Genomic DNA, 207,053 nt, shown 5'->3' with positions numbered 1-207,053 from the left:
ATTTCTCTGATTGCAAGATTGTGGTATTTTGTTAATGCACGCTTGTTGCTCTGGACCATGCTCTGCTTTTGCAGTGAGACTCATTTTCTGATCTTTAATCAGCCAAGTGCATTTGATTAGCAGACCCTGGTTGTCACTCACTCTCTTAATTCCTATGGAAACAGTAAGAACATACTTTGTTTTTCACAGGACTGCATAGAGCGCTGTCAGTCAAGGCAATGCCAAGGTGCAGTGAAACTGTTACAGCCCCACATGCTGGTACAACGACTTATTAGTACACCTTTTATTATTTTTTTCTTCTTTACGTCACACAGCCAGTAGCGCCTCTGGGGTTTTTTCATAGGGCCACTGAGAATATTGGGGTGTCACACCAAAAAACAGAATTTCCAGTTTTATTATGCTGTTGCCCAATATAGTTTATTTAAAGAAAATATGGCAAAAATGAGAAACAGAAAAGAATTATCTGCCTATTAAAATTCCTGCTATGAAAGTTGATATCACTGAAAACAGGTACATATGAAAACCAAAGAAAAATTTGAAATCTATAATAATTTATTTTAAGCAGGAATAAATAAAAAGTGAATGTTTCAACTCATTGTAGGTTGTCTTCCTCTCTCTTGTGTTCAAGTTTATTAGAATTATTACCAACACAGCAAGCTACTGCAAGATGCTGTAGCCTGGATCGCTCTCTTTATTTTCAACTCTCTCAAGTTAGCATCAGTTACTTACAGATCATAAACAAAACAAATTATACTTGCAGGACAAAGGATAAGCACATAGTATTCACTATATAATGTGTTCATCCTTTTTGCTAAAATCCCCAATTTGTTAGAAGAAATTGGTGCAGTTTTTTATGTATTGATTAATTTGGCAAACAGCATCATAAGTTCAGAGAAACTGTGCACTGAAAGTCATTCTATTCCCCAAAGTTTACTAAAAATGACCAAAATGATACTCTGTGGGTTTACAAATAGAAATATTTGCTGTATTTGTCACAGATTAGGAAGTTGGTACCATCATGTATGATATGTGTCAGAAATTTTACATGAGGAGCACATTTTAAAGGCGAATGTTGCTATATAATACAATATAGAGGTCATCAATTCATCTTGGCTCCTTCATCAGTCATTATTGATTTTATATTATTACTCTAGTTGAATCTGAAATGTATTAACCTCCTAAGACCTGAACTCTTCGATGGCGTCCATTTTTAATTTCTCTTTGATATTTGGGCATATTGGGGCCCGATGAATGTAAAAACAAAGAATTACCAGATTTTTTTTTTACCTTATTTTTGTTTTAAAGAAAAATAAGAGCCACATATGAGGAAATTCATTTAAATTTTTGATAGGACAGTAGCAGTATAATGTCCTCGTAAGTGGATATCAGGCCCTTGTAGAGCAAAATTGAGTATTTTGGTCTAAATAACCCAAAATGTGATGTCCACATATGTGGACGCCAGGTCTTAGGAGGTTAATGTTTACAGCATGAACCACAAAGAACAAACAGGAATGCTTGAGCTAATTTCTTTAAATTTAAAGAAAATAAATGTAAACAGGCATAGGTTAGTTAGGTTAGTTAAGATTTATTATATGTTTTAATTCTGTCAGTTTCAATCAAACTGGGGTGAAATTGAGTCCATATAGATGAAGTTATCTTACACAGACCCTTGCTTTTTATCTATAAAACTATTACAACCTGAATAATTAACTGCACTCTATGTAGCTTATGGCAGCACTAAATAACAGTGCCAGTATCTGTCTGTTCTATTTTGGTTCTTATACCACTAGGGGGAATCATCATGCTATGGAACCTCAAGAAATTACAGTTTGCCCAAACATCATTTACACTTATGGGGCGCAGATTTATGTACTGCAATCTTGTTAAAATGAAGTCTCAAAAAATATATTAATAATCAAATAAAAAAATAGGTATTTTCATGTATTGTATTGTGACTGGTTCACTCAAAGTAGAAAATGTTTCTCTTCAAAAGCAGGGCAGTGTAATCCATGAGCTCTCGCTATGCTTTTACAAAACATCCGCTTTTAATGGAGTTCTAGTCTCACACGGAGCCTGTGTTCAGTAGTAACATCACGCAGCGTGGCATTAATGTGTCAGTACTTTTACTTTCCCACTACTATTTCATCTTTTTCCATTGTATAGCTCGAGATTTTTCAGTGCTGTTTACATAATTCTGTTAAGAGCTTCCACTGATTTAAATCTGTCGGTCCAATGTGGCATCATCTGGAGGCTACGAACGTGTTGCATTCAAGTCTGATGAACAAACAAAGGATGAGTACATTTTGAGGGGCTTCTGCAATCAGATCACTGAGTGCTCATTTTAAGCTTGAGCACACCTAAGAGTAATCCAGTACCATGCAATCCATATTCTGCTCTTTTATCTTTATCTCAAACAGAACCCCCAAAAAAAGGAAAATCAAAATTACACGCAATATAGAAATAAATATATATTCCATTTTCTTTCTTTTTGCTTCAACTGTAATTATTATTCATGGATTAAGGGGAAAAAAGTGGAGCACGCTAAAGACCATTACAGAGAATATTCACAGTGATCGCAATATAAAATATGCATTTAAATCCCAATTCAGCTTGTATTCTGGATGAGCTGTTATTATCCGTTTTCAAGAAAACAATGATCATAGCATTCTCATAAAGGACCTTCTTTTAAGCATCTTTGTTATGTAGCATCTATGCAAACAGAATGTTTTACCTAACCAACCACAGGCACAGTCAAATAGGTTTTTTTCTGAATACGGAAATGCACACAAGGGCTTGACTGCATCTTTGCCACCTCAGAAACTGTGTGGTTGACCTGCCTACAGTTCTGTATCTGCAGACTGATTCTGCTCACACATCGAGCTTTGGTCCTGTGCTGATGATGATAAATCTGTGCCAGTTGTTCACCAGTTGATTGTGGTATACTGCTGAGCAGGGAGAGTGTCTCATTCATTGTGTCAGTGTGGGCCGTCATGGAGACTGCTGCCAAAGGAAACACGGCTTTTATACTATTCTCCGCTACATGGGAGAGAAAATTAGGAGAGAGAGAGAGAGGGAGAGTGCAAGAGGGAGAGGACAGAATAATATGTTGCATCAATCAGTCTAAATGACTTGCTTATAATTAGCTAACAATGTTTTGTTTCTTCGGTTCCCTGAAGTTATTGGTTCACAGTTAACCTTGAAGTAATTGGAAAGGCTCCGTTGATGTTCCCCAATCTGTATGGAACTGACAGTTTATTTTTCTTCTGCGGATGGCTTCCCTCCTCTTTCATGTTGCTACAGTATTTATGAATTAGTTTCCTGTCACTTTACAGTACAGCCTAATACTAATTGGTGGCGAGATATATGGGTTATTCACATCCCACTAGGTGGCACGCAGTCTTCCTTCCTTCCCGACATTAACATGACTGAGAATTGTCGAAACTAATAACATGGTGTTGCGCTGGTAATACTGCTGCACAAATTACACCTTCCTTGAAAATGGCATAATCTCAAACATAAATTTAAACACTAAGGCTCGGCAGCCTCTGCTTCTCCAACCGGTCCCTGACATTTTAATTTGATGCTTCATCTGCAATTAGACATGCACTGCACACAGATTGGCTTATTTTTATTTAGTGAGAATCAAACATTCACTTTGGATTCCTCTTAATTTAAAAGGAGAGACTGAGAAAGACTTAGTGCAGGGGTTTTACCCTCAGTTCTTATTAAGTTTTAATAAGTTGGACAGTGTCTCGACTGAAAAATGAATTTAGCTGTCATGCTTTTGATGGCTACCATATTAGTGGCATGCTAGGACACAAAATCCTAGTCCAGTTGTCAATAAAAAAGGCCGAGTGTGTTGTGAGAGAGAGGATGATGAGCCGTGAATGCAAGAAAAAAAAGCGTCGCTCCTCATTGTTTAGATTTGTGAAAAGAAAAAAGATCCACATATAAAAGAAAGACAGTCTGTCAGTGAACATCTTGGCATGTTTATGCTTTGCACAGTTTTGTTCCATTTCAATTTCACACTGAAAAGTGTTATGCTTTTTTAATTTTCTGATAGTCCCTTGCCTCTGTCGGCCACTTTGCAGGATAGATATCTGCCCAAGAAGTTAATTTAAATGACTTTTGAGGATGGTGATTGATCCATTGCATACTAAATAACTTTCCAAGCCTAATATGAAGTGCCACAGCAGAAAGAATAAGAATATGTTATGAGCTCTTCCAAATCACTCCCCTATTGTAGCTATCTATTATCAATCTAATTATGTAAGCGCTGTTCGTTTCATGGCTCTCACCTTAATCCCACACAGAATACCGAATGTAGTCACTGTCAAAACCACTAATCTTACAATAAATGCACTGCAGTGTTGCATGCTGAATTTGAATACTTACGATTCATTTTTCAAGGGCTTTAGGCTCATATTCAAAATATATAAAAACAAAAAAGCGGTTTGTTTATTGTTTTGCTTTGGATTCTCAGAGATCACAGAGGCTGAGGAAGGTTTTCTTTTGTTTACCGAGGAAGATCACAGCCTGGGTCATATTAGAGATGTTTACTCCTCCTGTCAAAGGATAAGTTGTAAATTTTAGCTCACAGGAAATGAAAGATGTAGTGGCATGCTGAGTACAGACACCAAAGTAATGTCACCTTGAGTGAGCACTTCTCTTGTCTGGACTGGCAGGTGATATCAGAGGATAAACTCCATTTTGACCTTGTGTTCACTCATCTCAACAAAAACACAGGAGAAGAACAGCATTTAAAAAAAAGAAAAAAAGAAACACCCGTCACATTTCAAATATTATTGCTTCAGTCATGGCTGCCGATAACGGCGCTTCATTCTGTCTGGAGCAACGGAGCAATGTCTAGGCTTGATGTTAACGTTGTTTATTAAAAATGCAAAAAAAAAAAAAAAAAAGAAAAGAAGAAGAATTAAAAAAACAACAACTACTAAACATATCTTCATTAACATTCACTCCCGTGTAGGTGTGATTGATTCCATCATCAACCAAGTTATTTTCGTGACCAGCATAGGAACATCAAACACCATGACCTCCATTATTTCCCCTTTGAAATTGCATTCACTTTATTCACCTTTGTGGCTCTCCAATACCTTGAATCATTTCTCCTGGGAGGTGTTTTTTTCTAACCTGCTGCTTCTCTGCCAGTCCTAAGAGCAGTGTAACCAGCAATTCTCTCACACTGTATGTGGGACACTTGAGCTAAGAGTGAGATGAGACATCTGGCACAACCTTCCCGAGACTGTGCACTAGATTCAGCTCAGTGAAATTTAGACAGAGACCCCCAAAATAAAGTAGCACACATGTTATATTTATCTTGATAATATATGGCTCTTCTGTGGCAGGATTCAAATTCACTCTTTGATACTGAGTTCTGTGTCTGTGGAAAAAGATGCAAATAGATTTAAACATTTATATGTCTTTGTAAGTTATTCTGGGCCTATGCACCTCTAACGTCTCACTAAATAAATAGGAGTTAGAAAAAATAGAATGAACCTGGAAAAAAAAAATCTGACTTCTTTCCAGGAGTTAGAGGAAAACTTACTCACCACTCGTGTCTGTGCTCTAAGAGTGGATCTGAAGCCAGGTGGAAGTTAGATTAGCTTAGCATAAAGGCTTTTACCACTGGGGAAAGAGATGCCCTAGATATCACCAAAGCAAATTGTGTGCCTGCCACCTCTTTAAAGCCCACTAATTATCAGATTTTGTTTGTTTAATATCTACACAAAATGAAATCTGCTAATGAGAATCAATCATTTTGGTAATTACAAGCAAGGTTTGCTTGGTTATCTGAAGTCTTGTCATCGCAATCAAGATTAGACTCCAACCAGTAGGGACACTGCGCACAATACAACTCCACCTGCAACAAAATTTATGTGCAATTTTAAGCTCATTCTTTGTGTATAGATAAAACAAATGAGATATATTGTGTTATTCCCTGAGCTTTAGAAGTCTTGATAGGCTTATATCAGATCTAGCCGAACTGTTTTTTTTTCTTTCCTGCTCCACATGTATCGACACGATAAGAGTGGTACTGATCTTTTCTTTTCTTTTTTCTCTTAAAATGTTTGCACCAGTAGGATTACTGATGCGCTTATGTAATATGCCCATCTATGAGCACTCCATAACTTTTTGCCCTTTTCAAAGTGCTTTTCACTTCTGTCTTTATTAGCAAATACAATACACTTTTCTTCGTAGTTCTCATACTGGTTCAGTTGTCGTGTAATTGAAGAAATTACATCTTGGTGTAAGATGCTTGATGATGGCCTTCTTAAGCTTTATCCACTCATCTATTACTTTCTGGTTAAAAACACAAAACAAAACAAAAAAACCTTGGTTACATTGCAGTTTGATGCTGGACTTTGTAGTGGTTTTCGTATTTTGAGTGTGTGTGCACCTGGAGAGGTGTGCTCTTCTTATTCTTTTCTTTTCTTTTTTTTCCCAGCTCTTGTTCTGGCTCCTTACCATTTCCTGTAGTCTCCCCTACAGCTGTCCCAAGGGTTTTCATACACCATCCCTTGAGTTAAAAACATCAGTTTGAACTTAAGGGGTATCTTCTCCTTGGAGTGTACTTGGAAAGATGTTAATGTGTAAGCGCAGGCTGGCAGGATACTTATAGCTTCAAGACTTTGACTAGATATTCTTACATTACAATAGGAAAGAATGACTTCAATTGAGCAGACAGCCTTGTTCAAAGCCTGAATCAAAATGTCCAAATCTGTGATATTCCCAACATAATCAAAGACGCAGCAGTTGTGTTGCAGGCCTGTTTTGAAATTTGAACAGTAAGTTGTTGCTGGAGTCGCTAAAATCTGCCACGTGACTTTAGAGTGCTGAGGTCTAACGAGTTAGGACATTAGGTCATTACGGAAATGAATAATCAATGTATCTTCAGGAGCGTGTGATTCTTCCTTATGCTTGCAATACTTTACAGCTCAGGCTATTTACAATTATTGGACTCATTTGAAATACAAATTCCAGATCCCTTAATGAAGCCTAGCTGAATGGTAAATTGTATAGATTTACTGAAATATTAATAATGCGCGAGTGTTAGTATCTATTTCAATATATATTACCATTTTTTATGTACACCTGATCAAGAGGCAGACATGAATTAATGACTCTATTTGACTGCATTCTTTGACTGTTAAGTAGTTTGTGCTTAAAAATAACGTTAGCCTTTGTGTCGTGAACAAAGCTTAAAACCAGCAACTGTGACCAAGTGAAGCCAAATTAAAATGATTTAATATATTTGACTCACTGATGTTTTGGCTTAGTCAAAGGCAATTAGCACCAAATCCGACATGCCTTTAGGTAGCACTGACCCCCAAACAGAGCTCTTTTTAAACTCTGTTTTTCATTTACTGCAGAAACTCTGGAAATGTGCAATTGCAGGCTATGGCGTGTGTTTCCTTGTGTCTTATAATTGCATTCACGATTCCAGTCTGAAATGTTCAATGTGAACTGAATAGGAATTCAGCTCCACTAAAGTACCTGCGAGTTTTGCCATCCTAATGTGTTTTGTGTTTGGATCACAGCACAGCATTGCATGCTTCTTTACCAGACTGATTGATGAGCAGGCAATTTGTGAGGTTTTAAGGTACATATTTGCATAAACTCTTAAAAAGACTGTCATATTCTTAACTCCTTCCCCCCCCCCCCCCCCCCCCCCCCCCCCCCCCACACACAAACAAAAAAAATGGAGATTTGTTTTCAGAATTTATTAGGAACCAACAACCAAAACTGCACTGGGTGCTATGAAGACTCCAAAAATGATTTTCAGAATTTATGTTTTAAGAATTTGGCAGACAGATGCTGTAACTCCTGGATCCCTGGAGAGCTTCTTTAAAAATCTAATGCAAAAACATCAACGCTTTAACCCATACACTCTAGAGAGGGAGGCTTGACTCCGCAGTTCTGATTCAGAATTGAAATGTTGGAGAATTGACACACTGACCCTTGAGGATTTGCATTTACATGCAAATCCACAGCTGGTTTGTAGCAAAAATAATTTATTCGACACGTATCATGATAACAAGGCTTGTGAGATGTGTGAGTCTCCTTTTGTTGCACCCACAGAGAGGCAAGCAGCTCTGCTATAAAGGTGGATATGAGAGAACCACATAACAATTGTCAACCTGCAGTACAAAAATGGAAGAGTAATGGCCACTAATAAAAGGCCAAGATGTGGATGTGCTGTGCAAAGAAAACCAATGAAATAAAACAAAAACATATTTTTTTATCCTTTGACTATATTTATTGCCAGAAATGAACAAGAAAAGTTTTTATTCCATATATACAGAAAGACACCTATAAATTAGGGAATAATACAAGAAAGTGGAGGGAATAACACGTGACAACGGTCTGGTATTTGAGTGTGCTTTGAACTGTAACATATTAGTGGAGATACTTGAAAACTAGATTAGCTCAAATAAGACAAGTCAGTGCACTAGAAAAAAAAATCCTTTCAATTGTTGGACAACTTCATAAAACACCAAACGCCACAAATAACAAAGTCCACTTATGGGAATTATTATCGAAGGACCAAAGGAGGACATCAGGTGAGGTTTCTTACATCTGCTTCCAAGACTCGCTGTAAGGTTGGGGTCAGGTTAAACATCATCAGAGATGGATGATTTTAGATGAGGTCATGTTCCAGTTAATGAAAAGTTAAACACAGATACTTGGAAACAGATCAAATCCCAGTCCTTAAATACAAAGGTGGTCAGGGTTTATGGATGGGTCAACACAACACAACACCAGACAGTAACATGGATGGCTGCTGTTTACTTTCTGTTTCAAGCTGATTAAACCTATATTGTTTTTATGCAATGACAAAAAGTCCTCTAACCCTACAGAGAAGTAGTATCTTTCTTCTGCCGACCTTGCTCTTTCATGGTTGAGGTAAATACAAGAGACTAATTTAAAAATAAGTGCCTGCATGCCTGAAAAGATCATAGTTTGAATTAAAGCTAATCTAAAAAGTAATTAAAAATAACCAGTCCTTCACCACAGCACTGCCATATCATAAATGGCTTTTTATTTTTTTCAGCCAAGGTTGTTGACAATTTATCTGTGGCATTTCTTCTGCTTCAGGTATTCTCTTACGGGTCATATCACTGGGTAGGAACAGCTGACCTATATGGCTGTTTATGTTTGGAGACTCGTTGGCAAATAGGGCATTTCTCTGGGACTATTTTCAGCAGCAGATTAATGCACATTTGGTATGCCAGTGAATTATGACAGCTTGTGTATATGGGACTAAAAATAAACAACAGCTCCCATGTTAATCTTAATGAAGAAACATGCTACCCAGTGCAACAGTGTCAACCCGTCTCCCTATGAGATTGTATTTCTACAAGTAGCAGCAGCAAATATTTTAATATATTTTGAAGGAAATGTAAAGCTGCCCCAATTACATATTCTATTAACATATTAAGGAAATGTTGTTAACTAAGGTATTTGGCAAGTTACAAAAATGTTTTACATAAAAATTTCAGTGAAATGTTTGCTGACAGTGTATTTATTATCATGTTTGGTTTGTATTACAGTATATAATAGCGCATTTCATACACCTAAAACTAATCACACTGTCACTGAGCTTTGTTATGGTTGTGATTATGCACTGAAAGCACATGGTTAAGGTTAGAGTAAGTTCCAGTTGTGTCTCGATGCAGAACGGCGACTGCAGTCATCAACATTAGATGAGACCACAGTCTTTTCCTAATCTTGCCTTAGTCTAACCACAGATGGGGCTCAGGATGCAAACCTCTCCCGAGTCAAAGTCCTATGCTTTGTGCCATCTTTCTGCTCGTCCTTACCTCTTACATTCCAGGCATCACTTGTCAGTCAGATCATTTTTTTGGCATTGTTGGATTTGGTCTTTTTGTAGGATTTGTTGTGAAGAAAAAAATAGGGAATATGGCCAGACTTATGCTTTAAGAAGAGTGCAAAAACAGAATAGATGAAAATAGGACATGACTGGACTCACATGCAGATAATGTTTATTTTATTTGCTGCAGTTTCAAGATGTCTGCTGCTACCTTTACTGAACTGAAGCAAACTGAATTTGTTTTGGGGTGGTGAAAGAAAATTGCATGTCACCAAAAACAAACTTTTTTTTCTCCAAAAACAGTATGTTAGTCACTGAGGAAATATTAACCTTCTGAGGTGTAAGTCGTTATGGGTGGTGATCATAAACTAATCCTGTGTTTTAGAGAAAGGCAAAATTTATGTGTGTCAGTTAAAATGATGGTTTTCTTTGTTTACATATAAACAAGACACAGATGACACCACGGTGATTGACCTCATCAGTGACAACGATGAGGCCGCCTACAGGGAGGAGGTGGATCGTCTGGCTGAGTGGTGCGACAGAAACAACCTGCTGCTTAACACCGAGAAGACCAAGGAGCTCATCGTGGACTACAGGAGGAATGCTGACCCACATCCACCCATCCACATTAAGGGGACGGCTGTGGAGCGTGTGAGCAGCTGAGGATCTCACCTGGACGACCAATTGCTCTAAGCTGGTCAAGAAGGCTCACCAGCGCCTCTTCTTCTTGAGGACTCTGAGGAAGAACCACCTGTCCTCAGACATCCTGGTGAACTTCTATCATTGCACCATCGAGAGCATCCTGACCAACTGTATAACAGTCTGGTACGGGAACTGCTCTGCCTCGGACCGGAAGGCGTTGCAGAGGGTCGTGAAAATTGCCCAGCGCATCGCCGGAGCACCACTTCCTGCCATAAAAGACATCTACAGGAAGCGGTGTCTGAAAAGGGCTGGGAAAATCATCAAAGACCCCAGTCACCCATCACATGGACTCTTCACCCTCCTTCTTTTTCTGGCATGCCTATTGCATAAACAGGGAAAACTCAATGTCCTTCCTTCAACTTTTAGTTTCATTCTCCTGATCCTCGCCCCACTAGTAGATGGCATAAACCCCAGTTTAAGAACCACTGCCTTAAAATGTGGATATCATGTTGTGTGGAATGTACAAAACAGATTTCCCTTTAATCCCTTCGGCAGGTACATTGAAATTCAGTTTCAGTGTTTCGGTACAACTTTTTTTTTTTTTGTATTATATTGGCAGCAGAAGTTTCAGAGGCAGGCTTCTCAAAAATCTTGACACATAAAACTAAAATTTTCTGCATGAGTGGTTACAAGAATAGGGGGAAGAGTTTTTGGTGCTTGAATGAACTGTCCCTTTAAGATGGGTACTCTGCTGAAGAATCATGACACATCGATTATGCAGGGATATGGATCATTATTTCACAGTAAAAGACACATAATAGTGGGCTTTAAGAAACTTTACAGAAATACAGACTTCTTTTTATTGCAATATAGTAGTTTAAGTAGTTCAGAGTAATAATTATTACTGGATGTCACTGTTCTGTGTTATTTTGACCATCATACATAATAACTGTTGTCACTATTGTAACTTTTTTTCTTTACAGTTAATAGGGATGCTGTCCCGACCATTGCTGTACAAATTATTTTGTGTGCGCAATTTACATCCTTGCAAAATGTCTCTTGGAGGAATTTGTTTGAAGAACCTGCTTTTCCCTTTGTTTACACTGCACCAAGATTCATTGACTTGATCATCATTCCCACTCACCACCATCAGTATTCCGGTGTGCAGCTTGAAGTGTGGTGCAACCAGCAACGGGAGCAAAAACAGAATGATAAACAATTTAATCTCACCTCTAATCACGCTTGTGCAGAGTGGTAAGTGAATGACATCAAAGAGATGCCAAGATATTACAAGTATGCTTAAATGAGCAGTGTTTTGCCGTTTCAACCCCTGTGGAATACAACAGGTATGATTTTACACCAGCCAGATATTGTGCTTCCAGGTAAAAATCAATTCGTCATAAAACATCCCTGTGTTTTCACTGCAAGAAAAGCAGCAGAGATCGTGGTTCATACTCCAGGGCGGGGACAGTGGTCTCATTAGAGAAACTTATCCATGACAAAGTCATCAGCTTCTATAAGAACAAGGCAGCCAAAGCCTCACATTAGGATGTGGCCTATTTATTATGGATATGAACCACCCTCTCATTCAAAGTTCAGATCATATTAAATGGTATGACTGTGACAATGCACACACATTTGTCAATAGCAGTTCTTTCCTGAGGTTTTAACATAGACTGAATGATAATTAGTTTCCCTTTGTTGTCCTTATCTCTTACCTGCAGAAATGGCCAATTTATGCAGGCTGCACCCTGGCAAGGCAAAGTTGATGCTCCCCAGAGGAGGAAAGCAGCCATGTTTCAGACAATGAAAATGAACTCGGGGACAACTCAAGGTTGATTTAGATCCTGGGCAACATGGAATTAAATGAGAAACCGGGCCACACTAGTTGACACAGCTTCCTCTCAGAATGACTCTGGTATGGTACCTGCATCATCAAGGAGCCCCATGCGTCACTAAGATTTGGTCAAGTGAGGGGGAAAAAATGCAAATGTCATATTGTTGAAATGCTGAGTGAACTAAATGTCAGTCCATCTTTTTCCATATGAGATATGAGATTGATGTGGATAGGCTATTGAAAGCAAGTGTGATAGATGAAGAAGGCAGGTTATATCAACAGCTGTGATATTTGAGCTGGGAAATAAGCCTTGTTATTTTTTTTTTCAGAGGAATAAGCAGTTCTCTTATGTCCTTTGCAGAGATAATCCTGAAAACACCCACAGTCTGTCTCTTATTTTATGTCATGGTTAGATTTTCTCAAAACTAATCGCACTAATCGACAACAAGGTGCAATGCAAGAGACAGGTGGTCGCCTGCTATTTTTTAATAATTAATAAGAATCTTTAGTTCTGAATATCCAAAGATGTTCAATGACACCAAGAACATGGCACTGCAAGGGGAAGAAACCTTGAAACATTTTTATCAACTTTAATTTCACATTTTCCACAACATGTTGGCCATCTGATCCAATTCACCTTAAAAATGATCACTTGTCAAGTCCTCACCGCTTCTACTTCCTCCCAGCCAAACACATTTCACCTATCTTTTCATAATCCCTAGTTCACTTCCACATGTATTAGGAGCAACATCCACAAGCACGTTTTCCCTCTGATGCTGCTGCTCTGTGCGCGCACATCAGTAAATGAATCACGTAGCACTAGAACAGCCCTTCTTCATGCGATCTTGCCAGACCTATTGGAGAAACCCCCAAGGCAAGATCTGTCACTGTTCACTCATTTGCTGGAAGACGATCAGAAACTATGTTAAATGCACCAAGAAACAACCTACACCGGAGTCTGTTATAAAGGCGTCGAGAGGATTCCGGGCAGATCAGCTCACTGTGAAGGGAGCAGGTTTCAACAGTTGACGCGGAGAGAACTGAGCGCAGGAAAAGCGATTAATTTTGATTATCTGAAATCTTCCAGCAGCCTTTTTTTCTTTTTGCATTTTCTGGCAACGTTTACGGGGGCAGTGCAGATGAGCATTGTCCGAATGAAGGATGCGAGAGCACTGGGTCCAATTGGACTGGATTATGGGATTACTGGACTGATTATAGGACAATCATCGGGCAAAAGTCGCAGCCGTGCTATAGATGCTCTTGAATGACGGGAACACAAAAGGTTGGACAGGAGTAGCAGCTCTATATCCTGCTTTTATTCTACTTTGTGGCATGGGTAGGCTGTATATGCTACACGAGCAGAACCCATATGCAACAGTGTGCCGCACAGGGAAAAAAGTAAATGCATTGCGAATGGTAACATCGGCCAATGCTGCATTTTGAACGGGCATGTCAGAATTTGCTGTAGCCTAGGTGTAGATGTCGCATGAGGGCAATGCGCTTTTGTAAGCTACGGTCTAACCTTCACCAGAGAGATTCAAGCGCTTTAACCTTGGATGCAGGAGGGAATATTAATACTTTATAGTCATCGATTATTCATTAAGTCCCCCCCGTGAGAAAAAAAACAACAACGAAAAAAACCCCCAAAGCATTTCTCGTACACGATGTTGAATTTGATATTTAATTCATACATCAGGTATCGCCAGGCGGTCATCTTTGTTTACAGAAAGAGTTCATCATAGCCGAGCGGTATATGAAAGAGGTTAAAATACCAATTTAAAAAGAGGTAGCGGTTCACGCATCGATTTAGTACCTAATTAGCCAAAGATCGGCGTAAACCACATGCCGGGTTCGGTTTTAGTAGTCTAGGTTTGCCGTAATCAACAGGTTGAAAGTCAACGAGGATTTTTTTTCTCTCTGCCACTACTGCGGATCAGGTTGAAGGGATGCGTCTCTCTGTACCAGTTTTCTTACTGCTGTGGGTTAAAGCCCTGACATTGAAAAATCTCAATTATTCTGTCCCGGAGGAGCAAGGACCTGGAACTGTTATAGGTAATATAGCAAAAGATGCCGGATATGGGACCATGGAGAGAGGGAAAAAATCAAACTTCAGAGTACTGGAGAATTCAGCACCACATCTGGTGGATGTTGACCCGGAGAGTGGACTAATCTTCACCAAACAAAGGATTGACAGGGAGACATTATGCAGGCGTAACCCAAAGTGCCAGCTGTCTATGGAAGTGTTTGCAAATGACAAGGAAATATGCATGATCAAGATTGATATACAGGACATAAATGATAACTCACCCAGTTTCCCCTCAGATCATGTCAATATTGATATTTCAGAAAACGCAGCTGCTGGGACACGCTTTCCTCTCACTATTGCACATGATTCAGATTCTGGGGAAAATGGGATAAAGACCTACCAGGTCACAAGAGATGATTACAATACATTTTCTCTGGATTTAAAAGTGAGAGGCGATGGGACTATATATCCGGAGCTGGTGGTTCAGAGACCTCTGGATAGGGAGGATCAGAGTCATCACACCCTCCTTCTCACAGCAATAGATGGAGGGGAGTATCCAAGATCGGGCTCCATGCAGATCAACGTCAGAGTGACTGATTCGAATGACAATAGCCCGGTTTTTGAAAAATCCTCTTATGTTTTAGAGATTCCAGAGAATTCTCCCCCTGGAAAAGTACTTATAGATTTGAACGCCACTGATCAAGATGAAGGAAGTAACGGGCAGGTGGTGTATTCCTTCACTGGATATGCATCTGAGCGAATACAAGATTTGTTCTCCATCGACCCCAATACTGGCGTCATCAAGGTCCAGGGAGAGATTGACTATGAAGAGAATCCAATCATAGAGTTTGATGTGCAGGCTAAGGATCTGGGGCCCAACCCAATACCAGGCCACTGTAAAATTACCGTCAAAGTGCTTGACAAAAATGACAACTCGCCAATAATTAGTTTTGTTTCTGTCCGGCAGGGAGCCATCAGCGAGGCAGCGCCTCCAGAATCTGTCATAGCGCTGGTCAGAGTGACAGATAAAGACTCCGGCCGTAATGGTCAACTTCAGTGCCGGGTACTAGGAAATGTACCTTTCAGACTGCAAGAAAACAATGACAATTTTTATACGCTGCTCACTGATAGACCTCTGGACAGGGAAATGAAAGATGAATACAATGTAACAATTGTAGCCAGAGATAATGGGATCCCATCTTTGAATTACACTAGGTCATTTACTGTAAAAATCTTGGATGAAAATGACAACGCACCACGCTTTACAAAAGCAGTGTATGTGCTACAGGTGCCTGAGAACAACATCCCGGGGGAGTACTTGGGCTCCGTTTTGGCCCACGACCCAGACGTGGGTCGAAATGGGACAGTGACGTACTCCATTCTTCCATCACATATAGGAGATGTTTCAGTCTACACATATGTGTCTGTTAATCCCACCAATGGAGCCATATATGCCTCCCGGTCTTTCAATTATGAGCAAACTAAATCATTTGAGTTCAAAGTTCAGGCTAAAGATGGTGGATCACCTCACATGGAAAGCACTTCTACAGTTAGAGTCAGTGTTCTCGATGTCAATGACAATCTCCCGGTTATTATTTTACCGCTTCTTCAGAATGATACAGCGGAAATCCCGGTGCCTAGAAATGTAGGTATTGGATACATTGTGGCTACAGTGAAAGCAGTGGACCATGACCATGGAGAAAGTGGACATTTGACCTATGAGATCACAGAGGGAAACGATGACCACCTGTTTGAGATGGATCCAGTGGGAGGAGAGGTCAGAACTGCCCATGCTCTTTGGGAGGAGGTCGCCCCAGTGGTTGAGCTGGTGGTGAAGGTAACTGACCATGGCAAGCCCCCCTTATCTGCCGTGGCTAAGCTGATCATTAAGGCGAACACAGACACAGCAACAGGAGGGGGATCCAGCGCGAGTGGGGAACAGCAGCACTGGGATGTGTCCCTGCCCCTCATAGTTACCCTCTGCATTATCTCTGTCATGCTCTTAGCAGTCATGACCGCCATTGCTGTCAAGTCCAAGCATCAAGATAAGGAGGCTGGGAATTATAACTGCCGCATGGCTGAGTACTCCAATCCTCCAGTGGGGAAGGGGAAAAAGAAACGGATCAACAAGAGTGACATCATGCTGGTTCAAAGTGAGATGGAGGAGAGAGATTCTGCGAGTCGAATGAACGTGGTGAGCAGCCCGTCTCTCATCACCTCGCCAATTTGTTTTGACTACCAGAGCCCCCTGCCACTCACACTGCCCAGGTCAGAGGTCATGTACCTGAAAACCACCCCAAACAGCCTGACAGTCCCCAGGGCAGGTTGCCACTCCAGCTTTGCCGGGCTTAGCACAGACACTCCAGCGAATAGGATGTCAGTGATACAGGTAAGAAGGATGCTGCACTGTGTTCTTTATCAGCCCTTTATTCTTGCTTATCTGTACACACTGCTTAGCCATACTGATCTGACAAAAGAAAAGTAATCGACTGAAAAAAGAGAAACTCTGTCACTGTGAGCAGACATCATTATTTTCACTTTTTCTCCCGCTGTTATGATGCTCTGAATCATTCTCTGCATATAAAGCGTTATACGGCAACTTACTGTTGAATCGTATTCATGTGCTTCAAATGGCATTTCACTAAGGAGAGGTTTTTTGATTTTTTTTTATCCATAGCAGTATTTTAGAATCATTTCGAAATTGCTCAATCTTAAGTCTTCTGTTGGAAAATGGTACAGTTGGTCTTCATAATCAGAAAGCACTCTCAGTTAGACATGCAAACAGCGTGAGTCTTGAAGAAGGCTGCTGTGACCCTGCCAGATCTGCTGCTATGGAGTGAAAACAAAACCTTGCCTGAAATGTGGGATTGGACAGGTGTTTGAGCAGCTTGTCCGATCACATTACTGAACCAATGTGCACCAGACAGCGAGATGCACACAGCATAACCTTACAATCGCATTTTTCGCTCCCCGCAAATATGGGCCAGATCCACCAGCCCGTATCCAAAGTTGGCACGATAAGGCCATTAATAGGGTCCAGCCATGCCTTGTAGAGACGGCAGGGTTGAATACACGAGCCAGCTAACATGCTAATTTGACAGCATAGGCTTGTAGTGCAGTTTAGCACAGCAGAATTATGTGTTGTAAACGATGTAAATATCTAGGACAGTCTCGCAGACAGTCTCATTTGGAGATGATAACGCAGATGACAAGGCCTGGCACTGTCACCAGTCACTAGAGTATGTGGGTGTGATCAACACAAACACATTATTGTCAAGATAGGGTGGAAAGGATGCTGATGACAGTGGCTAATGCTTAACTCTTCGCCTCGCCGAGGGAGAGTACATATGGTCACAATGGAGATTTGTTCCTCTCGTGATTTCGTCACTGCCAGGTGCTCAGCAGATTTTCTTGAGCAGATTTTCCACGTGCTAGAGTAAAGAAATTCGAATCTAAAAACTGGATAAGGGAATTTCTTTTCCTGTCTTAATCTCATGTTACTTACGCTGTCAATTAAAATTTTAACATGGACAATGTAAAATATTATTTTCCTTTCATTTTTAGACTGAAAATTTTCCCTCAGAGCCCAATTATGCTGGCAGCAGGCAGCCATTTGTTCAAAGGTAAGAGCATTAGCCAAAAACGTCTGACCAGTGCGTTTAGCTTCTTCACTTTTGTATCAAGCCAGCTGACTATGGCTATCAAACAGGAGTTAAGAGGTAAGTTAAATTCTTTTTTTTCTTTCTTTTTGTCCTCTTCCTGTTCTGCTGCAGCTCAACATTTAAGGATGCAGAACGAGCAAGCCTCCGAGACAGTGGCCATGGTGATAGTGACCAAGCTGATAGTGACCAGGATACTAATAAAGGCTCACACTGCGACACGTCTGCCAGGGAGGCCCTCAAGATGAAAGCAACAGCAGTTAATGGCCAGCCTTTCGAGCAGGGTGAGTGGACATCTTGAAGATGCCTATCTGACTCTTACACTAGACATTATTTATAGTTTATCCAGTGGGAACATGCATGCACCTCACTGATCTTTAAGTGGGGGTCTACCATTTTGGGGGTGCAGCCAATGCAGCCACTTCTCCTGTCAAGAAGCTGAACTGTCATTAGATGCTGTAGCTGCAGTGTTACTTTGTCCCACTTTAACTTGCATGCAGCCTGAGTTGTGTTTCAAAGATGACATGAAGGCACCAGAGAGGAAGGCAGATGATAGTTTAAAAGGATAAAAGTGTTCCTTGGCTGAAGGTAGAAATTGCAAACATCTTCTGTCTGATTTAGCTATCAAACCACCTCATATGCATGGCAAAGTGTACCTCCGTAGGCGCCTTTCTTTGATCATGTCATTATTTTAATACAGGTTTGTCACATACATGTCCTGAATAAGATGACAGAGACAAGAAACATGATCGGCACTTGCGGTGCAAAATGAAAGATATTTATGGTGCAACACGACACAGAGCTTCCACCTTTTGCTTGGAAAGACTTTCTCAGCTGTTATTGGTTTTGCTGTGGTTGCACTGTTTTGAGAGGAGCCTGCTTTCCAACTGGAAATAGAAATGTTAAATTTTATTTCACAAATCTGAAACGATTGGCGCTGCCAGGAGTATAATCATAGATGACTGTCAATCTGTTTCAACCTGGCTGACCTGATAGGGTCTGATATATTTAGCTATTGTGGATATAAACTGAAAATATGAGAGCAACTCTCAGTGGTAAGATAAAAGATAATGGGGGACTTGAGTGAAGTGGTGATGTTTCTCATTTCCTTGTCTGCGCCTTGGAAGAGAATGGCTGTGGTCATCATGTCCCTGTGCAGTACTTTCCACACCATTTACATTGCTATGTACTGTTTGTTTGCAGCATGCTCAGGAGGGCAGAGATGGAAACACTCTTGCGGCTTCCAGAAGGATGTGCGAATCTCTCTCTCTCGATCTATCTCACTTTTATATATGTGTGAGTGAGTGAGTGTGTGTGTGTGTGCGTGCTATGAGGAATTATGGTAGACCAAACTTGACTCTGTGGGAGGTGTAAATTCAATCACTTTTTTTTGCAGCACATTTCTGAATCTGATTCAACCCAAGTTCTAAGGCCAATCACATGAAGAGATATTGAAGGAGATGTTTTGTACATGCAAAACTGAATATTTACAAGTGCAGTACTGACGCTTCGCTTGACAGGAATGTCAGTTAATTTATAGACCTGCATTTATAAGATAAGAGAAAAGCGATGAATTCGGGCTTTGCTTTTAATATCAACATGTTTTGCTAATGGCTTCCCTGCTTGCATGTGAGGAATGCAGTTAAAAGGCAAAACTAATGGTTGGATTAAACTCTGTTCTCTCTCCTGGGGTTGGTCAGTTGAACATTAAATGGTGTCACTGTCCGCAGACTACAAGCTGGAAGGTCTACATTATGCATTATGCCTTAGACGTGATCACACACACAAAACACCCTCCAACCCACATACTCCTTCTGTCTCTCACTGTCTCTCTCTCTCACACACACAAACACACACCACACAAACATGCAGGTACATTTATTGAACAACAAAGCCACTGTTTTGCAGATTTAGACAAGATAGTGCTATTATCCAAAATGGAGACACCTCAGAATTTTAGTTCCAAATGCACCAACACAAAAGCTTGTGGGTTAAGTAGTATTGCTTTTATGTCTTTACCTTTACCATCCCTCTAGTCTCCTGGCTGCTTTGATACAGGTAATATATGCACCTGTGCAGCTTCCACCATCATGCACTCTGAATATTTATTCACTCTCACAGACACCAGATGCACAGTGGGTATGTTGCTAGGCTTTCTCTGATTCTATTTATAATGGGCAGGCAGTTTCTTTGTTTTTGAGAACACATTATTGTTGCATTCTACAGTTGCCCATAAGATCACAGCTATTTGTCACTTTGTCATGTTTCTGTTATGTGGCGGTGTAAATGCAGCAGCAGAATACATAAAGGTGCTCCGTTGTTTCAGAGCACACATTTAACAAAATTTTACTCAGTGATAAATGTAAAATGGAGAGCAGGCAGATGAAGGCACTCCCACTTCATTTAGCCTGTTTTAAACTATCAAAATCCCACAACATCTAACAGTACTGCTATACAAGCTAGTGTGCCTAGTTAATTTCCTATGTATATATTGTGTGTTATAGAAAAACCTGTAGTGTAGGACAATAAAAGTGGGAAAAATATCATTTTGGTGCAATTTACACAATTGCAAAAAAAAAAGGGGTAATAGCTTAACCTTCCCAATCAAACAGACAATATAAACAGTTAAAATATGCCTTTTAATGCACTTCAACTGTTAATGAATGTGCTTGTTCTAAGCTATAACAACTCTTTTTGGCACCCAAGTGGAGACTGCAAAATCCCTAAACATATATATATATTATAACTGTAGTAATATAAACTATTTAATAATCTTAATTGCAGGATAGGATACGTTATAGCTTTTGATAGACACTATAAGCTCGTGTGTATGAGCCTAGATATGCTTAAAACTGCACAGGTGCCATATATACAATGTTTACATGCTGGTAATAAATTCTAAGCAGAAAGGTCTATAATGTAAAGTATTATCTGAGTAACAATTTAATCTTGTATAATATAAACATGTCTTTCAATTACTCTCGGCTTTCTAGCACCACACAATAGTGCAAACGGCAAAAATACCTTACTCTGTTGCAGGTGTACCTTCTAAGCACATACATCCTTTTGCATCAGCATCATCTGCTCGCTCCTCCGCACTAGTGATAGGCAGCATGGAAATGAATTCAGCATCTCCCTGCTTCTCCTTGCTTATGCTTATTGTTCTGGCCCTGTGTATCTGTGCATAAAAAATACTTTTTTCTCTGTGGCGGAGAAAAGAAGATGGAGAAACACAAATGCATGGGGCACAGAACTGTAATCTGGGGTGTCGATGCATCAAAGCGTGTAGCACTTACAATATGCAGGATCTGTGTTGCAGTTATGCCAAATCAAAGCCATAATTTAGTTCTCTCTTGTAAGATGCTTTTTGAGCAAATGCATATTTTTAATCCTGACAAAGCACCATAACAGTTTATGCTAAGAATGCAACATAAGTTCTTACAACCTCCAGCATGAGAGGAAAAAATCATTGCTGCCCGAAACCCAGAAATACAAATTTGTTTAGTAAATCTAAGAGTTGCTACAAGCATCTACTTGTGTTTTCAAAGATACATTTACACATCGTACTGACCCAGTGCAAATATGAGCGACCAAGAGAAGACTTTATTTCTACTGTTTAGATATAACTTTAACAATAATCACAAAGGTTTCTGTTCTTTACCTTGGATCACATGCAACTTAATATAAACTGTAAAAGCACAATCGATGATGATCATTGACCTGAGAAAACTTGATAAAGCACATGTTCCGCTTATGTCTTATATACAAATAAATTGAAAAAAAAGTTAAAAAGCAAAATATAAAAAAAGATCATAAAAAGATCAAAATTTCCAGATCATTGGACTAATTATTAGAGCTATCTGCTAAGAAAATGTGAGTCTGTGTGCATTAGCTGTGCACCGGCTGGTTTAATTCTTCTCAGAGCACGTCTCACATCACACATAAAGGATCTTCAGTTCTACAATGTTTGTTATGTTTACTTAGCTGGGAATAGCAGCAGAGCAACTAGCAGCACACAAAGGTAAAAGGTGGGGTTTTCATTTAGTGAAATCTGCAAGGTCTGTGTTTATACTCATTTTGATGCGAGATCTTTCTACAGAAAACCTCAATGTGAAAAACATTGGCCTGTATAAACAGACAAAAGTCACATCTCATATACAATTAGGAGATGACATGATTTAAAATTACACCTATTATTCCCAAAAGTCTTTACTTTGCATATAAAACACACACAACGTTACAAAGAAATGACTGTTGCCCTTTCAAGAAATCTGTAGCACACTGAATGCCATTTTAACATTTGTTGGGAAGAAAATGTAAAAATCTTTCCCTTCAACATTTTTGCAGACGTGGAATCTGTAAAACAGTTCTTATGTAAATTAACAACCCCATTTAAATCTGCCCAGTCCTTATAAATAACAGTTCCATTATATCCTATGGCTATGTGTGGGTGTATTGGTGTTCGTATACTTGAGCAGCGGTATGTGATAATTGTGGCATGTACTTTGCAAATGAGCTTCCACTGGCTGTGTGGCACATGGTGCTGCTTTTTACTGCTTTTGGGGGTTTTGGCATAGAGGAGGTATCTTTTTTTTTTTCATTTTGAACTTCCTCTTCGCCGTTCAGTATCCTCCAGCAAACTGGTCGAGGCCAGTTTATGCGGAAGGTACTGTTGCCTTTGAAAAGGAGGATCTATCCACCTCTTCTAGGATGAACGCGTTCATGTGGAGCTTCCTCTTATTCCAGGCTGTGTAGTCCCATCCTCATCAAAGCCGGGTTTCAAAATGAGATCAAGTGCCTCATTCAGGGTTACTCATTTGCTCCACAGAATGACATGTGAGCAAGATAGAGGAGTCTTATCTAGCTAATCAGAGTAGCATCAAGTCGTGTGAATTAAATATTGCAGTTATTTATATAAATGAAATACAAGTTTTGATTGGAATTTTAGTTGCAGGAAAGTGATTTTTTATTTATGAGAGAGGAATGATGTGAAGATTTAACATCATATGTAACAAGATTGTATTACCGGTGTTTGTGTCCTGTTTTGTTTGTGTCCCAATCTGTATTAATGTCTCCCCCATTCAACAATAAGCGTACAAGCCATCTATGTCTTGATGCATGCTCAGTCATCCAGGTAAGGAAATGCCAGAAAGTTGATTCTGTTCATCTGGAGATAACGGAAAACACTATCCCCAAGTAAACAGAATCAATTTTCTGGGATCTACAACATCTAAATATTTAATCAAATACTAATCAATTCATTGTTTGCATTTCTTTGTATATTTAGTGAAAGGGTGCCTTTAAAACCTCAAAGTAATCACAACAAATGAAAACTTATTTTTTTACATAAGTTTAATCAGTCAGCAGAACAATTGGAGGATTCTTTGAAATATTAGTTTTATAGATTAAATTGCAGTTTCATTTTCATGTATAGCAAATGAAAGAAAAGTAGGATTTACCGCCAATTTACAAAGACGTGTTTGACATTTTTATTCTTGTGGCTACATGCAAGACATCCCATTGCATCATTGTCAAATTAATTTCAATAGCAAAGTGTAATGGCGTCAGGAAAAACAACACCTTCTACATCATTACACCATGGAAATTGGCTCTGTGGTACGTGTTGCTTTCTGTGTGCTTATTGTACCCCTCCAGGGCTGGGTGTGGTGTGAAATGTAAACGATGGATTTACAACCCAAATATAGAGCGCTGTCCATTTCTCCTTTGTTGCTGACATTTAGTGCCATGAACACGTTGTGCAGTCCTGTGTTGTGGTGTGCCGCATCAGCCAATCAAGCAGAATCTACTGCAGCCATGGAATATCCAGCGGACCACTTAAATCAACAGTACTCAATACTTTCAGTGTGGATTATATGTAAAGCTTATTGTTTGGCCTTTTAAAAGAAGCTTATGAGAAAGATTTAATCTTAATTTTAGCCAGTGTCCAAAGACAGTTGTTTAGGGAGCTTGTTGATGACTGTTTACTACAGCAGAGGTCCACAAGTGTTCAGAGAACAGCTTAGTTCACAATATGCATCCACTAAAAAAGATGAAAAATGTGCCAATGAGCCCCTGGCTATGCACCAGAGTCCTTTAAAATAAATAAAAGAAACACTCAAGGTCAAATGGCACTTCCACAATCAAACTAAAATCAACTGACTTGGATATATTATTATAGTGTCAATATAACAGTTTTTGAACTCCCTCCCAAACATTCTATCTTTTGAAGTTTTAGAAAAAATATATAAAAATGAAAATAATGAGCCCGCACAATGTCGAACAACATCCCAACTACGGAGTGTTTCAAAACTTTCTGGTCAGAAATGGCAAATGCAGTCATGCAAATTCAGGCTTGTTTTTCTTTCTTTTTTTGTTTATTTCACACAAACATCTTCTGATGGAAATGTAAATGAAAAAAAACATCACTTCCTCTGCACCAGATGATATTTTCCAGGAAACACCTACACAGGTTGTTGAGAATAGCAGAGGGAAAAGATTTCATATATAGGACGAATCATTCATTTGGTACAATAACGGAAAAAGAAAAGAGTAAAATTAACTTTTTTTTATATGACTTTATTTGCGTATCAGTGCTTTAAGGTTGCATCGTAAGCAGTTTTTAGAATTGAAAACATGCATTGCTAAATTCAAACCCTCACAGTTGCTGTCGCAATAAGCTGCTGTTGCTATTCATTCTGAAAATGTCTGGTGACACATACTCTATATCAACAAAGATACTTAGCTATGAGCTGGATTTTAATAGCATCAAAATTTGCATCCGTTTGTGGCGTTTTATTATTGCTGCTCATCCTTCAAATGCCATCTACATCATCTTCTGTTTTTTTTTTTACTCACCCCAGCATGGTCCAATAACAAAATGTTTAACTGTTTTTACAGAGCAAGACAAATCAGTCCACTGCACCGATGAATGTCGTGCACTGGGACATTCTGACAGATGCTGGATGCCAAAGTTACGGGTAGGAAGCCAAGCAGACAGCGCCGATAATCGCACCAACCTTTTCATCCCTGTGGGAATGGATGCAATGGTAGAGACAGAGATTTATGGCACCATCAGCTGCAACAGCAGAAAAACCCTCAGCACGTTTGGAAAGGAACAGCGGGACAGTACAATCCTTGTGGCCAATGTCAAACCTTACTTAAAATCGCAGCGTGCACTAAGCCCACCGCTCCAGGAGAGTCCATCTGCGTCTAGTAGTCCCACCAAGAGTAGTGTGCCCCCGGACTTGGCCAACCAAGAGCCCAAAGAAGTGAGGGACGGGGGTTCAGACAGCAGTGCCTATGGCCCTCCAGATGGCCAGTGCTCCCCACTGCACACAGAATTGGAGGAGCCCTCCTACCTGACCTGCGAGCTCAGGCCTAAGTCCCTGTCAAGCAGTCTCATTCACAGCTCTGTCATCAGCCAGGAGTGTGGGGGGTCAGATTGTGCTCTCGACCCTCGGGACTCTGGTAACTGACAGGTGGGGCGCGATCCCGTTCTCTCTCACCTGCCAGGGGTGATGATGATGATATCACAGATCAAATGACCAAGAGCTGATTTAATTTAACCCACAGAGGTGTTCAGACACGCATTGTAACCAAAAACCATCTGCTTTGTATGTCTTTTCTTTTTGAGTTTGTGACTTGTTGTGTTCAAGTGAAATATGTGTCTTTGACTGCTGTGAAGATTTGGGGGTGGGTGGGGGTGGGGGGGGAGGTGGGGGCCAATCAGTGCTTACCTGACTACAAGTGTTTTCATAGTGTACTGTACCCGTCGATTTTGGTGTCTGTATTTTACACATTTCAAACTCCAATTTTGTGAGGCTGTTGAACAAATTGCTACTGTTAAGCTATTGAGTCCTGTCTGCTTTTGTACAGTGAAGCTTTCTGTCTCCATTTAGTGTATAAGGAACATCTCTTTGAATATCACAGCAACTGAAATACATATCAGTGACGTTACATTCAAAAAGTGAAGTGTCTTATGAACTGTTAATGGTGGTGCAACAGGGAATGTCCCTTTTCATGAAACCATTTGAGGTTCCTCGAAAAACAATTTTTTAAGAATGTATTTGTAATTTTATTGTCGTCCTCTCTGCAGTTTATGTGAAAATAAGCTGAGCTTACACGTGAATGTGGGCCACTGTACTTGTTGTGTATTTTATTAAATTTGTATACACTGTGCGTGCATGGAAGGCAATTATTTTTGACTGGTGACAACTTCTGAAGCTGTCTTGTTTATGTGAGAGAAGTGCTTTTATGTCTACAAGGTGCTTAATGTGTGTTAATGACAGATAGCACTAGTGACTCTGCAAATGTGCCAACTTTAGCTATATACTGTATACCAGCACATGTGACCTAGCAGTAATAAAGATCTTAGTCACAGACACTGCTAAAGAAAATCACAATCAACATTTTACACAGCTATTTCTATTTAATAAAGGCAAATAAAAACAGGCACTGTGTATTAGTGCACCCACCAGAAGATGGCTTGACTCCCTCTGCTCAATGCTTTTATTAAAAATATGTATCGTACGGAAGAGATGGATACATTTTCAGGGATATTTTTAAATTCAAAGTCATCCGAGCTGCTGTCAGTCTGGGCTACTTGTGATTATAGGTTTGTTAAATATGCATGTTTCCTGACAAATGATGAGACGCGACTCTAAGAAAAAAAAAAAGGAAAAAAAATGACATTCAGCAGTAACAAGCAGTTACAAGCAAGGACTTTTGCAATGAATTCTTTGATTAGATAAAATGAAAGTTTAATGATCCCTGTGGGGGGAAGTAGGTCATTGCAGCAGCAAAGGATTGAACAAATAGTGCTATTAGAGGTTATCACAACTATATGCAAAAAAAGAAAAAAAGAATAATGCATCAAGCACAAATAAAACATCTTCACTGTAGCGATTTCAAGGTTAGGAGAACCTAGCGTTTAATATCCAGGGTTTTATAGTCTTTTTACTGACTGTACAAAATGTTCGATATTTGCTCCCTACCTCATTATGAGACCAAATGTGCAAATTTGCTGTTTGCATGCACTGTACTCTATTTACTATTCAATCAAATGCAGAAGGGGTAGGTGTAGTGACAGAAGGCCATAGTCTGCAGACATATTCAAACAGACAAACTGCAGCAATCCATCCATTTACTAATTTCTCTCCTGCTTTCCAAATGTGGCTGCTGGTTATCCATCGCAGCAGGAGACAGGGATATACATTTTTTTTTTTATTCCTTTTTCTTTTTATTTTTGAAAACTGCCAAAATACTCACTTGACACTGTGTATGGAGAGATTAAACATAAGCATGGATGTATGTTTACAAAGTTAGATCACTAAACTTCCTGGAATCCTGGAAATGTAAAAGTGTTTTCTATTTTCTCATCTGTAAAACCATCACACAAAAGCCTCTCGCTTCTTTTTACTTAGTTTAGTTTAGTTTCTCCATCTGGAGACACTGACTTTTGTACCCTGGCTCAGTGAGCGGTTTGAGAATGCCTTGTTTTTCATGAGTTCTGGATAACAGAATCCTGTCATCTACTGAGAGCTGACTATAAGTACGACTCAGTTTCTCCTCGGGGAAAACACATTAATTTGGATTTTGATTTGCATTTGTTTTGGTGCTGGTATTGACACAATTCCAGACCTAGATGTCTCATCTCAGCAGGCAGCTCTGATGAGCTCATCTGCATAAGTTGAAATACTCTTTGAGAGGGAGATTGCGTGGGTCACAGCAACTCATCCCATTGAAATACAGACAGAAACATCACATCATTTTATCTGTATCAGTCCCAGGGTTTCAGAACACGAGGGATGAAGACAGGTGAGCAGAATGTCAAGTGGAAAAGGGTTGAACCATTTGCTGCGACTCTTACTCCTCCAACTTTTGAACGCTATATCACTTAAGGATGCAGGTTAAACTTCCACTTCTGCAATAATTATGCAAAATTTGCTTTGAAGCAAGCCTTTTCTTAATTAACACTGTGCTACAGTACAGCTGTTTGACAAAAAGTGCTATGTTGTCGAGGGGAGCTGAATGCAGATTAAGGACCAGCATGCAGTGTTGGATGAATATGACTTGTCTCTCAGAATGATTACAGTCACAGTGAAAGGGAATTACAGACAATGAAACTGATATGTGTAATACCTCCATTCTTCTACATTTTACATACACAAATGATCTATTCAAATGAAAATAGAATGAGCACTGTACCATTCAGTTGTGAAAAATTGACATGCTCACCCTGAGTACTTAAGCTTTTAATTCAATAATTCAATAACACAGCCGATTAAGAGCTTGTCTTCCACCTCCACTAAATTCTATGGGAGATGGTTCCACTTGGCTGAAAACTGTTGGTGGGGAAACAACAGTAAACAATATTGAGAGTGTAGTTTTCATTTTAACTCAGTCATGTCGTTGAACACAGCGTGCATGCCTTTAGGGGGAATTTTCAAAACGCTGCTTTTCAGGTTTATTTGCATTTTAAACCTAGAAAACAAACGTGCAAATAAACGGCTTAAACAGGGCACTATTAGGCAATGTAAACTAGACGCCAGAGCATTTATCTTAAAGAGATTTTAATTTGATAACATGGTTATATAGCCTAAAACATAGTGAGTGAATTTATGTCATGTTGAAAGAATCTTTTCTCTTTTCCAGTAAAAAAAAAAAAAAAAAAATAGGAAAGTGCTGCAATGGGACACGATCCAAAGATGACTCTAATTGGTTTTCTGAATAAAATTTGCTGTCATTTTTATAGGTTTAAATCTGGAATAAAAGAAAAACTTTAAAAGTCATGTTCATGCCTGGAGTTAGGTAGGATGAGAAATGGAAACCTCTCACATCTTTGTGGCAAATGCAGTGCGACCCTGCAGCCAGCAATCAGTTACAAGTGGGGAAAATACTCCCTCATCTCTGAAGCTCACTAATTTACACTTATCTAATTTATATCTTGTTTCATTATTTTGTACAAAAAAAACAAAGTGTCAAAGACAGTTTGTTGTTTTCCTGGAGGATACGGACAGTTGCAAAGGCAATTCGATTTTAATCAAGAACAAGTCGAGGTGCGGAGCTGTGCAGCATCAGAAAATCAGAAAACACTGTCAGATATAAAATCACCATTAAGAACTGCCTCTGAAAAAAACTGGGCACAGCTGTCAGGCTCATGTACAGTGCCCAGAATGATATGACCATGATAGACCATGCCCATGGTATTAGATGAAGACCGCCACATTTCGAAATTCTGAAATCATTTTGTACTAAATAAAATGGTGAGATGAGGTTTTTACTTACACTATAGTTCATTTCAAAAATCCAACTTAAAGAAAAGAACAAAATGATTAGCATCAAAATACACATCATTCATTCATTTTTTTATTTATTTCTAAATACATAAATAGCAAGTAATTATTATTAGTGGCTCCTTAGTGTAGCTGCTTAGAGAACAGGCACGTCTCTTTGTGTTTTCAGAGTAAAAATCTGACAAATCAAATTCGGGGAGCTACCCACTGTGGCAAACCCTTGTGACAAGCAAGCAGCTGAAAGTAGCTTTATTAGTATTTACACAATATTATTGTTGGAGATGACAGCTGTTGGTGTTCTGTATAATCTGTAATAATATCGTATCATTTATCAGTGTATTAATGTTTTATATTAATCAATGTCTACAAAATATTTAGCAACTACACTGCATAAAAGTTCCATCCAAAATGTAATAAGGTGAAAGTGGAAAAGAGGATAATACAGAAATACTTATTTAAAGTAAATGTACATTAGAATTGCACTAATAGAGTAAATGTCCTTCGAATCTTCTCAACACAGTGGTTCATTCCTGTTGTCCGGGCTTAGATGCAGTGGTACTGGAGATGTCATATCAACTATATTGATAGCTACTCTCCAAAGAATGAAATTGGTGGTGGCTCTGCCACCCCTTTATACACAGCCCCTGTCAGGTTAGCTGTTCTCTTTGTCTTCATTTTTTATGGCTAGCTAAACTTGCTGCTTACTGTAGTTTCATGTTTAACGCAGCGGCATGGATCAGGGTATCATTTTTAGGTAAGTAAACATTTTTACCACAATCTGTCAAGTCAGGTTGTTAAAGTTGTTGAGTTACAAGGATGAGAATACAATTTTCTACTTCAGCTTATACATTGCTGTGTCACTAAATTTAAAACGTCCACTGCATGTTTCTCTGTAATGATAAAATGCAGACTGTCTCTTCATGTACTTGTATTTTTTAATAGAATATAGAGCTTTTTTAGTGATTAAAAGAAACAAAAAACTCACAATGATTGTAAAATACTTGTGAAAACAGACTGAGAAAAAGCCAAACAGTTAACCAAATTGATTAATGTGTTGTTAAATTTCTACCAGGCACAGTGACATGGAAATAAATGTACCTGCCAACTTTCACTATTCAGTAATGATTTCCTTAATTTGGATTCAAGGTGCTGTAATGATATGCATGTGTTGAAGCAACAGCAATTTCACAGTTTATTTTTTCTTTATAACAGTGGACAGACTTGACAGGGCAGCAAAGGAGGCATTTGCACAATACTGTCCTTTAATCATTGTTCTGCTCCCATGCTTAAAAGATGTATGCCACCACAGAATGCATTGAGTCCTCATTCAGACTCATGGGAATTAACACTCCTCTTGTTGACCCCGTCTGACAGAAAATTCCCGACTACACAACCGTTTCATTTTAAGTGGTTGTTAAGAAGGTGTTACTAACACATTCTCCTATGGGAGGAGTTCAAATACACGCCAATCTGTCAATCATGATTAATGTTTAACGCCAAGAAAGGATATAGCGAAGGGAAGCGATCCGGCAGGACTTCACACAGGTTTCGCTATGTGCTACTGGGTCATGACATACTTTCCTCACTTTGAATTGGGCAAAAATAGTCCTCTACATGCCTTTTTAGGGACAAAGTGGGCCAATATCTGCATAAAGTGGAAAAGCTAATGCGTTCTGTCATATGCTCAAAAGTTCTCTGTCTAAAAAGCTTCACCCTTTAAGTGCTTTGTCTGCCATCATAAATAAGATGGAAAATAGAGAAAGGAGGCACTAGACAGAACCAGGCAGAGTACAGAAACTTGCCCAGCCTTTTAGAATCAATAGACAGTTTATTAAATCAATACACAGTTTGGTGTAGCAAAACCTGGCTGTCTGACAAAAGTGGTAGATGTTCAAGAAGATTTAAGTGTCATGCAGACATAAGTGCATGATCCAGAGACTTTTCAGACCCAGCAAGCCTCACAATTTTCAGCTGTTTGACACGGGTAAAGCAACAGCAAAGGTGCGGGTGTCACCTTTGCTGTTTTTATAAAACCCACTTTATGTTAAGCTTCTCAGTTGGTTAAAAAGGAGAAATCTCATTAGCATTTACTGGAAGTGGACTCGAAAGTTAATGATGCAGCCAACTTGTCTGGAGGAGGTTTTAGCTGGAGTTAGTTGGGAGATTTCAAGTTTGCATGAGGATGCATACATTAGCACATTAACTACATAAAATTTTCGATCCTTTCTTTGTATAGAAAACCACAATTTTTCTTTGCATTTCAATTTATTACTCAAAACAACTTTCAGATATCTTAATATGTGTCCTGCAATGCGTATATATTTACTTGTTTTTGCATATGTTCGACTGTATTAGCCATGCACCATTGAAATTTCTCAAAGGTGACACGAATAATATTGATCCTTTCTCATTATAGTTCTGCTATCTTTTGGCAATCATATGGATATTACTTTAACACATATCAACCACGTAATCACTGTTGCAGCAGCTGATTACCTCTTCACTCAAACTCGACAGGAATGACTCACAGAACATGACAAAGACCGCTTCACATACGCCCCACCCACACAAGCCTGCAGGGTGCAGAAAAATCAGTTGCCAACTTCCCAGTGCCAGTCACCACATAGCCCCAGAAGTCCTGTGACCGTGTCCTAATGGGGCCAAGAGTTTGGTCTGTTTTGGTGACACAAGGGGAACCGATACAATCTTAGCCGATTTTTAATATTGTGGTTAATCTGTATATATAACTTCCCTTTAGAGCATTTTTATGATGAGTATTGTCAGAAAAAATCAACTCACAAGCCAAAGAAATGCTGCTACAGATGGTGTGAAAAGGATAGGCTAAAGCTACATTTTAAAGTTTACCATTTTGCAGCAATTTCACTAGTATTAAAGCCCTTATACACCCATTGTCCACCCACATAGGTGTTTTTTTACTTGTTTTAGCTGATTAAACCTCCCCAGAGGACTGTGTGGGTGTGTTCAGGCAAGTACTCAACTGACATCTCCCTCACTCTCCTGTTGGTTTTATTTCACCTGTGGGGTCAGTCAGTTTAGACCTTTATGATTATTAGTACACAGACAGTGGGAACATCATGTAATTCTGAGCCAAGTTTTGCACAAAAAGAGATTGATTGGAATAACTTACTCATCAGAGCCTTACTAAACTTGCCATTTCGGACACGCAAACAAATTGGATATAAATGCAAATCAGTGATCAAAGCTCACTTAAATTGGCTTCCTAGTCCAGGTAGTTTTATATCTCATGTAAAATATAACAAAATTACAGAATTGCTGAGACTTTTAAGGGGAAAATAGCAAAACTGAAAAAAGAAATGATTTTAATTAACAGTTTTGTTATTATCTTTTGGGGGTTGCTTGTTTTAATAAGTACTTGAACTTGGATTATTCCTCATTCACCTTTTCTTTCACTGTCTTTAATAGTCTGCAGTGTTGAAAGTAATTGGCCATTTTGACGTGTTTGTTGTTAGTCTGTTTCATTTTTTTTTTCAAATCTGCTGATTTGCTACAGCCTTAGGTATACTCTAATGCTTGAGGAAGAACTCTTGTATTAGTAGCCAGGGATGAAAAAAGCCTGTCATTACATTATACAGCACAGCGAATAAAACATTAAACATGTCTCGCTGTGACTAAATTGAAGTTTTCTGGGTCATCTGTTGGTTGGTAATGAGCAAAGTGACATATTAGTGATAGACTTTAGAGGTTCACTCATTGAAGCAACTGGTACACTTGGAGTAGTACGGCTATGGAAATTGTCCTTCATACTCAAGCACCTTTTTATACTCTGATTATCTGTACTTTGGTATATAGGTTAAGCAAATTTTATGCAGCTTTGACACCTCCTGTTGAGAAGCACTGTTATCGTAAATAAGGCATTTAAGAGAATATCCTCATCCACCTATCATCGTGTTTCACCCAGAGAGAGATCAGTCCGCTGGCATAAAACTATGAAAGGCAGCTGCCAGCAACCCCCTCCCTGTCTGAATGAGTAAAAGTAGGTTAACCATAACACTGTGCAAGTCTGGTAAATATCACAGCGAGCCAAACCTCTCAACCTCATAATGACAGCGTTTGTCTACATGAACTCTTACAGGCCACTTATCGTAGTGCCGTACGTTAACCTGTAAATCAGGTTGCTTAATTTTTTTTCCGTAAGGAACGAGATTTTCAATGCAAATCTGTGTGACCGCTAATACAGCTCACACAGTGGTGTATCAGCAGAGGTAAACACATGTTAAGCATCGGCGTTATTACAGGGGATCGCATTATTGTGGTGTCTGTGATTATGTGTAATCTATTTAGTCATGACACACACACACTTTCATTTACATGTAAACGTATTGATGGATGTTGTAATGCTTTTCATTTCCACTGGCAGCTGTTTGATGATAGAGTCTTGCGAAAGGCATTCATCAACTACAGTACAACTGTGAGACCCGCAAACTGGACATGAATGTCCTGTGGGGCTGTCGTTCCACAAGGAGAGTGTATTTATAGATGTGAAACGGATTCATCATGAATGCCCAGCTAAGGTAAACTGTGGCCCAGAACAGTCTATACTGTTTTAAGAAGTAATGCCAAATCTAATAATTTTGGCAGCTGCAGGAATGCATGACCTTACGCCGGGATAAAAATATGATTTGTTTAAAGGAGAGCATGACAAGGTGCCATGGCACTTGAGTGGATTAGTACAACCCCCTGGGAAATCATCCATTTTCAGCTCTTGCATGGGTTTGAATCTAATTGCATGCAATGCTATTATATATCTCTTCTCAATCCTGTTCAGGATCACTATACATTCTTAACAGCAAAATGATGAAGACAGATGAGATTTATGTAAAAGCTTGCAAGCCCTGAGATTCAATGGGTAACAAAGCCTTTTTTTCAGGAAAGGTTTCTCCTTATTTCATCTGATCTTTTTCTTATTAGTTTAACTATCAAATGAATGCATTGATTTCAAAGCACTGTAACATACAGAAAAGGCCACATGTTATCATTAAACATATCATATTAAATCATATTTCTTGTAACCTCTTGTAACCTCTTCAGAGCATTTCAAGGACAAAAGAAAATACAGGAATAAGCGTCAGAAGTTATAAAATGATTATTTATACATTTTAGACAAATGTGCATTTTAAAATGAATTTGTTCATTAGGCCTTCACTTGCTGTAACTTCCTGTGTAGTGATGGCTAACAAATCCAAATTATCAGCATAGTAATTACAATCATGTGATTGTGGCTGTTGCAAAATTGTCACTGGGCAAAACAAACACCACTCTGGCTTTTATAGAAGCAGGGTCAGAGCAGTTTATGTCAGTGATTTCCAACCGGAGATACAAGTACCCCGATGGGCAATTTTGCAGTTGCCAGGGGAATGAAAATATTAGCTTCACTAATTGAAAAAGAAAAGAAGAAAAAAACACTGAAATTACATTTAAATTCAATGACTGCAGTTGCTTAGCCATGACTTAACAATTACGACTTAAGTCATGAATCAGCAGTAGGAAAAAAAACCCAAAAGTAATGCTTATTTGAGTAAAATAGATAAGTAATGGTCAAAAAGTGAATAATTTAAAACGCCAGCTTAAGGTATACTGACCTAGTAAAAGGTTCAGTATCAGAAGGTAATTTAGCTATTTCATAGAGGTAAAATAGATTAAAGCAAACCACAAGGGAACTATCTGAAACAGAAGGGCATAATCAGAGATCACTTGGAATTTGTACTAGGGAGCTGGCAGGTTAAAGACTGTTTAATGTCCAGCCTGACTGTGTCGGACATTTATGTTCACACACGGACTTCGGTCGCTTAAGGGGATTAAGTGCAGCGCTACTGTGACAATGAGCCAAACAGACACACTTCTGTATTATTTTGTCTGGCTTTAGGCATTGTAACGGTGAGACAAAAAAAGGGGGAGAAAAAAAACATCATGAGGTTATACTGGAAATTACAGCACTGAGATGTGTAATTATGGTCCAGCACACTGTGACAGAAACAAGTTATTAGACTTGTCAATTTGTTATTTTATACACTTTTTAGATTTGAAAGAAAGAAAGAAAGAAAGAAAGAAAGAAAGAAAGAAAGAAAGTAAGTAAGTAAGTAAGTAAGTAAGTAAGTAAGTAAGTAAGTAAGTAAGTAAGTAAGTAAGAAAGAAAGAAAGAAAGAAAGAAAGAAAGAAAGAAAGAAAGAAAGAAAGAAAGAAAGTAAGTAAGTAAGTAAGTAAGTAAGTAAGTAAGAAAGAAAGAATGGTTCTGGTTCTTTTTTATAATAAAACACTGTAATAAGACAAAGTTTGAGGAGTACCTGAGAGTAAGTTGCTTTAACAAAAACAAATAATACATTGCAAATAAAAAGTCTTGGGTCACTAACATCCCCAGGCATGAATTTGAGAAACCGCAGAGAAACTATGCATGCAGACTTTGTACGGAAAGACATGCTGCATAATATAGAAAGGCTGAGGACAAAAACAGAAAAAAGAAGAATGTGAGGGTCAATTTGGAAAGAATCTGTGACCTCTGTGTTCATTCTACAATGATGATAATGGGCCATAATTAAAGTCAAAAACCTCAGAGCATGCATTGTGTCATATCTGCGCTGATTAGAGAGGTTAAGAAGGTCTCAAAGTTGACCTGAATCTTAAATTTGTCTCATTGGAGCACTTTATGGAAGCAATAAAACAGAACCAAAGCACACGTTGTCAGACAGCCAGGATCAATCTTTGGAACATCTTTAAACAGCAACGATACTCCCTCACTTTGTCATTTCAGGCAATAACTGGCAGCCCATTTGAATAAGTAAATGTTTGGATCAGTGGGAGGCTAGGATCGAAACTGTTTGTGTTGGAGTCAAAACACTGTTTGCAATATTGACCACAGAGCTGTGGCTACAGTAAGATCCAGCTCTGATGGTTCTGTTTTGTCCATCTAGTCGATCTTTTTTTTTCTTCCTGAAAACTGTAAAAGAAACGTTTTTAAGTTTTACAAATAGTTCTTTGTGCAATAATTGTTTTGTCAGATGTCCAAAGTCAGATCACGCGAGGTCTGTTGACTGTTTACCTAAAGCTTAGACAAAGCCAAAATCAGAGGCAGCTCATAAAATGAGTTGGATTCCCATTTCAGATGTGCATGCTTTAACTGCCATCGGCTGTAGGCTCCCCATTAGACTGTGACGCAATACCTCCTGTCCAATCCACTTTAATTCTAAATCTCATTGTGCTCTGTCTGCAACAAGGACACTGCAGACAGAAAAAAAAAATTCTAATTGCTCCAGATATTTTAACCTTGGTGATTAGGTGACCGACTCCTCAAGGTCACTAATGTTGCTCATAATAAAAAAGAGCGTTTTAATGAAATGAATCTATCAAAGCTTCACTAAGAAATGTGTGCAGTTCTTCAAACCGTGTACCCTTATCACCGAATCCTGGGCAGGATTTCATGCAATTTGTGAAAGCGAATGTGTTCTTTTCACTATTCCCATTCCTGAAAACTCCATGTGTGGATGAAAATCGCAGCCAAAGTGGAGTTTCATTCTGGCTCAGATGAGGTGAGGGAGCATTTGCATTCCCCTTGATTCCTTACTTCTTCCACCTGTTAGTGAGTGGAATGAAACATAACCATCCAGCATGATGTTTAAATATCAAAATCCACCAGTTCTGTGAGCCTTCCTGCTGCTCTAAACAAACAGGTTTTGTCACTGATTAAAGCCAAATCAAATGAGATTAATATATAAGTATATATGAATACATTTGTTTGAATTAGATTGAAATAGAAGGCCTCTTAGAGGGGTGGAAATTATTGCCATGGCAGAAGCAGCAAACCTGTTTCCAGGTTTTGATTGGTCGACATGCTACTGGAGAGCTCTGCTGGATATGCACCAGAGGTACAATAAATGAGAAACTGAACACATTTCGAGCTGCCTTGAACAAACTGAATGTTTATAAGGAGTTTCCCTTTGGGATTTAGTTCTTGCACCAGAGGGAGAAGTGATTGCGTGGGCTATCGTCATCTTTTTTTCCCCCCCCAATCCATTATAAAGACTCTTCCGTCATATGTGATCCTTTTCCTCCGTCATCTTGAGAAAGGAGATTAGAGCTGGATCTGAATACCATAGTGCATTATGTTGCTTTTTTTTCTTCTTTTTTTCTGTTTATAACCACCTCTCATTGACCTTGATGGAAACACTAGAGCAATTGTAACTTAAGGGGCGGAAAGATTGCTGAAATAGTCTAGCTAAAAGAAAAGTTGGCATGTAATGCAATGACAAAGGTCGGAAGTAGCATCTGAATAGAGGGTCATGTTGGAGTAAGGACACGTGGGGACAAAAAATCTCTTTCCTTTTCCCTTTTTAGGACAGTGCTTTTCTCAGGCTGAAGGAAATCAAAGGAAACACCATGAAGAACCTTGTATGGGAGCCTCACTACTGGCTTCAATACAGCATCTGACAGCCACTTTAAGAACTTTATCTTAAGGCAGTTTTGCATGGAGCGCAGAAGTCTCCCCCCTTTTCTAAGTGAGCCTTTGTTCTACTGGTCTCAACTCCACAATACATTTTCTCTTCCAGTCTCTTTTATCGCCTTTCTGAAACCTGTAATATCATAACTGCCTTTTTTTTCTGCCCAACACTGTGCTAAATTCAGTCTTATACTTGCTACTAAGATTTGATCACCTCATCTTTTACCACTAAAATAAAACTATAATTATTTTGCTAGCTTTCAGCCACTTCTCTTTCCATCGATAGCACACTGATCACTTTAAGCTGTCGTCACCCTCCTGGGGCAGAAATTGAGAGGGAACTCGGCACAGTGCAGAGGCTAATTGCCCATTTCAGTGCAAAAAACCTCATATAATAATATTGCATCCTCTAACAAACTATGCAGTGCAGAATTATAGCGAATTTCAAGCTACAAAACGACTCCGCAAACTGGAGTGTGGTATATAAAAGAAAGGGAAACTATAAAACTATAGCTTACAGCGAAAAAATTAGTTCACAAGATATGGATCATTTATTTTTTCTAATAGTGTTTTATTAGATTTTTTTATTGCATCCACAAAAAAATGGGGAAATCACATATTTATGCAAGTGACAGACAGGAATGCAAAATAATGCACAAAACAAACCAGCACAACCTTGCTTATCACGATTTCGAAAGAGTAGCTGTAACACGCTGTAATTCCCACACAGTATACATGCATGATATGCAAAATTTCCATCAGATATTCCTCCGTGTTGCTGTGTGATGAATTAGCCCACACTTCATGCTGGATGTTTGCATTTCCTGCTCCATGTGGAAGAGAAGAAAAACAAGGAAACAAAGCAGAATAAATTGTCTGTGATTTGAGAAAACTTCCAACTAAATTCCACTTTATGTATCTGTCATGCTTCATGTTGGAATTTTGGAGCTCTCTCACCCCCTACCACCCCAGTCAATTCAGCAGAGGATAACATCCAGAGGAAAGTGTTTTACATGAATGAGTTGCTGCTTCACAGACGGAGTAACTTATCATTTGAAAATTCATGCGAGTACAAAAATCATGACGAGTTATGCGGTTTGACACAGTATCAATCAGATTTTGTTTTGCAGACAGTGTCTTGTGCTTTCAAAGCTATTCTCAGTGGTCAAAAAGATTAAAGGCCTGGTCTACGAGTGCAACTACTGGGCATCGTTTTGCCAAGAATAGACTTCAAGCCTTCAGCATACACCACTCTAACCCTGACAGGGCATGGACATTTACTTCTGAGTGGGGCTCTGCGGTGACAGGCACCAGGTTGTTGGCGTCTTTTGTGATCTGTGTGTTGAAGGGCGTGGCTTTGTTCCAGGTTATCACGCGGATATTTGGTCACATTGGTATATATAGAGTTTTTAGGCTGAGCCATCATCTTAGGCTTCATGTCGTGTTCCTCAAATGCTGCTGAGACATTCTGGGCTAAGCGTGCAAATTTGGCGTGTGTCAAAGCAGCATTCACTTGAATGCCAAGACCCAAGGTTTTCGAGCAGAACAATGCATTGTAATGAGGAAAGGTTTATTTATCTCAACCGGTGGGTGGGAGTGATTTAAATGTCCTAACTCAACTGTGTACACTACACTGTTAATCAAAAGTTTTTTTAAGAAAGCGATGAGCTTCATTGAGACCACATCTCCAATAAGTGACCTTGGTCTGTCCAAACGATCTTTGTTGACAAAGCTGATACGAGTGTCTTGGGTTATTCTGTGAATGAGAGTTCAATCATCACATCATTAATGGGTTTGGAGTGGGGCCAGTCATTCATGACACTCTGCTTTATAGCTTTGCCAGAAATCTCTGTGCTGAAATGAGAAGGTTGTAGATATTTTCTATGGAGCTATTTCCTGACCAGAGGGTGCCTTTGATTAATGGCTTTTTCGCTGCGAAGCCATTTAGGTAATCCAAAAGAATAATCTTTCCATGTCTTTGAAACCTGAAACTGAGCACAATGACCAAGACTGGCTGTCTCCTCCTCACAAATTCCTGGGCTAATTAGTACTTATGTGTGTCAACCAAGATGTTTTAAGTGAATTGTTTTGTCCTTTTGCTCCAGCTTTGTGTTTCCATTTATTATTATTTTAAAGTAACTCAAGAGGTCTTTCTGTGCTGCAGCAACAATAGCCACATGTATGAATAGGTCCTGGATAAATAATGGCTCTAGAGAGGCTATTTTGCATGATTATATTTATTCAGCTCCGGTGGTCCCTTATCCAACAAAAGCAATTTACAGCCATATTGATCATAGGCTCTGTTTTATTAGTCAACAAAATCAGTTTTTATTAGCCTTGGATTTCTTTTGCTTAGGAGAGCTCCGTGTTGACTGATCTTGATTTGTGTGTACTCAAGTTATTGTTTTCTGTTTTTATTTCTTTAGAACTTCATGCCTTCCATCACTCTCCAGACTGTTGTAAAGCTTAATAAAAAAAAATCCCCTCCAAAATCCATCTCAGTAAGTAAATATAACTGCTTCCCTTCAAAGCCTGTTGAGTGCTTCTCTTGACTCACATTGACTGGGCATTGCCTAGGAGACTCAGCCTGCTCTCTACACCACAAGTGTTAACGCCAATTAAACCCCTGGCACCACCCTGTCATTCTCCACATTCTGTGACATATGAGTGATAACACAGACCCTTACCTACAGCTCTCATCTGACGCACATTAAATGGCACTAGACCCTTGCGTTTCCTGACATTTTGCAGAAATCGATTGCAATTTAATCAGTGTGAGCATGCTGCTATCAGCCACGCTTACACCAGCTGTTTTTTCGTGTTACCTGGGTCGAGTTCTCTGTGCTGGGAGAACAAAAAAGACCAAAAAAACCCAACAAGATTTACAGCAATTTCAAACTCCAACAACATGAAATTCTCATTAAATCAACCATAAAAAAAGATCAAGACAAGATCACAGCCTCCGAGTTGATAATAATAATCAGAGATTTGATGTTCCTGTGAAAGCATATTTCCATTCAATTTGCACGCTATTAGATTTATTGTCTATTTTGAACACTCATTACTTCCCTTCTCCCTCCCCTTCTCTCTCCCTCTCTCCCCGCCTGTCTTGTTGTGTGTCTTCGTCTCTCCCTTTCTCTTCCCCTCTGGTGGTAAGTTCAATAATTATCCCATTATTCTTTGAAGTCTTTGTAAAATCCAAGGCTCCCAAACAATCCTTCAACATGTGAATACATGGTCCTTTTAAGTATTCGGGGTCCTACGAGGTAGCCGACAGCTGGAATGCTCCCGCTTTCAAATTCCAACAGGTCAAAATAAACCCCCAAAGAACGTGGCTTTAAAGAAGGAAATGTGTGGAACATGTCGCTTCTCGGAGCTTAACTCATACACTTCTTCTCTGAGCTAAGGTGTGCACCGAGGCCGGATTTAAACTGCCAGAAATTATCTCTGAACTTAAAGCATTGTGTGCCAATTGAATCCTCATAACACCACCATTGCTTACTGGGGCGACCACGCAAACACTCACAGATGCCTCAAGGTAACTACATGCAAACTCTATAGAGCTCAGTTCTCAGATGAACAGACTGAGCTTTCCAAGAGAGCTTAGTACCATTTTCTTAATGACTTAATTGGGTGATAATATGTTAAAAATTTTAATTTGTCTCTATTTTAGGAAAACCTTGAGTTCCATTGCCGGCTGCAGATCCTCGCACATGTGCAAGCACGCACACACAGACGCGAGTTATTATCCACTCATCCTTTGAATTTGCAATTATGTATGCACAGAGTGTCACACAGAGAAATCAGGAAAAATGAATATACCGGCACATGTTCCTATTTCCACGTATATCCAGATGAAATATTGATTATTAATGGCAGCAAGAAACCTGGGCTATTAAGCAGAGTAACATTCCACAAACACACTTTCTCACTTTAATTGAGTAGAGACATTAATACGTCAGTGATGTACAAATGTCTGGGTCCTATCTGCCACTAGGTATTACTCTGGGTTACTGCCTAAGGCGATACAAATATGAGCTGAAAATGAAAGCAGCTCTATAACTGTTTGGATGGTGGATGGTCTGATAAACGTGATAGAAATACTCATGCAGTTCGTGTCGTCTCAGCCAGTGCTCTTCCCTGTTTTATTGCTAAATCCGCATGGGAGCAAGAGAGGTGATGGTCAACTGAATGATCATCGTTGGTGCGGAACATGGGACATCACACCAAGGAACAGCAACACATGTTGATACATGCATGCAAACGCATGCTCACAGTCTTAAATATACAGCAATGCACTATTAGACAGCATGCATGCAAACACATGCTGTGAGGTAATTATCATGTGTAAACAAATGAACGCCACACAATCTTTCCCATCGCTAAATGAATGCAAATATGAGTGAAAGACATGCAACCCCATAACTTATTTAATACAGTGCAGTACAAGTTGGATGCTATCATGACTGCAAATGATCACGCAAAAGATGTGAGCAGAAGCTGTCATTAAAGGCACAATGTGTGTTACCGTGGCAACATCATAGAGACCGCCATCTTTTTAATGCCGTGGTTAGGAACAATCGACACTGCACCCAATCCCCATGTGAATTAAAGGCACATAGCTAAATAAAGCTCAAGTACCCCGCTGCCACACTTTTACAATCCACTGTTTGTCTCTTCTCTTTAGGGAATTCTGTAACAACCTGTTTCTGTGGGGGGAAAGTAGGCAAAGTGTCAACACTCCACAATCAACGTAGCTCCCTGTTAGCTGGGATTTAATTTTAAAATAATCACTGAACAAAAAGAAAAGAAAAAGAAAAAGCAAATGATGAAACTGGTAAATTTTGATTGTCACACTACTACTTGACGGTAATTGTTCGACACAATGATGTCTCTTTTCACTCCTTCACTGACTGATTTAACGCAATCACAAAGGTGACATCTTGTTTCCCTCATTTGCAGTTTCATGCAGTGTCCTTACTCTAGCTTGGTTAAATGTCTGAGCCTAACTCTTCACACTTTGCCATTTTGTACCACAATGACCTCTCTGGCCAAAGTAATTACCTCAGCTCTTGAGTCGTCCAAGTCATAGATAAAGCCCCACAGTGATATTTCTGCATCAGATTAGCAGATTGGCTTTTGCAGGCTTCTGTGACTTACAGAACAGTTGTTCATTCTAGACTAACGTGGTGCTTTCTGCTTGTTTGTTTATTCATTAGCATTTGATCTGTCAGCTGAAGAAGAGTTGTCTTTGGTTTACAGCAGTCTTGTCAGCATGAGCAACCGAGATCAGGTGAATGTAGTATTTAATTAAGACGTGGGTAGGAAGCCTTCCTGGTATCTGCGTACATACAGACACCACACAGCAATTGACCTTAGTGAACATGTCAAGACTTTATCTTGCTCCCATCAGCTCCCAGCAGGAGTTGTGAAGACAGTGAATAGCTTTGCTGCAAGGCAGCTTTTTCATTTCCACAAACAGAGGATTTTTTAAGTGTTTGTTTTGGATGTTATTTTTCAGTCAAGTGAGGCAACATTATTTTATGCTTCTTGTCATAGTGTTTCCAAAATTCCTAAATGCTAATTAGTGTGAGTCATGTTTTTTTTTTCCTGCACAGTCAAATTATCTTTCGCCATGCCTTACTTCAAAATATGTGTGGCAGACTGAAATTAAATGAAATGCATGAAGTTATTTTTAAAAAATGAAAATCAAATTAAGAGTATTTCCACAAGCTTTGCTGCTAATATCTGTCAGATTGAAAGGAAGGAATCACTGCAAACGCTAACTGCATTGTGCTCTTATTGATCAGTCAGTAACCATCACTCTAAAAAGCAAATCAAAATATCAAGACATGCATTTAGACATTTAATGCCATGGCAGTTTCTGAGCTCCCTCCGTCTGCACTCAATTAATTTTGATATTGCCGTTGTCTTTCATATTCATCAAAACTTGTTTTATCATTGGTGTCACACATATTTAATGTTTATAGCAAAGAACAACAAAGGAAGCGCGAAACAGTTCTTTCCTAAGCCAACAGTGACACCTTGAGGCTTTTCATAAAACTACAGCTGGTTTTAGATTGATCGGTTTAGATGGATTGAGGATTATCTCTCATAGTATGATAACATAAACACTCAAATGAAGAGCAATATTTGATGGGAGTAAGAGCATGGTTGCAAGCAAGAAGCAGAAATCAAAATGTAACAAATCAAGAAAAATAAAATAGCTGGTTGGACACAATTAACACAAAAATCCTAAAATCTTAAAATTGTTCCTATAAATTAAACAGTGTAATGAGGGATATTATAGCTTTTCTCTTCTGAACCAAGACACTAAAATTAATTATCTGTTTGATCTCAATTGCTCCCATTGAGCCTGACATTACTTCAGACAAGGACACAAGTGACAAATAAAAGGTCAAATCCGAGCTCTTGAACAACACTCAGGGGATTTCATGGTTTTGTTATGCTGTTTTGGGTATTTCAACTTGGATCCACTTAACCCCTTAAAGGTGGCACTTGGTAACATATTATCATGCACAGTAAGAGTGAAACAGCATACTTCTTTACATTACAGTAATCTGCATTTCATACCATTCTCATACATAATCATTACACAGCAGCACGGGATGAACCCCTCTGCACTGATGTGTCTTTTCTGTAGCTGATGTTGCAAATGTTATGAAATGAACTATGAACCAGTATAAAAATAACAAACACACGACATGCACAAACTAAAAGCACTTGATGTGTGCATTGTTGCCTGTGAGGCTCCCAGTCATACGTTGGTTCCTTAAAACTTTATGACCCACTGCTTCAGACACAAGGGTCACCGCAAATCAATACAAAGCTGAGTCCTTTATCCTGTGAAGAAATATTCCTACCCTGGTGTATATGCTCTGTTCAAGGATGACACTGTCCCCCACACAGAGAGAGCAGAGTGGTGCTCTGAACAGTTTGATGAATATGAAAAAAAGGATGGAAATCATATGGTACTGACTTCACACTCATCGCATTTGTTAGATGATGCTTTTGGACATAGTTGAATATTTCCTTTGATGGGTTTTTTTTTTTGTATGTTTGTTTGTTTGTTTTTTCCCTAGTCAACTATCAATTGTAGAGCTAGATTATGAGAATGCAATAACAGCAATGACGTTAGCGCATTTTAGAGAACTGGGAGGGTAATAAACGAGGCTGTGTCACTGCATGATTCTGCTAACATATATGGATGTGTATGAATTGCAGTGTCATTAATCAGCAGGAAAGATCCATGGTTTGTTGAGCTATTTATATGCCGCCTCTTATTATTTCAACTGCACTTCTCAAATTTGACCAAGAGGTGGGGCTATAGCAGCTAGAAAAGAAAAAAAAAATAATATTTTGGTCCTGATTTTGTTTCTAGTCATGATCAGCAGTATCTATGCTGATATTCGTGGAAAGTCACTGGAGCATTTCCAAGCTGCAGCTTATTCTTTCTTTCCCCCTATGATTTCATCAGTGGGGCCTTAAACTCAGTGATGAGCCCCACTGAGGGCTTAAATGGGTATACTTATTTAGAATCAATATTCAGCTACCAACAGACCATTGATGCAAAAAGGTTAGATGCAACTGCTGACATATTTTGACTTTAAAAAACATAGAGTGAGTCCAGAAAAAACAAATGCGATGAAATAAAAGAAGGAGTAGAATATGCGGTAGATGAAAAATGAAAAGATAAAAAGAAAAACCATCATTAAGATTTTTACAATTTCAATTTTTATAAACATCATATGACGGATGTGTGCTAAAACAAAATAGTCAATAAAGTAAATCTAAGGATATAGTACATTAGAGCGGATATCGTGGATGGTAATAAAAAGATCATTAGATCATTAGAGCAAATGCGGTAATTATGTAAATTGTTTAGAACAGTGGGGATGAAAAATGTGGTGTAGTATGCCTTTTATAAATGGAGCTGCCTGCCACATACGCAGCTGCCCTGGGTGCCTTGGAAACCATGTAGAAGGTTAGAGGTGTCATCCATGATGGCTGATAATGTGGCCAACATTCTCAGCCCACCCCCACCCCACCTCCTCAAGAGAGATCAGAGATACCCTCGGAGGCATGTACACAGACTGCCTGTTGTTAAGAGTGCTTGTAGCCAGAGATGTTTTTTCATGCCCCTACAAACACGCTCACATTTTCTGCTCCAATCTGTCCTTAGTCTGTCTTCCTCCTGTACTAATTATTACTCCCATTGTCTCCGTCATTTAGTTGATCATTTAGTTCATTATCTACTTGGTGATGCAGCATGTCAGGCTGTTTGCGACATCATCATCTTGAAGTCTGAATTTTCTCGTGAAGTGTTTAAGGTGGCCTCTCAAAGTTCCATTTGTCCAGCTCTTTCCCAGCAAGCCCTCCAACCTGAACAGCCGTATAGGTAATTTGTCCCTATCCTCATTGACTAAATTGCTTGTGGAGTTGCAAGTGATTAACATGTCAGGTCTCCTGTAAGTATATTGCTTTACTCCATAAATAACTAACAAGCCCTTTTTGTTGCATTCTATATCCCTGCTGGCACAGCATGCCTGGGAAAGGTATACTACACTATAATTACTTCACAGGTTCTCAAGAATATCATTATTGTTAACCTTATTTCTCCCTAATTTCATTTAAATTTACAAGTGGAATACGCTATTGCTATCCAACTTACACTCATTGGCTGCTTCTTTAGGTAAGTAACTAATATTTATTTATAAGGAACCTTTCACAGACAAGCGGACACAAATGGAGACACAAAATAAAGTAAAATAAATAAATATAATCAAGTCATCCATACTATACAAAAACAAGTTAATATAAAGAATAAATTAAAGTCAGTAAACATATTTTAAAAAAGCCTAGCTAACCAAAAAAGTTTTTAACTTTTTTTTTTAGTCAGCAAAGTCAGCTGAACATAACAGAAGTGGAACATTATTCCAGAGTCTTAGTGCAACAGAATAAAAAGCTCTGTCCCCCCAGTTTTCAGTCTCGTACATGGGACAATCGGCAGACTCTGAGCCTGTTATTGAAGGGTACTAGCAGAAACGTGTTTGGTAAGAAGTTAGAACATTCTGGAGCCTGGCTACTTGAGAATTTTAAAGGAACTCTAAAATCTGTAATTCACATTTTTAATACTTATTGGACCTCAATTTGCCCTCAGAACTGCTTTAATTCTTTCTGACATAGTTGAACAAGGTGCTGGAAATATTCCTCATTTTGTCCAAGTTGACATGATAGCATGAATCAGTTGCTGCAGATTTTTCAGCTGCACATCCATGATCCCAATCTCCTGTTTCAGCACATCTCAAAGGTGCTGTTTTGGACTGAGATCATTGTCGTGCTCAAGAAATGAGTCTGATAAGATTTAAGGTTTTGGGTTCTTAGCTGACAAGAGTGGACTGCTACTGTAACCCATCTGTTACACTGTTGTATTGCTCTTCTGCATAACTTACTGTTGCCCTCCGATCAGTTCAAAGCAGTCCACTCAATCTCTTCTTGCCAAATTTAAAAAAAAAAAAACACACACACACACAAAAAAAAACAAGGACTTTTTGATCAGAGAACTGCTTCCCACTTGAAATTTTTCATTTTGCGTAGTGCTGTCAAGAGATTAAAAAAAAATAGAGATTAATTAATTATGATTTTTAATTAATTGATCTAATTAATCTCTTTTTTAATCTCACCTAAAAATAGCTGAGGAAAGCCCTCAACTTATTGTGGCAGACCAAAAGACTGATATAACAAAGAAAGTGACTTTATAAAGTCATTTATTGTTTAACAAACGTTAAACAGATGCAACCATTTACATACTGTTGTATTCTTTTGTAAAATAAGTGGAAAAATAAATACAAATAAAATCAAATAAATTAAGTGCTGCAAGTTAGCACATCAGAGTTGCTCTTTTCTGAGCAATACAGCACTGAAATTCCTCTGCTTCAGATAATGAAAAATAAAACTGACATTGCAGTGCTGCAAGTTAGCACATCAAAGTATTCTTCCATCACAAAAAAAAGTGCTGAACATCAAGCAATCTATTCTAGTAGGCTACAAATGACACAGCAGCTATGCTGACCACATGTGTCTCATTTCTTCTTCCTCAGCCAGTCGCTAAGACACACCAGCCTGGTAACATTTTCTGGAAGCAAGGCTGCCCTTTTCTTTTGCACTATGTGGCCTGCAAGGCTAAAGAGTCTCTCACAGGGTACAGAGGTAGCTGGGGAGGCCAGGTACTTTTGTGCTAGGACTGACAGCTTTTCATAGACTCCTGAGTGAGCATACCACCACTGCAGGGGACAGTCATCAATACTGATGCTGGGTTCTGCTCTGTAGCGCTGCAGCTCTCCAGACTCAATTCCATCTTCTGAGTCAGAGTCAGACCCCAGAAGGAGTTCGCTCCTCCTCTTCTTCTGAGCTGGTCCATCATCCTCTGTGGAGGGCTGGAGACTATCTGCTCTTCTGGGCTCTGCTGCCTGGAGCATATTCTCCAGAATGGTCCACACCTGAATGAATGAATGAATGAATGAATGAATGATTGTGATTAAAACTAAGTGCTTTTTTTTAATTTTATTTAATCTTGTAAAGAACTTTGTGTTCCATATAATAAATAAAAGTTTGATTTGATAATGAATTGGACTCATTAGTCCAGCTTAACCTTATTGTCCTACCTGTTCCCTCTTTTCTCTTGGAAGACATTTCAAATCCTTAAACCGTGGATCCAATGCTGTGGCCACCTCGAACCATATCTCGTTGCCATTAGCTCGTCGTGCTGCCAGATCCTTCTGGAAGGCATTCTTGAACTTCACCACGTAGGCAGGATCATCATCAGTAATGTCCATGACACGGTACAGATGGCGAAAAGCAGGCAGCACTACAGAGCAAGAGACGTAGGCCTCACCACCCAGCAGCTCTGTCACATACCTGCAGAGGTGGAGAGGTTTGCTAAATAAACCTAGCTGGATTCATTTAAATCAAAGTGTAACTGATTTCCAATTTAATTGTCCTTAAAAGTTCCTTGTTATGTTCATTAATTTTGATTTTACACATGTAACAGTAGTTTATATAATTAAAATGGGAAGGTGTTTATTTGAACTTACTTGCATGGTTCAAGCAGGAGCTCCAGCCTCTGCAGTTTCGCCCACTCAGCTTCGGTTGGCAAGACCAACCTGTGGTTCTGTTGGTCCAACGTAGCCTGGACAGCCTCTCGGTTACATAGGAGGCGTGAGACCATTGCGAGAGTCGAGTTCCACCTGGTGGGTACATCCTGTATAAGTTGATCGCTCTTCTTTCCGAGTGCTACTTGTTGTTGGTTAAGTTCTGTGGTACTCGCAGGGCTTTGTTTAAAATGACCAACAATCTTGCGGCACTTTGCCAGTACACCGACAAAACCACTGCTATCGAGACATACCGTGATGGTCCTCTGGAGAATGTGAGCATTGCAGGCGATGTGCTCATATGGAAGTGCTCTCATAGCAGCCAGCATGTTTGCTGCGCTGTCTGTACCAATGGTGGATATCTTGTTTTCAATACCCCAGTCATTTGCTACCTTGAGGAACTGTTCGGCGCATTTATCAGCAAAGTGCCTGGTTTCTGTTCTCATGACGGTCAGTGCAAATGAGTTGAGGTTCCACTCACTATCAATAAAGTGTCCAGTCACCCCAAAATAGCTGTGGTTGCCAGCTGAGGTCCAGTGATCTCCGGTTATAGCAACACAGTTGGGAGAATCCTCCGCCAAAATCTCAAGTTTGTTTTTCTTTTCGCCGTCGTACATTTTGCTGATTTTGGTCGTTACTGTAGTCCTGCACGGCGGCTTGTATGACGGGTCATTGGACGCAATTTGCAACACCTCTGTCAATCCTTCGTCCTCTACTATATTTATCGGCCTACAGTTCATCGCTATCCACTTGGCAATAACATTAGTCAGCCTGTCGGTCGCAGACTTGCTCATACGAGGGGTATTCTCTAGTTTTGTTTGGCGAAAAGCTTTGCTCTGGCTTGCTATATTGCTAACGTCTTCACTGCTAGCTGTTGCTGCACTCGCGGCTGGGTGCTTTGCGTTGAGGTGATAGGCCAAACTTGAGCTGCTTCGGTGGTAAGCAAACTCCTTCTTACACTCTAGGCAGACCACTTTACCTTTGTCAATGGTGCCGTCGGGGCGTTTATGAAATACAAATTTCCCGTTCATTGGGCCAACAACTCTCAGATGCGCCTCCATATCCACACTGTAAGCTAATCACCACTTCTCACCTTGACCTCACGACGTGACTCCACCCCCAACAAGTCAAGCACAAGGAGCCCAGCACATAAAAACGGATTTTATAACATAGCAACTCTCATACAAAATCAATGACGTCAAGAGATTAAAAATTTGATTAACGAGATTAAAAAACATAACGCGCTAAATAGCATTGTAATTAATTAATCGCAATTAACGCGATAATTTGACACCCCTAATTTTGCGAACCTTTCTCTGTAAACCCTCAACATGGAAAATCCCAGTACAGTAGATCAGCAGTTTCTGAAATGCTCAAACCAGCCCATCTGGATCCAAAAATCATGCTAATTTCAAAGTCACTTAAATCACCTTCTTTCCCTATTCTGATGCTCAGTTTGAACTTGTTTGCCTTGATCTGCTATACTTGCATAACAATCCTGAAAAAAAGTCAGTGTTGTTTAGCTGTTTGTAATGTAACGTCCCTTCTGTTGTAACAAAGGCCTGTCAGAGTCCTGACAGAAACGCTTCTGCCAGACAAAGGCAGAACATTTCACTGGGATACCGAATGTTCTTGTATGCTCCAGCTGGACACAGATGACAAAGTATGGTGCTCCATCTGTAAGGAACATACATCAGAAGCACTACCCATCATGCTCTGTGGCACGGCGCCAACTCTGTTTGTGTATTTCTGACCTTGGAGCACATACACATTGTTAGTCATCATCCTTTTCTTCCAGTTATTTGTAATGCTGATTCTCTGTGTATGTGCATGTGTGTGTGTGTGTGCCTGTGTGTGTGCGTGTGTGTTTGGAGGGGGAGAGGGTGCAAGGGGAGAACACTGTTTTCTGCTCCCAGTTGGTGAAGATTATGTTCAGTGTCATGGAAGACTTGGAGAGATATTAAATGAGCCTCATATCATGTGGTGTGTGTGCCTCGTGCTCCCTCTACACATTGTGACCATGGACAGAAATTAATTATCATAGTGCAAGGAGTGTAAACATATGCGTGAACATAAACAAAATGCAAATACACAAAGTCACATTCATTTGAAAGTATATTGAATATATGGCTTTTTTAGTGTAATATGATGTAAGTCAGCTGCACAATACATCAATTAACATAAATGCTAATTTATTCAGAAATAGTGGTATAATGATGGGGTTTAGCTAATGCTGAGGGCCTAGCCTCGGATAAGGAGAAAACCTCTGAAGGCATAGGAAACAGACGCACAAATGAATTGCACGAACACTGAATGCAGCCTTCATACTCTTTAATATGAGCCACAGGCACTGTCCCTGATGTGCCTGCTCTCCTCCCATGTGAGCAAGAGCCAAGTGGGGAGGATGATGGATATAGCTCCATGAGGATACAGCAGTATGCAATGATAGTTGACATGTTTCCACATGAATGGCACTGCATCAGGTTGAGAAGGCCATGACAGGTCTTTTTCTTTATCCTGTGCATTATCTCTAAACTAACATGAAATTTTGCACGCACCATGTGCCACCAGTTCAGATGCTACATCTGATAAATTAAAATGAGAGAAATGAATAATTCACTCTTAATTATAGCGGTGTGAGAACTCGTTCCAGAACTGTTTGGTTTTCATTAAAGCTAGGTGAAAACACAGTCAGTGAGGACAATGACTCATGCTCTGTGTGACTCATAGTTTGCCATTCAGCTTTCACCAAACAGAGTAAGTATCACATCAAATTTAAGAATAATTTAAGAATAATGATATATTCTTTAATTTTCAAGCTCTCTACTGGCAGGTGTGGGATCATAGTTACATATCCCAAAAGTGGCAAAGTCCCAGTGTGTTCATGCAGTGATGGCCAATGGCATGGTTTTTATTAAGACTGCTCTGCACAGATCACATAAGCACTTCATTGGTGTTTCAAAGAGCTGAAATGGGATTACTGTGATAGTTCATTCATGCTGTGACCTGAATTTTGCCAAAATATTTTAAAGCATAAAAATCTAACAGCCCCGTACCTCTCACTGACAGAAGTGATATGGACAGAAAGCTGATCAGTCGAGCACTTTGCAAGACACCCTGTGTCTTCATCAACCGCGTCTCCGGGTGTGATGTCCAAATATAGCAGCTGGGACGTCAGAGGGAAAACTAACACAGTGTTTTTGGAAAGCCACCTGCCATTATGGGATTGACAGATTATGAAAAGCTGATGTAACTTGGCATCCCGGTGAGGGTTTTGTTCTGAGCATGAATAACAAAAAAACGGTTTGAACACGGGGCCACGCCTAGCGCGGTGACATCGTTTGTTTTATATATTTAGATTTTTTTCTTTATTTTTTTTCTTTGGAACATCTTTTAGGTCAACATCTTTTGGGGGCTGTATCTCGGTATAATGCTCCAGTGAGCTGATTCCTTGTGCATGAAATGACTTGACATCCTCCCGACCACCGAGTGCGACTCAGTGCGCGTGTGCCTGAGCGTCCACGGAGGGAGAGAGAGAGGGAGGGGGAGAGAGAGAATAAGCAACTTTGTGACCAAGCATAGCTGTGTCTACAGGAACAGCGTGGGTCGGGAAAAAAAATCATTTGACAGTTATGGTTGATCAGCGTTTCTTTCATCCCGCATTAGTGACGACGAACGTGCTCGCGTACAATAGCGCCCGTTTCCTATTTCGTTTTGACGGATTAAAAATAAAAGACGCGCCGAAATACCCAGCGAGCCTACATCTTCATCAATGTGCGCGAGGTATGTATTTCCTACCAAGAGTTACACAGAAATTATGAAGGCTATCTTTTCTCAGGCAAGGCGCTGTCATACAGAATTTCTGCTAATCTTCTGTAATTTGCAAAGCTTTGCATTTAAATCGGCAGCCTATTTAACAGCACTTCAGGTCTTAACAAGCAAGTATGATATGGGTTCCCCCCTCGCAGTGGATTTAGACTATTGTTTGTGCTTATGTCTTCCTTTGACCTTGCTTTTTTGTTGTTTGACATAGCTTGAAGGAGTTTCTTTCTTTCCTTCTTTTTTTCCTCTTTTCTTTTTCTTTTTTTCTTTAGCCGTTTTAAATCAGCAGGCACAAAGACAGAAGTTACCTCTGGGTAACAGCAATCAAAGCTTTGACTCATGCCGACTAGAGCTCTCTTGTTTAGAAGTTGCTTTCATCGCAGCCCGCCTGTTTTACATCATCCTGTCTTTTATTTCTAGATGACATTGAGGATACCTTAGCAGGACTGTGAGCTTGGCCGTCATTTGCAGGAAAATGCATCTTTGGATTCCATATGTTTTGCTGAGTGCAACGTCAGTGTGCACTGTTGAGATGTTGAGCCATTATGGAGAAATATGTCAAGGACTATGTGCCTGTGAGGAGAGAGAAGGGGTGCTTACAGTGAGCTGTGAAAACAGAGGAATTGAAAGTCTCTCAGACATAAGCCCAGTGTACTTCTCCCAGTATCATCTGCTGCTTACTGGAAATCTTTTGAAAAAGCTATCCACCAATGATTTCGCTGAGTACAAAGGACTTACAATATTACATCTGGGAAATAATGAAATATCTGATCTTGAAGCAGGAGCTTTTAATGGACTGCAGGAATTAAAACGATTACATCTCAACAATAACAAAATTGATGCCTTGAAGGAAGAGTTTTTCTTTGGCCTTGATAGTCTGGAATATCTACAACTTGATTATAATTATATCACTCATATTGTGTCAAATGCCTTCAGCAGACTTCGACATTTGGAGGTCCTGATTCTAAATGACAATTTAATATCTGCCCTGCCCGTAAACATTTTCACGCATGTACCATTGACCCACTTAGACTTAAGGGGAAATCAGCTCAAAGTACTTCCCTACACAGGTCTGCTGGAGCACATGAACAGTGTTGTGGAGTTGCAGCTAGAGGAGAATCCGTGGAACTGTTCCTGTGAGTTGATTGCTCTTAAAACCTGGCTCGAGAGCATATCATACACAGCTTTAGTTGGGGATGTTGTCTGTGAGTTCCCTTTTCGGCTTCACGGGAGAGACCTTGATGAAGTTTCAAAACAAGAGTTGTGCCCGAGGAGAGCCATTGCTGAATATGAGATGCCACCCCTGCCGCATTTGAGCACCGATGCATACTATAGAACCACGCCAGCTCTTACAGCCTCCTTCGCTTCATCTGGGTTCGCACGGTCCTCATCAAGACCCACTAAGGGACCTCGACAGTCAGCCAAATTAAAATCAAGACCCACAGCTCGCATTTCGTCCAATAAACCACAAAATTATGGCCAAATTATTTCATATCAGACCAAATCCCCTGTGCCTTTAGATTGCCCAACAGCCTGCACGTGCAATCTTCAAATTTCAGACCTTGGCCTGAACGTGAACTGTCAGGAGCGAAAGATCGAGCAGATCTCCGACTTAAATCCCAAACCTTACAATCCCAAAAAGATGTATTACACTGGGAATTACATCACTGTGGTTCGCAGATCAGACTTTATTGATGCAACTGGATTAGACTTGCTTCATCTTGGTAACAATCGAATAGCCCAAGTACATGACAGAGCTTTTGCTGATTTGGCAAATCTTAGAAGACTATACCTTAATGGTAATTTAATAGATCATCTTCCAGCTGATATATTTTATGGATTAGATAGCCTGCAGTTCTTGTATTTAGAATATAATGTAATTAAAGAGGTTACATCTGACACCTTTCAGCATGTACCTAAGCTTCAGCTTTTATTTCTAAACAATAACCTACTGAAAACTTTACCAGAGGGAACGTTTACTGGCCTGACGTTAGCCAGACTAAATCTTCGCAACAACCATCTTCGATATCTGCCAGTCAGGGGTGTGCTAGATCAGCTTACAGCACTGGTACAAGTTGATTTGTTTGAGAATCCCTGGGATTGCTCATGTAGCATACTGGAGTTGAAGATGTGGCTGGAGCAGCTCAGCACGGGCACAGTTGTAAACAATGTCATCTGTGGATCTCCTAAGAAACTAGCTGGAGAGGATATGAGATACATTAAGACGACTAATTTCTGCCCTAATAACTCTGATATACTTGCCTCCATGATTCCACCGTCTGAAGAATCTTTTCCTGGAAGCACTATCACCATAGAAACATCCTTGGGCTCTGACACTCAGTACAGCACCATTCCTTTATCTGTGATGATTCTTGCCCTTCTCCTCATGTTCATTATGTCTGTGTTTGTGGCTGCAGGGCTGTTTGTGGCAATGAAAAAGAGACGTCAAAAGAGTCAAAATGAGCAGAATAACTCAATGAATGCTTGCATTAGCTCTCTCAACATGGAATATGGCCTTTACAAAAAAGGATCCATCCCCAAAGTCAGGACCTCCAGCGGACATGTGTACGAGTACATCCCACCTCCTACAGAATCTTCATGCAGAACCACTGCTCACACCCCAGCGGACAATAAATCAGCGGACGGATTTAGAGACTTTGATGAGTTGAGTGGCGCTTTTCTGGGTAACTCGGATGAAGAGCCAGCCAGTAATGTAATAAGCTCAGAATACAGTGCCACCACTCCAGAGCCTCTTAACAAGCCCTCCACCCCTCACCAAAATGACCCGTGCTTCTACAGGGATGTGCTTGAGCCTGACAAGCACGCACGCTACAGCAATACATTGCCATGCAGACATACAGCACATTCATCAAATCAGTATGCCACAGACTTTGATGCGAGGCATCAGTATGTTCCCCCTGAAAGAATACAACAGACAATACTGTATTGTACTTCGCCAAGTACTGTTTATGTGGAGCCGAACAGGAGTGAGTACTGGGAACTGAAAGCAAAGCTTCACATTGACCCAGATTACCTGGAGGTTCTTGAAAAACGAACTACATTCACACAGTTTTAAGAGACTTGGACGGATTTCTGTGATGTATCTATTTTAATCAGGAGTCGTAACATGTCCTAAAAAATAGGCATAATTATTTTCTCAACTTTAGTACAGTGCATTGGGAGTTACAGCGTGCACTTCTCGGAGTCATGCCTAACAGAAGTGAGCAAGAAAAGACAACACGCTTCATTTTAAATGATCACTTAACACTTTATCCCTGTTTTGTTTAACAGTTTGGTTTAATTTTAAAAATATAAAGAAGAAAGCACAGATTCAGGGCTCATATGACTCATCTCTATCCTGGAGCTTTAACTGAGCTTTAACTCCCAAATTAGCTTCATTTTATGAGTGCTAATGAACCGTGCAGACGACATGTACTTGTCCCAAAATAAACCAGGTTTTTTGTCACAGATACATGTATTGCTGCCAGTTCTGCCTTTTCAAATTTATTCAAAATGAAACACGTGCATAGGACTAAAACAAATTTGTCCTGCAAATAGATTTATAGCCATGAAGTTGACCTTTTAGGTAGACAAAAGTCACTTAAGCACTGAGCCAGACCCATTTAGCTATGCAGTCCTCGAGGAGTCACAGCTCGGAGGTGATAATATTTAATGCATTAGATCATGGAATAAATTCTAAAGTAATGTTTCAAACCACAGATTATGAGACTCATAAATCGCAGCTCACTTGTTGGGAGGTTCTAAAGAGAATAATCACAATAATTCATATCCTACAAATGTATTGAACTGAACCAGTACAGTGAAATCCCTCAAAGACTACCTATCTCCAGCCTGACAGCACTAAGTGATTATGATCATGAAAGCATGTTGGGCTGGAGTTAAATTTAATGCATTGTAATTGTGCTCAAAAATGTTGTAACTAAAACATTATACTCATAACTGTATTCAGGTGTATTGTAAAGGAAAGAAAATGAGCTTTAACTGCCAATGTTTGTCATGTGTTACAAATGTGTGCAAACAGTGTGTCTGGCATTTTACATAAACACACGCTTACACCTTCATCTGTTACGTACGTGTACCACTACCAAAGCAGTCCACAAAGAATAACATATAGTTTACATCAAAACACAGTCCTGTGAAATATTGAACCTATAATAACTCTTTACTGTAATTGTCAGAATGTGTCTACTGTAGTATCCCAGTTACAACACATTTGAGTGAATTTACAATACAATGAGATATATCTGCAAAGTATTCTATCTGAAACTCAGTTCAGATTTTTCAGTGTTTTGGCCTTAGGCTCATACATTATAAACATTTGAGTAACTTCAAATTCTTATGCAAACAAATACGGTTATCGAGCTTTTTGTCAGTTATTTGGTTTATTATGTTTTATTTTATATAAAAAAAGAATGCACTATGACTTTTACAGGTCAAAAATGATGTCACTTTCTGAAATGCACAATGTAGTAGTGTGCATATAGCCATAGAAATAGATTTAATAATTTCATACATAAAGATTACATCTGTCAAAAACTCTTGCACTGCACTATGCATAGATATGGATTATCCTTAGACAATCTCTGCAAACCTGCCCACTGCTCACCCCTCCGTCACCAAAAGCATCCATAAACACAAAATTTAATAATACTATCACATCCCATAACTCCTCATTTGGAATTCAGCACACATGAATATTCAGAGGTACTTTTGTGCCACATTTTGGATAATTCATTTATTCGCAAAAGTAATATATTTTTAATTACATGTGTTTTTAGGGGAATACTGAGTGGATTTGCTTGGCATTGTTTGTCTCATTTGTTCGGTTCGGGGTCACAAGAAATTAGACAGTTTTTCTGCAATTAGCAGTCTCTGCTTGTCTCTTTCTTAGGGAGGGATTGATGGTTAGTGTAACAACTGTGTAAAAATCTGCAAGTGCTTTAGCATTATTAGACTGAAAATCACAACAAATGAATGCAGCGATTGAATGGATAAAATGCATAAAATTTTGAATGCTCTAAAGGAAGCTAAACACATCATGTAGGCATAACGCCACCTAACCAGTTTCTGGGTCAATAGCGAATGCCTAGAAATGTGACTTTCCCTGCAAACATGCAGCAAATTCACATCATATGCAGTATTATGCACGGAACCTGTCATTTTAATTCAGCTAATTACAGGACATGGTGTTTCTGGACCTGGTCTGCATGTCACCAAATATTACACTGCAGTATTAGTCATGCTGTTTACCATGCTGTTTACAGTCTGGGTTTGTTGCCTTTCACGTGTTCAGTCATTTTGTGATTCTTTTGTCACCTGACCTGTCTCTGTGCTTTAGAAATTCAGCAGAACAAATGAACTGAAGTCTGCACAGAAAATAAAAAAGCATGTACCTACACAGCAGGTTTGTTTTTAAAGACTACGTTGCTGTGAGTCAGTGTTGAAAACAATGTAAAACTGCAGACATGCACAGACTGATCCACAAAAAATGTTTGTGTTGTGAACAGTGGCTGGCATTTAATTGATTGTGTTTCAACTTTTTTTTTACACGTGTCAGTTTTTACATCCCAAACTAATGCGACAAAAGAGTGGATAATCCAGTATTAAAAGGAAAATGTATTGTGTGGGAGATTCCATACTTTATTTTATTTATATATATATTTTTGGTTTATTTATTTTTTTACAGAATCTTGCAAAAAAGAAACTGCATAATCGAACAACAGGATCTGCTGTATATAACAGAAATTTGTAATCTGTTTTCTCTTGTTCAGATTTTTGTAATCCTTGACCAAATGCAGATTTTTTTTGTCACATGTAAGACTACAAATATTGATCATCCAAAATTGTGTTAAATTGAAATGTGACTGTCCTGTGTATATGTGCAAATGTTCAGTTTGCAAAGAAGACACGGTGAAGTCAGTGTCTTATTCGATTGTGTTTGTTTTTCATATGAAACAGTGATTTCCTGTGTAAACCTTTGATTTGTAAATAGAACACTTCATCAGCCTTTTCATGCAAACTTGCATCTTTTTTTGAAAAGCAAAAACACAGTACAACTAGGAATATGTGGGGTAAATATATCTACAATGTGCTGTTTCTTTAGTTGCTAGCTAATGAATAAAACATATGCATTCATTTGATACACTCGTGTTTGTTTTCCCTTCACCCTTTAAACCATGTTCTTTGCAGCAAATGTCATAGTGCACACAGAGGAGAGAAAGTGTTGCGCAAAGCTATTGGCAGTTTTTTTTTCCTTTTTTTCTCTTCTTGCTAAAATTGTTATATCTAATTCAAATGTCTCGATCAAGAGGTGTCATAGTTTCATTCGGACAAATTGGAAATAACGAGAAGGCTATGTTATATAATCAACACCAAGATGGAATATTTATTACTTCACAATGCCTTAGGATTACTCAGTCACATTCAAAGCTATTTAAACTAACTGCTTAAATGATCAATTATGCCATCTATAAATGCTTATCAGATGCCCCAAAGGATTATGACAGCTGCACAAATAGCAGTGCCAAAATAAGCCTTCGGTGCTATTGCAAAACTAGAGTTTCTTGTACATGTTTGACTACAAAATGTTTGACACTGAGCTTCTCGCAGCAGCAAAAAATGTATTTGTTGTGTTGCCGCCGTTGTGTTTAATGCTAAAAAAAAAGAAATTCTTACAGTAACTGCAATATGAACACATCTGCATCCCTATACTAGCAGAGAAACTATACACTTTGCAGAAATAGCTTTCTGGAAGCCCAGTATCCATGGAAACATCCAATTACCTGACACAGAAAAACAATCTAGAGCAAGAGGTACAATGTCAGCACAGAGTTGAACACATTTGTAACTCAAAGAGTTGAGATTTAAGTGAATTGTGTCTTGCGCACATCTCTAAATTGCACACCTTTGTGCATATAGACAAAAGGTGATTTGTAGGATACATGTGCTGCTGCATTATATTTAACCATAACTGACAGACAAAAAATGTGACTGAAAACTGTCAGTTCTAATAAGACGAGTAACAACAGATCAGCGTTTGACTGACGCCATTTGTCAGACTGATGGTGTTATGTTTCTTAGCTGCTTGAAGACTCCAGTTTTTGTGAGGCAGGGGGAAATTAGGGCAGATCTACATTATGTAAGCTTGAAGAGATGTGTCAGGCACTGTGAAGGCAGCATATGACTGTAAGCATTCACCAAAGGAAAAACCTTTGCTATCTTCCATCAGGGAAGCAAACTTGATAGGAAACTGATTCAGGGCTCCTTTTTCTTTGATGGTGAAGATTTGAATCTCTCACCTTTTGTGTGGTTTTCAGTTGTTGCTCTCATTCTGTGTTTCTGTCCCAGAAGATTTTTCAGTCTTATTTGCAGCAATGCTCCTTTTCTCTCTAACACACACTTTGTATGTCTGTGCGTGGATTGGAATGTGTGTGTCTAGGCGCATAAATTATTGACTCAGAGTGTATTCATGCTTGCCTCAAGGACTTTAGCCTACCAACGTGGCAATACCTTTTTCCTCTCTTTTCATCTTTCAGCATTTTTGTCTAGAAAAAAAAGCTTCACACAACTCACCACCAAACTAAAGGTCTTTAGAAATAATTGATGTATTCCTTCTCGAACATAAACTGCCATTTATCTATGTCCAACGTGCTGTTTAATAATGTATGCCAGGGTAATGTCCGTTTTAGACTGACTTCTAAAGAAATGGCATGCTGTTGGTGGGATAAGGTGATATTTACAAGCCCAGATTTTGCTTGGTATTGCAAGTATATTTGCAACAACTGGAAACAGTATGTCTGAGACAGGCTAATATTTATGAGGGTTTATCCAGGCTTACGACTGCCAACCTAAGAAAAGTGACAAAATCCTCCCTCATCCTCCCATTAATAGTATTCACACTAAACAGAAGAGTGATATTTTACATCAAGAGAAGAGAAAAGCTTTGGCAATGGGCGAGCTAAAATCCGGTCCTGTGAAAACAGTGAATTTATGTTTTTAGGAGGTTTTCATAGCTCTTGAATTCTAACAATGCCAGACTTGCTGGCTGTATGCATAATATAATTCTCTGAGATTTCCTGCCAAAACAAAACAAATTAAAATTAATGCACTTTTTAAATGTGGGTTCCTCTGACTATCGTGTTTTTCTCCTTCAATCCCAAACATACTGCATACTTCTGCTGCCTGCAGAGTGGCTCATCTCACATTAACCTCTGTCTGTGCCCCGATATTCAACCACTTCTTTTTTTCCAGCCCCTTCTCCTCTTGGCTCTTCATTGCATCAAGGGCATGTCCTCCTCTATATCTTGGCCTGAAGTGCTGCTGTAATTGCTATAAGAGAATGGCATGCTTGTTGACCTGTAATTTATAGCAACAACACACAAGCCATTGAGAATATCCCTTATTATGTAATGAAGTATGTCACTATACTGAAACATCTTCTTTTTGTTTGTTGGTTTCGTGATACATTTATTTAAATGCAGCACACCAGCATGAGCCACTACAAGAACGTCTCCCAGTGATTTGAAAAAGATGTGACCTGAAAGGGCCCTGTTCATGTATCCTCCTTCAGTTGAGGAGAAGGAGAGACATAAACCTCACAGTGAAAAAGCATCCGTGTCTGAACAATGGTAATGTTCTTAAGATCAGACACTTGCTTCTACAGAAGCCATTCAAACAAAACTGTAGGGCAAGATTATGCATTTTATTTACAGTCTGGTCTGCTTTAAATGGAAAACACACATTCTCTCAGCTAAAGCGGTTTGTAATCACATTTATGATTATTTTATACAGTCTCTTCTAGATGTGTCACACTTCCAAAATTTAAAATGTCAAGATAAATCTGACTTGGCTGTGAAACTGCTCAATGGAGCTCTATGATGCGTGAGTGGACTATTATAGATTGTCCATGTACTGTGGCACTCTGAATTTAAATGCAGATGTACTTCTTCACTGCTGCATATTTCCCTCTTCTCCTTCCTGACCATGCCATCGAGTCAAATAGACAGCTGGGGGAAGTAGCTCACCCTTGCCTTTAAATGTGTGATTGTTTAGTTTGTTTTGATGAGTAACAGTGAATCAGATCAAACATTTTTAACGTTGAAAAGACTAAGGCCTCTCACGTACCGTATGCCTTTTGCATATTTCTCCTTGGACAGAAAAACATCACATTAAAAAGTGCACTTAATAACTGTGTGTAATATTACTCCAGTTATGCATTCTTTCTAATAGGCTAACATTCAATCCATAATTAAACCCTTAATGCAAACCTTCAAGATTTATAAAGTGATAACAGCTAAACATTAGAAAATTAGTGTCACAAGGCTGTGCTCAGATTTTAATCTCTTTAAATGATGAATTCCCACTGAGATGCTTCTCTTTTGCAACAGAACTGTTAAATCATCACTGGATTTTTCTTTTTTATTATGCATAATGTCAAGGTTTTGTGGACAATTCAAAAGAGACTTGATCTGCAGTATGAAGGCTGGGTACATTACCAGCTGGTACAAAGGCCTCTTATCTCACCATTATGCTTAGAGGTACAGCACAAGTAGCCTGGGTAATGAACTGACTTTTGTGGTTTATCTTCCATTTATTTGGTGTTATCTTTGACATAGTTTGATGTTGTTTCATTATAACCGAGCCACAAACCCAAAGCAATATAAGCAAGGGCAATATAAGAGCTAATCTTCATTCAAATTCCAATATTTTTGCCGTGGAAAAGGGTCAAATACAACGAGCTGCTGTTCCTGTTGAGTAACACTGCAGCTGAATAGACACTACAAGTCACAACTAAAAGTGTTGGGACGCTAAGATTTAAATGAAAATAATACAATAATTTGTAAACCTCATACACCCATATTTTGTTCAGAGTGAAAAACAGAAAATATGTCAGCTGTTTACTGTAATACATTGTGCTATTAAATGGAAAATATTAACTCAGCTTGAATTTGGCAGCAGCACACCACAAAAATATTAAGATGGGAGGAGGGGGGGGGGGGGGGGGGGGGTAAAGAAGTAACAGCTGGAGGAACATTTTACAGTTAATTAGTTAAGTTAATTGGTAACAGGTCAATTACATGATTAGGTATAAAAATAGTATCTTCACTTCTGTCACTGCATGAAAAACAGGAATGATTCTGCATGGGAATCACTACATGGGCTCACGAACACTTCCAGAAATCATTGTCAGTGAGCACGGTTCACCATGCCATCCACAAATGCAGGTTAAAGCTCTGTCATGCAATGAAAAAACATATGTGATCCAGAAAAGCAACTTCATCTCTGGGACAAAGCTTGTTTAAGATTTATTGAAGCCAAGTGGAAACTGTTCAGTGATCAGAGAAATTGAATTTTGAAATTCTTTTTGGAAAACATGAACATGATGTGCTCTGGACTATATATATATATATATATATATATATATATATATATATATATATATATATATATATATATATATATATATATATATATATATCGAAGAATCCATAGGTCCGTCCGAATGACAGCAATATCAGGAAGAAGGAACACGAGAAGCTGGAGAAATACCAAGGGCTCAGAGAAGAGCTCGAGAGGATGTGGAGGGTGAAGGTAACGGTGGTCCCCGTGGTAATCGGAGCACTAGGTGCGGTGACTCCCAAGCTAGGCGAGTGGCTCCAGCAGATCCCGGGAATAACATCGGAGATCTCTGTCCAGAAGAGCGCAGTCCTGGGAACAGCTAAGATACTGCGCAGGACCCTCAAGCTCCCAGGCCTCTGGTAGAGGACCCGAGCTTGAAGGATAAACCGCCCGCAGGGGCGTGCTGGGTGTTTTTTTTTAATATATATATATATACAGGTTTTAGAGCAGCTCTCTTCTCGGTTACCTCTTTTTCACAGAAACCCCTGCATATTGCAGCAAGACAAAAGCACATGCTGCATGGCTTTGTGGTTGAAGAGTCTGGGTGCTGGCCTGCCTGCAGTCCGGGCCTTTTACCAGTTGAAAATATTTGGTACATCACGAAATGCAAAATATGCAATGAAGACCCAGGATTGTTGAACAGCACACCATTCCTCTCCCAGAACTCCATCATCTGGTCTCTGCACTTCCAGACTTCTACAGAGTGTTGTTAAAAGAAGTTGGGATGCTACAGAGTGGTGAACATGGCCCTCACTCAAATCTCTGGAGACCTGCTGCTGCCATCAAATTCAAAATGAGCTTTTTTTATTTGTTTTTTTCTTCAGTGTGAACATTTGCCATGTTTTCTTTGTTCTTGTCACGGTTCTGGGTCAATTTTGATCCAGCTTTTTCTGTTTCTATTTTGTTTTTCTAAACATATGATTTGTTGGGGTTTTGAGTTGTGTTTTTGCATTTAGGGTTATTCTTGGTTTTGTTCCTTTTACATTACTTGGTGTTCTGGCCTTTAGTTCAAGTCACTGTCGTCTCTGTTTCATGTGTTATATTCTTTCAGTCAGCCTTCTGGAGTGTAGTCTGCATTTTTGTGATTTGTTTCATGCTTACTGTTTTATTTTGTAGGATTGTGTCTTATGTCAGTGTGTCCAGCTTTGCTCCTCCTGTCTTGTTAGTCCTATTTCTCCCAGCTGTGTCTCCCTCCTGTTGCCCATTCCCTGATTACCACCCTGTGTAAATTAGCCCCGTGTTTTCCTGTGCTCACTGTCACGTCGTACCATCAGACTTGCCTGTGTGTTTCAGTCTCTAGTGATTCAGTGTCAGTTCATGTTTTGTTTTGTCACCAGCAATAAAGCTGAGGTTTTTGAGTTTCAATTTAGTGTCTGAATCCTGCATTTGGATCCACCTCTCCATCCACCTGCACACAGAGCCCTGACAGTTCTGATGTAAATGAATTATTGCTTTGATATTTGGAAATCACTCCAATCTGTTTTTATCAACTTTTTGCACAGCATCCATATTTAAATTGTGGTTGGACATATAATGTACACATAATCCCAATTTCTAAGTCATGTTTGTTCAACATTGCATTTCTAATTTTTTATGCATAATATCGAGGTTTTGTGGACTCACAGAGCAAACTTGATATACAGCATGAAAAAAGAAAAAGAAAAAAAAGTATGGCACACAGCAGCAATTAACAGCCTCCTATCTCAGCAGTGTGCTTAAAGGTAGAGCACAAGTAGCTGTAGATTTGGGTTCAAGGGTAGTAAAATGACTTGCGTAGAGCATCTTTGCTTTATCTGGTGCAAATTGCATGGATGAGGGGGCTTCCTGAATCTTTTACAGAGTCATGTCTTCTTTAATTATAACCAAGCTGTAAAGTGAAATCAGGCAATATAAGGATGGGTCATATAAGAGCTAATAAGTACTGAAACTGCAATATTTTGCTCTGGCACAGGGTCAACTAATGCTACACCCACTGATCTTGCTCAAGGACACTGCAGTTGACTAGACACTATGGGTGACAGGAGAACCTACTGTGGCCTTCATCTCCACATGTTCTTTTGGCATCTGGTTCAGTAATTTCACAGCACGAGGCATGGCTTAAAAAAACTGCAACATAACCCCTGGCATGTCAGACACAGGCTAGTGTCCACTTAGATCACTGTTCTCTTCAAGTTGTTTCATAGAAAAAAATGTAAACACCTTCTAGATATTATTCTGTTTTCATCTCTTTTTTTATCCATGTGTTGCAGTTTCTGAGCTATTTGTACTTAACCTGACTTGGTACGAAATGTAAGAGCAATTCAAGCACCAACGTTTAATTAGGTGTCACCGTCATTTTAATCATCATCATATTTTTGCGAACAGCATTTCTCAGTGCATTTCGGTCACTGAGAAAGGCGTATTTATGTGAGTGCCACGAACACTGGAATAAAGTTGGTGGCTGAGATGCTTTTATATTTAAACTTGAAGATAATTTTTTAAACAGTGTATAGTTCAAGGCATACTACTCAAAACTCTCGTGACAGGCTTATGGTGTACTGTGGTTCCTAAAAGCACTTTTCTATGTTTCTGTCTCTCTTCCCTCTGAGTATCCTGTGGCATTTACAACAAGCTACAATGGATCCAGACAGATGGCAAGGTGGGGGTGTTGGGTAACCATCTACTGAACCCCAGGGAGTACTGCCATATACAAGCTGTCAAACAAATGTCTTCACTCAGAATTTTATTTGTTGTACTATAATGAGATCCTGAATTTGATGTTAATTTTGCACAATTGCGCAGACATCCAAAAGAAAGTGAATGCAGTGTTATTGCCTTATTGTGTGCTCTTGTTAAGAACTTTGTGAATATACTCCCTTATTAATTATTTTCTTGTTGTGCCAGCAGCATTTTCATATCGTCTATGAATGCATCAGGGCAACAAGGCCATCAGGAATTTCCATAAAGTAAAGAAGCAAATAGGTCATGAATAACATTAATATTCAAAAAGAAGCACTTCAAAGAGTACTAACCCAGTGCCTCAGCATTAACTACATTTGACCATTCATATCTTCCCTCATTAACCACCCTGAGAAGCTTTATTTGCTGAAGGCTGTGTACTGTAGGCTGGTGGCAAGTGCATCAAAACAGTTCTTTCAAGTTTCTCCTTTGTGTTAAGTATCGTGCAGCTACACAGCTCTTAACAAGTCAAAAGACTGAGAAGGCCTTCTGAAAGCATGTGTCAGCTCTGCTAATACTGATGAAGCTCATAACAATTTATGTAAGACACAACTTCAGTCGTTCACTGTTGACTGGATAATTGACAGGCTATTGTTGGTTGACTGCCAAGATTTCCCAAGAGATGTGTCAAATTTGTCCAGTCAACCACTAAAAGACTTCACATATTTTGACAAGGATTGTTTCTTTTTTTTTTTGACAAAAGAGTATGCTTTTAGAATACTTGGAAAGATGTCATAAGAACACAAAACCTAAACAAACAGCAGCCCGGAAGTGTGTCATGCTCTTTTGTGAATAACTTTTTTAACAGTATGTGCTTTCAACCTCAACTTTATATTCTCACATTCAAAACTCCATCATCTTAGTAAATCTTAAAGGCTCTCATTTGTTAAATGTTTATTATGTATATTTGCTTTCTTTTTTCAGTAATATGAGTGTCTATCTGTACCATTACTCTCATATTATCACTTCCGCTCCAGCCTAGAGTGAAAATGTGGATATTTAAATGATAATAATGAATATTTTTGAAAAGGCTGGTGTTATTGTTTTCTAGGTTGCAATGTTAGTGTTATAAATCCTTCAGTCTACCCCTTCTCTAATATTTTTCACACATCCATGGTCCTCAGATGATGGATCCTAATGAACTGTGTGGTTTTTGTGTGTGTGTGCAGTTTTTGCCCCCAGAGTACAGGTTTTAAATTGACATTTGTGGATTTATTGACTCTAACAGCCTCAACAGACAGCCAATAACTTTCATACGACACCTTTGTAACAATTATAGCTAACGGATGTATTTTGTGTTGTGTTGCGCAATCATTTACACTTTACCTGTTAAACACTGACATGTTAGCATTGTCACTGTGTGCATTTTTCAGTAGCATTTGCCGTAAAACACAGCCATATAAAGATTATCACAGTTACAGACTCCAAGTCTTGTTCTAACATGTAGTGTTTGCAGAGTGGAGAATTGCTACTGAAAAATGTTTCTTATCTGAGTAGTGCTTTTGAACAGCATTAACCCTGACATCTATTTCTCCAAGCAGAGCTTGATTATAAGGAGCACCTGTAGCTGATAAATCTGTCTTGACTTTTTGGTCTTATTCTGGTTGCTGATGGCAGTGATGGTTGCAGGTATGTGGAAAATGGATTTAAAGTGTTTAGAGTACATTTAGAAGCTCTCTTGCTGTTACAGTCTAATCCTTATGTTTGTGAATCTGATTTTTCATTCTCTTTGTGACTGTCTTTAGCTGCTAAATGCCTGCCTGTGGTTAGCAGGATCACAGCATTAAGTTTGGGACTAGTCAGGTGGACCCAGGAAAACAATTCTTTTTCTACTCTTTATAGATTTCCCCTGCTGCTGTCTTGTTTAGACCTTGTTTATTGTATTTCACCTTTATTGTGTTTTAACTTGATTCTTGTATTTGTATTGGCCAAAATACAACCACGCAAGTGTTTTGTATTTTAAACTGAGTTTCCCTGTCTTGTTTTGTTTATTTGGTTTTATTGGAGCTCTCAGTTTGTCTTTATCTACTTTTTCCTATTATTACCATAGAGGGCAATGTTGTTGGAATGCTGGTCATATTTAGTGAGGTCCCCTTCCTACTGGGCACTCTGTGCAAATTGTCTTCTCAAGTGGCCCACAATTAGTTGTATTTATATAGACAGACAGACAGACAGACAGACAGATAGATAATAAGGGTTCTTTTCCTGGGGTGCAGTTCCCGAGGCAGTATTATTGGTCTTTCATTTTTTGTTACTGTTACTTATTACTGTAACAAGTAACAGTAACAAAACAACTGAAAGACCAATAATACCATTGCCTCGTGTGAGGCTACACGACACTGAAATGATTGTTCACATGAAACAACAAAAGAAAAAGCAAGCAAAAAATAACTGGGCTATTACAAAAAAAATGACACATAGCTGAGGTTAGCACTAAAATGGGTAAAAGCGCATTAAGAGAGAACATTGACAATCCCTGCTGAATCCTGAACACAGCTGGATCTGCAACTGCAGCATCAGCGAACAGCAACTGAGGTGACTGCAAGCCTGACACCACACATCCAAAAAACACATAAAAATCAGGACAATGTTAAGAAGAATTCAAAAGGATGTGAACTGTAGTTAAAAAAAAAAACATTTTTTGAACACTTTAATTAAAAGGCCTTAAGATTACATGTCTCCCAAGGCAAGTTTGTGGACTCTAGATAGACCCTTTGAAAATATAGTAGATTTGTATTGCTGCACACATAAAGTAGTAGGCAGGAAAATTGATATTTGCATACACTTTGGAACATCAAATCCACCTGCTGCAGCTGAGACCATTTTGTTTGGTCAGAAGACATGCTGTTTTATGTCGATACCACATTCAGCTTCTCTGAATGGCAAACAAATTAAAATGCAATCATTTTAAACAGCTGTTGTAATTATTAAAGCAAAACCTCGGCAATGTGAGACAACAAATCAATCCCTACACTAGTTTACAATATGAAACCCATAAGAGCTTGGGTAAATTATTTAAAGGCACTATTTTAGATCTCACAATGTCTGTTAATAATTCATCACATATCCTGCATACTTGAAAACACCTGAGTTTGTGTGGGGCTTTACATGCATATTCAAAATTCCAGATTTGACACAGAAATGCAGCTAAAAACAGAAGACAAATGTCTTTCTTGTCACTGGATGTGATGAGCATCTTGTGCGGTGAATGAATCGAGGCCTCAGATGAGCAGATTACTGAACTAAATTCCCTCCTCCTCTTCTCTTGAGTGTTTGCGGTGCCGATAGCAATTGCAATCTTGATGGGTTCTTGTTCCCACAGCGAGATTTCTCCCACTAGTTTTAACACAGTTAAACTCCCCACCTAGCCACTGGCTACCAGATCAAAGCAACATTCATTCAGAGGAAAACAGTCAAGCGTGGAAAGTAGCTGCTGTAGAAACACACACCACTTCTTTTACAGTACGCACTACATTTTATAATTAGAACAGAGGATATTAACTACATTAATCAAGGTAATCCTGTGCTCAACCAGCACCTGCTGGGATGATTGAAGATTGGAAGCAGCAGGTTTTGTACACCTTGCTGTTTAAAGGGTAATAATGGATCTGTATCACTGAAATACTGGGTGGTATAACTTAAATTCAGGTACTGCAGAGGAAAAAGAAGAACATGGAAAAGAAAAAAGTAGCAGTTTCTCTGGATCAAATATTTCAAAACTGGAAATATATAATGTAGTATAGGTTCCTATAGGGTACAGTGGAGGAAACAGAATTGAATTGCATGGCTCTAGGTGTGAATGTGAGTGTGACTGGTTGTGTGTCTCTCTGTGTTAGCCATGCAACAGACTATCGACCTGTCCAGGGTGGAACCTGCCTGAGTTTAGGAAGATGGATGGACATTTCACTCCTTCATTATTCTTAAATACAGTGCTATGGAGGGCTCCTAGTGCTGTTCACAGAGTAAAAAAAAACACCATATTAAACTAACATAATCATTTTAAAGGAACTAGTAATTTGTGCTTTGATTCAGAACAGTAAGGTAATATTAAGTTGGGCTTTCCCCTTGTTTTGCACTTTCACCACATTGGAATACTATTTATTCTTCCTAAGCTTCAGTTTTGTGTGTCATTACTAAACCCTGAAGGTGCTGATTTAAAAGAAAAATGATAAACCTCTGAATGTATTGATTTATTTATTATTTTTTGTCAATTGCTTAAATATATACAATATAGTTCAATCTTTAAATATAACATGTTTTTTAATAATTAAAAAAAGCTTTATGTTAAATGAATGAACTGCATTTTGCATGCATGTGTTTCTGCCCCTCTCATAAAACCTGAACTTTTCTGTTCGTGGTGGCAACATCAAATATTGACATTGTGCATTTACCACACTGACATCCTTGGAAATCTGACATCTCCTGTATAATTAAGTTGTCCAGATTAAAGCAGGAATGGATCCTAATCAGCAGCAGGATATGTTGATAAGCATTAAAGACAGAAGCTTGAAAACATCTGATCAAAAGGTCCAGCAGCGTATCAATCCTTAAGAATGACGTCAGTAACTGGATTTGCATGCAGTCAAATCTATTTTAAAAAACTGGCTTTACAGGCGATTTTATAAAGTTGCATTGGCTTGGTGAACGTGCAGAGAGTAAGGGAACAAAAAGAAAAGTGACTCCCCCCCTCCCCCCCATTCTGACAGAAAAAATGTCTGTGCAATACAAGACAGCTTTGGAATACAACCTGACATTTATAGCTAACCTAAAATTATTTTTTCAATCTCTTTTTTGAATGTAAATCTTCCTTTTTTATGTTTTGTTGTTGTGTCGTGACACCTGTCCCCCTCTTTTGCTATATCCTCTTATTTACTGCTCACTTTGGCCTTTTTGCTGACTGACCACTCATTTTATTCATTATTTATTTTCCAGTACGACAGTAACATTCTGGCACCCACTGTTGCACCGCAGGAAAAAAAATTGTCCTTCTTGCACACCACTTCATTCAAAACGCCCATTAGTCATTTCTTGCCATCAGGCGATAAGGTGGATATAATTCAGGAAGGAAGCAACTTGTTTTTGATTTAACTGAGGCTACCCTTTAACGGAGCTGCACCGACAATACAATACACTCTCACACTTTACATCCTCTATTTCTCACAACGTCAAGGTCATGAAACGGAAAGGCTCTTCAATAATGTGCAGCAGAGCACAATGTTTTGCAGTTGTCAAAGCAATGTGAATGCGCTACAATGTACAACTCATCACTTATTTAAGAATAGAAGTTGGAACACTGGAAAGATTTTAAATTCCACTATCCCTTTCATCAACTGTCTACGGCAGCATACTTCTTGATGATATAATGCAAGCAAGGACAGAATTCATTAACCAGCAGCGGTGGGTGTAGCGTTTTCAAGTGTGTGTTTATTAGTGTGCTGCTCTGTCTCTGTAATTACCCCCCTTGCACATCTCAATACCTGATCCCTCAGTGTTAAAGATAATATAATTAATCATTACGCAATTGTTAGCGCATCACTTTAAATGTGTCTATTAGGGTTACTGGGGTATAATTACATGCTAAAATATGAATTTCCATCAAGCAGAAGATTGTTTCCTTATGCTTAAAAGCATGCGGACAAGTTTAATTTCCTCTCAAAGGTTGCATGTTCATTAATCTGTGGTAGACCACTAAAGAATAATATACCTGTGCATTGCATGAGACAGATAACCGTGATGCTTTTGTGATGTTGTAATTCTATCCTCATGCAAACACAAGTTGAAGTCCAAACAGCTCATCCATTGAAGCCGAGAACAGAGAAAAGGGTTTTATATCACAGACATGTAGGATTAAACTTTCAGGGTTCTATGTTTGCTTCAGTTCATGATGTTGCAACATTTCATCATCACTATGTAGCATTTCCCCCTTCTATTTATGACAGCATTAATATTTACAGTCACAGTGATTATCGCTAGTTGTACATCCCCCTCTCTGCCTCTGTGTCCTCTGTAATCCCTTTCCTTTTGTCTCTTGTTTTGTTTCCCTGCACTGCTTTTTCTCTCTCTCTATGTGAGTCATAGCCATGGGACTCCCTTCAACTTTCCCTATTACTGTTAGTGGGGGAACTGTGCCCTGAGGTCTTCCTGCCAAAAACCTTTTTAAATGGTTTTTTTTTTTTCAAATAATATTTAAAACTTTTCACTTTTTAAATTATATTCTCTACCAGTTTTTAGAATGGTATCTTTTACACAGCAATTGTGCAGCATTCTTAACTAACTTATAAAAATTAAAATTAAAAATTCTAATATACTAATCTACTACACTACTGACAGGACATTTTTAGGCAGCTCCCAATGATAATAATGATGCTGCCATTCATATAGTGGATTGCATTTATATATATATATATTAATAAAACAAGCATGGTTAATAAATTGCTCTTAGCATCACGGGTTTTATGCCATAAATAATTTTTAAGAACATAAATAATAGCATATGCTGCTAGCAAACATGTTCAATCCATTACATCTCTGCAAACATTAATTCAACTGAATACGTATTGCAATGTTTCTTTCAAAAGCAATCAAATTACTTGGATGGCTCATTGTAGTTTCTAAGAATAATTCAGGAAAATAATTGCAGATTCAATTTAATGGGTTGGTTTGTCAGTGGACCCTTTAGTTAGCAAGCCTGAGGCAAAGGCCCCATCATGTGTCCCAGAATTTCCCAAAGCAAGTTAAAGAACTATTTGCAGCAAAGCAGATGAGAAACATGCACGGAATGATTTCTGCTTCTTAACCACACAGAGGCAGTGCACCAAAACATCAAGCAAATAAAGTAAACATTTTACAGTACACACAGTGGAAAAACTAGACTGCCACACACCTGGACCAAAAGCAAAGTGGCAAGAAAGCTGCCTTTACAAGCACTTCGCAACAGTGGGAAGGAAAAACTGCCTTTTAACAGAAAGAACTCAGGCTCAGAGAGGTGAAGCCTTCTGTTGTGACTCCTTAGGGACAAAGACAAATAATACTAAAATGCATTATCATTGCAACAGTTACTACAGTCATTTTTAAGTGTGCTAAGATGAACTTTAAAAATACTTAAAAAAAAAAGAGTCAAACCTTCCAAGTGCTCTTGGCAGAAAACACTGACAGAAAACTTCTCCCATGTATCTTGATTCTCATTAACTCATCACCGGCAGTATATCTAACTCAGCATTTCAGTCACTCTCTGCTTCTTCCTGGCTAAGTGATAGAAACTGCAGGTCTTTCTGCTTGTCTTGATTCATTTTCTTCTGTTCTTTTTTTTTTCTTTTTACATTTGAACAATTCTGTTAGATTACTCCACCACCTCACCTGCCAGTCCAGCCAAGCTTCTCCACATAGTGACAGCTTCTGTCCTCTTCCCAAGTCTCAGTTCTTCTGCTCCTCTTCCTTCCTTGTCATGGTGACTCCTGCCACCACCATCAGCCCTGTGAGCTCTGCCAGTCCCGTTTCATCTTCAACTCAGCCACCTTAAATATACTGGGTCCAGAAATTGTCACTGACTTCAACACACATGACATAAATGGAGTTCAAGTTTGTCAAAAAGATAAATGGCACACAAGCTTTTGGGTGTCAGCATTCATTATATTTTGGCGACAAAGTGCCTTCAGTATTTCAGCATTTATTTAAAACTGTAAATTGTAAAATGTATACCTCTTCAGTCAAAGTGCCCAAATGGGACACCAGAAATGTCACATTTAGAAGCAGTAATGGTGATAAATGCACTGGCTAGTTAAACAGATGGCATGTGAATGGTATATGATTCCTTCACATCCTTTATCTGAATCCTTTACGTGGCAACTTTGAACCAACTCACAACAACAGAGTGAGCCCTGGAAACAACAAGATTTTCAAAATGAGAGCATTGCTGCAAAGTTCAAGAGTTTCAACTTGAATGTGTATGATACCGTAGTGATGAGCAGTATTTGGAAGGACATTTTGCACATAAATAATTAATTGGTAATTTCATTGACTTTTGATGGTGTGCCAGGTCGAATATTGAGGGATTGTGCAGGACAGCTGGCTGGGATCTTCACCAGGATTTTCAACAAATCCCTCGCACAGGCGACTGTCCCACTCTGCCTGAAGTCCTCCACCATAGTCCCCTTGCCTAAGAAGCCCCACATCACCGGCCTGAATGACTACAGACCGGTGGCACTCACCCCAGTGGTAATGAAATGCTTTGAGAAGCTGGTCCGCAGACACATCACAGCAGCCCTGCCCCGCAGCCTGGATCCACACCAGTTTGCCTACAGAGCAAACCGATCCACGGAAGACGCTGTAGCCACAGCACTCCATGCTGCATTAACTCACCTGGAAGAGCATGGTAGCTATGTGCGGATGCTCTTCGTGGATTACTGCTCAGCTTTTAACACCATCCTTCCACACAAACTGGTGGCCAAGCTACAAGACCTGGGGCTTCCATACAGCACCTGCATGTGGATCAATAGCTTCCTCTCGGGCCGTAGACAGAGAGTCAGAGTTGGCCATCACACATCCTCAGCCCTGAGTCTCAGCACTGGCTCACCCCAGGGCTGTGTGCTCAGTCCACTGCTCTACTCTCTCTACACACACGACTGCACTCCTCGCCACCACAGCAACATCTTTGTGAAATTTGCAGATGACACCACAGTGGTGGGGCTCATTTCCAAGGGAGACGAGTCTACGTACAGAGACGAGGTGGAGCAGCTGACGTCATGGTGTAAGGCCAATAACCTCCTCCTCAACACTTCAAAAACCAAAGAACTCATAATAGACTTCAGAAGGAAAAAGGCAGAGATCCAACCACTATTCATAAATGGGGACTGTGTAGAAAGGGTGGCAAGCTTCCGCTTCCTGGGAGTCAATATAGAGGAGAACCTTTCCTGGAGTGTGAACACCTCCGAGCTGCTGAAAAAGGCCCAACAGAGACTGTACTTCCTGAGAATTCTCAGGAGGAATAACATCACACAGAGACTGCTGGTGTCCTTCTACAGAGCCACCATTGAGAGTGTTCTAACTTACTGCATATGCATCTGGTACACTAGCTGCACAGGGGCTCAGAGGAAAGCACTCCAGGGGATCATTAACACCGCCCAAAAGATCACTGGCTGCCCTCTTCCCACACTGGAAGTTCTACACAACGCCCACTGTTTTAAAAAGGCCCAAAACATCATAAAAGACACCTCACATCCTGGCCACTCCCTGTTCGAACTGTTGCCCTCAGGCAGACGGTACAGGGCAATCAGAGCAAGGACTAATAGACTCAAACACAGCTGTTATCCAACTGCAATAACACATCTGAATACTACAAAAAAATGTCCATCACGCCACTCTTGTGTTAATCTATGCACGGTCTGAAGCATGTGTGTGGGAATGTATGTGAATGTTTTACTGTTATATCTTATTAGTATTTTAAGTATTCTATCTATTTTATTTATTGAATTTTATTGTTTTATTTATATTTTGATATTGCTAGGGATGATGCAATGATCGGGGACCATTCTTAATTTCGTTGTTCTCATGACAATGACAATAAAGTTTCTGATTCTGATTCTGAACATCTCTCAAGGACTTTGATACTTAAAACCTGCAAGTGATCTTTATCCTTGTGTATAAGCTGTTGGTGCACTGAGCTTTTGCTTAATGCGCCCAAAGTAAGGGTGTCATTGATTCATGCCAAAATTGCAACTCCTGTTCTGTTTGTTGCAGCTGTTTCTCTTCTCACCTTCACCCATACTGCACGATAAGCAGCCTGAATCCTGATATGTGTCAGGCTGAAGTTTCAGTGCTGTGACTCAGCTTTTGTTGAAAGTTTTTAGGCCCTGTTAATTGAAAGAGAATAAGTGAACCCATATAACCACGTAAAAAAAATACATCAGTCTTTTAATTCAATGTGAAGCTTATAAGCTCTTGGATTTGTAGATATTGCTTAAGGCTTTATGATTTCATTGTTCAAAAGCAACAAATGAAAATGTCTTTTACCTTGTGGCAGTTAAAGAACTCACAAAATCTGGTGTTCCAAACGAATATTTTTTTAATTGACTCAATTGGCTTTAATGCTTTTTTTGTTCATTATTCACACGGCAGTTATCTATGTTTTATATTAACAATAAAAATAAAAGGCTACATGTAATATAAAAGATGTCACACCAATAGATAATTATAACCAGTCTCCAGTTCCCCTCAGGTCAAAGGAAATTTTTTGGATCTCTCAGCTCACTGACTGCTCTCCTCACCCTTGGTTCCTGCAGCAACAGTCATCTGTGCACTACCTGCTTCGTGCCAAAAGGCAGACAGGCATACTTGGTAACAAGCTGCTGAATATATGATGACTTAGGAGCATGTGTGGTTCCAAGACTATTTTTATTTCTAGAGGAACTTGAACAAACCATGAGCTGCATGCTTTTTTGATAAAAAAGACACCGGCTTTTGTCACATCATTCACAAAATATAGGCTATGTCTATCACTTTGTTGTAATCATTTGTGTGTGGGTAGCCAATTTTACACCCATAAAGTGGCAATCTTCATCAGTGTTTACATAAATGGTATTAAAATGGGGATTTGAAATCACTTTATTAACAAAAACAAAAAAACTTTCAGGGCCGTTGCAGTGCAGTAAACCAAAACTGACCTTGAAATTCTTTGTGACGTGCCAGCCAGAATTTGCATGATTACGAAGTTTTATAATGCCATGACCCCTTTGCAAATGCCATGGTGCGACTGTATTACAGTGACTCTGCTGTACAGTTCCACTGACTTTGTGAGCTTGCATCAATCCTGCTTTGGGCTGTAATGATCTGTGTGACCAAGTGATGAGTGTAGAGGGACAGCGTTGTGCTTATGCAACTCTGTTTGCGCAAGTGTCATCTTGAACTTATCTTTCACAGGGAGGAAGACAAATAATATTAATTAGCATTGAAACAAAGAACCATTTTCCCCCAGTACCTTATGCTTTTACAAGCTTGCTAAAAATAGTCCCTGCTGTATGATCAAGGAGATTTTAATTGCAACAGCATATGCTTTAATTACAGGAGTTTTTCATTTGCAAATGTTTATTCCCGATGAACTTTTGAACTGAATAACCAAGCTGCATATTATCATTGTTTTGCTTCTCTTATTCAACTGTTTCCTTGTAAAGGCCCTTCTAGTCATGATGGATCTTTTCTTGGGCTACTTGCAATCTTTTTCTTTGGAAAGGAACAACTAACTGCTACCACCATACATGAGAAACTGACCTAATAGAAATCGTAGCATCCCAGAGCTTTGTCATGTCAAAGGCTGAAACAGAATAGTATCACCTCTTGTTTAGTGATTATTTTTCTCTGTCCATGTGAAACTAAAGCAGAGATGGGAAATATACATTTTACCAGAGGGCCATACTGACATAGCTAAAGTAAAATTAGAGCCACACATTGTGTAACAGAGCATAACATGGAATATAGCTACAATGACGATATAAAACAATGTTGAACAACATAAAAACCATCCATCTATATCAGCAATTAAATTAGGCTACATCTTGTCAGTTCTCTGACTGCTACACAGGTGGATGAGAAAAACAGTGGAGTGGATTTGAGTATAGCCTCATTCATTAGCCTCAGGATTTCTTATCATAATCAGGCTTCTTATAGATTTTTTGGAGGGTTGTTTTGCTTCAGTTTTAGAATATTCCTGGGGACGATTTAAGATGGTCCGTGGGCCAGTGCTGGCTCGTGAAATTGCATGGATTAAAGCTTGTATAGCCCATGAAAAACATTCTCTTTATTTTCTTAGGGATAAAAATGAAATAAATAAATAAAAATAAAGAGAAAATAAAGAAAATTACACCACACATCAAACAAAATTCACCGTGTTCTTCAGGCGAAAACATTTATCTCCTAATAAATGTGGAGCCAAGCAGCAAACCCTCACCTCGTTCACTTTTTTTTAAGGTCTATCAATAGCAGCTGAGACGAGGGGGGAATGCAAACACTCCCTATCAGCCATGTTCCTGAAGCAGTTGGTTAAGCGCAGTCTATGTGTTTGGAATCTTAAAGGCAAGGAGCCACACGTGCTATTGAACACTGAAGAGGTCAGAAAGGAAGTGACAGTGAGAGAGAGTGATACAGAAACACTTAAGACACAGGCAGTATTTAGTCCTTTCAAAACTGTGATGGGGATCATTTGACATAACGCCGCAGGGGAAATCATTTGCATATATCTGGTTAATCCACACCTATTCCCCTCACTTGACAATGTCAAGGAGCCAATTCAAGACTCGAGTCTATGAAATAGATTTCTCCCTTGGCTAGTAACTGTAAGGTAATTCATCAATTTTTAAAGAATATGTGACACTAGGATTTGTCTGTTTATACTGAAAGGTAAATTAAGGAATTATAGCAGACAGAGAGTACTATGCCTATGTTGAGATAAGTTAAGAAATGTTGATGGAGCTTAGGCTACTTTCAGACTGCAATGGATTAGGTTGAGAAAAGGAAAAGAATTGAAATGCAAATAAGACGGGATTACTGAGAGAGCATTCACTCTACCAGAGCCTCCTCGATTAACTGCTGAAATACTGGTTGCATTTGAAAAGTGTCTAAGCCTAATGATTATTCTCTCTTTACTTACTTTTGTTTATAGCAGGGTAATGACTCAATAAATATCTTGTTATTGGTGAGATATGAAGAAAGAAATAGGAGAATTTTTATCACTTTGCTTTGACTGTTACTCAGAATTCATTGTGCATAATCATCCAATCTAAGATGATAATAATTGTACTTTTTCCACACAATCTATTAAACTGTGTCTCTGTGGCAGAGAGCGCCTATTTCTGAAACACGTTTGCACTGGTTAGGGTTAACCTGAAAACATTATTTTCGTTATCTCCTTAGATGGATAAAGGATTTATTTGACTATCCAATGAGTTACGTTTGAATCCAGAGAAAATGGTGCTAAATGAGAAACTGAATCATATCAACTTCAAAAGCATGCTTCCTGCAACCCCAGAACTGTGAAATTTGTAGCTGCGGGCATGGCACTGACTTGAAAGTCCCAAAATGTGAATTCTCTTTATAGTTTTTTCAGATCTGTGAAGAAAAGGGAAGGTATTTATTGACTCCTCTCTACCTTATGACAGAACAGCAACTCCCTTTGAATGTGCTTCTTTTATCTTTGATGGGTGTGTAGATTGGGTATATTGTTATAAGCACTATGTGCTGTTGATCGAATGTAAATACATTTTCCTTGTGTGTTATTTTAACTTTAAAATTGTGTTTCCAGTGATCTTATGACATGCACACATTGTATTTTAATTATTTATTTAATGTGAGTGTCTTGCAAATATTCAAATGCTCAAAAATATCAAGCTGCCATGGAAATATTGCACGATTGCTACTCTGTCAGAATGTGATGTTTCCTAAGGGAAGAATGCTCTCTGCTGGCAAGTTTCAGGCATAGCACAATGCTCTCCCTCCATTCATTCACTTCTAATTCCCCCTGCAGGAGGCAGTGGCATAAGAGTGGCCTGCTGCGTCCTCCAGCTCCTCCTGGGACATCATCAAGTGCTCCCACACATGCAGACAGATGTAGAGTTGATTGAATTTGTCTTTTATAGTGCTCATTTCCGCCCCTGTCACCCCATATCACTCTTCTCTCCCCAGCAAGTGACTTAAAGGATGTGACAGAATGAGAGAGAAAGGAATTAGGGCACTTGCTTGTGGCCTGAGCTTCACTTCAGGTTTATTCTGTTTTCCCCCTTAATTCAGATAATCACACACTTCAATTTTAAATCTGCTCAGTGCATCTGGGAATTATTACTGTTAAAATATTTCAACCAGCTGTGGGGTTTTTTTGCCTTTCTTTTTGGCACTGTCCAACAAAGAGTCCTTGAAGCGGCTTTTTGTTTAGGGCAGCTGGCAAGATTAAAGCACCAACAACATTTTCAGGGAGCCACAAAGAAAAAGAAAGATAGAACGGGAAGGAACAAACACTTTAAGAATGGTCAGCACACCTGCAGTCTCACCACACAAGGGCTCATTTCAGCTTTTTTTTATCATGTTCCTAGACACTGATATGTAAGCAAAAATTCCGGCATTGCACTGATTTCCATGCATGTCAATAGATTGCAGGAATCAACTTGCAAATTCGTACAACATATATCCAATATGAAAATACTCACAATTTAATCATGTTTTATTAATAATTTTTAACCGTGAAAAGTGATGCATACACTGTTTTTCCATGAGTGGGATTTAGGAAATTGCATTGAAATGCCATACTGTCAGTAGCAAACACACTCTTGAGTTACAAGCAGGGGTGTCACTAGGTTTTAAGGACAGGGGGGGCTTAGCCCCCAAGAGATGCACACGACATGAACGAACGTAGTGAATGAGCACAAAATTTCACAAACAGAAAACAAAGACTGAGAAATTGTTTTCCTACTTTTTTGGACAGATTAAACATCCTAGGCCACCAATAGATCTATTGTTTTATTTCAGTCTGCTTTATAATACAGTACAACAAAAAAACAGAGGAAATGTGTTTGCTGCATCAATAACAAGAAAAAAACTGAAAATAAAAAAGTACATTTTTCTGGCTGCAATCACCAGTTACTTGGTGGGTGGAAGCATCAAAGAATGACGTCTGTTTTTAAGAGTGGCAAATCGGTCAATCACTCTGTTGTGACTCAGATGCTGAAGCGTGTCTTTTTCAATAGACATGACTGCAAGACTGTGAAGTCTTTTCTGACCCATTGTTTGACGCAGCCAGGAGTGCAGCCGACGCAGTGCACTAAAGGACCGTTCGCACGAGCAGCTGCTGACAGGCACTGTTAGGGCAACTTGGATGGTTGCCTTCAGAGAGGGAAACATGTCTGAATCAAGGAGGTTGTACACAGACAACATATTTTTGGGTGGACATCCAGCCTCTGTTTTCCGGGTAAGAAAGTTTCTGGCCACCAGAACCTCCTCTTTTTTCAGGTCAAGTCTGTAGTGCTTTGCAAGTTCATTCAAGTGTGGTTCACTCAAGAAGTTCTCAGATTTAGGACTGCATGCCTGGACGCCTTTTAGCAGCCCTGCATCTACACTGCAAAATCTTTGATCAAGCTCGCCAACCATCCGATCCACACAAGGGAAAAGTAACTCTCTTTTCAATGTGTCTGAGTTGTTCAATTCAGTGCGTGAACCCACAGTTGCCTCCAGGACAAAATCCTCCATTTTCCTCTGTTTGTGCCTTGTCTTGGCACCTGGTTCAGGGATACTGTGGGTGTTACACAGGGCCTTGGTTTTCTCATACAGCTCTGTAGCAAATGCATCTGAGTGTTTGCCCTTAAGTGTGTCACACACAGCTTGTTTGCAGATAAAAGCTTCTGCCAGGTCTAAAGTCTCTTTCTGCAGGAATTTGTGGAGTCCTTCGGTTACAGACAGAATCGACTGAAACATCAGTAGTGCATAGACTGCTGAGAACTTGTAGAGCTTTGCTCTGAGACCAACAGCTATGGGGGATCCAATTGCAGATAGGCACTCCAAAATGGCAGGCAATGTCTCAAGAACTGCACTGATTGATCGCAACTGACATGCCCAGCGAGTGTTTGAAAGTTGCACAAGCTCAGTTTTTGTCAATCCAAGCTTTGCCTGAGTCTCCATGAACTTATGATGATTGACTAGGGAGGTGCTGAAGAAAGAATACACACACTCCAACAAGCTGAAAAGCTCCACAGCCTCTGGGACAGCCTTGCAAGTATTGCACAAAACCAGGTTGAGTTGATGAGCATAACAATGCACATAGATAGCCTCAGGATGGAGCCTTCTAAAATGTGCTTGTACACCTCCAGTGGAGCCACTCATAACGGCTGCACCATCATATGTTTGTGCTACACACTTAAGCTCTGCAAGACCATAGTTTTGGATCTGCTGCTGAATCTCATTTGCAATGGACTGGGCATCAAATGATTTTATCTCTGCAAGTGCAAGGAAACGCTCCTTCACTGCCCCCTCTGACACGTACCTGACACAAACAGCTAACTGCTCTGCCTTTTTATCCCTTGCCTCATCCACCATGATGGAATAGACTTTAGACTTTGTCATTTCAGATACAATGACACTAGTAACTTCCTGGGCACAACAGTCAATCATGTCATTCTGGGATGTTGGTGAGATATACTGTGCATTTGATGGGGGATTATGTTTTTGAAGAAAAGGATCAAACTCCTTCAAAAGCTCCATGCACGCAAGAAAATTCCCTCTGTTTGGGCTGTCTTCACCTTCATCATGACCACGAAAAGGGAGTCCCTGTCTCCCTAACATAGAGGTGACTGCAACAATTCGTCTGAGATACTCTCTTCTTTCGACTATCTCACTCACATTTGCAGTTGCTATCATCTGTGCAACGTTTCCCTGTTTGCTAGTTCCCTGGTAGCTTTTCCATGTAACAACACTGTCCTTATGTGTTTGTGCCATCTCATGCTTGCCAAAGATGACTAAAGCTTTCTTCCAGTTCTTGCAACCGTTACTGAACAAACTATCATGTTTGATGTTTTTGCCAAACACTCTACATGGGAAGCAGAAAGCTGCATTCTGGTTGACTGAATATTCTAACCAGTTGTGCTTTTCAAACCAGCTGTGGTTAAATGCTCGCTTCTGTGTACCAAAAGTATCATGTGGATAGCTCTTCAGCTTCACCTGTCTGGGCCCTGTGTCTTTGTCACCTAAATCAAACCCTGTAGTAGAATGAGTTGCTGCAGCTGCTTCATCATTTTCCCTCTCTTGGCCTGTTTGCTCTCCTCTCTCTGTAATAACTTGATCTTCCTCTGCCTCTCGATCTATTTGCTGCAGCTCCTCTGTCTCTCCTTGCTCTCTCTGACTTGAACTTGCCTGTTGACCTTTTTCTCCCTCAGCCACTCCTTCTGCCTCACCCTTCAAGATACATTAAAACATACTGAATTGTAATGTAAATTGCTAATATCATGACTTCTGCTCCCGCTCCACAGTAATTTGTTGCTCCCAAATATTTTGAAGTTACAAACATTATATTTTGAGCACGCATGTGACTAAAATGGTTGCAATTTAAAGCCCTGAAAAATATTACTAAATTACTTGAATTGAAGTAATATTAAAATAGAACCCTCAAAAATATGTGAGTCAGGCTAATTTGACTTATATACATATCTCTCTCTTTGCTCTCTCCACTTTCTAACCTTGACTCTCCTAAATAAAAGCTCAAGTTAAACAGGTCTTATATGTTGTACCGTGACTGAAATGTTTCATATTTCATATCCATATTGAGTCCCATAAAATTCTAATCAGACTGTCTCCATCACAAATGACTCCATCCTTTGACTCACCTCTCCAGCAGACGTCTCTCCCCTCTGCCTCTCTGTGCTCCTCTGCCCTGACTCCTACAGGTTAATGGGGATGGAGTGATTATTATTATTTCCACTGATGATAACCATACCTGAATGAGCTCAGCTGGATTTTTCAGAGCTAAAACGAGTGACAGAAATTAACATTATGCTAACAATTTAACTTAGTGCGCTAGCCAGGTTTTTATTTACAAAATGGGGAGCACCTGGTTCATTATTTACATGGGATTCTCTGCTGTTAGCTGGAGCTAACTAATTGTTACTACCAGCCAGTGATGAAGACTTACTTTCTTGAAAAACTTGCGTATATCCATGATTTCTTGCCGTTTGCCACATGCACGCTAGTGTTTCTGCAGGTGTATACGAGCGGAGTGTAAAGTAGCAGTGAAAACGAGGACTGGATTTTCAGTCATGTGGATGTCCCCTGTGAACAACTGGAAGGGATTGGATAACGAAGCACTGACGCTACCTTAACAATGTAAAGCGAAAGGGACCAACCGAGTTATGATCATATTTGTGTGAATAGCGACAGGTTTATATTATTATTTCTTTAAACTCATATTCCTGCATCTTTATATTGAATTTGTCTGCAAGTTCTGTAAAAAAAAAAAAATCGAATAAGTTAAAAAAAAACAAAAAAAAAAACCCCACCAAATTATTTAGGGGGGCTTAAGAATATTTTAGGGAGGCTTCAGCACCCCTAAAATAGGCCTAACGACGCCACTGGTTACAAGCAAAGAAAACAGGAATGTAAAAACTCTGCAATAAAAAAATCTGTTCCGCAAGCAACTCTGTACTACTGCTACACCACTTTGTGTTTACAGCTACAAGGCAAGAAAAGGTGTCACAGAAAATAGTTCTAACAATTTCTTTTATCCTTAAAAAAAACATAATAACAAACATGACCTGCGGAGCAAAACCATTTTAGGATAGCTCGGAGGAGTCAAAAGTAGCTGAATTTGAGAACATGAGTTCTATTAGGAATAATTTCCCAGGTTTAGTGGCTATGTGACTAGTTTATGACTTGTAGACTCAAACTTATTTATTAGGTAACACTGGCTGAAAATTCTAAGCAGTGCCAGATTTACATTAATTCTTCATATTAATGGGCAAATGCTTAAGAATGGTGTATCCTACTACTCTAAAATGTCGTTTTTAAGCCAATCAGGAAGGTGGTTGCACAAATCGTGGCTTAAAAGCAAGTGAATATAGTTGATTTCATAGTTATTTAAGCAATTGCTGAGCAGCTAAAGGCTATACATTTTGACTTACTCATCTTTTACATAACTGTACTTAATGTTCTATCCATACAGGTTAATTTCATTCAAGGTTTTCACTCACTTTCAAAAAGTAAAGTGTATTTTATTGACAGTTTAGGTCCATCATCATTTAATGATGCCAGTTTGTCTTGTTAATCTTTTGAACTTTGTTTAAATTTTACTTTAAAGTTGTTGTTTTTTTTTTAAGTTGAACTACAACATTATAGAAAATGATATCCAACATGAGGCGTTCTTTAAAAAAAACTCACCAAAGATGCAAAAGATAATTACATCGCCCACATGATGAATGAATCATAGCTGAATTTCCTACTGTCATGTTTTTGTTTCCACTTAATTTACACTGTAAATGTTTCTAGCATTTGTTTTTGTATGTATTTCTCCTGTTGTGTATTTATTCTTGTTGGCTTTAAATGGGACCTAAAATTCTGTTTGACCTCATGTGAACAGATGTGTTGAAATGACAATAAAAACCCTTGAATCCTTGAACACTTTTTAATTCACTGTCACAATGGTCTTGAATAAACAAGCTGCTTGCATGAGCAGAACAGCTTTGCTAAGGAAATGTAAGAAGACCCAGATCCATGTTTGAATTTGAAAAAACATGTTAGACATAAAATGCTGTTATTTTTGGTTTTCATTTGCTAAAAGGTTGTGGCATGCCATTTTAATCCTGTCTTTATTAAGTTATATAACAAGTTTTGGCTTTCCAGGTGTCGTAATACAGATTCCTAAACAAGCATTGCCTTTAATTCTGTATTCACAGTGACATATTTAGTGTGCAAACTGGGCAGGTTCATACTTGAGACAGAAGAACTGACCTCTGAAAAGACTATCATCATTGATTTGAATCAGGAAAAGCTTAACATTTAAGTAAACACACAAGAACATACAAATGTTAAATGTATTTTATACTACAGCCAGGCATTGAAAAGCTGATGCTTTAGTTTTCATGTCAAGTTTTTACAGTCTTGAAATGTAAATGTAAAAATATATTTTTACAAAAATCTCAACAAAAAAACATCTTTTATTCTGCAATGTGCAGATATTTTGCACACTGTAAAGATTTTCCAGAAGCCTGATGGTTATATAGTTTGCAACGGACTCCACATTTTCTCCACTTCACTGTGTCTCTTACAGGTCTGAGAATCATTATAGATTGTCGTAGAGTTTGCAGTGCAGATATGCCAGCTTCTCGGCTCTGCTTTTCCTCAGCAATGGAAACCACTCTTGATAACTAAGCTCTACAACCCTATAGCCTGCTATCTTTAACTGCCTTCTCTTCATGGCATGAAGTCCCAGGAGCTGCTGTGACTGGGAGCAGAAGTGGTTCCTGTTCGAGACCTGTACGGCAATTTTGACTATCTCATTGGAGTCCTTGCGAGAAGACCCAAGGTGACTGGGTTTGGTCAGAGTTTCTATAATATCAGTGGTCAAGTCTAGCACTGTGTCAAAGAGTCTCCCACTTTCATCGGGCCGTAATCTTTGAAGAGATGTAGTCTTCACTTTAGGTGATTGAGCCAAAGGCGCTTTTGTGTTGTTGTTTTTATTTATCAACTGTGCTAAAAGTTCATCAGTTATTGTAACTCCTACATTTAATTTCCCCCAACCCTGATTAGAAGGAAATGTGGATGGGCTTTGTTCTAGAGATGCTTGGTTCACAGGTACAGGCTGCCCAGTGGAGTTGAGGTGCACTTCCAGGTCAATGGAGCGAGTATGGGGAAGGATCATTCTTTTACATACAAACTCCTCTCCACCAAGCAGATCTTTCAGAGCAGATTCTGCCTCCTGAACCTCAGGTTTCTGGCACACATCTGACTGAGCAAACGTCCACAGCATTTCTGTAACCTCATCTCGAAGTTCATTGCTCAGTCGAGGGCCAGTCCACTGAGGCAACTCCAAAGCTACAACTCCATCTAAAGTGAACAAATCCTTCTTCAGCTCAAGCTGTGTGCATTTCAGTGCTAAGTTGATAAAATCAGGGCTCAAGGCTAATGCAATTAGGTCCTCTGGGAACTGTGAGACAAAGGCCAAGCCTAAAAGACCAGTGAGCAGATGCTCTGGGTATCGTTGAAATTCAGCTTTCCTTTGCCTCAGGGATTCTGTAAGACTTGGATAGAAGCTTGGACTCCGTGATGGGAGAAACCCTAATGTGCCATAAGCCCACAAGAGTTTGCATGAGTCTTTACTTCTGCAGTGTGGCACTAGCAAGGGTACTCTGTCAGCGACAGCAGTAAGGATACTGTCATTACTGTAATGAAGAGCAGAACAGGTCAGTGCCACGTGCATTAGCCCCTTGACACCCATTCTGTGGGCACGCTTAGGAACTTCCTCTGCCATGGCCTCCAGCCATGCCCTGTGATATAAATAACTGAAACGCAAGTACTTCAACACATTCACCATGGCAAAGTCGCTCATCTCCTTCACAAAAGAGAGTGCCTTATCGACAATGCGAGTCACTGCACTCTCAGATATTGAAGTTTGGGATTTAAAGAGTCCTAAGCATATAACACCAACCTCCTCAGGTCGCAATTGTAGCAAATGATGCATGAGAAGCTGCTCCAGAGGACGGATCAAGTCTTTTGGACACTGCCTACCCTCTCCCAATATATACAACAGTTGGACCAGCTCGGGCACGCCCAATTGTCCCAGATGCAGACGAACAGAGTCATAGAGGTGCAGTAGGAACTGAGGTGCCTGCTTCCCTATACAGCGCCACAAATCAGCAGCTAAAATCAACTGATGCAAAGTCATCTGACTGGACCGGCGACTCAGCTCAGTCTCGTACAGTTCGAGTACAGTGTGGGCAGAGGGCATGCCCAGCCACACAAACGACTGCAGCACCTCCAGCAGCTGAAGTTGAGTAAAGTAGCGAAGGTGTTCCACGGAATATCGGAGGAGCATGATGAAGCGCTGGTCACTCCTCACTAACGGCATCTTGTCTGGGTGCAATCGACTGAGCTCCATAAGAAACTGAGACACATCAGATGCTTTCATGCTGCCCTTTAAAACAGCCACTTTTTGGAGCAGCTGCATTGCCTCCTCCCATTTGAGTGGGTGAGGTCTTTGGTTAAGGTCTAGGCTCATTGAGGCATACTCTGGTCTGCATTTGTGGAAGGCACGCGTCTCTACTTTAACATCTGGTAGTACAGGCTTTCTCTGGTAAGAGGACGCTGAGGGGATCTCCGGTTCAGAGCTTTTATTGAAAGCCAAGTCCAGAAGAGTGTTCTTTGAGCTGGAGAGGTGTCGTGAGCAACTCACACTGTAGCGATTGCTCCGTTGCCAGAAAGAAGGTGCGAGAGTGGGTAGACACTGCTCATCTTCATCGTTGTCTGTTTGGCTATGGGAGGCTGCAGAGTTCAATGCAGAGTGATGATATGAAGAAGGGCTGTAACGGAGCCTGTAACCTTCTAAACATACTTCATTGTGCTGCGACAAGATTCTCTTTTCCTCCAGATCATCAGCTTCATCCTCTGGTTTGATATACGCATGCTGAGCCCTGGCAAAGCCTTTTCTCAGGCCTGGGAGGTGGCGTAGCCTGGGCATCCAGCGACACACCACACAGGTAGCCATGGGTGTACCACACTAGAAAACATAGCAAAATACAGCAAAACAAAAGTCATGTGCCAAGTCAAGTAATGTGCCAAGCAAAAACATATCTTACAAATGAATAAATTATACATTGTTTGTATTAAAACCACAATTAAAAAGATACAGATTCATACAGATGAACTTCCTTGTTAGTTTTTAAAGGTTGAAACTTTAGACACAAACATAAAGCTGCTTGTCAATCGTGACATACACTATTTTTTTGTTATGGTGGCTATAATAATGCACTTTGTAGCTCTTTCCGAGACTGACTACAATACATGATATTTCTCTCTTAAAATTACAGTTTAAACTAAACGATAAACCTAAATTATTTAGAGATTTACATGTTAAAGTAGTCTGTCCATCTGTAAACCAACAGAGGTCGGACACGTTTTAGAATGAGACAGCAGGAAACACGATGCTAATTTAAACTACACTAAACTAAAAGTGCACAAATCTGTATGTATTTTAACCAGATCGTTGAACTGACCTTTTACGATCCAAAAGCAACACGTGCAACGGTGAGAAACCTCAAGAAATCATGGCAGGAACACACAGCATTAGTCTGTTAGAACGACTCTTCTGACAGACCTACGGCAACCCCACCGGAACTCGTGAATTTGATTTTCAAAATAAAATAAACTTTACATTATCAGCTACATTGTTATACGCATACATATTCTAAAACAAATTAATACATCAATTTGAAATATAGAGCACTGTATTAGCACGCCGCATTTTAATTTAATCCTTAGATTTAATAATAATTGCCTGTAAAAGTATCGTGTCTGACTGTATGATATTATTATGGCAGGTTGATCTAACTTCCGTGGAGAGCAGCGTGTGACCTATGGCAGCTGGGTAGGTTCAAAACTACTCATTCAACGAGCCGCAATGAGAACACATCAGCAATAACACAAGTTGTGTTAACTGAAACTAATTAATAATAATTATTACATTTGATTAAAACAAAGAAACACCCTACCTGACCTAAGATGTTCGCATACCATAAAAACCATTCATGTTTAAATCTTATTTTACATCAGTACCCAGTAGTACATAAATAAATGTGATTCTGGAACTAAGAAACAATATAGATATACAACAATTTTTGTGATAATTACTTTTATATTTTATGTTGATTCAATGGTTACAGTACTGTGCAAAGGTCTTGAGCTACCTTGTTTTTTAATTCGTTGCTAGGAAATGGGAAAGAGCTTGAAAGTCAGTATTTGGTAAGACTAACTTTATGCGTCAGCATAACTTGGACTATTTTTTTTTTCTTATTTGTTAATTACATAACTTTCATGTACTGTTCATCTGCTCTAACATTTTTAAGGCCTGCCACTTCTTCTTTTGTGTTCCAAGCTCTTTGGGAGTCAACTTGTTAGTGCAAAAATACTATTTTATATTTTATGTTTTTATATGGCAGATATTATTTATAGATTTTTTTCATATTTATAATTCAACAAAAAAAATGGGAACACATTCTGTGTTTTTTGACAGGCTTCTAGTAAAGAAGATGCAGAAAAACAATTTAAAAGTTCTTTGCTAAGTTGTCTGTTTTTTGTAGATACAAAACTGCTTCAGCCTTAGAGTTTGGTAACTTTTTTTTTATGTTGGAACGATTCAGGACGGAACTGAAAATGAATAAAAACATCCAATGTTCAAAGAAAAATTTTAGCATATCTTCAGAAAACCTGGCATTTAATTCATTGGAAGCAAAATATTAAGAAAAAAGGGGTAACTCTTTTTCGTATTTGTTGTGTGAGAAGCTGAGCTATCAAACTAGGTTATACTGTAAAACATGTTTTATTTTTAAAATCTATCAATTTTTTTCTTTTCTTTTTCCCTTTCTGTTCATTTAGGTATGACCCACGTTAATTATTATTGCCCTGTTTAGATGTTCCATATTTTATTCAAGTGTGTTTATTCTAATATTTCTACACATAATAATTTCTTAATTCCAAAATGTACTGCCCAAGTCTAAAACAAGTTGTATATCAGAAGATATGTAAGGGCCCAGACACTTGCTGCCATTTGAAGTCTTTAAGTTTTTTCACTCTATAGATCCTGTCTTGCTCCTCCTTACTGTTGTTTCAAATTTTTATTCTTTTATTAATAAATTTGTTAATTTATTTTAAAACAGCAAACAATTCATGTTCAGTTAACTTGAATTGTTTGCGTTTTACAGATAATGAAAATGACCAATCTAATCAATTTGATTTAAAAAAAAACAAAAACATAAAAGTTGGTTGAATAGAAAAATATCTGGTTTTGATGTTTTTCTTTCTCTTAAATGCAACACAACTTGTTTCTGTGAAAGATTCGTTCCTAACACTAAAACTGTCTAAGATTCAGTTTAATTATAAAATTGTGGTGAGTAAATTCTAAGTGTTTTAGTTTAGTTTTATCACACTTAGGCAAGCTCACTGTCACATTTTTACCACATGAGATTCTACATATTCTCTTCAAACACCTCGACTTTAAACAACAGTTGTTGCTGTTGTTAGTTTTTGAAGATTTCCACTATATGCTGTATCCATTCTATGCCTGCAAAAAAACACTGTTAGCAAAATAAAAGATTGATTTGTAATGTTGCCACCCCCATGTTTTTGTTTGCTTGTTTGTTTTTTGAATCCTCAAAGTGAATTTTAGGAAATGTTAAATATGTCACAGAAATAACAGTTGAAGTGAGACTTCTTTGAAATAGTTATTGTATCTATTTTATTTGTTGTTGTTTTTTTCATTAAAGTGCAACATCATAATCGTTCATATGTTTTCAATGCAATGCTTTCTGTCACTGAAATTAACATTTGCATTTCTCTTCTGTTTGAGCAGAAAAGGCAACTTCAAAATCTGTGCCTCCATTGTGTGACTTCACACATGAATGAATCCAGGGGTTAGAGGTGAACTACACTGACCTATGTGCAAGACAATTCTCTCATTTCTGCTGGGAACACTTCTTATGTCCTTTGAGAAGGTATAGCCCCAGCAAAAGACACTGAGCCATGTAGGTGGCCTTTGAATTCCCTTTGTAAAACTTGTTGCTGACATTAGTGAATATTTTTATGTTACTAAATGTTACAGTTCAATTGTATACAGAAGCATGGTGGTATAGTCTTTCATTAAACTAAAGATAAAAATCTATTATAATATTTTTTTAATTTATCTAATATTGTAAATAATGGCAAATAAAAAACAAAACAAAAAAAACTAAAACATAGAAAGTCGAAAAATTGTATCATCATTATTATTCGTTTAATTTCTAAGGTTCTGTTTTGGTTACACTGCGTCAAATTCTGGTCAGCTACAAATCTGAAAAGCCATCCCAGAAAATTCCCCAAATAATACGTTTTATGTAGTAAACAGATTTAGCACACAGACGTATACTATCATCCAGTTTAAACAAATAGAAAACATTTATTTTTCGTTAGATCGAATTATTTTAAGAATGTATTAAATTTCATAAAACATTTTTATTCCACGTGTAAACATCACCAAAATCAACTTAGAGAGCCTTAAGGCGTCCCGTCCAGTGATTATAATGGGAGGCAATTTGATATATTTTCCCCTATTGAAACGGCTTATCTATGTGACCACCTTTGTATGTATAGCTACAATATATGAATTAAGTGAGGAAACTTCAGAGTCCCACTTGGAGAGGAAGTAGAGGATTTATGCTAATGAAGGAGTTGAGGCTCCGCTACGCTGGCTGGGAACCGCCCTTCATTCACCACATGGTTAAAAGGAGAGTCTACTCGCGCCACTTTCGCAATCTTACTACGATTCCCAAAATCCTAGCAAATCATAATAGTAGCACATGGTTGTGCACTTTTTGGAGGGGGTTACACGTCTTAGCCGATGTTTAATCTGTGAAGTCTGTGTTCTTTTTTTTAAATTTTGCAGATGTCCAAGAAACTGGGTAAACGGTAAGTCTGAACAAGTGAGTGAAGATGGTGGATTTTTTTAGTGTCTTATAAGGCGCGTGTTGTTGGCAAGAAACCTGTTGTTAGCCTTTTTTTGGGAGATGCGGTAAACGTCGGGAAAGTGAAATTCGCTGGGTTGACTTCGGTACGTGTGTGCGCTCTAACGTATATGCGAGGAGGGGAGAAGAAAGCGTTTTAATGGTCAAGTTTCCGCATTTTTAAAAACAAATGTTGTAGGAGCGCATGGCAACCTCTCCTCCATGGCAGGAGAATGAGGGAGATTTGAAAAGCATGTGTTGCCGCTGCTGTTGCACCTCTTGTCGGTACCTCGGAAGTGGTCCACACTCGTAAAACGATAAAATTAAATAACCGCTACAAATTTTGGCAAAAGCCCCAAGTTGTAGACTCACGTGCCCGCGCTGTCAGCCGTCTGTTTGTAGAATTTTTAAGTTTTCAGTCATTTCGGGTTGCAGTGGTGTACATTTAAAAGTGCCTCCAGAACAAAGCAGCAGCAGCAGCACATGGGGTTCTAGCAGGCCGCGCGCCTTTGCTATCCCGCGAGCTGCCGAGTTAGCGGCTAACGCTAATATGCCAACAAAAACATTGTCATTTTATAATAATAACATAATTGTCACTAGCTGCGCGGGCTCTCTTATGTTTATTCAAATGCCGCTGTCGGCGTTTACAAGCACCTGGGAGCACGTGTACTGATCTCTAATTAGCATGTGTGAGTTAGCCATACTGAAACAACTAAGTTGGCTAAGACAAGGGGCAATACAATGCTTAGAAGTGGATGGCGAGTGGAAGCTAATATCCAAACATTACCAGCATACTTCATGAGATTACTAGGGTATTGGATTAAGTGTTGTCTTTAAGGAATACTGATAGGTGAACAAACTTTAATTGGATAATTATCTAAACAACTAAACACACTGTAGCAAGCTGCACGCGTTAGCCTGTTTGGCTAGCGCATGCTTACAGCAGACTGTTTTGATGGAGCCCTCGCGTAACTACTAGCTTGTGTGGTGGATTCTGCGTTTTAAGTTTGGAGCAGTTGCGGTCTCACGCGTGGTCCAGACTAGTCATTATAAGCGAACGCCTCACGTGCGGCCAGTTTTAGCTGCGTGTGTGTGCACGGACACTGTAACATCGTCGATGTAGTCCCATGTGCTGTTCTTGCAGTGGCTATTAGGGTTTTTTTTTTTTTTTTTTTTTTTTAAACTGTGGACTCCTGGGCGCCATGTTAGCGGGTGGGGGAGGGGTACAGAAATGTGGCTGGAGTACAAGTGTTGGTATCCATGAACAGTCCCGGTTCAGACTCCTGGTTTATCATTTAGCTTTAAGGTGTTCGAGGTTATTGGCGTCTCTGACGCTATCATCTCGATTGCCATGCGGGAAGCTTGGCTGCTTGAGATTAATTGGAACAGAGTTTTGGGTTTGGGGGGGTTGTAAACGGACGCATGGTGTATAGCTACTCTTGAATAACAGTTTTTGCAGAATGTCCTGAACGTTATATGAATGCAACGATTGAAAGTGAGTGGGGTGTGCATACAGAGGGGGAAAGTCTTTCATGGAACCTCAAAATATGTGCAGAGATGGCAAATAATTGTCCAGGATTTGCAAGGACAATTTAAGCACTCAATAAATGTGCATGTATTTGTGTAATTAAATTAATGATTTCTCCAGCAACTTAAAAAAACTTGATGCCTAAAAGGGTTTATAATATCTTGACCACTAAAAATCGTCATTAAGTTTATCCTTACAAGGACCATTCTAGTTGGGAGGGAAATGGTCTTTTCTGAGTGAGTTCATACACCACACTAATCACAGTACTCTTTGCCCGTTCAACTTTGTCAAGACTCTGCAGATGTATGAGATCGTTACTGTATACTGAGTTTGATCTTTTGAATTTTTATTAGAGAAAATTACCTACGTCAAAACTTGTCAAACTGCAGCTAACCTCTAACATTTGGTAAACCACAAACTGATAAATGTTAGGCTTGAGTTGGGTATAAACTTTCTTGTACAATGTCTTTGTGTATCTTTTTTGTTATTCCTACTGTTAATGCTACATCTTATTTATCCCTACAGAACCCCATTCACATCTGTCTCCTGGGCAGTCGTCACTGTGGCTTTAAAGGCACAGTAATGCAGTCTGTGAGGAGAACGTCACACGAGCAGTTTACAGTCACTGTAGTGCCAAAGTGCTTACAGTGCAGGTAGTTTTGTTCAATTCTACTGCAGTGAAGGCACTTTCAGCACTCTTCTGATAATATTAACTGAAGGAAGCTGACTTGTTCATAAACACAGCCTTTATGTTGCAAGTCCTAAGTAGACTGAATCCACATACACTTGTAAATAGACATCTGGCAAGACCTTGTCGTCTTGCTGTGAGGCTCAGCCCCCTGATGTTCTGGAGCAAAGCAGCTGTGTAAGAAGCAAACATGCTAAATGGTTGTTAGATGTTGTATATCCTGTCACTGTGGAAAAGTGCACAGAATTGGAGCAGCTGCTGATTTGTTTTTGTATTTTTATTTGACTTTATGTATGAGGAGAGGAGTCTTAAAAAATTGTTACCTGGCAAAATGTGACTACTACTAGTACTTATGCTAAGGTGCATCTAGTGCAGATAGTGAAGTAGACTAGCACCTACTGCCCTAAGTGCTCCTTCTGGCATAAGGGGCTGGGACTCTCATCTGCCATGTATCTCTGTATGCATACATGTGAGAGTGAGAGTTTGGGTTTTTTGAAGTATATTTGCATGGACACTCTTAATCTTAATTGTGGCTGTCCTCCGTTAGTTTTGCGTAGTTGCGCTGCAAGAAGAAATAAGTTGTGCAAATCTATGCAAAACTGACGGTGGCCTGCGTTTCCATCCAAATCCTCTTTGCGCATCGTCTATGAAAGAACAGTCACAGTCTGGTTTCCAGTGCACCTCTGTCAATAATGTAAAGACAAGGTTTCAGTAGTATTAAAGTGCTTATAGTGCAGGTAGTCTTATTACTGTTTAAATTCTACTGCAATGTGAGCACTTCAAGTACTCCTAGACTACGTCGTCTTGGGAAAACTGCAGGGGTAGCTTATGCACGTGGGTCTCTGGTTAGTTTTGCTGGTTTGCTTTCAGCTTTTAAATGTACTGCTGTGCAAATCCATGCAAAACTGATCATAGAACTGAAAATAATCTATCAGAAGTGATCCCTTTCTGTGCAGGTTGGGAGAGGTGGCAATGCTCTGTGCTTGTGTGGTATTGCACTTGTCCCGGCCTGTTGAGGACACTGGGAATTGTTCTGCAAGTTCTCCCAGGATACTTTCTTAAAATCTGAATTTGATTATAATCTGTTTTTTTTGTTTTGTTTTTTTATGCGCACCTATTCCTAACAAGCTTTTAAATGTAGGTCACTTGAGAGTTGAGGAAATTTCTTGCTTAGAGCACCTTGTCATATATCTAAGGAAATATTTACTGTATGCAATGTAAATACAATACTTTATGAATAAATACTTAAATGACTCCTTTGTTCAAGTTTTTCTTCAAATATGTAATTCATTGTTAGTTTGAAAACTTGCCTTCAAAATGAGTTTTTGCTTCATGGCACGTCTTAACTGCAGGGTGTACCAATTTCAAAGTGATTTAATCCCACAAGGGTCCTCCGGTGATGATCGCTACACACACTGTCAGGAAAAAGGGGTTTCATGTGTTTCACGCAGTTGCCAGTAGGTTGTATAACAGGAGCAGCTGCATTAACTCCAGACATGCTTGCAAAAGCATGGAGCAAGTTTGTCTATATGTACACTTACCATGCATACAGAGGGGTACACACAAAGTAGTTTTAGATGTCTACTTGTTTGGACAAATATGTAAATAGATGTAAAATTGCATTGCCTTACAAACTTCCCAAAACTGGAACTTAATATTTGTCTTTTGCCCACTGATTTGTGGTCGTTATGCAATCTGTTTTATATGAAGTAAAACAAGTCAGCCCTGTAATGACATGCTTATCACGCTTGCGTTCTTGAGATTCTTAAGTTAAAAAAAAAAATTTAAAAAAAAAATTATATAATTTTTATTTTTTTTTTTAAACAGTCTTGAGTAATTGCGCGAACATGCCATGCAGCAAAAGTATGTATACTTATAATTGCCAGAAGTTTCCACAAACCCTAAAGTTTCTCAATAAAAAGAAAAAATGCAATTCTGGCAATTACTTCATGGTTCAGGCGTTTAAGGGTTCATGCAAATCCAGAGTACGTAGTTGTATCTACCTTATTAAATGGAAAACTAGGTGAAACCAGTAACCTCTTTAATAAAAATTGGACACTTAAGAGACAAACTTTACAACTTTTAAATAATCTTCCTCGTTTTGCTGAGTCTTAACATGGAAGTGGTGTCTGCTGTCATAGTGTTTTGATATTTGTTGGATTTTTATTATTTGGGGAGTTAAAGTAGAGTTTGCAGTTTTACCATCCTCCAGCAGAGGGAGGTAGCTGTGCATTTAAGTGTTTGCTGGTCAGTGTAAGTGGCCCTGTACTGTACAAATGTAACACATTTAAACTGGAGACATGCAAATTAATGACTCCAAATCTGAAGAAGCATGCGCCCCTTAATGTTCTTAGTTTTCACAAAATTAAGACAATATTGGGTTTTATTTATTTTTTTTGGTGTCTTGTTCTGCAACGTTTTCTTTTACCTAAACCCCATTGCTATAAATAAGTACTGTGTTAACTGATATCAACTGAGTGAGCGCTCCACTTGTCCTAGGGTTCCAAGATCTAGCAGACTTCTGGTCATTGAGCAGAGTTTCCATTATTTGGCATTGTATGGTAGGCTGGCAGAGGGAGCCATTCACTGGAGTGTTCATCTTTCATTATCATGTCCTCTCTACTTGACAGACAAGATAAATGGGAAGCATCCAGAGAGGACATGAACTCAAAGATGCATTTCTGCTTGTCAGTCCGTGCAGATTGCTCTAGCAACCTCTATTTAAGTTGATGTCGAGAAAGTCCTATACCTTTATTAGACACAGAATGCTGTGTGACTGTGGACTGTTGGGTAAAAAGCAACCAGTGCATTTAAGTTTTTGTCCAGACTTTGAGATCCAACTATAGCTATGGAAATTAAAATAAAACACCAGAAAGAGTACTCACAATAAAGTCGTATAACTATTTTTTTTTCTTTTTGTCATACAAGCATGTTGGCTTGTTCCTCGTATAGACCAAAATATCTAGCCTAAAAATTACTAGATGTTAATACATTTTGACAGTAGCCGTTTCCAGAGGATGAATCCCATGACCTTGGTGGGTTTTGACTCTTCTTTTGAATGCTATCACTCGTTTTATAACTTTGACATTTGCACAACTTGTCAGAAACTATCTTGGATGAAAAATGGCTCTGTGGTTTTCTTTGGTAAGCATTAATAACAGTGTTTTTAACTTCATTGTAAAACTATGATTCCAAAGGACTTTTGCTAATTTGCATTGTGCCTGGAAAGGAAGTTTCCTTATTTCTACAAATGCAAATGTGATTTTAATATAGTATGACATAGTTATAGTATGGCAATAGCATGATTTGATTATTCGAGGATGGCATTCAAGTTATCAAATGTTGTTACTATTAGAATGGGAAATGAGTGAATACCTGCTGTTTGTGAAATAAAGCAATTGGAAATTAACATATCGCTTTGCAGTTTGCACCTAATCCCCGCAGTACAAAAGCTCTCTCTCCTGGATATACCAGGCTTTTTGTCTTCTTGCTTGATTGCGTTGTTCATCTTGTAGACCTTCTTAATCTGTATTCAGAGTTCAGCCCCTCTTTTTTTCCCTATCGCCTCATTTATGGAAAGAAATGATAGAATTTTTTACTAGCCCCTTAACCCATTAAAGAGGTATTTTTCAGTCCAGGTTTATTGCATTTTATTGTGAACGGTCTTGCCCTCACTGTCCGCTGCATGAGTAGAGATGACACAGAACCCAATACTCAGGAAGACATTCATTCACTCTTCCATTGTGCCCTCCTTGTGCTTGAATGCCAAATTAAATTGAAGACAAGACAAAAAATAATAATGATAATAATTAAAAATTCCAAATGCCATGTTTCCTTGAGGGTCAAAATGGGATGGGAGCCTTTTTGTACCCACTTAAATTATTTTAGTTCCCTGGTGAAATTTTTGTAGTAAATTTGTCAAGGATTACAGACAAAGAGAATGTGAGCACTTGAGTATGAGTCATTTTTCATGGAGGTGGGTTTTTCCCTTCTTTTTTATTTTTATTTTTTATCAGTGTTTAATACCCCCCAGCTCACTATCCTGAGCACAAACTCTTGTCCTGATAGCAGTTCCTAACCCGGAGCCATGTGTGGCTCTCATGAAGGCCACAATTTAGCAGATACCAATGTGATTTATGTCTAAATCCTAACCTGAACAGGTCTGTAGAGGTACTGCTTTCATGGTTATCAGTCTGAATTATTTTAGAGAAACCTAGCTGGCTCCTCTTAGTACCTATAGGGCTAATTGAATATTCAGAAGGGACCCTGTGTGTGTGTGTTGATGTTATGTCTCCGGGGATTGTTTAATTCTGCTAACAGACACAAAAAAGCCAGTGTGAGCCATGCTGCTGAGGCTGCAGTTCACTGCTGACATTCACTCCAGTCGGGGTCTGTTCCTTCAGCTGACCTCTGCCTGTTAACTATGGCTCTATCTCAAGGATCATGCCCGACCGGAGTATGAACTCCAATTTTACGCATGCATATTGCACACCACAGCTGTCAATTTATGCTAATGCACTTTTGAATCAGCCATGAAAAACAATTAATTTTCTGAGCAGGTTGAGGAGGAGTTTTCTCAATCAGCTTGATCACAATCTTTAGTGCTGGAACACTTGCTGACTATGTGGCTTGTGAAGTGAGACATCGACTGAATTCAGTGTCTTTTTAAGATTGCAAAACAATATCTAGTTTGCTTGATATACTGTACTGTTTATTTTTAGACCTGAAACGATCTTAGCTTATTTACGGCCATATTATAGATATGTTATTTTAGCGCTGAAAACAAACAGATGTGGGTCCAACAGTATTGTGTTTTACAGACACTGCTTGGTCTATTGCTTTGTGTTTAAAAGTAAAGACATAATCATAAAAACCTTTAACATAAAGTTGATATTATGTTTTACTTTAATTGTCCTTTTATGACCAATCATGAATATTTGGAGCAATGAAAATGATTTGAAACATGGATTTTATTTAATTGAAGAACACATACAGGGCGGTTTAAGGATGAATATGGGAAGCTGTGTGTAAAGTAGAGGGCACAGAATGCAGTGTGTGCAAGAGAGAGCATAACTGTGGCTATTCGGTGAATTGCTAAAGCACACAAAATGTCTTTAACCAAACTGCTTTCATGCTACCAATCTCTGACCTATTTTCACTCACTCTTGCTGTCACCTGTCTCTCATTTCCTGTCCTTAGGGAGTCAAAGTTCCCTTTGGCTTGAAAGCCTCTCCAATCTTTTTTCATCTGCCCAACTAATTTCCAGTAGGTCAGCCAGTAAGATGAACTGGCAGAGGTTTCAGTGCTGCAGATGTTAAAGCATCAACTGCTCCACAGTTTTCTGGCCCCGAAGTGTGAGAGGCAATTTCAGGGTTATTAGTGAAGTGACAGCGGTTTTACTGTATTTCATATGTACATCTCCGTGGACACACAAAATCTGAAGTTGCATCAAATGATGTAATGTTTTTATGTGTTTATGAATACAAATGAAAATCAAGAAATTTAAAGATGCTTTTTATGGTGCCAACGCAGTGTGGGAGCTTTATCTTGTCAGGATTATTTTATTATTATGTATTTAAAGAGGCTGAACTAAACTAAAGAACAAATAAAGTGAACGCTTCGGTTTTGGTCATAAAGGGAGAAATGGTCTGATGTTCAGTGTTATTTATTAGTAGAAAACTTAAATTTTTGTGTTTGCAAAGCCTATTAGCAGTTTTGTTTTTTGCAGGCTGGAGCTTTTTTGATTCTAAACAACTGCTTGCTGCGTTTGGAAAGAGATTGATGAAAGCAGTGAGACTTAACAGTAACACTGTGGGTTGTAAACCTAAGACACTGAGCTAAGCAACACTAAAAGACCACTGAATTAAGGAGAACCACAGAGTTTGGTGGGAAATATCCACATACAAATACTGTTTGACTTCACTAAGAACATTATGCATTCCTATAGCAAATATGTGTTTGGTATTTTCTAATTCTTATGTATTTATTTAGCTAAAGGTTGCACATTAGTATTAGCAGGATGAATGAGAGTGATATACTTCCATGATGGTTGAAGCTGCGTACAGTGCATCCAAAAAGTATTTACAGAGCTTTACTTGTTCGACATTTTGTCAGGTTACAGACTTATTCCAAATTGATTAACTTTTTTTTAATTCTCCACATAATCCCCCATAATGACAAAGTGAAAATGTTTGCTTGATATTTTTGCAAATTTATTAAAAGTAAAAAAAATATATATATATAAAAAAAAACCCAAAACATTTACATAAGCATTCACAGCCTTTGCCATGACACTCAAAATTTTGCTCCCACTAACCATCTGTCAGATGTTTCTATAACTAAGTCCACTTGTGGTAACTTCGTTTGATTGGACATGATTTTTAAAGGCACACACCTGTCTATATAAGGTCCCATAGTTGACAGTGCATATCAGCAAAGTCCAGGAAATAGTCTGTAGATATCTGAGACTGTATTTTATCAAGGCACAGATCTGGGGGTGTATATAAAAATTTCCGTAGTAGAATGAAGATTCCAATGAGCACAGTGGCCTCCACCATCCGTAAACGTATCATCCATAAATGCATACATGTACATATATAAATTTGCAAGGAAACCTTTTTCACTTTTTCATTATGGAGTATATAGTGTGTAGAATTTTGGGTTGAAAAATGAATTCAGTCCATTTTGGAATAAGGCTATAACATGACAAAATATGGAACAAGTGAAGTGCTGTGAATACTTTCCTACACTGTAGGTAGTTATTATAAGTAGTCCTGAAATTTCATTTTCCACAAGAGAGCAAGAAAAGGAAGACCGGTACTGGTTTAGCAGTTACAGATCGGAGCCCTTACAGTGACATTTAGACAGTATGGTTCAATATTTTTATAGTATTTTGTAAAAACTCTGGGTTTTATGTGGTGAATGATTGTATGACACAAAACAGGAAGCAGACTGTTTTCCCAAAAAAATACAGCAATTGTTTTTGGAAGGTTTCTCAATGGCATATGGTGCATCAAGTGAAAGCTAACAGAGAAATCCATTCAGAGTTTTTCTTCTATGAACTCTGAAGTAAAAATTCTAATTAAAACAAAATTGTTTAATGGCAAATGCAGTTTTACATTTATTACACCATTCCACTGATGAGATTGAAGCAACCTAAAACACTGTCACATGTTTATTTGTGATTGAAACATTAGATTTATTAGCACAGGATTACACAGGAGTAAATCACATTTTCTGTTCTGTTTTCTGTTTACTGCATGAGCCAAAAGCATATTCATCTTTTAGAGACAAATAACACTAGGCTTGCACATCCTTGTGCAGGGTGTCTCATGGATTTATAATATTTTAGCATACTATTTGTTCTAATCTACACCATTACTTTTGGCCAACAGCACTGATATAAAAGGCAGAACACCTGGTGGCTCAGACAACTGTGCCTAGAGACATACGTTTTTATTTATTTATTAAAATCTATTTTCAGTCAAAGAATATTAAAAGGACGCAGTTAAGTCATTTCAGCCCATTGCTATCTTGTATAACAAAAACATGAAACACAGCATCTCGATTAAGGTACACAACCATTTGTTCTTTAAAGCTCTTTGACACATATGCCCCAGTCTTGTGTGTTCTGCATGTTGATTTGCCACGATGTCTTATCTACTGACATTTGTCATCCTTTGTGTTTATGCATGCTATATAAAATCTTTGATACAGAGATATCTAGGAAATACAACCTTTTGGTCTAAGAAGTGTCTTGTTTTTTGGTTGTTGTTAGGGTTTTTGTTTTTTTTGTTTTTTTGGCGGCTCAGAAGACATATTGCTTTTTTTCTTCCTCTGTCTTCTTAGCAGCGTCTCATTAATTAACAAGTGATGTCAAGGAGGATGAGAAGTGGTCGATAGCAGGAGGAGAAATGGCAACACTTCATCTTGTACTCTTGCCAGGACCATGGATAAAGAACAAAGTGTTTGGCATTAGTTCTATTAGCATTAGTTTTAGTATAATGATAATGGGTTTTTAGTTTATTTCCAGTCTTTTATAGAAGTGATCAAAAAAGTGAATTTCTATATTTGGTATTATGCAGTATACTTCTAACTGTACACTGGTTCATCTCATCGTGTAAACAACAGTAACTTACTTACAGACATTTAAATGTAACCTAAAACTGTCACTGATGTGATTTCTACATGTAAATGCATATTGCTGAAGACAGGTTTGATCATTTCCAGTAATCCTCCCACTTCACTTGCACTGAAAAGATACATTTACAGTTCCTCTGTGGCCAATGAATCATATAATTTGTCATCACTGAGTGATTCCCCTCTGAGCTAGTATTAGATTACTACGTCTCCTAATTACTCAGTCTGAATTTGCATAATATTTCACTTCTATCGTCTGAAAGTTTACAAAGTAAAGCTGCAAGCAATTATCTGTCACCATCTTCAGTCAGGAGAATTGACTGTTTGACCCTGCTTGTACAAAAATCACACTTGACACTCGTACTCCTGCAGGCAATGTCAAATGAGACAGCTGGGGCTAACTCAGGATGACACACATCACTGACTACTGCTAAAGATGTTCCATTTGTCAGAAATAAACTAATATTTCCTTTCAGCAAAAGCTCCCTGCTCCACTACATTTCATATTTGCTGCAAGGCAGTGCTGAATCTATACTAGGTATGAAAGACCTCCTGTGGTGCGCAGGAGGACAACCAGGGTATTGGCATGCCCTTTGTCCTAGATGTAAGAACCAGTCTTCTCGCTAATGTTCTACAAAGAGTGTGAAAGAGATTTAGAGCTTCTTGACAGTTTTAATAAGAAACTGGCAATGTTGCCAGACTGAATTCTGACAGGATTTATCACTACTGAGATAACCATCAAAATTCATTTACACAGAAATTGCGATTTTAGAAAACTTGATCGCGTCTCGCCTTAGCGGCACAGTGCTCTTTGCACAACATATGAAAATGCAGTACATTGCTATACAAAGACCTCTACCCTGTAATGATGCATCACTGTAAATAATTGAATTTGTCTCATGCATTTCATTGTAATGAAAGAACAGAGGAAATCAAAAAGGAGTGTGTGGGATTACACAAAAACAGAGGTATGGAGGTACTATTGGTGAATTAGTGGGTGGATTGCAGGCATATCTAAACCAGCCGTGCATCAACAATAATCTGTTTTGGGTGGCTGAGTTCAAATTAAAAACAAAACATGTTGTTACTATTAAGGAGGATTTTCGTCCCTAATAATACCTGCCCATTCAACAGATGAGCATCACATTAGTGTACAATCACAAATACTAATATCAATATTTTTTTTCACATTTGAAAAAAAATTCTTTTTTTTCTGAAGTTCTGCAAATAAAGAGTCCGTATCTTAGCCTCCAGCATCCCAGCATAGGTTAAACTGGCTTTGAATTAATGAGCTGGAACAACTACAGCAGCGTCATTTTGGTAATGGAGTGTGGACAGAGAGCTTTCACATTGTCTCAGTGTAACAAAGCAAAAAACCAAAGAAACCAAATCAGTTTGCAATACATTGGCACATAAAGGTACAAGAAGCCACTGCATTGCATGATTGAATACTTCTGCTTTATTTTAAAGGGTTGTTTTTTACCGTGGTAACAAAATCAATTATTAATGGAATAAAAAATATACTATTAGTGAGCCCTAAAATTACAAATATTGATAACTTAGTTCATATTACAGTGCTGCTTTTAAATTCACAGTCATTTGTTTGTTTGTCTAAGTGAGGATTTAAGTTACCTGATATTTTTATTTCTATGCCATGCTTTTTTAGAACCCTTTATTTTATACAACAGCTTCATTTGCAGTCTCAAAGTAATAGTAAAGTTAAGATTATTTCTGCCTCCTAACCTAAAATGATCTTAATAGGCAATAATATCCACCATTTTGCTTTAAACCCCACTTTAAAACACTACCAAGCACAATATTGTAAGAAATTTTCATTAGGATGTACATGACTTCCTCAGTAGATGTCTGCTCAGATGCATTGATTTGCTTCCTTAATTAGCTAGTTTACTAACTGGCTCATTCATTTCAATTACTGTCAACAACAAACTTCCAGAAATATTGATAATACCCAATCTTAGCTACAACTGGAAGTCAATTAATGGATGTTTTACGTCTTAATTCTATTATTTTCCTCTCACTGAGTTACATTCTTTTCTTTGACCACACAAACATGGGTTTCATCTTTTCATGATCTAGCCTTTGGTTTACATTTACTCCACAATCCACAAAGTGCAAGATACAGGAAGTAAAATTTAAAAGTAAAATGTGGGCCATTTTATTTTGGCTGATTCAAAATCCACAAACTAAAATAAAATCCCAAACAAAGTCCAAAAGGCAATCAAACATAAAATCCAACAGAGTATCAAAAATATCAGAAAGGAATAGTGGTTTAAAAATTGAATTCCACAGGGCAGAAAAGTTAGCATAAGACACTGGGTGGCTATAGGACAAAGCTAAACACAATCAAGACAATCAACAGATGCTAAGTAAAACTCAAAACATGACACAAGGGGCACCGACTAACAGAGAAAAACAAGAAATACCAAGAAAACCAACTAAATGCAGACACACGGAAACACAGTTTAACTAGAATGGTTAATTCAAAACAAAAAAGAAAACTCAAGGTAGTACATAACTGAAAGTCTTCAATAGATTGGAATCAAGTAGAAACCAAAGATTCCAAAAAATGCAGAGTGTCAAATTCACTAAGGAATATCAGGAAATGGATTGGGACTCATGTAGCACCTTTCTATTCAATTTGAGCACTCAAAGCACTTTCTGCTAAGTCTTTCTCACATATATAGCACTTTTTCTGACATTCACTCACACACATTGATGGCTGCATGCTTCAGTATCTTGCCCAAGGACACTTTGACGTGTGGACTGAAAGAGCCAGGATCAATCTATCGACCTTCTTATTGGTAGACAATCCACCCTACCACCTGAGTCACAGTTGCCCCCAGAACTGGATAAATACTTAACAGTGACTACAAATACAAATACAAAAACTAATACTCAAGACTACTACCACTATAGATACAAGAATCACCAGAAAATACAAGTTTAAAGCTGTTTATATAAGGGTATACCCATGTTTCCTGTAGTGCAGGGATTATGACAGCATAAAGTATCCAAAGTTATTTGTCTTGTATTTAAAGTAAGAATATCTTTGTGTCTCTAGCATAAGCTATAATTTGATTAAAATTTTGGACCACACTAAAACTTATAACATTGAGCTGATAGTGCTTCAAACTTGTCAAGTGTATCAAGGATCAATTCCCCCCCACCCAAAGCCCCATCCATTCAACTTTCATTCATTGAAAGGGTTTTTCATTTTTGTTGCAAGCAGTTTGATGTTTGAAATTGAATGTTTTCTTGATGAGGGAAGCTGGGAATTGGCTGGCTGTCAGATCAGCACTATTATCTGCCTTTTAGGTTTGAAGCAAATTAGACTTGGAGTCCCTAAGGTGCCTGGACCCTTGCATGCTGGCAGTGTTGAATTCTCTGAGCGTGTCACTTCCTTGATGGAAATTCACTTTAATCAGAAGAAGATTCACAGCCCCACTGGACTTGTTCACAGCTTCTAGATTTGTTTTCAGGGCATGCCAGAAAGCATTTTTTTTTTACTTGAAACTAAGAAATGTATGAATGAGAAACATATCTGACCAGTAAGTAATCTCAAGCAGGTCGAAGAAACGTTTATTAACGAAAAATCAAACAAACCTGATAGGCCCAAAAATGACGCAGACATATTTTGATGCAACATGCGCCTACTTTATAACAGAAATGCCAAACTATGATTGTAAGAAAAGGGAGAATAAAAAAAAGATATATAATTTAAAGGAAGATGTGCACAATCAGTGTCTGACATAATAATAAATGTATGATAACACAGTTAATGGAGAACCATTTTTATGGACATATTTGGCAACACCAAATACTAGCACACAGGGGACTGGAAATGTCTACCCGGTAGTTTAAATTTTGTTTGTATTTTTTTTAAAAGTTTCAGAAAAATTCAGGCCATTTCCTGGATTGGAAGCTAAATTGTCTTGTTAGTACATCTGCAGCATATGTCACCAAGTTTTCTAAGCTGGTCTTTGATGAACCATATATGTTGCTGTTTTTCCTTTTCTGACCTCATTCAATGAAAAGGGACATGGTCATACAGTGCAAACACTCCTAGGGCGAAAGATTCAAAAGAGTAATCGTATTCAACCAAGTGAATTTGCCTCTGATATTAAATCACATAATTCAACATCAAAGTTAAAAAACAAAAACACAAAAAGCACAAACATGATGATAACATGATCACAATGACAGTTTGCACTTTGGCACTAAAAGCAAAGTACAGAACAGGCTGATTGGAATGAATTATTGAATTTGACCAGAAGCAAGGCAAAAGCTTTACAGTTTATTCTGTAATACCTTTGCTGTCCTGCTCCATCCTTGTCTTCAAGGAGGGTGGTGCAGCGTTTAGAACTGTCACATCACCACAAAAAGTTTCAAGGTTTGAACCTGCTGGCCAGTTTGGGGCCCTCCTGGTCGAGGTTGTTCTCCCTGTAGGTTTTCTGTATTCTGCCTAGAGTTCAAAGACATTCAAGTTAGGCTATTAGGTGATTCCAGCTGTAGTTGTTAATATATGTGCATGGATGATTGCTCATCCCTCTTTGTTCACCCTGTGACAGACTGGCAACATCTTCAGGGTCTTCTAAGGTATGCCTAGTATCAACTGCATCAACTCTAAAGTGGATAAAGCCGAAGATAAATTGATAATAATTATTGTCAAGGTTTATTTTTGGTTGATTTTGTAGTTGTTGTTTTGTTTTGTTTTGCTTTGTCCAGAGACCACGTTGGTTACTGTCAGGTTTGGATTACAGAAACCCAATGGCACTAACCGTGCAGTAGCGTTCTTAAATTGGTTAATGTGGTCATCTGCTGATTTTTATGTGGATAAATTCTTGAGAACCTGTCTGCTAATCAAGTTTCCCAGGAGGGACAAAAATAAATTAATGAAAAAAAAAAAAACACAGTCCAACAGCAATTTTTATATAGTCACAAAGTTCAGTTATATATTTATGCTCATTGGCACAAATTCTCCAAATGTGTTTCTTCCATTCAATGTGCACTGCTCATTCACTTCAGAGACACACTTTTGACACACTTTTCTTTGGTGTTATTTTTTGCTGTTTCCTTACTTTTTTCACACACCTCTTGGTTAGGGCCAGGCAGGATTTGGGTAAAAATACTGCTATTACTTTAAAGCTCATCTTTTTAGGTTGCCTGGGTGATGGGAAAAAGCACATCCCCAAAAACATGGTGCCGGCATGAAACATACTTCCAATTAAAATACATTAGTTTCAAAGTCCTGCTGACTGTCACAAAAAAAGAAAAAAGAAAATAAAGACATTTTATGTCCATGCACAGTAAAAATAGATCACATTTCCTCCTGTTTTCATGACTTTGTGTGAGACCAGGCTGCAATAACAGTCGTAGAGAAAAGGCTGTGTCAGGCTGACATTGATTGCTGGGCTGCTTTAGTGTAAAATACATGATTTTTAAGTGCAGCGATTCGTTTTCTTCTTTTTTGGATTTTGCTTCTTGAAACCTTGGAGGCAAAAACAATCCCACCCACTTTTTTACACATGCTGTTTTCCACTTGTTCCTGTCTCTGTCACAATTCAAAATAAAGCACACACAATCAGTGTGCTAAGTTGGACATTTTATGATCACGGTTTGGATCTTGGTCTTTCTTTGCTTTCAATCATCTTGTCTTATCTGAAAGTCTAAGCCATCAGGTGTGTTGTGCCCCACAAATTCCCACAAGTAATTGAACTCTCAGTATATCTCAGTATATTTTCAGAACATCTTCCAGGCACCCAGAATAGGCCAAATCATTATGGTTTCTGGCAGATACAGAGCTAACAAAGTATTAAACCAGAGAGGAGCCAAGGAGTGTCGGGATTTGGTTTGTTTGTCCCAGCTGGGCTGTTTACAACCCCCTGTGCTATAGTCTACTTAAAGACAGCCCAACAGACATCAGAGAGGCGTTGGTGTCCAGGAGTTTTGTCAAGCCTGTCTCCCTCATACTCATCTGCAGGCTCAATGTGTTCGCCTTTGGAGAATGATTGACCACTAGCCTTAGATTGAAATTGATTGCATAAGGGCTATAACAATGAAACGCCTTTGGTATTCTGGCAGTAGCAGTGGAAGAGTGTCAGAGGATTGGGGTACTGCTGTCACTAGAACAACAGGGTTCTTTATTAGCGTATTGTCTAGTGGTCAGATTCCTAAGATCAGAGTGAGCCTTTGATCTTAGAGATACTGTGCTGCTAATTGGGTTGTATTGATCCATCCAGCGCCTGCCCATGTTGGCACAGTCATGATGAATGTCAGTCTGCTGTGCTGAATGAAAAACTGGACTAACCAGCTTTGAGTTCAGCTGGGTTGTCTGATGTGCGGTGCCAGGTTCTAGACAGAGAAGAATCAAACATAAGTGGCAGAAAAGACATCATTACCAGTCTGCTTTAAAGTTTTTTGTAAAACTTGTTGCAAGGTTTCAAACTTCTCGGGGTCCATATCAGTCTTGTTGTTGTATAATAAATCTTAAGCTATTCTTCTATGAATGTTCTTAGAAGGCCTTGCATCAGAAGAAAAAGGTTAATTATTAAAATTATGTTATTTTCAAGCAACATTTTCTAATAGTTATAACAGTAATTTAAACCAAAATGTGGGGGGAGGATGTAAATATTTGTTATATTGCCAAGTCTGACAAATATTTATTCCTAGCAGATTTTTTTCTACTTGCCTCTGAAATACAAATCTATTTGCAAAACACTGAAATGATTGATGAGAAGATTAAAGAGTTCTAAGGGAACATTAACATAACCAAGTGTATTAATTTTAACAGACAGCACTTTATATTCTGCTCTTTTGCAAAAGTTGGTTGGTTTGCTGCTGTATTATTCTGACATTGGTGCACAGCTACAGAGTTGTACAACCCCAATTTTTATTGCACATTTCTTTTAGATGCTCTGAGAAATTTTCATTAGATAATAAGTCAGCAGGGTGCATGTTTTCAAAATTTCCAAGACATTCACTCCAGGAAAACTTAAATTACATAAATGTGCTACATACTTTGGATTATTTGTTAAAATGGTAGATCTATACCATTGAGGCTGACACAGCCTTCATCGAAGAGTATCTGATACTGATTCATTATGCTGCATTAAATGCCCATGGAGCAGGAAGGGGCAAAGCTTGAAGGATTGTACAGCATATTAAATTTATCTTGGTGAACCTCAGTAGAATGAAGATATCCCACGAAGTTCAAAATGAAGATATAAAATCACAGCTGAAAACAATGGTGTTTAAGTTCCATGCAAACCTGGGAAATAAATGGTAGTGACACAGAAGATAAAAAACAAGTTAATGCACTGTAACTTACTATATGTAGTTTTATGACACACCTGCCCTTGTCTCTCTGCAGTCCCTAATTCAGTTTGAGCATCATTAAATTTAAATATTAGCACATGTTTTAGTAATGAATCTTTTGATATTTCTCATATATACAACAACACAGCAGTGTTGTTAAGTGTGGCCATATGTGTTTTTACTTGAATCCACCCACAGTCCTCCTAACTCTACTCCCATTAAAGAGGTCAACTATGCAATGGCTAGAGCATCCAAGGTGATCATGTAAAGACAACTCATTAAAATAGCCAGCCCTAGACGGTGCATCTATATATGTGCAAAACTACCTAGCTTGATTGCTTTACTCGTGCTGTCTGCTAGTGTTTTCAGGTTCTGTATGGTGGCAGTCCAGATAAAGATTAGACTGCAATCCAATGATACAAGAATGTCAATTAATTTCCTAAGTCTGCAGCCCCAAGGACAAAGTCATTTGCTCTTTGCTTTTTACAGAACTGGACGGGATTTTGTAATTGATGATAATTTAAAAATGTTAACATTTTTGCTTAAGAGGTTTTCAAAGTATACCATATTGGGTACATAGTTATACTGTTGTAAGTTGTAGCAGACACAAGATTTGTTTTCTTCTGAGTTTTTTTGTACTTTAACTGTTGATAATTCTTCGTTGCATAATGGATTCATTTCTCATAGTCAACAAAGCACATGGCCCAGAGACATCGTTGTTTCTATTGCAATGAACAATAGCAAGGTGAACAAGAATGAATGATGAAAATCTGCTTGTGGTTTGAGTCTTTCTGTGCCCCAGGCTTGTTAAAAAAATACACAGGGCTTCAGTGGACATAAACTTTACATTGGAATCCTTAGTTGTAGATGCAAATATGCAAATAGCACAGTCAAGGATGTCTTCATATAATGAATAATGTAAAGTATATATAATGTCATTCCAGCCATGCTATAGCATTTAGTAGTAAGTTTCTGGTTCTACAAATCCACAACAGGTGAAAATATACAGCAATTTTCTCAATTTCACAGTATTTGGCAGATTTGTAGGTATTTCTAACTTTGTTATCAGTTGTGACAGCGTGCTTACTGTTATTAGTGTGACTGTCATTATTTCCCCAGGTGATTCTGTCTGTCTGTATGAGTGTCATCATAGCAAAATGTGGTCCTGGAGATAACCTTCTTCAGCAAGTACTACAAGAGAGGTGCTTTACTGTAAAAACACAATACCTTTCATAAACATCAGTCTCAGTTGCAGTTGGATCAAAATGTAGATGGTGTTTGATGAGTGTGGCCTAAATGAGGACTAAATAGTTTATATCTACCATTGTCTCCCATTAGGACACATTGTTCTGCCCTTTGATTTAATTCATTTCCAGCTGAGTATTTCCTGCTTAGTAACATTTAACTGTTTATATAACTTTCATTTTAAATAAAAATCAGGAGCTTAGATTTAGTCTTTGATTTATTTGTCTGACACTTACGCTGCATTTTCATCTTAAATGTCAGTTGCACTTGAACTGCTTTTCATTCTTCTGCAGAGACTTAATGTTCTTTAAGTATCACTTACATGTATTTTTAAATTACTGCTGCTTTCATCTCTTACTTTTCAATTGACAAGATAAATGCTTCACTTACACACTTCACCTTGATTCAGTGCTTACAGTGAAACTCCTTTCATCACATCATTTCAGCTGCTTGCTGAGCTTTATTTAGGATCTGTATTTTGACTGTACCTTAAGCTGTCATATGATTTCACATGTTTTATGTGTCCACTGTAAAATGTCAGGAGCTGTGAGTTGCACAGATGACTCTGCATTTTTCTGATTAAACTCACAAGTAGGTTAGAATCTTTTGACACACACACTTTCCCTTCATTGTACATTATACCTGAAATTGTAGCTTTATTATGGTGGATGGTTAAGTTGACTTCAATAGCCTCCACTGTTGGAGAGTAAATGTATTAACTATAACTACTTATCTTCTCATCTAACTACCTAGTTGTATGTAATAGAGTTACATAGTCCAAGCAGAAGAAAAGTCAGTGTGATCTGCTAGAGTTAGTAAGAAAGACATCTAAGATCATGTATTTTGATTTTCATTAAACATTTTCCACAAATTGGAAAATGAACAAAATCATAAACTACATGTGATCTGTTTGTCAGTTAAACATAAATAATAATAATAATAATAATACATTTTATTTAAATAGCGCCTTTCAAAGCACCCAAGGACACTGTACAACAGATAAAAACTGGAAATATACACAATGATAAAAATAGAAGATAAAAGTTAAAACATACAGAAATTTAAGAATAGGCAATTTTAAACAGATGAGTTTTGAGGGTGGACTTAAAAAGAGAGAATGAACTAATATTTCTGAGGTCCGGGGGTAGGGAATTCCAAAGTCGAGGGGCAGAGCAGCTAAAGGCCCTCCCTCCCATTGTGATCAGACGAGCAGAGGGAACAGAGAGAGAAAGAGAAGATGAAGATCTGAGGCAGCGGGATGGGAGCTTCATCTGTAATAAGTCAGAGAGGTACGGTGGAGAGAGAGATAAATGTAACAAGAATTTGTTTTAAAAATAGGAAATTAATTAAATATTAGCTTGAATCTAATGAAAAAAAATTAGTAGTACAAACTGCTTTTTTTTGGGGGGGGGGGGGGGGGGGGGATGTGCAGTGTTATTGTAGAACACAACTTTTATTTTACTGCCTTGCATTTTTTCATGCTAATCTCCAGTGACACACCTGAGGAAACATATGGAAACCTGTAGAAGATTTAATTGTTCAATCAAATAGTAATACAAACAAAGAATTCAAATACATATACTAGCTTAGTAGTTTAATTAGGCAATTCAAATATTTATCTTAGTTATTAAATTTTTAACAATTTGTAAGTTATTCCTAAATCTCAGTAACCCTGAGCTTTATGTCCCAATAAGACTGCTCAGAGTTTAGTGTTCTTCAGTGAATGTCCAAGCAAAAGTAATTTACAAAGAGCTCTGTGAGTGATAAAACTGAATCAATCTCACCTGGAATTGTGCCCGATTCCAGCGGAGAATCGAGAGTCATGTGCTGAATAGGTAGACCTAGATGAACTGTCTAATTATTTCAAATGCTAATTTAGCTGTGAAGCAGCCAGCATTTGTTTATCTTTCTCTCAGCGGGTGTCCTAGAAACCCCACTTACCCAAACACGGCAGCTTGTTTCACTGGGAGTGGATTAAAAGTTTCTGTCTTCTGAGCATCTGTTCAGTGCAGCAGGAGATGCCATGTCTCCCCATAGCTCCAGACAATTCATGCAAGAGACCATATTCACATCTCTGAGAAATATGAATAGGGACACAATGTTTGAAGGCACAGAGATTTCCAAACTGCGTATCCTATAAAACATTCCACATTTTCAGTGTTTAAAAAAAACATACAGCTGGGAGATAGACACAAGAGGAAATGCCCAAAACACTTTGCTTTCTCATATGCACTTATTTCCCTGTAGGTTGTCCCAGTAAGGAGTATGGAGTGGTTTGGAAGGTTGAGATGTTCATTGCAGAAAATACTTGAAAGAAGGTGGTTTATAACTGACTCTTCAGAGGCACTCAGTTTGAAGTAAATTGGGTTTAGCTTGTGATTTTTTTTCTGTCACTGTGAAGAAAAAAATAGATTTTGAAATTTACTGTTTATTGTCCTCCAAAAGAGCATATAAAGTTTATTGTAAGATTGTAAGAATGACAGTTTTTAACACGTCATTCCGACAGTTGCGTTGCTTTGTTGTCACTTAATAATCATCTCTCAGAGATGAAAATGTCTCATTAGCTACATTATGTCTTCATCTCAAGAAACCACATATTTGTAATAATTGCGTTTATCATATGACATAAGTCCATTTTTCAGTTCAGAATTTAGCCTGGTATGAAAAATGCCAGGAAATGGAGTAAAAGAATGTGCAAGACAGTTTTTTTTAAAGAAAAAAAGAATTCATAACCCATCCTTTTTCACACCATTGTGTGAGAGGTCAATTCACTTAATGAGTTAAAATGACATCAATGAGTACACGACCTTCAATATACAAAAAAGAGAGGGAATTAATGAATAGCAGGAATGTCAGTGTGATAAATCAATATTAAACACACTTTTAAAGTAATAGCAATTTCACAATGCCATTGTGATTCACTGATAAAATGTCATAAGGTTGAAATTCAGCACTGAAAAACACCCCTTTATTTCAGTATTACTGCAGGACATATTGTGCTACTAGTGTCTGCTAATCAGAAATGTGCCAAAAATTATACTGGTATTTTTTTTCCTTAGTTGGGTTTTTTTGTTTGTTTGCTTGTTTGTTTTTAGTTATTATAGGCTACAATTAAGCTTCATGTCTTGGCTATGCAACCAAGCTGTAAATCTTTCTCTGGAAACCATCTCTGTTTATGCTCTATTGTCTGCTGTGTATGATAAGAGCAATTTATCTCAATATTTGCACTGTATTAGCTACAAGATGATTATACTGCTATAGCAGCCACATGGCAGTATGATTATATTAAACTGAATGCTGAACAGAAACTCTGAGTTTGAAATGTGAATGAGAGTTGTCAGCCATTAACCATGCTATGCATTACAGCATAAACAGTCGTTTATGTAACCTGTACAAACATCGCGAGTTTGACTTTGCTTTGACTACTGTTTCTGATTATGTTTTTTCTCTGGCTAAATGACATGTAGAAAAGAGTATAATTAGTTGGCTATTTGGTATTAACCCATGACAGCGTTATTATTCAATTAGCAAGTTCTGGTCTTTCTTTTAAATTTTCATTAAAAAATGGCTTGTGGCAAATTGTCACCAGTGTAATGCTTACTATTTTAATTCAGTCCGTGTTCAAATCAACAGTGGTACTGAAAGAAAGAGAGAAAATATTCATTTTAGCCACTATGCATTTTTTTAAAGTTTGAAATACACTTCTTGTACACAAAATTGTGGAAAATGTGACCTAACTATAAAGGCATGTGAAAAAGTCAACGAGAGAATGATTAAAAAAGCAAAGAATTAAGGTGTCGAAGTAGCCCGGTCCAAAAGCTCAACTCAAACAAGACACTTTCCAGTGAACATTGTTTCAGAATGTCATGAACTTAAACATTTAACATGCTAACTGAGGCCTGTATAGTCTGAGATGTAGCTCTTGGCAGTTTTTGCAGTTTCTCTCAGCACTGCATGTTCTGACCTTGAGGTGAATTTGCTGGGATGCCCTCTGATCGGGAGATGATAACTCACACCTGAATGGTCCAAATGACCAAGTCCAGACCTCAATCCAATTGAAATGCTGTGGCAAGACCTAAGGAGTGCTGCGCATAAATGAATGTACACAAACTGAAGCAACATTGTAAAGCTGAGAGACTAATGCAGTCATACAGAAAACGACTGCTTCTTGTTAGTGAAGCTAAAAGTGCTTCTTTAACTTCAGACAACTGAATCATGGTCCCGTACATTAATATTTCTTAATCATTTTTAGACTTTCTACCACTGATGGAAATTTAAATTACATGATTTAAACAAATATTTGAGTATACTCTTTTCAGAATAAGGACAGATGAGACACATGATTGTATTTTTAAAAGCTTTGTCTGGTAGTTTTCTACTTTGTGTTTGATTCAAATCTGAGGCCATATTTTTAGGTCTTCTACAGAAACTGACTGTAAGCTTATTCACATCAAACAGAAGGATGGTAAATAGTTCTGAAATCCTTGAACATGCATTTCATATTTCCTGATTGCATTATGTTGTAAAGTGACTTCTTGCTGTTATGTAATTTGTGGATATTTGTCCCAGAATTTTAAAACATAAACACATTTATTTATGACACAAAATCCTGTACCAGAGATTTTAGGGATGTAGCAATTAACATATTTCTTTGCTGTGTTTTGAGATGATTTTGGAACAAAGTCTTTATATTGCCAGAATAAAAAAAGGTTTCTGAATTACACTACACAGCCTATCAGGAAAGCCTACACTAAACATGCATGAAAGAAGATTTATATTGGTTGAACCTTGGACACGACAGCAAATTTCAGCACAATGCAGTGTTTTTATCCAACTAGAATAATTGAGGGATCATGGCGATATTGTTGTTTTTCCTCATGTATTGAGGATTTGGAGAAGATGTACATCTAGCTTGTACATTGTGGTCGTGCCAATGAGTCATTTAGTCCGACACACTGACAGAAATCTGCATTCATCTTCCTGAGATTAAGTGAAGCGTTCGCTTTGCTTGCCACATATTTGATATCAAATCCATATAAGCTGTTCCTTACCCCCTTTCACGTTTGTGAAAATTTGTGGACACAGCCAAAAACAACAGTCAGGCTGTTTTGATTCAAGGCATCAGCTCTGAGATCCCAGCACTTCTTATTGTACCGCCTTGTTTTTTTGTTTTTTGTTTTTTGCAGAGAATAAACATGGATTTTCTCATCTGTATGAGGAATGTGAACAGAGCCTGAGTCGATATTGGGGAGAAATCCGAGTGCATTAGGATGTAGGGCAGGTAGAACAATTTAACTCATATTAAAATACATATTTTTTTGTTGTCATGACTTGCAGTTAGGTCAAATATTATGTAATGTGCATTGGATAGTTTATCTGCATTCTCCATATCAATTTCCATTCAAAAACATAAACCCCTCAGTGCTTCTCTAGGGGGGAAAAAATCACTTGTCAGTTTCTAAACTTTTATTACAGTCAGACCCTTTTTGTTCCAGTCTTACCTTAGCTTATCTTCTTTACCTAATGGTGTTGATTTATTTCAGTTTTCTTATCTTAGAAACTGTGCAGTATTGACAGAGCTAATTAAAGATTGTAGCAAGTGAAAATAAAAAGTCAATTCACAGGTCTTAGCAATACTATCCCAGCTACCATAAAGTGAACAGAAAAGTACACAAAACATAATTAAACAATACACAAACTCACAAAAACCATCATCATCCCAGCCAGTCCCCACTGGTTACAAGAGCATCTTTATTACTTACCATTTTAACTGAAAGATTGATCATCAGTTGATTCACACTGTGCAGGTTAGAATGAATGTGTACTGGTGGAACAGATGGAGACAGGTGCACAGTCTCTTCATTTGTTAGTTAATTGTTTATGAACGCTGCCTTAAAATAAATAAATAAAAGTTAATGCTTTTAAATAAAAGCTTTAATTTGGAGGTGGGATAGGACACGATGAAAAGTCCTGTAATAATGTTGTGTAATCGCCATATTAAAAGGCAAACAAATGTGATGGCCAAGGTAAGAGGTGAATATGTGGTGCTCTCCAAGGTGCTGTACGTGCAGCTGTCAGTGGCAGAGAAAATGTCTAAGCCTCTCACTTTAGCTTGCACCAGGTGTTAGTGTTACTTATTAGCAGCAGCTTATGAGACAATATCTTAGCTGCAGTTCAAACACTGAACTCACCTGTGTATGTGTGATGTGTGTTTTTGTCTCTTGGTTGCGAGACTTAAGAGGTTGTTACTATGCCTTTCTTCACCTTCTAATGTTCTCATAATAAGCACTGTCGGTGTCACAGCACTCAGTGTTTCTCTTCTATTAAGTTCTGTTTGTTTTGTTCTGAACCGTTTGTGTGACAGTATGCCAAAGTTATACTTTTGTCACCTTGACGGCTGAAGTGTTTATTGTTTCGACAAGTAGGTTCTGTGATTTTGACAAGATAATAAAGTTAAATGCTACTGCACTTCATGTTCTTGAGTCTCTGACCTAGTGTTTGGAGTTTTTTAAAGTTGTATTTTAGGTTAGCTTTTGTGGGGGGGTTTCCATGAGTATATGTCCATGAGTTTTCAGTTCATCTGACCTCTCCTGTATCCCCGTTTACTGTTATCAAGTCTTAGTCTCTGTGGTAGGCGTTTTTCTGTGTCGGTACTTCCTGTTTGTTTTGGTAGCTCTTGTCCCATGTGCCTTGTATTTACTTTTGCTTCCCTTGTCTTGATAATGTCTGATTAGATTCAGCTCTGTACCTGGGTGTTTCCCATATTCTGGATTACCTCATGTTTCTATTTAAAGCAGAACTTTGGCTAACTTTATGCTTTGTTGTTTCCCCAGACAGTGTTTCACTTTGTTTTTACGTATGAACTCTGATTAGCCAGAATAAATGGCTCACTTTTTACTTGCAGTCTGCCTCGTCCCATGTCCAAGCTTTTGGGTCCACATTTTAATGCTTCTATGACATCATGTTTACTACTCTACATCACTGGCTGGTTTGGGAATGCCTTGAAATCCCAGAATAACTGTGGTAAGTTAGAGCAGCATATTACTATGTAGTTAGGAAACTTGAAAGCCATCTTGGCTGCGATTAATTCTTTATTGTATTAAAATTATTCATCTGGATGAAATCATCCCCTGGGTTTCAAAGTTGGATACATTAAAGTGTGACATGTCCAGGTCAAAATGTCTCACTATAAAAGTAGAGCACAGAATTCATGAAAGGAACCACTAAAGGATGAAGAGACTAACGACTAATTCTATCATCCCTTTACTGAATGTCAAAACAGGGGGACTACATTTGTTTTTGGGGAATAGTGTTTGACCAGTTGCAAACATAAAAGGGAGTACAAGTATATGTTGATGCTGTGATTAGCAGTGTTTTTATTATGCAATTTCTCGGAACCTCTCAAAGGACACGATCGACATGAACATACATTAAGAATTCTAAAAAATAATGACCGTCTTTCATGTGGGGAACTGAATGTGGCCTCATAAAGCCAGAATACAGGCACTTTAATCAGTAAAGCAGAACATGCCTCAGTGTTGCCCTTAAACCTGAACCCCTTGGATTTGGATATTTAATTGAAGATCTTCCAGTGCTACCATCTGAAACAAGCCGGTGTCACTTTTAAAGAACTTTCGAAATGTGGTAACCCATCCCACTGGAATCCTTTGCATAGTGATGGGAGCCACGTTAATCCACTGTTGATCTACCCAGGGATTAAGCTCTTCCAAAATCAATAAAACTGTGAAAGCTTGCCTTCTGGTCTTAATCAAATCCTTTACATTCGTGACTTATACAGTTTGATACTACAGAACCTGATAATTTGCTTCTGTATCAGATGAATGTAGTGAAAAAATATCAACATTTGCATTTTCTAAGCTCAGCAGAATTGCCACCTCCCCAGTGGAGCATAAATGTGCAGGCCAAGTAAAGGTTTGTTAAGTTGCAGATATTAGGAAAAAAAATCCAAGTGTAACAGACTGCATTCTATAATTCACACTCACGAAAAACAATGGGATATACCCACAGGCATTTATGGCAGCGATTCAATTTTAAAGTCGGCTCCATATCTTCCCATTTTTAATCCAATAGCACCTACAGGATGTTTTATGTATTTGTTACTTTCTACCAGGTTGTATCTCATATGCAGGTGCCGACCTGCTACACTGGATGAGGCTCGATTCCACTCCACGTTTTGTGTCCCGCTTTTGCCCTGCCGGTGCATCTGAACACACAGCGCTCTCCTCCACAGAGCATTTCCACTTCAACGCAGCTACAATGGGCTTTCTTTGCTGAGCGAAGTTGAGTCAACAAGCCGGGAAACGCGCTCCTTGGATTCATGTGGCACCTATACGCTCACAGCTTTCTTTTCTACTGCGCCGAGGGACTTTCAACTGAACTCGGTGGCGATACAAACCCGTTGTGCTTTGGGGGATGTGTTAAGAGACTATAGTTGAGTTTCAACCACTAAAAACGACCAGTCATTAAATAGTCTACCTGCGAATCTGCTGCAGGAGGGGGGAGTTTTGCCAGCAAGCGGGACACTGCAGAGTACCTAAACAGTGAGGGATCTGTACAGAAGTGAACGATGCTCAGACTGGAGACCATCATTTGCACTTTTTCTGTGCTGTCTGTTGCGGCAAGAGCCGAATTTAAAGCGAGGAATTGCAGCGAGGTGAGGGAGGCTTCCATCGCGAAAGGCTTTGGCTTCTCACATGTTCCCCATCAGGAGATCCCAGGTAAGGGTGGACTGAGTTACTGGCTCACGACCTGCCGGTTACAGCATCCGAAATGATCGGGAATATGCAGCGACTTTTACAAAATAAAATAATAATAGTAAACGCGTCTGTGTTAAGTGTTTATATCTGAGAGGAAAAGTTAAAAATACTCAGCAGTCCTATTGCAACTCATTTAAGACGCTAAATCGTTTTAATGCTGCAGGGGTACGCTACTGCGACTGCACCACGTCCAACTAATCGGTTCCAGCTTTTCAACCACCTGTCACTCACAAAGTACCTGCTGTGATTTTCACTCACTGAAGTTAACTTTATACAAATGTGAGCTACTTGATTTCCAAAACGCTCCTGACTGACTACCTGGGGGTAGTGAGCTTCCCACAGCTGCTTGGAGAGATCTGCTCTAATCGGGAACCCACGCATGTAAACTGCCTGAACGCATAACTACAGGCTTATATATGTATATATATATATATATATATATATATATATATATATATATATATATATATATATATATATATATATATGTGTGTGTGTGTGTGTGTGTGTCATACCGGCTATCCTGCCCTATCAATGCCGAGTGTGAAATGTGTCTGCATGTCTCCAGTAGAGGTTTCTGACGGTGAAAACCAAGTAAGGGAGCCCAGTGAGTGGACAGCTGTACAGATTAACTCCTGTCCTGTGAAAATTGGGTGATTAGATAAAATGAGGCTCATGCAATGCTCAAGCAGTAGACCACAACCGCTGCTCACTTCATTTGGCATTGCATGGTTTCTGCCACAAGCCTAATAAGTAATTATCTTAAATATACCTTGTGTGAAATAAGGCAGGCCCGATGCATCCCTACTGGCATGTAAAACCAGATTTTATGATGTTTTGTTGAAATCTTTCTTGGTGTTCTCTGGCCTTGATTACACATTACACACATGATTTGAAAAATGACTTAAGGTTACAGCGTCAGTGTTTCGCTGCAGCGATACTTAAATTAAATTGGTCTGTTTTTCAGGCATAGTTTGGATATAAATATCATTATGTCATCAGAACAGGAGTATGGATGAGAGGCAGTCTCCCCTTTCCGCCTCTTTCATTGAATTGTCTCTCCAGGTCGTCATTGTTATGCTTCAAGGCCAATCAATTATTCTTTCTATAAATCAGGGAATCTGGCACAAGTAAAAGGCTGCATATTTGATAACAGGCACACCTGTTCAGAGACGGGTTGAATAACTAACTGATTAAATCCGTTGGATCTGTGTCTCTGACATCACAACTAATCTCTGGAATGAGTGGAAAAAATCCAATCTGTCTCTTTCCTGAATTATGTCACCCTGAATAAAAGTCTTTTGATCTTCTCTTTGAATGAGTCACAACCTTACATGTCTTCGGGAGAAACGCTTTATCAACAACTCAGCAAATTCGCACAGTGATAGACATGTCCTCTGGGCTCAAAGCTCATTGCCTCTTACTCATGCAAACAACTTTCAAGCCAAGCCAGATCTTGCCTAAAATAAATTTGCAAATTCCTTTTGATTAAAAGTTGATTAAAATCGTAACATTGTCCTATCAATAAATAAATAAATGAAAAAACATTCAAGTTGCTTCTTAGCAGAAATGTAGTAAATGCAGAGAGCTTTCTTTTTCGCTATGTAAGTTTATATTAGTCTGAACTGATTTAAAATTTAATCTCGTGGCTGGCACACGACTTGTTTGCACTATTTTACTTAATCTCCTGAAAATAGAGCCTTTGGTTTAATAGCTGATTTGGGGATAAATGACATCATTTGGACTATAATTGAGTAATATAGCTTATTAAAATATGTGTATTTTTTTTAACATTATAGACAGTGGTGGTGCTGTGCACTGTTGCCTCACATCTAGGGTGTACTGGGTTTGAATCCACAAGCTTACTTTACTTTACTTTACTAAGCTACTTTGGGAAGGTTGCATGTTCTCCCTGCCTATGTATGGGCTGTCTCCGGGAACTCCGGCTTCCTCTCGCACTCCATGAATATGAGCGTTAATGGTTTTCTGTCTCCCTGCGTGTCAGCCTCACGACAGACTACCGATCTGTCCAGGGTGTACCCTTCCTTTAGCTCTAATGACAGCTGGGATAGATCCCAGCTTCCCTGGGGTTAAGAAAATGGATGGATGGATATATTTTTATGAAATTCACTTGGCAGATGTTGTTAATAATGCAGCATTATCTGCTTTTAGCTTCGGCCCCTTTTTAGTTATTTAGTTTTTTCGCTGAAATGTCATTCATTTATATTACACACATGATGTAGAGGTAGTGGTGTAGTCAATGAGTGTGTCAAGGGCACGTTACTGTTCACATTTTATGATTTGTGGAGTTTACAGACAGATTGCAAATGACATTAACACCAATTCACAGATTAATGCGAACTTAAATACTGTTTTTGTGCAGTTCGTGATGACTTGAAGAGCTGTTTAGGACGGACGACTTGATCATTAAAGTTACAAAAAATTTTAAGTTACTTTAGAGCTTCAAAAGCTTCCTGTTTTGCTGTTTGTGCCAGTCTCACAACTGCCATCACACTCTATTAAAATCACTGACGATTTAGGGGAAATCTCAAACTTATTACTGGTCCACCTCCACAAATGGTGCTTTCACTGCTGCTGCATGCTGTGCATTTTTTGTTGAATGGTCTCACTTGGCGGTTTGATTTCTTGAAGTCTGTGACAGACGGATGTGTGTGTGGTTTTGCTGCTTTTGATGTGATGCCGTTAGAGACTGGAAAACATATTTGGGAAACTCTGTATTTGTAAAGTTGTGTTTTTATTAAATTAGATTGTACTTATATTTAAATGAATCAAATTAGAATACTATTGAAATATATATCTATTACTTTTTTATATTACCCAAACTTTTTCTATAAGATTGGCCAATATGAGTAATTCACTGCAACCACTGCAATTTTAATAGAGTGAAAATAATAACCGTGAAACATCAGGGTGCTATTGTGAGAGTATTTCTGTACTACTTAAAATGTTGAAATAACTACCACGTCTTCTCCTGGAGTTGAAATGAAAAGCTTAGTACCCCAGATTTTCTGTGTGTGTTTTCGTATGTGTGTGTTTGTGTTTGGGCTCAATAGAGGAACCAGGTCAGGGGGAATGACCGCACTGGAGATGGTGTTATTGACAAAAATGTTGTTATGATCCAAAGCCTGAAGGCTCAGCGAGTACAGTAATTCCACAAGACTTAACTGATGATTCTTTCTGCTGACCAGACCGGGCTGGAAGCTCGTATACTGTGAAGATATTTAAAATAGGAATGAACTTATGAATTGCAAAGTCTTTGGAGTGTTTGCACATCTTAAAATATGAACCACCCTCTCAGAAGACTTTAATTATATCTGTTTAATTTAATTGTAAGAAAATTAATTATATTTTGCCTCTAAAATCCACTTTTTTATTGCTTGTTAAAGTTAAGACCTGCACTCAGTCTTATCTGCTGTCTCCGTTTCCACTCAGTCGATTACCCGATGTCTGAGACGTGGAGAGTGAGTCATATGGCAGACTGCGGGATTCAATGGAACTTCTTAGGATGTCATATACTATGCTATCATTTGACGTCCAGCTCTGTTTACTGCCAGTCAGGAGATGGAGGTGGGACAGAAATAACGGGTGGTAATATTTTATGTGATCTTTGGCTGCCTGCGCGAGGCAAATGATCTCTACTGAAGCATGTAATGTGCACAGGTCTTCTACTGTCATGTAATGGGATGGAGGGGATTAAAAAGGGCTAAATGGCAGTGCCTGCAAAGGGAATGGCCAGGTGACTTTGTTAGCCCCTGCAGCACACTCCACTGTTGCTGTGATGTATTGTGAAATTATTGCGACCTTCCTGCCAGTCACACATGTTGAAATAGATTTGGGGGTGAGGTCCTGAAAGGGATAATGGCTTCCGATGGCATGTTTTACCTTTTTTACATTTTACTCTACAAACATCGAAGTATTTGTGATAAAAATTGTGGATAAATGGACTTTTGAGATCCACGGGAGTTGTTTTGTTTGTATTTGGTAGCCCCAGGCTTTGAGTGTATATGTTGCTAACGTAATGTAAATGTGTCCCACTGAGAAGCAGAGGGGGGCACTAACAGGGAAATAAATAAATAAAAAAAAATCCAAACAATCATCATTTTTCTCATGGCAGAGGGGAATTCTCGCTGTCTGCATCCCTATGTCATCAATCATACTTATGGATGCCAAAATGGCCTCATGATGGGCTCTCTCTGCGGGTGTTTCCTGTGAGAGCTGCAAGAAACTGTGTCCTGCAAGTCTTTTAGGGTTGCAGCGCTAAAAGCATAACACCACCAGAATCAAAGTACATCAAAATAAATTTAAGAAATGGAAATTTCTAAAAGTTTTTTATGCAGAATGCACAAAAGTACAAACTCCTGGCCCTGAAGTGGATTAACACACAGTTGTTGTTGTTTTTAAGTGTTAGCCTTATACATAAGTTTTAATACTTTATAAGCTTAACACTTAAAACAGACAAAACATACTCCAAGTGCAACTTAATCGGTTACACAAATGTGCTGTAAATGTAAATGTGGAGACAAAAAAAAGTGATGAGCAATGTTGCAGTAGACTAAAAATGTTTCTGCTTATTTTCCACAGCAACTTCAAAATTCATAAAGCACTGAACAACAGCAAGTAGCGCAAAAAATTACTTCAACATTTTCTGCCGGAAAACATTTCTAGGAGAAATACTCAGAAATGTCAGATGACCGTACCAGTTATGAGGCTGAGGTTGCTGTGGATGCACGGGTCAAAAAAAGGACTTTTATTTAAAAGGGTTTGTGTCCCCATCCATCCATCCATCCATCCATCCATCCATCCATCCATTTCTGTTGCTTATTTGGGTCCAGACTGTGAGAGCAGTAGCCTAAACAGAGTCACCTAGAACTTTCAGCCACTTCCTTCAGCTCTTCCAGAGACACATTAAGTTGTTTCCAAGCTAACTGACAGGTGGAGTCTCTCCATGATGAGGCCCCAACCTAACCTGGAATGATCACTCATAAATCAGCACCGACCTATCGATTTTGGCGATCGTGGCTCAAGAGTTGGGAGTTCGCCTTGTAATCGGAAGGTTGCCGGTTCGAGCCCCGGCTTGGACAGTCCTGGTCATTGTGTCCTTGGGCAAGACACTTCACCCGTTGCCTACTGGTGGTGGTCAGAGGGCCCGGTGGCGCCAGTGTCCGGTAGCCTCGCCTCTGTCAGTGCGCCCCAGGGTGGCTGTGGCTACAATGTAGCTTGCCATCACCAGTGTGTGAATGTGTGGATGACTGGATGTGTAAAGCGGTTTGGCGTCCTTAGGGACTAGTAAAGCACTATACAAATACAGACCATTTACCATTTAAACTTGGTTGTTTTAGTTTACTGTCATGGACTAGACTTGTGTGCTGTCCAGGTTGCATACTGTCGCTTGTCCCATGACAGCTGGGATAAGTTTCAGCCCCTCCACAACATTAATTTGGATAAGCCATTAAGAAGCTACTTTCAGCTGCTCCCTTATTCACAAGGGGTTGCCAGACTGGGCAGCTCTGCATATTTGATTTCGTAGATTTTTACACTGGATGTCCTTCCTGATGCATCCCCCAATGCATTTATACTAAGAAACTTGATGGACTGATTTTTGTTCTCCAAGAGCTAACTTAGTTGAATTTAGGGCAATAATATTTTATTAGTTAAATAGATCCTTTCACAGGTTTGCCTACATTTCATAAATCATTTCAGTCGGATACGAGAAAGAACTTCTGGCAGAAAGACTTGTTTCTTGCATGTGCACAAGCAAGTCCCAACCAGGTGTCCCATTGAAAAAAAAAAATCTTTGGTGTCTGTGCTTCTTGTCACATGTTTCTCTGTTTGCTTGCCTTGTGAGTATTTATAGCACATTTCTGTATATGCTTTTGATGAGTATTCTTGTAGCTTATGTCTTGTAAAATTGATAAGGATTATTTGTTTGTGCTTGCGTGGTTTATCTATTTGTGTATTGCTTATTTAAATGGAACTATTTGGATTTAAATTGGTACTGCATGTTTTATTGAACAGTTTTGTTTTCATGCATATAGTCTTTGTTTTAGCACCATCATCGTTTGATATACACAATATTTATTTAGTTGTGTGCAAGCCATTTTTTTTCTTCATATGCACTATTCAAGAGGGCTGCTTGCACAATCACCCTCATAAAGCCATGCACTGAGTTTATTGTATCTGACCAGCAGTCCAAGACCAAGTTATTTTATTCTGCCTGTCTGGAACCTACAGTTTATGCAACAATGCACTCCTCTCAGATTTTGATGAATTTTGATGTGTTTGTGTTTCTTCAGGAAGGAGGGGAACTGATGTCTTCAGGGTTACTGATATTTTTTTTAACACCAAAAGTACTCTTTGGATAATATTCCTAAACCCTAATCCTGTTTGTGACCCAAACTTTCTGTTTATTTTGTTTGTGGCCTCCAGCAGGGTTTATGTCCAACTTTCTGCTGCTCATAACTCCAGTTGTTGAAATTTTAATACATCCTACACATTTAAAAACCAAACGGGGTTCAGGTGGCAGATATTAACAATGCTGTTTGTTTGACTAATTCACAGTCCATATTATGTGAATAAGTAAATTATTGAGATATTTCCAGGTTCAAGTCACTTTTTATTACTATGTAGCAGAAACCTGTTCATTTTTTTTCCATTTGTTTTTTTTTTTTTTTTCCATCCATCCATCCATTCGCTACCGCTTATCCATTTCAGGGTCACGGGGGGCGCTGGAGCCAATCCCAGCTGTCATAGGGCGAGCTTCTAGGCGGGGTACACCCTGGACAGGTCGCCAGTCTGTCGCAGGGCTAACACACAAGGACAGACAACCATTCATACTCACATTCACTCGCACATTCATACCTAGTGGCAATTTGGATTATCCAATTAACCTATCCCTATTTTTTTTTTGTTGCAAAAATTTAGTTTTAGTAAAATGTACTGGGTTATTGAAGTTTGTCCAAATGCTGTAAGGCTGGCATGCCTGGTTTATATTGCTGACACACAGCTATACATTACTAAAGGAATATGCTGCTGCCTCGGGGAATTAACATTTTCTAAACTTATTTACAATAAATATGTGAAAAACAATACACAGATTCTCGTGAAATGGCATTGCAATCATCGTTTAATGGTTTCAGAATCATTTGAAATGTGGACAAATGAGTTCTCCTGCAAGAAATGAATGGATGTTATTTTGATCTATTAGTTCCTGTCAACAACTGTCCAATTAAATTCTAACCTGGAGCCACAATGAAAGAGCCTTTTCATTTCTGTTTTAAGAAACTGACATAAACACATTTTCGCTTGTCACTCATGCTGTTTTGTTCTTTTTGACCATTATAGGCTACCATTTTGGAGATCTGTTTACACTGTTTCCTGTAGTTGACAATATTTCATTGTCTCTTTTTTAAGACATTCACAAAAACAATCCTCTGGATCAGTGTGTTTTTCACTGACATTAGTATCAAAATTCTGGCGTTGGACTGCGGCGTATACCCAGTACTTTTTCCCAACATCACATCTAACAGTCAAAACTTAGCCATCATGAAACAAAGCTAACTCGAATGCCTTGTTGCTGCTGTTGGATCTATCTTTAGCAACTTCTGTCTTGTTGACAGCGTCTGACTAGACATGATGCGTAACTGGAGTCTATACTTGCCTTTACACTGCTCTTGAGGATAGTTCAGTGTGGTGTGTAGCAAGCCACCAATGGAAGCTATGTACTTGTGCAGCAGAGCTGTATCCTTTCCCTCTCAGGCAACAAGGCCACTGGCTTGAGGACACTTACACTGTAGCAAGGTATAATGACCGGTGCCTGTATTCTAAACTGTAAACTGAGTGAAAGGTAACGATCAGTGCAGGTCTCTGGGCCTTGAGGGTCTCTAAACAGCCACCAGCTGCTACCTGTAGTGTGTTTATGTGCCATGCTCCACTTAGCAAACTGATGCAGATGAGAGAGGCTTGCCTCCTCACTTCTCATTCTCAGGGGCTTCTAGGCATGCATAGATCGAATATCCACACTGGATTCCTCCACTAGGCTTTTTATTATGCACTCCTCAATAAATGTCAAAGCTAGACATAGTGCTACATATGCTGATTATTTCTGCACTTGTCATTCCTAAATGTGCCGTACACGGTATTAGGGAAATCCATACATTAATTTTAACTGTAATGATATTGGTGTACTTTGCTGAAGGGTATATGGTACATAAATATCCCCCAGCTATTACCCTCAAGGTCAAACATATTTTTTTATTGCATATGTATATATGTATTCTTGTCAAAGATTTTTGTAAAGATGAGTCTAGTCCTTGTCATGATTTACTTGTATCGAATTTCCTTATTAATGCTTGTGGTTTTTTTTGTTTTTTAAAATTATTATTATTTTGTAAAATTTCATAAAGTGGTTAAAAAATGCACACTACATTCCCCACTGAAAAGTCGGTACAGTTTTGAATTATATTTGAGAAATTCTCATGTCTAAAAAGCTGGAGGCACTTTTGCTTCATTCACTAAAATTTACTGAAAAAACCTTTAGTAGGCAACAGTTCAATCGTTAATCTGAAACTGTAGTCATCTCCAATCTTCCCAGAAACCTGATGAGCAGGAGTTTTATGTTAAGATGCAAACAATCTGTTAGAAAAAAATATTTATATAAATGTGGAAAACTCATCTCTTCACAAGTTTTCCAAAGCCTTTAAAGAAACAGGTTGTTTTTTCTCCACTCCTATATTTCTTTCCTGAAAAATATTTTTTATAGTACATTTAAAAACATTTCAATATGAAAAGCTATACCTTTGAGTCAACGTTTGACTGTTTTATCACGCACGCAGCCTTGCACATGGCATGTTGCAGAGGAATAGTTTGACATATTCAAAAAAAAAAAATATATATATATATACTGACACATTTGCTAGGAGTATGAAACCGCTCCAACATCTTTATTCCTGTCCTTTTTCCCTTCACGCTGACTCTCCTGAGGATGAAGAATACCATCATACCATTGTACTGTGCTGCTTTTATTGTAGACTGTTTTATGTCAGTGAGAATTCATTTCCTCTTGAACCTGTCCTCATTCACCCAAGGACATATACCCCTCTGTATCAGCATCCCCCAGTTATTTAAAACATGAACATGCCTTTCATAATAACTTCTGACATGACCCAAAATGTGATAGGAATAATTTCATTCAATTTTTGATTGATGCAAGTTCCAACTTGAGCAAGAAACTTGGCTATTCTGTACACAAAACCCTCTAGAGACGTTATTAAAAGTGTGAAGGTGTGTGGAATACAGCGATTTAAAGATCCATGATGATGTTCATATTCAATGAATATCTCTTGTTGTATAGTTCCTGACGATATGATCTTGTCTTGTCAAAGTCTGATTACCCATTGGTTAAGGGGCCTGTTTCGGTGTGCTGTAGAGAAAGTGGGATGAAGCAGAATGCATATTACATTGAAATTACCAGTATGCATGCCTTGGGTGTCTAGAAGCATAGGCCATCAGCTAACATTTGCTGACATTTAGCTAATGTCCTATTCTTTCAGACATCCAAGGCACTTAACATACATAGTTTGAGTGTAAGAGGCATTTGGTTTCTGCTTCATTGTTAGAATGGTGATTTACAGCAACCTTTAAGTCTAACCTATTGATTTACTTTTAATAAGAAGGTGAAACAAGTGAGCTAACTAGATTTGGTTGGGATCACATCTGATGAGCCCCTTACAACATATCTCTTCCATATATGATGCTCATGAGACAAGAAGATAACATATCACATTCATGTATTCATATGTTATCCACCCACTCACTTACTTTTTTCTTTTTATTCTTTTTTTTTTTTAACTCATTGTTGATTCATACCTCCTGAGACATCACAGTAATCAGGGTTATTAATTTGCAGCATCTTGTGCATTGAGTTTGTACTTTGCACTTAACATGATTGTAATAAAAAATGACCACATGGGCAGTCAAAATCTTTGGTCTAAATTTGCAAAAAGATACCTCAGATAAAACAGAATTGCTTAGGCTCGGAGGTGTGAAGAAGCAGTTTATTTAGATTAGGAGGGATTTTGGATTTTAAATGTCTTCAATATTTTAGTGCAGAATTGAATAGTTGACAGCTTTTCCAGTCTTGGATAGATTTTTGCTTGGATTAAACCACGCAAGGAAATGTCAGATCACAGTAAGTGGAGCAGAAATTTATGAAATTGAAAAGAATTTGCTTTATTCCATTTGTCTTATGCCCTGGTGAGTTGTATTTGCCTGAATTTAAACAAACTTACACACAATGATCACCTAATGGGTTTTTACCCAAATGGTGATCGAGGTCATATTTGTTGTTTTACTGATGCTTTTTTCTGTTTTCATAAAAATCGTTACTCTCAGAGCATTGGTCAGATTTCAGCAAATCTTGCAAGCAATGTTCACCAGAAGCTTCTTCACCATAACTGTTTTGTTTTTTTAACATAAACTCATGGCCACAATTGGCAGTTTTACAAAATTTAATTTCTGGTGTATTAAACAATATTTAATTTTAATTGTTTGGCAAAGTTGTTAACATAGGATTCTCAGTGTTGATAAATTTTGCACAAAATGATGAAAAACTTTGTTAAATACCAAATGACGGAATCAATGTGATTTAGCTCTGCCACATATGCTGCATATCATTTGCATTCGGTTAGATGGAAATGATCATTATCTTATTGGTTATGATCGTCACCACTGTTGGTCCCACATCTGAAATATGGACTTCGTTTCACTATTATGCTATCATCTGGTCAATGGTGTGACATACAGAATTTCATTTGTCTAATGGCTGGCTGCTACTGATCATATACTCGTGAACTCAAGCAGTTTCATTGATGAACAAGATTAATTTGCTGTGGATATATAAGCCTCCTTAACTTCTCAGTGGATTTTAATTCACACTTTGCAAAACATCCAACAAATGACAAGAATATCTATTGCTTCTCTCTGTATTTCAGTCATTAAACTAACCTGTGAATTATGATGGACTGTGAGCCAGATTAGCTACTGTGTCCTGTATCTGCAATAACGAAGTATATTAACTCCTTTTTTTTTTTTTTAATGAAAACTTGCTTAACATGGGGGAATAGCAAATATCAGATAGGATTTTATATTAGCAACAATTGTTTTAAAAGAACTAAACATTTAAAGATAACTTGCCAGAAATTCAAACTTGTTTTAACTCTTAATTCCTGCTGGATCTTTTGATTTGACAAAGAAGAAGAAGTTGCAGTGACACAAGCATTCCTGATCTCATTAGGGCTGAGCGTGTCTTTGAGTGTGAATCCATTAAAAGTTTGTCAGGGGGAACCATGGGACACAGCAGATGGCAGAGCACATATGCTCTGGGTCTCTTTGGCCAGGTACACTGAGGAATACTTCAGAGAGTTGGCCTACCTTTGCTTGTGTAACAGGAACTTAGACACTTTAAAACAACATGAGTCATGCGTTGAATTGCGGCATTTCAGTTTGTGATGTCTAACTTTTCTAAAAGCACGTTCTCTTTTTGCTTAAAGCCATGTCAAAGTGTAATTGTGTGATAATTGCATCTTCTTTATATCTTCTCTTGCCTGTGCCCTTCTTAGATAAATGATAAAGGAAGTAAACAATGTCATTGTATATGTTTGTACAAGGAAAAAAAAAACTAAATATTTGCAGGCAAAGTTTAATTGTGTGAGATGCTAGTGAGCTATATTTGGTACAAGGTTGAAGTGAGTTGAAACAGATCTTCAGTATGAAGAGTAATGTGTTAAAATGATAATTTGCTGCATCACTAGTCATTGTAAGGGGAACCATTTTGGACTTTTGATCTGAACACTACATAAAATTGGTCTTTATCAGAGACATAGAGCTTACGTAGGTGTGACTTGAGCAGCAATGATGGTTTTTGACAGGCACCTGTGGAGGTGTTCTGAACAGTAAACAAGGACAACAGGTGCCTTAAGGTATCGCTTTGCTTACCAGCAGAAAGTAAGTAAGCATACAACGTGTAAATATGTAAAACAGATTTAGATAAACAACTGCACTTCTGTCATGTAGGATTATCACACATTAAACCTGCTAAAGACTGCAAAATATATCATAAACATGTTGTACGTGCCTGGCAGAGAAGTTTTGTAAAATGGGAACCCATCTCAGCAGGACGAATGTAGAATTTGAATATCTTCATAGAGCTTCATTAGCACTGATAATAAGGTAGCTAAATTGACTGACACCCCATTTGGTTACAGACACTGAGTGACATGATATAATTATGACTTATGATGACAGCTTGAGTAGGTGTTAATAAATCTGTGTGCATGAATAAACCTATCTCATTATAACTCAGCTGTATATTTTTACCAGGTTTGATGTGTGGCGCAGCACAACTGACAGCCATGTACAGTGCTGTGAAAAAGGATTTGCCCCCTTTCTGATAACTTTTCAGTATTTGTTCATCTTAAATGTTTCAGATCATCAAGTGGATTTTAATATTAGACAAAGATAACCTGAATAAATACAAAATGCCATTTTTGATGATTACATTTATTAAGGATAAAAAAACAATTCAAACTTACCTATATAAATTCAGTACTCCTCCCCTAAACCGAATAACTGGTTGGGTCACCCTTGGCAGTAAGAACTGCAATCAAGCATTTGCAATAGCTGACAGTGAGTCTTTCACATCAGTGTGGAGGAATTTTGGTGCACTATCTTTGCCATATTGGAGGGTTTTTGAGAATAAACAGCCTTTTTAAGGTTATACCAAAGCAACACAATCTTGTTTGATACTGGACTTTGACTAATCCACTCCAAAAACTTAAATTATTATTTTATTTTATGTATTTAGCCATTCAGAGGTGGACTTACTGCCATGTTCAATCATTGTCCTGCCACATAGCTAGAGTGTGCTTGAGCTTCAGGTTAGAAATTGATGGTGGGACATTCTCCTACGGGATTTTCTGGTAGAAAGCAGAATTCATGGATTCATCAATTAGGTCCGGTCTTCCAGGTCTCGAAACACCAAAGCAGCCCCAGACCATCACACTACCACCAACATGTTCGATTGGTGTGATGTTCTTTTAATGAAATACTGTGTTAGTTTTATGCCCTTTTATATGGTGTAACGACACTCAAACCTTCCAAAAAGTTCAACCTTCGTCATTGTCTCACTTGTCTCATTAGTCTCAGAATATTTCTCCAAAAGTCTTGGAGATGTTTTTTGGGAAATGTGAGATGAGCCGTTTGGGGGAGGGGTTGGGGGGATGCTGACCTTAAGTAAGATAAGTGAGGCCTGCATTCCTTTGGGTGGTGTTTGAGGGGTTTTTTGTTATCTCCTGGATGGGTTGCCATTGCACTCTTGTATTAATTGGAGTGATTTCTGTAAGCGAGCCACAACTGTTCCAAATATTCTCCATTTGTGTATAATGGCTCTCAGCGTGGTTCACTGGAGTCTTAAACTCAAATAAATATGCATAGAAGTGAGAAATCAGGAATGGGGAAATACTTTTTCATGGCACTGTATGTATGTCTTGTATTTTCTGCTGTTCTTATGTTCGTGTGATTAGGATCTGCTTCTTGTTAATTAGCAAGAATTGTTCTTCTTGTCTGCACGCTAAATACAGTCTGGTCCCATGGCTAGATACAAAGTGAAGTACTGCATCCTCCCGTTAGCCCCAGAAAAACAGAGGTTAGGTGTTGAGCTTGTACAGCGAGGTTAGTCAGGGACAAGCCTCTTTGGTTCACCCACCCTGTCCACTTAATATTAACTGACTTGCCAAAGACCAGCTTTGGCTATTAGAGGGCAATAATTCTCCTTCAGCTGCTGAAGGATGGCTTCTTCAAAATTGTACACAGCTTTATTTGGAATTCATACTTGTTACCTTACCAGCCAAAAGTAAACAAAACCCCCCATCTGCATAAGATTTGGCTCAGTGCAGAGGCTGTCCCGAAGCTGTGCTAACATGTTTACTGGAAGAACATTTTCATTTTCACAGCTGTTTCCAAAAACAGCCCTCATGGGTCACAATAATATTCTATTTTTCTCTGTGAAATAAGGGACAAGGATTGATAGAAAAGCGGACAAAGAATGTGAAACTCCATTACAGCACACATCTAAATCTGAAGGACAGCGATGTTACAAAAATGAATTTAATGGCAAGTTTCTGCATGTTTCTGTATATGTGTGTGAGGGACTCGGAGAACCATAGATTTAACACAAAATATAACAATACGAAGTCAGTGAGTGGCTTCCACCTCACCGCCTCATACTAGTAACACCATATAATATTAGTAAACGTTTACATTAGTAAAGTGTTAATTCATCACTTATAAAGGATAAATCCTATATTAATAGACATTAGCATGTAATTCATAAACACAGATAAGAATGTTTCAGTCTTGATCTATAAGTTCACATAGAACATGTTTAATGACACTATTTTACATTTATAAATATGTATTGGTTAAAGTATGCTTAATTGTGTAAATGTGTTAATAGAGGTTTTATAAATACTTAATTTTTTATAATCCATAGTTAATGCAAGCAGTTTTAAGTAGGTTATTTTGTGTCACCTAAAGTGAAATAAGGGAAGTATGCCTTAAAATGCATTTACAAGTGAAACTGAAAGGACAGCAAGTAGTACCTTAAGATTCAAAAGTCTGTTATGTTAGCAGCAGAAAGTAAATGACACAGTTGTACACAGCGCAACAGAAACACGGGGCAAAGGTTGGCACAGAAAACTCAAAAGAGAACAAAACCTAAAAGTTTTATTTCAAATTTCAAGTCCTGTAATGCAGTAAATATAACATCAAGTTCTGTTATCATAATGTGAATAGAAAGGCTAATATAAAATGCAATACAATGTAATTTACCCATTTACATTTTAACTGGATAAAATTTGCTTCATTTAGTCAATTAATGTCTCGCAGCAGACTGCAGACCAGCACCCGCCTCATCTGTAACACGACATGAGAGTCACTGGCATGCATGATGTAAGTTTCTGACTGATCTGATTTTGATGGGTGACAAAGAAAGAAAAAGATTTTCCCAATAACAGTTACTTCGTAACATTTGTTCATTTGTAGTATCTCTTGGGCAAATGGCTGTGACTGCAAGAGGAGCTCCGCTATTTGAAAAAAGCTGAGTGATTTTTCACACATTAATGCAAATTACCATTCAAAGTAATCTTGCAGTAAGTTTACTGTACATGCCACTGTCTGAAAGACAGAACTGTCAACTCACATCTACTGTAATGATTTCAGCTGAGGACAGGATTCTATTTTTCTAACCAGAGACCAACACATCTGCTAGAATCTAACAAGATATTAAGTTAACATCTTTTTTTCTTTAAACACAGATTTTAAAAGTGCAGCAGAGCATAGTGAAATCCAATTACAATGTCAAAGGGGACATCTTTCTTTTGTAAAGATCTTGTGATGCTGAAATTTTTATTTTATCCTGGTTTGTTCACTGCAGATGGAATGAAGTTTATTAAAAAAAAAAAACAGTATTTTGTATATCATTTTGGAAAGCATCCTAATTTTAGCTGCAGTGCCTAAAACTTTTTGAGTTTGCAGATATAAAATGGATAATGGGCTCAAATGAAAATCTAACCACTAGGCTCCGGAACTGAATTCTTACAATAATCTCTGGTATTTGTGTTCACAGTGATAGCTGTGTTCTGCTAACTGGCCCTTTTATTTGATTTAGGGAAGGAATGGAGAAAAAAAAACTGCTGTATTGGTAAATTTAATGTGGAAATCGAGCTGATGTTTTAAGTACTTTGATGCTGTTGACAACGTATCTTAAAAAATAATAACGCATGTTTACATCACACAAGAGTGGGGTTTTTTCTGTTGTAAAAGAACTTTCTGGCCCATACTCCATCCTTTGTGTGGCTAATGTGTGTGTGGTCTGTGCTCCTGTAGATAGATTATCTGTGAAGCTACAGGGCTGTTTTAACCTTGACTAGGAAGGTCATGGCACTTTGCTGAGTGGTGAAGTCCCTTGAAAGCTCCTTCCCATATGTTGATGTACGACAGGTTTATTTTTAAGTGATGTTTCACTCTGTTGAGACTGCTGGAGCACACAGTAGGGTTGTTGTGTCAAGATGTATTTTTTCCCTCTTCTTGACATATCTGATAAGAAGGCTGCACTGGAAACACAGGACTCGGTTGTATGATGCTATTACCATCTATCTTCCAGGGTCTTTTTAACAATGGTGTGTAGTAATGAAGACTTTTGATCCATCTTTTGGTTATTTGTTGATATCACCTGCTATTTAGTCAATACAGGCCTGACAACTGAATGAAACAAGTAAAGTGAGTGAGGCATGCAAAGCTAAGAATGAATTTCACAAGTAAGGTTTGCATAAGTCTCTTTCCTTGCAGCTCTTAGACTGTTGTTTGATTACACCGTGTTCAAATATTTACATTCTGGCATTTATCGGTGCTGTTCTGTTATTTTCACAACATGTTCACAACGTGTTCTTTTTTTTATCAGTACCATAAAATAAAATGATCTTAAAATGGAGCAATTCAGTTGCTGATGTAATAATTACATGGAAGTTAAATATTCACCGTGGTGGTTATATTTTACGTGGGAGCTGAGTTCTGGGAGGTTACAAAGCTACTCCTTGCTTTAGCAAATACATGCCCACAAAAAAACACACACCCATGGTGAAACTGATGAAACACTTAAAAGTGAATTCTCATACCCTGTAGATAGTTTCTCTTTACACTATGTTTCTTGTGTGGCTATTTCATACAAACTAAGTAAAGTAATGTTGGTTTCTTGAGCATGGATGTTTATTCTTAACCTTGAGGTCATATGTGTAGCAATGTATACAGCTTGTAACTACATCTCCATGTGTATGCTTTAAAAAGAAACTGCCTCTGTTGTGATAGCAGCTACAGTGAATTACATTGTAATAATACTGTATCTACTTTCAAAAATAGTGGCTGTGAAACGCTGTGAAAGCGCCAGAAAAATGCAGCTTTTGTTGATTCTTACTTTGTCACACTCTGTTCTCACTAGATGCGGGAGTGGGCCTTAAAATGATATCACAATCTTTCAAGAAAATTTGGGATAACCTGTGGTTGTGATGTTTCATTATTGAATCATGACCGGTTTACATTGTTATAGCATTTAATGTGAATGGTTACGACATTGTTGGACAAACACCAGAAGCCACCAATTCTTTTTCTTTTCTTTTTTGTCTTTTTGATGAAAGTAGGTTCTGTCGTAATTTTACTGATGTGACTGAGCTACACAAGTAAAAGTTCCGAATTAGGAGGTAGCTTTGTCAAGCTAAGCTAATGTTGTCCTCTTGTTTGTAGTGTTCCCCAAGTATTTCAGTTTATTTGATAAAATAGGTGCAATACTTGTTTTCCCCTGTATCGATACAAGTGCAAACAAAATGAATACCCTTTTCAATCCTTCTTTTCCAATGAGCTAATGTCAAATGAGCTAATGAAAATCGTGGTTGGAGGCTGAGACGAAGCTCTTGCTGTCAGACATATCTGGTCTTAAAGTATGCTTAAAATCCTAGTTATGAATGTTTCTATGAAACACGTTCTGTTCTAGACTGAATCTTTCATTATCTGTGTCTGTCTTAATATGGCTGCTTGGGGAAATGAAGTGATGTAGGTCATTAACGTGATATTCCACTCAGAATTTTTACAATTATGTAATGTGCAAAGGAATATTTTAAAACTATGGAGTATCTGATTTAACTTTAATTAGCCCTTGTCAATTAAAGCACTTAGTGTCTCTCAGACAAATGAGAAACCCCATAACCAACCAGTCAGACCTCGCCAGCAATGACAAAACATAGTAACAATAGTACTGGTTTATCCTTTAAATAGGTTAAAAAACAACTAATGTTTAAGCAGGGGAAATTTCGCATTAGAGCATGTGAAGTCTAAAGTTTTCTCATTGTTGGTCCTTTTAATTAGATGGGACTTGTTACTCTGGTAACCAAAAAAGCTTATTTTTACTTAATAGTTTTTGATGCAAAGGTGTGGCTTTGCTTCAAAAGTTGAACCACTTTAGCCTTACTGCTTTCTTGGCTAGTTTGTGGAGACAGAAGATTGTCCAGGTAGCCCTTCAGAGAATTTGACACCCTGTAGCTCCTCATCTGATTTTTAGGGGTAAGATGTAACATGTTAGAGAGGAACATTGTTCCAACCACCATGATTTTTTATTCATGTGCTTCAGTTGTCCTGTTTTTAACATTTAACTAAGCCAATGATGTTTTGGTCATTGAGTTTTTAAAAATATGGCTTCAGAAGATACATAAAAAAATGCTCCAACATTATTTAACCTAGTAACGCCGAGTTTATCATATGTGATACATGAGTTTTCTTGAATTTCTCAGACTTCTACAGCATCAATGTAATTTTTTTGTAACTAACTAAATTGCACAATACATTTTTAAGCAATAAATTACAAAAAAAAAAAACCCAAACAAAATAACAATATTTACAAAATACAAATAATAATAATAATGCTAGTAATAATAATAATTTGCAGGCAATTATTTCATGGTTCAGGCTTTAAAGGTTTAAGCTTTGGTCATTACATTGGTTTACAGTGCCTATATGTAGCCTACGTTTTGGTTTGGAGAGAAAAATATAGCTTTTTGTGTGTCATTTTTTGCAGGGACACATCTTCGTGTATGTCTTCAGGGAAACACATGTTGCACCGAGGAAATGGAGGACAGATTTGGCCAACAGAGTAAACAAGACTTTGAGAATCTGGTTGATGAAATGAGTCACACACTGAGAAGCACCTTTGTTTCGAGACATAAAAGATTTGATGGTAAGTCCTCTTTGCTTAATGCTTTAATTTAATTATTTTTTTCTTATTTTCTTTTCTTTTAAAATTTGTTTTAATGGTCAGTCACTAGAGAACAAGTGCTGCGAAAAGGCTTGGGACTGTACGTGTTAATTTGAAAGGGTTTACTCCAGTTCTTTAGCTCTCCTCCCTGAAGAGGAGACGAGATGTGAAAATCTCATTAATATGCCTTGGAGTGGAGAAACCTCTTGCTGGATTAGACAAACATGGCTACTTGCGCTGAAGATTGACAACTTCAACAGCAGCACAAAGCCAGCTTCTGCATTATTAAGGTTGTTTGGTGGTCTTGTGCTGTATGTGATCTTGTCCTAGTCCCATTGTGACTTTCTTGACCACTACACATTTAATAAGTTTTTGTATGGGATGAGATGTGCTCATTACTGAACCAAGCCTCACTCTGCCTCTCTACATGTCCCTGTTGGTGTTCTTCTCTATGGGGTCAGCTCCTTCTAGTTACAATTTAATGAGAAATAATAATCCTTTCAACTCTCACAAGACCATGTGGTTAGCAACAGCTTATCACTGTGGACAATGGTGACAGGTAGAAGAGGTGGAGAAGTGTAGCCACCTGTCAACACTGTCATTAAAATAATAATAATAATTATCATTATTATTATTATTATTATTATTATCAAAATGCTAATATTAGTAAAATAGTTGTTATTATTTAGAAATCCAACAAAATGCCTTTCATTACATAGATATCTTTAAAGATTAAAGACTTCTTTTTATCTCCAAAGAATTGATGGGCCAAAAATTTCCATGTATTAAAGTTGATTAAAGAATATCTAAGAATATTAGATTGTAATGGTTATTGGTAGTACTTAAACCTTAGCAAATACAGTATATGCTCACACTATACAAAAACATGTTATTAGGTACACTTTGTCAGTACTGGGCTTGACCTCCATTTATCTTCAGAACTGCCTACAAGGTGCTGGAAACGATCCTCAGAGTTTTTGGTTCATATTGACATAATAACATCACTCAGTCGCTGCAGATTTGTTGGCTGTGCTTCCAGCATGGGAATCTGTGGTTTAAAGGATGCTAAGTTGGTAATTAATGGCCCAAAGTGTACCAAAATGGCATTCAACACACCATTACACCACTGCCATTAGCCTGATCCATTGATACAGGGCAGGATGGATCCAGATTTTCATGTTATTGGCTTCATGTTCTGATCTAGACTCATTAGACAAGGCAGCATTTTCTTTTATTGACCAATTTTAATGAGCTAATGGGTATTAGCTTCATTGTCCTTTACTTAGTTGACAATAGTGTCACCCGGTGTGGTCTTCTGCTGCTATTTGCTTTAAGGTGCTATCTCTGACCCCAGCTGGTGGTGGCAGATGGTGCCCTTCCTTGGGAATGGTTTTGGGTTTAGGGAGTTTCTCCTTCCCACTGTCACTCATCAGTGCTCAAAGGGGGTCATTGATTGTTGGGGTTTTCTCTGTTTTCTTTGTATTATTGTAGGGTCTTTATCTTAAGATATAACTTGATTTGGCACTATTCATAAATAGCACTGTTGAGAAATTGAATTGAATTGATTCACCTTTTCACCTCATTCTGATGCTTATTTGAAATTCAGCAGTCTTGATCATGTCTACATCCCCAAATAGGAGTGTGCAACATAGCCTTAAAATGATTTCAAGATATTTAAAGAAATAATGATATTTATGATGATATGCAGACAATAAATACTAAAAATATGTGACTGATGCCTGCAGGCATTACCTTTTTATCCTTCTTTTCCAGCGAGTACAGAAGCGTGCAGAACATTGTAACATAATACAACAAAAAAATCTAACCACCACAGTATTTTCCATCCACAGTTAACTCTTCTCATCATGTGGAGTGTAACCACTTAGTGCTCCAGTGATATTCCATTGAATCATTTGTTTCACACCACTGTATCTAAAACAGCAGATGATTCTTGTTGCAGTTAAGGATGTTAATATATTGTGTCTGTTACTGTGATGAATAATTAAAGCTGCTTGCAGCCACGTCTGGCAACCTTGACTAAAATAAAGGAAGTGTCTTTGGTAGTAGTACAAGCAAACTTCCCCATAGGGGTAAAAACTGCATAAAAAGAGACTTAAAATAAATGCAGAAACTAAAAGGTGCAAAATAATAATATAAAAATAACAAAAAATAAATATATACAAATAAATTTTTTTTGCCATTAAAGGCATAACAAATTAAGGCTTAAGCAATCTTTAGTAAAAGCCCATTCAGTATGCCTCTTAAATAACTTTGACATAAATGATCTGCTACCGTGCATGTAGGACTACATGCACAGGGCCTGGGTCTTCAACGTAAATGGCAAAACTCCAAGTTAATTTTGAGTTTTATGTTCAGGTCGAGCATTTTTTTAGGTGCGTTCCTCTGTTCTTGACAGCACTACTTGACTATTTGTCTTAATATATGAATTTAACTGTAAAGCAGCAGTCTCTTTGAAATTTGAATGTCCAGGGATCACAAAGTCAGAATTAGTCTCAGAATTAAAATTTGTTGTTGAGTATTTATTTTACTACCATGAGTGCAGCCATCGAACTGATGCTACACAACTTATGTTTGTTGTCATGCCTGCCATAGATGCACAGGAAACAGCTAGAAAACAGACTAAGCACAACATTGATAATAAGGACAATTTTAACAACTATGCATCCTAATGGACTTAAAATATATGCTAAACTAAAGTCACCGACATCACTATTAATTACTTGCTGTATAATATGTTAATGTACACTAAATGCATGTAAATTACAACATGGGTAAAGCCTAATTTCTCAAAAGAGAGAGAGTAATTATCTAAAAAAGTTTATTCAAGTAAAGATTGAAAGCATGCATTGTAATATTTTGCGACTGGAATGTATTCAAAGTCAACAATGGATATTGGTTGAGTGATTTAAGTGTGCAATTTAATATTCAGCAGTCAATGTCATGTCGTTCTGTCTTCATTCTATTCAAAATATTCAACATATTATATGAAACTAATGCTATTGGGTTACAGCATGCTACTCTCAGATGATTCCACTGGTGCCCAGAAACTCAATGTCACAATGATGTCTGTTTATTTTTTTATTTTTTTTCCAGGAATACACTTCTTGAGCCCACATGTGATTCCTGGAAGCATGCATAAATAAATAAGTGTTATTTTGATCATCCCCTGTCAAGATGGTGAATATCATGAGGAAGGGAAATGGGGTTTGTCCAGCAGCACTTAGATGCATGACTCCGGGCACCCCTTGTTCTCGTGGGGTTTGCGGCCACTCTCCATAATTTCATTAGAGTCAAAGCAAATGCTGTTTGCAGGTTTTTGAAGGAGACTGTGTGTCGGATGAGGGTCTTTACTGATAAACTGTTTAGGAAATCTGAGATATTGTTTGCTAAATTAAAAATTTTCCCTTACTGTTTGTTTATGTAATCAATTTAACTAGATGATTTAACTAGCAGATCAGCTGCTCAGGCACATAAAAAGTTGTTTTATAACGATTGTATAATTCCTCCGTGTTCCCAGAGGTGCGCTTATTCATTATGAAGCAGTATTACCTAAATAACAAGATACTGAACCAAAGAATATAGTTAAAGATCCAAACAATAAAGAGCTTTTAGTTCACTTGAATGCCCTTTTTCTATCTTTTCAGAGCTTTGCTTTAGGTTTCCGCCTACAGAGAGTCGGTGTATTTGAATATTTTTTTCATTTTATGCAGACTGTGATGATGGTTACTGTAGCAGATAGTAGTTGGGCAGCCCACACATTCCTGACACCACAGCCTATATGTCACAATAAGAGGGTACGGTCTCAACTATGCCAAGACTCATCCACTCTGAAATGTCTGCAAGAGCTCAGGGGCACGGTACACTTGTATCTAAAAGAGAAACAATATCATCGGTACCAAACGTGCAGCAGAATTCCTGTAATTTAGTAATAAATGCTATTATTATAATATTATAATATTCACTATAATCCATAAAATAAGACCAGAGAAAATAACTGGTCTAAGAAACCAGACAAAGCAAATGCTAGCACAGAGAGTTCTTTTTTATCTCACTCATTAAAGTCCAACGTCAGGGTTTGTAATTGTTAATCAATTCTTGGCCCTGCTGACCACAAACACCATGGTGCTGAGCATCCTAGCAGAATATTAATGTGGTCCATCCTCTGCAATTTATCCAATATGAACGGCCTCGCACATTGTGTGTGGTACCCATTGATATCAGTTGCATTGTCACAGCGTTGTTAAATTTTTACCGTTATATATAAAAATGTAAACTGTATTTTTATGCAGTCAATGTTGAGGTGCCCTTGACCAAAGCACTTAACCCAAAAAGACTCCTGAGAAAGTGCCAGCCATATAAAACAGTACTGTGTGGGCAGCAAACAGGTGTGGTTATGTGACTAGATGACTAGATCTTCTCTGTACCTGAGATTCTGCCAGAGGCCCCTTTCTTTTTATTTCTAATAGGGAATTTTTGATCTCATTTCTGTAATATTGTAGGGTCCTACTACAGTACAAAGAGTATAGATGACATGACATGAGTGTACAGATGAATTGTGAACTGACACTATATAAATTAAATTAAATAACATGAAAATACTGCAGTATGTCTGCTTCTTAAGTTATGACGTATCCATCTTCTGAAAGTACTATGAAAGTTTCTGGTGTCTAAGTGATGAGTATTTGTTATTTTAGGTTATAAAAATAAATAAATAAAAATTGTTATTCTAACCCCATACAGCTTTTTAGTAGCCCTTTTTTAATAGCACACCTTTAACTAAGCTTTAAAAACTCAATACACACCACAACCCCAGGACTCCTATAGTTCTCCAGACACTGATATTTTAAAGCATCAATAGTCCATTCTCTGCCTGGCAAACTTTTTTGGTATTGACATTTAACTTAGGATACTTCTTTGTAGGAAATTGCTCAATAACGTCTTCATTACTTATATTCTGTTGTGGATGCTTCTATGACATCATCCATTTTTGCCAGCTAGACAACTCCCCACCCCCCATGTGATGTCCCTCCCAATCAGGCATTAAGTATACTCCTTATGTTTACTATTAATAAAGACAATTTAACCTTCAACCTAATTCTTTTTGGGTGAAGGTTAAATTGAAAGACAATACTGCTCCTAGGCTGGTAAGTATATTTGAGAAAACTATGCTGATCCTCTGTTAGATTTATAAGTCTTTGGACCCTTTGACTTTGTCATAATTTTAAGTCATCCCTTGGTGTTTGCTTTTGGCATCTGAATTCAGATGTCTCTGTTTTGTCAGGCAAGAAAATATGTCTTTTACATGGAAATGTCTTCAAGTGCAGTTTTGATCAGCAAAGTTTCTAGTCAATTTAGAAATACAAAAAAAGAAAAAGAAAAAAAAGAAATTGCTCTTTAATGCATTTAAATCATGCACCTTATGTTAGAGTCCATATGTCAAATCCCTGTTAACGTCTATGAGCTAGCACACTAACTAAAGGGTTTGATACAGTAACTTAAAAAATGAAGAATAATCCCCTGACATTTAATAACATTAGACCTTAGATGATATATTTGTCTTCAATCGGGTTATCATTTACCTTTTTCTTATTTTATTAATAAGAGCACAGGGTGACCATAAAAGACTGGCCATAAAAATTAACGTAGAGAAATGGAGACATAAACGATCAACCTGTCATGTTCTCTACAGCAGCATAGCACTCAGAGCAGCACTCTATAGACTGGCACTTCCTGTCAGGCCGATCAATGACCCAGCTTTTGACAGACATGGAGAATCTGAAATGCAGCAAAATTGCTAGTTTCATGTACAATCATTGGAGCTCGAGGAGGCTGAATATCATACTGCTTGTGTTATATTATGCTGTTTCAACAATCACAAAGTGAGAACCGGGCTCCTTCTCTGACTAACTATATTGCCGTGAAAGATGCTAGGTGAACTGTGGGAGATAACAGCTATTTGCCCTGCTGTGTGAGGGTCAAGAAATCGTGTATATTTGTGTAGTTTATAGTGTGTATCTTTGCTAAAAAATGACATAGAGTTGTGGCAAAGTGTTGCTTGCAGTAATGTGACAATCAGAAAATATTCCCAGTTCTAAAGTGATGTAGCTAATTTCTTTCTTGCTTTCTTTTTTATTGGTATGTGACTTTGAAAGCCAATGCCCCACTGTATTGTTTAGTGTTTATTCAATTCCTGCCTTGCCAGAGTGAATGCATTTATGAAATCTTGTAATTTCCATATAATTTTAAGCAGCTCCACATGTTCTCTGCAGAAACTGTTTTTTGTGAGTGGTTGTGGTTTTTTTGTTGAAATTACAAAATTCTGAGTGGGGGAAAAACAAAAACAAAAAAAAACATCCATCTTAAATTGCACTCTACTCTGAGACCTTGTTTATGCCTTTATCTAGTTATGTCTAAATATCTCTAATTTCTTTTTGACAGATGACAGATGAGTCCACATTTTGAGATATACTTCCCAGATTCTCAAAAAGCACCAAACCAATTAGAATCACTGTGGTAAAAAAGTATTAAAGTTGTCTGCCATAACACTGCAGGTACACCCTGCCGGTAAAACTTAGGCCCCTGAAGGTTCTTATCTATATCAGATGTTACCATGTCGTCATGCTTCCTAGCAACTACTACCAATGGGCTTAAAAGACTTTTTTCAGCATTTATGCACCTGTAACACCTATAAGCATCACATTGTTTTATTTCACACCGATAATAATAATAATAATAATAATAATATGACAGCATCAGATTGCCTGGCAACCACTTAGCAACAGACTAAAATGACCTTTCTTTGGCTTTATGCACCTGTAACACATTATAAAAGGACCACATCAGTTTAGTTACAACAATAACATCTCATTTATAGCCACAAAAATTTAATTAACCATGCATTGTAACCACCTAGCAATGTATGGAACGCCAGGACTGCCATAATGAATTAATTAAATACACCATTAAATAATTAATTAAATGTGGCAATAATTAATTAATTACATGTGTCATAACTATTTATTTAATTAATTAATTCCAATTTTAATTAATTATTGCCACATTTAATTAATTATTTAATGGTGTATTTAATTAATTCATTATGGCAGTCCTGGCGTTCCATAGCAATGCGCCAAAATAAGTCTTTTTTCGTTCCTTTTTGTACCTATGAGACCTTATAAAAGCATAATGTTTTTATTCCATGATAGTAACAACTAATTTAATTTTCCACAAAATTTGAATTATACATGCCTAGCAACCACTTAGCAACAGGTTAAAATGACCCATTTTTAGCATGTAAGCAAAATCTACCAACCCTGTTTTTTTTTTTTTATCATTGATATTTATTTATTTATTCATTTGTTTATTTCACTTTTGCCAACAGCGCAAACAGGCCAAACAGTATTGTAGCATGGATGTGTACTGGTTTATATTATTTAACATATCAGTTAAATCCCAATTACTTTTGGTTAAAGTTATTGTGCTCAAATAAACATGACGCTGAATGTGGCCCAGTTAAAAAATAAAAAGTTGGTTTATGTATGTAGACTCCAATACAATATATTGCATGTACCCAATTGAAGAAGGCTGAAATGTTTTGGAAAGCCAACCCCTTTTCCCTCCTCAGCTGGCTGGTCACAGTTCAGAAGACTGTAGTAATTAATTCTGCAGGCCACTTCCCCTGAGGGTTCTCACAGTAGATGTCATCCGATCCACAGCAAACTCCTTTGGTTATGTGTAAAGACCAAATGAAGTCGACTTCAGAGTCTCTGTTGTCTCCAAAAAGCTGTGGTCTGCTTAGAAATAAAATTCACAAAACTTGCCTTTTCCACCATCTAGTTCAGAAATCTGAAACAGGGATGCTGTGTTTCAAGATTGCTGAAATAGACTGCTGACATCTAGGAGGCCATCCATCAGTAGGTTTCTGCAGAAGCACAGAAACAGATGCTTTCTTTTTATCACAAAGAGAATGGCTGTGTGTAACCTCTGCACAGCTCTGTGCATATACTGAGGAGCTGGAGCCAAACGGAGCTTTATCAGCGAAATGTAATGAACTCTGTGTAAGCTGGGAGTATTTGAATCACTGCTGTCCAGCATTTCAGCATCATTATTCTCTGTTTGCAGCTAATGCAAATGATTATTTGGACAAACGTCTTAGTAATATATGTTTAGGATTTATGTAAATTCTCCAGGTAATTTTTACTCTTTGACATTTCACTATGGTTTTCATTTTCTGTCATGAAATATGGATCCCCTCAAGAGTTTTCACTAATTACATTATGATGTCTTTTTTAGCCTAATATTTCTGCTGGTGATTTATACCAAGGCCATTCATAATGAAATTATTCATCGTAATCACTCCATTGCAGAGCTTAGAATTATATCAAATATAATGTCATATTGATTATAAACACTGTTTTAATTAAATTGGTTATGTTTAATTAGTCTCTCAGCAGAACATGGCTGTATAAAGGTTTGTTTTTCTTATTTTCATGATTTTAAGTAGAATTTGTTTTGGCACTGTCATTAATCTATGTGCACATCGCTCAGCATCACTGACTGTTCTCATTACCACAAACACATTACTGAAGCAAAAATCATGCTTAAAGATTACCATATTTAAATGACTGCTAACTGTGGACATTTATTACATATTCTCAAGTATACTGAAAAATAACCAGACTTTGGCTAACGTCATGAGTCCTGCCTACTGTAAGTTCTAATATAAGATGTGTTAAGTAAATTTAAAAAAAGAAATGATATCTCCTTAGGCACCAAACGTGTGTGAAAGTAAGCTAATGTTGTCAGATTCCAGGGGGAGTATGACAGTTAATACTCACTGGTGCCTCATAAGATGTGCTAATGAACAATAATTAAATCTGATGAGAATAAAGAAAGCAAGTATTTTGTGAGCATGCACTAAATGAAAGACAGTTTTTTTTTGTGAATACATTAATGTAAGATAAAAAAAAAAAAAACCTCTGCTCTTCAAGTTCAAATGATACACACCAAAACCCTGCCTTTTTAAGCCACTATACATTAGTCTTTAAACGATGAAATAATATCATAAAATAACATTTTATTTTCTAAAAACCTTGCAAATGACGCGTGTTTTCCATATTTTACTTTCTGTCAGTGTGCATCTCGGGTACCTCTTGATGTAACTAATCAGATGTGACTTGGTGTGGCATTATGGAGAGTCGGGTCATTTGGTTTCTCTGCTGCTGTAATCTGTAATTTTACCTGCATTGCTGGAAGCTAATGACCACTTCAAATCCATTACGCTTTTGTCTGGGCCATTGTGATAAGTGACTCTAATGTGCATGGCTTGGGGGGAGAGGTGTAACCTAGCTTTTATGATAGCTCGAGAACATACAGATTTAGTAGTCTACATGTTCATAATAGTCCACAATACTGTTTAAAATAAAACACAAATAGTAAAATTTCCTGGAATCAGTAGCTGGTGTGACAATATTAGGACAACATTATTTTCTTTCTTTATCCTGAAGTATCCCAAACGTGTAGTTTTGCTGCTGGCTTTGTCCACACCTCGCTTCCTACCATCTAAAATCTAAGATCTAAAAGTACTTTTAATCAGTATTTTTATATGAACAATAAATTAACTGATAAATGTGTAAAATGAAAGGTGTGTGTGTGTGGGGGGTGGGGGGGGGGATTTTTTTGTCTCTTTTTATTTTACATTTTGATTCAGTCTGTGTCCTCCCATCAACCCTACTCCAGATGCAGGATGCAGCTGCTACTTTCACTGACAAATCACAAAAGTACCACATAAGACAGTATACAGCCCACCAGAAGAGTTATGCATTTTGTCTGGCACATGGCTCCAAAGAAATCCAAGTGCAAGACTCGTTGCTCACATTTTGCCATGTTATAACTTGGTGATAATATGGTAATATTCTTCATACAGCTCTTTCTGCTGCCTCCAAGGAGCAAAATATATCAGCTGATACACTTAAGAGTTCACGCTTCTTTGGGTTGTAACCATAAAGCCCACTTAGGAATATAAAAAGCTTTCAGTTTTATTGAATTGGAGTCTGTACTGAATCCTCTTTTGACTCTCTTTGCAGTTAAATGTACAGGTTATTTAAATTTTCATTCTGGCCCTTCTATGCCAATTTTATTGTTATTTGTAGCAGATGGTCAGAAATATCATCTAATCCCACTTTCTGGCATGTCACAGAGGTCATGAGACAAACAACAAGTGAAGTCTAAAAAGGAGAGTGCAGACTCATGCAAATGCTGCAGTTGAACTGCATTGTGCTGTCATAATCATGATGATGGAAAGTTTATTGCATTTCACAGTGGTATGCTTTTCACCATATAGAGAAATATTCATATATGCAAAGTGTTTTATCTGAACTGTAGATTCTTTCTGTCAATGAACAGTACAGGAAGGTGTTTTGGGTTTACATGAGTGATATGGACAATAAAGCGAATACAGAGTTTATTATTTTCCAGAAATATATAGGGGAACTTCCCTTTGTCATCAAAAAACGAGTTTACTGCAAATAAAAGTCAACAGAGCTGTGATCTCAGTTCAAAATGAAAACGGCATCAAACGCTATAATTGATTTCTTTGTTTGTTTTATTTTAGTGTTTTCTGGCTGTTGTCATATTTGCATTGCAATCAAGCAGGCTTCCTTTTTAAGCAGCGTTCTAGATTGCAATCAGACACATTTAATGTCATTTTGCTGTGTTTCTGTTTAATTGTAAATGCAGTGAAGGTTCCCAGTGCATCTTGTCAAACCATGTCTATGTATGACATGTACAGAATAAACTGACACCACCGTACAGAATAAACTGAGACCACCGTCACACATGAAATAAAATTGGACAGTAATAAAGGCTTTTTCTGTTTTCTTCTAATCCAGAATTTTTCCTGGAGCTGCTGGAGAACACGGAGAGGTCCCTGAATGACATGTTTATGAGGACTTACGGCAAGCCTTACATGCAGAATGCAGAGGTCTTTGAGAACCTGTTTGCTGAACTGAAGCGCTATTACACTGGAGGGAATGTTAACCTAGAGGAAATGCTTAATGACTTTTGGTCACGGCTGCTGGAGCGTATGTTCACACTGCTCAACTCTCAGTATGTCATCACTGAGGACTATCTGGAGTGTATCAGTAAGTACACCGACCAGCTGAAGCCCTTTGGAGACGTGCCCAGGAAGCTCAAGGCTCAGGTTACCCGCGCATTCATCGCTGCACGCACATTTGTCCAGGGGCTCTCCGTTGGCCGGGAGGTAGCCCAGAGAGTGTCTAAGGTAAATGTTCTTAACCCTTTAAATTCTTTAAAAAGCACACATTTGCCCTAGTTTTCACATGATCAAGTTTATCCCAGATATACTTTCAGAGTAATTCGGATTCTCTCAGGGTATGTCTTCAGAAAATTTAGTCCTCAAGGTGGCTCGTTCATGGAGCTGTCTAGAAAACATTGTTGAAGGGTGTGTGGATTGCTCAGGAGAAATTCCCAGACAACAAAAAAGGGGGGAAAAAAAATGTCTGCTATCGCTGTTTATTGCTCTCTTGCCTTATATTTGTTCATCCAGTATATAGAAGTCATTAATCACACTGTTGCCTGTGTATTCAGTTTGATGCAAAGCAATCTGTATGCAGTTCCTGCAATACCATACTGCCCTGGGAGTGTATGTAGGGCTGATCATGTACAAAGTGAGATTAAAGGGAAAGCAAAAGGCTAAGCCTTGGATTTAGTCACGCTTAACAACAATGTTGTTTCTACACTGTCATTTGGGTTCAGAGAAGCACTGATTCACAACATTGCGAATCCACAGCCATCCTCTTTGGCTTCTTTGCTTTTTGTTTTTTCAATACAGTCTATCAGCTAGATTTGATTATCATGTCTATTATGAATATTTATAGAGCCACTTCCCAGTAGGCTATATAACTAAAAGCTAATGAAAATATAGAAGCCTTGAATAATGAGAAACAGAGGGCAAATGGAGAAGACACTGCTGTACTCTTATAAATCCACCATTCATTTGGTCTGTTAAATCCCACCATACTTGAGCATTAACCACGTTCCCTTCCTTTCCCCTGAGGTCCCACCCTCCCTAACAGTAGTGGCAGTGAGGAGCATTTAGCCACAGAAGATGTGTTGTTAGTATTCATTTAGAGTTGTACCCTGCAGTCCTTAGAGCCCAGCGTGTCCTAGCTTCACCTCTTGACATTTCAGTGGGACCTGAGATCCAGGTCATCTGTCTGGGACTGCAGCCCTTTGATCCTCAGGGTATAAAGTCATCACGAGAGATTGGGTGTAAGCATAATAAAAACAGACACCATGCCAGAGGTGTCTGTTTCTCAGCGCTGCTAAGATGTGACATCCATGCTTATTGCTCCTGGGATATACAATATATTGAATTAAAGTAGGTGATGTAGCATTTTATTGCTTTTCACAGCTTTGAGGAAGCGCAAACCTGTGTCTAGATCTCATCAGCACAGCTCAGACTTGTGCTATCTGTAGTGAATACAATTTAATAATCATTTTCCTAGTTGACAGTTTTTAGAATATCTGAAATGTCATGCAGGTAACTAAAAAGAATACTTCCATTATCTGAAAACAGTCTCTGTAGTAATAAACTCTACAGAAACAATTTGCTCTTTTGTTCTGGAAAAAAACAAAAAAGAAAAAGAAAATGATCTCTGTTTTTTTATTTTAAGTCACAATATTATAGTTATTGTTAAAGGAGGTCACGTTGGAACTCTTATACGCAGCAAAGTGTAAGGATGGGTGCATTCTGAATATGTATTATTTGATTAACAACAATATTTTGATTGTCATTCAAAGCAATATTGATGTGTTTTCTGCATGAATTGTTTAATGGTTATAGAGAAAGAGAAAATGCACCTTTCTCTTAATTGCTCCAAATCTAAATTTGTGGAATGATGAGGCACCACTGTATTTTTCTGAAATTGTGAAAAATTTAACTTTTAAAATGTTTTTTTCAATGAAATTGATAAGTGAGCACCCATAAATACTGCTAATTCAAACATTACTAACAGTGATTATTTCTCCTCACGGCCTTGTGATCTACAAGAAACCTTTGTTGACTGCCCTGAGCTGCTGCCTTACACCTGTGTCAGGTGATACAGATGCTGGCAGAAGCATTTTTAGAATATTCAGTGTCAAGTTTTGTATTTGACGCCAGTTGTCTGCGAGTTGATGTGTGGGGGTTGTCTGCTAGTGAGGGCAAGTATGTCTATGTATAACGTGTTTTTCTTACGTGCCTTCCTCTCTTGGTGATTCTTAGCACTGCACTGTGAAAGAAGGGGGTATGAAAGAAGCAGGGCTTTGAAGCACATCAGCTGTTAAGACATATCACTGAGAGCTTCTCTAATTTGTAGACTTTGAAAAGGTCAGCCATGTTTTTTGTCTAGTCCAGGCTTGACTTGTACTTACTTGGCTTGAGTGAATGTTCAAAGGCAAAATGGCAAAATTGCAAGAGAGCTGACCACAAATACCATTTTTTGATTACTGCACTTAGCTGTCTTCACAAAAAAAAAAGTAAATAATAAAAAATATATATGAAAAAGAAAATGAATGGGCAAACCTTAATTTTTAAGATATTTTTTGTCAGGGTCCTGCTTACACCTCTGATCTGCCAGTTCCTCAGAAGCCTTACTTTTTGCTTGAAATCATTTGCCGTGGACTTTGTAGTACAGTAGTTCTAAATTTTCAGTTTGTCGCTGGCATGTTGCTTATGTTGTCAAATCTTGTTACATAAAACATAAGGTACTATTGTGGTATGAACACCTTCACTTCCCAATCCTTTCATGTTCTTAGCACAGGCTTTTGTCCAAATCAATTTACAATAAGTGCACTCATTTTACACAAAACAACAGCTAATTTTGGTGAAGACGTCGCTGTGCATCGCTTCTTTAAAACAAAAAGAGCTGTGATGCTGCATTATAGCTGCTTTTCTTGTATTTTTAATGCAGTGAGACAATAATAAGTGTTAGTGTAGTGTAAAAAGGCACTTTTTCCAGACTAAAAGGTGTTTAAGATTTAAGAGTCTTGTTAGTTCATGAAAATAGCTCATTTAATTTTAAACATCTTAACAGGTCTTCAGAGTGCAAGTAACTGCATACTGAGAGTAGGAATAATGAATGCTCCATATTATAAATAATGTCATCAAATGTTTTTTAGCAGATCGCATAGTGGAGTTTGTATTTGCTATGAGATCGATTTCCTCACTATGATTTCAAAAAACACACACTAATGACATTTTGCACTTTGGTACTCCCACAGTCTGATAAATGACTTGAATAGAATATAGCAGCTGATGATCCAGCTGATGGTCAGCTGTCTTCTGTAGTTTTTTTATTGTGAGTATTACTTCAGGATCCTGTGAATGAGAGCATTTTTCAGCTAACTTCCCGCTGTTTGTCAAAGTAGCCTAAAGGTTAATTATCAACCAGGGGTTTTTGTACCCTAGAGGGTACTTCTGCAGCTTCCAATGGGCATCTGGAAGGATTAGTAATTTACAATCAAATCAAATTAACATTTGGAACATGAGAGGTTGTGGTAATGAAGGGTTGAATTCACTTCATCTGGCAGGGATGTGTGGTTTTGTCTGGGGGAAAAAAAAACACATGATGCCATTCCATGGTATCGTGAGTTATCCTGCTGGCGGCAGCTATCAGAAGATACACTGGTGCACTGTGGTACACTGTGGTCATGAAGGGTTAAACATGATCAAGAACAGAACTCAGAGAGTCTATGATATTTAAACCATTCTCAGCTTGTACTAAGGAACCCTCCATACCATTACACTGCCAACAATAACCAAAAAGTTGCTGCCACGTGATTGGCTGATTAGATATTTGCATTAAGAAGCGACTGAATAGACGTACCTAACAAAGTGGTCACTAGTTGTATGTCATAATTTGTCCTATTAACTTATTAAAATAACCCTGTTTTTGAGTCGCATCGGTTATCTGTTAAACAAACTGTAGTGAAAAGCTGAAACAAACAAAGGTGCATCTTATCTCTTGCTTCACTGTTTATCATCTTCAATATCTATACATGCAGTCACTGTAACATAATGCATTTCAGAGGTGTTTAATTGTCTGTTTCCTGCAGCTGTTAGCCTATTACTATCAATGCTTGTATGTGTTTTCATACATGGAGACAGTTTATCAGGTTATCTATGAAAGCAGATTTTTCTACTTTGCCACTTTTGTCTTCTTTATTAGCTTGGATTTTTACTTTTTCATTAGTGACATAACCCTACATTTTAAAATAGAAATTATATTCCATAGAGTGGGGAAATAGATATTTGACTTTATTTAAAGACTTGTGGTTTAATTGCAAGCCAAATTATCCTATGTGAAGTGTTCATCGGCAGTGACTGATTGCATAAGAACGTTCTTTAAGTCTTCAGTCAGCAAAAACGGTCTCTCTCTAGGGCCTTTGCTGATTAATAACTGAAACTTTTTTTGACAATAGGACAATAGCATTATGGTAAAACTTTGCAAAAGTTTTCTACTGGACAGTTTTCTTGTTATAAATTACTCAAAATTCTTTAACTGGCACAGTTACTTTAATAAAATAGATTTATAATTACCATATATTTCGTAGGTGCTACTAGATACTAATGACCGCTGTCACATTCTGTGTCCTTGCAGGTTAGCAGCACTCCAGCATGTATTCGAGCAGTGACAAAGATGCTGTATTGCCCCTTTTGTCAGAGTATGCCAGGAGTAAAGCCTTGTAAGAATTACTGCCTGAATGTCATGAAGGGCTGCCTGGCCAATCAAGCTGATTTGGACCCAGAGTGGAACCAGTACATCGGTGAGTCTTTTCAACCACTTCCCCAGCCATTTTTATTTTAACCTCGACTCTGCTGTTCTATTATTTCTAAAGTAACATACCAATTAAATGTGTTGCTATAAATTCATGTCTGGGCATATGGTTTTATAATATGACTGAATTGAACTAATGGATGTGGGAGAAAAGCAGAGAAAGCATGTTACATCACATGAGCACTCACAGTAAAGCAGATTGAAATTTTCACTTACATCATCACTTTTAGCTTTTCCTTTTTGCTGCTATACACAGGGTTATATTTATACCAAAAAGTGACACGAATTGCTTTAAAGCTGGACAGATAATAGTATGAGTTGAATAATCTTTTAAGCTCCCTGGTGTAGACCAGAGAACTGTAACTGTGCTTTGAAAGCAGTTAAAAAAGTAAGCTGAAAGCTGCACACTGGGGTGTTGTTTTGGGTGACGTAGGCAAAAGCTGTAAACCTTTTAAATTACAGAGAGTAACTGGATTAAATGTTAATATTACAAATATTGCTTTGTTTTGCTCAAACCTTAATCATAAAGCAAAGATGCTTTAGGCACGGTGAGACCTATGTGTTCAGGAAGCAAGAGGAAAAGGGCGGAATAATTGGAATTATGTGAAGTGGCCTGGTAGTGGATGCTTATATTAAACATGGCCAAAGTTTCACATAATGAGGTCAGCATATATGTAAGTAATATATAGTGTATAGTATAGGCCAATATGTAGTGTAAAACAAGACTGTTTGCACATAGGTTTTTTGGCTCTTTTGGCTACTGGATCTCACTAATGGCAGGGTTACTCTGCAGAGTACCACCTGCTGTTCAAACCTTCTGATTCCAGTGAGCAGCCAATTAGAAGAAAGTTAGCTTTAAGGAACTGTGGGCATAGGGAGGGGTGCTCAAAACATTTTTTTTCCACAAGAGTCTACGGATTACTATGGCAATAAGCATAATAGACCCATTGTGAGGAGCACTTCCAATACTGAATATTTAAATATAACAAAATTCATAGCACTAAAATGTTTGAATCCACAGTACTGCACAAGTCTTGAATCAGTCATCATTTCTTTTCATTACTAGGAAAATGGAAAATAGGTGCAGCTGCATATTGAAACATGCAAACATCCAGAAAAATACAGTATATGAAGCATAAGTTTAAGTTTGTACAGTTTTAATGAGCTTGAAAGTCAACGCTTTGTATCACCACCTTCATTCTTCAACACAGTCTGAACTCTCTGAGGCAACCTGTATTGTAATTTCTTTAAGTAGTCTACAGAAATAGTTCTTGAGGCTTCTTGGAGGACATTCAAAGCTCTTCTTTGGATGTTGGCTGCCTTTTCTTTCCATTATCTGTCAAGATGATCCCAAACTCCTTCAGCAATGTTCAGGTCAGTGCTCTGGGGAGGTCAGTCTATGGCTGAATGTCATAGACTGACCTTGTGTGTTTTTTCTATCCAGGTGTGATTTTAGTCAATTGGCAATGCGTTTATCATTGTCATGCTAAAAAATAAAGCTAAACAGACACTTTCCAGATGGTATTACATCCCAGGTTAATCTGAAAGTGCATTTCTTGCATTAATAATTCCATCAGTTTAGATGGAATTAAACACAGCTGGATACAATGCAGCTCCAAACCATCATAGAGCCTCCACCATGTTTTACAGATAGCTGTGGACATGCTGGACTGAAAATTCCAGCATCTTTAGATAAAGTCTGAAAGATGTTTAGAGGGCCTGTAGAACTACTTGAAAATGACAACAAAGTCTGGCTCAATACAGAGAAATGAGGTATGACTCAAAATTTTTTGCACAGTACTGTGTGTGAATTAGAGTTCCACACAGTTAAAGTCATTGAAATGAAATTAGACATTACATGTTTCTGTCTTGGTGTTTTTTCTGTGCTTTCACAGCATTGAACTCTTGATGTAGGTAGCACCATAATTTCATTGAAATATTATTAATTAATAAATAAAATATTGAAAGGCAGCTTAGGTCAAAATGCTGACTGCATCAGTATGCGGGGATATACAAATCCTTGTGTTGCATTGCAGAATTGGACTTTCTATTTTTAGAGAGGCTGCAGCTGGTGCCGTGTCATTATCATATTTTGACAACATCACTTTCATTGACACTCGCTGGGCCTTTGGATAAGAAAGTGCTCTATTTGTCATTCTTCTATCATGATTCCTGTGTGAAAAGATTTTATTCATGGGATTCTGCTCTCCTGCTGGGCTAAATGGTGACTTGTAATGGGGCAGACATGCTCCGCAGGAAGTGCCAAGTTTTGTGAAGTTATGTTCCATAGAAAATTGTTCAACTCAGAGTCAACGAATACAAATAGAAATATAATATTTATATATTTATTTTGGTATTTGATAGAATGCCCAGCATGATGGTTCCTGCTGTCAGCTAGATAGGCTCAGCCCATTGGCCTGAACAAAAGCTACAGTATGATGGCGAAAATGTGACTGTTGTGAGCAGGAGATGGATTAAGAAGTTTGTATTGCCTTTTTTTTAGTACAAGCTATTAAGTTTTCTGTTTTCATCTTGGTGCATACTATACATGACTCCTATCTATTTCTGGAGATTAATATTTAAAAATAATCATATTCTTTCTGTTTTTACTGAAAAATATCTCTGTATTTTAGGTTTGGGTAATTGTCTTGCTTTAAAAAAATGAAAATAATCAAATCCTCTTATGATAGGGCTGGTTGATGAATTGATATATGAACAATATATTTAGTAAAAAACATGAGCATATTTTTTTTCATCTGCACTAATAAATAAATCCATTACAGATTTTGAGCCCTAACACTTAGGTCATTCTTGTAAAAGTTTTTCTTTTTTTCCAGTTCACTTCAGTTCTTGTGAGCAGCTCCTCATATCTTGACACTTAGAAGTATTGTACTGACATTGTAGTGCACAACCATCTGGTCTAAGTTGTGACCTTGATTTATCTACACAAAGTTTGCCAGTCTTTGTGAGATCTACTGGGACTGTATGGAGCAGCAAATCAAAGCAATGAGCAGCTCAAACAGACTGAAAGCTGCACGAGTAAAAGCTTCAGTGCTGATTCACAGTAAGTCCTTCAGTGCTACGTTACAGAAAGTCGTTTTATTCAAGAAAGTATATTAAGCAGTAGATATTGAAGATGATAGTTTAATTTAGCAGTAATTTAAATGTTGCTGAAAAATTGCTTAATCTACAAAAGGATTCCACAATGATTATTAGGATTATTTTGTAAATCTTTGTTAATCACCACAGTAGATTCAAAATCAAGCATTTAAGAGATGATTGAAGTGCAGACTTTAATCTTTAAATCAATGGATTTTTACAAAAGTATCGCATGAACTGTTTAAGAATAGCTGTAATTCAAGGAAGCACTCTTATAACACTCCGATTGAGAGGTCCCTGATATGATGCAAAAGCATCATATCAGGGACCTCTCAGTGCACATGAAAAAATGTTCTGTGGCATCAGTCATTCATGTGCAAAAAATAAATAAATTTGGATTTATTGACGTTTTTTGCACCTTGCAGTGTCCAACAATATGGGTTTTGCAAATACCAAACAATCCAAACACTTTCAAATCCACATCAAATCACATTCACACTTGCACCTATGGGTATGTAATGGGATTTTTTTAACATCATTATTTTTGCCAACCTTTTTAGATCAACTTTGACTTAATTATTAGTTTATTTTTAAATCTTTTAAAGCTTACGCTATCTGTCAGCAGAAGATTCTAGACTGAGCATCGTCCACACTTTTGATTTGTTGCAAAAACAAGCCTGTGACCTTTCACAGGGGGTGGTGGAGATGCTGGAACTTGTTATCACCTTTGGTAAAAAGGCAAATGCCTCAGAGAAAATGCCTCAGCCTTCCTACTTTAACAGACCGGGCTTTACCCCCAGAATCGACAAAATCGACAGTGTGCCTTATAATCCGATGCACCTTATAGTCCAAAAAACACGGTAATTTTATTTATGTTATTGAAAGCACTGCTGTTTATCAACTAATAGAAAAAAATTTTATAATTTCAAACTCGTTGCTTTTACTTAATCAAAATAACGAAACTGATTATTTTGAGGTTCAAACCAAAATATTGTTTAGGAATCATGACTTGCATCTTAAATATACTTTACTGAGGATTGTTCGCAATTTTCAAGCAACAAAAATAACTTTTGCCTACAGCTTGTGGGATTTTTGACTGAGGATCCAGTATTGAATGATCAAAAATTAAACACTGCAGGTTGCCTATTGGTACCTTTGCTCCTGCTGTTGCTGCAGCCATTGAAGCTTAGTAACGTGTGAAATTGTTTGGTAAGAAACATCTGTCACATTTTATAGTCGACAGAACAGGGCACCATCACAAGCTGTAACAGCATCACAATTTCAGAATGCCACATATATTATTTATCCTAGCTGTCAATCTCTTGTTAATCTCAATCAGTGTATTTTCAAAACCATGCATCCTGTTCAGGGTCACAGGAAGTTGCCAAAATGAAGCCTTGGAGTGTAACAGAGAGATTTCACAAATAAATATACCCACCCCCACTGATAATATAGACACTATTTCACTTTACCTGAATTTCTTATCAGCCAAAAACAGGGAGAATTGTAAAAATAATATATACATTTTTTTTTAAAAATGATGTTTGTGTTGCATTTGCACTGTCTGGTTTATCGAATTTTACTAATAAATTACAACATGAATGTTATCTATTGTTAGTTGCCAGTAAGACTGCTTTCTTAAAACAAACAAGTCTGTTGGACTCCTAAATCCAATAGAATGTCTACATTTACTTCACTAAAAAAATTAATTTCTAACATGGCGCCACTTAAATTTCACAGTTTTACATTTCTGCCATTAATTTTGTAGCAATGTTCATTTTGTCTTTATTAGAGCACTTGTCAATTGGGTTATTGTTCCCTGGTGCAGATTAAATGCCAGTTCTATATCTTTTGGCTCTGACATTTCATGCTCATTATGGGATGAAAGATTTTCAATTAGCTTGAAGTCTAACCACAAAAAACGGTATTGACTCGTCTCTCGGTGTTAAATTGTCAGGAAGGTTATTTCATGTTCTACACATGCAGACAAATTACTGTAATATGTAATCCCATGTAGATCACAACTATGCTATTACTTAGAAATAAGAAGCTTTGGTTTGAATGAACTCAGATCACCTTCTGCTATCACATACTGTTGCGGACTTCAAGCTGCGATATTCATCTTGATTCTTGTGGCATCTATTCAGACCAGCTTTATGTTCAAGATACTGGGGAGGTGAGAACTAATCCAACCAAAGAGGGAGAAATCCTTTACACCTGGAGGCTGTGCCCTTGATAGTGACAATTTTCCTCACAACACTGCAGGAAATAACACCCTCTGATTAAATAAATTCAAACTCGTGACAGAAGTTGAGAGAGAGAGAGAGAGAGAGAGAGAGAGAGAGAGAGGAAAAAAAGGCCAGTTCACAGCCTTACCTCCATTTATCTACAATATGAGTGTGAGGCTGAGAGTGACTGTTATGGCATCGCCAGAAGCAAACTAAAACAGATGTGTGTACGAAGAGCAGCCGCACTGCTCCTCGGAAATGTGAAATGTTTAGAAAGCGCTACTTTTGTACCGCACTTTCACAGGAGGAGAGAGAAAAAATAACTGGTTCAACTTCCTCGCTTTTGGATGTTTTCTTTGATGTTATGTTCGAAAACAATTATTTGCTGTTAAGGCTAGAGTATTAAAAAAGTGACAGGAAAAATTGCCCTCCACAATCATATTTTTCCTTTATATTTCTGTTCATGAGACAGAGGAATGCAGATGCATCCCAGTGAGGAGATCTTGAAAGTTTTCTCTCCTTTACACAAATAGCATTGAACGTGTGCTTGCTGTGTTTGCCTCTAAGCAAGAGATTAATTAGACAAGTAACTAAAATCTGACCAAGAGACTTAATTTAGAGGCTAGAGCTTCTCACAAGCTCCGCTAATATCCGATTTAAATATGTTGATATCATGTTGTCATTTCACATTAATTTGGAAAGATGCTGTTCTTAGAACTTCACTTGACAGAACATGAACAATAGCATTCATATGAATCAATCAGCCATGCTTCTACTGTGAATACAACATAATATTTTTCATGTAGGAACTAAATGGATAGTTATGGTTTTAATAAATATCGTTTTTAATGCCATGCTGCGATATCTATTTCTTCTTTAATGTTACGCTGAATAAATCAAATCAAAATAAATCATTCAGTAGATTAAATGGACTCTGCTGCTGAGTAGCCAGTCTCTAATCCGTTTGTTCCCACTGGAGAACAAATCCTTGCTGATTTCTCACAATTCCACTCCTACAGACAAGACTTGCTCACTGCATCCAATATGGGAAAAAAGATGCCAGCTACTGTATCCACACAAAACCTTATTGTTATGATAAATGTAATGAAAAAACAGTTTATTTTGTCAAATAATTTGTAGTTGCTTTCTATACACCATTTATCATAATAAACACGCCTTTTTCAAAAGCAGTCTGCGAGCAATTTGATGAGATTAAAGGTAGGATTAGATTTTAATTACACGAATTAGCTGAAGCATGGAGCGACTGAGGAACAGCTGTCAGGCTGTTCACCACAATCAAAGGCTGCACTGAATACAGTCAGGATGCACGTAGGATGCATAGATCATGCTGCTTTTTAGATAGATTGCCTATTTAGCATTGCTTTGACAGCGTTTATTTGTCTTTGTGCATTGTTTAACTCTTTTTGTTGAATAATGCTTTGATGTTTTTAACTATTTTTTAATCAGGCTGTCTGCACAAATTGATGTCTCCTACTTCTCAGATGTTTTAAATATCAGTCACACAATCGCATGCCCTGGAGATAAATATTGTGCTCTGTGATTTACATCATGCAATATGTGCCATTATCACATTGTATTATACCTGTGATGGAACCTAGTCTCCCGCATATTGAGATGCTTACAGCGACTTGCCACTGGACTAAAGTCAGTCCAACGTGAACTGCTTATCAGTGCCAGGTTTTTGTTTTTCGTTCTGTATTTTTCTTTCCCTAATCTAGTTGCCTCGATGTTTACTGGCTTCTGTTGCTCGCTCACTTTCCCTCTTGAGAGAGAAATGTCTCCACATTGGAAGTGATCTCTATCGATTCTATCTGCTCATTTCTTTTTAAATAGGTGATTAGTTTCACTTGGTAACTGTATCCAGCTACAAATTGTTTATTGAAATTCAAGACAGCAACAAACCCTTTCTTTTTGTTTTAAAAAAAAAAAATCATCATGAATAAAATATTGACAGAAAAGGGAAAATAAAATCTGTACTCACTGAGAGTGGACAGCCCATGGCTGAAACTCAGACCACACAAAAAGTTTCTACACACAAGGACACTGAAAAGATTAGAATTTTATGGTCTAACCAGCAGAAATTCGAAACACTGATAGAAATCACACGCTTCCATTTCACTAAAATTAAGCTATTCTATTTTAGGCCAACTGGGTGATGCAAGTTGGCAGCCAAACCGAATGGGTCAAACACAAATCCGACCCGGTTTGGTGACCTCACCCTAGAATTTGCCCATTGAAAGCATTTTAGACATGGTCACCTTTAGTGATTCGATATTTCTGTTACTCATTGGAATTTAATTTAATGGTATTACTTTTTTAAAAATAGATTGAAGCAACTCTTCATCTCATGTGACAAAGGAAAAGAAAACTGAGCGTTTGAGTGGGCGAGCTGCACTGAAAAAGCTAAAACTCATCTCGAGTAATGAAAATTGTCTATGTGTGGATGCACTATTGCAAATGGAACTCTGTGAATGGTCGTGACAGCCAAGAAATAACCTGTGACTGCAATCTCCCAAGAAATAATATCTTAATATTAGGAGTCTTTACTTGAGGAAAAGTATTTCCACTTATGCCACACTTGAACGGTTCCATCCATGCAAAAGTGTATGTAAAGAAAAATGAATGTTTTAATATATTGTTAAATCATAACTGCTTATCAACTCAAAGACTGGAAACAAAGCAAACAGCTACGCTTTTCCTGGAACTTTACAGAACATGTGATTAAAAGCATTTAAATAAATGGTCAGGTTATTTTTGCGTGATAATAATCGTTGCAGACTTAGAGTATTCTGCATTTTTCAAATGGAAAAAAAAAATTCATAAAAAACTCTGGGCTTTTATTAACCTTTTGCCAAATGGTTCTAAGACAAGCCACAACGATTAGACAGAGCAGACAGCCATTATACATCCATTTAACTCCACAGGTGTAGGTAAATGGCTTTCAGGCACAGCAGTTCTATATCACTGCTGTTCAGGGATGGAAATTAAGACCACACAGGACGAAGGAAAAACAGCACCAGAGCATGCCACTCATCTGACACACTGATAATAATTTTATTTTTTTACAAATTGGGCCTTGTGAAAAGTGAAGACATTGATAGCCTGTTATATATGAGATCTCTACATATTCAATTAAACTTCAGCTCTCCGGGATCTGAAATGTCAGCTAAATATAAATACCCGTGGCTGAGTTTCACATTCTGATTTTCAATCACCAGTAGCACTGATTGCACAGTCAGATGTGTTATTAGGCACACATCATATTAAAGGTAGTTTTCTGTCTCCTTTTTTCTTGGAGGTCATCGAATAAGTTCTTGGGGTTAGCGCAGAGATTTACAAAAAAAGCAAACTTATTGATTTCTGCTTTTTACTATTAAAAACAAATAGTGTTAAAGGTTTTCATTTCAGGAATAACAATGTAACCGAGCGTTAAAGTACATAAAAATGGCTTATTTGAGTACCACTGCCAACTTATCACTGTAAAAGGTGATTAAAAAATTAAACATAATTAATTATAGAACAGTTGCCTTGAAAGAGTTTAACAAATAAACCTTTATGACCGTTTCCTCTAAAATTGCATGTTTCCAGATTAAATCTAAATAATTATTTATATTTGCCAGCTAAACAGAAATAGCTTTGTTTTCCTATTTAAAGTTGCTAAAGATAGATTTTTATTTTAGCTTACCAGAAATTGCAGTTATCTTTAATATTAATCTAAAATGACATTTGTGAATTTTAGTGTCTGTGTGTATAAAATGTAGAAACCTAGCTGTGAGAAAACCTTTAAAACTAAGAGCTGAAGACACTATATTACATAATAACTTCCTTACACAGGACTTTCTTCTGACCGAGTACTGACAGCCTGTACCACCCTTGTGTGTCATTTGCCTGCAGAAGTCAAATAATGTAGAACATACTGTGCTTTTCTTAAGGCAGCACCGGGTGAACATTTGGAGGTTTGTGTGCACTGGCATCTGTAGGGACATTAATTTACATTCTGTTTTATAGTTATTTGCTTGTCTAATCACTCACAGTTACATGAAGATGTGGTTGAGTGGATCTAATTACATATTCTCTTCCCACCTGTGTAATTAGAAACCTGCAGAAAGACAGGAATATTGTCTGAGCTGCATGGCCTGTCCAGATCACATCTGAGCATTGTGATGCACCCTGCAACATGAGGCTACAAAGTGAGAACAGGAAAGGCTGGCTTCAACATAATTGTGGGCAAAATACTAGAAACAGTCCAGTCAGCAAACCATACACAAAATTTCATGATATCTCCAGCCCCATTAGTAACACGATCTGATTGTGAATAGCTCGTTATCGGATTGTGTCTCTTAGTTTGATTAGCCATGCAGTACATTGTCAATGTTGCTCTTGGGTTTTGCATCTTATGTCTTGCCTACTGTTTTAGATTGCTGCCATCATCACTGAACATGAATTATGCTAAATGATTCAGGCTTTGTTTTTGTACAAGACAGAGCTATTTGACTGACTCTCTGTTAGCGTTTAGATCAAAAGACCACTGGGGCTAACACTGAAATGCTAACATATGTCACAATGACATGGCAAAAATGCTGCGGATTAGAAGGCAGTTCTCTGTGTTGCCTGCTAACTGCTTTTCTATAGCGGTTAAAAGGCAAATTTTTGTAATCACCAAATAAACAAACAAGGTTCAGATAAAGAATTTCACTTTTTTTTTAGTTATAGTGCATAAAAAACACCAATAAATCATTAAACTAAATCCTTAGAGGAGTGAAAAAACTGTACAAAATCAATTAAAAGGGTACAAAACCATTTGCTTTTTGTTCCTCGTGTATCAATCTCAATATGTGAAGTTCATGCATGTATCTGTTTCCCGCTGTAGTTACTGTTTCTCGCTTACATCTCCCCACTTGTGTCATCATCTTGATTGTCTTCAGCTGTGTCTCGTTAGCATCCTGCTTCCGATTCTTGATTACCCTGTTGGGCATAAAAAGTACTGCGTTACCTTTGGTCTCTGTCTCAGTGACTGTAATTCTGTCCTGTCTTTCATCATGTGACTTGTGGTTTTAATTTTGTGTCGCCTTTTTTTGGATATTGTTTTGTTTTGTGTGTACTTTTTGCACTCAGCCTCATAAAAAGGCTTCCTTCCCGTGAATCCTGCCTGTCTCCTGCATCGAAATTTTACATCCTCTACATTTTACTCCAAATTGTGTGCATAGATTTGTCAATCTCCTAAGGACGCTAAGGAAAAAGTCAGGATATTGTTAATCTTGACTGTCTTATCTAATCTTGCACTAGATGTGTACAAGATTGTTTTTGGGGGGGTTTTTGCCTCATGTTAGCAGCAGAGGAAATGATCTCTAGTAAAAGATTTTTTTATTTAGGGTTAAGATTTAGGCCCCAGCTTTTCTAAATATTGCCTTGTGTGCCTTTATAGTCTTTATCAAATGATTAATGAACCAAAACGTCTAAAAGTTGGTAGACTACTCTTTTGGGAAAAGAGGGGTCAGTTTTTGTTTTTTTTAAGTAGCCCGTTAAAGACATTTTTAACATTTGATATAAAAAGCAAACAAACAAACAAAATAAAATAAATCATAATACTTGATACATTTTTTTTCTTTATGGCTATTAAACCCTGGGCTGTGCACATATGTCTATGTTCAAGGACTCCTTTTCTTGATCATGACTATGTGTCCAAGGGACAATATGCCTCTTTTTTTTTTTCTTCCTTTCCATTTTTATACTGTTTCATAGCACTATTAGTTGGTTGACTGAACCACAGATGAGGTATGCTTTACAGAATCCAAATCACACTAGAGCCATTTTTCATCCTGTGGAACTCTTCACAGGCAAAGAGCCATAGATGGGCTTGTTCACTTTCCTTATTTGTCCTTGTCTGCTGGAGGTTGCTGCTGGCTGACATAGCCTGAATTTAAGTGGACATCAATCTCGATAAAGAGGCAGAGGCAAGAGTAAGGCGGGGCAAATAAGCATGTTTCATATCACAAACTGAAATATTAACCTCCAATTTGAATTAAAAATAATTGCCTCGTGCTGTGGTTTCGAGGCATGGTGTCTTTTAGATTTCTGTGTCTCTATCCAGTAAGTCACAGCTGTAAAAACCCCTGCTCAGAATAGGACAAGATATGTCTATTTGCATGGCTGTGTCGTGTTGATAACAAGATTTCCTCTGGCTGGCCAGTAGCCTATCTCAGTGGCGCAAAAGTGATGCAGGGAAAATTTGGCTCAGAGTGGCAGCTGTGCCACAGTGGACTGGACTTCCTGCACTCCTCATAAATGAGAGTCATTAATTCTCCATGTAGGCAGAGTTTTTCACATGTAGCGCAGGAGCCCATCTCTCTATAGGACACAGCTATAGTCCTAGCCTCACTCAACCCAGAACCACATCTTATTCTCCGGCTTTCTTCTTTCCCTGCCTCCCCCCGTGACACTCTCTGCTTTCCCTCAGCTGTGTATAAAGACAAAGTTCCCAGGCTAGCTCTCTGTTTGTTGAGCCCATCTGATAAGTTGTAGATAAGTCACCACTGCTGGGAAAGATTGCCATCGTTTTTGATCCTGGAGGCACTCTTCTTTTCTCCTGTGATGAAATACAAGTTGCTCCCAGTTGGCGCTGCTGACCTAAATTTTCAGTATTTGCAACTGAGAGCTTTTAAGCTTGAATTTAGATATACTTTTACCTGTGTTTGTTTTTGTGAGCAGACATACCTGGGGCAGTTGAATGAATTTGCATTATAATCACATTAAATAACAAACAATATGGAAATGCTACGTTCAGATTTTTTTTTTTTAAGGAATATAAGGACACAAAAAGAAAGCAGTCAAACTAAACTGCAGTACGCTGTTAAAAAATACTTTTCTAAAAATGATTGCCATGGCTGCTAATAGACAAACAGCAAAAATATTTTTTCTTTGGCCATTGCAGGTGTTTTTTTTTACACTTAGACCATATGGTTACACAGTTGTGCACTTGAAGTGCTGCTGTAGAAAACCATTTGGCACTGATGTAATCTGTATATTAAGATCTCAGCAAGAATCACAGGCCATTTGCAATTCACAGTGTAAACAAACAGAGGGGCTCTTCAAAGGCTCTGACTTTGACATAATTGGAAAGGAAATGGAAGCAGAGCTGAGCTAATGTTTCTCAGCTTTTTTCCCCTGCCATTAGTGATCTAAGGTCCCAGAAGAATGAAAAGCTGGACAGGTCTGCTATCAAAGCACTAAAGTGTAATTTAGATATTCTTTTTTTCATTTGTTTGTTTTGTGTGTGTCCGGGGGGGGGGGGGGGGGTATGTACAATATTTGCACTACAGTATGTTTTCTCATGTCTGCAGCTGGCTTTTTGTGTAAGGTCAATTATTTTTTTTAATGTTTTCTTTTCAGTCGCCATTTTTGGTCTGTTCCCCATGGAATGTTATCTATTCCTTCACAGTTTGGGAATACATTATTTTATTTTCCTATGATGGGTGGGGCGGTTGGAGTAGCAAGCCAAAAGAAATACATAATTTATTCTTCAAAAACCAACAAGCTACTTTTGGAATTTTGATACAGATAAAATAAACTGTTAAGGGAGTCATGGAGCATGTACAGTGAGACATCATTGTTTCTGAAGTCTCCAAATGACAGGATTATTATATTTAGGTACAAAGTAATTGTGGAGTACTTATCCACAAACCAGCTTTCTGGTTTGTGGATGGAGATGCATGTTCTGTACTGTCTGCAGAAATGGGCCTTTAGCTATGAATGAGTGGTTTGGTGATGTCCAGTTACCTGTGGCACGGCAGTCAAACTCAGAGCTGCCACCGTACAGACTCTAGCACATCGATATAAATCAACATTAGCAGTGTTTCAGTTTACTCAGTGAGCCTTTAAAGGGCAACAGCAGTTTGCCTAATTAGTCTGAGGTACTGTGCAATGTGAACCATACAGAGTTGTACATATTAGATCATGTGAATGCAACATCCTTTTGAAAAGCTTGCAAATATGTTCATTAAAAACGATGAAAACAAGTGCAGATGATATGTTAAGTGTATCATGTTCAACAAGGCCCTCTGGCTTGTGTCCACACAATATTAATGAGCCATTGACCTTTTTCACAGCATATGTAAATAAGTGCTTGGCTTTCAAAAGTTCTATTAAATCAATTACTCATCAGCACTATTCACTACATGGAGCCTAACAGCATTTTGTAGACTTGATTGAGTTGATCTACATAAAAATTGAATTTGCCTCAAGAAGCATTCATGCTCCGTAAGTGTGCTTGCAGTCTGAGATGGGAAGGTGGTAAATGACAATACTGTGCAGCAATCAGAAAAGAAGATGTAGTAGTTTGCAAATTGTAAACCGTTTGTGTCCTTTTTGTAAAAAGCTCCATGACAATATAGCAAATATTGTCATGTTTGTTTATGTGCTCATCTGCAGAGATGTAAGCCAAAGAGAGGAAACATATCTGCACTTTTAAACCTGAACGGAAGTGTGTGTGTGTGTGTGTGTGTGTGTGTGTGTGTGTGTGTGTGTGTGTGTGTGTGTGTGTGTGTGTGTGTGTGTGTTTTCATAAATAATGAATTAAAAATTCCTAGGGAGGTTGACATATTTTTTCCAGTCAATTAATTGCTTCAATATTAATCAGAGGTAGGCATAGCATTGCACCATTAGTACAATTAGTACCATTTTATTACTTTTTCTGTTGTTTTTCACCTTCTGTGAAAACCAAAAGAGCCCAAAACACAATCAACTGAAAGCAGCTTCAAAATAAAGAGAAAAATATTCAAAAGCATTTTTTAATTTACCAGTTAGATAAAACTATGCACTGCGTTTGGAAACACAAACCCACATAAACAAAATGTGAGCAGTTATAGCTGGCACCTAAATAAAGACCCATTGCAATTGCACACCACTGAATTGAGAAGCACTGCAATGTAAATGAATTCAGGGACATGAGTGGAGACTTTTCTTTGTACTTGATGATTGTGGTTTCTGTTTTCACAATGAATTTCTGGCATTGTGTCAATCATACAGTATTTTTCTTGCAGTGTGTTCTTTACTATTATTGGACTGCTACGTTTACCAAGCATGTAAACAGGCCTTTGTAATTTGAGATGGACCTTGCAGTGCAGTCATTTTTTTTTAATAGTTGCTGTACTGACAGTTATTTTTGTCTGTGAGCACTTTACCAACTGTGTGTTTGCACCTTTGCTCTTCTTCCTCCAACACCACACCTTTTTTTTATATAACAGATGCCATGCTGCTGGTGGCGCAGAGGCTAGAGGGACCTTTCAACATTGAATCTGTCATGGAGCCTATTGATGTCAAGATTTCAGAGGCCATCATGATTATGCAAGATAACAGTGCCCAGGTCTCCTACAGGGTATGTCAATTAGGTACATTTCTCTAAGAACCAAAGTAACACTTCAGACAGGCTGACGAAGTCCAACTTCGTCACAAAATGAGGAATAAGCTTTGCTGGAAGTCATACTGGGCTGTGACTAAGGTGTGGATTACAACACATTCTAATTAAGTCCAAATTTAGGTCTTGTATTTGAATTATATGTTTCAAGTTGGTCAGATAATCTTAGTTCAACTAACAGTAGTTAATGTGTTTCCTGTGTTTTACTGCATTTTTCTTTGCCCACAAAATTGTAGACAGAAAGGAGGAAGAATATTTTTCTGCCTACACTGAATTAGATGCCCGTTCCAATTCAAAACTAAATGCTCAGTTGCCTTTCCCATGCACCAGATGCCGTTTTGTTTATGGCTTAAGTATATGTGGTGTTTTACCAGAAGCCCGTAAAAATTTAACTCAACAAACTTAAATAGCACTGGTCACAGCTCCTAGTCGGATCACCTATCAACATGGTTGCCTCAACTTGACGTAAAGCACTGTCAGGGGTGAATCATTCACAAGACCTTATCCAAACAGTGTATTTTACCTATTTTCTGCATCCCAAGTAATTTAAACTGTTGACAGTTGGGTACCCATGTTCTTGTAATTGTAGGTTTTTCAAGGCTGTGGTCAGCCAAAACCCGCAGGAATCACTAGGTCTGCTCGTGGTGTTTCGGATGTGTTCAACGCCCGCTTCAGGCCCTACAGCCCAGAGGAGAGGCCTACCACTGCAACTGGCACAAGCCTAGACAGACTGGTAAGAAGACAAAAGCCAATGCTTTCTGTTTTCAGACAAGACACTGCTTCAGTGTAAACATCATTTATCTTTTTGACTTGACACTGTTGATTAAAGCTGGTGATTTGCCATGGTAAGCCCCCGGAGCCGGAAATTAATTCTTTGTACTTGTCCTCCATTCAGACCTTTCTATCGATTTGTGTTTGTTAACGAATCAACAGCTTTACCCAAAGACGGCATGGGAAGGTGTGATGTACTGCATTCACTGCCCTTCTCATCCCCGTGCACTTGGCAAACAGAGAAGGGGAAGAAGGGAGATGGATAGATTTTTGTGAGGCTGACCATATCAATTCCTTCTTGAAGGCGCACCTTTATTTTCTGTCAGATAATCTGTATGTTTGTTCAATAGGATCTTGATACATGAATTTCCATCTCAAAGAACCTTGAGACCTAAAATGCTGCATCGGGGTAAAGGTTAACATGGGGGTGGCAGTCCAATTTGGCTGAGAGACAGCTCTGATTGTGTATTACTCCTGCAGCATTACTTCCTTTTACCCTTCCTCTCTTATACCTGGCCTTTCGCATTGAATCTTTTCAAAATGTTTCCGCTATGCTTGTAATATTTAACCTTGAAAAGGAGAAAATTATTCAGTCTGTTTTGGTGAATGGCAGCCTCATTTCTCATAGTTTTTAAAACCTGCCAAATCGAATGTCTTAGTTCTCTGTGTGAGGTTAATAATAGGTTATTTAGTTAATGGGTACATAATTTGAAAAGCAGCCTTTTTTTGCCATCTGGCTCTTGAAATCCCACAACAACAAATGAGCTATTTGTTTTATTCAGTCCTAATTATGTTTTTGCACTTTATCTAATTCATTCTCGATGCATTTTTGATGTCTTATATACAGCAGTTGGCTTTTAAGCGTTATATGTCCGTCAGTGATTTCTCCCACCTACGCTGAATTAATTAAGACTTTCTGTTTCCCTGCCTTTATGCTGCAAACCAGAGGATTGTTTGGAATGCGATGCAACACAGTGTAAGGTTCAACATTTTATACTTATGTTTTTGCTGGGACCGTTATCTTGCACTGTTTTATGCATTAACTGCAAGGAGAAATTGTGTTTTTTTTTTTTATTGTGTGGATGGGGATGCACACACACTCCTCTAATGCTGTATTCAAAGCATTAGAGATTTCTAGCAAGCAAGCATTGGGACTTGTAAATCCCAGTGGTATGCAGCACTTGGTGTGCTAAGTGTCATACTCTCATTTTCATCTCCCAAGGGATTCAATGTCAAATACTCTCATTAAAATGTTTCCTGTGATTTATAAGGTGCTCTAATGCAAAACTCTTCGAAGCTTGATAATGTGGTATATCGTGGCATCAGAAGTGTCAGCTGTTAAGCACAGCGTTTTACAGTTGAGTGGCTAACACCGCAGGGATTGTTGAACACATGCCACGGTGTTCTCAGCTAGTCAAGATGCCTCTCCGAGATCCAACATAAACGTTCATCAACCGCCGCATCTATTCGAGACACATCCTAGTCCAAAACTCTCATTTCTGTAGCTAATAGAGTCAACTCCACAAGGATCCCAACCAGTCAGCAAATGACCTGCTCCGTCACAGCTGACAGAAGGGAGAGCTGTGAAGTCTTGGTGGGGGAGTGTTACGAGCAGCAGCAGCTATAATGGTACAGTGATACGGGGGCACCAGACTGCTCCCGAATAACTAGGCAATAAGCCTCCTTAGAGCTTCTCGCAAAATGGAGCTCAGTGGCAAGGGCTTATTTTTTGACATACTATTACTAAACCAGTTTACATGAGCAGAAAATTATATTATCAACATGCCTGAGGAATCCATGCTGATCTGGCCACAGAATGCTGCAAATTGTGGGTTTTCTATAATAGGCTGTACCATGTGATGTTTGGCTTATGAAAAATAAAGAAAGATTCTTGACTTATCTTTTAGTTTTGTCCAACTCATGTCCACTGTTCCAGTTCAAAATCAAAACTATACTTGCCACAGATATGTGTGGCTGGGTGAGGTGGGGGCGCTACCTCACGAGTTAGAGTAGCTCATCGGGAACTTGGTGGTTCGATCTCTCGTTGCTCCAGTCTGCCAACTGAACTCGCAATGCACTCACTGGAGTATGAATGTGTATGACTGTTAGATAGAAAGAACATAAGTCTAGAAAATAGTGCTTGTGGGTGAATAAGATATGTTGTATAAAGCGTTGTATTAAGTTTTATATATATATATATATATATATATATATATATATATATATATATATATATATATATATATATATATATATATATATATATATATATATATATATATATATAAATAAAGGAACCAGTCAATTTACCATATGTTTGCTGTTGGTATCCTCCGATTCAAATGTGCATAATATGAAATATGCCTACTGAGCTATATTGACTCATACTGTGCAATAAAATGCTGGTCAGATTTTCGTGGCAACTTGAGGGAACCAAAACAAGCCCTCAAATTAACTCTGACATTTTCAATATTATTGTGAATTTGTTAACAAACACTTCGAGCAGATATCGAGCAACATTTGCATAATTCAATCAATTTGATGGGCATATCCTGTCCTTTTAGCTTTATTTTAGATCTCCACTAATTCCCAGTTGGGAATAGCTGTCTCTTTACCACATAGCTGCTTCAGTCAGTTGTTTAAGGAGACTTTGTCTGCCTCGTGCTTGATGCTGACCAGACAGACAATGTTTTCACTAAAAACACTAAAAATTCATCTATAAAGGCGTGGGCTATAACCCAAGTAATTCAAGATCATTCTTTTTAACTTGTGTTGGTCTGCTTTCCATTTTAAAATAGATGAGGAATTTCGAGTTATGTCTGGAATGCGATGCTTCTTGAGACTGAGAATTATGTCTTCATTTGGTATATACTCAAGAACATCATATCAGTATACTCCTTTTTCCATGTTTTGTCATCACTGTAGTACTCCTAATCTGGTTTTAGACATCCAGGTTCCAAAATGATCCAAAGAAATGTATTTTAATCTGCCCAACCTAGAATGTGATGCCATTATTCATCAGGCTTATTTCATCTTGCAGTTTTTTGTTCTTCCTGGGGTATTGTTTGTTCTTGGACACCAGACATATATATTGAGCGGTCAGCTGTGCAGTCTGATCTCATAAAATATGAGATTCCTAAAATGTCATTTTAGGAATTATCACTGCAATATGATTTTTCCTTTTGTGTCTTTTCACAGCAGAAGTGACATCTAAACTTTCAGTTTTTTCATGTGTCATTTCATCTCACAAAATAAAATGCAAAAACCTTAAAATGCACAGACATGAAGTCAGGAGCTATTTATACATAATCCCATTTTAAACTAAAACATTCTCTGGAAAGATCCTTGTGTGAAGTTTTGCTTCAGTTTTTCAATGCTGTGTTGCACAAAAAGCAAGCAAAAGACAGCCACTGCACCTACTGCTGTTAGTAGAATGGCTCTCTTTTGTACCCATATACCCTTATGTTCAGAAGCCTATTGATGCTGTTGTGATCTTTCCCATCTTTAGTCTTGTGAATCTGTTTGGTTTTGGCAAAACATTGATAGACAATTTGGAAAACATGAAGCAAGAGAAATGCTGGACAAATAACAAGTGGAAGCAAATTCACATACAGAATCAAAGTGTGTTGATGCAGTTCACTTATTTACAGTACAATGGGGGAAGAATCTATAATAATACCTGGCTGTATATTAAATATCAGGATCTGATTGAAGTCTAGAACTTTCAGAAACAGAAGGTAAAAGCAGTAAAGTCCTTGCATCTCAAGGAAGGAAAAAATGAGTTGTGATGTCCATGAGCTCTAGACCTTCATTCAAGTATTACTAACAGTCCTTATCTTTAAAATTGTCTTTGTTCAATTACTTTTGAGCATTTAAAAATTTCAGAAGATTTATAAAAAATGTTGCAATAAGGATTAAAGTCTGCTCTTAAATGACATCTTGATTGGTGGATTTGAAATCTACTGAGGAGGTGTGCATAAGCAAAGCTACAAATATTGTGTCATTGTCCAAAGGTATTTGGACAATGACACAATATTGACACAATATACTTTTGATACCTGATTTAGTGTGCAGTGGTGTACCTTGGACGAGTGAATGTGTTTTAGATGTCTCATTCATCTGCTGTGAAGTCCTGCATTTTACCTCCAGCTGTCAAACCTCTAACTGTGTAAAACTGGTTGTTAGCATCCAGCCAGTAATCTAATGTTGGCAAGCGAGACCATGTGAAAAAAAATTGTCCTAAAATGCACTGTGACAAAGTGTTTGTTTATTTGTACATTTCTACCTCCTGAGAAGTCTGATGATTCTGTCAAAGTTCTGCAGTTGAGGTAACAGCCTATAACCGTAACCGCCTGCAGGTATATGTTACAGTACTCCTGGTTTGTTAGATATGTGTCACTGCTGAGGTTAGGTATAATACATTTATAAATATATGTAAATAGTTAATTCTGAAAACTTGACTGAACACATAGTACAAAAGTTAAACAAAGTCCATTGAACTTAAGTTACCAGGACTTCTTTATAGCCTCTTTTCCACTAATATCTGCTCGATTTGACTCAGCTCGACTCGACTCTACTTGGTATTATTATTTTCCATTACAGTTGAGAATCATGGGTCATTATAGCAACACAGCAAAAAGTCCTGTGACGTCGTTTTTATGTGACACAAATACAACACAGGCGATGGTAAACTAGCTGTTCAGTCTGTGGCTTTTTGTCACTCTCGGGGACCGCAGTGTTGGTTTTTGTGCAGCCATTTTCCTCATCGTCAGGTTTCAGAAAAGGAAAAGGTCTGATTTTTGTGAAGGAGTCGCTCTCATGACTCATCGAGTGATGACTGGCCAGTCAGATACGAAAAAAGTACCTTGTACCAGGCACTGCTACCTAATGGAAAACACTAAAAATCACATCGAGTTGAGTAGGTTCTAGTGCAAATGGATTTATGAAAATCAACTGTCCAGTAGTGTTTATGAAATAATCTCTTACCCTACACTGTATGCTGTAATGCTGCAGTGCTGTACCAAAATACGTTTGTATCACAGTACAACTTTTCCTCACTGAAAGTTTGGTCACAATTCTCTTCACATCAAAGCAAGAAAAGAAAAAGAATACACAAGCACAAATGTCAAACGATAGCAGCCTTCTGTAGCTTGGTAGAGTTGTAAAGCACTTTGGTCTTACTCCAAGATTTTTACAGTATGTGCTGTATATATAAACTGAAACTGCTGCCTTGTTACCTTAGTGCTTAGTGGTGTAAAGGTACAGCTAGCAGCTGTCTCCTGCCATCATTACTGTGGCTGCGTTTATGTGTTCATCTCGCAGCAGGGACATGACTGGGTACCCTGTGAGAACACATCTTTGTTGTCCCACACACTGTTCTCGTTTACATTCTGGCACGAGATAATTACCCACGACAGTGACACTGCTCAGCCCAGTGAAAGTTGACAGCAGTTTAAAGTGTCCTTTGATAACAACTTCTTGTTTAGATTCACTGCTAAGTTTGCAAGTCAAAGAATGAGGAAGGGATGGCAGGGAGTGCTTGTGTTCATTTCTTCTGTTGCCTATAGAGGAGCCTGGAGGAGCAGGCCCACCTCCAGCTCAATGAGCCATGACTGTTTAATTGCCTGACATTCTGTCAGAGCACACACCCTCAAAGCTCGGAGAGAAATGGAGATTTTAAAGTCAAAAGAGGGGATAAAGGCACAACACACTGTCAGGCTCAGAGGTGCATTAAAGATAAGAAGTGGAGCTTTTAATTTGACATTTGTAACAAGTTTTTGTGCAGTTCAATTTAGTGTAGTTTTATAGGTCCTTTTTTGTCCCCTTGTGTAATGCATGGTTCGCAATTTATATGTATGGCAATATAGCACAACAGTGAGTGCAGGGCACAAACAAGGCTAGACTGTGGAAAGAGCCAGTAGGGAACACTAAAAAATAAAATAAAGCCTTTGATCCATGAGTTTGTGCACATAGTACTGGACCCTCTTTTTGCATAGGTTTCAGAAGATGTTTTGGAAATATTAGAGATTATATTTTTATATTAAAAAAATTAATCCATGCACATAATGACTGATTATTAATAAATGAAATAATTTGGCAAAACAAGTCCTCCCCCTCCTTCCCATCCTGGAATTTGTTGAATTTTAAAAACACAAACATCATTTACTTGGTTTATTTACCACAACTCTGAGATTTGTTTGAGCTGGTTCATTTCACATTAGACAAGGGTATTTTGCCACAAGAATCTTACAAACGGAAAGTAAATCGCAGAGTAACAACAGACAGAAAAAAGGGGGGAACAAAATACCCTGTTCTGAACTTGAGCGCTCCCTATTTTGCATTACAAATGGCACTTGTAAAATCATGCCTCCACCAATATGTTTGTTTCTTCAACATTCCTTAATATTCAAAATCAGCAATTACTTTTTTGTTTTTTCCCCTGCACACAAACAAAATCGCTTGATGAGTGCACACGTCAAATGGAAAAGCTATAATTGTAAATAAATTATAGCTCCTCTTTTTCTTTCCTCTTTTTCCACCGCTGCATAGAGCAAATGTTTTTGAAAGCCAAAGTCAACAATCAACTGCGGCAGGTGACCCGATGACCGAGTGGTTAGGGAACATAGCACTTGGGCAGCAACACCGCAAGCTATGAGCCTGTGGTTCTGCGAAAATATACTTGTCAGAACTCCTGCATAAGTTGTATAATGGTTTCACTGTGATTAGCTGAAATCTCCAAACTAAATTCCCCAAAAGCTTGGTTAAATGTAAAAAGTGTAAAAACAGATTGCAATGATTTGGAAATCTCACAAGCCCATATTATAGAAAACATGTCACATTTAAAAAGGCATTTTGCTTTTTCATGAAAACGGCTAACTCGTGTGTTATCGTTTGAAGTGATGGCTGCAACATATCTAACATAATTGGGATGGAGGTAGCAAAAGGTAGGAAAGCTAAACAGCTGGAGGAGGTCAGTAACATGATTGGTTATAAAAAAGAGCATCTCAGAGAAGCAGTTTACCAATCTGCAAAAAAAAAAAAAAAAACAGGCTCCACAAAGTGTCAAACAAATTCAGAATAATGTTCGATAAAATAAAATTGTTGAGACTGACTCCCGGGTAATTATAATGTGCTTTGAGAGGATCATCCTAAACTACTGTTCTGGACAGTCATCGGTCCACCTATGCGGGGAGCTCTGTCTCACCTGCAGCATATTAACGGATGTTGATGATGCTATTCGTTGACTTCAGCTCTGCGTTTAATACAGTAATCACAGATGAACTAGCACTGAAGCTTCACAGCCTGGTTACTATTCACTGTGCTGTTGGATCAAGGACTTTCTCTCCAACAAGCCTCAGGTAGTGAGAATAGAGGACAGTACATCATCCACACTGGCCCTGATTACAGGTGCACAGCAGAGTTGTGCACTCAGCCCAGACCTCTTGGCACTATTGACTACACTGCCACCCACTCTACAAATAACTTTGTGAGTTTTGCAGACAACACCATTGTACTGGGTCTCATATCAGATGATGATGAGGCTCATTACGGAGAGGATGTCCAAACAACCTGGTCCTGAACACCAGCATGACCAGAAGACTCATTGTGGGGTGACTGCAAGGGGTCGACAACACATAACATGCTCCCCTCCTTGTACACGGGGAGGAGGTAGAATAGATAAACAACCTTATGTTCGTGGGCATTCACATCACAGCTTGAATACATGTCACCTGGTAAAGAAGGTCCAGCAAAGGCTGCTTTTCCTCAGGAGCCATAAATGGGATGGGCTCCCCTTGAGCCTGCTGCAAACTTCTGCAGAACCACAGCAGAAAGCATCCTCTGTCTCAGTATGTCAGTATAGTATGGCAGCTGCACGAAACAAGACAGAAAGCACTTGGCTTGGGCAGTGAGAACAGCACAGGGGATTGTGGGAAATCCTCTCACAGACATGGACTCAGTGTATGCTGACCGTGTCCAAAAGAAGGCCAGCTGCATTGCTGCAGACCCCACCCACTCAAGTAATAAACTGTTTGCCTTTTGGAAGAAGGTATAGGACCATAAAAACAAGAACCAACAGACTGAGGAACAGCTTCTTTCCCGGAGCTCTGAACTCTATCACCCCACCCTACCACGCATACAGACACACATACACACCTCACGCTTTAAAGGGCCGATACATGTGCTAGACACTTTGTAACGCCAACGCTACATTATAATTGTTTCCCTATTGTGTATATTTGTTCATTGTCATTCTCTGTCTTTTTAATCGTGTCTGGTTATAAGCTAATTACCACACAGAATTTTGTTATGTGACTGCATAATGACAGTAAACAATCTGAAAATTCTGTCCTCTAGAGTATGTAATTTCATCAAAAGATTCAGGGAATTGGGAGAAATCTCTGTGTTCAAAAGGGAAGGCTGAAAATCAATATCATGGCCATGACCTTTGGGCCCTCAGGCATCACTGCATTAAAACCGGGAGTGATTCTATTGTGGAAATCTCAGCATGGGCTTAGGAACACTTCCAGTAATCACTGTCTGTGAACTCAGTTAACTGTGCCATCCACATTCGCAGTGCTGAAAGATTTAAAGAGGTTTTTCAGCAGCATATACTCTTATATAGTTTTCTAGGGAAGACCCTGCATATTTCAGCAAGACAAACTAAGACTAAACTACGTAGTATTTACTGCATCTATTACAAAAGTCTGAGCAATGAACTGGTCTGTCTGCAGTCCAGATCTTTGACCAGTTTAAAAACATTTGGTGGACCATGAAATGGAAAAATATGGCAAACACAACCCAGAACTGTTGAGCAGCTAGAATCCTATATTAGACAAGAGTGGGACAACATTCCTATCCCAGAAGTCCAAACACTTGTCTCCTCACTTCCCAGATGTTTACAGACTGTTGTTAAAACAAGAGGGGATGATACACAGTGGTCCACATTGGCCCTGTACCAACTTCTTTTAGACATTTACCATCAAATTCAAAATTGCAGTTTTTTAATGGTGAATTGTCTTAATGCAGTCCTTTATGTTTATGACATGTTTTTCTATGGCCTATAGTGAAATAAATATGTATTTATGAGACATGCAAATCTTTGCATTGTATTTACGTTTTACACAGCATCCCAACTTAGCATTTATACACTAGGATTTCTTGTTATTTCTGGATTAATGCAACCACTGAAACCAATCTATCTGATCAGTGTTAAGTGATAGGACAACAAGGGCTACTTGGATGTGAAAAAAATGACTCTTTTCTGTGAAAGGCTTTAAATTTTTTACATCTATGAAAGTTGTATAATGCTGATTGCCTTTCAGACTAACTATGTTTTTAAAATCATATGCGGTTCATGCATACATGTCTTAATAAACTTAAGTTTCACACCTTAAATTTAAGGTGAGCACCCATAAACATTGAAATGGCATGATTCACTAAGAGGTCTAGGTCCGGGTCCCCCCCTGTCCTCCATGAACCTGAAAGATAGGAGGGAACTATGACAAATAATCATTCTGCACAGTGAAGGTCAAACATTCCAGTGAAATGACAGTAAGCAACACACTGCCCTCACTCCAGCGTTAGTTTGTTTCTTTTTTGTCCCCTGTGCTTTACAGTAGGTGGGAGGACATCAAGTTAAAAATTCTTCTAAATTCTTGGTTAGGTCTCCCAAAAAGAAAAGATGGTAGCACGGTGGATCGATGGCTGTCTAGAAGGTTTTGCACTTGTGATTTTGTTTACTTTAGATGTTTAAGTTTCCTCCCGCTAAAGCATGCAGGTCAATAAATAGCTATTAGGTGTGACAGTGTGATTGTCTCTGTTTGTTGACTGTGTGACAAGTGATCTGTCTGGGCTCTTCTTTGTGCATTTAGCAAAATGCACGGGCTGTATCCCTGCATGATTTGAATTAGGAGCATATGAGGAATGTGAATGACTGAATAAAAAATTCAAAAGGCAGCTGTTCAGCTAGATTCTGATGATTTGTCTGAACTGCCAACTTGCATACTAAATCTCTTTTATGTGAAGTGGAAATGGTGATTTAGCGTTTCTTTTTTTTGCTTTCATATGTAGACAAATGATCAGTTAGTACATGAATAACTTGGAAAGCAAAACTGTGTATTCATGTGCATGATCTTTGTTCTTTGCATTCCTTACCATGTTCAGCGGCAAACACTGAGTAACATACATGTGTGGTTTGTGAAGTCACTTGACAGGGAAATAAAAAAACATAACCACTCCTTTTAAAAAAATCTTGACCCTAGCATTATATTTCTGCCATCCAGGGATATGACAAGCCACTGAAACATTCTTGTTTTGGATACAGCCTAATGGAAGTAAAGTGGGCCTATCCACAGCTCCTTTCTCTGAGTTGTTTTATTTACTGACTCTTACCAAAACCATGCAATTATGTAGATTCCACAGATTCTAGCATAACTGATACTTTCTCTGAGACCACACAAAAATAAATAGTCTGGCAGTGCATATGTGGCATGATACTTCAGGACACTGTTTGACCATAAACGCAACGATTTTCTAGGCAAGGGGTGGCACTCATGCATGAATGTTTGAGTGCTTAAATTAAAGCCCACCAAAAACTATAGCTTGTAAATCCAAGTCACCACATCGGCACCGCCTGACACAGATTTGGTCTAACAAACTGTGACGCTCATTATGTGAAAATGTGCTTCATTAGTGACTCCTTGATGGCTGTTTTGGAAGACCACCTTAACAAGTTCACAAGTTCCTTTTTCCAACTAATTACCTGTACAGTTGACAGTTGCTGTGCGGTGGTGGCTGTTTATTTAGAAAACAAAGGAGCAAACCAAAAAGAACCAAAGCAGACAACATGTCAAGTCAACTCTTTCTTCATAAAACAGCTGTGTTTACAGTTGGTAAGCTAAAAGAGGATGTAACTTTCATTTAGAAGCATGGGACTCTGGTTAGCTTACAAAGTGTAAACATGTGGAGTTGCACGGCGTGGACATATTCTAAAATTTACGATGGGCAGAAACCTTTAGAGCCACTGGTAGATGTGCATGTGCATATGTGCATGTGCTTTAAGAAACTTTTTTTTTTACTTATATGGTAAAACCACAGTCCTAAAAAGTACATTTTTAAGCTTGGTATTAGTTGTCAAAGGAGAAAAAAAGCATAGCAGATCCAACCAAACCTGACTAACTTGGGTGGATCTGCTATGAGATCCTGTGATTTATTTATTTTTTATTCAGTGAAATCTCCTCCCTTTTCCCAGAAAAAACATTTCTGTAGAAGAAAGAGAGAACAATATGTTATTTGCACTTACTGGCCACTTTATTACGTACATATGTTTAACTGCTTCTTAAACCAAATGTCTAATCAGGCAATCACATGTCATCACCTCAGCACATTAAGGTTATAGACATGGACAAGATGACTTGTTGAAGTTTAAACTGAGCATGAGTGGTACTGAGTTGTTGAGAAACTGCTGATCTACTGGGATTTTCCCACCTCTAGAGTTTACAGAGAGATTTGTCCAAAAAGGAGAAAACATCCAGTGCGCAGCAGTTTGGTGGAAATGGTTTGTTGATGCTAGAAGTTAGGGGGAAATGACCAAACTGCTTTGAGATGATGGGAAGGCAACAGCCACTCAAATAACCACTCGTTACAACCAAAGTATGCGTACGAGCATCTCTGAATGCACAATACATCAAAGCGTGAAGCAGATGGATTACAGCAGACCACGCCATGTGGTCTTCTGCTGTTGCTCAAAGGATTGCTGACAAACTAAGGCTGCGTGGACTCGCCAAAATTGTAGAGTAGAAGATTAAGAAAATGTTTCGTGGTCTGATGAGTCTCAACTTCTCTTGCAGCATTTACATGGTAGGGTCAGAATTTGGCATAAAACACATAAAAGCATGGATCCATCCTGCCTTTAATGGTTCTGGCTGGTGGTGCTGTAATGATTTGGGGTATTTTTTCTTAGTGCCTCTTACTAACAGCTGAACATAGTTTCAACGCCAAAGCCTACCTGAGTATTGTTACTAACCATTGTTACTAATATCACAAAGAATGAAGGCAGTTCTGAAAGAAAAAGAGGGCTACAAAAGTAAACAGATTTCAACTCAGAGACTCGGCTGCATTATCTTAATGCTAATGTCGGGGGGGGGGGGGGGGAGCAGTGACATTTAGTAGAGCTGTGGGATGACTTTACATTATTTATATTCTTTGTCAATTATGTGAATTTGTTTGTCAGGAGTTGTGAATGTTGAAAAAAAATAATGAAGAAGCTTGTGGCGCCTTCATTGATTTAAAGATGAAGCACTTAGTTTGCCCTCAGTCACTCGGTTGATTCTCAGGCTGACAATATAAATTTGCGTGGGAAGGCAGAGGAATGAGACATTGCTGATATCTGGCTTGTGGCCCCACTGTGGACATATTTATTCCTTGAAAAGAGCATTTAGTGCTTTTGGATCTATATGAAGGTTTTTTTTTTTAACCCAGTCTGTGTGGGTTGTGTTACGTTGTAAATGAGTTTTTCCTCATCCATGGTTTACTCTCGATGCCACATTTTAGGTCAAGATGACACATTTCAGATGACCAGTAACCACAAATCCCAAGTTTAACGACAAGCAACAAGTTTGTTGCTCATAATAGCAAGAATCTGACACTGTTGTGAGTGGGAGTGTGGTTCTGATTGCATGGGGCAAACAATACAGCTTTTGAGGAAAAAAAAGGAAGTTGTTTATGTAAATGTGTAGGAAGTAGAGGCTGCTTTGAGCACATCACCATCACTTCCTATGACTAAATTATATGTAAGATGAGCATACAGAGACATTTCCCATAGTGACACATCTCAATCAGGTTATCAGGCAACTGCAGCTGACAGTAATCCAATGCTTTATGACCTTGATCCTATAGTGATAAAAGAGACATTGCACATGCTGTATCAGGGCAAAAGGTGCAACAACCATAGAATACTTATCATCCATTTGTTACTGTTGTCATTCACAAGGCAACACTAGTAAGGTTGTCAACAGGGTGGAAAGAATAACAATCCTGTGTCTCACTGTCAGCTGGGTTGAACAAAACTTTTAAGCTAAAAATATAAGATGAAGAAGCCGTTTCAGCAGAGGGATTTATTCTTCAAGACAATTTCATAACAATCTTATTGCATACGTAAGTGCCTGTGGGTGTAGGACAAGAGGTATAGATATTTTATTTTGTTTTACTTTCTCCAAAGCCTGAGGTGGTTCAAATTAAATTCCCAAAACGACAAAACTGTGATGTGTATCACAATGTGAGTACGGGGCTTATCAAAGTTCAGAAAAGTACAATTTAGAAGGTTTTTCAGGAGCCGGCTTAAGAGAAAACATAAATAATAAATAATTTGATAAACAAACTCAAAAAATACAAACTCAATTCAGAAAAGATAGATATATAGATATAGATATAGATATATATATATAGATAGATAGATATAGATATGTGTGTAAATGAGAATACAAAATTAGAAGAGCAAAGAAAATCTATACAGAAACTATGCAAACATGATCAGTGCTAGTCCAGTTTGTCCTCTTTTTACCATGCAATACTTAAAAAAATATCAAAAGGACATTTAGAGAAAACGGCTTACAAAAAGCAGCAATTACAGCTAGCAAGATAAAAATACTCTGTCCTGGATTATAGGTATTACGGTATTAAGATACTGCGTTGGCTAAAGCCACAGAGTGCCGCGGTGTTGTATGAGAACATTTTATGTGACAAGAAAATCTCCAGTCAAAATTGTATTTTTTTTATTTGCTTTTTGAGCGTCTTAAAACAGCATGCTGTCCTCTTGTGCAGTCATTCATTTTGATAAATGTGGGACCTGACTCTGTTTGGCTTGCTGGTCATGCCACGATGGCCCAGATGCATCCATCTTTTAAGAGTAAAGGCAAAATATAAATATCAATAAAAAGACATTCAGACCACTTAATAATTTATCATTTTACTAAGCTTTAAATGATATACCGTGATCCTATTTTGTCATATTAGTCTTCATTTTTGAACGTAGATACAGAGAGGAAATGAATACTGGCACAATAAGTTCTCCAAACCTTGTTTTTCACCACCTCTGAGATTTTTGCCGTCCGAAATGCCAAACAAATCCAAATCCCCTGATAATTTGCAGGTCTCAGCAATCCATTATTAACGGCTTGACTTTCTATGAAGTCAATTTTGTGACCATTATATCTCACTATGCTTTTAATATCCCACATATCCTTATTATGGTTTTCTGAGAAAATACACAAAACCAGCATATAAAGGATCCATGTAATGCCTTACATCTGCAATCCAGTTGGATAATTGTTTCAGGGATCTTGGCCAGACGCAAAAGCACAGCTTGTCCACAAGTATATGCTGTATACAAGTAAAAGGTCACATTATGCTCCATTTTCCTGCAGTCTCAAATCGGCCTATATATGGCAAAGATCCAAACATGACCCACCCTCTGGCGTGGAGATGTACAAATTCCATTACATTTGTGGTTTAGCTTACAAAGATCACATACTTTATACTACCAGATGGGTATAAGATAGTTGCAATGATAGATATGTCATGAGTTTCTGCTGTTACAGACAGCTGAATGTTACAGTGGCTGAATCTGCTGTGGAATTTTTTTTGTAGCTGCAAATGAAATTTACGAAACCATAAACGTGGTTTATTAAACGAAGAGAGGCACAGGAAGGGAAGTCAGTAAAAACCGCAGATATTGGAAAATGCATAGTATAATAAAAATGGGCGCATAATAACTGAGCTAAAATCATGTGGGGGGGTTTATATACTTTTTTGGATGTTATCATGCTGATAATCAAATTGCCCCAATAACTCTGTTTTACAGTTCGTCACTTTTTTAAGTTAAAATCAAAGGTCAGCCAGCCGCTATAATGCCAAAACAGTATTTTTTCCACAAACACTGATTTTATTTAATTCCTTCCATACATTGTCCATTTTCCCCCTCATCGACTAATGCTGGTGCCATAAAGGCTCTGCTACATTTCATATGTGTCAATTCATTAATGAGGCGCACTGGCCCCATTACACTGTACGCTGCTTGCATCTCTGGGGAACAGGGGTAGCAGGGGAAAGCAGGCTTGCCAATGATTGCTCTGTTTTCCATAGTGCATAGCTTCCCTTTAATCATCTCCCTTTTTCAAAGTTCGCCTGTCGTAGCCTTGGGCGAGTCACATGCACAAACTCAACGCCGCTTCATCAATATTCTGTCATTTTTTCCTCACCACGGGATCTTTGTGTGATACATTTTGCTCACTATGATAAACCATATTGCCTAACTGTGTAGTTACCATGGGACTGAGCAAATGGTTTGAGGCAAAAAGACTTAAAATGGGCCATGACAGTCCCGTTCAGTGACAGGATGTAAGTACAACATGAGCTACATCAATAAAGTCATTTATAAGGGAAATACTTGATCTTCATGTGTGTGTGTGTGTGTGTGTGTGCTTTATGTGCAGAATCCAGTATACACAAACCTAGATAAGGTTGGGCTTTAACAACACCTGTGTATTGACTTATGACTAATGAAGTCTTCAAATGCCCCTATGATCACAACGGATACCAGCATCATTTTGTAAGACATCCTTTTTTCTGTTGCTATTCACAATTTAATATAATCCACTTTACAAAGTGATCAAATCTGATAAATATAGCCTTAAAAGTCTAAAGATGTTGGTTTGTAATTATGCATCTTACACTTTTATTTTTGGAGACAGGTTTTTTTTCCCACAAGTTTTTCAAGGTACACAGAGATTCACTGTCACATTGAATTAAAGGCATGATGAATTGTTTCCTCTACAACACTTATGAAGTCTGTATAATGTTGAAAATAAAGTTATGCCTCCAGGGTGCTGCAGAAGCGAGCGCACAAATTCAGTTCAACTTTCAAAACTTAATTTTACAACATAGTAAGGCAGCGTGATAGCAAATCTGGTTTGATGCACTTATGCGATTGCATCAATGCAATGTACAGTATTAAATTAAGGCAGACGTTTTAAAATCGGTGTTTCGGCCGCAGTAATAAGTGATAAATATTCATTAGCTTTGTTTATTGCCCCCATATCTTCCCCACAATTTCTGTCAGGTATATAATTAAAATGGATCACACAGCATTTACACTATTGTGTGAATGCCAGGTTGCAAATCGAAACAAATGCAAAATAATAGCCAGATTTGTGTAACAATACAGTTTTACTTTACTTCGTGCATTCGCTCTAAGGAAGCAGCATAGTAACGGCGTGACAGCGCTGTCACCAGGAGACGCGCTGCTCTGGTTGAGGCTTTCTTGGGCTGTTCATGTCAAATCATGTTTTGGAATCCTGCTGTGGCAGATTTCTACCAGGACATAATCAGTTGTAATCAAGTTAAACGAGGAGGAAGTTAAAGAAAGTGCTGCAGCCTGCAGACTGATCCTTAAAAAATGGATTTATCATGAGCACGTGGCATGTAGCCCAGCAGTCTGTGGGGTGGGGTGATGATATGACATCACTCCAATGTCATATCAAGCCACATAGCTTGTAAGTGGTTGTGATGTTTTCTAACCATGATTTGCTTTTGGTGTACCATTTTCATTTGTGTTAGCACTGCAAGATTAACAGCGGAGTGATGTCTTTCTGATCTCATCTATTGTGAAGTCACAAAGGGGAAACATTGTTTGCTTTTGCCCTCTGTTGATGGATATTGATTGGATGAAAACAGCCCACATCTATATGCAGTCTGGTAGTTACCTGCTCCAAGCAACACTGCCAGTCACCTTTGAGGCAAATGTTTCCAGACAAGGACAAAGCAGACACAACGATGTGGAGACAACTGCTACTCGAAACATCATCGCAGAGGTCATTTGCTTGATGTGCTTTAGGCTAACCAATGTTATTTCTACTGAATCATTTTAATAATATGCTAAAAGTACTTTAAAGCCAGATGGCAAGCCTTGGTTGAAAGAATCTGCTGTTTATGAGTTGACTTGAACTGATGAGGAGGATTTTATGACATGTTGGACACCAGACTTAATAGTCATGTCTAGGGAATTATACCCACAGGGATTCAGTCCCCTGTGACTTGACACCATGACGGCTGATTTGTCAACAGCCTTACCACAAGAGACTGCATTAGTTCCTCAGTGTGACTGGGTAAAAAATCTAACTTGATCACAGTTGTGATGAACATGCAAAGTTATTCTTACTGTGGCCTTCCTCCTTGTGAGAAACTATTTGGTCTGTCCTCAAATTGGTCACTGGTCAGGGAAAGAGACTTGTGGCATGGCCAAGGACTTGGTATGAGCAGAACCGACTCCCTGACCCCTGTAATTGAGATGCAGGAAGAATACTGCATTCGTATCAAATGAAAAACTATTTTAACGCAGACAGGAGGAGCAGTTGCCAGGGAAAATAAGTTGATCGAGGAGTTGTCTGCCCCTTGTGGTTTAGTGGGAAGACCTGCTGTCGAGTCTATGATTAGATTGAACGTGCACTAATTTAGTACAGACTTGCAGCAGATGGATGTGTGCCGTGTCAAACAGTGACGACAACCCCAGATATGTGCTTATGAAAAGGACTGGTTGTTAATTAAGCAAGATAGGTGCTTATTACAGAGAGAGAGAGGAAAGGAGATGTACCAGCTGACTGAAAAGCCAGGGGACACACTCTGCACAGGTCAGCTTGGGGAGCACTGCAAATGCAGTGTGTGTGCTGAGAGCAAAAGTTATGTAGTCTGGCCGCATATTTCTTTTTTACCGAAAGGCACATAGCACGTACAGACATCATTCTACGGCCAGATAAGAGCTTAGGGCACTGACATTGTGCTGTCACTGGGAGTGTGACTGCAACTTCAAAGCCAGCGACACGTCAGCTTTTGATCTGAGAATAGGCAAGGGCGTCTGAAAACCACTGGTCAAAGTATAGTTCACTCACATTTCTGTTCTGAGCTGAAAGATGGCACACAGCTGCCACACTGTTAGAGAGCCACGAGAACTTATGATCTGTCTGCCTGCACACTCAGCTGTGTGCACAGAAAAACAGCATGGGTGATAAATATTGTAAGAAACACTTTAAGTGTGTGCAAACACAAAGACTTTAAGCCCGTTAACACCGGAATCTTATATGCTCATATGGCTGATTTTTGGAAATAATTACTCTCTGTAAACATTTCCTCATGTTTGTCCACGTGAGCTTGCCAACAGCTTTTTACAGCGAGTAAACACTGTATCGCATATCCGGGCTGTTTGGGCAGATTTCATTTGAGGTGAAAAAAGCAAGTTTAAAGGTGAGGTTATGTTTGGATCATAGCACGCTAAGCTGTGTGAGCTGTAATACATTACAGGCTACTTTCCATTGCTGTTGCTGAATTTATTTTCTGTGGTTTGGTGCTGTTAAAAAAAAATCTCTGCTTATCTTTTCTTGTGGAAATAAGAGCTATAAAGAGACAAAAAAGAACTGGACAATTAAATAAATGCATGATTAACTGCATTGCACACACACACACACACAGTGCTCGTTAAAATTCAAAATAACTAAAATGAAAGCTTGGATAAAATGATTCAATACAGAAAGGATAGAGAAGACTGAGCTTATTCTGTGTATCAAAGTCGGAAGACACCAGAGGCTTTACCCACAAATCTCCTTTGAATGGGAGCTCTGTTGTAAGATCACGGGTCAGCTAGGCATGAAAGTTTCACTTACATTTAGAACTAAAGCAAGACAGAAAAAGACCAAAAAGAGTGGGGACCTTGCAGAGTCACAGCGAGTAGGCAGAGAGAGAGAACAACGCAGTGAAGAAATATATGGTTCATGACAGGAAACAGGGCAATGGGGTAAAAGAAGAAAAAAAATATGTCTGAGGAGGGAAGTGGAGAGTTGACAGTGGTGCTGCAGTGGTGCTGCATACATGATTAAGCTTCAAGGTAAATATAATTATATATATTTTTTGTTTAAGCTAAGGAGAAGATGTTTAAAAGATAAACCTGGTCATGCTCTTTACTTTATTATTGTCATCAAATTCATAAAAAAATCATAACCTACAAAAAGGTTATGAATATTGATCTTGAAGCCAAATCCTGATTTAGCTTATTCACTTGTGCAACGTAGCTCCATTGTATTTTTCGTTTGTTTGTTTCTATTTTAATTAAGACATATTACCTCCACATACAATTGCACTGGGCAACATGTATCTTAAGAGCAATAAACAGGGCCCATTTGTTGTGGCTGTATATATACTGCATCCTGCGGGCGCAAGTACCCGTTCGTGCACCAAACGTGGATTAATCAGCCACTTTAAATTGTGCTCAGCAAATAAACTCCTGCTTGGGAAACATTTGTAACTTCCCGGTGCCCAGTTGCTGTAAGAAATTCATAAGCCTCTTTTAAAAGTTAAACTACATGCATTTATGTCTCCTGAGTAACCAGCAGGGGAGAGGATAAATGCCACATGCACAGCTGGGAAGTTGGGAAGTACTCAGAGAGTGAGGGACTAAGTAGCACCTGTTTGGTTTTGCGCCGTTCATGGAATTCATCAACAAGAAGCAATATGCATTAAATGTATTATGCATTTATTATGCACAACGTATTTATATATTCCAAATATATAAGCTGTCATGTCAGCTGTTACCGGTATATAATAATAAGCTTTACTACATTAATAATAACACTGCCGTATAGTTCACATTTGTGTATTTTTTTTTTGCCAAAGTTAAAGGATTTATCTTAATTCAATATTGGAATTAATAAACTGTTACAGTTGTTAAAGAAACATTTAAAGACATGCATTTGCACACTGTATCACTGGTAGATCAGTGAATAAAGATACAGCACTGTTCCTGTAAGTAATATATAATATAGATGATATGATGCATAAAACAGGACAAGAGCAAGGCTACGTACATCCCTGCAGGATTGGCCTCAAAGACCTTTATAGTGCCTATAAAGAATAGGAAATATATGCCTATATATCTATATATACCACTTTTTTTTTCAGTGCAGACAGTATATACACTGTATATTTAAAATTATAGAATACATAGCAAATATATATCATTGCAGGAGAAGATGGTTTAATGGGTTTTCAAATGGCTCATTTAGCTCTGTTTATTTAAATAATTATTTAAAATATTTTTAATGAAAATCAAGAGCTACGTTTCTGCGCTGATCTGTCATATTTAAACCATTTAGAAATTATTCAGAAGACATCATTCAGTGGAAAACATCTGTACAGTTAGCAGCGTTTGAAGATAAGTCTTTTTAGCAGCACTTCTAATATCTTAAGGTCCTTGTGTTGTCGGTGTTTTATATGGTCCTTAAATTTAGAAGTTATTGAAGTCCTGGGACTGAATAATAATCTAAAAATGAATACAGCTTGCACTTCTATTGAGTAAATGCTTCTATCAACTCCCTCATCAGCCCTTATTATAGATTGTAGATATCTCACACTAATGCCACCTTTAGTGTCATTAGGAATTGGAGCAGCTATCACATAGCATGATAATAGTCATTTGTTAGGATGTCACTGAAAACAAATGCTATGTAATATCCTGATGTGAGGCGCCGGGGAGGTGCTGTGTCTGTGATCGTCATTGTGATTTTAATGAGAATGTCAGTACTGTCAGTAATAGGTAGCAGATTATAAAAAGAATCGCATATCTCCGCTCTGCTTCCTCACATACCATGGGGACATGCGTTTCTTCTACACCGTCTTTTGTGTGTATGTGTCTGCGTGTGTGCGTTTTTTGTGTGTGTGTAATTTTGTCTTCCATTAGGCTTTCTGCTGACATCTGTTTGGATGTCATGTCTTCCATCTATGTTTGGCCACATGGAGCTGACCTTTGATGTTAAAGAAGCTTCATTAGCAAACATAATTAGTTTCAATTTGCAAGGTTATTTTGTCACTTTCATTTCCTCCCTGGATTTTTCGTCTACTCACTTTCATCTCACCAGATCTCAAAGACATACTGCCATCTAGTGGCCTTTGCAGTTGGTTGCATTTGAGGGTTATTTGTTGGAGTGGTAGTATTTGTTCATAGGCAACGTCCAGTTAGACGAGAGGCAGACTTTTCTCAGAGGCTTGTTTATAATTGTGTTAAGTTTGCAAAACCTTTCTCTTTTGCAAACTTAACACAGACTTTTTAGGGGGTTTTTTTCAGTTCATGAATCTTTCAGATTTTTTAAATTCTGTTTCAAATAGGATAATAAATTAGCTGCTGCTTAAAATACCTTTTCACTTGCATCCACGTGAAATAATGGCCACACAATACTTGATAGAGGTATTAATCGAATGTTTTCATATGTGTCATTCCTAGTTCAGTTCCCACTTTCACAGGTTCTGTTTTTTGCCAGCAGATCCTGAGGAAAACTGTGAATCTCACTTGTTAGACTTAACTTAATGTATGAGGTTTAGTCAAACATTGCCAGTCAATCTCTTGTATTGAGTGTAGCCTCGACCCTCTGGGCAGTATCAGAGCTGCTCAAGTGCTTTGGCATCAGTGTGACAGGATTAACACATCAAAAGCAGTGTCAAGGCCTACAGCAGCGTCACACAGTCAGTACAGCACCTTTCATGTTCTGCTCAGGTTCTCTACAATTTCACGTAAGCCAACAGCAAGTCAGACGGAAAAAGATAATGGGGCCAACCTGCTGCTATCAGGCTTTCCCTCAGCTTCAGTGAAATATGTCAAATTCTGTGTGTTTGATGAAAGATTGGAGTTCAACAGGCTCAAGTCAGGAAACGATATCTGACTTTGTCACATGGCTGGGATGCAAAGGAGCATTTATGTCTGGCATTCAGTTTGAAATGATTGCTGCAAGCCTGCATAGTCTTCCTTTCCATGATGCAAACATTTGATAGTCAACAGAGAAGGAAAAATTAAACCCAAATCGTTTGGTACGAGTTCAAGTGCGAAGATGTCTTCCTGAGGTTTATAATCAGCTTGTTAAGGTGTGTTAGTGAGCAAAAGTGAAATGCTTCTCTACCTTTTTCACACGAGATGCATCCAGAGTAACAGTAAGCTTTATTCATCTCACTCAAATGCAAGTTTTCAACCTGCCATTTCTCATCCACTGTGTGTCAGAAATGTCTTAGTTTAATTTAGTGTTTGTATTTTCTCTCAAATGATTTTGCAGCCACATACTGTTGTTAGTAACACTGTGGGATTTGGTTTTTTAATGACTAATCATGACTGTCAGTAATAGTAATGTTATAGGAGCTTTACCTTACAATATAAACCACCTTGAGGCAATTGTTGTTATGATTTGATGCTATAGAAATAAGAAATAGGAGCATTTGACATGTACTTTTTAGAAAAACAGCACATTGTCTTTTTCATATGTCATACATATATTAGGAGACATAATGCCTTATTGACTTCAATTTGTGTAATTACTTCAATCAGTTTGACTTTGTAGACATTTTCTCTTTAGCTGCTATTTTTTTATTACATTAACTCTGCAGAGTTTTTAGATACAAAAAGACTGTTTTGAAACATAATGAATAGCTTATAGCTGTTAATAAACGCCATATTAATGTGCAATAAAAATGTAATTCAGTAAATATTTCTGACCATCTATTCTTGTAGGTACTGCTGGACTCATATTTTGTTTAATATTTGGGGCTGTGATGTGAGGAACTGAAGTGAAACTGATTTTTCTGTATTAATGTTACATTGTAAGCATATAAAAACATCAATAACATCCCTGAAACTGTATTTATGATATGTATCATCCTTGATTGGAAATCAGACTTCATGTACTTATACAGGAGGCTTTTTTCCTATCTCACAATGACCCCTGTCCTTGTGTAGGTGGTTGACATAAAAGAGAAACTAAAGGACTTCAAGAAATTTTGGTCCAACCTGCCTGAGGCGATGTGTGTAGAAGACAGAGTGACCGCTGGAAATGCCAGCGAAGAGGAGTGCTGGAACGGACACACCAAGGGCAGGTAAGGGCAACAGAGCCTGAAGCTAATGCCAGCTAACACAAAAGGGTAGAAGTCCAAAGTCTGTTCAACCTGCTTCATATTAAGAAGTCTAAGCCTAGAATTAAGAATCAGATTATGTGCTTTCACCTGCTCTGCAAGAGCTTAGCATGCGTTTTGATTTGAACTAAAAGTAAGCTGTTGTCTTAAACATTATAAAAAAAACTTTTCTATGTGGTTTCAATTCATCTCGTGTAAAATATCATTTGCTTCCATGCGTTTTGAATTTGGTGGCATATTTGTGAAATTGTGTTTTTCTTCTTCTTCTTCTTTTGTTTTTAAATGTTCAACCAGCATCTAGATCCATCTGTTATTTTGGTTTCATTTTAAAAAGCTAACATTTGCATTAGGGCTCCAGATTCCCTGGCCGTTACTGATCTAACTGAGAAATCGATTTTTGCTTTTAATCGTTATATCAGCTATATGATTTTGAATATTTTAAACTTCTTTAATTGTTTTAATTGATATTCAATGCTATTTTCAGTGGTAGAAAAAAACAACATCAATTAAAGAAGTGAAATTTTGCCTCTTTCACCTCAGCAACATTTCAGACGTGTGTATTTTCCAGAGTGATCTGGACTTATGGAGAACAATTGCTGCTGTGTCAGATGATCTGTGGAATTCCATCACATGACGACCTGCCGCTTATTTATCGAGCAGGAGTGCATTCAGCTGACACGTTTTCCCGAGAGAAATATGTCAAAAGAATGTCAGAACATTACCCTACACGACTGGGTCAAATGTTCATTTTGCCAACATTGTTGTTACCTCAAAGAGCAATTCCCAAGTGCTGTACTGGACCCATGACTCAAAACATTTATGGAATTCGACCGTGTTTAGCCTGTCTCTGTTTTTGTTGAGTGAATGCTTCTGATGAGATTTCAGAGAAAGCAGTCTATAACAACTAAACAAAGTAAAGGTTTTCTTTGTTTAGCAACTAAACAGTATCAATGAAAACTGTTTTTTTTTCTTTTCTTTTTCCATCAAGGTACTTTCCTGAGGTCCAAAAGGATGGCCTTACCAACCAGGTGAATAACCCTGAAGTGGGTGTTGACATCACACGCCCAGACACACTCATCCGTCAGCAGATCATGGCTCTGAGAGTGATGACTAACAAGCTGAAAAATGCCTACAATGGCAATGATATCTACTTTCAAGACTCAAGTAAGCCATTTGCCACTTCTGTCATACACACAAATAGAACAACTCACTACTAATAAGCTGTCTGCCTAACCCTAAGGCAAAGGTGATCAGCGTCAGTAAAACTGCAAGCAGAACTAAAGGTGCAAATAACAAAAATTGTATAATAATAATAATAATGATAATGATAATAATAATAATAATAATAATAATAATAATAATAATAATAATAATAATAATAATAATGATAATAAACAAAAACAACAACAAAAAAAACGTATCTTCTGCCAGGTTTATGAAATTTTGAGACGTCACACTGAGTGTGCAAAATCACGTTCTGTTTAACTGTACAAATGACACCATTGTCAAAGGAGCTTACAAAGAAAAGCATCTGGACTTCTTTAAGTTGCTTGAAGACGTTTCACCTCTCATCCGAGAAGCTTCTTCAGTTCTAAGGTCAAATGGTGGGGAGTCCCAGATTTAAACCTAGTGGGAGTATCCCCCCAAAGAGGGACAAAAGGACCCCCTGGTGATCCTCTAATCGCCTGAGCCAAGGTGTGAAAATGGGTGTGGGTCCCAATCAGCCAGGGATTCGGGTGAGCTCATTGTGAAACCTGGCCCCACCTTATCATGCAAATTCCTGAGGTCAGATGACCCAGGATGTGAGGGGGTCCTTTTGTCCCTCTTTGGGGGGTTACTCCCACTAGGTTTAAATCTGGGACTCTCCACCATTTGACCTTAGAACTGAAGAAGCTTCTCGGATGAGAGGTGAAACATCTTCAAGTAACTTAAAGAAGTCCAGACGCTTTTCTTTGTAAGCTCCTTTGACTACGATGACCTGGATGACTGAGAACCTTCACAGACAAATGACACAATTACACTAATAAACAAAAAGTAAAGAATCACAAGTAAATACTCACTGCTAAGTTCATTTTAGCCACTTGGGGGCAGTATAAATAGGGAGACACATTTTTTAAACATCTTTGCAGATTTTTACTTAATGTCTACTTGATGAATAAAAGTTTAGCATTGAGTCTAATTTAAGAATTGTTTTAAGTCTCCCATAAGTTGATGAGAAATATATTTGAAGCTGAATGCTTGACTGTGTTAACCAGGCAGTGTCTGTTTATTATTTACTGTTTAGCATGCGTGTAGTGTGTATATATTAGCATATCTGAACAACACTGAGTTTGTGATACAATGTGCTGACTGTAAAATTAAGACAATTTAAGAGACTAAAGGAAAACAGAGAATGACACATTTCCCACCAGGTGGGTGATAATCATGTGATATTTAAACCCTTTAATTTATACATGAGAAAGTTCCACAGTGTCTGCTGGAGATTTTGAGCAATGTTACACTGCTATTGCAGTGCTGTGCTCATTCTGGCTTGTGTTACGGTATTGCAGGCGATGAAGGCAGTGGCTCAGGCAGTGGCAGCGGCTGCACAGAGGTCTGCCCCACATACATGGACGGTACGGCTGCGACTGAAATCCCCGTGGTGAGAGCCGACCGGAGCGGGCCTGTGGATAACTCTGCCCCGCTCTGTGCACCGTCTGTAGCACTGCCAACCATGCTGGCCCTTTCAGCCTTGGCACTTCAGCGACAGTGGAGATAATGCTAGAGGAACAGGCTAAACATGGACAGCAGGGGTTTGTTTTTTTTCCTTTTTTCCCCTTTTTTTTTGCAGTTTTTTGTATTCAGGCAGATTGGAGCAGACAGCATTCAGACTGCCAGCTTCAAGGCAAGAAGAGTCTGCTCTGAAAAAGAGAGCAGTCAAGCATCATGAGTTCCCACTTTCCCAAAGATTGTGCAGTGCCATCCTTAGACTTGATATGTTTTGGCATCACTTCACCATCTAACAGCGATGCCACCCCTACTAACTCTGCTTCTGAGATTTTAGTAAAGGTATTATTGTAGGTCTTAATGTGGAAAAATATAACACGCACTTTGATTGTTTTGATTTTTTTTTTTATTGCAAAAAAAATAGTTTATTGTGTGTTGGAAAAAATGTTGAGAATGTGGTCATTTTATACACGTGTTATTTTTTTAAAGCAAAGGATCCTTTGATTTGATCTGAATGGAACATGTGGTTTTAACTGACACCTTATTCCATTGTCATGAACTTATGTGCCAACTATTCATTTCTGATGAGAAGCGTAATGCTGTCATGTTTATTTTTAGATCAAATGCAGCTTCTAAATTGTGTTTCACAATCATTTTAACTGTGTCATATGGAAAGATTGTAGTTAAACTATGTCATGGGTTGGTTATGCATCTGCACAGCTTTTAGCTATTCTCTTAAAAACCTTTCAGCAGCTGCATTGTGCTTAAAGTCACTGTTAGGGTTAAGATTGACATTTTATATACTAATTTGCCTTGCAGCAAATTCATTATGTGCAAAAATATTCTCATATCAAACTGGATCCTTAGGCTTCAAGAGTAGATAGCCTGGACAGATTTATTATGGAGCAGTTACTCACATTTAGAGAAGGTGCCGCTAATATATGGGTTATGCTGTCAAGGTAGATGCTGCCTCTGCAGCGTTGTGGTGTGCATGTCCTGGTATAAAATATATTTATACCATGTCAAATATTGTGATTGATAATATAATTAGTAAGTTAAGGGTTGCACAATGGGTCTCATGCAACCACTAAAATGCAAACTTGTCAGTAAAACTAATCAAATACAAAGAGGTGTTTAAGTGCTGCATACAAGTGTTCTTCTCACAGCACAGAGGAGGTCATGTGAAGTCACTGAAAAGCAGGATTATCTTCTTTAACTGTGTAAATGGACGTTTACCATTTTGCACTCGAAGACGATTACTATCAGTTCTTGGGCTGCTGTAACCTCGATGTTAATTTACAGTAACTGGGGCTTTTAGCATTTTCAAAAAATACTCTAAAAATATTTACAGGATTTTGAGATGATTCATTAATACTGTAAATGTTGTTTTCCCTCTTATTTTTAAGGTTCAGTAACCAAAGCATATTCTGTGTGTAAATGAACACTGTAGGACCAAAACTAAAATACTTTGTGACAGTATTAACAAGTTGAAATTACAAATTTAAAAAAAGAAAGAAAATTATATATACATAGATAGATAGATATATAGATCTATATCTATATACATCTATATATAATAGTTGCAAAAGGTTATGGAAATATTAGGAGAAGAAGCAGCAACAGCACATAGTGGTTACTGGAAATGTAAAGAAAGGGTCTCTAAATTTATCTGGAAAGCTTGAATGGTTGCGTCTGCAGCACAGACAGGCTTGAAGCCGGCCACAGTCACCTGTGAAATGAGAATCTGTGGAGACTGGACAGAGCTGAATGCTTCAGTGAAGTTCCTCACTAGAGCGTACTTACGGAGAATGTGAGAGGCCTGGCCGTGCTGAGGGGGGCGGACAAAACCAGCCTGTATGTACGTCCACTGTTCTCTGAGAGCCCGACAGGTTCATAACCAACAGGCCTGCTAAGCTTACATTTCCAAGGAATTAGCCTGTATTAAGTCCTTTGCGGCATATCACTGAATATTTGTTGAGCTTTTTCTTTATTTCATACAAGTCACTTTTTTAACCCACATTTATTTCAAGAATATAGAGGAAATATGTCAAAGTTTCATTTAAAAGGACCCATTATTCTACATTTTGATCTCATAAGATCCCCTTTTTATTGTTTTGTATCACTGAACCTTTAATATTTTTGCAATAAAATATTGAAAATGGATGTATGGTCAGACAAATTATGACTCACAAAAATGCTCAGTTTGGGTTTTTTGTTATCTCTTTGTTTGTTTTTCAGAATTAATGCATTGCTGTTTGATTTCAAAACTAATGAGGAAAGGTTTCTATGGGGTTTTAAAATAATTTCAAACTGAGGTTTGAAGAACTAGTTGAGCAAATATGCCTTACTGTTTTTGGTGCAATTAAGATGATTGCATTTTTGTTTTATTGCTGTTCTTGAGAATAAATTCTTATTTAAAAAAAACCCAAAAACAATTTGTAATCATATATGTTTTATATATATTGATGATTGAGATGGTAAATCAGGTTAAAACTGGTTAAAGTAGAAATGCATTTAATTGAAGACTGATTTAAGAGTGCGAGGTACTTGGTAGAACAATCGTGTGATTCATTTGCTAACATGAAATTAGATGCAACAGCTAAAAAACAACATGCTATTCAAAGAGAAGATTATTATTCTGCTCTTCTTCACAGTCGTGACAGCAGACAGGGTGCTCCATTACTATGAGGTATGTTTGAGCACTCAAGCGAATTTCAGAACAACAGGTGAAATCTAGGCTTCTTCTGTGTACTTTCTATTTGTGAAATCTGCTTTTATCAGAGGTTCAAAGCCTCTGTTTCTCCGCTGACGCAGGTAGAGCACAAAGATAAGGAGAAGTACCAGGAGACCGATGAAGATTCCTCCCAGAGTGGAGCCCAGCACAAAAACAGCCGGTCCTCCATCTGCATCTGTATAGATGAAACAGGAGATGGATTGCTGAAACCTTTGCAGTTGCAGGTTCATTGAATGTGAATGAAATTTGTAAATAAGAAGATATTTATTCCAACATAACAAAAAGAGGGGTTTTTTTTATGTTGATGAGCCAGCGCCATGGATTTGAAAGTGGTCGGCAGTGAGTTGATATTTGTTTTGAAACATGCAATGTTGCCCTGTTTTATTAGTGTTCACTGAAAGGCCACACGTGTCAGTGGCGTATATATAATTGAGAAATCTTGCCAAAAAACTATCCATTAAAACCATAATCTGTCATTTTCAGACTTTGGTCTTGAACCGATCATGTTGGCAGTCTAATTTAGAAAATTCTGTTTATTTTTTTTCTTTAATAATTGTATGGGTTAGGTATGTCTACTCTTCATGCAAACCCAGGCCAACTCTTTGCTCCACGCACACTGTACACACTTGAGTGAAATCAATCTTTACTCTCACCAGTAAGAAATTACATCAATTTTCCAAAAATGTCCACCTATCCCACCGATCAAAGTTTTTCTTTCACTATTTGCTCACCATCCAGGGAAATGGCATAAGAATATCCCAGCTGCTCAGATGGAACATAGACTTCCTCATTAGTAATGGAAGGGAAGAAGGGAACCATGTTGTAGTCTCTGTTGTGTCCAATGGGGGCCATCTCATCTGGGAAAGTGGCGTTGGATGGAACAAACCTTCTCATCCATTCATCAAAAATAGCATCAGTGAAAGCATGGAGCACCTGCAAGGTACAAATGACAAATATCATTTTTATAAAAATGAAAACAAAGTGTGTCAGAGATTTTTTTTATCAGAGGAAACCATTGAATTAGGTTTTCACCAGAAAGATGGGGTCATTGGCTGCAGAGTGAGCCAACGAGCTGGTTCCATTGAGCATTGAGTGGACAAGATTGTGAAGGTTGTCAACGGTTTCGTCCAGTTCTCCATCAGGTTTGTCGTACCCTTCGAGAGCATTTCTGTGAGGTACAAACAACAGCATTAATTCATTTGTTCTGTGAAAGAGGTGGCATAAATGTAACATCATTAACAATGGTGAACACTCCACTTTTACCTAAAGCTAAAGGAGGAGTTGGTGAAATAGGGAGGGCTGTCAAAGTCCCGAATTCCAAGACAGCTTCTGACGTCAGTCATTGTAGGCAGAGTCCTGTTGCCTTGCCGGATCATCCCTCTCTGTATGAAACCTTCACTGGTTCCATTACAAAGGGTCACGAGACGATTGTAGTCGTCGAGACTGGAAATAAATTAGATACACGTAAAGAATTTAAATGTTTCACCAACATGTACCATGAACATTCGTTAATTGGTTACACATTTTTAATACAATTACTGACAATTGTTTCCCTCCAATCAGTATTTTCTTCTGACCTGTTACACACCACCCCCCATCTGGAGAACCTGGACTGGTTACTGATGAGGAAGGGGTTGTCTGGGTTTCTGCCTCCCAGCAGAGTGTCAGTACACACATCACACTCACTCTGCCCTGTGGCAAAGTTCCAATATGGGATTGCAAAATTCTCATTGCCAGTAAGTCTCTGCAGAAGAAAAGGAAACACTCGTGTTTCTATGAAAAAGTATTGCTAAATCAGCAACATGGCTCTATAGGGATGTTTTATAGGGCCAACTCTCTCTCGTTTATATTTTATATATATAATTTTTAGGTATACCATTTTTTTATTGTCTTTTTTTTAATGCAAGTTTAAAATGTCTTTGTGAAATATTGTAAGAATGATTTGTCTGTCAATTTTTCACCAAAATGTTAGTCATCAGTAAGCTTATTGAATATAACATGCAATAATCTGAGCTTTAAACAGATGTCCCTTTGACAGGTCATTTATGTTTCATCAGTGAATTTAAACAAGAATTGTGCACGCAATTTAAAAATCTGATGAGCCCAAATTTAAAAAAAAAAATGCAAATTGTTGTGCAAAGGATACACTCCTCTACTCTCCACCACAAAAAATATAGTATTTTAAGAGATGTTTAAAAAAATACAAAAATAATACAAAATTCCAAATACCTGGAGTTCTCTTTCCAAACTCAGGAGGTGATACCTGTGCCAAGTAATGAATGCTGGCCCTTTGTGTGAGAAATCAATGGCTTTGAAGGGACGACCTGGACCTGGAGGAAAATGAATTGTTTCATTAGCTCCTCTTTAGTCTCACAACAGTTCTGAGCTTAATAAACACTATATCTAATGCCTAAAAATATGAATTTTATAACAAACATATGAGAACGTAAAACAAAAAGTTAAGTAAAAGCATTCCTCTTATCAGTTTATATGTTACAGAATTTTTGTAGTTACAGTAAAAAAGGTCTATACTTGGAATTTGTCAGGCTTCATAAAATTTCATTAAAAAAGGGGGGGAATCTGCTTTGTAGGTATAGTATTTGTCTTATTTGATATTTTTATTATTGTTATATTCCTGAAAAAAAACCCACACATTTAATGGTTGTAGTGGTTTTGTGTAAATATGACCATGATGGTTTACCAAGCAGAGTGTCTCTAACAGAGTAGTAATGCTGCCAGACAAAGAAGTCATAAACGGAGATGTTGGCAATCTGTGGCTCGGTTCCATTTGGTCCGAGGAGTCCGAGCCAGTGCTGAGTGGCGATGACGTAGTCTGGGTGGATGCTGCTCTTGGCCAGTTCCAGAGCGTCCAGGAACTCTTGGAGCTCTTCAGGGGTCAAGGAGTGGATATTCTTCCGCACAACGGGAGCTTTCCTCTGGTCACAGTTTGGTCCGATCCAGCCAAACTTGCACTGGCCGCAATCATAACCTGCAAAGTTACCTGCAACATAAAGAGCAAATTAATTGTCAAATTGTGCACAAACATGTAGTCACAAAACACTGTACAATATTAGATTATTCTGTTATTATATGTTACCTTATATATGTAATCAAAGTAGTTGAATTAGAATACTGCTGTAGATCACATTATACCCTTTAATATAGAGTGTGTGAGCTGTATGTAGTTTAGTTCTCATTATACTTTTGAGTTAACAGAACATATTCACATATTAGTTCATTAGATAAATGTGCATCACTCTGTATCCTTGATCTGCTGGGAATGTGTTACACTGTTTTCTTGACATGCTTAATTGTTGAATCATGAAGAGAAGGTTGTAAGCAGGAGACTCTGTGTCTAAAGACAGGGGAGATAGATAGACCACATTCCACACCCCCACCTTACAGAAAGCAGAGAAACAACTGCCGAGGTCATAACTTAGGCGCTGTAACAGAGAAAAAATGTGATGTTTTGGCTTTTACGACTAGCTGGGGGCCACTAGAGACTATAAAAAGCTGAGCAACCCGTCACCATTTTGAGACATGTGCCTGACCCTCTGGTAGCATCTCTCCCGTCCGGACGTTGTAATGCTCTGACTGTTGAATTGTATGGAAATAAATAATTGTTGATTGAGCATTTATACACCGAGTATTGTCCCTCCTTCAGCCCAAAGATTCAAAGAATTGGGAGAATTCAACAACAACAAAATAATAAAACCTAAAAATGCAGTTTAAATGCAAAAGATAAAAACAGTTACTACTGCTAAGAATCTCAGAAGGCCTCATTAAATAAAAAGCAGACAACAGACAAGGTTTAACACAACCCTTTACCTAGTTAAATCTAAGTCTACTTTAACCATTTACGGATTTAACTTTTCTTATTTATCTAAATAAGCTGGTCAGCACCCACCAGTACATCTGCAAGTCTGATTGAAGAATTTGGTCGGCCACCTCTCTCTGTCATCAACATTCCTTAGTCTGTACGGTCCTCCCCAGGGTTTGGTGTCGACTCGAACAGCAGTGCAGCTTCCTCTTCCCGACAGTGAGCCACACACATTGGCAGGGTCTGAGCCCACAGCAGGGCAGCACTGCTTGGACAAAATCCCCTCCACTGTGCAGCACACTCGAGGAAACTGAGCCTCTGACAGGTCAGGGCCAAAGAGTAAACAAAGAAGACCAAGACCCAGAGCAATCATGATATATCACCTGTTTCTTTCAGTCAGCAGTGACAAATCAGTTTGTAGATCAAATCTCAGCTGTAATACGCTCAATTAGTTACCCCAGAAGAGTGTGGAATCTCACTCTGCTATGGTTCCTTGCTGTGTATCTTTGAATTAGATTCAGTGATAGGTTTAATATCTACAGAAACAACTCCTGCAGCTAAATCATGTTGTGTTCCAGTTGCCTCCATGCACATTAAGAAAGCCTCTGATTTCTGTTCTTGCTTTTGTAGAGGAGGATTAAGCCACTGGTCTTGTGATGATCACCTGACAGCAGAGCTGTGAGCCACACTAAGATCCGGATGAATTAACCAAGCAACTGCCTGAAGGAACTATTAAGGATATGTATAGAGACTTTATGCCAAAGGACTCCATTGTGATTTTTATTTGTTAGCTGTGGTTGAGTCATATTCAGCTATCCAAATAGAACAAAAATAGTTTTCAAATCAGTTCCCCAACTGCATGCCTAGTAAATCTAAATAAGAGACTAATCACTTTAATCCTGCCAGACGTTTTCTGAAAGTTTTGGAGCTTGTTAGTACAGGTTGGTTTTGAGCTTTTTGCCCTCCACATTTTCACCGCAGGTCTCAGCTGACATCTTCTGTTATCCATGTGATCTGCGGGAAGAACAGCAGTAGAGGTATTACGACGTTGTTTCAAAGAACTCTTTTATCTTTCACACACTATACATACAGTGTCACTGTCTGTGTGATTCCTAACAAATAAAGAGCAAAATGGCACGTGACAGTATGAAACTACTGGAAAAGGTTTGATATCCATCCATTCACTTCCACTTATCCTTTTGCAGGGTTGATAATTTGTGCATATTTGATATCAGTCACATAACCAGTGGCAGAAGAACTATGATATTTTAAATACACACAGCAGAAAACCCTACAATCAAAATGCATCGACATTAATTGTTGCCTAAACTTAATACCTGGTTGTGCCACCTTTAGTAGTAACAACTGCAATCAAGCATTTGTGATAACTGGCAAAGCATATTTCACATCGCTGTGGAGGACTTTTGTCCCTCTCTTTTTTTTCTTTTTTTTTTTGCCTGTCCCGTTTGGCTCTTTTGCCATCAGAATTATTGTCTAAAGGAAAAGAAAGATGCCCAACGGATTTACTTTACCAAATTGACCATCCCAGCCTTGCCGTAATGGTCCATTTGATTCACCTTTTATTGTTTATTTTATTTTCACTTACTGAATACGGGACAGACTTGACTGGGGGAAAGAAAGAGGGAAAGAGAAACAGCTGAGAAGAGGGACGGGGGAGAAGGGCAAAAGACAAAAACCAACAGAACGGGCAGAAAAAAAAAGAAAAAGAAAAAAAAATACATATATCAATCACCTGGATCACCTGCTGAGAAAGAAAAAAGAAAACAAGCAGAAGAGAACCCCCTCTTTTTCGCCGAATTTTTTTTAATTCAGGCACACCGGAGGCTTTTTGGGTATGAGCGGTCTGTTTAAGGCCATGCCAAAACATCACATTCTGATTCAAGTCCAGACTTTGACTAGGCCACTCCAAAGCATTCATTTTGGGGTTGTTGTTTTTTTAGCCATTCAGAGGTGGACTTGCTGGTGTCTTTTGGATCATTGTTCTGCTGGCCAACCCAAGCTTTGGGGCATGGTCAAGCATTCTCCTTCATTATATTCTGATATAGAGCAAACTTCAAGATCCAGTCAAGTCCTCCAAGTCCTGAAGCACTAAAGCAGCCCCAGACCATCACACCATCATCACCATATCTGTATTTAATCGGTGGCAAACTTTTTTTTGGCGAAGTTACATGATGTGTACTGTGTCAGAAGGGACGGTAATCTGATCAAGATATTATCATAACAGTACAATAGCGGTCAAAGTTTCCTTTCAAGAGTTCCTTGAAAGTCCTATCTGAAGACAGAACAACTTGTTCTGATAATAGCTGAATAACTCTACTGTGTCCAAAAGACTTTTAAAGAGTGGTGTTAATGATGCTGTTTAGATTTCACTGGATTCCATGTGACAAATTGTATTATTAGCAATCAGTGCTGAATGAAATGGAACAGAATAGCCCTTTATTGTCATTGTGCAATGAAATTCCTGGAGTTTTAAGAATGGGTCGCACTGTCTTCTGGGATACAAATGAAAAACAAATAATAGTAAACTAATAAACTTAGTTTATTTTCAACACTTAACCCTTTACAGCCGATCGGAGCGGGCACGCTCTGTTTTGCGTAACTATTTTTAAATCCCGGTAGCTCTGCAACCAAGTAAGCTAGCGCAATAATTTTTTTTGCATATGAAACTGGAGGAGTTGTACTTACATCTTATGCCATCAGCTTGTCCTAGGTCACAGTTTCCTTCCACATATAGCTTTGCAAAAACTGCATAAAAATCACTTGCAGCAACAAAAACATGATATTCCAGAAACACGCTTCGCCGATCCATCAGCTGTTTGTAACACTTCCTACGTCCATCAGCGCGAACTATCACATGACCGCATGACCTGCCCGAAATCGGAAGTGACGTCATTTTGCGGAAATGTAGTTTTTTACGATCGGGGCCTTATGAGCTTGTGTTTTACTTGTTATGTGTTTTAAAAAGTTATGTTTGACTTTATGACTTTCTGTGTCGTTTCTGGGATGCTTAGGACTCATATTGCACTGCTGGAAATAGTTTATTTTGATGCATATGCTGTTATTTTGCAAATTTGCACTATAATATTTATTTTCGTTTTTCCTGCAGTATATAAAAATTGGTGTATTTCAAAAATAAAACTATGAAGACACTCAAAATAAATTTCCTGTGGTGGGAAACTAGTTTGTGTAACTTTTTTGTATTTACAGTTTTGAGGGATAAGCCTCTTAAATTTCTCTAACTAGAAATATATGTTAAAAAAACAAAAACGATTTTCAATTTTTTTGTAGTTTATTGCACTTTTTTGCAATTTATGTAATTACTATGCACCTAATGCAGACATATTATTAAAGTTTGGGCTATAATGGTTGTATTGATGTATAGCAACTTGAAATGCTCCCAAAAATGGCTCCACAGCATGTAAAAATATAATATAAGCTCTGGCGAACTTGGTTCTATGGTAGGTCTTAAAGGGTTAAAGAAGATTGAATTAGTCACTAACCACGCACGCGGTTGTACTTGTGACTGAAAAGTATGAGTTCTTTCTCTTTGTGGGTTTGAGTTTTGATACAGTTTGTTTCTCACTGCCCTTAAGAAATAAATCTGTTTTACCCAGCCTGTTTTCAGAGGCAGAACAACTAGAAGTACTTTCTGAGTGAAACCACTAATCCTTACATTTAACAGACCCATACTATTACGGTACTTCCAGCAGTGGCCTTCCATATGGCTGATGAGAGCCTATGTACATGTACTAATTAATGTCATGAATAGGCAGTTTTCCCCTACTGGGGAAGACTTCCTTTACTCATATCATTAATAGTAAATGTAAATTAAATTGATAAAAACTATGTGCTATAACACAGGGCTTTTTAATGTTAGGCCCACGGTCTGTACCAGTGGTAGCCCATGGTTGTGTTACATGTAACAAGAATAACATGTGGAACTATGCTTTTATTTCATTAGCATTTTTCATCATAACATAATAGACTGTGCTCAAAACCCATTAACCAACACAAAATTTTAAATAGCCATAATTTGAACACGAAGAAAACCTGTTTTAAGTGCAGCTCAGTCATACAATTCCCCCCTTTTCATAATGGGATGGCATTCATAAAGAAAAGTCAGTAAGTATTCAAGTCAAAGTATATTTAACTTAACAACTTTAGCTGTTGTTATGATTCAGTGCTAAAATGAACTGAAAACTGAATTGAAAATAGCTTAACAGAGGTAAAGTAAAAATAAACACAAGATTTCTAAAGCAAATGTAATCGCGGCTCCATGAGAAAAGTCATGTGTGACCACTGCTTTCTTTATGCAGCAGGCCATGTGAGGTTCACTGCACTCAAAAGGATTAAGAAGCAGAACTCCCTGGAATTTCTCTGTTTAAATTATTTCACATCAGTTTCAGTAAATAAGTGTACCTACTTGTGAAGATGCAGACTCACAGGCCGTTTGATTGTGGTTCATCACAGTCATGGCTTGCCATGTGTACTAAATGAGATCTGTTGCCACTGAATGGCGGGATAGCTCACGCAAACCAATAAAGAAGTGTAAATCGCATCACAGACAAGATACGATCAATCAAACACTAAGAAAAAAAACATGTTTTAATGGTTAAGCAAACAAAATTAGAGACGTGGGGGAAAAACAGAAGTGAACACAAACAAATCAGTTTGAGTTAGAAAAGACTAAAATAAAA

At 38.2% G+C, this 207,053-nt stretch overlaps 6 protein-coding genes and 1 long non-coding RNA gene across 8 annotated transcripts; 4 read left to right on the top strand and 3 right to left on the bottom strand.

Moving 5' to 3' along the window:
* Positions 1-13,080: 13,080 nt before the first annotated feature.
* Positions 13,081-25,692, top strand: LOC309690514 (protocadherin-17-like). The gene is made up of 4 exons (XM_082507576.1): positions 13,081-16,747; positions 17,923-17,981; positions 18,132-18,301; positions 24,915-25,692. The coding sequence occupies exons 1-4, from the start codon at positions 14,279-14,281 to the stop codon at positions 25,490-25,492; spliced, it is 3,276 nt and encodes a 1,091-aa protein (XP_082363702.1). The 5' UTR covers positions 13,081-14,278; the 3' UTR covers positions 25,493-25,692.
* Positions 25,693-47,411: 21,719 nt separating this feature from the next.
* LOC309690274 (E3 SUMO-protein ligase ZBED1-like) lies at positions 47,412-50,178 on the bottom strand. The gene is made up of 3 exons (XM_082507255.1): positions 48,896-50,178; positions 48,467-48,719; positions 47,412-48,301 (listed from the first exon to the last, which is right to left on the bottom strand). The coding sequence occupies exons 1-3, from the start codon at positions 50,011-50,013 to the stop codon at positions 47,885-47,887; spliced, it is 1,788 nt and encodes a 595-aa protein (XP_082363381.1). The 5' UTR covers positions 50,014-50,178; the 3' UTR covers positions 47,412-47,884.
* Positions 50,179-52,484: 2,306 nt separating this feature from the next.
* Positions 52,485-58,939, top strand: slitrk5b (SLIT and NTRK-like family, member 5b). The gene is made up of 2 exons (XM_082507258.1): positions 52,485-52,735; positions 53,195-58,939. Exon 2 carries the CDS (start codon positions 53,250-53,252, stop codon positions 55,848-55,850), a length of 2,601 nt encoding a protein of 866 aa, XP_082363384.1. The 5' UTR covers positions 52,485-52,735; positions 53,195-53,249; the 3' UTR covers positions 55,851-58,939.
* Positions 58,940-85,446: 26,507 nt separating this feature from the next.
* fastkd5 (FAST kinase domains 5) lies at positions 85,447-94,066 on the bottom strand. 2 transcript variants are annotated; one of them, XM_082507816.1, is made up of 2 exons: positions 92,485-94,066; positions 85,447-88,139 (listed from the first exon to the last, which is right to left on the bottom strand). In XM_082507816.1, exon 2 carries the CDS (start codon positions 88,125-88,127, stop codon positions 85,707-85,709), a length of 2,421 nt encoding a protein of 806 aa, XP_082363942.1. In that variant the 5' UTR covers positions 88,128-88,139; positions 92,485-94,066; the 3' UTR covers positions 85,447-85,706. The 2 variants fall into 2 exon arrangements, with proteins under 2 accessions (XP_082363942.1, XP_082363941.1); XM_082507815.1 differs by lacking the exon at positions 92,485-94,066 and adding an exon at positions 88,636-88,937.
* Positions 91,420-95,582, top strand: LOC309690637. Its single transcript, XR_014271769.1, has 2 exons — positions 91,420-92,077; positions 94,166-95,582. It is a non-coding gene; the product is annotated as an uncharacterized lncRNA (long non-coding RNA).
* Positions 95,583-118,762: 23,180 nt separating this feature from the next.
* On the top strand, positions 118,763-198,222 carry gpc6b (glypican 6b). The gene is made up of 9 exons (XM_082507813.1): positions 118,763-119,785; positions 138,519-138,677; positions 149,606-149,997; positions 154,379-154,544; positions 169,146-169,276; positions 169,905-170,048; positions 192,903-193,039; positions 194,064-194,239; positions 195,625-198,222. The coding sequence occupies exons 1-9, from the start codon at positions 119,635-119,637 to the stop codon at positions 195,831-195,833; spliced, it is 1,665 nt and encodes a 554-aa protein (XP_082363939.1). The 5' UTR covers positions 118,763-119,634; the 3' UTR covers positions 195,834-198,222.
* A 56-nt stretch (positions 198,223-198,278) lies between these two features.
* On the bottom strand, positions 198,279-205,233 carry dct (dopachrome tautomerase). Its single transcript, XM_082507814.1, has 9 exons — positions 205,042-205,233; positions 202,423-203,349; positions 201,217-201,516; positions 200,745-200,845; positions 200,093-200,259; positions 199,779-199,958; positions 199,548-199,683; positions 199,247-199,448; positions 198,279-198,690 (listed from the first exon to the last, which is right to left on the bottom strand). Exons 2-9 carry the CDS (start codon positions 202,706-202,708, stop codon positions 198,515-198,517), a joined length of 1,548 nt encoding a protein of 515 aa, XP_082363940.1. The 5' UTR covers positions 202,709-203,349; positions 205,042-205,233; the 3' UTR covers positions 198,279-198,514.
* Positions 205,234-207,053: the final 1,820 nt, after the last annotated feature.

This window comes from Aulonocara stuartgranti, assembly GCF_965226115.1.
Source record: "Aulonocara stuartgranti genome assembly, chromosome: 16".
NCBI classification, from domain to species: domain Eukaryota; kingdom Metazoa; phylum Chordata; class Actinopteri; order Cichliformes; family Cichlidae; genus Aulonocara; species Aulonocara stuartgranti.
This window is presented reverse-complemented; position numbering and strand designations above follow the sequence as displayed.

Bases quoted from the DNA above. Each gene is read 5' to 3' on its own strand.
- slitrk5b (XM_082507258.1), top strand. From the start codon at position 53,250: ATGCATCTTTGGATTCCATATGTTTTGCTGAGTGCAACGTCAGTGTGC.
- dct (XM_082507814.1), bottom strand. From the start codon at position 202,708: ATGATTGCTCTGGGTCTTGGTCTTCTTTGTTTACTCTTTGGCCCTGAC. The intron at 200,260-200,744 runs GTATTTGGAATT...TTTCTTCTGCAG, and splicing joins GTTTGGAAAGAGAACTCCAG to AGACTTACTGGCAATGAGAA. The intron at 199,684-199,778 runs GTAAAAGTGGAG...TGTACCTCACAG, and splicing joins AACTCCTCCTTTAGCTTTAG to AAATGCTCTCGAAGGGTACG.
- gpc6b (XM_082507813.1), top strand. From the start codon at position 119,635: ATGCTCAGACTGGAGACCATCATTTGCACTTTTTCTGTGCTGTCTGTT. The intron at 119,786-138,518 runs GTAAGGGTGGAC...CATTTTTTGCAG, and splicing joins TCCCCATCAGGAGATCCCAG to GGACACATCTTCGTGTATGT. The intron at 154,545-169,145 runs GTGAGTCTTTTC...TTTATATAACAG, and splicing joins AGAGTGGAACCAGTACATCG to ATGCCATGCTGCTGGTGGCG.
- fastkd5 (XM_082507816.1), bottom strand. From the start codon at position 88,127: ATGGCTACCTGTGTGGTGTGTCGCTGGATGCCCAGGCTACGCCACCTC.
- LOC309690274 (XM_082507255.1), bottom strand. From the start codon at position 50,013: ATGGAGGCGCATCTGAGAGTTGTTGGCCCAATGAACGGGAAATTTGTA. The intron at 48,720-48,895 runs GTAAGTTCAAAT...CCACCTCTGCAG, and splicing joins CTCCTGCTTGAACCATGCAA to GTATGTGACAGAGCTGCTGG. The intron at 48,302-48,466 runs GTAGGACAATAA...TCATTCATTCAG, and splicing joins CAAGAGAAAAGAGGGAACAG to GTGTGGACCATTCTGGAGAA.
- LOC309690514 (XM_082507576.1), top strand. From the start codon at position 14,279: ATGCGTCTCTCTGTACCAGTTTTCTTACTGCTGTGGGTTAAAGCCCTG. The intron at 16,748-17,922 runs GTAAGAAGGATG...TTTCATTTTTAG, and splicing joins ATAGGATGTCAGTGATACAG to ACTGAAAATTTTCCCTCAGA. The intron at 17,982-18,131 runs GTAAGAGCATTA...GTTCTGCTGCAG, and splicing joins AGGCAGCCATTTGTTCAAAG to CTCAACATTTAAGGATGCAG.